The sequence below is a fragment of the Triticum urartu genome, chromosome 2 (assembly GCF_003073215.2).
Source record: "Triticum urartu cultivar G1812 chromosome 2, Tu2.1, whole genome shotgun sequence".
Lineage (NCBI taxonomy): Eukaryota > Viridiplantae > Streptophyta > Magnoliopsida > Poales > Poaceae > Triticum > Triticum urartu.
Window position 1 is genome coordinate 145,798,380 of NC_053023.1, and position 288,358 is coordinate 146,086,737.

At 46.9% G+C, this 288,358-nt stretch overlaps 1 protein-coding gene across 1 annotated transcript; it reads left to right on the forward strand.

Annotated features, from left to right (window-relative positions):
* The first annotated feature begins 180,584 nt into the window (after positions 1-180,584).
* On the forward strand, positions 180,585-181,751 carry LOC125536449 (LOB domain-containing protein 37-like). Its single transcript, XM_048699677.1, has 2 exons — positions 180,585-180,881; positions 181,001-181,751. The coding sequence occupies exons 1-2, from the start codon at positions 180,653-180,655 to the stop codon at positions 181,474-181,476; spliced, it is 705 nt and encodes a 234-aa protein (XP_048555634.1). The 5' UTR covers positions 180,585-180,652; the 3' UTR covers positions 181,477-181,751.
* The last annotated feature ends 106,607 nt before the right edge of the window (positions 181,752-288,358 follow it).

The following is a 288,358-nucleotide window of genomic DNA, read 5'->3' on the forward strand; positions in this document are numbered from 1 at the left end:
GGCAGCGGAGCACTATGATGTGGTGGACGAGACCGTTGGTGAAACCCCAACGGCCTCGGGGGGCGGAGGTGCGACGATGTGCTCGGTGAAGTAGCCCTGGTGAGCTGGGAGACGGCGTCGGTGAAGCGCATCTGATGCGGTGGAACTCGGTGTATGTGAGGCACGTCGGTTGCGGCGGCCGATGTTGTCGGTGGACCACCCGGTGCGGTGGACGACGGCGTAGATGAGGTAGCTCCGGTGCGGTGGTGAAGCGCGACCGTCGTCTTCGTCGTCGTCATCCGGCGCAGAGGTGGGTAACGGTGGGGAAAGAGACGAGACGAGGGGCGATTCGAGGGTTGGCGGCGAATTAGGGATTTGAGCAATCTGGGTGCGGAAGGGGACGGTGGAGAAGAGAGATTTTGCAGGGCTGGAATTGGGGCCGCCAGATATTTCAATCCGAAACATGGAAGCGCGAACTTATATTGTCGTCGTCCTTTTTGGGGGGGGTGGCTGGGTGCTACGCGTCCGCCCGACACACGCGACCACCCTGACAGGACTATGCTTTGGTGCATTAAGGCACCTGCCTTTGTGTCCATGACATGTGGGCCCAACAGGTGGCCGGCCCACATGTCAGTGACCCAAAGGCAGTTGCGTTTAAGGCACCGAAGCAGCGTCCACCCCGACACGATCCTGGTCTGCCTGGTGCGCCTACATTTGAGAATGCAAACGAATCTTCTTTCATTTGCAAACGAATCTGTATGTATTACCATGCCCGTGTTTTCCTTGCAATAATTAGTCATTCGAAACGAGACACTCCATCCATTCACTTTTGTAAGTCATTTCAGACAACTTAAAATGAATTGTTTTGCACATTGTCTGAAATGTCTTCAAGGTCTTATAAAAGTGAACAGATGGAGTACTATAAATTAATTAATGATGAGTTATTTGAAGAAAAAATTGAAACGGTACACACGCTAACGTGGATTAGAGTGTGTGTCACATAATTAGTTATTTGAATTAGAGTGTGTGTCACGTAGTTAGTTATTTGAATTAGAGTGTGTGTCACGTAGCAATCTCCAATTCTAATGTAGATTTCGCATTTCACTGTATCCATGCTACTTTTTTTAACACAAATTCATATGTATATGATGAACACCATGGTAGTGAGAAAACTTTTGGATGGATTCAAACATATGACCTACAAAATAGCACAACAAACTGTGTCAATGTCAACTTTTCGAAACTTAGTATGACACGAATTCGAAATAATTACCCGTATGCCTGGTCCTAGGTTCAAATCTTACAATGTACACCGAATTGAAACATCGATATTAAGTCTCGTACTATGTACATTCAAATGTTGTTTTAGCCCCCCCCCCCCCCGCACAAATGCTACATACTTCCTGTATCGGTCAGTCTTCCTCTCCTAACCACCTTAGGAAGCTATCGGTTTCCAACACACGTTCATTCTTTCTCTCCATGTTTAGATCTCTAAGTCTCTCAACTACACAACCCCCTTTTCCACTCTGTTACCAAATGTATTTACCTCACACACCCGCCATTGCACCCCATGCTGAGCTCTCTCTCTCCCCCCCCTCTCCCTCTCACCCTCTCGTGCTAAATACATGCATTGCCTATCTAGCTCTCCCCCCAACCTCTCGTGCGCACGCACGCATGTTGTATATCTAGGTCACTCCCTCGAGACTGTCTCACTCTTTCTTCCGCACGGCGGGCCACACTCACTCAATATCGCTCTCTTTATCTGAGTCTCGTTTAACCTCGTTTTCTTTCACACACAAATGATATATCTCCCTGTTCGGGCCTCGATCGACACACTCTATACTCTCTCACGTAGACTGTCTATCCAGGTCAGTCCATCCAAGCCGCCGCCACTCTTTCGACCTCATGGTGGGACACGCTCACTCAATCTCTCTCTCTCTCTTTCTCCCGGTATGTCTCGATTGACCTCACTCTTTCTCGGACAAAAACGATATATCACCATGTTTGAGCCCAATTCGACCTATTCACATTGTATACTCTCTCACGCACATCGTCTATCTAGGTCACTCTCTCCAACCCGTCTCACGCTTTCGATCGCACGACGACCCTATGTGATCGGTTGACCTTGCTTCCTCCCACGCACAAAATATATCTACACGTCTGTGACTGGATCATCTCTCAAGCTCTATCTTACAACCCTCACCCTTGCCAAAAAGCTCAATCGGACAATATCTCTTCAGAGCATATATATTTGTTCAATGAATGTCGGACCACACTCACTTTGTCTCTCTATCTATATGTCTCTCGATTGACCTTGCTTTCTCACACCGTATCTTCCACGCGTTGAAGCTACTACCTCTCCATCCCTCGCAAATTCGGAGCTATTTACATTGCGAGGGGCACTCCAACCTTGGATTAATTTGTGTAGGCATTTATTCCGGTCGGTTTAGATTATATTTTCGTAGCATTCGTCCCACAACTACTCCAAACACCGCTGCAACCCACGCAACTCCCCTAGTTGATTTCCCTCTGGCTCGGTCATCGCTCTCTCGCACGTCCTTTCTCGCCTTCAACGTCGCACCATGGTATTATTGAAAAAACTATGTTGTTCTCTTTAATTATTATAAATAAGCTACAAAACTACACACCGATAGTCCACTTGGAATGGAACAAATTTCGACCCACAAATTAAAGTGCTACAAACTACACACCGAGGGGCCCACATGTCATGAAACAAATTTGGATCCATATACAAATTAATAAATAAAGCATGAGGATCGAACATGCGACCGGGCCTTCAAGCCGCACGTCAATAGGCAACATACGTAGAATAGCAATGTTTGTTGTACCCCCTTTGTTCACATAATGTTTTTATATTACCACAGCCTAATTAATGGATAACATGTAATATTATTTTTAGTACTATTCGCCTTCACATACTGGTGGGTTCCATGTGTGCTCTCTCTCTCTCCTCCCCTTCTACGTTTAGACGCACGGGCAAACATGAAGAACTCGTGGGCGATGTTGCCGTTGACCATATATGGACGCGTTCACAAGTCACGGCACCAGTTTCACGTACTAGCAGCACTAGTCAGTGTGTACGTGCAATGCATGTTAATTTGGAAGTATATTAAGTGCACGCGGATATTAACTACTAGGATATTATTTGCATGTTGTCATGTGATTAGCACTATTTTTGGCATGAAATTAACTACACGCTAAACGTGTTGACCACTCGACATTGAAGCAGTCTAGGTCGTTGAATGACAAGGAATACATGTGGCTTGATGACGTTTTATATTTAATTTGATACGGCTCTAGTAGAACATTCAATCGATCAAACCATACATTTTGTTCAGTCTGACTCCGACTTTAAATTATACGACGATTGATATAAAATAAACGGAAATGATAAACGTTCGGATTTTAAGCATGGCAATCCAAACATTTTTCATGGAAAATTTAGATTATGTGGCGGCGGCGGGGGCGTCTCGCGGTGGGAAGAGGCTCCTCTGTCGTGCTCTGTGTGTCATCGGGCCACTGACCGACGGCAATGGCGGCGTCTTGTGCCATTGTTGGTGTACTCTTGGACGTTGGCCTAGCTTCAAGGAAGGCCAAAATGTGCTGGACTTCGAAGCGACTCAACTGGCGGGAGGAGGCGACTGGCGTTGGTGCAAGGAAGCGGTCGACGGCGGCCATCCATGCCGCTGATGGGGGCACTAGCACCCGCGCGGGGACATGCGCTGTCAACGGCGCGGCGGAGACATTCATGTGCACGGGCACCGGCACGGGCGCGCACGTCAGTGCACGCGCATGCGCATGCGCTGGCAGGTGCACGGGCACCGGCACGGGTGTGCGCGTTAGTGCACGCGCAGGCGCATGCGCTGGCAGGTGCACGGGTGCGTGAAAGTTGGAGGGGACCTCGTGGAACCCCGTGGGATCAAGCTCGGCGACAATGTGCGGCTCCCAGCCCATCAATGCCACGGGGATGGGCGCTGGCGCAGTCGGGGCGATGGGAGCCGGAACGGGAGCGGGGACAGGCACGGCGTCTTCCCGCAAGGCCAGTTCAAGCTCGTCCCAAAGCGCCTTATGTTCTTGAGACTCCGGCTGGGTGTCTTCCTCAGGAAACTGGAACACTAAGGGCAGGCCATCGTGATGCGGCATGGCGTATGTTTAGGTCAGGCTAGTTGGAGGTAGACGACAGAAGAATCGGAGAGGAAGAGAGAGGATTGTAGCGATACCGGGTAGTGTGGGGTTGATTTTAAACTGCGGCACCGGCGACATTAAAAGTTGGAGCAGTTGGGACGACGGTGGGCAGTGGAGCCTGGTCAAAGGGCTCGCCTCCCGGTGAGCCTGCACAGCGGTCTGCTCGCATGCCTCCCTGACAGCCGGCGCAGCGGTCTGCTCGCACGCCTCCTGTCAACTCACATGCATGCTCCGACGGCACCTGCCGATGAGAAGCGGGGACTCGTGGTGGCACGTAAATGCCCACGGTTTCAATAGTGAAAGCATTCGCCTTAACGTAACAGGTCTTTGTTCCAAAATACCTTGGCTCTTCATTTGTGTAACTTGTCATAAGCAGCCTGTCTCAAACTGAATAAAAAAGTTACGAAGTAATATTTGTGCCATATCACGTGACCATGCTTAGTTTCATGAATTTATGCTCACTTTTGGGTTTTCTGAAATTTAAGATCCAGGATTCGAAACAATATCATAACCTGCATCATGCAATAAATTTTCAAGCCGTACATCTGTCCTATTGTATTTCTTAAGAAAGGATTTGGTCAAACATTTTGCTTAGTTAGACTTCAGACAAGTTATATATGCAGAGTAAAAGGATAATCCCTCCGTACCAGTGCATTGCCTGATATATTAACTCAAGTACTAGGCATGAACAAACGGGCTCAATTCTGTGCTCATCCTGGTGTAGTAGTAGTAGTACTAGGCAATGCAGTTGACGGGTGACCTTGACGAGCGGCGACCGAGGGAATTGAACCGTGCTCGGCACGGTAGGTAACGTTGTCTAGATACTAAAGCATCCCTCCATTGTTCATCGGTAGTCATTATGGACCAAGGACATGAGGGTAATTTCCTAGGGCTGGAATTTTGGCCGCCAGATATTCCGACTTGAAACGCTGAGGCTCGACTGGTTGGGGTTGCCTAATATGCATACCACGCACGCCACCGAAGGACACGAGCCCAGTTTTTTTAGAATCAACACGAGCGAAGGTCTAGCTGGTACGCCGTTGGGTGCTACCATTCGAGAATACGAAAGGAACCTTTTAAATTGCCGAACGAATCTATGTGTATTACAATACCCGTATTTTCCTTGCAAATACTAATCTCAACGTGGTAATTGATTTATGACGAGTTGTTGAATTAGAGTGAGTTTGTGATATAATGATCTCAACGTGGATTTCACATTTCATGGTATCCCTAGTAAGTTTTCCAATGCAAATTCAAATTTAAAAGATGAACAATATGGAGGTGAGAAAACTTTGTATGTATCAAGCATATGACCACACACACACACAGAGAGACACACACGCACGAACACACCAACAATCCAATAATTATAGTGCATCTATTTTTCCAAACCATGCATGTATGACACGAATTCAAAAATACTCCTTCTATTCCTAAATATTAGTCTTTTAGAGAGTTCAACAAGTGACTACATCCGGAGCAAAATGAGTGAATATAGACTCTAAAATATGTCTATATACATCCGTATGTGCCAGTCCATTTGAAGCCTCTAAAAAGACTTTGTGCTTGTAAGCAGTCTTTGTGCAGTCTTTGTGCAGTCTTTGTGCTATCAAACGACCTCCAAACTCGTATCACCGTAGCATCCAAGCTGCGATAGCACCTTATGTTTTCTCGCACTTGAGAGTATGAGGTGCTCCCGCACCGTAGATTCTATGGTGATACGAGTTCATTGAGATCTAACGGCCCACAGTAGGAGGTTTGAATGTTTTTGCAATATACGGCTGATAGAGTTTGGGAAATGCACAGAAAGTACAAGTACTACGCATGTGTCATCTGATCACTGACCATACGACCTAGATGCTCATATCACCGTAGCGGGTAATTAAGCTACGGGGAGCACCTAATATGAGCACCGGGGAGCCGTTGGATCGAAGATGCAGCGGCACACATGAGCCCTGAATGTTTTATTTGCAAAAAAAACCTTTGGAGAGTTTGGAAATTGCGCATAATTACAAAGACTACTCCCAAGCCATTGGATCTCACTTCCAACGGTGTAAAAACTCGTATCACCATAGTATCTAAGCTGTGGGGTGGATGTGATATTCTATGCCGCTGTCATTTTTGTTCCTAAACTTGCAAAAAACGTGTAACTCGTGCCGTTACTTGTCTAACCGCGCAAAGTGTTTGTTCAAAAAAACCATCCTACACTGAAATATCGGAACAACACGCAGGGGTCCCACTTGTCATTAATCAAATTTGGACCTAAAACTAACAAATCTGAAAGACGATATTCAAACTGGCAACATGTACTACAAAGCGTAAGTTGATAGCCTGAAAAAACGAACGGTTGTTGGCTTTGTCCCATAACTTGATTTTATACATAACTTGCGTTGAGTAGAGTAGAGGGAGTGCCTCATCAACACGTGCATGACTGTTGTCTCACTTACTGGTGGGTCCCAGATCTCCGATCTCAATCTCTCTTCTCTCCATCGTCTAACCTTTGCACGGGCACACACGAAGAGCGGAGCTAGCTTGCCGTGGTGTTATTACAACTGAAAAAATCTTGGAAAATAGAAGAATCGCCTAGAATAAGAGACGTTGTGGCTGGTCGAGACGGAGCTAACCACATCTATCCTCCGTGCCACGTTTGCATGATGAAGCTGTGTGGCTAGTGGGGTGTAATACGTCTCCAACGTATCTATAATTTTTGATTGCTCCATGCTATATTATCTACTGTTTTGAATGTTTATGGGCTTTATTATCCACTTTTATATTACTTTTGGGACTAACCTATTAACCGGAGGCCCAGCCCAGATTTGCTGTTTTATGCCTATTTTAGTGTTTCGAAGAAAAGGAATATCAAACGGAGTCGAAACGGAATGAAATCAACTGGAGAAGTTATTTTTGGAAGGAAACCTACCGGATAGACTTGGACCCTACGCCAGAAAATGAAGGAGGTGCTCAAGAGGGTAGGGGGCGCGCCCACTGCCTCGTGGCCCCCCTTCGGTCCACCGACGTACTCCTTTCACCCATATATACCTACATATCGTAAAACTTCCACAACAGAGAATAGATCGGGAGTTCCACCGCTGCAAGCCTCTGTAGCCACCAAAAGTCAATCGGGACCCTGTTCTGGCACCCTGCCGGTGGGGGGGAACCCTCACCGGTGGCCATCTTCATCATCCGGGCGCTCTCCATGACGAGGAGGGAGTAGTTCTCCCTCGTGGCTGAGGGTATGTACCAGTAGCTATGTGTTTGATCTCTCTCTCTCTCGTGTTCTTGATTTGTCACGATCTTGATGTATCGCGAGCTTTGCTATTATAGTTGGATCTTATGTTTCTCCTCCCCCTCTACTCTCTTGTAATGAATTGGGTTTCCCCTTCGAAGTAATCTTATTGATTGAGTCTTTAAAGATTTGAGAACACTTGATGTATGTCTTGCGTGCGTATCTGTGGTGACAATGGGATATCACGTGATTCACTTGATGTATGTTTTGGTGATCAACTTGCGGGTTCCTCTCATGAACCTATGCATAGGGGTTGGCACACGTTTTCGTCGTGATTCTCCGGTAGAACTTTGGGGCACTCTTTGCGGTCCTTTGTGTTGGTTGAATAGATGAATATGAGATTGTGTGATGCATATCGTATAATCATACCCACGGATACTTGAGGTGACATTGGAGTATCTAGGTGACATTAGGGTTTTGATTGATTTGTGTCTTAAGGTGTTATTCTAGTACGAACTCTAGGGCTGTTTGTGACACTTATAGGAATAGCCCAACGGATTGATTGGAAAGAATAACTTTGAGGTGGTTTCGTACCCTACTATAATCTCTTCGTTCGTTCTCCGCTATTAGTGACTTTGGAGTGACTCTTTGCTGCATGTTGAGGGATAGTTATGTGATCCAATTATGTTATTATTGTTGAGAGGACTTGCACTAGTGAAAGTATGAACCCTAGGCCTTGTTTATTATCATTGCAATACCGTTTACGCTCACTTTTATCATTAGTTACCTTGCTGTTTTTATATTTTCAGATTACAAAAACCTTTATCTACTATCCATATACCACTTGTATCACCATCTCTTCGCCAAACTAGTGCACCTATACAATTTACCATTGTATTGGGTGTGTTGGGGACACAAGAGACTCTTTGTTATTTGGTTGCAGGGTTGCTTGAGAGATACCATCTTCATCCTACGCCTCCTACGGATTGATAAACCTTAGGTCATCCACTTGAGGGAAATTTGCTACTGTCCTACAAACCTCTGCTGGAGGCCCAACAACGTCTACAAGAAGAAGGTTGTGTAGTAGACATCAAGCTCTTTTCCGGCACCGTTGCCAGGGAGGTGAGTGCTTGAAGGTATATGTTTAGATCTTGCAATCGTATCTTTTTGTTTCTTGTTTTATCACTAGTTTAGTTTATAAAAGAAAATTACAAAAAAGTGGAATTAAGTTTGTCTCATACGCTTCAGCTTTTTAATATCTTTCATGAGTATGATGGGAAGGAAAATTGTGCCAAAGTGTTAGAAGAAGAATGCATTACAATATTTGGCACTAAATATTTGAATGATGAGCATGATTGCAATGTTGTTAGTATGAATTCCTTGAATATCTATGATGCTAATGATATGCAAAGCCACAAGCTTGGGGAAGCTATGTTTGATGAAGATGGTATTTTTTGTCCCCCAAGTTTTGATGAGCGAATTTATTATGATGAAATCATGCCTCCTATTTATGATGATTATATTGATGAAAGTGGATTTGGAGAGGTCATGATTTTATTTTGTGATGAATCCACCATTCCGGAAGAGGTTCCAATTGATTATGAGAACAAAGTTGCTATCTATGATGATTATTGTGATGACTTGTATGCTATAAAGAATAATGATATCCATGAAACTTGTCATCATGATTTTAGTTTTCAATTGGATTATGCCTCACATGATAATTATTTTGTTGAGTTTGCTCCCACTATTATTCATGAGAAGAATTTTGCTTGTGTGGGGAGTAGTAAATTTTCTATGCTTGTAGATCATGAAAAGAATGCTTTATGTGATGGTTATATTGTTTAATTCATTCATGATGCTACTTAAAATTATTATGAGGGAGGAATATATGCTTGTAGGAATTGCAATAATATCAAGTTTCCTCTCTATGTGCTTAAAGTTTTGAAGTTATGCTTGTTTTGTCCTCCTATGCTAGTTGATTCTTGATCCCATAAGTTGTTTGCTCACAAAATTCCTATGCATAGGAAGTGGGTTAGGCTTAAATGTGTTAGTCATATTATTCATGATGCTCTCTTTATGTATTAATTCTTATCCTTTATGTAAGCATCATTGAAATCATCATGCCTAGCTAGAGGCGTTAAACGATAGCGCTTGTTGGGAGGCAACCCAATTTTATTTTTGTTCCTTGATTTTTGCTCCTGTTTAATAATAAATAATTCATCTAGCCTCTGTTTAGATGTTGTTTTATGTTTTAATTAGTGTTTGTGCCAAGTAGAACCTTTGGGAAGATTTGGGGAAAGTCTTGTTGATCATGCTGTAAAAAACAGAAACTTTAGCGCTCACGAGAATTGCTGCCATTTTTATTTGGAGAGTGCTATTTAGTTAATTCTTTTTGAAGATGATTAATAGATAAATTCCTCAGGTCCGTCAATTTAGTTTAGAATTTTTGGGGTTCCAGAAGTATACGTTTGATCCAGATTACTACAGACAGTTCTGTTTTTGACAGATTCTGTTTTCTATGTGTTGTTTGCTTATTTTGATGAATCTATGAGTAGTATCGGAGGTTATGAACCATAGATAAGTTACAGTAGGTTTAACACCAATATAAATTAAGAATGAGTTCATTACAGTAACTTGAAGTGGTGATTTATTTTCTTATACTAACGGAGCTCACAAGTTTTCTACTTTAAGTTTTGTGTTGTGAAGTTTTCAAGTTTTGTGTAAGGATTCGCTGGACTATGAAATAAGGAGTGGCAAGAGACTAAGCTTGGGTATGCCCAAGGCACCCCAAGGTAATATTCAAGGACAACCAAAAGCCTAAGATTTGGGATGCCCCGGAAGGCATCCCCTCTTTCGTCTACTTCCATCGGTAACTTTACTTGGAGCTATATTTTTATTCACCACATGATATGTGTTTTGGTTGGAGCGTCAATTTATTTTGTTAGGATTTTCTTTCTGTTATTTAGAACAATGTTTTGCATCTTTTATTTCAATAAAAGTGGCATTGATAGCCTTTACTATGCCTATGTTACAAGTATACATGTTGCTGTTTGAAAACAGAAAGTTTACCGCTGTTGCAATAATTCCCTAGAAAAGTCAGAATGTGATAAAATGTTGAAACCTTTTGAATATTAAGCTCTGATAAATTTACTACAGTGGGAATTTTCTTTCATAATTTTTGGATCTATGGAAGTATGGATGTTGCTGCATTCTTTACAGACTATCCTGTTTAGGCAGATTGCTGTTATGTTTGCATTGTTTGCATATGTTTGCTTCTTTAATGATTCTATTTGAGGATAGGACTATTAAATATGCAGAGGCATTTAGTATGAAATGTTGAATAATAATTTTAGTGATTTTCTACAGTAGAGTATGATAAGGTTTTTGCAATGGTTTATACTAACTTATCTCACGAGTCCTTGTTAAGTTTTGTGTGGATGAAGTTTTGAGATTTAGGGAGACCGTGATATGAGAGGAATTAAGGAGACACAAAAGCTCAAGCTTGGGGATGCCCAAGGCACCCCAAGATAATATTTCAAGAAGTCTCAAGCGTCTAAGCTTGGGGATGCCCCGGTTGGCATCCCACCTTTCTTCTTCAACAATTATCGGTTAGTTTGGGTTGATCCTAAGTTTTTGATTCCTCACATGATGTTTTCTATTCTTAGAATATCATTTTCTTTTGCTTTGCTTGCTGTTTGAATAAAATACCAAGATCTGAAATTATTAAATGTTAGAGAGTCTTCACATAGTTGCATAATTATTCAACTACTCATTGATCTTCACTTATATCCTTCGGAGTAGTTTGTCATTTGCTCTAGTGCTTCACTTATATCTTTTAGAGCACGGTGGTAGATGATACGTCTCCAACGTATCTATAATTTTTGATTGCTCCATGCTATATTATCTACTGTTTTGGACTATATTGGGCTTTATTTTCCACTTTTATATTATTTTTGGGACTAACCTATTAACTGGAGGCCCAACCCAGAATTGTTGTTTTTTGCCTATTTCAGTGTTTCGGAGAAACAGAATATCAAATGGAGTCCAAATGGAATAAAATCTTCGGGAACGTGATTTTCTCACCGAACGTGATCCAGGAGACTTGGACCCTACTCCAAGGAGTCAAAGAGGAGGTCACGAGGGTGGGGGGCGCCCCCCCTAGGGCGCGCCCCCTGCCTCGTGGGCCCCTCGGTGCTCCACCGACGTACTCCTTCCTCCTATATATACACACGTACCCCCAAACGATCAGAAGAGGAGCCAAAAACCTAATTCCACCACCGCAACTTTCTGTATCCACGAGATCCCATCTTGGGGCCTGTTTTGGAGCTCCACCGGAAGAGGGTCGTCATCACGGAGGGCTTCTACATCATCCTAGCCCCTCCGATGAAGTGTGAGTAGTTTACCTCAGACCTTCGGGTCCATAGTTAGTAGCTAGATGGCTTCTTCTCTCTCTTTGAATCTCAATACAAAGTTCTCCCCCTCTCTTGTGGAGATCTATTCGATGTAATCTTCTTTTTGTGGTGTGTTTGTTGAGACCGATGAATTGTGGGTTTATGATCAAGTCTATCTATGAATAATATTTGAATCTTATCTGAATTGTTTTATGTATAATTGGTTATCTTTGCAAGTCTCTTCGAATTATCCGTTTGGTTTGGCCAACTAGATTGGTAGTTCTTGCCATGGGAGAAGTGCTTAGCTTTGGGTTCGATCTTGCAGTGTCCTTTCCCAGTTACAGAAGGGGCAGCAGGGCACGTATTGTATCGTTGCCATCGAGGATAACAAGATGGGGTTTATTTCATATTGCATGAATTTATCTCTCTACATCATGTCATCTTGCTTAAGGTGTTACTCTGTTTTTAACTTAATACTCTAGATGCATGCTGGATAGCAGTCGATGAGTTGAGTAATAGTAGTAGATGCAGAATCGTTTCGATCTACTTGTCACGGACGTGATGCCTATATACATGATCATGCCTAGATATTCTCATAATTATGCTCAATTCCGTCAATTGCTCAATAGTAATTTGTTCACCCATCGTAGAATACTTATGCTCTTGAGAGAAGCCACTAGTGAAACTATGGCCCCCGGGTCTATTCTCATCATATCAATCTCCATCACTTTAATCTTGCTTTGCTTTTTTACTTTGCCTTTACTTTTTACTTTGCATCTTTATACCAAAAATATTATACCTATCAGATCTCACTCTCGTAAGTGACCGTGAAGGGATTGACAACCCCTAATCGCGTTGGTTGCGAGTAGCTATCATTTTGTGCAGGTACGACGGACTTGAGCGTGGCCTCCTACTGGATTGATACCTTGGTTCTCAAAAACTGTGGGAAATACTTACGCTACTCTGCTGCATCATCCCTTCCTCTTCGGGGAAAACCAATGCAAGCTCAAGACGTAGCAGTAGGTTTGTTTTATAGAAACTATTGATCTCTCATACTTCACTTAGATTATTTTGAGAGTCTTAAATAGCATGGTAATTTGCTTAAATAATCCTAATATGCTAGGTATACAAGAAGAATGGTAAAATTCTCTTATGAGTGTGTTGAATACTAAGAGAAGTTTGATGCTTGATGATTGTTTTGAGATATGGAGATGGTGATATTAGAGTCATGCTAGTTGAGTAGTTGTGAATTTGAGAAATACTTGTGTTGAAGTTTGTGATTCCCGTAGCATGCACGTATGGTGAACCGTTATGTGATGAAGTCGGAGCATGCTTTATTTATTGATTGCCTTCCTTATGAGTGGCGGTCAGGGACGAGCGATGGTCTTTTCCTACCAATCTATCCCCCTAGGAGCATGCGCGTAGTACTTTGTTTCGATAACTGATAGATTTTTGCAATAGGTATGTGAGTTCTTTATGACTAATGTTGAGTCCATGGATTATACGTACTCTCACCCTTCCACCATTGCTAGCCTCTCTAGTACCGCGCAACTTTCGCCGGTACCATAAACCCACCATATACCTTCTTCAAAACAGCCACCATACTTACCTATTATGGCATTTCCATAGCCATTCCGATATATATTGCCATCCAACTTTCCACCATTCCGTTTATTATGACACGCTTCATCATTGTCATATTGCTTTGCATGATCATGTAGTTGACATCGTATTTGTGGCAAAGCCGCCGTTCATAAATCTTTCATACATGTCACTCATGCATCATTGCACATCCCGGTACACCGTTGGAGGCATTCATATAGAGTCATATCTTGTTCTAAGTATCAAGTTGTAATTCTTGAGTTGTAAGTAAATATAAGTGTGATGATCATCATTATTAGAGCATTGTCCCAGTGAGGAAACGATGATGGAGACTATGATTCCCCCACAAGTCGGGATGAGACTCCAGACGAAAAATAAAAAAAAGAGGCCATAAAAAAATAGAAGGCCCAAATATAAAATAAAAAATAAAAAATGAGAGAAAAAGAGAGAAGGGGCAATGCTACTATCCTTTTACCACACTTGTGCTTCAAAGTAGCACCATGATCTTCATGATAGAGAGTCTCCTATGTTGTCACTTTCATATACTAGTGGGAATCTTTCATTATAGAACTTGGCTTGTATATTCCAATGATGGGCTTCCTCAAAATGCCCTAGGTCTTCGTGAGCAAGCGAGTTGGATGCACACCCACTAGTTTCTTTTGTTGAGTTTCATACACTTATAGCTCTAGTGCATCCGTTGCATGGCAATCCCTACTCACTCACATTGATATCTATTGATGGGCATCTCCATAGCCCGTTGATACGCCTAGTTGATGTGAGACTATCTTCTCCTTTTTGTCTTCTCCACAACCACCAATCTATTCCACCTATAGTGCTATATCCATGGCTCATGCTCATGTATTGCGTGAAGATTGAAAAAGTTTGAGAACATCAAAAGTATGAAACAATTGCTTGTCTTGTCATCAGGGTTGTGCATGATTTAAATATTTTGTGTGGTGAAGATGGAGCATAGCCAGACTATATGATTTTGTAGGGATAGCTTTCTTTGGCCATGTTATTTTGAGAAGACATGATTGCTTTGTTAGTATGCTTGAAGTATTATTAATTCTATGTCAATATGAACTTTTGTCTTGAATCTTATGGATATGAATATTCATGCCACAATTAATAAGAATTACATTGAAATTATACCAAGTAGCACTCCGCATCAAAAATTCTGTTTTTATCATTTACCTACTCGAGGACGAGCAGGAATTAAGCTTGGGGATGCTGATACGTCTCCAACGTATCTATAATTTTTGATTGCTCCATGCTATATTATCTACTGTTTTGAATGTTTATGGGCTTTATTGTCAACTTTTATATTACTTTTGGGACTAACCTATTAACCGGACGCCCAGCCCAGATTTGTTGTTTTATGCCTATTTCAGTGTTTTGAAGAAAAGGAATATCAAACGGAGTCAAAACGGAACGAAATCAACTAGAGAAGTTATTTTTTGGAAGGAAACCTACCAGATAGACTTGGACCCTACGTCAGAAGATCAAGGAGGTGCTCACGAGGGTAGGGGGCGCGCCCACCCCCTGGGGCGCGCCCCCTGCCTCGTGGCCCCCCTTCGGGCCACCGACGTACTCCTTTCACCCATATATACCTACGTATCGTAAAACTTCCAGAACAGAGAATAGATCGGGAGTTCCACCGCCGCAAGCCTCTATAGCCACCAAAAGTCAATCGGAACCCTGTTCCGGCACCGTTCCGGAAGGGGGGAACCCTCACCGGTGGCCATCTTCATCATCCCAGCGCTCTCCATGATGAGGAGGGAGTTGTTCTCCCTCGGGGCTGAGGGCATGTACCAGTAGCTATGTGTTTGATCTCTCTCTCTCTCTCTCATGTTCTTGATTTGGCACGATCTTGATGTATCGCGAGCTTTGCTATTATAGTTGGATCTTATGTTTCTCCTCCCCCTCTCCTATCTTGTAATGAATTGAGTTTCCCCTTTGAAGTAATCTTATCGGATTGAGTCTTTAAAGATTTGAGAACACTTGATGTATGTCTTGCTGTGCGTATCTGTGGTGACAATGGGATATCACGTGATTCACTTGATGTATGTTTTGGTGATCAACTTGCGGGTTCCGCCCATGAACCTATGCATAGGGGTTGGCACACGTTTCCGTCATGATTCTTCGGTAGAACTTTGGGGCACTCTTTGAGGTCCTTTGTGTTGGTTGAATAGATGAATCTGAGATTGTGTGATGCATATCGTATAATCATAACCACGGATACTTGAGGTGACATTGGAGTATCTAGGTGACATTAGGGTTTTGATTGATTTGTGTCTTAAGGTGTTATTCTAGTTCAAACTCTAGGTCTGTTTGTGACACTTATAGGAATAGCCCAACGGATTGATTGGAAAGAATAACTTTGAGGTGGTTTCGTACCCTACCATAATCTCTTCATTCGTTCTCCGCTATTAGTGACTTTGGAGTGAATCTTTGCTGCATGTTGAGGGATAGTTATGTGATCCAATTATGTTATTATTGTTGAGAGGACTTGCACTAGTGAAAGTATGAACACTAGGCCTTGTTTACTATCATTGCAATACCGTTTACGCTCACTTTTATCATTAGTTACCTTGCTGTTTTTATATTTTCAGATTACAAAAACCTTTATCTACTATCCATATACCACTTGTATCACCATCTCTTCACCGAACTAGTGCACCTATACAATTTACCATTGTATTGGGTGTGTTGGGGACACAAGAGACTCTTTGTTATTTGGTTGGAGGGTTGCTTGAGAGAGACCATCTTTATCCTATGCCTCCTACAGATTGATAAACCTTAGGTCATCCACTTGAGGGAAATTTGCTACTGTCCTACAAACCTCTGCACTTGGAGGCCCAACAACGTCTACAAGAAGAAGGTTGTGTAGTAGACATCAGGGTGTTTTCGACTGACTGGCTGGGTCCCGAGGTCGAACCATAGGTGCTACATCTGATACAGTATATTTTTACACGCACATTTTTCCTCCGTGCCGAGACGTGGCACACCCTGCCGCGCGGTTTCGGGGTCCTCCCGGGTGGTGCACGCATATATTCTTCCTGACGTGGGACTCCCTACCACGTGTTTTCTGGGTCCTCCTCGGTCGTAGCACCGAAGCAAGTAAATGAGTCATCAAATCATGAAAGACCACCTTTCCCGCCGAGTACATCAGTGAAGCACGGTGGCTAGCTGGGCTAGTTCGACCGATTAGCTAGGCCGCCACCACATTTGTTTTTTCACCCCTTTTTTTATCTACTTGCCGGCAGGTAAATTTAAATATCCACCGCGGCGTTGCTCTGGTGTTTGGGTGCGGCGGGATTTTTAATTTTTTGATTGACGGGAGAAGGCGCGGTAGGATTTTTAATTTTTTGATTGATGGGAGCAGGCGTAGCAACAATTAGTCACGATGACTCCGCCTGTAAAAACCCACTGCTCCCTGATGTGAGAAGTCGTCGACTGGTGTTTTACCTGGTGAAGACCAAAAGATTTCCTGCTCCCTCCGCCTTCCCGTAGATTGCATTGCCTTTCAGCGTTTCACCCCCTTTGCTTCCTCTCCCCATTGCTTCTACCTGGTGCCATGGCGGCGCAGCAGATCACGGAACCTGAGGTGAGCCGCCTGAAACAGGAGCTCCATGCCAAGGATGCGGAGCTCAGGGCCAAGGACGTGGAGCTCCGTGAGCTCAAGGAGGAGAGGAGTGCCATGCTCCTCCGTTATGTGCGGGAGTTCACGGAGCTTCAAAAGTGGCTGGCGTCCACCACAAAGATGCTCGAGGCGTCGGCGGCGTTGCTGCAAAAAGCGGGAGATACGATAGGCCGTCAGGGGAGCCGGCTGGAGCGCGAGCGGGCCGATCGTGACGAGGTCCAGGATCGCCTCAGCCACTTGGTGAACCAAGTTGCCACGCACGTGTTGCGGTTGCGCGATGCCTACTGTCGTGCCAGCGTGATGATGCCGGCCGTCGGGCTAAACCCGTTCGACCACCCGGTCGACTTCAACGAGCCGCGGCTTCCTGACCTGGTCTCCTTATTCACCTATATCTCTGAGGAGCTGAGTCGTCTCCGCGCGATGGTGGGGGCTGAGCTGGACAAGGAGGGGTTGCGGGCTACCGTTGCCGTTGCCGGGCGAATCCTTTCAAGGCTCTGTCACCAGAATTCATCCGTGCCATTGGACGTCGTCTTTGACGAGCTGGCTCCTGTCGACCGGGAGTGGGCTCTATGGGCGGTTGCACCCTGCATCACCAATGTCATGCACCTCGAGAAGCAGAGGGACTTCGGTGGTGTTTAGGCGCCCTCTGCATGGGCATGTCCATGTCTCGGCGCAACATGACCGTTGGATCAAACTCAGACGGTGCAGATCAGTCACTGTAGCACAAAGCATGTGGGTGTGTTTGGTTGCATTCTCATCTCAATATAGGTGTTTCCTCTTCGTGTATTTTTGTTAACCTACTAGTGTGGACTCATGCACCCTTCATGCACTCTGCCAAACACCCAAAAGTGGGTCGAGAAGTGAACTTTTGCTCCCATCCCGTGCACCCTTCATACACCCTGCCTAACACTATTCGTGGTTCATATGGTTCATGTTTCGTGGAGTACTGTAGCACCATACTCTTCGTGCGCTGTGGACCTAGTTCTGTTAATCATTGATCTCACCATTCATTCTCAACCGGACAGTCGAAAAAGCGGTACTATGTTACATATAGGAATAGTTGACATGTGCACAACATCATTTGTTATCGTCATATCTTACTACACTAGCAACAAGATTGTGTAGTACTAATGTATGAACCACTGCACATGCCTAGTAGTAGGAGCACTGTGTATGTTCAAGTGGCTGCCATGTTTCGCACTCCATCGTAAGAGTGGAAGCGCTTGCTGTAATCATTTTTTTCTTCAGAAAAACAGTGGACACGCTCTACCGTGCGGATCCTCCTCCAGCCATGCACTAAATTACTCACTTTCGCCGACGTGTGGGACAGCCAGCACCTGGGTCCACCAGCCATGCACTAAATTACTCCGTAGTAGAGTGACTACCCCGATCGAACCGCTGCAGTAATGCCCAATGAGCCGTCAAATCACAAAACCCCCTCCTTTCCAGCAGTAAGTTGGACGGACGAAGCAACCGTCATTTCACTCTTCTCTCTCAGCTTCCTCTCTTGAAGAAAACCCCCACTCGCTTCGCTTCTCCCTCATCTCGTTCCTCCTTTCACTCTTCTCTCTCAGCTTCCTCTCTTGGATGGACGCCAGAGCACCGGCCAACATGATGTCTATGGCTCTGGCCAAAACCATCGAGGCTCATGGTACGAAGAAGCGCAAGCACCCTGCCTAGACTACCGCAGACAAGCTCAAAGCCATCGCCCTATCCAAGCCCCCCTCTCCAGGATCCCTCATTAAGCAAGTCCAGGTAATGTCTCTTGTTGACGATCTTTTTCTCGATCTTGATCGTGTTTTTTCATCTAACACGCAGTACTAGTACTAGTAGTACAACTTTCTGGGTGATCTTGCATGTGATTTTAGTGTGCCAAATGACGGTTCTAAATTCCTCTTTTGACCAAAACATGCGAGAGGTTGACACTGATTTCTTATAGATTACTTTCAACTACTCCCTCTGTCCCAAATTTCTTGTCTTAGATTTGTCTAGATACGGGTGTATCTAATAATAAAATGTGACTTGATACATCCGTATCTAGACAAATCTAAGACAAGAATTTTGGGACGGAGGGAGTACTTTATGAACATCAATGCTACCTTTTAAGAGGGTATATTTGCCTCAGTAACTTGTGTTATGGATATTGCATGTAATCCCTCTGCTATCATGCCTTTGAAGACATGTTCTAGTGTCTTTGTTCACTCATTTCTGTGCGTATATGTAGTCATATATGGAGTATAATATCGAAAATCATCTTATATTTCTGAACGGAGGTAGTAATAAAATATGGTTTCTGTTTGAATTAGAACCAGGTCCGCGGTGGAGATGAAGTTCTCAAAGTCATACCGTGTGAACTGGAAGACCTGATGATGAGTTCTACTGCTGAACTATCCAGCTATTGTGTCCTTGTCGCCACGTGTCCTGAACTAGTGTTTTCCTGTAGCATTGTTGTCAGGCATGTTCTCGAGGCTGTACTTGACCACAACAATTTCCTGGCTGTGCCTTCGATTACGAAGGGTGTGGTTCTTGTAAAGCTTCCCAACAAATCTGATGCGGCTTGTCTTCATCATCATGTTTATGAGTGGAAAGACCACTCTGTTAGGTTCTCCAAGGTTGACAAGATGGTGATGGTGCATGTAGACATCTCACAGGAAGTCCATGGCCTAGTCAGTTATGCGGGGTTCATCCCGGAGGTCGGTGGCAAGAAATAGTCTGCAAAGTTTAGTTAGTGCAACTTTGCTTGTCTGTAGTAAGTACTATTGTTCAGTACTTGATTTGTGTTTGTGAACCTTGTATTGTTTATTAGTACTGCCACTTTTGGTGTGTGGTCAGTCCTGAGAATGGTCTATGTTAATGTCTATCCACTCAATTCAGACTGTATATTTTGAAGTATCCAGATCATATTTTTTGTGAGGACGGTTTATCAAATATGGTTACACTCCAATATCTGTATGCATTGCAGGGTTTATCGCACCCACCAGGATTTCCAGTCCCATGGATGTTCGGTCCAAACGATTTGTCACGACCTTTGGACTGTCCTGCTTGTGGGAGTAGGCGGGGCCCCTGCATGCCACGCGTAGTTGGACGATCAATCTTCTGTTTAGTACTTCAACATAGTGATTTCCTGGTAAGGATTCACTCGTGTCACATCAAGTAAATCTTATTGATTTACTGTCTAAATCTTATTGATTTAATGTCATGTTTTCTTTCTTTTCCTGCAATTTACGATGCAGGTTTTGCCATGTGACATTCATCACAGAATAAACCGTTTGGTTTGCTCTATGATGGCTATTTTTGCAGGTTTCACTTCTTATGTCGTGTCAGTAACGAAGGCACTGTCCATCACTTATATTACTGGAAAAAATTGGATCAGTTTGTTGTCTGAGTACAAGCTGAATCCCTATGATGAACTGCAGTTTGGTTTAACAAAAATGCCACAATTAGTCCTTCTCACGTTTAAAAGAAATGAAGAAAAAAATGGATCACGGTCATGGATCCTAGTCAAGTTAGAAAGCTGATCATAGCAGACCAAACACGATCGCCGCTGTCTCGCACAGATCGAGCACCGGCAGTTGCTCTAGCACTGACAGTGGCAGCAGCACAGTCTGATCTAGCTGAGGATTGGGCACCAACCGCGTCAGCGGATCAGTCTGATCTACCGGAGGATCGGGGATCGACACCAGCACCTGCTCCGACATCGGCACCAGCTCTACAAGGAGCACCATCTCTGGCAGCAGCGGCGGCTTCGGCACCTACACCAACACTTGCACTTGCATCTGCTCCGGCCCATGAAGTTGCACCGGCAACAGACTGGGCTACAGTTCGCACTTCATATACCAAAGTCCTTACAAAAACCGACATGTCCACCTTCTTGGTAAGCATTGGCCGCCCAAGTGCTTCCTTCTTTTTTCTTTCCATGTTGTTTCACATGATTCACTGTGTTGATTTAACTGTTTGGGTATGTCTTCTTGTTTGCAAACAGAGAATTCCTAGAGCAACGAGGGAGTCGTTCAACAATCCGGGCGACCGCGGCCAAGTTTCTCTTACCATGCGCAGCCTTGGTGTGAATGAACCTGCTCAATATACCATAAGTACAAAGGATGGTCGCATGATGATTGATTCTAAAGGATGGTTAAGGTTCAAATCTAAATCATATCTTGCGGTAGGGGATGATGTCAAAATCGAACTTTCTCGGCAAGGAGAGCTAGCCAAATCAACTTTGAAATTCTTCACTAGCAGCACGCAACTGCCGAACTGATCTATCCTCCGAGAGATTTTGATGTAACAATCTAGCATGGTGAAACAAGTGTCATGTGTGTATAAGTAGTACGACAGTATTATTTATCACATGGTATATCGTTGATAGAATTGCAACTCTGATTGCTGGTTAGGAACTGTCGTTCGATTTCATTCCAACAGCTGCCGTGCTTTATTCAATTTTGTGTATTCGCCTTGCGACAGCATCTAAAACCAGCGCCGTACCGATCGCTTGCAATATGAAAAGCGCTGAGGTAGAACACATGGCCCCCCAAACATGCAGGGTCATCCTGCGGCCCAAAGTCCAGAACCGTGAGCCTATCTGAGTATTATATTCTCAGCTGAACCCCCATAAAAAAGTTGAACCCCCATAATGCCCGTGCGTTGCAGAGGGAGTATATTTCTCGGCAAGGTGAGCCTGTGATATAAAAGATTTGTATATTTCTTTACAGAGGGAGTATCTCTCTGTCAAAAAATATATTTATGTGTAACTAGTTACTCCTGTCTTTCTACTTCCTTTCGCTGATATGTGGGGCAACCGGCAATGGGGTCCACGTGCCATATGCACAAATTAGAGTGCACAACTTCACGGTAGACACACCCCGGTCGTAGCGCCGCAGTAATGCCCAATGAGCCGTCAAATCAAAACCCCCCCTTTCCAGCTTTAGTAGTAAGTTGGGCGGACGAAGCGGCAATATTTCACTAGGCCTGAATCCCCTTCTCCCTCGTCTGCTTGTTCAGAGAAAACCCCCTCTCGGCGATTGCATAGGGTTTTCTCATCTAGAACCAGGTACGAATTCTTCATCCATCCCCGATAAATCCAATTCCCTTGGTTGTAGGTAATCCTAGGATGGCAGCCGCCTCCGTTGATGCATTTTTCTTCCTACTAAATCTAGTGTGTTTCATTTTCAGTGCCCAAAGTGCAAGTACCCTACAGGTTTCTGCGCCCTCGGCGAGACGCCACACTTGTTCCTTCTCATCCTAACACAGCATTTTGAAACACGCACAGTATGTTCCTAGAATCCTCTTTTCTATCTGGGAGGGTGGGGTTTTTTTCAACATGCTGTATTCTCATATTATTTTTCCTATAGTGTATTATTTGCTCTGCCAGAACACATGTACTCAAGATGTTCGGCCTTGCCATAACTGAATACACTAGTTTAATGGTCACAATGAAGACAAGCCATGGATATAAGTTCCAAGTTGGGTTCATGAACCAAGAAGTTCGCTGCTTTTTTTATGGCCGAACTTGGATAAACTTTCTCAAGTGTTACGGACTGAAAGTTGGCGCACGAATGTTGATGGAAATAGCAGAACCTGGTCTCATCTTCACTGCGATCTTCCACCCCGACGTCGTTCCAATTGTTCATCCATGTTAGTTTTGTATCTGGTTCTTGCTTGTTGCCTCGATTACTTCTTAATCCACCTATTCTGTCTAATTAATCACAATTTAACTTTAGAAGTAGCAACTAATATCTCACGAAGATGCTACTTCTAACTAATATTTTCTTATAATTGGTGGCACGTGTAGGTTTTTTCAGAGTTAAGCAGTCTTCTCGTTTGTTACTCTGTAATAACTAGGCTATTACTAATGGCACTGAAGTTGACTGGATTGACATCCACAAGTTCCTACACTTTATTGATCGTCTTGAGGTCCTTGTGGGGCGTTTCAATGCTGGAAGGCCATGTGGGATATGTGTGCCACTGCTGCACTCGTTGAACAGGTCCAACTGTGTCGAGAAACTTATGGTACGAGTTGTTTTCTATTATATATGTTGTTCATAAACTATTGCTTATACACAACTTTACAGCTGTGATCTTCTTGAAATAGGAACTGCCGAGTTCTATTGTTCCTATACAGATGCCTGACCATGGTTGGGTCAGACTTGCGCTTGGTCACAACATGATGTTTATGTCGACCTACTCAATTCCCCTTGGAGGTGAAAAGATACTTATTCGTGGGTGGTCTCAAATAATGAAGGCCCGTCCATCTTGGAGAATAGGACAGAAGATTATGTTCATGCTTTTCCATGGCTCTAAAGCGAATATCCTGTTTATTGACCACGTTGCGAGATGAAGCCGCTTTCAAAAGATTGTGGATGCGCGGGGTGGCGCCAGGGCCTTGTCCTGGGGCTTGGCGGCCTCACCCTTGGTTAACTGTAGGCAAAGTAGAATTGTTCGAGGCGTGCTTTGTACGGTTGAACCTGTATAAGTACTCATACTGCTTTCAGCTTTGGTTGTTAAGTGCCCCTGCTGGTTTCAGTTAAGGTTGTTAAGTACTCCTGGTGCTTTTACAGTCTGTCGTGTTTCTTCAGTCCTGTCTTCCTCCAGCCGCCAAAACCAAACCAGCGCCGGCGGGGCCACCTGCTTCCGCCTCCCACGGCTGGCTGCGCCTTAGCGCACGCATCGCCGCCCCACTGTCTCCTAAATCGTTAACGCCGACGTCCTCCACGCGCTTTGGTGCACTCACCGTGGCGCCGCCCTCTCGCGTTGTCAACATGGTCAACAAACAACAAGAATCGGCAGAAGTACGTGGAGAGGATGACAGTAGGGGCCCAACACGTCAGCGTATGGAAAAATAAAATGCTTACTCCTAGTGTTTTCCTGACATTTGGGACCCACGACATTGTGAGCATATATAGTCAATAGACAAGAGAACAGCACAAGATCGGCTGACACCTGGGACGTAGCTACTCGAGCAGTATTTTTTTGTTTGGTATTGTTGAGACGGAGCAGGGTTTGAACTGGGTTGTGGCCCGTCTAGCCCAGGCTTATATTTTATGTTCACCATGTGACCAGCCCAGCTATTTTTTCTTTGTGAAAATGAGCCCAGTTTATTTTTTCTAAAGAATACCCAATCCGGGCCTACTTATTTTTCTATGCCCTGATGGGCTGCAACTCTTTCAAGACGCCTGCAAATGTTGAAAGTAATATGAAATGGGTTGTAAATATAAAAAAAGATGACAAATTGGCAATTACTTTATAATTTCTGAATTTTTTCACATTTTCAGATTCATATTTCACTGGGCATTAACCTAATTTAAATATATCTTCAAAGTACTTTAAATATGGCTCAACATTTCAGTATTAAAAATAGTTTGGAACCCACAGAAATATGCGAAATTGGCCCTGGCCAACCAGAAAAACGACTGCAATAAATTGCATAAGAAGTTGCCATGAGCTATATATAAATTATAAAAAAAGAGGGAGTGGTCTGACTTGTGGGCCTGTTTAGTTGACGTGTATGCAAGATTTTTTTAGTTATTATATACGTCAACAAACGATTCTAGCAGACGTAACCGTTGGATGTCAATCCAACGGCCGTCGTGTTTCTTCAATCTCTGATCTTCTTGCTCCGGCCGCCAAAGCAGCGCCGGCGGGACCGCCTACTCCCGCCTCCCGTGGCCGGCTGTGCTGCCGCAGGCCTCAGCGCCCTTACTACTCCCATCGCTGGCCAGGGCATCCCACTACTCACCCACACCCCCTGTTGTTCTGCGGCGACGGCAGCCTCACACCGCAGCCGAACCGGTGAACCCTCGTACTCCTCTCCACGCGGGCTTCCACTATCGCGTCTTCCCCGGCTCCGCGTCATCCCCTTCCTAGGCCTCGCCGTCGTCCACCGCCCTGGTGCTCTCGGCGCAGCGTGGTCAACGTGGTCAAGGAATGGCTTCCATCGAACGTGGACTGTACATGCAGAGCCTGACAGCTGGGTCCATGGTAGCCGCAAGGAAGTGCCTCCTTATTACGCGGAAAATAATTATTCCTCCACCTGACAGCAGGGACCCACCGGACGGGCCACCAGTATTTCGCGAAAAAAAACGTTTCCCCCTGACTGCTGGGACCCACAGGACGGGCCATCGTATTTCGCAAAAAAATGTTCCCCTCACTGTCAGCTCGGACCCACTGGAAGTGCCTCCTTATTACACACAAAAAAATGAATACCCCTGCTAGCTGGGACCCACCTTGGTGGGAGGCTGACTTGTGGGCCTACTACGTTGACTGGGTCAGAGGCCTTTGTCAACTTTAGTCAATATATGAATGATTCTAGCTCTAGTGATCGTACAATGTCCATCCAACGGCCGTAGTGCTTCTTCAACCTCTGGTCTTCTTGCTCCAGCCGCCCAAAGTAGAGCCGGTCAAGCCGCCTGCTCCTGCCGCCCGTGGTCGGCTATGATGCCGCGGAGGCCTCACCGCCCCCTACTACTCCCACCGCTGGCAAGGCCATCCCTCTATGCACCCACACCCCCTGTTATTCTGCGGCGACGGCAGCCTCACACCGCAGCCGAACGAGTGAACCCTCATACTCCTCTACGCGTGGGCATCCACTGCCGCGTCTTCCCCGGCTCCACGTCATCCCCTTCCTAGGCCTCGCCGTCGTCCACCGCCCTGGTGCTCGGCGCAGCGTGGTCAACGTGGTCAAGGAATGGCTTCCATCGGACGTGGACTGTACGTGGAGAGGCTGACAGCTGGGTCCACGGCCACAGCAAGGAAGTGCATCCTTATTACGTGCAAAATAATTATTCCTCCACCTGACAGCGGGGACCCACCGGACGGGCCACCGTATTTCGTGGAAAAAACGTTTCCCCCTGACTGCTAGGACCCACCAGCTACATCTTCGCACGCAAGGAAGTGCGTCCGAAAAAAAATGATTCGCCCCCCTGACTGCTGGGACCCACCAGCTACATCTTCGCACACAAGGAAGTGCGTCCAAAAAAAATGATTCGCCCCCCTGACTGCTGGGACCCACCAGCTACATCTTCGCACACAAGGAAGTGCGTCCAGGCAAAAAACAAAACAATTCCCCCCTGACTATTGGGACCCAGCAGCTACACCTTCGCACGCAAGGAAGTGCGTCCGGGCAAAAAATCAAAAACAAAATGATTCGCCCCCCTGACTGCTGGGACCCACCAGCTACATCTTCGCACGCAAGGAAGTGCCTGACAGTCGGGACCCACCTGGTCGAAGCGTACGTAGCGTTGTCATTCTGGTCACGAACGTGTACGTACATATATACTGGTCGATGTAGAGGCGCGCACGTGTCGTAGTAGAGGCGCGTACGTGTCGTAGTAGAGGCGCGCACGTAGCATGTACATGTACATACATCGACCAGGGTGCAAGAAAGAAAATACGGCCACGTACGTACATACGGGCAGGGTCTCGAACGCCTACTCGCGCATACGTACGGCCAGGGCTTGTGTACATGGCTGGGTCGAAACAGAGAAACAACGTTGTCGTCGTGTTCATGGGGAGGCAATGGAATGCGTCGTGTTCATGGGGAGGCAACGGAATACGTCGTGTTCATCGGGAGGCAACGGAACGCGTGGAAGCCAACTGGCTGGGTCGGAACGGGATGCGTGGTCGTGTTCATCGGGAGGGCTTGGACGGAACAGGCGATGCAGACGAGGCCTGGCGTACCGCACAACGGAGGAAACGGACCTCCTACGTTCGGAACGGGGTCCTGTTGATCGGGAGGGGTCTGGCGTATCGCAAAACGGAGGAAACGGACCTCCTACAGTCGAAACGGGGGTCCTATTTATCGGCAGGGGTGTGGCGTACCGCAAAATGGACGAAACAGACCTCCTACGGTCGAAACGGGGGTCCTGTTGATCGGGAAGGGTGTGGCGTATCGCAAAACAGAGGAAACGGACTTGTGTTGGAGTGCTACGGTCGAAACGGGGGTCCTGTTGATCAGGAGGGGTGTGGCGTACCGCAAAACGGGACTCCATGGGATACTGTTCATCTCCACCGTTGACCCCCTCCGGCCTCCACGGGCTACCGTCGACCTCCTCCAGCCTCCACGGGCTCCTGTTCATCCAGCCTCCACCGCGCGCTACTCCACTGGCTACTGTTCAACCACCCCTCCACGGGCACCCCTCCACCGTCTACTATTCATCCAGCCCTCCACACCACAGGGTCCTGTTCAACCACCCCTCCACGGGCACCCCTCCACCATCTACTGTTCATCCAGCCCTCCACACCACGGGGTCCTATTCATGCAGAGGCAACGCCACCGCTCACTGTTCATCCAACCCCTCCCCCCCCGGCAACGCTCACTGTTCATCCAATCGATCGGCTTCAGTTAGCAGCAGTAGCGAAGGAATCGCTCGATCGGGTTCAGTTAACAGCCATCGATCGATCGCTCGGGTTCAGTAACCCGTAGCCTGCAGTGCAATCGCTCGGGTTCAGTTAGAGCCCAACGCCTCGTTCGGGTTCAGTTAGAGCTAACGCCACGCACACACGAGCGTACGTGTATGAGAGAAACGCGCATCGCTCGGCCCCCTACCTCCCACCGTAACCGGGAACTCCCCAAAATTTTCCTCCCCCTCGCTTCTACCATGGTTTTTTCCGTCATGGACAGCCCAAAGAATGTCATGCAGCTGCGTCTCCGGCCCGCCCAGGACGAAAAGCCCATTTTCTGTCATGATTTTTTGTCATAGAAGTAGGAGCCCACCACATCTATGATGATACCGGGCTTTGTCACAATTATCGTCATAGAAGTGTCATATGTATGACAGAAAAAATTTCGTTTGACCCAAAATGTCACGGATGTGTCTTTTTTTTGTAGTGCTACATCAACTCCATGGCCCCTCCGATGATGTGTGAGAAGTTTACCTCAGACCTTCGCTTCCATAGTTATTAGCTAGATATTCTCATAATTATTCGCTTTTCTATCAATTGCTCGACAGTAATTTGTTCACCCACCGTAATACTTATGCTATCTCGAGAGAAGCCACTAGTGAAACCTATAGCCCCCGGGTCTATTCTCCATGAAGGGATTGACAACCCCTTTATCGCGTTGGTTGTGAGGTTCTTATTTGTTTGTGTAGGTACGAGGTGACTCGCTCGTGGTCTCCTACTAGATTGATACCTTGGTTCTCAAAAACTGAGAGAAATACTTACGCTGATTTGTTGCATCACCCTTTCCTCTTCAAGGGAAAACCAACGCACGCTCAAGAGGTAGCAAGAAGGATTTCTGGCGCCGTTGTCGGGGATATCTACGCCAAGTCAAGACATACCAAGTACCCATCACAACTCTTATTCTTCGCATTACATTATTTGCCATTCGCCTCTCATTTTCCTCCCCCCCACTTCACCCTTGCCATTTTTTTCGCCCTCTTTTCCTTTCGCCCTCTCTTTTCGTTCGCTTTTTCTTCGCTTGTTTGCCTATGTGTTGGATTGCTTCCTTCTCACGATGGCTCAAGATAATACTAAATTGTGTGACTTTGCCAATACCAACACTAACGGTTTTATTAACACTCTGGTTGCTCCTCTTGCCGATGATGAATCTTGTGAGATTAATACTGCTTTGTTGAATCTTGTCATGAAAGATCCATTTTCTAGACTTCCTAGTGAAGATGCCGCTACCCATCTAAACAACTTTGTTGATTTGTGTGATATGCAAAAGAAGAAAGATGTGGATAACGATATTGTTAAACTTAAGCTATTTCCGTTTTCGCTTAGAAATCGTGCTAAAGCTTGGTTTTCGTCTTTGCCTAAAAATAGTATTGATTCATGGAATAAGTGCAAAGATGCTTTTATCTCTAAGTATTTTCCTCCCGCTAAGATCATCTCTCTTAGAAACGATATGAATTTTAAGCAACTTGATCATGAGCATGTTGCACAATCTTGGGAGAGGATGAAATTGATGATACGTAATGGCCCTACACATGTATTGAATTTATGGATGATTATACAAAAAAATTATGCCGGATTGAATTTTGCTTCTAGAAATCTTTTAGATTCGGTCGCGGGAGGCACTTTTATGGAAATCACTTTAGGAGAAGCTACTAAAATCCTAGATAATATTATGGTTAATTATTCTCAATGGCACACTGAAAGATCTACTAGTAAAAAAGTTCATACGATTGAAGAGATTAATGTTTTGAGTGGAAAGATGGATGAACTTATGAAATTGTTTGTTAATAAGAGTGCTCCTACCGATCCTAATTATATGCCTTTGTCTACTTTGATTGAGAATAATAATGAATCTATGGATGTGAATTTTTTTGGTAGGTACAATTTTGGTAACAACGCATATAGAGGTAATTTTAATCCTAGGTCGTTTCCTAGTAATTCCTCTAATAATTATGGTAATTCCTAAAACAATTCTTATGGAAATTATAATAATATGCCCTCTAATTTTGAATCTGGTATTAAAGAATTTATTGGTTCGCAGAAGAGTTTCAATGCTTTGATTGAAGAAAAATTGCTTAAGATTGATGAGTTGGCTAGGAATGTGGATAGAATTTCTCTTAATGTTGATTCTTCGAAACTTAGATCTATTCCACCTAAGCATGATATCGATGATGTCAGATTTCGGGTTCCGGGAGACCCTTGAGGTTCGAACACTGGGGTGCACGCAGAGATTTCGCCTTCTACCTACCTGCACCCCTCCACCTCGCTAAGATCTAAGCTATGGAAAGAACAGCACAAGAGACACAGGGTTTATACTGGTTCGGGCCACCGTTGTGGTGTAATACCCTACTCCAGTGTGTGGTGTGGTGGATTGCCTCTTGGGCAGATGATGATGAACAATACGAGGAAGAACAGCCTCGCGAGGGTCTGTTCTTGGCTGGGGGGATGAACTGCTAGGAGGAGTCCAGTCACCCTTCTCTCTCTCTCTTTGTGATGCTACTCGATCCGATCCCTCTCCCCTCTCCATCCCCTGGGGGTGGCTAGTCCTATTTATAGGCAAAGGCTCTGGGCCTCTTCCCAAATATTGAGTGGGAAGGGCGCCAACAATTGGCCATTTTAAAGGGGAACATCTGGTACACTTATCCTGACTAAAGTTGGTCATCGCCTGCCAAAGGCTCTGGTGGTGACGCTGGCTTGGTCTCCACAATGACTTCCTCCCTGCCGTTGGACTGGTCTTGGTCTCATTGCACCAAAATGGGTGCCTTTGCTTGATGCTCTCGCCTGCGCTTGCTCCCTTTGCACCAAAGAGGAAAGGAGGACACTGCGTGGGCTGGCGCCCGCCTGGCACCCTTGGTCGTCATGGATTGCGTCACAGGCACCTCGTGAGGTACCCCGCCTTGATCTCTCCGCCTCCTCGCGAGCCAGCCTGATAAGGTCGTGCCTAAGGAAGCTCCATGTCGTCCGCCCTGCGAGGCTTGGCCCCTCGCGAGGGTCTTGGGTCTGTGTTGATGAAGATGGGCCGTGTTGGGCCCCCCTTTGAGCCACGCCGCAAGCCGCAGGCAGGCAAGTCTGGGGACCCCCGTTCCCGGAACGCCGACAGTAGCCCCCGGGCCCAAGGCGCGCCCGGACTTGGCCGTGCAGGGAGGCGAAAGGGCAAGGGCGAAGCGCCGCGGGCCCTAACAGCCTGCGGCCTTGGGCTCCGCGTGGCGGTTGATTGGACGTGGGTGTCTCCACTTCCCCACGGCGCCTCGGCAACTGCACAGATTGGACAAGTCCCTGCATGCAAAGCGGGTCATAATTACCTGCGATCGTGGGGGCCGACGGTTGGCCCTCGCCGGCTATAAGTACGGATCGGCGCGCCCTTCCGGTTCATCCCCCCTTGCTTCTCCTTCTTCTTCATGGCCCCGTCGAGGAGGTTCTCGGCCGTAGAGAAGGGGAAGGCTCGCCGGGTTGAGCCTGCCTCTCCCCCGCCCAAGCGCGGCCGAGGGCGCCCTCGCAAACATCCTGTGGCCACCACGGCAGCTCCCCACGGCCGTGGAGACGATTTCCAGCACGGTGACGGGCGGACTGCTGCGGCCGGGGGGCGCGCTTCGGTCGCGCGCTCCCCTAGGCCGTGCTTTTGCGCTGCAGAGGTGCTGCCGGAGTTCGTTGTGTGGTCAGCGGAGCCGACTAGCACCCGGCTTCAACTTCCTCGCTTCCTCCTCGGCGAGCTCCCGGCCGGCGCCCCGGGCGGCCTCTGGCTTCAGGCAGACAGCTGTTGCAGCCGGGCCTCATGGGCTTCACTGGAGGTCTCCGCAGCCGGGAGCCTGGCCTTGACCTGCGGTTGGCAGACGTTTGCCCGCGCGTGTGGCCTGAGCCGTCGGTGCACCCTGCACTTCAAGTTTGACGGCGACGCCACCCTCTATGTGATGGAGTTTGGGGAAGATGGTCGCCGCGCAGGGTGCTGCCCTGAGGACGACGACCGCGGCCGGGAACCCAGCCCCGGCGATGATGGAGAGGACAGCGCTCGCGTGATTGGCGGCGCTCAGGGTTCCCCAAGCTTCACCGGTTCTTCTTCAGGCGGCGACTCTTCTAGCGGTGGCCGCGGTCAGCCTCCATGCCGCCGTACCTGCTTGGGAGGTGGTAGCGTGTGTGCCCGCCGTCGCGCCTCGGTGAAGCGCGAGAGGGAGTCTGCCTGAGCCCCTGAGGCAGCTCGAGTCTTCCCTGCAGGCCGGTGTGAGGCGAGTTGCACCTGATTTGTTCTTCCTTTTCCTTTTTCCTGCGTAAAAAGACAGTAGCGTGGAGCCCCACGGGGGCGTGTTTGGGTTATTGCTGTTAATCATCACTTTGCTTCCGTTATCGTGCCTTCTGGCTACGTGCCTGTGCGTGGATAGTTCTCGGCCCCAGCCGTGGGGGGGCGACCGACCCAGGCCCTGTGTTCGTGTCGCGGTGCCCGTGGGGCACGGACTGGAGGGGTGCTCCTGTAATGGACCCAGGTCGCGAAACCTTTGAACGACTAGGACAGGAACACTCGCGAGGGCGCTCGGCTACCCCCCCCCCCTCGTGAGGCCTTGCATAAGAGAAATCGAGGCAGGAGAGTGAAAAGTCGAAGAACCAAAAGCCAAAGACGGCAACAGCTTCAATAAAACTTCGAATGAGAATGAACAAGCCAACTGCGGAAAGCAAATGAAAAAGCCGCCTCCGGCACCTAATCTAGTCTTCGACGTCTTCTCACCAGCGCGGAGCTAAGTGCTGCCACTGGGCGTGGGAGGGAGCCCCAGGGCCTGAGGCCGGCGCTCCTGAGACTTCGGGACGTGTACAGCCCCAACTCATTATTACGTGAGAGTGTCACGGGCGGCGAGCTTCACAGGCGTTGGCCTTCTTCACAGGCTCCGGGCCTTTCTTGGGGGAAGCAGGCTTCACGGGCATTTGCCCTCTTCACAGCCTCTGGGCCTTTTCCAAAACGCGACAGCTTCATAGGCATTCGCCTTCTTCACAGGCTATGGGCCTTTTCCAAAACGCGACTGTCAGATTTCGGGTTCCGGCAGACCCTTGAGGTTCGAACACTAGGGTGCGTGCAGAGATTTCGCCTTCTACCTACCTGCACCCCTCCGCCTCGATAAGATCTAAGCTATGGAAAGAATGGCACAAGAGACACGGGGTTTATACTGGTTCGGGGCACCGTTGTGGTGTAATACCCTACGTGTGTGGTGTGGTGGATTGCCTCTTGGGCTGATGATGATGAACAATACAAGGAAGAACAGCCTCGCGAGGGTCTGTTCTTGGCTGGGGGATGAACTGCTAGGAGGAGTTCAGTCACCCTTCTCTCTCTCTCTCTCTTGATTCCGACCCCTTTCCCCTGGGGGTGGCTAGTCCTATTTATAGGCAAAGGCCCTGGGCCTCTTCCCAAATATTGAGCAGGAAGGGCGCCAACAATTGGCCATTTTGAAGGGGAACATCTAGTACACTTATCCTGACTAAAGTTAGTCCTCGCCTGCCAAAGGCTCTGGTGGTGACGCTGGCTTGGGCTCCACAATGACTTCCTCCCTGCCGTTGGACTGGTCTTGGTCTCGTTGCATCGAAACGGGTGCCTTTGCTTGATGCTCTCGCCTGCGCTTGCTCCCTTTGCACCAAAGAGGAAAGGAGGACACTGCGCGGGCTAGCGCCCGCCTGGCGCCCTTGGTCGTCATGGCTTGCGTCACGGGCACCTCGTGAGGTACCTTGCCTTGATCTCTCCGCCTCCTCGCGAGCCAGCCTGGTGAGGCCGTGCCTGAGGAAGCTCCGTGTCGTCCGCCCCGCGAGGCCTGGCCCCTCGCGAGGGTCTTGAGTCTGTGTTGATGAAGATGGGCCGTGCTAGGCCCCCCTTTGAGTCACGCCGCAGGCCGCGGGCAGGCAAGTCCGGGGACCCCCGTTCCCAGAACGCCGACAGTAGCCCCCGGGCCCAAGGCGCGCCCGGACTTGGCCATGCAGGGAGGCGAAAGGGCAAGAGTGAAGCGCTGTGGGCCCTAACAGCCTGCGGCCTTGGGCGCCGCATGGCGGTTGATTGGATGTGAGCGCCTCAGCAACCGCGCGAGTTGATAAAGGAGCGGCATCTGCCTGGGCTTTGCTTTCTGCTTTCTCCGGTTGCTGCTCAGATCTCCTTTCTTGCGCCTCTCCTTCGTTCCTCCAATATTTCCAGATCTACTCCGACCGCGTGACCTAGGAAGCCATGGCGCCTCGTCAGTCCCCGGCCGGAGCTTGGTACTCGTCTGCCCTGGACTCGCCGAACGTGTCGGAGGCGAGCCTCGCCCGGTTGCGCCAGATGGCGGCGGCGCAGGGCATCGACAGGGCCAAGGTGTTCAAGGCCGGCTCCGCCACCCCTGAGGGCCAAGGGAGCACCTTCTATCTGTTCTTTGTAAGCGCCATTGCTGCTGGCCTGGTGCCTCCCTTCTCCGAGTTCTTCTTCTCTGTCCTCCGCCATTATAAGCTACAGGCTCTGCATCTCCACCCCAACTTCGTCCTTCTCTTGGCAATCTTCGCCTATTACTGCGAGGCTCACATAGGGGTGCAGCCCTCAGTGGCCTTGTTGCGCCACTACTTCTACCTCCGGACCTCTCGCGGTCCTGCTTCTGCGTGCGCGAGCTTCATCGCGTACGGTGGCGCCATTGCCATTTTGAACCCCGGGAAAAGGATTGAAGGCTTCAGGAGCAAGTGGGTCTTGGCAGATGCTGGGCGCATCCACCCTCGGCTGATCTTGCCCACAGAGCAACCCACAAGCTCCAGCGATTGGGGTCGAGCGGAGCTCGCGGACCCCCGCACGAAGCTGCTATTGGAGAAGATGGACGCGGATCTGAGGCCGGCCAACATGGCGGCGGCGAAGCTGACCGGCGCGTCGCCGCTGAGGGAATTCCTGGAGCACTAGCTGGCTCCGCTTCGGTAGTACTCACTTCCGATGTGGAAGCCCCATCCGAGCCCCGCGGCCTTGGCCGATGGAGATCTGGATGTGGTCCTCCAATCTCTGGTCGGGGGCGCTGTGGCGAGGTTGGAGGGCGCTCCTACGCCCGTGTTCCTCCGTGAAGACTGGGAGCAGGTAGTGGAGTCCATGCCCATCTTCAACGGGGACGGGCCCGTGCCCATGGAAACTCCCGAGGAACCGGTGGACGTGCCCTCCGACGACTCCAGCGAAGAGGAGGAAGGAGGGGAGCAGGAAAAAGGGCCTGAGTCCGAGGCGACTGACGGAGAGTCGAGGGCTCCCCTCCCCCGGCGCAGGTCCCGCGTTCTCCGCCTCTCTCGGAGCGATGACAACGAGGATGATGACGAGCAGGACAGCGGGAGCTTGCCCCCGATCCTGAAGAAGGACAGGACCGGGCTGATCTTCCGCGGGTCTGTCCCGGCCCCGAGGCGGACCGCAGACGCACCTTCCGCTTCCAAGCTTCCTGAGGTTGACCCTTCCAGCCGGCTTTCGGGCTTCAAATTTGGCCGGAGGTCGCTTGAGCTCACTGGCGACGACCCGTAAGCGCTTGATTCTTGTCTTTATTTCTTGTTCTGCTTCTGAGGCTTGATGCCTGCATCTCTTGGATAGGCTGGCGCCCGCAGCAAAGAAGCTAAAGGGAACTCCTGAGGTTCCATCCGTGGCAGCGCCTCTGCCTGCGAAGGAAGGTGACCGCGACGCACAGGCTTCTCCTGCCCGGTCGTCCTCGCGTGGCCTGGCTGAGCCGGCTGGGGCGAGCTCAGCCCCCATGGCCCAAGTGCCTCCCGAGGTGCCTTTGCCTGCTGCCGCCACTACAGCCGTTGGGGCGCAGCAGGCTCCGCCTCAGGATGCTGTGGCCGCGCTGCCGCCATCTCCTTCTACTCCACCGACTGTTGTCTCTCCGACTCCTCCTGCCGTTCTGGATCGTGCTACTGCTGAGCTGGACCGGCTGCGGCAGGATCTTCTTGGCGCCGACCCTCGCTTGGTGGCCGAGCGCTTGGAGCTGGCTTCAGGATGGATTCGCTCCGACGCTTCGATTCGGGCGGCGCTGGTCCAGGCCTCGACGGCTTGCGATGAGGAGAAGCAGGCCGTCCTTGAGGCGAAGGCTGCTCGTGACGCAGCCTTGGGGGAGGTGGTCGACGTCCATGGTCACTGCAAGGCGCTGGAGGACGAGCTGCAAGGCCTGTGGGACCAGCTCGCGAAAGAGGTCCGCCTTCGCCAAGAGCAGGAAGAAGGCGTGAAGGCTCGCGAGGCGGCCGTCAAGGAGAGGGAGGTCAAGCTCAGGAAGCGCCGCGACCGCCTAGGCGCGCTGGAGCAGGAGTTGGGGGCGAGGAAGGTCGAGCTGGACGACAAGGCCCAGGTTCTTGCCGAGGACCGCGTGGCCTTCACGGAGATGGAGGCAAAGGCTCGCTCCTCGCTGAGGACGCTTTACGACAGCGGCCTGGAGAGCCCGCTGGCTGGCGCCGAGGACGGCCTCGCCAAGCTGCTTCCCTTCCTGGTTCGCGCTCTTGAAGATGTCACCCTTGGCCTTGGCCCCATGGCCGAGGCCGAGGCACGTGTCCTGTCTTCTGCAGCGCTGACGCGGGTCCTCACCCACATCTACCTTCGCGATCCCGGCGTCGACCTCGACAGCCTGCTGGAGCCAGTAAGCGGCGAGCGTGCCGCTGCCGCTGCCGAGGCCGTGAAGGGTCGCGCGGAGGCTCTGCTGGGGAAGTTCCGGGCCTTCAGCACCAAGCCGAAGCAAGGCGCTGCCGACCCCACTGCTCCATGAGGCGAACCCACTCCGCGCTGCTCCACCGCCGACAAGTGACTCTGTTGCGGCTCCTGTCCTGCCTTTAATTCCTGCACATGTATCATGCCTCGGGGAGGCGTTTAAACTTGCGTTTGGCATTGAGATAACAGTGTGGACTGTAATATTTGCTTTTGAATTCCTTGAAATTTACGCTTTTCCTTCCTACTTGCTTATGTTCTACGCCGGCAGAGCCCAGCCCCGCGCATACCTCAGCCGCCGTTAGCCCCGACCGGAAACCAGGACGGGACCAAGGAGTGAGGGGCTACGTGACAAGTTAGGCTCCTGAGTCGCGATGCTCAGGAGTCCCCCTTGGCACACGAACAGCAAGTAGGGAGGTGTGATGTGGGTGGATCTACCGTTCTACGTCTGCAGAGCCCGGCCGCGCGCATACCTCAACCGCCGTTAGCCTTTTGGAACTAAGGAGTGAGGGGCTACGTGACCAGTTAGGCTCCTGAGTCGTGATGCTCAGGAGTCCCCCTTGACGCTCAAACGGCCTTCGTACCTTGGCTCCGCTCGGGGAGAGACGCGCGATGAACCAGGCCCCGGGGGGCCTGGCTGGGCGGCGTGCGTCTGGGCGTGACCCGGGCGCAGCCCCCGTGCCCAGCCCCCTCGTGCGGCACTCCCGAGGGGAGGCGTTATGATGAGGCTAGACACTGAGCTCTGGGCTCCCTGAGGTTGATGCGGCCCGGGGGCCACCCTCAGTTGTTTATCACCAGCGCGGAGCATAGCGCTTCCGTATGTGTACGGGCATAGCCGCTCCTCGGCAGTGTCGTCAGCCAGCGCGGAGCATGGTGCTTCCACTGGTACGTGGGAGGGGGCTCCCCTACGGGAGGAGCCCCTGTGGCGTGTACAGCCCCGCCCTGACACGTGACTGGCACGGTAGGGCCTGGCGAGGTGTATCTGGGCACCCGTGAGCCAGCGCAGCACTCACGGGGCCCTACCTCTTGGCGGGTTGCGCCTGGCACTGGGCCTTATCTTGTGATGTGTCCCTGCAAATTTGGTTAGATGCCGGCACTCTACGTCCTCGGGTCCCGGCCCTCGAGCTGGTCTCAGCCGTCGCTGGTATGCCAGGTGGCGATGTCGTGGACAAAGCCAGAGGGTGAGGGCTGGAGAGCCAGTAAGAGCCCTGAGTCGTGATGCTCAGGTACCCCCCCTTTAACGTGCAAGTGGTCGGCATGGAGAAGAAGAGGTGCCATGGACAGGCATCAAATAATCAAGCATGGTGGGTCGAATGCATAGCCGGAAATAAACGCAAAAGGGATACATGCCGCTGGGTCTGGCTCGAGCGACTTGGGGGATGATGCAGCCTGTGGGGCGCCCCCGACAAGGTAAGCTAACAACATGAAATAAAAGGGATACATGCCGCAGGGACGGACCCACGCGGCCTGGGAATAATGCAGCCCTGGGGGCGCTCCCAGCTGGAAATGAAACTTGAAATATGTCACCTGATGATGTTGAGGACGAAGGAGTGTTGGTGTAGCAGACTCGGTGGGCTACGGAAGCCGATCCTCACGAGCCCCCAGGCCCAGGGGCCTCGGGAGGCTCCGGAGGCGCTGGTGGCTCCTCGCGGACCATCTCCATCTCCGCCAGGGCTGCGGAACGCCTGGCCTCTTGAGCCTCCGTGATGTCCCTCATGAGGCGCTGGTACGTGGCGGCCGCGTTCGGCAAGCCATAAGGCATGCGAACGTAGCTGTGGGGTGGACCTTCGCAGCGCCCCACTCGTGAGGGCCAGAGGCGCTCCAGAGAGGCGACTCGATTGAGCCCTGGTATGTCGATGCAGACGTGCAGCCCACCATCCTCGCCTGGATGGGGAGCCACTGCTAGTAGGCGGCGGCCGCCTTTCATGACTCTTGACTCCTGTAGCTCCTGAATGGCCTTGCTGACGAACCCCTGAGGGTCTGGCTCTCCTTGCCTTACTCCTTCTTGAGGGAAACATGCTTCGAAACACGCCTCCATGTGGTGCCCAAGCACCTTCCTCGTGACCTTAGCCAGGTTGGTGGCCCTCCAGGGGAGAGCCCCCGAGCCCTGCCTGAGGAGGGCGCCGGGCGCGCTTTCCTATGCGATGGAAGGAGGTTCCCCCTGGGCAGGCGCGGGCCCAGAGGGGCCTGCCTCCCGAGGGGCCGGGCCGGACGATGTCTTCTTCTTCTTGGGGGCGGTCTCGGGAAGCCTCCTACTTCCGCGATCCGGGTCTTCTAGTGATGCGGCCTGAAAGGCTCGTTCCAGGGAACACACCGCGTCCTTCTCTTCACGGGGCACCGTGATGACTCCGCCACTTCCTGGCATCTTGAGGACGTTGTAGCCGTGGTGAGTTACGGCCATGAACTTGGCCAGCGCTGGGTACCCAAGGATGGCGTTGTACGGCAGGCGAATGTGAGCGACGTCGAAGTCGATGAGCTCGGTGCGGTAGTTGTCGCGTGCCCCGAAGGTGACAGGGAGGCGGACCTGCCCAATCAGGACCGTGGAGCCGTCGGTGACTCCGGAGAAAGGCTTGGTTGGCTGAAGCTGGCTGTAGGGCACTTGGAGATTGTTGAATGTTTCCACGGACAGGACGTTGAGCCCTGCCCTGCCATCGATGAGGGTCCTGGTGACCACCACGTTGCTGATGATTGGGGAACAAAGCATCGGGAGGACTCCGGTTGTAGCCGCACACTTGAGCTGATCTGCTGAGCTGAACATGATGGCGCACGCCGACCACCTAAGAGGGCGCGTGGCTTCGAGCTTGGGGAGGAATGCATTCACTTCGCGGGCGAACTGCTTGAAGATGCCTTGAGAGGCTGGGGCTTGAGCCCCGCCCAGGATGCAGGCAATCGCGCGCGGCTCCTGGAAGCCCCCAGCCCCCTCGTCCTGATGGCGGTCCTCGTTTCTCCTTGGCTGCGGCGGCAGCGGAGGGAGGCCTGCGTTGCCTTGCGGGCGATCCTCGCGAGGCTGATCCCTCCAGTCTTCCTCGCGAGGCGGGTCTTGCCAGCGACCCTCGCGAGGTTGATCGCGCCACCCTTGGCGCGGGCCGCGGTCTTCCCAGCGTCCTGCGTTCCTTCCTCCTCCTCAACCGTAGCCCTGGTCACCGCGGTCGAGGCGACGGCCGATCCTTCCTTCTCGCATGGCTCGGAGCTCTTGACATTCGTTGGTGTTGTGGGTGTGGAGGTCGTGGTACACACAGTACCGACTGCCCTTGGAAGGTTCGGGCTGATCTCTGCCCCGCTTGGTGTCTGGTTCTGCCGCGAGCACGGCAGCCCCCTTGCGCTTCACATCCTTGGCCTTGGGCTTCTTCTCTTCTGGGTCTGCGGTAGGCAGCTCGAGGAGGGAGAGACACCCTTCCTCAGCCCTGGCGCACTTGGTTGCCAAGTTGAACAACTCCAAGGAAGTGCACAGGTCTTCATGCATCGCCAGCTCCTCCTTCATCTTGACATCGTGCACGCCGTCGGAGAAGGCTGAGATGATGGCCTCCTCAGTCACCTTGGGAATCTTGAGGCGTGCATTGTTGAAGCGCTGGATGTACTTCTGTAGGGTCTCTCCGGGTTGTTGCTTGATGTGTCGCATGTCGCTCACGGTGGGTGGCCGGTCGCGAGTACCTTGGAATTGGCGATGAAGCGGGTGCACATCTCGTCCCAGGAGGAGATCGTGCCTGGAGCCAGGTTCAGGAGCCAGGTGCGGGCCTCGTCCTTGAGCTCCATGGGAAACCAGTTCGCCATGACCTTCTTGTCTCCGTTGGCAGCTTCGATGCCCAGCTCACAGAGCTGGAGGAACTCCGCAAGGTCGGCCGTGCCGTCGTAACGAGGAGGCAGGTCTGGCTTGAACTTGCCGGGCCACGCGACGCTGCGTAGCTCGGTGGTGAAGGCACGGCAGCCTGCCGTGGCCACGGGAGGCCTTGGGTGACGGAGAGCTTGGTCTTGCATGTCCCCACGCGCTGCAGCTGGGAGCAGCGCGGGGTCTTGACATGCGGGAGCGGGAGCATGGTCGCGACGTGCTGGAGCAGGGAGCGCCCGGGCAGCTTCTTGCGGGCGAGGGACTTCTTGGCAGCTCTGCTCTTGCCGTGTTGGCACTTGACGGAGCGGGTTCCGCCCAGGGGCCACGCGCCTTGGAGCCATGGCGCCTTCTTGAGGAGGAGGCGGTCGGGGCACCGCCGGAGCTTCGTCGCCTGCGCGGGGCGGGGTGCGGTGCAGCGAAACGGATGGCGCAGGAGAGCCCCCTGTGGCACGGACGACCTCGGCAATGCGGTCGAGCCATTCTTCGTAGACGTCATCGACGGGACGGTAGCGCAGGAGCTCGTTTGCCGCGATGAGCGCAGCTCGAGCCTCCATGGGTGCGCGGAGCGCGCGGGACGAAGAACCAGCTGGGGTGAGCGAGGGAGTAGCGGTGCGGCCGTCTTGCCGCACGGACGGGTGCTGAGATGACACTTGCCGCTCGTCCCCCGCCGAGCCGGTGGCGGCGTTGACGGTAGGTGACGGGGAACGGCGAGGACGCCCGCCGACAGGAGCCGTCTGGGCGACGCGGGAAGCGAGAACGGCCCGGCGCTCGGCGCGGGCCCGACGAGCGTCAGACATGGACGCGATGGTCGGAGGAGAACGGGGTGGTGGAAGACGAATTTCGGCGCACCCCTACCTGGCGCGCCAAATGTCGGATTTCGGGTTCCGGCAGACCCTTGAGGTTCGAACACTGGGGTGCGCGCGGAGATTTCGCCTTCTACCTACCCGCACCCCTCCGCCTCGATAAGATCTAAGCTATGGAAAGAACGGCACAAGAGACACAGGGTTTATACTGGTTCGGGCCACCGTTGTGGTGTAATACCCTACTCCAGTGTGTGGTGTGGTGGATTGCCTCTTGGGCTGATGATGATGAACAATACAAGGAAGAACAGCCTCGCGAGGGTCTGTTCTTGGCTGGGGGGATGAACTACTAGGAGGAGTTCAGTCACCCTTCTCTCTCTCTCTTGATTCCGACCCCTTTCCCCTGGGGGTGGCTAGTCCTATTTATAGGCAAAGGCCCTGGGCCTCTTCCCAAATATTGAGCGGGAAGGGCGCCAACAATTGGCCATTTTGAAGGGGAACATCTGGTACACTTATCCTGACTAAAGTTGGTCCTCGCCTGCCAAAGGCTCTGGTGGTGATGCTGGCTTGGGCTCCACAGTGACTTCCTCCCTGCCGTTGGACTGGTCTTGGTCTCGTTGCACCGAAATGGGTGCCTTTGCTTGATGCTCTCGCCTGCACTTGCTCCCTTTGCACCAAAGAGGAAAGGAGGACACTGCGCGGGCTGGCGCCCGCCTGGCGCCCTTGGTCGTCATGGCTTGCGTCACGGGCACCTCGTGAGGTACCCCGCCTTGATCTCTCCGCCTCCTCGCGAGCCAGCCTGATGAGGCCGTGCCTGTGTAAGCTCCGTGTCGTCCGCCCTGCGAGGCCTGGCCCCTTGCGAGGGTCTTGAGTTTGTGTTGATGAAGATGGGTCGTGCTGGGCCCCCCTTTGAGCCACGCCGCAGGCAGGCAAGTCTGGGGACCCTCGTTCCCAGAACGCCGACAGCGACAGCTTCACAGGCTCTGGGCCTTTTCCAAAACGTGACAGCTTCACAGGCATTCGCCTTCTTCACAGGCTCTAGGCCTTTTCCAAAGTGCGACAGCTTCACAGGCATTCACCTTCTTCATAGGCTCTGGGCCTTTTTAGGGGTAGAACCTCCGGAGGTGCTGGATGTTCCATGCGTTCTGGACCGGCACCCCCTCCTGAGTCTCCAAGCGCGCGGAGCCGGGCCTGAAAACATGAACAACCTTGAACGGGCCCTCCCACATGGGAGAGAGCTTGTGCAGTCCCTCCCTGGAGAGAACCCGCCTGAGCACGAGGTCTCCTACCTCGAGAGTTCTGGGGCGGATGTTGCGGCAGTGATATCGTCGCAGTGCTTGTTGGTACCTCGCCGCTCGTAGCACGGCTTCTCGGCGATGTTCCTCCCCCAACACGAGGTCCATCCCCCGCATGGGGTCCTGCTGCGCCTCGTCGAACGCCAGGACCCGCATGGAGCGATGTCTGACCTCGTGAGGGAGGACCGCTTCGGCTCCGTAGACCAGGAAGAACGGGGTCTCTCCAGTCGGCTTGGTCGCAGTTGTGCGGATGGACCACAACACGGACTAAAGCTCGTCGTACCAACCTCTGCCGCAGGCCTCCAGCTTCTTCTTGAACGTCCTGGTCTTGAGGCCCCTCAGGACCTCTGCGTTGGCCCGCTCGGCCTGGCCGTTGCTTCGGGGGTGCGCCACCGAAGCGTAGCATATCTATGTTCCAAGGTTAGCACAGTATGTTTTGAAGAGGTTACTGGTGAACTGCGAACCGTTGTCTGTGATGATGCGGTTCGGCACCCCGAACCGGCTCACGATGCCCCTGATGAACTTGACCACGGAACCCGCGGGGATGGTGCGGACGGCCTCTACTTCAGCCCACTTGGTGAACTTGTCCACGGCGACGTAGAGGTAGCGGTAGCCCCCTGGCGCCCGAGGAAACGGGCCCAGGATGTCCAGCCCCCAGACTGCGAATGGCCATGAAAGGGGTATAGTCTGCAGGCCTCCTGCCGGTTGATGGATCTGCTTGGCATGGAACTGGCAGGCCTCACAAGCTTTCACCAGTTCGACGGCGTCATTGAGTGCGGTGGGCCAATAAAACCCACTGCGGAACGCCTTGCCGACGAGGGTCCGTGATGATGAATGATGTCCACAGTCTCCGCCGTGTATATCTTCCAGCAATTCCTTTCCTTGCTCCCTGGAGATGCAGCGCAGGGATACATCGTTTGGTCGCTTCCGGTAGAGCTCTCCATCCTTGATGCAGTATGCCGTGGCCAGCCGTGCCACACGCTCCGCTTCCTCCTCCTTCTCCGGCAGGGTCCCTTGTGTTAAGTAACTCCGGAGCTCCGTGATACACCACCCCTCCTGAGGTTCCATCGTCAGGAGCAGGCGTGCTCCTGAGGCTGGGCCACAGACCGGGGCTCCTGAGGCAGGTGGCTGGGGGAGCTCCTCCCGAGGCTGAGCCGTGTTTGACAATGACGGCAGGGCTGAGGGCTTGAAGAGCCGCTCCTCGAAGACGCCAGGCTCCTGAGGTAACCTCCTGGACGCCCGTTTGGCGATGTCGTCGGCCTCCTGATTGGTGCCACGGGGCACATGCTGTAACTCCAACCCCTAGAACTGCTTCTCCATCCTACGGACCTCCGCAAGGTAGGCTTCCATGTGCTCATCTTTCGGCTCATACACCTTGTTGGAGAAATTGACGAGCTGCGAATCACCCTTGATGGTGAGGCGCTTCACCCCCAGGGCAGCTGCGGCCTTCAAGCCCGCTATTAAACCTTCATACTCCGCTATGTTGTTGGAGACCTTTTCACCTTGCTGGAAACAGAGTTGTACGGCGTAGTAGAGCTTGTCCTGAGTGGGCGATATAAGCACCGCCCCAGCCCCAGCGCCCTGCCTGGAGAACGCCCCATCGAAGTACATGACCCAGCCTTCTGGCGCCTCGCTTCCCGGGGAGAGGGACCGATCCTCGTCAGCCTTGAGGCCTGGTGCCTCCATCCATTCTGCCACAAAATCTGCTAATGCTGCTCCCTTGATGACTCTGGTCGTGCTGAATTCGAGCTGAAACGCTTGCAGTTCTATGTTCCACTCGGGGACCCTTCCAGCTGAGTTAGGGCTTTTGAGCACTCTCTCCAGGGGGTATGACGAGACGACCTTGATGGGGTGACCCTGAAAATAGTGCCGCAGCTTGCGCGAGGCCACCAATAGCGCGAGGAGGAGCTTCTGAGGCATGGGGTACCGTGCCCTCACGTCATGCAACACCGTGCTGACGAAGTACACTGGGTGCTCAACGAGGTTGGGTGCGTCAGTGCTGGTGGAGCCCTCCGGAGACCATGGCGCCTCCTGAGGCGATGAGGCCTCCTGAGGCTGGCCATCTGGGAGAGGGGCCTCTTCCGCCTCCAGTGCACTCCTCTGCGGTGGCTGATCTTCCTCAGCCGCGGTGGCGGTTTCTGTGGGCCTTCCTTGTTCCTGTTTTTCCTTGTCCCGGGCTGCTGCTATGGTTTTGATTCGACGCTCCTCCCTAACCGCCACCAGGGCTGCGTTGGCGGAGTAGGGAGTGGCGGCGAGGTAAAGCACCAGGGGCTCTTGAGGGCACGGAGCCACCATGACCGGAGGGTTGGTCAGGTATCTCTTGAGATCCTGGAACGCCTTGTCGGCCTCTTCAGTCCATTCAAAGGGCCCCTTTTTCTTCATTAGCTGGAAGAAAGGCAGCGCTCGCTCCCCCAACTTGGAGATGAAGCGCCCTAGCGCGGTCACGCGCCCAGTGAGCTTCTGCATTTCTCTGAGGGTCTTTGGCGGGCTCATGTCCTCGACTGCCTTGACCTTTTCCGGGTTAGCCTCGATGCCTCGGTGGGACATGAGGAAACCCAAGAGCTTGCCCGAGGGGACTCCGAACACACACTTCTCTGGGTTGAGCCGCAGGTTCACTGCGTTGAGGCTCGCAAAGGTTTCCTCCAGGTCTTGTATCAGGGTCCTGGCCTCCCGAGACTTCACCACAATGTCATCAACGTAAGCCTCAACATTCTTCCCGAGCTGCGGGCCCAAGGTGATGTGCATCAGCCGCTGAAAGGTCGCCCCTGCGTTACGCAGCCCAAATGGCATGCATGTGTAGCAGTACACCCCACACGGGGTTAGGAAGGCTGTCTTTTCGACGTCTTCTATCGCCATCTTGATCTGGTGATACCCAGAGAAGGCATCCAAGAAGCATAGCAGGTCGCATTCTGCGGTGGAATCGACGATCTGGTCGATGCGGGGGAGCGGAAACGGATCTTGCGGGCATGCCTTATTGAGGTTGGTGAAGTCGACACACATGCGCTCCTTCCCTCCCTTCTTTGGCACAACGACAGGGTTGGCCAGCCAATACAGGTATCGGACCTCGCGAATGACCCCAGCGGCCTCTAGTTTGCGGGTCTCTTGGACGATGAAGGCCTGCTTTTCTGTGGACTGCCGCCTTGCCTTCTGCTTCATAGGGCGCACGTTGGGGCACACGTTGAGGTGATGCTCGATTATGCTCCTAGGGATCCTCGCCAACTGATCAGGCTCCCAAGCAAATACCTTCTTGGTTGCGCACAGGAACCTGACCAGGGCATCCTCCTGCTCGGGCTCGAGGTTGGCGCCTATGGTGCAAGTGGCATTGGTGGACCCGTCCTCGTCGACGGGTATCTGCTTGGTTTCTGCCTTGTCTTGGGTGAACAACTGTTTCTTCTTTGCGGGTGCAGTCCCCTTGGGCTCGGGGGTCTCCGAGTCAGCGGGCTGTGCCGACGCCGCCGTCTTTAAGGCGAGCTTGAGCACTCGCAGCGCATCTCCGGTGTCCCCGTGCATGGTGAGGACACCGCTGCTCCCGGGCATCTTCATGAGGTTGTACGCCGAGTGCGTCGCGGCCATGAACTGGGCCAGCGCTGGGTAGCCGAGGATGGCGTTGTAGGGGAGGCCGATGGGGCGATGTCGAAGTCAACCAGCTCCGTGCGGAAGTTGTTGTAGGTGCTGAAGGTTACTGGGAGCCGGATCTGTCCCAAGGAGCTGGATGATCCGCCCCCAACGCCTGAGAAGGGCCGGCTGGGTCGCAGCCGTTCCAGGGGTATGCAGAGGAGGTTGAAGGCCTCAACCGAGAGCATGCTGAGGCCCGCACCGCCATCGATGAGAGTTCTAGTGACGGCCACCTGGCAGATGGTGGGGGTTCACAGCATGGGGAGCGCACCCGAGCAGGCCGAGTTGGAGGGGTGGTCCTCCTAGCTGAAGGTCAGGCCGGCCTTGGGCGCCGCCCGGTCCGGGGGAGCCCCCTACCGCATGGAAGCGACGCTGACCCGGCGGATGAACGTCTTGACGTGGTGACTTGTAGGCGGCGCCTGCGAGCCGCCCAGGAGGGCCGCGACGACCGGGGGTGTTGGTGCAGCGTGGTGGGCGAGGAAGAGGCTGCGGAGCTCTTCCCAAGAGGCCACGGAGGCTGCCGACAGGTGGAGCAGCCATGCGCGCGGAGCCCCGGTGAAGGCCATGGGAAGCCAGTCGGCCATGACCCTATCATCACCTCCAGCTTTGAGGATGGCCTCCTCGTACGCTAGTAAGAAGGCCAGCGGATCAGTCGCGCCGCTGTAGCGCGGCGGCGTCGTTGGCTTGAACTTGTCTGGCCACCGTGCCCGTTGCAGGGCTGGGACCAGGGCTCGGAGCCCCCTGGCCCCCGTGCTTGCGCCGGCGGCCGGAGCGGGCGACGCGCTACTCATCGCGGGGCAGGCCGTGGCGGTGGCGGAAGGGAAAACTCCGGTGCACCCCTACCTGGCGCACCAAATGTCATATTTCGGGTTCCGGCAGACCCTTGAGGTTCGAACACTGGGGTGCGTGTGGAGATTTTGCCTTCTACCTACCTGCACCCCTCCGCCTCGCTAAGATCTAAGCTATGGAAAGAACAGCACAAGAGACACAGGGTTTAAACTGGTTCGGGCCACCGTTGTGGTGTAATACCCTACTCCAGTGTGTGCTGTGGTGGATTGCCTCTTGGGCTGATGATGATGAACAATACGAGGAAGAACAGCCTCGCGAGGGTCTGTTCTTGGCTGGGGGGATGAACTGCTAGGAGGAGTCCAGTCACCCTTCTCTCTATCTCTCTGAGTGATGCTACTCGATCCGATCCCTCTCCCCTCTCCACCCCCTCGGGGTCGCTAGTCCTATTTATAGGCAAAGGCCCTGGGCCTCTTCCCAAATATTGAGCGGGAAGGGCGCCAACAATTGGCCATTTTGAAGCGGAACATCTGGTACACTTATCCTGACTAAAGTTGGTCCTCGCCTGCCAAAGGCTCTGGTGGTGACGCTGGCTTGGGCTCCACAATGACTTCCTCCCTGCCGTTGGAGTGGTCTTGGTCTCGTTGCACCGAAACGGGTGCCTTTGCTTGATGCTCTCGCCTGCGCTTGCTCCCTTTGCACCAAAGAGGAAAGGACGACACTGCGCGGGTCGGCGCCCGCCTGGCACCCTTGGTCGTCATGGCTTGCGTCACGGGCACCTCGTGAGGTACCCCGCCTTGATCTCTCCGCCTCCTCGCGAGCCAGCCTGATGAGGCCGTGCCTGAGGAAGCTCCGTGTCGTCCGCCCCGCGAGGCTTGGCCCCTCGCGAGGGTCTTGGGTCTGTGTTGATGAAGATGGGCCGTGCTGGGCCCCCCTTTAAGCCACGCCGCAGGCCGCAGGCAAGCAAGTCTGGGGACCCCCTGACGGTGTCCTGGACTAGGAGGTACTCACCACGTCGTCTCCCGATCTATTAGATTGGGCCGAGGACCCCCGTGGCCGTATACTCATGGGCCAGTTCGGACGGCTGCCGCATACAAGGAAGATTCCACAAGACTTGGCGATCAAGACAAGGGCTTCTCCCCACCGGCGTATTCAGCTAGAACTCTTGTTATCCTAGGCCTCCGGTGCATTATATAAACCGAGGCCAGGCTAGTCGATAGATATATAATACAGAACAACAATCATACCATAGGCTAGCTTCTAGGGTTTAGCCTCTTTGATCTCGTGGTAGATCTACTCTTGTACTACCCATATCATCAATATTAATCAAGCAGGACGTAGGGTTTTACCTCCATCAAGAGGGCCCGAACCTGGGTAAACATCGTGTCCCATGTCTCCTGTTACCATCGATCCTAGACGCACAGTTCGGGACCCCCTACCCGAGATCCGCCGGTTTTGACACCGACATTGGTGCTTTCATTGAGAGTTCCGCTGTGTGATCGACAAAAGGATCGATGGCTCGCCTGCAGATCAACTGCAACTTCAGCATCTTCGTCACCAGCTCGACTGGTCACCTTGGCTCGACCAAGAATTGCGCCCCGTGTTCGGATCACCATGTTCGAACGAGGACCTTCATCAAACATCAACTCCGATCTCTATCAAGATCACGGAGGAATCATCCATGGAGTTCGGGGGCTCAACGTCAACATTGCCCTCAAGCGACCGTGCTGTTTTTCTGGACAGCAAACTCGTATCTGCCGCCACCACCTTCTTGAGTATTGCTTTGACGATCGCTTTGGTGGAATTGTGCGGAATTGAGTCTATAACAACCCTGGAAAATTTCGTCGAGTTCCGATGAAGGAATCTCTGGCAATCCACGATATACCGGAGCCCTGTCAAATCTGGATGGGAATTTGGATGAGTTTAGGGCGTGGATTCCAGCTTCTAGCTCGGACGTCCTTTGGAAGATCCAACCGTTGATCAGCTGCGGAATTCCTATATCTACCACCTCTCAAAATTTCAGCTCGATCCGACCGTCCAAACTCCGGAAACCTTCCGATTAGTGCATCACTTTTCGGATCTGTTTTCTGCGCGAAAACGAATCCGACCCGAGTTCATCTTTTTTTATGAACAGGATTTTGGACATCCCTTTTGAAGGAAGTTTTGTATGGGGTATTGTGTTTTGTTGCCGAACATATCCCACAAACTTTAAGATCTTTTGAACATGATGTTCAACATCATGCTGGTGTCAAACCAGTCCGGCAATATTACTCCACGGCTGTCGACCTGCGCTAGACACGGCGTCACTTTGTTAAGCCGAGCTCAACTTCTTCGGATCATCATCTCGGCAAGCCGAACAAGAGTCCGGCATCGCGAAGGATAAATCATCACCAACATCGACGCCCCACGGATTACACAGAGCGGACATATCGGCATCGCCGTACGGTCGCTTCATGAAGCCGGCATCGACCACGTCACGACCTGCATCGACAGGGCTGCACTATTGCTTCTTCAAGCTGGTGTCCATCACGCCGACCTACTTCGACTCATCGGCTGACATCGAGGCTTCGACATCTCGGCTGGACCGGGGGCTTCGCCATCTCTTCATCAACCTACTCCGGACACTTCGGCGTCACTAGCCGACCAACTCCGTCACGTTAGCTGGGCCGAGGGCTTTGCCTCGGCGAGCCAACCTTTACCAGCATTGCCATGCCGTCGTTTTATCGCCCATCAGGCAATGGGTGTGCGGAGCGAGTCCCAATTTTGGAAATCACCTTCCTTCGGATTGCTACAACAAATAAACCAGGTGCTATCAATCCCTAATATTTTTTGCTTGTTTGGGTTCATTTTTCCCAAGGAATTATTACTCTAGTTTGTCCATTATATGTACAAAGGTCTATCAAATGGTGGCCGCATTAACGACAGTCGCATGGTGGTTTGGTCAATTTCCGTACATATTCCGGCGAACGCTGCATCCGGAGCTCGGACCGACCTGCGAATTCAGGCTTTGCCACGCCTTTACCGCATCACGCCGACGCCCTGCATCGACATTGACTTCGGCGCCAGGCCATATTTCTTTTATTACTCACTTTGCATAAATTATTTATTATGCAACGATTTTTTTAATTATCATTATTACTATTATCTCCGGTTTGCACTATTTTTTGTGCACAGGAAAATGATCCGGGGACTTCGGCGTCACTTTGCCGGTCTGCATTGATCGTGCTATGTCACCACTTCGGCGTGTCGAGCTCTCCGCTCCGCCACCTCGGGACCAGCTTGGGGGATGGAACCTTGCCCCGCATCAAGCTCGGACCGCGTCATCAATACCGAACACATTAACCAGCTAAGTCGCTTTCATGCTCAAAGCTTTAATTTCTAACTTGCGTTCGGTTCGACCAAGCATTATACTTTTTTGGAAAAAAGTTGCTTGTAAAAAATTTCCTTGTCCAAACTTTGTTTGTGACGCATAAATTCAAATACCTTCATTTGGGGGCTTCCTTCATGAAACTTTTCCACTTGCATATGATTATACTTGTACGGCTTCGTTCCTTGTTCGTGTATTACGCCACAATATGCACCATATTGACTTAAGCGATTTGCAAGCTGGGTTGCCTCGCTCCTGTGTTTACCCCTATGTTCCCGATTGTTCGGCTAGGGAGTAAAGGGAGCACCTCTGCGATTGTCACGATCGGGTCGCCCGAGCCGGACCTCAGACTGGGTGAAGCCAAAAGCTAGCGCTCTTATAGTTTTCAATGATGGTCGGCACACAACGGAACTCATGAGTACAAAAAATCTATTGCACAAGTCTCATAATAACAATGAGCACCGAAGAAAGGTATCGGTGGGGGTACTATTTTCTTCGAAGATGCTTCTTACACTTCACGGTAATATAGCATAAGTTCCCTGAGCGCGCTTTGTCTGTTACAGCCTTATGGCCTGATTGCCTGGTTATTGGAAACACCGTCGATATTCTCGACCGATGGAGTACATAACACTTTTTGGTCCTTGACCGAAGAGGGAGAAGCTGACGATCGGTTAAGACGCGTTTAAAGTTCGGTTGAACATAGATATGATATAAGTACTTCGGTACATGCAATCATTCTTCTACCCAAGTCACTTGGGGGCTCTTAAGTTTATTTGAGCCGTTTTATAATAAGTGTTCTTCTTCTCAGTCGTTGCAAAGTTCTATTATTATTATTTATCACTCCTTTTTTCGACGCGAGTGTGCGGTCACTAGCCGGGGAGCCTAATTTCTCTCTCAAAGCCGCTAGAGTTTAGTTTGCTAAACTGGCCTAATGAGAAGTACTCCGCCCTCGGGATAGGAGGTTAAAGCCGTAGGCTGACCCGCTCGAAGTCTTGAGATAGGATGTGTCATGTTAAAGGACGACAGAAGCACTTCTTTTTTCTAAGACCAATTTTCGGATTGGCACCGAACACTTGATCTTGTTCGGACGTCATGTTTTTACTGATGTTTCTTGGTTTTCCAAGCTTTTTGGCACTTTTAAACTATTTGTGCTTTTCCAGCATTAGTCTCGCAGTGCAACGCCGGACACCTTTAGGGATTCGGCAAAAACATTCTCAGATATTGCTATATATGCATCGGTTTCGAATTGCGTCTTCGGTCAATAGTTGGGTTGCCTGGCTCCTGCACTTGCTTCCTACGTTCCGTTTTGTTCGGCTAGGCGCGCAAAGGGAGAACCACTGCGATGGTGCTTCCAGCTCACATGGTTAAGCACCTTAGTGGAGAAAGCTGAAAACTGACTGTCACAATAAGCGTAAACTGGTCAGCGATCCGATGACTATGACGGGCCATTCATAACATTGGCCGAAGTGTTTACGGCTTGACCTCGACTGTCGCCGAACACTACCGGGGGCTATTAACTGGCCTCCCAAACTAAATCCTCGATATTTTGCTCTTACATTCGAGCTGAGGTTTCATGATCATGCTTAGCATGACAACCCAAAGAAAGGAACCGATAGCGGGACTACTTTCTTTGGAATACATTTCTTCTGTTAAACAGTAATATAACATATCTCTCTGCGTACCTTTGTTTATAAAACCGTGTGGCCAGATTGCCTTGTTTGTCATAAATCTTTGCCCTCATAAAGGCTTTATAAAGTAGGACAAACACTCCTCGGCTACTGGCCAAGGAGGTGGAAGCCGATGGTCGGTCAACAAAGTTTTGTACAATGCGGATCCGAGCATTAATGACGTAAAGTACTTGGATACATAGAGTCATTACACATAATTTGTGATTTTACTATGGATATTGATCCTTAATTCGGCCACCCGTGCCCGCATTAAGGCTCGGGGGCTACTGGGCTTCGGGCTTATTATTTACAAATATTAAAGGGGCACATCGATCTCCTGATCTGGTGTTGCCACCCGACCAGTGTCTCGGGGGCTACTGCATTGCTTGTCCAATGCAGAAAATTTTATGTGCAATATAGTTTCCGAGGAGATTTTGATCCTCAGGTTGGTCGGCCGCACCCAACCCGAGTCTTGAGGACTGAGCACGCCGCTTTTGTGTCCCGAAGTATTCTACCGAGCTAGGACTTGATCCTCAGGCCGATTTTGCAAATCAACCTGAGTCTCAGCGGCTACTGGGATCAGCGGTCTTATGTCATCCTTCATGTTCATCTTGGGTTTTAGACCGATAAACACACCTTGAGGGCTACTGGCTATATATCTCGGCAGAGAATAAATTGCACCAATAAAAAAATATTGACAAAAAATCGGCCCATAGTCAGGGTGGTGCACCACCTCGGAAGCAGTCCGGCATAAAGCTCGGGCGCTAGTGGCTGGCTCCATAGAGGGCATTTCCGGCATTAAGCTCGGCTAAACTCCTTCAACTTTTTTGAACCAAGGTGATATGACACCTCGGATATAGTCCGGCATTGGAGCCTGGACACAGTCCGGCGTTGGAGCTCGGATATATTTCGGCGTTGGAGCTCGGATATACAGTCCGGCGTTGGAGCTCGGATACATAGTCCGGCGTTGGAGCTCGGATACATTCCGGCGCTAGAGCTGGGAAGCAGTCCGGCGTTGGTGCTCGGCTGCAAAAGATACCTCGAATGCAGTCCGGCGTTGGAGCTCGGACGCAAGAGGACCCTGCCTCCCAGGAACAACTTCAAACCCGAGGTGTGGCATAAAAATAAACAAGGCATTGATAAAGACCGGAAACTTAAAGGGGCTCCTCGGATACCCGACGTGTAAACTCGTCGAATGCATTTCGGCGATCCTCAAGATCGAAGATAAAGAAGATTTGTTGAACCAGTTTTCAAGACCGGCAACCGAAGATGAAGAACAGTTCGGAAGAATCGAGGAGCGTCCCTAACTTGAAGACTGGTTCAGGGGGCTACTGACGGTGTCCTGGACTAGGGGGTACTCACCACGTCGTCTCCCGATCTATTAGATTGGGCCGAGGACCCCCGTGGCTGTATACTCATGGGCCAGTTCGGACGGCTGCCGCATACAAGGAAGATTCCACAAGACTTGGCGATCAAGACAAGGACTTCTCCCCACCGGCGTATTTGGCTAGGACTCTTGTTATCCTAGGCCTCCGGTGCATTATATAAACCGAGGCCAGGCTAGTCGATAGATATAGAATACAGAACAACAATCATACCATAGGCTAGCTTCTAGGGTTTAGCCTCTTTGATCTCGTGGTAGATCTACTCTTGTACTACCCATATCATCAATATTAATCAAGCAGGACGTAGGGTTTTACCTCCATCAAGAGGGCCCGAACCTGGGTAAACATCGTGTCCCATGTCTCCTGTTACCATCGATCCTAGACGCACAGTTCGGGACCCCCTACCCGAGATCCGCCGGTTTTGACACCGACACCCCCATTCCCAGAACGCCGACAGATGAGTCTCTCAAATACATGAGAATTTCCATTGATGAGTGCAAAGAAAGAACCGCTAGGATGCATGCTAAGAAAGATTGCTTTGTGAAAGCGTGTTCTTCTAGTTTTCATGATAATAAAGATGAAGATATAAAAGTGATTGATGTGTCCCTTATTAAATCCTTGTTTTGCAATATGAATCTTGATAATGATGGGATTGGAGATGAGTCAACTTTAGCTAGAAGGCGTCCCAATGATTTGGAGTTTTTAGATCTTGATGCAAAAATTGCTAAAAGTGGGATTGAAGAGGTTAAAACTTTAAATAACAAGGAACCCACTATCTTGGATTTCAAGGAATTTAATTATGATAATTGTTCTTTAATAGATTGTATTTCCTTGTTGCAATCCGTGCTAAATTCTCCTCATGCTTATAGTCAAAATAAAGCTTTTACTAAACATATCGTTGATGCTTTGATGCAATCTTATGAAGAAAAACTTGAGTTGGAAGTTTCTATCCCTAGAAAACTTTATGATGAGTGGGAACCTACAATTAAAATTAAAATTAAAGATCATGAATATTATGCTTTGTGTGATTTGGGTGCTAGTGTTTCCACGATCCCAAAAACTTTGTGTGATTTGCTAGGTTTTCGTGAATTTGATGATTGTTCTTTAAACTTGCACCTTGCGGATTCCACTATTAAGAAACTTGTAGATTTTATTGTTCTTGATATAGATTGCAATCCTTCACGTCCTATTATTCTTGGTAGACCTTTCCTTAGAATGATTGGTGCAATTATTGATATGAAGGAAGGACATATTAAGTTCCAATTTTCGTTAAGGAAAGGCATGGAACACTTCCCTAGAAATAAAATTAAATTACCATATGAATCTATTATGAGAGCCACTTATGGATTGCCTACCAAAGATGGCAATACCTAGATATATCCTCGCTTTTATGCCTAGCTAGGGGCGTTAAATGATAGCGCTTGTTGGGAGGCAACCCAATCTTATTCCTTGCTTTTTGTTCCTGTTTAGTAATAAATAACTTATCTAGCCTCTATTTTGGTTGTGTTATTTGTGTCTAATTAGTGTTTGTGCCAAGTAGAATAGTTGGGAAGACTTGGGGAAAGTCTTTTTGATCTTGCTGTAAAAAACAGAAGCTTTAGCGCTCACGAGAATTGCTGCCATTTTTCACTGGAGAGTGCTATTTAGTTAATTCTTTTTGCATATGAATAATATATAAATTCCTCACGTCCAGTAGTTTATTTTAGAATTTTTGGGGTTCCAGAAGTTTGCGGTAGTTACAGATTACTACAGACTGTTCAGTTTTTGACAGATTCTGTTTTTCGTGTGTTGTTTGCTCATTTTGATGAATCAATGGCTAGCAATAGATTTTATGAACCATATAAAAGTTGGAATACAGTAGGTTTAACACCCATACAAATAAAGAATGAGTTCATTACATTACCTGGAAGTGGTGTTTTGTTTTCTTTCGCTAACGGAGCTTATGAGATTTTCTGTTAAGTTTTGTGTTGTGAAGTTTTTAAGTTTTGGGTAAAGATTTGATGGATTATGGAACAAGGAGTGGCAAGAGCCTAAGCTTGGGGATTCCCAAGGCACCCCAAGGTAAATCCAAGGACACCAAAAAGCCTAAGCTTGCGGATGCCCCGGAAGGCATCCCCTCTTTTGTCTTCGTACATCGGTAACTTTACTTGGAGCTATATTTTTATTCACCACATGATATGTGTTTTGCTTGGAGCGTCTTGTATGATTTGAGTCTTTGTTTTTTTTACCACAATCATCCTTGCTTTACACACCTTTTGATAGAGACAGACATGAATCAGAATTTATTAGAATACTCTATGTGCTTCACTTATATCTTTTAGAGCACGCTGGTGGTTTCATTTTATAGAAATAATTGATCTCTCATGCTTCACTTATATTATTTTGAGAGTCCTTTAGAACAGCGTGGTAATTTGCTTTTAGGAATAATAAAAACTTTCATACAAGTGCATTGAATACTATGAGAAGTTTGATACTTGATAATTTTTTTGAGATATGGAGATGGTGATATTAGAGTCATGCTAGTTGAGTAGGTTGTGAATTTGAGAAATACTTGTGTTGAAGTTTGTGATTCCCGTAGCATCCACGTATGGTGAACCGTTATGTGATGAAGTCGGAGCATGATTTATTTATTTATTGTCTTCCTTATGAGTGGCGGTCCAGACGAGCGATGGTCTTCTCCTACCAATCTATCCCCCTAGGAGCATGCGCGTAGTACTTTTGTTTCGATAACTAGTAGATTTTTGCAATAAGTATGTGAGTTCTTTATGACTAATGTTGAGTCCATGGATTATACGCACCCTCACCCTTCCACATTTGCTAGCCTCTCTATTATTGCGCACTTTTCACCGATATTATACACCCACCATATACCTTCCTCAAAACAGCCACCATACCTACCTATTATGACATTTCCATAGCCATTCTGAGATATATTGCGATGCAACTTTCCACCGTTCCGTTTGTTATGACACGCTTCATCATTGTCATATTTCCATGCATGATCATGTAGTTGAAAATCGTATTTGTGGCAAAGCCACCTTTCATAATTTCCATACATGTCACTCTTGATTCATTGCACATCCCGGTACACCGCCAGAGGCATTCACATAGAGTCATATTTTGTTCTAAGTATTGAGTTGTAATTCTTGAGTTGTAAGTAAAAATAAGTGTGATGATCATCATTATTAGAGCATTATCCCAGTGAGTAAAGGATGATGGAGACTATGATTCCCCCACAAGTCGGGATGAGACTCCGGACGAAAAATAATAAAAAAGAGACAAGAGGCCAAAAGAAAAAAAGAAAGAAGGCCCAAATAAAAAAAGAAAAAATGAGAGAAAAAGAGAGAAGGGACAATGTTACTATCCTTTTCCACACATGTGCTTCAAAGTAGCACCATGATCTTCATGATAGAGAGTCTCTTATGTTGTCACTTTCGTAAACTAGTGGGATTTTACATTATAGAACTTGGCTTGTATATTCCAATGATGGGCTTCCTCAAATTGCCCTAGGTCTTCGCGAGCAAGCGAGTTGGATGCACACCAACTTAGTTTCTTTTGTTGAGCTTTCATATACTTATAGCTCTAGTGCATCTGTTGCATGGCAATCCCTACTCAGTCACATTGATATCTATTGATGGGCATCTCCATAGCCCGTTGATACGCCTAGTTGATGTGAGACTATCTTCTACTTTTTGTCTTCTCCACAACCACCATTCTATTCCACCCATAGTGCTATGTCCATGGCTCACTCATATATTGTGTGAAAGTTGAAAAAGTTTGAGAACATCAAAAGTATGAAACAATTGCTTGGCTTGTCATCGAGGTTGTGCATGATTTAATATTTTGTGTGATGAAGATAGAGCATAGCCAGACTATATGATTTTGTAGGGATAACTTTCTTTGGCCATGTTATTTTGAGAAGACATGATTGCTTAGTTAGTATGCTTGAAGTATTACTATTTTTATGTCAATATTAAACTTTTATATTGAATCTTTCGGATCTGAACATTCATGCCACAATAAAGAAAATTACATTGAGAAATATGTTAGGAAGCATTCCACATCAAAAATTCTATTTTTATCATTTACCTACTCGAGGATGAGCAGGAATTAAGCTTGGGGATGCTTGATACGTCTCCAACGTATCTATAATTTTTGATTGCTCCATGCTATTATATTACCAGTTTTGGATGTTAATGGGCTTTATTTTACACTTTTATATTATTTTTGGGACTAACCTATTAACTGGAGGCCCAACCCAAATTGTTGTTTTTTTTGCCTATTTTAGTGTTTCGTAGAAAAGGAATATCAAACGGAGTCCAAACGGAATGAAACCTTCGGGAGCATGATTTGAACAAACATGATCCAGACGACTTGGGGTGGACGTCAAGCAATCAACGAGGAGGCCACGAGGCAGGGGGCGCGCCCTCCACCCTCGTGGGCCCCTCGTGGCTCCACCGACCTACTTCTTCCTCCTATATATATATATATATATATATATATATATATATCTACGTACCCCGCAAACATCCAGGAGCACCACGAAAACCTAACTCCACCACCGCAACCTTCTGTACCCAAGAGATCCCATCTTGGGGCCTTTTCGGAGCTTCGCCGGAGGGGGCATTGATCATGGAGGGCCTCTATATCAACTCCATGGCCCCTCCGATGATGTGTGAGTAGTTTACCTCAGACCTTCGGGTCAATAGTTATTAGCTAGATATTCTCATAATTATTCGTTTTTCTATCAATTGCTCGACAGTAATTTGTTCGCCCATCATAATACTTATGCTATCTTGAGAGAAGCCACTAGTGAAACCTATGGCCCCCGGGTCTATTCTCCATCATACAAGTTTCCAATCTATTTTATTTTGCAATATTTACTTCAATATATATCATAAAAATAACAAAAATATTTATCTTATTATTATCATCTCTATTAGATCTCACTCTTGCAAGTGGCCGTGAAGGGATTGACAACCCCTTTATCGCGTTGGTTGCGAGGTTCTCATTTGCTTGTGTAGGTACGAAGTGACTCGCGCATGGTCTCCTACTGGATTGATACCTTGGTTCTCAAAAACTGAGTGAAATACTTACGCTGCTTTGCTGCATCACCCTTTCCTCTTCAAGGGAAAACCAACACATGCTCAAGAGGTAGCACTATGCATTGGCCTTTACTATGTGTGCATGATTTGTTCTTTTATGACATGCTGATGCATAGGAAGAGAGTTAGACTTCGTTGTTGCCTGATATATGTTACTTTGTGCTCACTACTAAATCACAAATCATTGTTAATTAAAATTGGCTTTGATATACCTTGGGATCCGGGTGGATCCATTACTTGTGCACTATATGCCTACCTTAATGGCTTTAAAGAAAGCGCTGCCAGGGAGAAAACCCAGAAGTTTCAGAGAGTCATTATTTCTGTTGTGTGCTTTTATAAAGTACAAATCCATTGTATCATAAAAATAATATGCCAAGATTTGCCTTTAGAATGTTTACATTGCTTGTTGGTTTGTGCGGTGCAAGACAGAAACTTTGGCTGTAGTGCGAGATTTTACATTTTTTACTGGAACGTCAAACGGTTCTGAAACTTTTTGCACTGTCTTTTTATACAAATTGTTTATTTTTCCTAATTGTTTGAAAAAAATTGGAGTACTAGAAGTATGGTGAATGTTCAGATTACTACAGGCAGTCCTATTTAAGACAGATTCTGTTTTTGATGCATTGTTTGCTTGTTTTGATGAAACTATCGATTTCTATCTGTGGATTAATGTAACACCCCCAGTGTCATGCTACAGTAATACCCTGTTAATGGTGCCACGCCATCATGTTACCGTGGCTAATCTTCACTTGATCCAAATCTCAATTCAAATTCAAATCCAATCTAAAGTCAAAAATTCATATTTGCCAAAACCTGAAAAACTAAAATGTTCAAAGTGTGGCAAATAATCCCTAAGTAATTATCATGTTGGAACCAACCTCTTTTGGATTCCGAAAGTCCTCCTAGAAATTATTTAGTGGTCCAGCAGCATTTAAAATTGGCCTTTTGAAATTTCTAAAAATGGTTTGACAACTCCTCTTGACCCCAAACTTTTTATTCCATCTCAAGGTATTGTGTTAAATTTATGTGCCAAGTTTTGTTCAAAAACAAAACTCATTTGGTACTAAAAGAAAATGCCAAACTGAGACAAAAAATGTTAAACAGAAAAGTTAAAAATTTAAATGTAAAAAAACAAACAAACAAACAAAAACAACCCCCGCCCACGCTCGGCCGAACGGCCCAGCTGGCCGCCGCACCAGCCGGCCCAACCGAGCCACCTTATCCCCACCGCGCCGGAAACCCTAACCCCCTTCATCGCCCCACTTCCCACCCCCACTCCCCGATCCCCTCTGGATCAGGGCAACGACCTTGGCGCCCGGCGCCCCGCTGCCTATCCCACCGTCCCGCAGTCGCCGGGCGCTCGCAGGACCCCGTCGGTGCCGTCCCATCCTCTCTCCCTCGCCCGTTCGAGATCTCGCCTGAAGGCCGCGTACGCCGTGGCCACTGCTGCCCCGCCTCTGCCTCGTCGGCGCCGCTTCCCCCGCCGGACCGCCCCATCATCATCTCCTCCTCGCCGGCCCCCTTGACCCTCGCCGGCCTGCTCCCCTCCAACGCCTGTGAGCGACACCACCCCTTCCTTCCCTTTCCCGTTCGGCCGACGCTGTGGCCCGCTACGGCCTCGCCTGAGCGCGTGTGTGCCGCCCCTACCGTGCTCTCGCTCGCCCTTGGCGCCGGCCGCCGCCTCCCACCGCGACCTCCTGTCCCCCGCCGTGCTCCCCTGCATCCCGCGCTGCGACCAACGTCGTTCGTGAGCGAGCCCCGCCGAGCCTGCTCGCTGGCCTTGTCCCCCTACGCCCGCCTCTGCCCCCGCACCAGCACGCCCACCCCGCATCGTTGCTCGCCGTCCGCCCGCACCTCGCAGCCCCGATCCGGCCGACCGCCCTCATCCACGCCCAGCGCCACTCCGCCGCACTGCGCGCTCCGGCGTCCCGTGCTGGTGCCCATGTCGGCACCCCCTAGGGCTCCGCCCTGCCCGTTCGCCCGTAAACGCACACCCGCCCCGCTAAGGCCCTCGGCCTATGGCGGTTGGGGCCCACACCCCCTGTAAAAAAACGAAAAAGATAATGTTAATAAAAATAAAATTAATAAATAAAGTTAATTAATTAACCACTTGATTAGCTTAATTAACTCTGTTTAGTATACCTAATTAACTTGATTCGTTACTTAAAACTGTTGATTAGCTGTTAGCCTATGACAGAACGGCCTCACATGTCAGGGTTGACTCAGGTCAACTCAGTTGGCTGCTGATGTCATGATGATGTCATGCTGAGGCAATAACCCCATTTTAGATTTAATAATAATTTCAGAATATTGCTAAAACTTTAATAATTCATAGAAAAATAACTGTAGCTCGGATGAAAATACTTTGTACATGAAAGTTGCTCAGAACGACGAGACGAATCCGAATACGCGGCACGTTCGTCTGCCACACATTGCTAGCATAGCAAAAACGCAACTTTCCCCCTCCGGTTCATCTGTCAACGTAGAACACCGGGAATACTTTCCCGGATGTTTCCCCCCTTCGCCAGTATCGCCTAGTACTGCGTTAGGTCACCCCTAGCACCGTGTATTGCCATGTTATGCTATCTTTGCTCTGTATTTACTGTTTCTTCCCCCTCTTCTCTCCAATAGACCCCGAGACCGATGCTGCCCCTGTGATCGACTACGTCGACGACGACCCCTCCTCGCCAGAGCAACCAGGCAAGCAACCCCCCCCCCCTTGAGCATTCTGATATCACCCATTTCTTTCCCTCTCATGCTTGCATTAGAACTGCTACTACTTTATGTATGATCCTACTCTGATGCATAGCATGTTGTTATTACCTGCTTTTATACCTTACCTGCTTATCCTAAACTCCTTAGTATAGGTTGGTTAGAGATCCATCAGTGACCCACCTCTTCCCAGTTGCATCGCTTAATGTTCGATGACTCGATCAACATGATCGACGTCCAGGCCCCGACACCGCACATCACCCCCCCTAGTTGTATGACTCTGCAGAGTTACCATCGAGTGCCGAGGGTGGAACCTCTTACATCACTCCTGATGAGATCTCTGTAGTGTAGCTATACGGTCGAGGTCATCGAGGCTGATTTCCTCCTTAACCACTTCCGTTACGGATTTGTCGTGCAACCCATCAAATTTGAACCTCGAGGGTGGATCGTCATACGTTCACCATGATGATAACATCGAGTGGGATTCACCGGGGGTGATTCCTCGGGTTTTCCCCTTGGTGTTAGACACACAGTTACTATGGTTACTATGACTTTGCACTAAGCCATGATTACTAAAGGCGGGTCGACCCTGAGGAGTACCCGCGAGTGATGTGGAGACGGGTTGACATGGAGGGTGCCCGCGAGATAATTATGAGGCGTGGCCGGGCATTCCTAGCCCTTGTCGCAAGTCCTCGAGACAGGGCAATGGGGTCACATCTTTCACGAGTGTCTGCTTGTAACTGCATGTTCCCAATCCACAACGATTTGGATATTTGATCCGAGGGGCCTTTGGCCTGATAGCACTAACCATCATGTGGGCATTGTATGGGCGTTCCGCGTCGTATGCATCAGCCGAAGCTTAATAGACGTCAGCGACTGAGCGGCACACGCCGGGTTGGACTGGTAAGCTCCTGCCTTTTTAAGGAGGTAGCTAGGTCTGCTCACCGGCCGCCCACGCAACGTGCAGGAGTTCTCGGGGCGATGGCCCAAGACCTCTGGGGGCATAGGTTTAGTCCGGCGTGCTGACTTCTCTATTAAGCCTAGGTAGGGTTGCGGCGTATTTCTTGGCCGAGGCCGGGCATGACCCAGGAAAGTGTGTTCGGCCGGAGTTAATCAAGCGTGGTGGGTAAGTTGGTGCACCCCTGCAGGGAAGAAAACATCTATCGACAGCCTGTCCTACGGTAACGGACACTTGAGATGAGAAATGTATATGACAGATGGATAGTTTGGCTCTGGGATTGCTTTCTCGCAGGGAGTCGAGAAAGGATCTCTGGCCGAGGTTGATAACACTATTACTACTTTACATTATGTCGATCTGTACTCTTCTATATGCTGCAAGATGCTTGAAGATGCTAGTCTTCGATAGGCTAGGCTTTCCCCTTCTTTTCTGGCATTCTGCAGTTTAGTCCACAGATACACCCCTTTTCCTTTGATATAGATGCATACTTAGTTTAGATCTGATGTAAGTATTGCGAGTACTTTGGATGAGTACTCATGGTTGCTTTGCTACCTCTTTTTCCCATATACCCATTTGGTGCGACCAGATGATGGATCCCATGAGCCAGACGACACCACTGATGACTACTACTACCCCGAGGGTGCCTACTACTACGTGATGGTCGTTGACGACTTGGAGTAGTTAGGAGGCTCCCAGGCAGGAGGCCTTGCCTTTTCGATCGTAGATTCTTTTGTGCTAGCCTTCTTAAGACAAACTTGTTCAACTTATGTCTGTACTCAGATATTGCTGCTTCCGCTGACTCTTGTGTATTCGAGCTTATGTATTCGAGCCCTCGAGGCCCCTGGCTTGTAATATAAAGCTTGAGTATTCTATAGTCTCACCTAAATAGCTTGGCGTAATCATGGTCATAGCTGTTTCCTGTGTGAAATTGTTATCCGCTCACAATTCCACACAACATACGAGCCGGAAGCATAAAGTGTAAAGCCTGGGGTGCCTAATGATTCCCCTTTCCAACTCCTTGGCCGAAGTTGAGTCTAGAAACCGAAAACTGTTTTACTAACTTGGATGTGTGGCTTACGGTCCCACGTCGCCATTGGGTGGTATTTGGATCTTTTATTCCTCATCTATACTCTGGGACTCTGATCTCTCATCTATTTGGGTTAAACATTTTACTAACTCTGAGATTAGGTTCTCGTACCCACTTCCTCCCAGAGAGACCCTCACTCCAGATGATTGCTTGGTGCATCGAAGGATTCTGAAGATGCCCTCTGATGTTCTCTCGAGACTTTGTGCCATCGCTATTGCAATTCCCTTCCAAGGGTAAAACCCTATGGATTACCACATACACTTTCCATTCATACAATCATTCCCAGTTGATATTGTATTACGAGATACCCCGAAATTCTCTCTTTTGTTCTGAGAATCCTTTGTGCCTACTGCCTTACAGTTCTTTGACACCTGAATACCACTACGGATAATTTCTCGCATTTATCGAGTATCCGCTCATTCCCAGATGATTCATGTATTTCACAGAAGTCTTCGAAATACCATTCGGTCTTCCAAAAATCCTGAGCAGCCTAGTGCTCCTGAAATTCTTGCTTGCCTGCATTATGGTTAATGCCATAAATCTCGAAATCTTACTGGCACCCCTTGTCATTTTCATTTTGAGTTTGTTCATTCAATATGTTGCGAATGCTCGCAATCCTCAATCAGATCCTAGAATTCATCCATACAGCTCTGACGTCATCTTAAACATGAGCTGGATCTCGACCAATCAAATTGCCATCGATTGTACCCCTAAGACTATTCAACTTATCCATCCCTAATCAGAGCATTGCTTATGATCCCTTGTCTTGGAATTCATAATTCCTTTGCATTTGAGCCTTGAGTTAGTCAGTTGTTTCTATAATTTGATCTCCCTGCATTCTTTCTTCTTCTGATTGTGTGCCGATGCTCACATCAGCTCCGTTGTGGACCGTAAGATCCTTTGTTGAGTTATCATCTGACAGTGTCCTTTGTATACAAAAACCTCGAGAAGTTCTTTCCCTGATACATAATGCCATTGGTAAATCGTATTCTCTGATATGGGCAACGATGCTCTGCTTTCGAGCTTGAGTTATTTACTCCTGAACTTTCTAGTATATGTTCCTAAGATACCCGATGGGTTGGACCAATGCCTTCCCTAATCTGTGCAAACCCGAGAGTTTTCACGAGCCATATTCTCCTGGTGATTTACCAGATAAATTTTCAATACTACAACTCCATCGAAAATGAGAAGTGAATGATAGGTTATGCATTGGAGAAGTGGGAGTCGACCTTGAACTTTGTGTTCATGCCCATGGACCTAATGTGGAACTTATCATGGAAGCTTCTTGTGATATAATAACCCCCTTATTATAAGTTCATATGGTATCTATGTTTGGTCCTTCGCAACCGTGGTTCTCACCATGATTGTTCCCCATTAATTCCATTTCTCAGACAAGTTAAAGCACTTGTCTTTTGCAGATCAATGCATCTCCGCAACCTCTATTTTGATCTCCCTTCGAGTATTACCCTCCGGTACCTCGAGAATATCAAAGAACTGTGTTGCTTCCTATGAGTCTTCATCTAGTATTGCTTCTCACCGATTTCAGATTTTCCCTAGGACCTGAGTTATTAATCACTCGAGGGCACCGATAAGTGAATTGGTTGAATCGATTCTGCACTCCGATCCTATAACTCTTAGTAATTTTCATTTCTTACGAGTTTAATAAGCCTTCAAGTCATTCCTAGCCTGGCCGGCTATGTCATTATAGTGCTAAATTTTAACTGTGCTACCTGGTCCTTCCCGGAGCACAATTTTTGACGGTGAGCTAAGCCTACGTCGATCTTCCTCATCTTATCATTTCACCTCGAACAACCAGCTTGACTTCCAGCTTGTGTCGAATCTATGGTTCTCATAGCCTTTCACTTCATCCTTCCTTTTTTCTTGATGGCATCTTCTTAGAGTCTCTCGACAAAATTTGTCGTGATCACTGTCAACACTTTGGCTTCTTCAGAGATGTCAATTGCATTCATGATGAGAAATACCATCCTTGCCCCTCGATGATTTGTGTCAGCATCGACAACATTCTTGTCTTCCACCCTAATACAAACTTGTTCATATTAATTTTGGGAATACATCCTTTTGACATGTCGATGGATTGCTACTGAAACCATCGACCACATCCTCATCTCTTCCCTGATAAAATTGCATGAGATGTTCTAGAAATTCCTGATGGATCCTTTGTGTTCCCAAGGCCTGACCTTTACCTGATGACCGTGCCAATGCTATCCCGAAGCTTGGTTGTGGTACTTCGATCATCTACAAGAACATTGGGAGCGCAATGCTAACTGTTCTTGATCAGTTATCCAAACACCATTGTATAGGTAAACCCCTTAAATTCATTGCTCCTTTGTCTAAATGGTTTAATACTTAGAGCCCTATCATGCTCTGCCTTTCCTTGGGAAAGTTATACTCTAATACTTGGGTATAAACACATTTCCTTTCCATTGGTCTGATTATAATAATAATCACATTTTTCCTTTCCATTGTTTTGTTTCACCTTTCTTGTAATCTAACTTGTCTGAAAAGAGATAAATCCCTGCTTAAGTAAGCACCTCGAGGTACAATTTGTCAGTAAGACCCTGTTACTATTGTTGTTGGCATTCCGGTAGCCACCGATGGATGAAAACTTTGCCTATTGGTCTGCCTCATTCAACGAGCAGGAAAACGGTTCTCTTCATCCCTCGCCCTTGGTACCAACGTTGTTGTCGACATAACTGACATACTATCCTCTGACATGCCTTGCTATCATAACCGTGCAAGATGCCAGCACCCTTCCTACTTTTAACCCACATGGTGGGCCCATAACCCATAGTTCCACAGGACCGAAACCTGACACTCCTGTACCCCCTGTTTCTAAGGTTATTCCTCACGCTTGGCTTCGTATCATGTCACCAGCCACCTTCCGAGAGATGATCTATTCTTGATGCTCTGAACCCCTTTCTCACACTCGGTTCAGGTATCAATCGTTTGCCCATCCGCTTGAAACTTCCTATTGTACCTTCATACTTTGCTCTCGATGTTTATTATGTTTCAACTCGAGAGATACTTCTGCCTCATTCCCTGAATTGTTCATCAGATAATTAACCCTATAAGGGCCAGTTCTCCCGAAGTTACTCTTTACTTCCCCACTTCAATCTCGGGACGAGATTTCTTGTAGTGGAGGAGATTTGTAACACCCCCAGTGTCATGCTACAGTAATCCCCTGTTAATGGTGCCATGTCATCATGTTACTGTGGCTAATCTTCACTTGATCCAAATCACAATTCAAATTCAAATCCAATCTAAACTGAAAAATTCATATTTGCCAAAACCTGAAAAACTACAATGTTCAAAGTGTGGCAAATAATCCCTAAGTAATTCTCATGTTGGAACCAACCTCTTTTGGATTCCGAAAGTGCTCTTGGAAATTATTTAGTGGTCCAGCAGCATTTAAAATTGGCCTTTCAAAATTTCTAAAAATGGTTTGACAACTACTCTTGACCCCAAACTTTATTCCATCTCAAGGTATTGTGTTAAATTTATATGCCAAGTTTTGTTCAAAAACAAAACTCATTTGGTACTAAAAGAAAATGCTAAACTGAGACTAAAAATGTTAAACAGAAAAGTTAAAAATTTAAATGTAAAACAAACAAACAAAAACAACCCCCGCCCATGCTGGGCCGAACGGCCCAGCTGGCCGCCGCACCGGCCGGCCCACCAGGCCCAGCCGGGCCACCTTATCCCCACCCCGCCGGAAACCCTAACCCCCTTCATCGCCCCACTTCCCACCCCCCCCTCCCCGATCCCCTCTGGATCGAGGCAACGACCTCGGCGCCCGGCGCCCCGCTGCCTATTCCACCGTCCCGCTGTCGCCAGGCGCTCGCAGGACCCCGTCGGCGCCGTCCCATCCTCTCTCCCTCGCCCGTTCGAGATCTCGCCCGAAGGCCGCATACGCCGCGGCCACTGCCGCCCCGCCTCTGCCTCGTCGGCGCCGCTTCTCCCGCCGGACCGCCCCGTCATCATCTCCTCCTCGCCAGCCCCCTCGACTCTCGCCGGCCCGCTCCCTTCCAACGCTCGTGTGCGACATCCCCCCTTCCTTCCCTTTCCCGTTCGGCCGACGCCGTGGCCCGCTATGGCCTCGCCTGAGCGCGTGTGTGCCGCCCTTGCCGTGCTCTTGCTCGCCCTGGGCGCCGGCCGCCGCCTCCCACCGCGACCTCCTGTCCCCCGCCGTGCTCCCCTGCATCCCGCGCCGCGACCAACGCCGTCCGTGAGCGAACCCCGCCGAGCCCGCTCGCTGGCCGCGTCTCCCTGCGCCCTCCTCTGCCCCCGCACCAGCGCGCCCACCCCGCGTCGTTGCTCGCTGTCCGCCCGCGCCTCGCAGCCCCGATCCGGCCGGCCGCCCTCGTCCGCGCCCAGCGCCACTCCGCCGCGCTGCGCGCTTCGGCGTCTGGTGCCAGTGCCCACGCCCGCGCCCCCTGGGGCTCCGCCCTGCCCGTTCGCCCGTAAACGCACACCCGCCCCGCCAAGGCCCTCGGCCTATGGCGGTTGGGGCCCACACCCCCCTGTAAAAAACAAAAAAGATAATGTTAATAAAAATAAAAATAATAAATAAAGTTAATTAATTAATTAACCACTTGATTAGCTTAATTAACTCTGTTTAATATACCTGATTAACTTGATTAGTTAATTAAAACTGTTGATTAGCTGTTAGCCTATGACAGAACGGCCCCACAAGTCAGGGTTGACTCTGGTCAACTCAGTTGACTGCTGATGTCATGCTGATGTCATGCTGAGGCAATAACCCATTTTAGATTTAATAATAATTTCAGAATATTGCTAAAACTTTAATAATACATAAAAAATAACTGTAGTTCGGATGAAAATACTTTGTACATGAAAGTTGCTCAGAAGAACGAGACGAATCCGAATTTGCGGCCCGTTCATCCGCCACACATTCCTAGCATAGCAAACACGTAACTTTCCCCCTCCGGTTCATCTGTCCGAAAACGCGGAACACCGGGAATACTTTCCCGGATGTTTCCCCCTACGCCAGTATCGCCTAGTACTGCGTTAGGTCACCCCTAGCACTGCGTATTGCCATGTTATGATATCTTTGCTTTGTATTTACTGTTTCTTCCCCCTCTTCTCTCCGATAGACCCCGAGACCGATGCTGCCCCTGTGATCGACTACGTCGACGACGACCCCTCCTCGCCAGAGCAACCAGGCAAACCCCCCCCCCCCCCCCGAGCATTCTGATATCACACATTTCTTTCCCTCTCATGCTTGCATTAGAACTGCTACTGCTTTATGTATGATCCTACTCTGATGCATAGCCTGTTGTTGGTACTTGCTTTTATACCTTACCTGCTTATCCTAAACTCCTTAGTATAGGTTGGTTAGAGATCCATCAGTGACCCACCTCTTCCCAGTTGCATCGCTTTATGTTCGATGACTCGATCAACGTGATCGACGTCCAGGCCCCGACACCGCACATCACCCCCCCTAGTTGTACGACTCTGCAGAGTTACCATCGAGTGCCGAGGGTGGAACCTCTTACATCACTCCTGATGAGATCTCTGTAGTGTAGCTATACGGTCGAGGTCATCGAGGGTGATTTCCTCCTTAACCACTTCCGTTACGGCTCTGTCGTGCAACCCATCAAATGTGAACCTCGAGGGTGGATCCTCTTACATTCACCTTGATGATAACATCGAGTGGGATTCACCGGGGGTGATTCCTCGGGTTTTCCCCTTGGTGTTAGACACACAGTTACTATGGTTACTATGACTTTGCACTGAGCCATGATTACTAAAGGCGGGTCGACCCTGAGGGGTACCCGTGAGTGATGTGGAGACGGGTTGACCTGGAGGGTGCCCGCGAGATAAGTACGAGGCGTGGCCAGGCATTCCTAGCCCTTGCCGCAAGTCCTCGAGACGGGGCAACGGGGTCACATCTTTCGTGAGTCTCTGCTTGTAACCGCGTGTTCCTAATCCACAACGATTTGGATATTTGATTCGAGGGGCCTTTGGCCTGATAGCACTAACCATCACGTGGGCATTGTATGGGCGTTCTGCGTCGTATGCATCAGCCGAAGCTTAATAGACGTCAGTGACTGAGCGGCGCACGCCGGGTTGGACTAGTAAGCTCCTGCCTTTTTAAGGAGGTAGCTAGGTATACTCACCGGCCGCCCACGCAACGTGCAGGAGTTCCCGGGGCGATGGCCCAAGACCCCTGGGGGCATAGGTTTAGTCCAGTGTGCTGACCTCTCTATTAAGCCTAGGTTGGGTTTCGGCGTATTGCTTGGCCGAGGCCAGTCATGACCCAGGAAAGTGTGTCCGGCCGGAGTTAATCTAGCGTGGTGGGCAAGTTGGTGCACCCCTGCAGGGAAGAAAACATCTATCGATAGCCTGTCCTACGGTAACGGACACTTGGAGTTGTATCCCGATCGATACAACTAGAACTGGATACTTGAGATGAGAAATGTATATGACAGATGGATAGTATGGCTCTTGGATTGCTTTCTCGCAGGGAGTCGAGAAAGGATCTCTGGCCGAGGTTGATAACACTGTTACTACTTTACATTATGTCGATATGTACTCTTCTATATGCTGCAAGATGCTTGAAGATGCTTGAAGATGCTAGTCTTCGATAGGCTAGACTTTCCCCTTCTTTTCTGGCATTCTGCAGTTTAGTCCACAGATACACCCCTTTTCCTTTGATACTGATGCAAACTTAGTTTAGATCTGATGTAAGTCTTGCGAGTACTTTGGATGAGTACTCACGGTTGCTTTGCTACCTCTTTTTCCCGTATACCTGTTTGTTGCGACCAGATGACGGATCCTAGGAGCCAGACGACACCATTGATGACTACTACTACCCCGACGGTGCCTACTACTACGTGATGGCCATTGACGACTTGGAGTAGTTAGGAGGATCCTAGGCAGGAGGCCTTGCCTTTTCGATCGTAGATGCTTTTGTGCTAGCCTTCTTAAGGAAAATTTGTTCAACTTATGTCTGTACTCAGATATTGACGCTTTCGCTGAATCTTGTGTATTCGAGCTTATGTATTCGAGCCCTCGAGACCCCTGGCTTATAATATAAAGCTTGTATTATTTTAATTTGTGTCTAGAGTTGTGTTGTGATATCTTCCCGTGAGTCCTTGATCTTGATCGTGCACATTTGCGTGTATGATTAGTGTACGATTGAATCGAGGGCGTCACAATTAAGCCATGGAAAAGTTATATGACAGTAGCTACAGTGCAAAACAAAATATGAATTGGTTTTCAACAGTACTTAGAGTAGTGATTTGCTTTATTATACTAACGGATCTTACCGAGCTTTCTGTTGAGTTTTGTGTGGATGAAGTGATCAAAGATCGAGCAGGTCTCGATATGAGGAGAAGGAGGAGAGGCAAGAGCTCAAGCTTGGGGATGCCCAAGGCACCCCAATTAAATATTTAAGGAGACTCAAGCGTCTAAGCTTGGGGATGCCCCGGAAGGCATCCCATCTTTCTTCAACAAGTATCGGTATGTTTTCGGACTCGTTTCGTTCATGTGATATGTGCAAATCTTGGAGCGTCTTGTGCATTTAGTTTTCACTTTCCTTTGATGCACATGCTGGTATGAGATAGTCCATGGTTGATTTATAGAATGCTCATTGCACTTCACATATGTTTTTTGAGTATTTATAGAATGCTTCATGTGCTTCACTTATATCATTTGAAGTTTGGATTGCCTGTTTTTCTTCACATAGAAAACCGCCATTTGTAGAATGCTCTTGTGCTTCACTTATATTTGTTAGAGCATGGGAATATCTTTTGTAGAAAGAATTAAACTCTCTTGCTTCACTTATATCTATTTAGAGATGACAGGAATTGGTCATTCACATGGTTAGTCATAAAATCCTACATAAAACTTGTAGATCATTGAATATGATATGTTTGATTCCTTGCAACAGTTTTGCGATATAAAGATGGTGATATTAGAGTCATGCTAGTGGGTAGTTGTGGATTGTAGAAATACTTGTGCTGAAGTTTGTTATTCCTGTAGCATGCACGTATGGTGAACCGTTATGTAACGAAGTTGGAGCATGAGGTATTTATTGATTGTCTTCTTTATGAGTGGCGGTCGGGGACGAGCGATGGTCTTTTCCTACCAATCTATCCCCCTAGGAGCATGCGCGTAGTACTTTGTTTTGATAGATAATATACTTTTGCAATAAGTATGTGAGTTCTTTATGACTAATGTTGAGTCCATGGATTATACGTACTCTCACCCTTCCATCATTGCTAGCCTCTTCGATACCATGCATTGCCCATTCTCACCTCGAGAGTCAGTGCAAACTTCGCCGGTGCATCCAAACCTCGTGATATGATACGCTCTATCACACATAAGACTCCTTATATCATCCTCAAAACAGCCACCATACCTACCTATCATGGCATTTCCATAGCCATTCCGAGATATATTGCCATGCAACTTCCATCATCTTCATATGGATGACTTGAGCATCATTGTCATATTGCTTTGCATGATCATAAGATAGCTAGCATGATGTTTTCATGGCTTGTCCGTTTTTTATGTCATTACTACGCTAGATCATTGCACATCTCGGTATACCGCCAGAGGCATTCATATAGAGTCATATTTTGTTCTAGTATCAAGTTGTAATATCGAGTTGTAAGTAAATAAAAGTGTGATGACCATCATTATTAGAACATTGTACCATGTGAGGTTATCAAAACAAAAGTGGCCAGAGAAGCCCCCCCCCCCAAAAAAGAGAGAGGCCAAAGAAGTCTACAAAAAAGAGAAAAAAATAAAAAAAATGAGAGAAAAGAGAGAAGGGACAATGTTACTATCCTTTTACCACACTTGTGCTTCAGAGTAGCACCATGTTCTTCATATAGAGAGTCTCTTGAGTTATCACTTTCATATACTAGTGGGAATTTTCATTATAGAACTTGGCTTGTATATTCCAACGATGGGATTCCTCAAGTTCCCTAGGTCTTCATGAGCAAGCAAGTTGGATGCACACCCACTTAGTTTCAGTTTGAGCTTTCATACACTTATCTCTAATCCTAATGGAGCAGTTGGTGAATCATCTCCATGGTTTATTTTCACTGGTTTATTTTTGTCTCTCCTCCCACCACCCCCTCCCACCCTGGTCCATTGTTTTATTTTTCTCTCCACTCTTTATTACAACCAGAACTTTCCTAACGTATAACAAATCACGGATCTAACTTCCTTAAATTATGCAAATCAATCGATTTATTTTATTGGTTCAATTTGTCTTAGGAAACAAATAATAGATTTTCAAGAAACAAATAATATATTTTAATCTAACTTTCCTAACTTATCTAAATCAACCGATTTCTCTCATTAGTGAAATTTGTTTTAGGAAACAAATAACAGACCCATCACAAACTTTCCTCCCAATAAATAGTTTCTTAACATTTGCAAACTTTCCTAATCAGACACATTACAAACGGGCAGGTACTGATATCACGTTACCAAACAATAAAACCCCATTTGCATAGAAATCATTTCAAAATCCTAACTTTCCTAAATTTTTACCTTTCCTTGATAACAACCAATCTCTACTCCTAATGGAGCAGTTGGTAGTCTCCGCCGGTCAATTTTCGTCCCACCTATCATGGGTTTTTTTCGTCCCACCTTCGCTGGTTTTTTTCGTAGATTTTTTTCGTCCCCTCCCCCCACTTCATCGGTTTACGAGTTGGTTGAATAGTCCCACCACTTTCATCTGGTTTTTCTTTGTCCCACCACCAATCACCTTACCATACTGGTTTCTTATCTATCGGTTTATTTGTTTCTTTACTCTTTTATTGCAAATCAGCACTTTCCTAACATACAAAAGATCACGGATCTAATTTTCCTAATTTATCTAAATCAACCGATCCTTTCATTAATGCAATTTGTTTTAGGAAACAAATAACAGATTTTCAGGAAACAAATAATCTCTACATTGTCTGCGGTTGTGATGGTCGGTCGGTAGTCGTTTCATTTCGTACGCTTGATCGGTCTCACCTCTATTCGCGCACAGTAAAAGGAAAGAGATCATGCACGATAAAAGGAAAGAGAAGGAAACTTCCCTTGCTTGCCGTTTGCAATTTTCTTTCTACCAAATTAACGATGCAGCCACGTTAAAGAAAACCGATGCAGCCTCCTCAAAGGAAAAAACAAACGGCCCACCAACTCCCGAGTCCCGGGCGAGGGTCCCCTGCTCGTGCGCACGCCGCCGCCGTTCTTCCCTTTGAAAGCCCCACGGATGTCTCACCCCACGGTCGACCCCCACTCCGATTTTTTTCGTACCCAGCCGCCGGCGACCGGAATCGCTTCTCTCCTCCATCCGGTGGATCGGCTCCACCCTCCCCAGAATCCCCATTCCCTTCGCTGCCTCCTGCTCCAACACCAATGGCCTGACACTGCCGTCTCCTGGTAGGCCTACACGCCCACATGCCCAGCAACTACCGAGGTCGATGATGGAGCAGCCACGAGACCCTCCTTGTGTTGCAGTGGGAGCGGAAGACGCAACGCACGCCCAGGGAATCTGTTGAGAAGACGCCGTCGCCGCCGACCTTGAGGTATAGGTCTGTCTCCATGAGCTCGAGGAAGCCATGGCTGATGCATCCAACCACGGATGCCGCACCTTTGTGGCTAGCACCCTCCCTCGCCGCCCTACACAACCTACTCCTTGGTCACCTCATTGCCACCGGCGGCTTCAGTATGTCGTGATCAACCATGAATCTTCTTATTGTTCGATTTTGAGATTCAATCAGTTAGGATTTCATTTGGTTCCTTATCCCCTTTTGCAGGTTTTGTGAACTCCATTTGTAGAGGGAGCTTAAGTGCAATTTCATTTCAGGAAGAGTTGGCACATATGTCTCCTTTTAGTCTGATACTTCAGACTTCAGTACACATCAATATTTCTCCGTTTTTAAGCTATGCTACAAATGCTTAAGTACAGCTTCAGGTTTCAGTTATAGTTTATGCACGTTGCCATGTTCTAAACTTCTGATCCATGGAGACATAGTATGTTTTCTGCAAAAATAAATCATCGTAACCTAATCTCATGCAACTTGATGTACTATGCTTTGTTGTACTGAGAAGCTGCAAAGCCTAAGCCTCATGTAAATATAGGAGGGCATCTCTGAAGCGATGGGGTGAATGATCTACATAATTTTTGGGATGCCGTAAATCTAAATCTTACCTCTCCCTCAGCCATTCGCGATATGGCACCCCCCTGCATATATAGATAAGTACATGGTGTTTACCATAATTTACTTTTGCCTTTATAGTAGTCTTCTTAAATTTTTACTGTTGAGTATCTCATTTCCAGCATATTAGTAGAGGCGCCTGCAAGTTTGGATAGTCATGTTTGTTCATGGGATTCATTGTGCTGGTTAAAGTCATAATATATCAGCAGGTATGGCATGAGATTCATTGTTCTGGTTAGATGAGAGTAAATCATGGGACATATTTCACCGTATTGGATTATTTTGTTTAGAATTCTTTAGTCAGCTACCTTCTTTCTCTTAACACATCTCCCTCTACATGTTTTATATATTTACAACTTCCAATTTAATAGCAGAACTCAATACTTGCTTGCATGGTGTAAGAATGAAGAAGTATGTTTTATTTTAGGTCCTAGTTGTAGTCTACAACTAGGTGTTCCAAGAATTTGCTTTGGCATGGTCTTCTTTGCTACCTCTTCATGGGCGATCCTCCTTATTTGTTGGTTGATTCTCTATGCAAGAATCTTGCCTAATGGTCGAAAATATATGGTCACATATTTGCTCCAGGGATTTAATTTTAGTCAGAGCCGATTGAAAAATGATCAGCCAATCAGTATAATTTTCTAGCTTAATACATGTCACGTAAGTATGTTTTCCTTAATGTGATAGGCAATGTAAATTTTGTGGGTCTCTCAGTTGCTATGACCCTAATGTAGTTAATCGTAAAGCATGATTCTGATGGAAATGCAAAAGAAAGAGAACCTAAAATAATAGTTAATTGGATTGCATGATTCCAATGGAAATGCAAAAGAAACAAACTTGGAATAATAGTTAGTTGGATAGCATGATTCCGATGGAAATGCAAAAGAAACATATTTTTACTATTATTGTACAACATATTTTTATTTTATTATTTTACTGCTTAAAAAGAAAGTAAATCAAGACCTTGAGGAATGCTAAAAATATATATGTAAATGAGGAAAGGGGAGCCGAAGTTCAAGGCATGTTCAGCTCCAATGACTTGCTCTCAATGAAGTGTTAGTCCTCTGAATATTTTTATTCCTCTGATCTCAAACATCGTCTACGCAAGAGTCTAAGCTTTGTCTGCCACCGCTCTTCAGTTCACGTCGTTGATGTTGTGAGGACTGGCAGCTCTTCAGTTCATGCCACCAATGTTGTGAGGACTGGCAGGACTTCAATGGGAATGGAGGATGCAACCTAGGGCGAGGGCATCAGTGTGTTAAGTTGGCGGGGTTGCGTCGGTGGGGGGCGGCGATGGCGGCAGCACCGTCGATGTCCACCAGGATCTCTGGCCGCAACAGACTGAAGAACAACTTGGGGATGTCGTGCAAATCCTACGTGTAGTAGATAAATCACCGCCCAGGTAAATCACCAGGACACTATACCAAGTGTGTCGTTCATTGGGCCAGGATAAAAAATCTTGAGGGTGCCTCAAGTGCGACTCTAGATATTGAGAGTCAACGAACCTGACTACTTCCGGAGTTTCATAAGGATTTACAGTGAGTTCTCATAGTGGTTTATGTGCATGATGGGATGTTGGTACTACTGTTCTACTTTACTGCAGTTGTTATTAAGCAGATTTTGTCAAAGCAATTGCTATGTGTATGCCATTTTCTTGTTCTAGACATGGCTGTTTTCCATGTCGTGGACATGGATATGATGATTGGTCGATGAATCAATTGATTTCTAATACTAACAATTGTGTTTTTGGCTATTCTAATACTGATAGTTTTGTTTCATTGTCCAGCGTTGAAACTATTCATATGGTGATGGATGCAGCATAACCATCAGTTGAAGTAGATAATCTTCAAGCCTGTTTACCATTATCCAGCTGGTTTATTCGAATTTAGGTTTGTAGTAATTTATTCAACAACCAGGTTTGTAGTGTTAACACTGATTTATTTCGTTTCAAATTAGTATATTTCATATGTATAAAGGCATAAACATCTCTCATTTATGAATAAGTTGTAGATGATTTCCTAGCTTTAAGTATATAGGAAACACACATTATATTCAATTCACATGTTATCTGCATGTGTGGCAATTAATTTGGATAGGACCAGTTAAAGTACATCTCATTCAATGGTGTTTTTTGTCGTGTGTTTTAAGTTTTTATTATTAGTAGCATGGGTTTCTATAGCTAGCCCAATGATGACCCCCACTTTACCCGACATGTTGTCAAGCTCAAGGCTACCAGTGAGCATCCATATATAGCTCATCGGTTCATTTTCAGATCACTAGCCCTATTGTCATCGCGCCATTTTCATGATTGTCAAATGCCTAATCGATGCTCTAATTAATTCATTGCCTTCAGTTCGTGTAGCATGCTGGTAACATAATTTGGTCCATTTCATGAATGATGTGAACTAACAGAGTAGCCATAGTACCAACCCATGTGTAGCAGGGTGTAGGGAGTTTGTCGATTTTATATATGCTAATCATTGATTGCTACAGTTAGGAAGAATTTTCATTAACCACCAAAGATTGACACGTGATAACCATTGTTTTTCTTTGAGATTCACCGGGGGGGTTTCCCCACCTGAATATATTACTCAAAGTGGCCAGAATGCTAGAGTGGTGATCCAGTTTATAAGGAAAACCGGATCGAAAACCTTAACAAATTGACCCCGTTTATAAGGGAAACCGGGCCGAAAACCGTACAAGGCACGGCCTAGCTGGCAGACATAAGACCATCATCATGAGAGACACAAGTAGATGTGTGGTGTCGTCGAGAGATCACAATACCAGGACTTTGCAAACAGCCGAATGCATCGGCGGGCATACCGGCCCCATGGCACAACTCAGGAGCATCCACAATCAACTAGTGTCATCCCAGACACGAACCTTGACTAGGGATCTGCCACAGAAAAATGGAACGAATAGCAGTTTGAGAGGCATCTTGCGCCATCCTTGAGCAAAGATGAGTCGAGACAACACCAAGAGCACCAAGCTCGCCGCAACACAACGGTAACCATGAGAGGGTCTTGAGCAACCATTACCAACCTGAGCCGCACGAGAACACCACCACCGTAGACGAAGAGCTCCAATCAACCGAGACCACCCATGATGCCTCAAAGCTATTAGTGCAGCCGAAAGTCAATGAGCGACCGAGTCCACACATAGACGAAGAGTCACACGCAGCCGAGTCTACATCACAACAGCGGCACCACCGGCAAAGCCGAAGGGCATCAAGGAGCTGAGTCTACACCTGGATCGCTTCTCCGAGCACACCAGCGCAAGCCGACCACGCCACCACCACCGTCCACCCCGCAGTGAGCAGCCACCACACAATCCACCAAGCTGATGCCTTCAGGAAGGAGTGCGACGCGAAAAGCGCCGCCATTGGCTATTCCGGACGGACCAGGAACATGGGTTTCCCCAGGAGCCTCGAAGGGGAAGTCACCATGACAACGATGCCTCCAAGGAGGTAAGCAGCACGCACAAGCATCACCATCGCCGACTCTGACAGGAGCAGTGGCTTTCGCCCAAGTGAGTAGACCACCTTCGAGGAGCACCAGTAGACTGCGAATCGCTGCTCCCTGCACCACCACAGAGCAAGAGTCATTGCAGCCCGCCGCCGCATGTGACCAAATTCGGTCCACCGCAGTCAACCGCACCTCGCGGAGACCACCGGCAACCAACCACCAGAACGAGGCGACAGATCCATCAATGGCCTTCTGGACGCACAGCCACCGGACGCAGCGCAAGCCATCGTGCTCTGCCAAGCACCATGCCGACAGGAACGGAGGAGCGCTTCCTGAAGGCAAGAACCACCGTGGTTCCGAGCCGCGGCCAAGCAACAGAAACACCAGCGCGCCCCATGCACGCCAGCACACCCGCCGGAGACCGGATCTGCATCACTCGCAGCTGGGGCGCTCTTCGGCCGCGCCCCTCGACGCCCTTGGCCACAAGCCGCAACCACCAACAGCAGTAGCACCGCTGCACCTCCACGCGTCGGAACCGGCCACCGGCGCACCGGACGAGCTCCACGCCACCCCTGCACGCACACGCTGCAGGCCCTGCACGGCCAAGATCAGGCCCGCAGCTCTGCCGCACGTGCCATGCGCCGTGCCCTACACTGCTGCCACCCCACGCTGCACCGGAGAACCACGAAGCAGGAGCCACCTTGCCACAGCTTGCCGGAGCGCCGCCCGAGACCAGCCGCCGCCGCGCCACGCAGATCCAGATTAAGTTAACCACTGGGAGGAGCGCTCCTCCCCGCCGCGAGTGCACGAGGACCAGGTCCCACCTCCGCCGGCCGCCAGCGAGCTTTGCCTGGTGGCGTGCGCCGGCGGCGGTGAGGGGATGAGGAGGGTGGAAGGGGACCGATGGCGGTGGATGGGGTTTCCGCCCGAGTCGCCCCTAGGAGGCGACGCGGGGGACTTTTTGGTGATAACCATTGTGCTTTCTTTCTAGAGCTGGTTTTGGGTGTACTATTGTACTATACCCTACAGATATGTCTCATAAACATAACAGTTCTGTCATGATGAGCTGTATATTTGATTGACTTGGAGCTATCTAAATTGGACTTGAAATTATAGTGTAAAATTTCCATATTGCATATTTTCTTTTGAGCAAGCAAGTTTGCTTCCTTGTTGTCTTTCTGTTCGAGGCACAAGAATAGTGCAAGGTTGCATGTGTGAAATTAATGAAGGCCATAATCCTATATGGAGGTGCCACTTAAACATCATGTTGTAAACAAAATCGCACCAATTTTTACAAGATACAAAACCGAGCAGTAGTGCAGACTTATAAGCTAGAAAATCCATATAACTTGAGAATCTCCAAAGTTTTTCTAGGTCGCCTGTGGTCTAACAGTTTATTGAATATGATGACTATGCATGTTCATTTATATCCTACGAGACTACATTTTTGGTTGTTGGCTGGAGCTATCACTATGGGTGTTTTACTTTTTATTCAAATAAATTTGTATGGCCACGTAAAACCAATGACAGGTCAACACTTCTCAATATTAGCTTAGTTTAATTATCTCTCTTGACAAAAATTTCAGCGAAAAGCACGTGACAGTTTGCACCCCCTTATTTGCTTTTTACTTAACCTATTGCAACTATACTCCAACACTTGCTAGGTATTGCTTTAGGTTACAATTAACAGAGACATGTAATAACCTATGGCAACTATAGAGTGTGCCTAAGCCAATGATCAGACATCGGCTGTTCGGATCCACCCTTACGTCGAGGCACAAGTCCATTGCGGTTGTTTATTGTTTGGGGATTCAGTTTCATGGTGATATATGATTTTCTGGATCTGGTTATCGCTGGATTGTGATTTGTTGGTTTGGCAACAAAAGTTCGTTGCTTGTAGCAAGGGGAATCATATTGGTTGAAACCTTGAAGTTGAACATGAAGGGCACAATGTTGATTTCCATTTGGTGTTTCCCTTGTTGAGCACATTAGTAGATGGTCTCTTATTGAATTATGGCAGTGATAGTGTGGTATTGTTGTGTATTTTGTTTTCTTCTTTTAGTATACCAATTATTTCAGAGCAATTAATTTGGATGCTACAATACCGATAGACATGTGGCTATCCCTTCATTTTATCAAGGATGATTATTGTTGATAAAAGGATATTTACATATTTACAGGTTGCAACTAGATCAATGACCGTTTAATCTAACACCCATTGGGACAATCATACAAACTAAGGAACCATGAGATAATATGCCTTTTATGATGGTTTACAACAATGCCACCACCTCCTCATTTGGTATGTCATACATAATCTATATGTATGATAACTTTTGTGCATCTTCATACTAGGAATGACTCGTAAACTGAGGTCCGTGGTATGACTATTAGTAGAATAATTTTCCAACTTTATATAATGTAGGAAATTGGATTTCATTAGAGATGGCTTTATAATAAATTGTATGAGCGAGCGGTTCATATATATTTTTTCATCAAGTCATATAATTTTTTGGTTACGATAGAAGGGTAAATGCATTGGTTGGTTGCTTCAAGAGTTAATGACGAACACGATGGTGTACCAGTCGCATGCCCAACAACAAACATCATATTATTGTTTCGTTGTAATGCACATCATTCAACTATATGTTACAACGTGACAATGGCTCAAGAGACATCAGATCTGCCTTCTTGGCTCAGGGGGTGTCATGGGCAGCGCATGCCTCATCCACCTTCATGGTCGTGGTGGATCGACATGAATACAGGGGGAGGGGATCAGGGCGGTTCTGGGGAAGTCCGGTGTGAAGGAGAGAGGGAGAGATGACGAAGGAGAAGTGGGCGTCATCCGATTTAAAATAGAGGACAAAATAGGAAGGGTGCATCGTGGGGATGGGGCCGTGTATTGGAAATAACATGTTGGATAGTCCAGACAACCATATTTCTCCCCACATATGTGCTGGATTTGGGGAAGCCTTGACTGTTCAGATGATTGGATTTTCAAGAGCATGATGGGCGCCCATTTGATGCCTGAATACGCCCAGGCGTACGAGGGAGAAATGAGTGTCGACCTTGGAGGTGATGTTAATCATTTATTTGATTCATGTATATGTATTGTAGCCCGTAGCAACGCACGGGCATTCTACTAGTAGCTCTAGTGCATCTGTTGCATGGCAATCCCTACTCCTCGCATTGAAAATTGATGGGCATCTCCATAGCCCATTGATTAGCCGCGTCGATGTGAGACTTTCTCCCTTTTTGTCTTCTCCACACAACCTCCACCAACATATTCTATTCCACCTATAGTGCTATATCCATGGCTCACGCTCATGTATTGCATGAAAGTTGAAAAGGTTTGAGAACATCAAAAGTATGAAACAATTGCTTGGCTTTTCACCGGGGTTGTGCATGATTGGAATGCTTTGTGTGGTGCAGATGGAGCATAGCCAGACCATATGATTTTGCAGGGATAACTTTCTTTAGCCATGTTATTTTGAAAAGACACGATTGATTTATTAGTATGCTTGAAGTATTATTGTCTTAATGTCAAATGATAGACTACTGCTTTGGATCACTCATGTCTTAATATTCATGCCATGATTAGATTACATGATCAAGATTATGCTAGGTAGCATTCCACATCAAAAATTATCTTTTCTATCATTTACCTACTCGAGGACAAGCAGGAATTAAGCTTGGGGATGCTGATATGTCTCCGTCATATCTATATTTTATTGATTGTTCCATGCCAATATTCTACAACTTTTATATACTTTTGGCAACTTTTTATACTATTTTTGGGACTAACATATTGATCCAGTGCCCAGTGCCAGTTCCTGTTTGTTGCATGTTTTTTGTTTCGTAGAAAATCCATATCAAACGGAGTCCAAACTAGATAAAAACTGACAGAGATTTTTTTTGGAATATATGTGATTTTTGGGAAGAAGAATCAACGCGAGAAGATGCCCGAGGGGGCCACGAGGCAGGGGGCGTGCCCTAGGGGGTCAGGCGCGCCCTGGGCCCTCGTGGCCACCCCGTAAGGCAGTTGGGCCCTTCTTTCGCCGCAAGAAAGCCAATATCTGGATAGAAATCGTGTCAAATTTTTAGCCCAATCGGACTTACGGATCTCCGGGAATATAAGAAACAGTGAAAGGCCAGAATCTGGAACGCAGAAAAACACAGAAACTGAGAGAGACAGAGAGACAGATCCAATCTCGGAGGGGATCTCGCCCCTCCACCGCCATGGAGGCCATGGACCAGAGGGGAAACCCTTCTCCCATCTAGGGAGAAGGTCAAGGAAGAAGAAGAAGGGGGCTCTCTCCCCCTCTCTCCCGGTGGCGCCGGAACACCGTCGGGGCCATCATCGTGTGACGGCGATCTACACCAACACCTTCGTCATCTTCACGAACATCTTCATCACCTTCCCCCATCTATCTACAGCAGTCCACTCTCTCGCAACCCACTGTACCCTCTACTTGAACATGGTGCTTTATGCTTCATATTATTATCCAATGATGTGTTGCCATGCTATGATGTCTGAGTAGATTTTTGTTGTCCTATCAGTAATTGGTGAATTTCTATGATTGGTTTAATTTTCTTGTGGTTATGTTGCCATCCTTTGGTTCCCATCATAGGAGCACGCGCGTGTGGATCACACCATAGGGTTAGTTGTATGTTGATAGGACTATGCATTGGAGGGGAAGAGTGACAGAAGCTTCAACCTAGCATATAAGTTGATGCACACGGGATTGAAGGGGGACCAATATATCTTAATGCTACGGTTGGGTTTTACCTTAATGAACGTTAGTAGTTGCGGATGATTGCTAATAGTTCCAATCATAAGTGCATAGAATTCCAAGTCAGGGATGACATGCTAGCAGTGGCCTCTCCCACATAAAACTTGCTATCAGTCTAGTAAAGTAGTCAATTGCTTAGGGACAATTTTGCAACTCCTACCACCACTTTTTCGCACTCGCTATACTAACTTTATTGCTTCTTTAGCTAAAATATCCCCTAGTTTTCATTTATGTGCTCTTTATATTTTTTGCAAACCTATCCAAAAACACCTACAAAGTACTTCTAGTTTCATACTTGTTCTAGGTAAAGCGAACGTTAAGCGTGCGTAGAGTTGTATCGGTGGTCGATAGAACTTGAGGGAATATTTGTTCTACCTTTAGCTCCTCATTGGGTTTGACACTCTTACTTATCGAAAGAGGCTACAATTGATCCCCTATACTTGTGGGTTATCAGCGCTCTCCAGGGAAGGCCTGTATAAGCTCTCGCGCATGTGGGAGGGCCTGTGCAGGATCGCCCGTGTATCCACGCCTGGTGTCGTGTGCCTGGAGACACCGGACGGGATCCCCATCCAGAACGCGTGGAACATCCAGCACCTCCAGAAGTTCTACCCATGAAGCAAGGCCCCGCGCCTGTGAAGGTCTCCGCTCATGACACTCTCATGTAATAATGAGTGGGGTTGTACACGCCCCGGAGTCTCCTGAGTGCCACCCCTGGGACTCACGCGGGCTCCCACCCATGTCTTAATGGAGGCCCCATGCTCCGCGCTGGTAGGAAGACAAGAAGACTAGCCTAGGTGCCGAACGCGGCTGTTCTTTTGCTTGCTTTCTGTAGCTGGTTTGCAACTTCTGAATGAATTTGCAGCTTCCGTGTCTTTCGTTCACCAGGGTTGGAAATTTTCTCTCTTTTTTTGGATTCGTCTTTCCAACCTTGTCTTAGGAGGAGCGACGGTTTCCCGTCGCTCGTCCTCGTGCGCCTCGCGCGCGGGGGCTGGGTATGGTGTGTGTGCGCCTGGGCTCACCAAACCACACCTCGCCGAAGCCCTGCTACCTCAGCCTTCGGCGCCTGTATCCTCGTGAGACGCCCTCGAATCAGCTCGCGGGTGTGCACGCCCTTTCAAGTCCATGCCTCCGGGCATCGTGACGTGACGTACTGGCCACGACAACCTATGTTCGGGGGCTCGCATGAGGTGAGACGAGGCGCCTCGTGAGGTCTTCTGACCCCGCAGTTGCGTGATGTCTCCTGAGGCCCAACGGATCCCGAACCTTCAAGAAGGAAGCCTTGGAAGACATCGTCGAAGCAAGGAGCACGCCTTTGCGGCACGTAAGCCTATTGCGAGCACATCCAGCTAAGTCGTCCTAACCATGCTCAGTAGCAACGCAGATAACACGGATATTGGGTATAGTATTAAGATAACAAGCATAGCATAACGGCGCGAGCTCTATAGTTCATTACATGCCCCGGCGGGGCCCACTACTCTTTTTTGATACAGGAGAAAAGAGGAAACAAAAGCAGTCGCGCGACCATGACAACTCCCGAGGCTCGGCCCCATCGACACCCATGCTCAGTTGGAGTCTTCCTCCTGCTTCACCGGTATGCACCGGTGATGCGGCTCGTCGCCCTCCCCGGTCCAAGCCCGGCGGCGCGGCGGCTCATCGTAGTCGCCATCGCTCGCACTCCACCCTGAGGAGGAGCCCCCGCTGCTGGAGCCGGCGCGGCCATCGCCAACGGCAAGCTCACCAGTAGCAGCATCATCGTTGTCGCCGTCGTTGACACCGTCGATGTCGCTCTCCGGGCAACACCACCAGGCGCCGGCCACCTTCCCCGAAGACCCTGACGTAGAGGGTCGCGAGGCCACCATACCTAAAGTGAAGGGTGCACCTCCCATGCAGACCACGCACGCGGGCAAACGGCTGCCACTCGTGGTTCAGGAACACATTGCCAGCGGCGGTGACCTCGACATCCACCCACGAGGCCTTGCTGTAGCAGTAGTCGGCTTGCAGCCAGAGGCCACCAGGCCCTCTAGCCGGCAGCACACTCGCAAAAGGAACACGAAAGCTGGAGCTAGATTCCCGCTGGCCTCTCCATCCACATGACGAACTCCGGGGGCGCATCGGCAGAGTGGGAGGACAGCCGCGACGGTCGGACGATCGCGGCATGCCCTCCCCCACGCCGACGTCGCCCTTGTCCGCGGCAACCCCTGCCGCGGGAAGAAGCCCCGCCGCGGAAGCCAGAGGCAGCGCCGGTCACCAAGGAAGCACGCCCGCGCCCTCGTGGGGCCATTGCAGGAGTCGCCCCGTGCTTCCGGGGCTGCCCACGACCTCTCTTGGGCGGCGGCGAGACTGGCCCCTCTTTGGAGGCCTTCCCTTTCTCCGCCGCAGAAAACCTCCTCGTCGGCACCATGTGTGCTGCAACGACATGGCGAGAAAGGAAGAAGGAAGAGAGAGCGGGCGGCGAGAAGATGGAGATGAGCAGGGGGATCCGCCCGTTCCCCCTTTTATAGCCAGAGGGAGGCCAAGCGCTGGTCTCCATGATCCCCAGTAATAATGATCTTTTTGCATGCAGCAGGCTCTCGTCAAGTCGAACCGTTGCCGAGGTAGCATGGGGAAGCAGAGACACCCACGCTGTAATGCCCCGAGACCGTTGCGCCAGGTGACTTCCAGTTATTCGTTGTTGTTGCTTTGCCATTTGCTTGCGTGTCGCATCTTGTCATGTCATCATGTGCATTTCATCATCATGTTTTCAAAACTTGCATTCGCCCGGGTTCTCCCAGTTCCTTCCGTTGTCTGTTCTGAGCCCAACCACACTTGCACGCGCCCGCGGCTTGTCCAAAATAGTGTTTTTATAAGTGTCCAGAAAATGTTCTCGGAATGGGTTGAAAGTTGAGTGCGGTGTTTTCATGTTTCCAGTAGGCCGCCTGCCAAATTTCATCGCATTCAGAGTTCGTTTAACGCCCCAACGATTAACTATAGCGACAATATAATCGGCCTAACGTCGGACGTTTTCGGTCTCTGGAAACAGTCACCGGGCCTCCCTCTCTTCTCTTCTCTCAGCTCGAGACCGTCTACACAGCCCACTGCCTACCACCAGATCCAACCTAAACTCTCTCGTCATCCCGCGGCCATCCTCGCGTGCACGTCCGATAGCTGTCCCGGGCCCGACCCGGATTATCGTTACCGTTGTGTCCGGAACATCCCCAAACATCTACAAAATATCACCGTTTTCTTATTTAGGCTCCCTAGCCTATTTTTCCAGACCGTCCGATTAGGATCGGAGAGACGGATTAGCCCCTACCCAAAATCCCCTGCTTTATATATATAGTCCAACCCCTACTAAATCAAGCCAGCCCTAATATCTAGGGGGTTTGTCCCATCGCCGCCGCCACTCCACAAAATCCCTCTTGGGATCCATCCCCTCCTCGATTTCACACCAGTCATCCAAATCCAGCCAATTCCATCGATCCATCCATCCACCGCTCCACCACCTCACCTTGACGACCGGCACCGCTGCCGATGACCACCTCCAGAAGTTCCAGCGCCATGGCCATCCAGAGCTCGGCCCGCGTGCCCCGAGGGAACGCACAAGGCTGTCCTCCTTGTCCCCGCACCTCTGCTTCGCCATGGATTGGCCTCATCGTCGCCCTTGTCCGAGAGCACCCGAGGCTCCTGCCTCCTCCTCGTCGCCCACGCCTACAGCTCCTCGCCGGAGCAGGCAACCGGACTGCGTCACCAGGCCGTGCCCTCCTTCTCCTCCTTCCCCGCTGCTCTCTCTCTCTCTGAATCACTCTCCCCGTCCCGTTGTTCCTCGCAGGGAGCCATGGCCGTCGGCCACCGAAGCAGCAGCAGTCCCGAGCGTCGCCCGACCCTGCTTCCACCTCGTTTCTCACCGGAGCAAGCCCCACCACACCGTCCGCCGGCGCCCTGACCTCCTCATCGCCCGAGCGCCTACAGAGAACCCCGCAGGTTCCCATCGCCATGGACGACCTCCTCGTCGCCCGTCCGTCGCCTGAGGCTCCGCAGCCGCGCCAAGTTCCTCACCGTCGTCCTCGCCCTGCTGACCTCGCCGGAGACCTCCTGCGCTCGCCTGAGTTCTTCGCGCGCCAAGTTCGCCGTCATCGCTCCCGCCGCCTGCGTCCTCTGCTTCCAGGACGAGGCGCCCGCTCGATCCACTGGCACGCGTTGACCGCGACAACGCTTGGGCCAACAGCCTCGAAGCCCAGATCCGACCTACCTCTCCACCAGCTGGGCCGAGGCGCATGGTGAGAGACCCCCCAGCCCCTCCTGTGCACTGATGGGCCAACCAGATCCGGCCCATATCGTGTTTTTTTACATAGAACGTTTTTCTTATTTTTATCTAGAGTTTGCCCATTTTACAAAAAACCCCTTGTACTTCATGCATTTAATAACTCTTGAACTATGCATCATATGTTAAAACTCCAAATATGAAACTTGCTTAGTTTTTCATCTAGTTTCATAATATGCAAATTTCATCTATGTTTAAAATGTTTAAAATGATGTTTTTTTAATTTGCTTAAATATCTTGCTAAAACGGTTTAAATCATAACTAAATAACCGTAGCTCGGTTTCTAATAAACTTTATATGTAAATGGGGTAGAATTATGCCTAGTTTAACATGGTGCACTCTTCTTGCATGTTTAATAACTCTAAAATTGTGTTTAGGGCAGATCAATACCAAACCTTAAAATATGCATATGGGGTTTTTTCAGAATTGTTGTTCGTTGCTTCCGGCCTCATTTAAACTTGCCTAGATAGGTAGTTTTACTTTGCTTAACCCTCTTGCCATGCTAAACAAGATTTAGTCTTGTTGGGTACATAAACGAGAGGGAACTAAATAAGTCATGTGGTGTTTTCTTCAATATGCAACTCCGTTGCATATTGAGCTCCACTTAATTTGTAGTGTTGTTTGCTGCACTTTGCCATGCCATGCTTCATTAAACCGGACATGCATCATACTTGTTGTGCATCATGCCATGTTGTTGTAGTGGTTGTTTGCTATGTTGTTTGCTTTCTTTCCGGTGTACTTCTTCTCGGTAATCTGGTAACATCGCCTTTGTGAGGATCCGTTCGACTTCGTCCATTTGTCTTCTTCATGGACTCGTTCTTCTTCCTTGCGGGATTTCAGGAAAGATGACCATACCCTCGAAATCACTTCTATCTTTGCTTGCTAGTTGCTCGCTCTGTTGCTATGCCTATGCTACGATACCTACCACTTGCTTTTCATGCCTCCCATATTGTTGAGCCAAGCCTCTAACCCGCCTTATCCTAGCAAACCGTTGTTTGGCTATGTTACCGCTTTGCTCAGCCCCTCTTATAGCGTTGTTAGTTGCAGGTGAAGATTGGAGTTGTTCCATGTTGGAGCATGGATATTTTGTTGGGATATCACAATATCTCTTATTTAATTAATGCATCTATATACTTGGTAAAGGGTGGAAGGCTCGACCTTATGCCTGGTGTTTTGTTCCACTCTTGCCGCCCTAGTTTCCGTCATATCGGTGTTATGTTCCCAGATTTTGCGTTCCTTATGCGGTTGGGTGATAATGGGAACCCCTTGACAGTTCGCCTTGAATAAAACTCCTCCAGCAATGCCCAACCTTGGTTTTACCATTTGCCACCTAGCCTTTTCTTTCCCTTGGGTTCTGCAGACTCAAGGGTCATCATTATTTTAACCCCCTTGGGCCAGTGCTCCTCTGAGTGTTGGTCCACCTCATCAGCCGCCGGTGGCCACCAGGGGCAAATCTGGGCTGGCCTACCAGAAGTTTAGACAATCTGAGTGTGCCCTGAGAACGAGATATGTGCAGCTCCTATCGGGATTTGTCGGCACATTCGGGGCGGTGTTGCTGGATTTGTTTTAACTTGTCGAAGTTGTCTTGTAGAACCGGGATACCGAGTCTGATCGGAATGTCTCGGGAGAAGGTATATCCTTCGTTGACCGTGGGAGCTTGTCATGGGCTAAGTTGGGACTCCCCTGCAGGGATTTGAACTTTCGAAATCTGTGCCCGCGGTTATGGGCAGATGGGAATTTGTTAATGTCTGGTTGTACAAAACCTGAAACTTAACTTGATTAAAAGGCACCAACCGCGTGTGTAACCGTGATGGTCTCTTTCCGGCGGTGTCCGGGAAGTGAACACGGTGTTGGAGTAATGCTTGATGTAGGTTGTTCTAGGATCACTTCTTGATCATAGTTTCTCGATCGTGCTTTGCCTTCTCTTCTCGCTCTCATTTGCGTATGTTAGCCACCATATATGCTAGTCGCTTGCTGCAGCTCCACCTCATACCTTTTACCTTACCCATAAGCTTAAATAGTCTTGATTGTGAGGGTGTGAGATTGCTGAGTCCCCGTGACTCACAAATACTTCCAAAACCAGCTTGCAGTTGCCGAGGTTACCGTGCAGATGACGCAACCCAGCTTCAAGGAGGAGCTCGATGAAGATCTTGTCCTTTGTCTTGTTTCGTTCTAGTTGATCAGTAGTGGTGCCCAGTTGGGGCGATCGGGACCGTGTCGCATGTTGGGGTTGATCTTTTATTTTGGTACCGTAGTCGGACCATGATTGTATTGGATGATGTAATGCTATTTATGTACTTTGTGTGACGTGGCGAGTGTAAGCCAACTATGTACCTTTCCCTTTATTATCTATTTACATGGGTTGTTGTGAAGATTACCTTACTTGCGACATTGCTTTCAATGCGGTTATGCCTCTAAGTCGTGCTTCGACACATAGGAGATATAGCCGCATCGAGGGCGTTATAAGTTGGTATCAGAGCCTTCCCCGACCTTAGGAGCCCCTGCTTGATCGAATCGCTGGCGTTGTTGAGTCTAGAAAAATGTTTTGAGTCTTTTAGGATTATATATATCGGAGAGTAGGAATTCTTTTTACTCCTCAGTCCCTTCGTTGCTCTGGTGAGGCATCCTGACGTAGAGTTTTGACTCTTCTCTTCTCAAATTTCACTAAAAAGAATTTTAAGATCACGCGGGTATCTTGGAATCGTTCCGATGGTTTTGTGACGAGAACATTGTTCTTGGTGCCTCCTGACATTTAGGGGTTGTGGCAGTGTCCCGGGGAGTTGAGCTCCGAGGTGTTGTCATCACAATTTTATCATTGCAGTTCTGGAATACCTGAGTTTAGTTTCGCCGACATCAAAAATCTCTTTTATGCAGTTGTTGGTGAGATAACCTCGACGCCACCCAGTACTGGGGCGGGAGTTCGAGAGTATTGCCATAACTCGTATAACGGATGCTTTTCGAAGGTTGAGGTAAATGATTTCCGAAGGTTTCTTGGTTATGTGTTGAAGGTTGGATACAACTGGATGTAGGATTTGTTAGTTTTGGGTGAGATATTATGCTTCCCCTGTATCCCCAACACCTGATTGCATAACCGGAAATTTTCAGGAGTTTATAAGTGGGAATTCAAGTAGCTCTTAGGATATCTTTCCGACAGATGTATGATATGAAATTGGGGTTCGACGTCTAGTGGTCCGCCTATCCACGGTTGGTTTTACAGTGGTCTCGTTGTGTCTTAAAGAGTCCTTGGCTATGCCGACTCGGGGACGCTTCGTATGTCATGTGCACTCCCTTGGACATGATGGTGTTGTACGATCGAGCCCGTGTAGGCCCCACCATGAAAACTTCGGACGAAATCTCTATCATATGTTTGTTCAGGCTTATTCTGCAAGCCAATCCTTTGTTTTTGTTTTCAGTTGTGGTATTCGAGTTGCTTCGAAGTCAAATGTTGATTCCATACCTTCCCTAAGCGGTGTTCTCATACTCCGATGTGGATACCAATCCTTCTTGGTAATCGAGATTGTCATGTCAATCCTTTTTCAACCGGCGTGTTTCTCTTCAAGTGAATCCGTTCGTTTTCAACATCCGCTTGATCAAGTATCAGTTCTTCTCAACGGTGTTTGTTTCATCCGTCTCCAAGTTGTCTTTGTTTTCCCACCCACCCACCCTTTTTCTTCAAGGACTCATATTTCTTATTCAAGTATCATTTTATTCATGGGAAGCCTCTCCATTCCTTTCTCGTCAATGTTCTTATCCAGTGATTCTCATGAGTATTCTAGTGGAGCTTCAAGCTCATCATTCTGCGTTCTTTTTCTTCTCCGGTGGATCCAATTCAAGCTCTAGGTGTTGATCATATTCTTTTCTGTATTTCAAATGCCTTCTCATGCCGGTGCACCTTATATTCAGTCATTCCACGCTCGTTATTCTATTGTTCCAGAGTGCTCAAGATATCTCGAAGATTCGTGTTTCCACTCTGCTTTCGTAATCCTTTCAAGCTCTTTTGAGGTTTTTATCTCATTCAAGCTATTTTATTCAACAGGTTCTATCTCCTTTGTCAAGTAATCATATCAACGGTGTTTTCTTTTGAGTGGGCCCTAACCCACAGTTCTTTTCCCAGGATCTTACCTGACTCTTCTTATTTTTCTGAAGCTTCTCAAATTCATTTCAAAGTTTGACGTAAGAATGAGTTATCATCAGTCAAATGCCCTTCTCCAAGATCTTTCCAACTCTTTTCATCGTTGGCTCAATCTCTTCACTTTTTATTCTTCCGGAGTGCCTAAATGATTCATGGTGGTGTTTCTCATCGTCATTCTTAGATTTTGAAGACCGAAGAAAAATTTCTCTTCAATCTTATCCATTCTCTCAGAGATTCGTGATTCTAGCTTGTTGCCATCCTCTCATAATTGTTTTCGATTGTCAGAATTCTTTTCACCTATCCGGAGCAATTCAAGAGTCTTCTCAGTTTGTTTCTCCGGAGCCCATCATCTCAAATTATTCATGTCAGCTTTCAGCTAGCATTCACCAAATCTTACCAGTGCATCGCTCAAATATCCTCTAGTCAGCTCATGATCTATTCGTTCTCTTGTATCTAAATCCCCTCAAGTATCCTCACTCTTTCTCTAATTCTTAAAGGTGATTCACCCCTTTTACTTCGTTCGTTTTCAATTCTTACGGTGGTTCTTCCAGGATTCTCTTTCGATGTTATCATATCAATTTATTCGTGGTTCCAATTCTACCGGTGATTTGTTGCAGACCTTTCTCTAGTTTGCGCTATATCTATCTTAATCCTTTCTTCGAGAATAAGTAGTATGCCAAATACGTTGTTTGTCATCAATTTAAATTGGTGAAGGATACGCATAATGTAATCCTTATTCTTGTTCATATAAGTGATAAATTCCTTCCTTCGGAGTTTGTTCACGATGAATAAATTCTTGATTTTCTTTCGTTCATCTTTTCTCTTCTCGAAGTTTCAAGATCTCTCATTTATCTTGTCGCAAAGCTCCATTTTATCATTTCAAGGCTTCACCTTATATTCTCAACTTCTCTTTCTTTTGTCATCCTTTTGATTACCAGAGTTCTTCATGGAGGCTCTACATGATGTTTCATAAAGGATTTAATTCCATCTCGAAGTTTTCATCGAGATTCTAGCTCAAGCATTCTTCATCTTGCAATCCGGAGTGCAATTGTTCCCCCTTATCTTTTGAGATGGTGTTATGTCTTTCTTGACAATGTCCCTTCATGTTTCATGATTCGCAAGTTGTCAAGTATGAGATAGTTTAAACCCATCAATTTCTTCGAGCATGAGCTCTTCTCAATCCATCAACCTCTTCATTGAAGTTATCTTGGATTATATTTCACCTAAAGCTTTCCCTAAGTATTGTTGCTAATTATGGTGCTTATAAATGACCCAAGTTCTTCTTTTATCCTCCCGGTGAAATAGCTTCTCGTATTCTTGTTGATATCAATCCAATCCATTGTTTCCGTTAGTGGTAGATTTTCACCTCATAATTTTGAGATGTCCTCTATAAGTCCATATCAAGCTTATTCTTTTCGTTGTTGGTTTTCCAACAACTCCGTTCTAGTATTTGTTGTAAGTGTGCTCTCTCAAGATCGTGTTCCCCTTCGTTCATTCCATTCCATTCTTACTTTTGTTCCGGAGGCATTGTGATGTTGCTCTCTTCAACCCATCTTCTTGTTTTGTTAGGATCGTGTTCTTTTCTTGGTTTATCCATTTAACCGGAGTGTTGTGCCTTTTTGCTCAAGTTCTTTTCGCCTTATCAAGTTTTTCATCTCTTTTCAACCGGAGTGCTGTCCGAGATATTTCTTACCCCTTGTTCCATTCATTCAATAGTTACGGAGGCAGTGTATTGTGATTTCATCAAGTATCTTCTCATCTTATCAAGTTCTTATTCAACTCCTTTTCTTTTCAATCGGAGTGCTGCCTGAAGTTGTTCTTCCTTGTTCCTCTTTTCTAATGGAGTGTTTTCAACTTCATTTATCTCCGTTGTATTATTTTCTCGAGTTGGCTTAACCTTTTCAAGGTTCTTTGGTTTCACTCATTGGTCAAAGAAGCAACTTAGTTTTACCGCTGCTCTTCCTCTTCCGTTTTTCCCTCCGGTGCCATTCTTGATCTCGGGACGAGATCCTCTCGTAGTGGTGGAGTGTTGTAACGCCCCGAGGCCGTTGCGCCAGGTGTCTTCCAGTTATTCGCTGTTGTTGCTTTGCCATTTGCTTGTGTGTCGCATCTTGTCATGTCATCATGTGCATTGCATCATCATGTTTTCGAAACTTGCATTCGCCCGGGTTCTCCCAGTTCCTTCCGTTGTCCGTTCTGAGCCCAACCACACTTACACGCGCCCGTGGCTTGTCCGAAATAGTGTTTTTATAAGTGGCCGGAAAATGTTCTCGGAATGGGTTGAAAGTTCGCGTGCAGTGTTGCTATGTTTCCAGTAGGCCGCCTGCCAAATTTCATCGCATTCGGAGTTCGTTTGACGCCCCAACGATTAACTATAGTGACAATATAGTCGGTCTAACATCAGACGTTTTCGGTCTCTGGAAACAGTCGTCGAGCCTCCCTCTCTTCTCTTCTCTCAGCTCGAGACCGTCTACACAGTCCACTACCTACCACCAGATCCAACCTAAACTCTCTCGTCATCCCGCGGCCCTCCTCACGCGCGCGTCCGATAGCTGTCCCGGGCCTGACCCGGATTATCGTTACCGTTGTGTCCGGAACATCCCCAAACATCTACAAAATATCACCATTTTCTTATTTAGGCTCCCTAGCCTATTTTTCCAGACCGTCCGATTAGGATCGGAGAGACGGATTAGCCCCTACCCAAAATCCCCTGCTTTATATATATAGTCCAACCCCTACTAAATCAAGCCAGCCCTAATATCTAGGGGGTTTGTCCCATCGCCGCCGCCACTCCACAAAATCCCTCTTGGGATCCATCCCCTCCTCGATTTCACACCAGTCATCCAAATCCAGCCAATTCCATCGATCCATCCATCCACCGCTCCACCACCTCACCTTGACGACCGGCACCGCTGCCGATGACCACCTCCAGAAGTTCCAGCGCCATGGCCATCCAGAGCTCGGCCCGCGTGCCCCGAGGGAACGCACAAGGCTGTCCTCCTTGTCCCCGCACCTCTGCTTCGCCATGGATTGGCCTCATCGTCGCCCTTGTCCGAGAGCACCCGAGGCTCCTGCCTCCTCCTCGTCGCCCACGCCTACAGCTCCTCGCCGGAGCAGGCAACCGGACTGCGTCACCAGGCCGTGCCCTCCTTCTCCTCCTTCCCCGCTGCTCTCTCTCTCTCTGAATCACTCTCCCCGTCCCGTTGTTCCTCGCAGGGAGCCATGGCCGTCGGCCACCGAAGCAGCAGCAGTCCCGAGCGTCGCCCAACCTTGCTTCCACCTCGTTTCTCACCGGAGCAAGCCCCACCACACCGTCTGCCGGCGCCCTGACCTCCTCATCGCCCGAGCGCCTACAGAGAACCCCGCAGGTTCCCATCGCCATGGACGACCTCCTCGTCGCCCGTCCGTCGCCTGAGGCTCCGCAGCCGCGCCAAGTTCCTCGACGTCATCCTCGCCCTGCTGACCTCGCCGGAGACCTCCTGCGCCCGCCTGAGTTCTTCGCGCGCCAAGTTCGCCGTCATCGCTCCCGCCGCCTGCGTCCTCTGCTTCCAGGATGAGGCGCCCGCTCGATCCACTGGCACGCATTGACCGCGACAACGCTTGGGCCAACAGCCTCGGAGCCCAGATTCGGCCTACCTCTCCACCAGCTGGGCCGAGGCCCATGGTGAGAGACCCCCCAGCCCCTCCTGTGCACTGATGGGCCAACCAGATCCGGCCCATATCGTGTTTTTTTACATAGAACGTTTTTCTTATTTTTATCTAGAGTTTGCCCATTTTACAAAAAACCCCTTGTACTTCATGCATTTTATAACTCTTGAACTATGCATCATATGTTAAAACTCCAAATATGAAACTTGCTTAGTTTTTCATCTAGTTTAATAATATGCAAATTTCATCTATGTTTAAAATGTTTAAAATGATGTTTTTTTAATTTGCTTAAATATCTTGCTAAAACGGTTTAAATCATAACTAAATAATCGAAGCTCGGTTTCTAATAAACTTTATATGTAAATGGGGTAGAATTATGCCTAGTTTAACATGGTGCACTCTTCTTGCATGTTTAATAACTCTAAAATTGTGTTTAGGGCAGATCAATACCAAACCTTAAAATATGCATATGGGGTTTTTCCGGAATTGTTGTTCGTTGCTTCCGGCCTCATTTAAACTTGCCTAGATAGGTAGTTTTACTTTGCTTAACCCTCTTGCCATGCTAAACAACATTTAATCTTGTTGGGTACATAAACGAGAGGGAACTAAATAAGTCATGTGGTGTTTTCTTCAATATGCAACTCCGTTGCATATTGAGCTCCACTTAATTTGTTGTGTTGTTTGCTGCACTTTGCCATGCCATGCTTCATTAAACCGAACATGCATCATACTTGTTGTGCATCATGCCATGTTGTTGTAGTGGTTGTTTGCTATGTTGTTTGCTTTCTTTCCGGTGTACTTCTCGGTAATCCGGTAACGTCGCATTTGTGAGGATCCATTCGACTTCGTCCATTTGTCTTCTTCATGGACTCGTTCTTCTTCCTTGCGGGATTTCAGGCAAGATGACCATACCCTCGAAATCACTTATATCTTTGCTTGCTAGTTGGTCGCTCTGTTTCTATGCCTATGCTGCGATACCTACCACTTGCTTTTCATGCCTCCCATATTGTTGAGCCAAGCCTCTAACCCGCCTTATCCTAGCAAACCGTTGTTTGGCTATGTTACCGCTTTGCTCAGCCCCTCTTATAGCGTTGTTAGTTGCAGGTGAAGATTGGAGTTGTTCCACATTGGAACATGGATATTTTGTTGGGATATCACAATATCTCTTATTTAATTAATGCATATATATACTTGGTAAAGGGTGGAAGGCTCGACCTTATGCCTGGTGTTTTGTTCCACTCTTGCCGCCCTAGTTTCCGTCATATCGGTGTTATGTTCCCGGATTTTGCGTTCCTTACGCGGTTGGGTGATAATGGGAACCCCTTGACAGTTCGCCTTGAATAAAACTCCTCCAGCAATGCCCAACCTTGGTTTTACCATTTGCCACCTAGCCTTTTCTTTCCCTTGGGTTCTGCAGACTCAAGGGTCATCATTATTTTAACCCCCTTGGGCCAGTGCTCCTCTGAGTGTTGGTCCACCTCATCAGCCGCCGGTGGCCACCAGGGGCAAATCTGGGCTGGCCTACCAGAAGTTTAGACAATCTGAGTGTGCCCTGAGAACGAGATATGTGCAGCTCCTATCGGGATTTGTCGGCACATTCGAGCGGTGTTGCTGGATTTGTTTTAACTTGTCGAAGTTGTCTTGTAGAACCGGGATACCGAGTCTGATCGGAATGTCTCGGGAGAAGGTATATCCTTCGTTGACCGTGGGAGCTTGTCATGGGCTAAGTTGGGACTCCCCTGCAGGGATTTGAACTTTCGAAATCTGTGCCCGCGGTTATGGGCAGATGGGAATTTGTTAATGTCTGGTTGTACAAAACCTGAAACTTAACTTGATTAAAAGGCACCAACCGCGTGTGTAACCGTGATGGTCTCTTTCCGGCGGTGTCCGGGAAGTGAACACGGTGTTGGAGTAATGCTTGATGTAGGTTGTTCTAGGATCACTTCTTGATCATAGTTTCTCGATCGTGCTTTGCCTTCTCTTCTCGCTCTCATTTGCGTATGTTAGCCACCATATATGCTAGTCGCTTGCTGCAGCTCCACCTCATACCTTTTACCTTACCCATAAGCTTAAATAGTCTTGATCGTGAGGGTGTGAGATTGCTGAGTCCCCGTGACTCACAAATACTTCCAAAACCAGCTTGCAGGTGCCGAGGTTACCGTGCAGATGACGCAACCCAGCTTCAAGGAGGAGCTCGATGAAGATCTTGTCCTTTTTCTTGTTTCGTTCTAGTTGATCAGTAGTGGTGCCCAGTTGGGGCGATCGGGACCGTGTCGCATGTTGGGGTTGATCTTTTATTTTGGTACCGTAGTCGGACCATGATTGTATTGGATGATGTAATGCTATTTATGTACTTTGTGTGACGTGGCGAGTGTAAGCCAACTATGTACCTTTCCCTTTATTATCTATTTACATGGGTTGTTGTGAAGATTACCTTACTTGCGACATTGCTTTCAATGCGGTTATGCCTCTAAGTCGTGCTTCGACACGTAGGAGATATAGCCGCATCGAGGGCGTTATACACGCCCCATCAAGTGCCACGCGTCAACCGGGTCCGTAGACGGTTGGGGCCCGCGGCGCTCTGCCCTTGCCCCTTTGGCCTCACCTCGAAGCCAAGTCCAAGCGCGCCTTGGGCCCGGGGGCTACTGTTTCCACTCTGGAAACCGGGGTACCCAGACTTGCCTACCTGTGGCCCATGACGTGGCTCGATCGGTGGCCTAGCATGGCCCATCTTCAGCACCAGCAACATAAGAGCCTTGCAAGGGGCCAAGCCTCGCGAGGTGGACGACACCAAGACCTCCAGAAGGAGTGTCCTCTTTAGGCTGGCTCTTGAGGAGCGGAGATTTCGATGCGAGCCCTCACCTCGTGAGGTTCAGCTGACGCAAGCCATGACGACCAAGGCAGGTGAGCACCAGCGGGCGCAGTGCGGCAGGTTTCCTCTTTAGTGCTAAAGAGGCAAGCGCAGGCGCGGAGTCCCGAGTAATCAACCAAAGGTTTCCATTTCTGTGCTACAAGACCAAGACCACCAGGATGGCAGGACGGAGGTCATTGTCGAGCCTGTCGGCGTTCTGGGATCGGGGGTGCCTAGACTTGCCTGCCTGCGGGCTTGTGCGTGGCTCCACCAATGGCCTGGTACAGCCCATCTTCGGCAGCAACCACTCAAGATCCTCGCGAGGGGCCAAGCCTCGCGAGGCGGACGACACCAAGACCTCCCCGAGAGAAGCCTCACTAGGCTGGCTCCCAAGGAGCAAAGATCTCTATGCAAGGGGTACCTCGCGAGGTTCACGTGACATGAGCCATGACGACCAAGGCCAGATGGGCGCCAGTGGGCGCAATGTACCAGTTTCCTCTTTCGTGCTAAAGAGGTAGGCACAGGCGAGGAGTCCCGAGGAATCAGGCAAAGGTTTCCATATCGGTGTAACAAGACCAAGACCAGAAGGATGGCAGGATGAAGGTCACCATGGAGCCCACAGTAGTGTCACCACCAGAGCCTTTGGCAGGCGAAGACCACCTTTTGTCAGGACAGCTTGTACTAGTTGTCTCCCTTCAAACTTGGCCGTAGTGGGATCCCTTCCCACCTAACATTTGGGAAGAGGACCAGGGCCTCTATAAATAGAACTAGCCACCACCATAGGGAGGGAGAACTGACCCTGGATCGAATCCATTCCATCCTCACATCCACCAGCTCACCGAGCTCAAGAACACCTCTCCTCGTGAGGTTGTTCATCCATTGTACTAGTTCATCCTTAGCCCATGAGGCAATCCACCAACACCACACTGGAGTAGGGTATTACACCGCAAGGTGGCCCGAACCAGTATAAACCCTTGTGTCTCTTGTTCCTTGGGTTCGTCGAGCTAGGCCGTGAGATTGTTGAGCGAGCGAACTAGGGAGAGAGTGTTCTTCGTGTGCACCCAAGAGTTCGAACCTCAAGGGTTAGCCGGAACCCGCAATATGACATTTGGCGCGCCAGGTAGGGGTGCGCTGAAGCCTTTCTTCCGTCGATCGACGTACCACTGGTCCGCCGCATCCATGGCCGATGCTCGCCGAGCCCGTGCTGAGCGCCGGGCCGCCCTTGCCGCTCGCGTCACTCAGACGGTGCCCGTTGGCGGATCTCCCCGCCGTTCTCTATCACCCGCTGCCAACGCCGCTACCAGCCCAGTGGGGAACGAGCAGCAAGCCTCGTCGCTGCACCCCTCTATGTGGCGGGACGGACGCACCGCCACCCTGTCGCTTACTCCGGCCGGCTCGTCGTCCCATGCTCGTCGTGCACCCACGGACGCGCAGGCCGCGCTGCTCATGGCACGCGAGCTCCCGCGTTACCGCCCGGTCGACGACCTCTATGAAGACTGGCTAGACCGCATCGCCAAGCTCGTCAGCACCATTGGGGGCTCTCCCGCACTGTCTCTCTCGCTGCCTCACCCACCTCCAGCTACGAGCGATGTAGCCCATGGAGCGCCCCCACCACCTCCACATCAAGACGCCGCCCTTGCCCCGTGACACGCGGCCCCGCGGCGTGACCCGCCGCGCAGGGCGTCCGCGCACGAAGAGGGAAGCTGCCAAGAGACCCCTCTGCCGCAAGAAGACGCTCCTGCGCTCCCTGCACCACCACCTCAGGATCACGCGCCGCCTGCGGTGGCAGCGCATGGGTACCAAGACCGGGCTTCGCCTCCACGACGGGCTCCAATTGAAGGAAATATGCCCTAGAGGCAATAATAAAGTTATTATTTATTTCCTTATTTCATGATAAATGTTTATTATTCATGCTAGAATTGTATTAACCGGAAACATAATACATGTGTGAATACATAGACAAACAGAGTGTCACTAGTATGCCTCTACTTGACTAGCTCGTTAATCAAAGATGGTTATGTTTCCTAACCATGGACAAAGAGTTGTTATTTGATTAACGGGATCACATCATTAGGTGAATGATCTGATTGACATGACCCATTCCATTAGCTTAGCACCCGATCATTTAGTATGTTGCTATTGCTTTCTTCATTACTTATACATGTTCCTATGACTATGAGATTATGCAACTCCCGTTTGCCGGAGGAACACTTTGGGTGCTACCAAACGTCACAACGTAACTGGGTGATTATAAAGGAGCATTACAGGTGTCTCCAAAGGTACATGTTGGGTTGGCGTATTTCGAGATTAGGATTTGTCACTCCGATTGTCGGAGAGGTATCTCTGGGCCCTCTCGGTAATGCACATCACATAAGCCTTGCAAGCATTACAACTAATATGTTAGTTGTGAGATGATGTATTACGAAACGAGTAAAGAGACTTGCCGGTAACGAGATTGAACTAGGTATTGGATACCGACGATCGAATCTAGGGCAAGTAACATACCAATGACAAAGGGAACAACGTATGTTGTTATGCGGTCTGACCGATAAAGATCTTCGTAGAATATGTAGGAGCCAATATGGGCATCCAGGTCCCGCTATTGGTTATTGACCGGAGATGTGTCTCAGTCATGTCTGCATTGTTCTCGAACCGTAGGGTCCGCACGCTTAATGTTACGATGACAATTATTATGAGTTTATGCATTTTGATGTACCGAAGTTAGTTCGGAGTCCCGGATGTGATCACGGACATGACGAGGAGTCTCGAAATGGTCGAGACATAAAGATTGATATATTGGAAGCCTATGTTTGGATATCGGAAGTATTCCGGGTGAAATCGAGATTTTACCGGAGTACCGGGAGGTTACCGGAACCCCCCGGGAGCTATATGGGCCTTAGTGGGCTTTAGTGGAAAGGAGAAAGGGGCAGCCCAAGGTGGGCCGCACGCCTCCCCCCTCCCCTAGTCCTATTAGGACAAGGAGAGGTGGCCGGCCCCCCTCTCTCTCTTCCCCCCTCGGGGAATCCTATTCCAACTAGGATTGGGGGGGGGGAGTCCTACTCCCGGTAGGAGTAGGACTCCTCCTGCGCCCTCCTCCAGGCCGGCCGCCCCCTCCCCCATGGATCCTTTATATACGGGGGTAGGGGGGCACCTCTAGACACACAAGTTGACCTTGAGATCGTTCCTTAGCCGTGTGCGGTGCCCCCTGCCACCATATTCCACCTCGATCATATTGTAGCGGTGCTTAGGCGAAGCCCTGCGACGGTAGAACATCAAGATCGTCACCACGCCGTCATGCTGACGGAACTCCTCCCCGACGATTTGCTGGATTGGAGCCCGGGGATCGTCATCGAGCTGTACGTGTGCTAAGAACTCGAAGGTGCTGGAGTAACGGTGCTTGGATCGGTCGGATCGGGAAGACGTACGACTACTTCCTCTACGTTGCGTCAACGCTTCCGCAGTCGGTCTGCGTGGGTACGTAGACAACACTCTCCCCTCTCGTTGCTATGCATCACCATGATCTTGCGTGTGCGTAGGAAAATTTTGAAATTACTGCGTTCCCCAACAGTGGCATCCGAGCCTAGGTTTTATGGTTTGATGTTATATGCACGAGTAGAACACAAGTGAGTTGTGGGCGATATAAGTCATACTGCTTACCAGCATGTCATACTTTGGTTCGGCGGTATTGTTGGATGAAGCGGCCCGGACCGACATTACGCGTACGCTTACGCGAGACCGGTTCTCCCGACGTGCTTTGCACAAAGGTGGCTAGTGGGTGACAGTTTCTCCAACTTTAGTTGAACCGAGTGTGGCTACGCCCAGTCCTTGCGAAGGTTAAAACAGCACCAACTTGACAAACTATCGTTGTGGTTTTGATGCGTAGGTAAGATTGGTTCTTGCTTAAGCCCGTAGCAGCCACGTAAAACTTGCAACAACAAAGTAGAGGACGTCTAACTTGTTTTTGCAGGGCATGTTGTGATGTGATATGGTCAAAATGTGATGAGATATAAGTTGTTGTATGAGATGATCATGTTTTGTTAAATTTATCGGCAACTGGAAAAAGCCTTACGGTTGTCTCTTTATTGCATAAGATGAAAGCGCCAAATAATTGCTTTACTTTATCGCTATGCAATAGCAATAGTTGCAAGAGCAATAGTTGGCGAGATGACCGTGTGACGACACATTAATATAGATCAAGATGATGGAGATCATGGTGTCATACCGGTGACGATATAGATCATGACAGTACTTTGGAGATGGATATCAAAGAAGCAAGATGATGATGGCCATATCATGTCACATATTTTGATTGCATATGATGTTTATCTTTTAATACATCTTATTTTTGCTTAATTTGATGGTAGCATTTTAAGATGATCTCTCACTAATTATCAAGAAGTGTTCTCCCTGAGTATGCACCGTTGCGAAAGTTCTTCGTGCTGAGACACCACGTGATGATCGGGTGTGATAGGCGCTACGTTCAAATACAACGGGTGCAAAACAGTTGCACACGCGGAATACTCAAGTTATACTTGACGAGCCAAGCATATACAGATATGGCCTCGGAACACGGAGACCGAAAGGTCGAGCGTGAATCATATAGTAGATATGATCAACATAGTGATGTTCACCAATGAAACTACTCCATCTCACGTGATGATCGGACATGGTTTAGTTGATTTGGTTTAGTTGATCGGATATGTCTATCTAAGTGGGAGTTCTTAAGTAATATGATTAATTGAACTTAAATTTATCATGAACTTAGTCCTGGTAGTATTTTGCAAATTATGTTGTAGATCAATAGCTCGCGTTATTGCTTTCATATGTTTATTTTGATATGTTCCTAGAGAAAAATTGTGTTGAAAGATGTTAGTAGCAATGATGCGGATTGGATCCGTGATCTGAGGTTTATCCTCATTGCTGCACAGAAGAATTATGTCCTCACCGCTAGGTGACAGACCTATTGCAGGAGCAGATGCAGACGTTATGAACGTTTGGCTAGCTCAATATGATGACTACTTGATAGTTTAGTGCACCATGCTTAACGGCTTAGAATCGGGACTTCAAACACGTTTTGAACGTCATGGACCATATGAGATGTTCCAGGAGTTGAAGTTAATATTTCAAGCAAATACCCGAGTTGAGAGATATGAAATCTCCAACAAGTTCTATAGCCAAAAGATGGAGGAGAATCGCTGAACTAGTGAGCATGTGCTCAGATTGTCTGGGTACTACAATCACTTGAATCAAGTGGGAGTTAATCTTCCAGATAAGATAGTGATTGACAGAATTCTCTAGTCACCATCACCAAGTTAGTAGAACTTCGTGATGAACTATAGTATGCAAGGGATGACGAAAACGAATCCCGAGCTTTTCATGATGATGAAATCGATGAAGGTAGAAATCAAGAAAGAGCATCAAGTGTTGATGGTAGACAAGACCACTAGTTTTAATAAAAGGGCAAAGGGAAGAAGGGGAACTTCAAGAAGAACGGCAAGCAAGTTGCTGCTCAAGTGAAGAAGCCCAAGTCTGGTCCTAAGCCTAAGACTAAGTGCTTCTACTGCAAAGGGACTGGTCACTGGAAGCGGAACTGACCCAAGTATTTGGCGGATAAGAAGGATGGCAAAGTGAACAAAAGTATATTTGATATACATGTTATTGATGTGTACTTTACTAGTGTTTATAGCAACCCCTCAGTATTTGATACTAGTTCAGTTGCTAAGATTAGTAACTCAAAATGGGAGTAGCAGAATAAACAGAGACTAGTTAAGGGTGAAGTGACGATGTGTGTTGGAAGTGGTTCCAAGATTGATATGATCATCATCGCACACTCCCTATAATTTCGGGATTAGTGTTGAACCTAAATAAGTGTTATTTAGTGTTTGCGTTGAGCATGAATATGATTTGATCATGTTTATTGTAATACGGTTATTCATTTAAGTAAGAGAATAAATTGTTGTTCTGTTTACATGAATAAAACCTTATATGGTCACACACCCAATGAAAATAGTTCGTTGGATCTCGATCGTAGTGATACACATAATCATAATATTGAAACCAAAAGATGCGAAGTTAATAATGATAGTGCAACTTATTTGTAGCACTGCCGTTTAGGTCATATTGGTGTAAAGCGCATGAAGAAACTCCATGTTGATGGGCTTTTGGAATCATTTGATTATGAATCAGTTGATGCTTGCGAACCATGCCTCATGGGCAAGATGACTAAGACTCTGTTCTTCGGAACAATGGAGCGAGCAACAGATTTGTTGGAAATCATACATACTGATGTATGTAGTCCGATGAATATTGAGGCTCGCGATAGGTATCATTATTTTCTGATCTTCACAGATGATTTGAGCAGATATGAGTATATCTACTTGATGAAACAAAGGTCTGAAACATTTGAAAAGTTCGAAGAATTTCAGAGTGAAGTGGAAAATCATCGTAACAAAAATGAAAAGTTTCTACGATATGATCGCAGAAGTAAAATATTTGAGTTACGAGTTTGGTCTTCAATTAAAACAATGTGGAATAGTTTCACAAACTCATGCCACCTAGAACACCACAACATAATGGTGTGTCCGGATATCATAACCGTACTTTATTAGATATAGTGCGATCTATGATGTCTCTTACCGATCTACCACTATCGTTTTGGGGTTATGCATTAGAGACAGCTGCATTCACGTTAAATAGGGCACCATCTAAATCCGTTGAGACGACACCGTGTGAACTATGGTTTGGCAAGAAACCTAAGCTGTCGTTTCTTAAAGTTTGGGATTGTGATGCTTATATGAAAAAGTTTCATCCTGATAAGCTCAAACCCAAATCGGAGAAATATGTCTTCATAGGATACCCAAAGGAGACTGTTGGGTACACCTTCTATCACAAATCCGAAGGCAAGACTTTTGTTGCTAAATTCGGAGTTTTTCTAGAGAAGGAGTTTCTCTCGAAAGAAGTGAGTGGGAGGAAAGTAGAACTTGATGAGGTAATTGTACCTTCTCCCTTATTGGAAAGTAGTTCATCACAGAAATCTGTTCCTGTGACTACTACACCAATTAGTGAGGAAGCTAATGATGATGATCATGTAACTTCAGATCAAGTTATTACCGAATCTCGCAGGTAAACCAGAGTGAGATCCGCACCAGAGTGGTACTGTAATCTTGTTCTGGAAGTCATGTTACTAGACCATGACGAACTTGCGAACTATGAGGAAGCGATGATGAGCCCAGATTCCGCAAAATGGCTTAAGGCCATGAAATCTGAGATGGGATCCATGTATGAGAACAAAGTATGGACTTTGGTTGACTTGCCCGATGATCGGCAAGCAATTGAGAATAAATGGATCTTCAAGAGGAAGACGGATGCTGATAGTAGTGTTACTATCTACAAAGCTAGAATTGTCGCAAAAGGTTTTCGACAAGTTCAAGGTGTTGACTATGATGAGAGTTTCTCCCTCATATCTATGCTTAAGTCTGTCCGAATCATGTTAGCAATTGCCACATTTTATGAAATATGGAAAATGGATAAACAAAACTGCATTCCTTAATGGATTTATTAAAGAAGAGTTGTATATGATGCAACCAGAAGTTTTTGTCAATCCTAAAGGTGTTAACAAAAATGCAAACTCCAGCGATCCATCTATGGACTGGTGTAAGCATCTCGGAGTTGGAATATACGCTTTGATAAGTTGATCAAAGCATATAGTTTTATACAGACTTGCGGTGAAGCCTGTATTTACAAGAAAGTGAGTGGGAGCACTACAACATTTCTGATAAGTATATGTGAATGACATATTGTTGATCGGAAATAATGTAGAATTATTCTGCAAAGCATAAAGGAGTGTTTGAAAGGAGTTTTTCAAAGAAAGACCTCGGTGAAGCTGCTTACATATTGAGTATCAAGATCTATAGAGATAGATCAAGACACTTGATAAGTTTTTTCAATGAGTACATACCTTGACAAGATTTTGAAGTAGTTCAAAATGGAACAGTCAAAGAAAAGGTTTCTTGCCTGTGTTACAAGGTGTGAAGTTGAGTAAGACTCAAAGCCCGACCACGGCAGAAGATAGAAAGAGAATGAAAGTCATTCCCTATGCCTCAGTCATAGGTTCTATAAAGTATGCCATGCTGTATACCAGATCTATTGTATGCCCTACCACTGAGTTTGGCAAGGGAGTACGATAGTGATCTAGGAGTAGATCACTGGACAGCGGTCAAAATTATCCTTAATGGAATAAGGATATGTTTCTCGATTATGGAAGTGAAAAAAAAGGTTCGTCGTAAAGGGTTACGCCGATGCAAGTTTTGACACTAATCTAGATGACTCTAAGTCTCGGTCTAGATACATATTGAAAGTGGGAGCAATTAGCTAGAGTAGCTCCATGCAGATCATTGTTGACATAGAAATTTGCAAAATACATGCGGATCTGAATGTGGCAGACCCGTTGACTAAGATTCTCTCACAAGAAAAACATGATCACACCTTAGTACTCCTTGGGTATTAATCACATAGCGATGTGAACTAGATTACTGAATCTAGTAAACCCTTTGGGTGTTGGTCACATGGCGATGTGAACTATGGGTGTTAATCACATGATGATGTGAACTATCGATGTTAATCACATGGTGATGTGATCTAGATTATTGACTCTAGTGCAAGTGGGAGACTGAAGGAAATATGCCCTAGAGGCAATAATAAAGTTATTATTTATTTCCTTATTTCATGATAAATGTTTATTATTCATGCTAGAATTGTATTAATCGGAAACATAATACATGTGTGAATACATAGACAAACAGAGTGTCACTAGTATGCCTCTACTTGACTAGCTCGTTAATCAAAGATGGTTATGTTTCCTAACCATGGACAAAGAGTTGTTATTTGATTAACGGGATCACATCATTAGGTGAATGATCTGATTGACATGACCCATTCCATTAGCTTAGCACCCGATCATTTAGTATGTTGCTATTGCTTTCTTCATGACTTATACATGTTCCTATGACTATGAGATTATGCAACTCCCGTTTGCCGGAGGAACACTTTGTGTGCTACCAAACTCACAACGTAACTGGGTGATTATAAAGGAGCATTACAGGTGTCTCCAAAGGTACATGTTGGGTTGGCGTATTTCGAGATTAGGATTTGTCACTCCGATTGTCGGAGAGGTATCTCTGGGCCCTCTCGGTAATGCACATCACATAAGCCTTGCAAGCATTACAACTAATATGTTAGTTGTGAGATGATGTATTACGGAACGAGTAAAGAGACTTGCCGGTAACGAGATTGAACTAGGTATTGGATACCGACGATCGAATCTCGGGCAAGTAACATACCGATGACAAAGGGAACAACGTATGTTGTTATGCAATCTGACCGATAAAGATCTTCGTAGAATATGTAGGAGCCAATATGGGCATCCACGTCCCGCTATTGGTTATTGACCAAAGATGTGTCTCAGTCATGTCTGCATTGTTCTCGAACCGTAGGGTCCGCACGCTTAACGTTACGATGACAGTTATTATGAGTTTATGCATTTTGATGTACCGAAGTTAGTTTGGAGTCCCGGATGTGATCATGGACATGACGAGGAGTCTCGAAATGGTCGAGACATAAAGATTGATATATTGGAAGCCTATGTTTGGATATCGGAAGTATTCCGGGTGAAATCGAGATTTTACCGGAGTACCGGGAGGTTACCGGAACCCCCCCGGGAGCTATATGGGCCTTAGTGGGCTTTAGTGGAAAGGAGAAAGGGGCAGCCCAAGGTGGGCCGTGCGCCTACCCCCTCCCCTAGTCCTATTAGGACAAGGAGAGGTGGCCGGCCCCCCTCTCTCTCTCTTTCCCCCTTGGGGAATCCTATTCCAACTAGGATTGGGGGGGGGGAGTCCTACTCCCGGTGGGAGTAGGACTCCTCCTGCGCCCTCCTCCAGGCCGGCCGCCCCCTCCCCCTTGGATCCTTTATATACGGGGGCAGGGGGGCACCTCTAGACACACAAGTTGACCTTGAGATCGTTCCTTAGCCGTGTGCGGTGCCCCTGCCACCATATTCCACCTCGATCATATTGTAGCGGTGCTTAGGCGAAGCCCTGCGACGGTAGAACATCAAGATCGTCACCACGCCGTCGTGCTGACGGAACTCCTCCCCGACGCTTTGCTGGATCGGAGCCTGGGGATCGTCATCGAGCTATACGTGTGCTAAGAACTCGGAGGTGCCGGAGTAACGGTGCTTGGATCGGTCGGATCGGGAAGACGTACGACTACTTCCTCTACGTTGCGTCAACGCTTCCGCAGTCGGTCTGTGTGGGTACGTAGACAACACTCTCCCCTCTTGTTGCTATGCATCACCATGATCTTGCGTGTGCGTAGGAAAATTTTGAAATTACTGTGTTTCCCAACACCAATGACCACGGCGGGTTGTCGCGCCTTCACCCTCGAGCTACACAGCGTCGTCTGGCCCGGCAAGTTCAAACCCGACCTGCCTCCGCACTACGACGGCACCCCCGCCCTTGCTGAGTTCTTGCAGCTCTATGAGCTAAGCATCGAGGTGGCCAACGGTGACGAGAAGGTCATGGTGAACTGGTTCCCCATGGCTCTCAAGGACGGTGCGCGCTCGTGGCTCCTGAACTTGCCTGCGGGATCGATCTCCTCCTGGGGCGAGATTCGCGAGCGCTTCGTTGCCAACTTCCAAGGTACTCGCGACTGCCCGACTGCCGCTGGTGACCTGCGGCGCATCAAGCAGCAGCCAGGGGATACCCTGCAGAAGTACATCCAGCATTTCAATAGCGTCCGCCTCAAGATTCCCAAGGTGACGGATGAGGCCATCATCTCAGCATTCTCCGATGGCGTCCGCGATGTCAAGATGAAGGAGGAGCTTGCCATACACGAAGACCTGTGCACAACTCTGGAGATGTTTAACATGGCAACCAAGTGCGCAAGGGCTGAGGAGGGACGCCTCTCCCTCCTAGAGCTCCCAGCAGTCGACCCAGAAGACAAGAAGGCCAAGACCAAGGACGTGAAGCGCAAGGGGGCTGCTGTGCTCGCGGCGGAGCCAGAGATGAAGCGCGGCTCTGACCATCCCGAGTCATCCAAGGACAACCGCCCATTCAGCACCTTCCACAATGTGCACAACCACAACACCAATGACTGTCAAGAGCTCAGGGCCATCTGCGATGGGCGCTTCGGCCGATGCCCTGAGCGCAACGACCGAGGCTACGGCTAAAGTGGAGGACGCTGGGATGACCGCGGCCTCCGTCAAGAGTGGCGCGACCGGCCTCATGAGGACCGCTAGCAGGACCAGCCTCGCGAGGGCGCCTGGAGAGACCAGCCTCGTGAGGACCGCCCTCAGGGCAACGCTGGCCTCCCTCCGTTGCCGCCACCACCAAGAAGGAACGACAGCCATCATTAGGACGAGGGGGCTTCCAGGAGCCTCGCGCCATCGCTACCATCTTGGGTAGCGCTCATGCCCTAGCCTCTCAGCGTATCTTCAAGCAGTTTTCTCGCGAGGTGAACGGCGCCCTCCCCAGGCTCGAGGCCGCGCGCCCTCTTAGGTGGTCCAAGTACACCATTACCTTCAGCTCCTCCGACCAACTCAAGTGCATGGCAACTGCCGGTGCCCTCCCAATGCTCTGCTCACCCATCATCGGCAATGTCCAAGTCACCAAGGCCCTTATCGACGGTGGCGCGGGGCTCAATGTCCTGTCCATCGAGATGTTCGACTGCCTCCAAGTGCCAAACGATCAGCTACAGCCTACCAAGCCCTTCTCAGGAGTGACAGACGGCTCCACCACCCCGATCGGGAAGGTCCGCCTTCCTTTCACCTTCAGCAGGCGTGACAACTACCGCCCCGAGCTCATCGACTTTGATGTCGCCCACATCCGCCTGCCATACAACGCCATCCATGGGTACCGATACATCTCCAACGTATATATAATTTTTTATTGTTCCATGCTATTATATTATCTGTTTTGGATGTTTAATGGGCTTTAATATACCTTTTTATATTATTTTTGGGACTAACCTACTAACTAAAGGCCTAGTGCAAATTGTTGTTTTTTGCCTATTTCAGTGTTTCACAGAAAAGGAATATCAAATGGAATTCAAACGGAATGAAACCTCCGAGAGAGTTATTTTTGGAACAAACGTGATCCAGGAGACTTGGAGTGGACGTCAAGAAAGAAGCGAGGAGGCCACAAGGCAGGAGGGCGCGCCCCCACCCTCGTGGGCCCCTCGCAGCTCCACCGACCTACTTCTTCCTCCTATATATACCCATATACCCTAAAAACATCTAGGAGCACCACGAAACCCTATTTCCACCGCCGCAACCTTCTGTACCCGTGAGATCCCATCTTGGGGCCTTTTTCGGCGCTCCGCCGGAGGGGGAATCGATCACGAAGGGCTTCTACATCAACACCATAGCCTCTCCGATGATGTGTGAGTAGTTTACCACAGACCTTCGGGTCCATAGTTATTAGCTAGATGGCTTCTTCTCTCTCTTTGGATCTCAATACAAAGTTCTCCTCGATTCTATTGGAGATCTATTCGATGTAATTCTTTTTGTGGTGTGTTTGTCGAGATCCGATGAATTGTGGGTTTATGATCAATATTATCTATGAACAATATTTGATTCTTCTCTGAATTCTCTTATGCATGATTTAATATCTTTGCAAGTCTCTTCGAATTATCAGTTTGGTTGGCCAACGAGACTGATATTTCTTGCAATGGCAGAAGTGCTTAGCTTTGGGTTCAATCTTGTGGTGTCCTTTCCTAGTGACAGCAGGGGCAGCAAGGAACGTATTATATTGTTTCCATCGAGGATAAAAAGATGGGGTTTATATCATATTGCTTGAGTTTATCCCTCTACATCATGTTATCTTGCCTAATGCGTTACTCTGTTCTTATGAAGTTAATACTCTAGATGCATGGTGGATAGCGGTCGATGTGTGGAGTAATAGTAGTAGATGCAAAATCGTTTCAGTCTACTTGTCGCGGACGTGATGCCTATATACATGATCATGCCTAGATATTCTCATAACTATGTGCTTTTCTATCAATTGCTCGACAGTAATTTCTTCACCCACCGTAGAATTTGCTATCTTGAGAGAAGCCACTAGTGAAACCTATGCCCCCCGGGTCTATCTTCCATAATATTATTTTCCTATCTACTTGTTATTTCTTCTGCCTTTTATTTTGCAATCTTTATTTTCCAATCTAGACAATAAAAATACCAAAAATAATTATCTTATTATCTCTATCAGATCTCACTTTTGTAAGTGACCGTGAAGGGATTGACAACCCCTTTATCGTGTTGGTTGTGAGGTTCTTGTTTGTTTGTGCAGGTACTAGGGACTTGCGTGTTACCTCCTACTGGATTGATACCTTGGTTCTCAAAAACTGAGGGAAATACTTACACTACTTTGCTGCATCACCCTTTCCTCTTCAAGGGAAAACCAACGCATGCTCAAGAGGTAGTGAAAGTGTGTTATATCGACTAGAGGGGGGTGAATAGGCGATTTTTATGAACGTCTTCAAAACATGGGAGTTATGAAGACAAACAGTGAAGATTATGCCTATCACTATGCAGCGGAAGTTAGATTACACTAGGCCAGCCATGGTCAAGTATTCAATAGAGTGAAAGCACAATGACAAACAGCTGCATTGTAATAAGGATCAGGTAGGAAGAAGTTATGAAGCCAAACAGATCATACATTCACGTTGTGAAGACAAAAGATAGAGCAGGCATGCAATGGCTTCACAATGAGTAACAGTAAGAAAAGGAAGTGAAGATGAAACCAGTGACTCGTTGAAGACAATGATGTGTTGGACCAGTTCCAGTTGCTGTGACAACTGTACGTCTGGTTGGAGCGGCTAGGTATTTAAACCTTAGGACACACAGTCCCGGACACCCAGTCCTGAACACGCAGCTCAGGACACCAAGTCCTCACCATATTCTCCTTGAGCTAAGGTCACAAAGTCCTCGCCCAATCACTCTGGTAAGTCTTCAAGGTAGACTCCCAAACCTTCACAGACTTCGTTCATTGGCAATCCACAATGTCTCTTGGATGCTCTGAACACGACGCCTAACCGTCTGGAGGATTCACAGTCCTCAAGTGTAATAAGTCTTCAGATCACACAGACAAGAAGACTTAAGTGATGCCCAATTTACTCTGGCTCTGGGTGGTTAGGGCTTTTCTCCTCGCTGGGAATTTTCTCTCAAAGGCTTCGAGGTGGGTTGCTCTCAAACGACAAAAGCCGTGCACTGAATTTTGAGCAGCCAACCGTTTATGGTTGTAGGGGGTGGGCTATTTATAGCCACTTGGCAACCCGACCTGATTTGTCCGAAATGACCCTGGGTTACTAAGGAACTGACACGTGTCTCAACGGTCAGATTTCAAACTCTCATGGCAACTTTACTTGGGCTACAAGCAAAGCTGACTTGTCCAGCTCTGGACAAGATTCGCTCTCATTGTCTTCACTCGAAGACATAGGTTTTTGGTTTAGGCATCAGTTCAGTCATTCTGACTGGTTCTCTTGGACCCCACTAAACAGTACGGTGGTTCCTATGACTCAACACAAAAGAAAAAGAACTATGAAAGATCTAAGTCTTCGAGCTCCATAGGCTTCATAACGTGTCTTCTTTTGTCATAGTCTTCAAAGTGAATATCTTCATATACCACCTTTGACTTCAATGTCTTCATACATTTTTGGGGGTCATCTCTGGTAGAAAAACCGAATCAATGAGGGACTTCTACCTGTGTTATCCTGCAATTCTCACGAACACATTAGTCCCTCAACTAGGTTTGTCGTCAATACTCCAAAACCAACTAGGGGTGGCACTAGATGCACTTACAATCTCCCCCTTTTTGGTGATTGATGACAAACTAGTTGAAGTTTTCAACGGGAATATAGTCTGTGAAATTGTAAAGGATAAGGAATTGTCTTCATAAGTTGCAAGGGCTCCCCCTGAAGATGTGCATATAAGTTGATTTGCTTTTGGAATGCAAATGCACATGGCATGTTGTACTTTAGGAGATCCACTTCAGCTTATGATGACAATCCACTATGATGACATGCATAATGGAAAATGGACGTCTGCAGAATGAGATAAGTGCGGAATTTATCATCGCACATGCGGAATTTATCTTCGCAAACAGGGTGGCAAACGAGTAGCAGACGACCATCAAGTTTTAGTGTTACAACTCAAAGAACCAAATGAAGCAAAAATGAGAGTTGTAAGCACGAAGCAAAATATAGCAAAACATAAAGCACCCGCCCATATGGACCCGCTTGAAGACTATCAACCCATATGCTTCTCCCCCTTTTGTCGCAAGGACCAAAAAGGTTTGAAGACATAGAGTGTCTACTCGTTCCCAGGAGCAGCAGGGTCGTTGGAGGTGTTTGGCGGTGCAGACGAGCTTGGAGGTGCTGAAGCAGGTGGCGGTGATGTAGCATCATCTTCTTCATCAATGATTCTGGCAGTGACTGTGGCAGCAGATGAAGAAAACTCAGAGTCTTCAAGTGATGGTGTGTTGCGCATCACAGCCCTTCTAGGAGGTGTGGTGTCAAACTTGAATCGCTCTGTGAAGCCATCCTCTTCAAGTTCAGCTTCAGTACATATCATTGAGAGCCCTTTCCAGGTACGACGACAGGTTTCATGAGTAACGAAAGCATTCTTGGTGGCAAGATTTCGAAGACGATTAACATCCACCAAGAGGCTTTTCATCTGACGCTTTAGCCAGTCGTGATGCCTATCTTGTTTTTGATGAAGGGCCACAAGAAGATCTCGGTCAGTGAGAACACGAGTGCGCTTCTTGGGTCTTGAAGCAGTTGCACTATCAGTGGCTTCAGTTGAAGCAGGGTGTGGCGCACGTGTAGTGCCAGCCAAAGGATACACCCTGGAGATGGCTTCAACACCTTCATCATTCTGAGTGAAGCTCTGGTGTTCTGCATTCTGAAGACTCAACGGTTGCTTGGCAGGCTCAGGATATATGGCTTCAGAAGAGGTATCCACATCTGGCAAGAAGATCCGATGGTTTCGGGCTGAGGGCTGATACGAGATCGCAGAGTGCATTTTGATCAGCTTCATCACCCAAGGAGCATAGAATTTCAAACCAAATAAATCTGAGCCTGACGCTGCAAGTTGGCGTATGAAGAAATCCTGAGCGTTGAAGCATTTGCCATGAAGGATACAGAATATCATAGTCTTCATTGCACCCTCGATCTTGGCATTTGGAGAGTGTCCCTTAATGGGCCGGAGAGTCCGCCGGATGATGTGATATATGGTCCTGGGTAGGAACTCAAGGTCTTCAACGAAGAACTCAGTTGGATAGGGTGCATCATGGGGCAATGGCCTCATCATTGAGAGCATCTAACTCATATTTCGTTCAGGCCTCTGAAATATGCTCTCAATAGCTTCAGCATGTAGTTGACAGCCTTCCTCGAAGAATTCGCCAGGAGTGGGCAGGCTGGTGAGCTCAATGATATCAAATGCATTGGCTTCATGATGGACATTTCCGGTCATCCATTCCAGGACCCAAGTCTTCGGATCTCTGTTGTATCCTTTAATATGGAGGGTGGCATAGAACGGAAGCAGAAGCTCTTCATTCCAGTGCTCTTCATCAGTGACAAACTGCAGCATACCCACTTGCTTAAAGCAATCCAAAGCTTCCTCTAGGCAGGGCAGACCAGCAATGGCTTCAACCTCAAGGCGCTTGTGCGGGAAGATGCGACCTTGGTTGTATAGGATGCATGAATAGTAGCTGCGCTGAGGATAGCTCCAGAACCTATCTGATGAAATCCTTTCCCTTGAATAGGGGTTCTTAGAGCTGTTGAAAAATGTATTGTCTGCCTTGAAGCTATTGATGTCAAAGGAGCCAGGTGCTGATGCAGGACCTGGGAACCTTGGCAGCCTTGGGACTGGCTTCTGGACATGAGGCCTGTGCTCAACATGGTAATCAAATTGAGGACCTGCAGTAGACTCAGGAACAGAAGTGTCATGATCAGTAGCTTCGCTGTCTGCTGAAGCTTTTGGTGTGGAGGGCTCCACATTGGCTTCAGTGTTTGTTGTGGCAGCCTCAACATTTTCAGCCTCCGCTTGACTAGTTGGAGGGTCAGACTTAGGCACGTTCTCTTGGAGAACTGCTTCTTGGTGTAGCGGGGGAGTAGGATCTTGTGGTACTTCTTCATTTTCTTCGGCTGATGTAGCCGGAATGTCTTCAGCACAGACTTGAGGCCTTGGACCTTTGCGAAGCCTGCGGAACGCAAACGACGCCTGTGGTGTTGGAGCGGGCTGGGCCTCAAAGTCTTCCTCCTCTTGAGGGCGATCCGCCCATGACGCATCTTGTGCAATTGGCGTCAGGGGACGACCAATGCTGATGAGTTCGCTTTGTTCATATTGAGGAAGGGCTGCGTCATCTTGTACATTGTCCTGATGACCAATGTCTTCAGCAACAATTGGGTCGGCTGCTGGTATGTCTTCAGCTTCAGGAGCCTCTATGGAAGCAGGCTCATGAACTGTCAATTGTCTTTCTGCGTTGGGGTGAACCATAGAGATAGGTTCAACTATCAGGGGCTCTGTGGGAGCAGCCCGAGATTTCTTGATCTTGCGCTTCTTCTTGCTGGGGGCAGTAGGAGAGGCTTCAGAGCTTTTCCTTTTCCTAGCTTCAGCTTCAGCAGTTCTTGTCTTCTTCAGCTCTGAAGCTGTTGACCGGCTCTTTGGCTTCGAGCCAGTCATTGCAGTTTGGAAGACGATTGGAACTGCTTCTTGCCTAGGTGCCTCTGGTTCAGCCATAGCAGGCTTCTTCTTCTTCTTCGCGGCCATCTTGGGGTCGATGCCAGGACACCCAAGTGCCTTGCGCTTCTCGGCCTCATTGTAGGCCTGCACACGTCGTTCTGCCAGAGACTTCATCCGCTCACGTGAACCTTGAGCTTCTGCACGCTTCTTCAGAAAATTTTCCTTTAGCTCATGCAGCATGGTCTTGAAGCTCTTCACTTCTTGCACGCTGAGATTGGCCATATTCTTCTTGAACTGAGCCTTTTCATGATCAATTTTCTGCTTCAGCTCAACAATGCGTTGAGCAATGGCAAGTTCTGAAGCGATTGCGCCTTGAAAGGCGACGCTGAGGCCAACAGGCAGCTGCAGATCTTCGAAGCTTATGTCTGGTGTGGCAAACCATTCGTCGATGAAGCTGTGGATGATGGCGACATCAAAGAGAGGCAAATTGTTGAAGATTTCAGCTTCCTCTTTGCTTTTGATGAGCTGCTCTAGAGCGTCATCTCCAAGATCTTCATCACTTGATAGATCAATGGCTTCGCTTCGCAGAATGGCAGCAGCTGTGAGTTCTTTGCCGGTGTGTGGCTGAGGCACCTTGTCCTTTTGGGGCTTGGAGACGCGGGATACGTCTTCAGACTGCACACTGTCTTCAGGAGGTGCAGTTGCCAATGGCTTCGCCCTTGAGACTTTTGAGGAAGGGGCCGGCTTTGAAGCTTTTGGCTTCTTCGACTGCTTTGGCTTCGGTTCAGCAGGAGCTTCATCAGACTCAGAGTCAGCTGGAGGGTCATTCACGACAGTCCCTTGGACTAAGATGTGGGTGATGAGGCCCTCAAGGTTGGCAAACGGACCGATGACATTGGGTTCTGCGTAGCGTGTGCCATCTGCCCTTGGTGCAGAGGGGCCAGGGTTGAAGTCTAACCCAAATTTCTTCTTGTTCAGCTTCGCAGATTGTTGGGCAAACTGGAAGTTGCGCTTGAAAAGATTGTCGTCACGACACCAGAGGAGTGACGACGGATGCGCATCATCAAGCTGTGGTCCTCGGACCATGCATGGGTAGAAGCCTTGAGCAATGGCTTCATCTCTGGTCCTGGGTATGATATTCTTGTAAATGATGTCCCCCCATGGTTTCTTTATGGCACATTTCTTAGCATACTCCTGAGTGACGAAGCAGTATTTGAACCACTGTTCTGCCCAATAGCGTCGAATCCATTGGATTCGGGTCTTGCGCTGCCCATAACTCTCTTCTGGATCTGTTTTATACATTTCTGCCAGGTCTTCAGGCAGATCTTTGGAAGTACCCTCACGTCTCTATCTGCCCCCCTTCCTTGCTGCTGCTTCTGAAGCCATAAACTTTAACTTGAAAGGCTTCAAAACTTTCAAAGGCTTCAAAGGCTTTCTTTTGCTGGACCAACAGGAACTGGCTTCAGGAGAGTTTATGTGATGCTTTAGGAATTCTGCAAATGAATGCAGACTATGAGAACCGAAGGATTCTCCCACGGACATGTACCTGTGACAGCATTAAGGTGCGAGGGAAGGGGAACAGGTCATATGCATTCTCAGAAGGTTTTGAAGATTAATCAGTTTAGAAGACATTGACCTCATCGTGCGAAGACATTCACTCATAGATAAGAAGTTGGTTCCAGATTTGTACGAACCCATAGATCAGTACAAGTGAGGAATCTAACTACTTTATGAAGCACAAGTGAATATACTAGGCATGTTATGAGATGCAGATAGAGAGATCTAACTTGTGCGAAGAGAAACTTCTTATGGTAGAAAGTGACAGAACCATGATATCAAAAGGGGCTGTAAAAAGAGGTTTTATTTACCACACTTGGAACTGCTAGACGGAGTGGGAGATGATGCCGAGCAGTTCAGTCCTCCGTGCCCTAACTTGGCGACGGAAGACACCTACGGCGACGGCGGAGAGAACGATGTCCGCGATCGGCGTGAAGACGGCGTCGGAGAAATTGCGGCAGCGAAGCGCTTCGTCGTCGGCGTCGTCAAGTGCTAGCGGTGGCGCTAGGGTTCGTGCGAGGGTGGAAGAAGGAGATAATGACCGCGGTAAGTGTGAATTTATAGGCTCAAGGGCGGCACTGTGCTATTACACAGGTGCCCCTGGCGATTCACATCTGAGGAACGCGTGGCCAGTTTGCGGAAGTTTTGGGTTTGTTCCACATCCCACGCACGCCTGAATTGTCGGGCGGTCGTTCCTGCTTCTCCGGATTTTATGTGGAGGAATGAGCATTGAAAACGGACTTTATGGTTGTCTCTTTATCTTCTGCTGACAAGGACGCAGTGAAGACATTCGATAGTTTCAATAGAATGCATATGACTTGGAGAGATAGAATTTGAGATAGAAAGCATAGAGAGATTAGGGTCCGATCACATTCACTTAGTTCAAAAGATTCAACCAAGAAGACATAGCTATAAGTGAATGCTGCAGAGGACAGAACACTAGTATGTATATATCTATATAATCAACGTAGTGAAGATAATAATGAAGACATGTTGAGTTTGAAGCCAAACCAAATGTGAAGATATTGCAAGGTAATGCCATGAGTGAAACACTTCAAAATAGAACGTTTGGTGGTGGTGTTACCCATCGTATAGGAAGTATTAGACCCAGACACGGCGCACAATTATCGTGGCGCTCCAAAGTCAAATTCCGCATTAATGTATTCACACTTAGAATGTATGTCTTCATTGATTGAAGATATACTTTACTTTGTGTGTTGCACATCTAAGTCATCATATGCATAAGTGTTAGGATGTGTGCCTGATCACAGGACATTTGAGGATTCCAGGATATTTAGCTCACACCGTAACTTGCAAAATCTCTTCTCATCCAAGGGCTTGGTGAAGATATCTGCCAATTGCTCTTCAGTGTTGATGTGTATGATATCAATGTCTTCTTTCACAACATGATCTCTAAGAAAGTGATGACGGATTTCAATGTGCTTTGTCTTCGAGTGCTGAACTGGGTTGTTGGCAATCTTGATGGCGCTTTCGTTGTCGCAGTAAAGTGGCACTTGCTTCAGATGAATGCCATAGTCCTTGAGTGTTTGCTTCATCCACAGAAGCTGAGCACAGCAAGATCCAGCAGCAATGTATTCAGATTCAGCAGTGGAGAGAGATACACAGTTCTGCTTCTTTGAAGACCAACATACAAGTGATCGTCCCAGAAAGTGACATGTGCCTGATGTAGACTTGCGATCAACTTTGTCACCAGCATAATCAGCATCCGAAAATCCAACCAAATCAAACTCTAAGCCCTTGGGATACCATAATCCTAGAGTTGAGGTGTGAGCCAAATATCGAAGAATTCGCTTCACAGCTAAGTGATGAGACTCCTTTGGTGCTGCTTGAAATCGAGCACACATGCAAATACTAAGCATAATATCTGGCCTAGATGCACATAAATAAAGCAAAGAACCAATCATGGAGCGGTATACCTTTTGATCGAACTCTTTACCATTGTTGTCAGGACCCAGATGATGTTTGGCTGGCATTGGTGTTGTGAAGCCTTTGCAGTCTTGCATACCGAACTTCTTCAGGCAATCTTTGAGATACTTCTCTTGAGATATGAAGATGCCATTGCGTTGTTGTCGTATTTGAAGACCAAGGAAGAACTTCAGCTCCCCCATCATGGACATCTGATATTGCTCTTGCATCATATATCCAAACTCTTCACTATACTTCTGATTGGTGCAGCCGAAGATAATGTCATCCACATATATTTGGCACACAAACAGTTCACCATCATATGTCTTCGTGAAAAGAGTGGGATCTAGGGAGCCAGGTATGAAGCCTTTGCTCTTCAGGAAGTATTTGAGTGTGTCATACCAGGCCCTAGGGGCTTGTTTGAGGCCATACAGTGCCTTGTTGAGCTTGTATACCATGTCAGGATGTTTTGGATTTTCAAAGCCAGGCGGTTGTGCAACATACACTTCTTCTTCAATCTTGCCATTGAGAAAGGCACTTTTCACATCCATTTGATATAGAAGTATGTTATGATGATTTGCATAGACCAGCAGTATGCGTATGGCTTCAAGCCTTGCCACAGGAGCGAATGTTTCATCGAAGTCAATGCCCTCCACTTGAGTATATCCTTGAGCAACGAGATGAGCTTTGTTTCTGACAACTTTACCATGCTCATCTTGCTTGTTGCGGTATATCCATTTGGTGCCTATTATGTTGTGCTTCCCTGAATCAGGATGCTTGACCAGTTCCCATACATTATTCAGCTCAAACTGTTGAAGCTCTTCTTGCATAGCTTGAATCCATTCAGGTTCCATGAAGGCTTCTTCTACTTTCTTGGGTTCTGATATTGATACGAATGCGAAGTGCCCACAGAAATTTGCTAGCTGAGTTGCCCTTGAACGAGTGAGTGGACCAGGTGCATTGATGCTGTCAATTATTCTGTCAATCTGCACTTCATTGGCAACACGAGGATGTATAGGGCGAAGACTTTGCTCTTGCTGATCTGTGTTGTTGTTGGGAGGAATGTCTTCAGGCTGAGCATTGTCTTCATGTTGATCAGGTGCTGAGATGATAAGTTCTTCTTCAGGATGAGCTTCAGAAGGCATAATCTCTCCAGTTCCCATAAGCTTGATTGATTCACTAGCTAGAACTTCATCTAGCACATTTGGCAGTTGCTCTCTTTGTGAACCATTTGTCTCATCGAACCGCACATCCACTGTTTCAACTATTTTGTAATGAAAGAGATTGAAGACTCTGTAGGAGTGCGAATCCTTTCCATATCCAAGCATAAAGCCCTCATGTGCTTTTGGTGCAAACTTTAAGGTGTGGTGTGGGTCCTTGATCCAGCACCTTGCGCCAAATACTCTGAAGTAACTGACATTTGGCTTCTTGCCAGTTAGGAGTTCATACGATGTCTTGTTCAGAAGCTTGTGAAGATAAACACGATTGATTATATGGCATGTAGTGTCAATGGCTTCAGTCCAGAATTTTCTTGGAGTCTTGTATTCATCTAGCATTGTTCTAGCCATCTCAATGAGTGTTCTGTTCTTGCGTTCGACGACGCCATTCTGCTGTGGCGTGTACGGAGCTGAGAATTCATGTGTGATGCCCAAGGTATCAAGATATGTATCGAGTCTAGTGTTCTTGAATTCAGTGCCATTGTCACTTCTGATGTGCTTTATCTTGGCGCCAAAATTGTTCATAACTCGATTGGCGAATCGTCTGAAGACATCCTGCACTTCAGTCTTGTAAAGGATTATGTGCACCCAAGTATATTTAGAGTAATCATCAACAATGACGAAGCCATAGAGGCAAGCAGTAGTAGTAAAAGTTGAGTAGTGAGTGGGACCAAAAAGATCCATGTGGAGCAGTTCGAAGGGTTGTGTAGTAGTCATGATTGTCTTCGAAGGATGATTTGCCCTTGTCATCTTCCCTGCTTCACAGGCACCGCATAAGTGATCTTTCTTGAACTTGACGCCCTCGATGCCTATGACATGCTTCTTCTTCGCAAGGGTGTGGAGGTTCCTCATGCCAGCATGCCCAAGCCTTCGATGCCAAAGCCAGCATTCTGAAGCTTTTGCACGAAGACATACTGCAAGTTGTGGCCCTGCTGCGAAATCTACCACATACAAATCATCTTTCCTATACCCTTCAAACACTAGAGACTTGTCAGATTCCATTAGTACTAGGCAACGATATTTTCCAAACATTACGATCATGTTCAAATCGCAAAGCATTGAGACAGACATTAAGTTGAAGCCAAGGGATTCAACAAGCATGACTTTATCCATGTGTTGATCCTTTGAGATTGCAACTCTACCTAGACCCAATACCTTACTTTTACCAGTGTCAGCAAATGTGATGTGGCTCTTGTCGGATGGACGTAAGGTTGAGTCCATAAGAAGGCTTCTTTTGCCAGTCATGTGATTTGTACACCCACTGTCAATAATCCATTCTGAAGACTTTGAAGTCACTGGTGTCGTACCCTACAGTGCAGTTAGGGGGATAGGCTTCACGAAGAGAATTGTCAAGCAAAAACATTTGACGAACCAGTGGGTTATGAAAACTTAGATCCAGATTAGGACTAATAGGGAAAGTAGCATGCGATCCAGGAACGAAGTACATAATGATGCCATTCGGGCATTTTATCTTGCGCCCTACAAGATTTTTAAGGTCCCCAACAATAGCGTCAGAAGATTTTATTTTTCTGCTGGAGACCTTTCCCTGCAAAAGAGAGTTAAGCTTTCTTAACCACCCACATCTTCAAGGGTGGCTTAGAAGCAATAAGTCTAAGTGCAACATCTGAGAATTTTGGCTTTGAAGCCTTAGCAAACAGTCTTGCAGGTGGACAATAATACTCATGAGAATAAGCAGAATAATTTTTGGTCATATGAACATGACGGTTCGATGAACCGCTCTCATATTCATATGCCTGAGTATGGTTTCCCTGCAAAACATTTGTGTTAGTGTGACTCAGGTGAGTCCTTTGTTTGTATGAAGCCTTTGGACCGTATGAAGCCTTTGGTCTGAGGTTTGTCTTCTTCAAGTGAGGTGTCATGAAGACATTCATAGGAAGATTTTCCAGACACTTTCGGAGCCCAGATCTTCTTCATAGGCGGTCCATTCCTGCAGTTAGTACCAATGTACCTGGCAAACACGTCACCATTCTGATTCTTAAACAGTTTATAGTTTGCATCAAAGGATTCATCAATGATAATGGGGTTAGCACAAGTGAAGCCAGATAAATTGGATGGATCTGCTGAAAGTTCCTTTGCAGCAACCCATGTGGTTTTGGGGTACTGCTCAGGTTTCCAGTAAGAGCCATCTGCATTCATTTTCCTTACGTCCCCAACACCCTCTTTCCTAGGGTTTCGGTTCAGAATCTGCTTCTTGAGGACATCACATAATGTCTGATGTCCTTTAAGACTTTTGTACATCCCTGTTTCAAGCAATGTCTTCAACCTAGCATTCTCATCAGCAATAGCAATGGTATCCTCAGCAGAGGGGTTAGTTACCACATCAACAGTTGAAGATATTGCAACAGCAGTAGCAGTGGAACATTCAGCAACAGAAGTAGCATTATCACGCTCAATGCATTTAAGACATGGTGGTTCAAATCCTTCCTGAGCGGAACTGATCTGTTCGGCGCGAAGTGACTCGTTTTCCTTTTGAAGATCTTCATGAGCCGCTCTCAATTTCTCAAGTTCTTGCTTCCTTTGAAGATAATCATAGGAAAGCTTTTCATGAGTTGTTGAGAGAGTATCAAGACGATCTTCAAGTTCCTGATACTTAACATGAAGATTTTTTATGTCTTCAATTAAGGATTCAGATCGAGTCATTTCAGCACCCAACAGATCATCGCTTCTGTCTAACAGTTTTTGAATATGTTCCATAGCTTTCTGTTGTTCAGTTGCAATTTTAGCAAGTGTTTTGTAGCTGGGTTTTGAATCACAGTCAGAGTCATCGTCACTAGATGTTTGATAGCGAGTAGTGCGTGTGTTTACCTTGGCACCGCGTGCCATGAAGCAGTAGGTAGGAGTGGAGTCGTTCTTGTCATTTGCGTCGATGTCGGTGATGCAGTCATTGTCTTCAGTGTTGAAGATGGACTTGGCGACGTATGTTGTAGCCAGACTCGCAATGCCAGAATCAGACTCCTCCTCAGACTCCACATCTGCCTCCTCAGAAGCGGACTCCTCCTCTGAATCCATTTCCTTGCCAACAAACGCACGTGCCTTGCCAGATGAGCTCTTCTTGTGTGATGAAGACTTTGAGGAAGACTTGGAAGAAGACTTTGAGTATTTCTTCTTCTTCTTGTCGTCAGACTCATATTCCTTGCTCTTCTTCTTCCTTCTGTTCTCATTGTCCCACTGTGGACACTCAGAGATGAAGTGTCCAGTTTTCTTGCACTTGTGACATGTTTTCTTCTTGTAGTCATGAGCATAAGCTTCATCATTCCTTGAGCTTGATCGTGAAGATTTTCTGAAGCCTTTCTTCTTGGTGAATTTTTGGAACTTCTTCACTAGCATTGCAAGTTCCCTTCCAATGTCTTCAGGATCATCAGAACTGCTGTCAGATTCTTCTTCAGATGAGGAAACAGCTTTTGCCTTCAAGGCACGAGTTCGCCCATAGTTTGGACCGTAGATATCTCTTTTCTCAGAAAGATGAAACTCATGTGTGTTGAGCCTCTCAAGTATGTCAGACGGATCGAGTGTCTTGAAATCAGGACGTTCTTGAATCATCAGGGCTAGGATGTCAAACGAACTATCAAGTGATCTCAGCAGCGTCTTGACGATTTCATGTTTGGTGATTTTAGTGGCGCCGAGGGCTTGAAGCTCATTTTGATGTCGGTGAGCCGGTCAAATGTGTGCTGGATATTCTCATTGTCATTTCACTTGAAGCGGTTGAAGAGGTTGCGAAGAACACTGATTCTTTGATCTCTCTGGGTTGATATGCCTTCATTGACCTTGGAGAGCCAGTCCCAGACCAGCTTGGATGTCTTCAAGGCACTCACACGGCCATACTGTCCTTTTGTCAGATGACCACAGATGATATTTTTGGCAGTAGAGTCCAGTTGAGTGAACTTCTTGACATCAGCAGCAGTGACACCTTCTCCAGCCTTGGGAACGCCATTCTCGACGACATACCATAGGTCGACGTCAATGGCTTCAAGATGCATGCGCATCTTATTCTTCCAGTAGGGATATTCAGTTCCATCGAAGACGGGACACACAGCGGAGACTTTGATTATCCCTGCAGTCCACATAGCTAAAACTCCAGGTGGTTAAACCGAATCACACAGAACAAGGGAGCACCTTGCTCTGATACCAATTGAAAGTGCGTTATATCGACTAGAGGGGGGGGTGAATAGGCATTTTTTATGAACGTCTTCAAAACGTGGGAGTTATGAAGACAAACAGTGAAGATTATGCCTATCACTATGCAGCGGAAGTTAGATTACACTAGGCCAGCCATGGTCAAGTATTCAATAGAGTGAAAGCACAATGACAAACAGCTGCAGTGTAATAAGGATCAGGTAGGAAGAAGTTATGAAGCCAAACAGATCATACATTCACGTTGTGAAGACAAAAGATTGAGCAGGCATGCAATGGCTTCACAATGAGTAACAGTAAGAAAAGGAAGTGAAGATGAAACCAGTGACTCGTTGAAGACAATGATGTGTTGGACCAGTTCCAGTTGCTGTGACAACTGTACGTCTGGTTGGAGCGGCTAGGTATTTAAACCTTAGGACACACAGTCCTGGACACCCAGTCCTGAACACGCAGCTCAGGACACCAAGTCCTCACCGTATTCTCCTTGAGCTAAGGTCACAAAGTCCTCGCCCAATCACTCTGGTAAGTCTTCAAGGTAGACTCTCAAACCTTCACAGACTTCGTTCACTGGCAATCCACAATGTCTCTTGGATGCTCTAAACGCGACGCCTAACCGTCTGGAGGATTCACAGTCCTCAAGTGTAATAAGTCTTCAGATCACACAGACAAGAAGACTTAAGTGATGCCCAATTTACTCTGGCTCTAGGTGGTTAGGGCTTTTCTCCTCGCTGGGAATTTTCTCTCAAAGGCTTCGAGGTGGGTTGCTCTCAAACGACAACAGCCGTGCACTGAATTTTGAGCAGCCAACCATTTATGGTTGTAGGGGGTGGGCTATTTATAGCCACTTGGCAACCCGACCTGATTTGTCCGAAATGACCCTGGGTCACTAAGGAACTGACACGTGTCTCAACGGTCAGATTTCAAACTCTCATGGCAACTTTACTTGGGCTGCAAGCAAAGCTGACTTGTCCTGCTCTGGACAAGATTCACTCTCATTGTCTTCACTCGAAGACATAGGTTTTTGGTTTAGGCATCACTTCAGTCATTCTGACTGGTTCTCTTGGACCCCACTAAACAGTACGGTGGTTCCTATGACTCAACACAAAAGAAAAAGAACTACGAAAGATCTAAGTCTTCGAGCTCCATAGGCTTCATAACGTGTCTTCTTTTGTCATAGTCTTCAAAGTGAATATCTTCATATACCACCTTTGACTTCAATGTCTTCATACATTTTTGGGGGTCATCTCTGGTAGAAAAACCGAATCAATGAGGGACTTCTACCTGTGTTATCCTGCAATTCTCACGAACACATTAGTCCCTCAACTAGGTTTGTCGTCAATACTCCAAAACCAACTAGGGGTGGCACTAGATGCACTTACAGGTAGCAAGAAGGATTTATGGCACCGTTGCCGGGGAGGTTGCACCAAGTCAAGTCAAGATTTGATCTCTCGTCAACAAGCCATTTTTGGCACTGTTGACGGGAGATCTATGCACAAGTCAAGACATACCAAGTACCCATCACAAACCCTTATCCCTCGCATTACATTATTTGCCATTTGCCTCTCGTTTTCCTCTCCCCCACTTCACCCTTGCCGTTTTATTCCCCCTCTTTTCTGTTCGCCTCTTTTCCGTTCGCCCTTTTTCTTGCTTCTTGTGTGTCCGTGTGTTAGATCGTTGGTTTTGCTATGGCTAGCCCTTCTATCACCGTTAGTACTCCCGATCATGAAGTTCTCAATTTTAAACAAAGGGAGGGAGAAAATTTAAAAGATGCTTGGTATAGAATTTGCAATGCTCAGAATAGATCCACTAGGAAGCAATCCACTTCCGTTCTTCTTCGCAATTTTTATGTAGGCATCACCCCTTGGAATAGATATATTCTTGATACCATTACCGGAGGGAATTTCTTGGGTAGCCATACTTTTGATTCTTATAATGCTATGATAGATTTGTTTGGGCCACCACCTCTCTTGGTTAATGGAACTATTTTAACTTTGGAACATGTGATGCAAAGGCTTGAAATTATTGAAAATAAAGTTGCCACTATAGAGTTGATTGAGAATTTGGATAAAAAGATCCACAACCAGATTACCCAATATGGATCTAAGGTAGGAGTTACTCTGAAATATTTTTAAAGGAAAAGAACCCATAGTTAACGAAAAGATAGATCAAGATTCCACAAGAATTGATAAACTTGAGGATATTATTACCAACTTAGGGTCTGCCTTTTCTTCCGTGAAAAATACTCCAAATCATCCTACTACTAGAGTTGCCAAGTTTATGTATGTCCCTAAAAATAAAAGTGAATCTTCTAGTAAGGAAAATGCAGATCTCAAAGCAATAAGTGTTCACCCCAACTTTTTCGCTATCATTAAGGAACCTTTTGCTACAAATGAATTTCTTGATTTCTTGCCTAGGAGTTTGATCATTAATAAAAAGAAGGAAACTCCTAAGGGTTATAAGTGTTCTATTGAAGAATTGCATACCAAAGATGACAATACCTAGATCTATTCTTGTTTTTATGCCTAGCTAGGGGCGTTAAACGATAGCGCTTGTTGGGAGGCAACCCAATTTTATTTTTGTTTCTTGTTTTTGTTTCTGTTTAGTAATAAATAATACATATAGCTTCTGTTTAGATGTGGTTTTATGTTTTTAATTAGTGTTTTTGCCAAGTAGAACCTTTGGGAAGACTTGGGGGAAGTCTTTGCGATCTTGCTGAAAAAAATAGAAACTTTAGCGCTTACGAGATTTGCTGCCATTTTTTACTGGAGAGTGTGATTAGGTTGATTCTTTTTGCAGATGATTAATAGACGAATTACTCACATCCACCATTTTATTTAAGAATTTTTGGGGTTACAGAAGTATTATAAACCTACAGATTACTATAGACTGTTCTGTTTTTGACAGATTCTGTTTTTCGTGTGTTGCTTGCTTATTTTGATGAATCTATGGCTAGTATCGGGGGGTATGAACCATAGAGAAATTGGAATACAGTAGGTTTAACACCAATATAAATAAATAATGAGTTCATTACAGTACCTTGAAGTGGTGGGTTTTTTTCTTATACTAACGGAGCTCATGAGATTTTCTGTTGAGTTTTGTGTTGTGAAGTTTTCAAGTTTTGGGTAAAGATTTGATGGATTTTGGAATAAGGAGTGGCAGGAGCCTAAGCTTGGGGATGCCCAAGGCGTCCCAAGGTAAAATTCAAGGACAACCAAAAGCCTAAGCTTGGGGATGCCCAGGAAGGCATCCCCTCTTTTGTCTTCGTCCATCGGTAACTTTACTTGAGGCTATATTTTTATTCGCCACATGATATGTGTATTGCTTGGAGCGTCTTGTATGATTTGAGTCTTTGATTTTTAGTTTACCACAATCATCCTTGGTGTACACACCTTTCGGAGAGACACACATGAATCGGAATTTATTAGAATACTCTATGTGCTTCACTTATATCTTTTGAGCTAGATAATTTTGCTCTAGTGCTTCACTTATACCTTTTTAAGAGCACGGTGGTGGTTTTATTTTATAGAAATTATTGATCTCTCATGCTTCACTTATATTATTTTGAGAGTCTTTTAGAACAGCATGGTAATTTTCTTTGGCTATAAAATTAGTCCTAATATGATAGGCATCCAAGATGGGTATAATAAAAACTTTCATAAAAAGTGCATTGAATACTATGAGAAGTTTGATACTTGATGACTGTTTTGAGATATGAATATGGTGATATTAGAGTCATGCTAGTTGAGTAGTTGTGAATTTGATAAATACTTGTTCTAAAGTTTGTGATTCCCGTAGCATGCACATATGGTGAACCGTTATGTGATGAAGTCGGAGCATGATTTATTTATTGATTGTCTTCATTATGAGTGGCGGTCGGGGACGAGCGATGGTCTTTTCCTACCAATCTATCCCCCTAGGAGCATGTGCGTAGTACTTTGTTTCGATAACTAATAGGTTTTTGCAATAAGTATGTGATTTCTTTATGACTAATGTTGAGTCCATGGATTATACGCACTCTCACCCTTCCACCATTGCTAGCCTCTCTAGTACCACGCAACTTTCGCCGGTACCATAAACCCACTATATATCTTCCTCAAAAAAGCCACTATACCTACCTATTATGGCATTTCCATAGCCATTCCGAGAAATATTTCCATGCAACTTACCACCATTCCATTTGTTATGACACATTACATCATTGTCATATTGCTTTGCATTTTCATGTAGTTGACATCGTATTTGTGGCAAAGCAACCTTTATAATTCTTTCATACATGTCACTCTTGATTCATTGCATATCCCGGTACAATGCCGGAGGCATTCGCATAGAGTCATAATTTGTTCTAGTATCGAGTTGTAATTTTTGAGTTGTAAGTAAATAAAAGTGTGATGATCATCATTATTAGAGCATTGTCCCAAGTGAGGAAAGGATGATGGAGACTATGATTCCCCCACAAGTCGGGATGAGACTCCAGACGAAAAGAAAAGAAAAAGAGAAAAGAAAAAAGAGGCCATAAAAAAGAAGAGGAAAAGGCCAAATAAAAAAATGAGAGAAAAAGAGAGAAGGGACAATGTTACTATCCTTTTACCACACTCGTGCTTCAAAGTAGCACCATGATCTTCATGATAGAGAGTCTCCTATGTTGTCACTTTAATATACTAGTGGGAATTTTACATTATAGAACTTGGCTTGTATATTCCAATGACGGGCTTCCTCAAAATGCCCTAGGTCTTCGTGAGCAAGCGAGTTGGATGCGCACCCACTTAGTTTATTTTGTTGAGCTTTCATACACTTATAGCTCTAGTGCATCTGTTGCATGGCAATCCCTACTCACTCACATTGATATCTATTGATGGGCATCTCCATAGCCCATTGATATGCCTAGTTGATGTGAGACTATCTTCTCCTTTTTATCTTCTCCACAACCACCATTCCATTCCACCTATAGTGCTATATCCATGACTCACGCTCATGTATTGCGTGAAGATTGAAAAAGTTTGAGAACATCAAAAGTATGAAACAATTGCTTGGCTTGTCATCGGGGTTTTTCATCATTAAATACTTTGTGTTATGAAGATAGAGCATAGCCAGACTATGTGATTTTGTAGGGATAACTTTCTTTGGCCATGCTATTTTGAGAAGACATGATTGCTTTGTTAGTATGCTTGAAGTATTATTATTTTTATGTCAATATTAAACTTTTGTATTGAATCTTTCGGATCTGAACAGTCATGCCACAATAAAGAAAATTACATTGAGAATTATGCTAGGTAGCATTCCACATCAAAAATTCTCTTTTTATCATTTACCTACTCGAGGACGAGCAGGAATTAATCTTGGGGATGCTTGATACGTCTCCAATGTATCTATAATTTTTTATTGTTCCATGCTATTATATTATCTATTTTGGATGTTTAATGGGCTTTAATATACCTTTTTATATTATTTTTGGGTCTAACCTACTAACCAAAGGCCCAGTGCAAATTGCTGCTTTTTTGCCTATTTCAGTGTTTCACAGAAAAGGAATATCAAACGGAATCCAAATGGAATGAAACCTTCGGGAGAGTTATTTTTGGAACAAACATGATCCAGGAGACTTGTAGTGGACATCAAGAAAGAAGCGAGGAGGCCACGAGGTAGGAGGGCACGCGCCCCACCCTCGTGGGCCCCTCGCAACTCCACCAACCTACTTCTTCCTCCTATATATACCCATTCCATATACCCTGAAAGCATCCAGGAGCACCACGAAACCCTATTTCCACCGCAGCAACCTTCTGTACCCGTGACATCCCATCTTGGGTCCTTTTCCGGCGCTCCGCCACAGGGGGAATCGATCATGGAGGGCTTCTACATCAACACCATAGCCTCTCTGATGATGTGTGAGTAGTTTACCACGGACCTTCGGGTCCATAGTTATTAGCTAGATGGCTTCTTCTCTCTCTTTGGATCTCAATACAAAGTTCTCCTCGATTCTCTTGGAGATCTATTCGATGTAATTCTTTTTGTGGTGTGTTTGTCGAGATCCGATGAATTGTGGGTTTATGATCAATATTATCTATGAACAATATTTGATTCTTCTCTGAATTCTCTTATGCATGATTTAATATCTTTGCAAGTCTCTTCGAATTATCATTTTGGTTTGGCCTACTAGATTGATCTTACAATGGGAGAAGTTCCAAGCTTTGGGTTCAATCTTGCGGTGTCCTTTCCCAGTGACAGCAGGGGAAGCAAGGCACGTATTGTACTGTTGCCATCTAGGATAAAAAGATGGGGTTTATATCATATTGCTTGAGTTTATCCCTCTACATCATGTCATCTTGCCTAATGCGTTACTATGTTCTTATGAACTTAATACTCTAGATGCATGCTGGATAGCGGTCGAGGTTTGGAGTAATAGTAGTAGATGCAGAATCGTTTCGGTCTACTTGTTGCGGACGTGATGCCTATATACATGATCATGCCTAGATATTCTCATAACTATGCGCTTTTCTATCAATTGCTCGGCAGTAATTTCTTCACCCACTGTAGAATTTGCTATCTTGAGAGAAGCCACTAGTGAAACCTATGGCCCCCGAGTCTATCTTCCATCATATTATTTTCCTATCTACTTGTTATTTCTGCTGCCTTTTATTTTGCAATCTTTATTTTCCAATCTATACAATAAAAATACCAAATATATTTGTCTTATTATCTCTATCAGATCTCACTTTCGTAAGTGACCGTGAAGGGATTGACAACCCCTTTATCGCGTTGGTTGCGAGGTTCTTGTTTGTTTGTGCAGGTACTAGGGACTTGCATGTTTGTTGGGCAACGTAGTAATTTCAAAAAAATTCCTACGCACACGCAAGATCATGGTGATGCACAGCAACGAGAGGGGAGAGTGTTGTCCATGTACCCTCGTAGACCGAAAGCGGAAGCGTTAGCACAACGCAGTTGATGTAGTCCTACGTCTTCACGATCCGACCGATCAAGTACCGAACGCACGGCACCTCCGAGTTCAGCACACGTTCAACCCGACGACGTCCCTCGAACTCCGATCCAGCCGAGTGTTGATGGAGAGTTTCATCAGCACGATGGCGTGGTGACGATGATGATTATCTACCGACGCAGGGCTTCGCCTAAGCACTGCGACCGTATTATCAAGGTGGACTATGGTGGAGGGGGGCACCGCACACGGCTAAAAGATCAACTGATCAATTGTTGTGTCCCTAGGGTGCCCCCCCGCCCCCGTATATAAAGGAGCAAGGGGGTGCAGCCGGCCAGGGGAGGGGGCGCGCCAGGAGAAGTCCTACTCCTACCGAGAGTAGGACTCCCTCCCTTTTCCTAGTTGGATTAGGACTTGGGGGGGGGAGTGGAGGAGAAGAAGGAAAGGGGGGGCGCCGCCCCCTCTCCTTGTCCTATTCGGACTAGGGGGAGGGGTGTGCGGCCCTTGCCCTGGCCGCCTCTCCTCTCTTCCACTAAGGCCCACTATGGCACATTAACTTCCCGGGGGGTCCGGTAACCTCCCGGTACTCCGGTAAAATCCCGATTTCACCCGGAACACTTCCGATATCCAAACATAGGCTTCCAATATATCAATATTCATGTCTCGACCATTTCGAGACTCCTCGTCATGTCCGTGATCACATCCGGGACTCCGAACAACCTTCGGTATATCAAAACATGTAAACTCATAATATAACTGCCATCGAAACGTTAAGCGTGCGGACCCTACGGGTTCGAGAACTATGTAGACATGACCGAGACACGTCTCCGGTCAATAACCAATAGCGCAACCTGGATGCTCATGTTGGCTCCCACATATTCTACGAAGATCTTTATCGGTCAGACCGCATAACAACATACGTTGTTCCCTTTGTCATCGGTATGTTACTTGCCCGAGATTCGATCATCGGTATCTCAATACCTAGTTCAATCTCGTTACCGGCAAGTCTCTTTACTCGTTCTGTAATACATCATCCCGCAACTAACTCATTAGTTGCAATGCTTGCAAGGCTTAAGTGATGTGCATTACCAAGAGGGCCCAGAGATACCTCTCCGACAATCGGAGTGACAAATCCTAATCTCGAAATACGCCAACCCAACAAGTACCTTCGGAGACACCTGTAGAGCACCTTTATAATCACCCAGTTACGTTGTGACGTTTGGTAGCACACAAAGTGTTACTCCGGTAAACGGGAGTTGCATAATCTCATAGTCATAGGAACATGTATAAGTTATGAAGAAAGCAATAGCAACATACTAAACGATCGGGTGCTAAGCTAACGGAATGGGTCAAGTCAATCACATCATTCTCCTAATGATGTTACCCAATTAATCAAATGACAACCCATGTCAATGGTTAGTAAACTTAACCATCTTTGATCAACGAGCTAGTCTAGTAGAGGCATACTAGTGACACTCTGTTTGTCTATGTATTCACACATGTATTATGTTTCCGGTTAATACAATTCTAGCATGAATAATAAACATTCATCATGATTATAAGGAAATAAATAATAACTTTATTATTGCCTCTAGGGCATATTTCCTTCAGTCTCCCACTTGCACTAGAGTCAATAATCTAGATTACACAGTAATGATTCTAACACCCATGGAGCCTTGGTGCTGATCATGTTTTGCTCGTGGAAGAGGCTAAGTCAACAGGTCTACAACATTCAGATCCGTATGTATCTTGCAAATCTCTATGTCTCCCACCTGGACTAGATCCCGGATGGAATTGAAGCGTCTCTTGATGTGCTTGGTTCTCTTGTGAAATCTGGATTCCTTCACCAAGCCAATTGCACCAGTATTGTCACAAAAGATTTTCGTTGGACCCGATGCACTAGGTATGACACCTAGATCGGATATGAACTACTTCATCCAGACTCCTTCATTTGCTGCTTCCGAAGCAGCTATGTACTCCGCTTCACACGTAGATCCCGCCACGACGCTTTGTTTAGAACTGCACCAACTGACAGCTCCACCGTTCAATGTAAACACGTATCCGGTTTGCGATTTAGAATTGTCCGGATCAGTGTCAAAGCTTGCATCAACATAACCACTTAGGATGAGCTCTTTGTCACCTCCATAAACGAGAAACATATCCTTAGTCCTTTTCAGGTATTTCAGGATATTCTTGACCGCTGTCCAGTGATCCACTCCTAGATTACTTTGGTACCTCCCTGCTAGACTTATAGCAAGGCACACATCAGGTCTGGTACACAGCATTGCATACATGATAGAGCCTATGGCTGAAGCATATGGAACATCTTTCATTTTCTCTCTATCTTCTGCAGTGGTCGGGCATTGAGTCTTACTCAACTTCACACCTTGTAACACAGGCAAGAACCCTTTCTTTGCTTGATCCATTTTGAACTTCTTCAAAACTTTGTCAAGGTATGTGCTTTGTGAAAGTCCAATTAAGCGTCTTGATCTATCTCTATAGATCTTGATGCCCAATATATAAGCAGCTTCACCGAGGTCTTTCATTGAAAAACTCTTATTCAAGTATCCCTTTATGCTATCCAGAAATTCTATATCATTTCCAATCAGCAATATGTCATCCACATATAATATTAGAAATGCTACAGAGCTCCCACTCACTTTCTTGTAAATAAAGGCTTCTCCAAAAGTCTGTACAAAACCAAATGCTTTGATCACACTATCAAAGCGTTTATTCCAACTCTGAGAGGCTTGCACCAGTCCATAAATGGATCGCAGGAGATTGCACACTTTGTTAGCTCCCTTTGGATCGACAAAACCTTCTGGTTGCATCATATACAAGTCTTCTTCCAGAAATCCATTCAGGAATGCAGTTTTGACATCCATTTTCCAAATTTCATAATCATAAAATGCGGCAATTTCTAACATGATTCGGACAGACTTAAGCATCGCTACGGGTGAGAAGGTCTCATCGTAGTCAATCCCTTGAACTTATCAAAAACCTTTCGCAACAAGTCGAGCTTTATAGACAGTAACATTACCGTCAGCATCAGTCTTCTTCTTGAAGATCCATTTATTCTCAATTGATTGCCGATCACCAGGCAAGTCAACCAAAGTCCACACTTTGTTCTCATACATGGATCCCATCTCAGATTTCATGGCCTCAAGCCATTTTGCAGAATCTGGGCTCACCATCGTTTCTTCATAGTTCGTAGGTTCGTCATGGTCAAGTAACATAACTTCCAGAACAGGATTACCGTACCACTCTGGTGCGGAGCTTACTCTGGTTGACCTACGAGGTTCAGCAACAACTTGATCTGAAGTTTCATGATCATCATCATTAACTTCCTCACTAATTGGTGTAGGTGTCGCAGAAACCGGTTTCTGCGATGAACTAGTTTCCAATAAGGGAGCAGGTACAGTTACCTCATCAAGTTCTACTTTCCTCCCACTCACTTCTTTCGAGATAAACTCCTTCTCTAGAAAAACTCCGAATTTAGCAACAAAAGTCTTGCCTTCGGATTTGTGATAGAAGGTGTACCCAACAGTCTCCTTTGGGTATCCTATGAAGACACATTTCTCCGATTTTGTTCGAGCTTATCAGGTTGAAGCGTTTTCACATAAGCATCGCAGCCCCAAACTTTCAGAAACGACAACTTTGGTTTCTTGCCAAACCACAGTTCATAAGGCGTCATCTCAACGGATTTCGATGGTGCCCTATTTAATGTGAATGTGGTCGTCTCTAAAGCATAACCCCAAAATGATAGCGGTAAATCAGTAAGAGACATCATAGATCGCACCATATCTAGTAAAGTACGATTACGATGTTCGGACACACCATTACGCTGTGGTGTTCTGGGTGGCGTGAGTTGCGAAACTATTCCGCATTGTTTCAAATGAAGACCAAACTCATAACTCAAATATTCTCCTCCATGATCAGATCATAGAAACTTTATTTTCTTGTTACGATGATTTTCAACTTCACTCTGAAATTCTTTGAACTTTTCAAACGTTTCAGACTTATGTTTCATTAAGTAGATATACCCATATCTGCTTAAATCATCTGTGAAAGTGAGAAAATAACGATATCCACCACGAGCCTCAACATTCATCGGACCACATACATCTATATGTATGATTTCCAACAAATCTGTTGCTCTCTCCATAGTTCCGAAGAACGGCGTTTTAGTCATGTTGCCCATGAGGCACGGCTGACAAGTACCAAGTGATTCATAATCAAGTGGTTCCAAAAGTCCATCAGTATGGAGCTTCTTCATGCACTTTACACCGATATGAGCTAAACGGTAGTGCCACAATAAGTTGCACTATCATTATCAACTCTGCATCTTTTGGCCTCAATGTTATGAATATGTGTGTCACTACTATCGAGATTCAACAAAAATATACCACTCTTCAAGGGTGCATGACCATAAAAGATATTATTCATATAAATAGAACAACCATTATTCTCTGATTTAAATGAATAACCGTCTCGCATCAAACAAGATCCAGATATAATGTTCATGCTCAATGTTGGCACCAAATAACAATTATTTAGGTCTAATAATAATCCCGAAGGTAGATGTAGAGGTAGTGTGCCGACTGCGATCACATCGACTTTGGAACCATTTCCCACGCGCATCGTCACCTCGTCCTTAGCCAATCTTCGCTTAATCCATAGCTCCTGTTTCAAGTTGCAAATATTAGCAACAGAACCAGTATCAAATACCCAGGTGCTACTGCGAGCATTAGTAAGGTACACATCAATAACATGTATATCACATATACCTTTGTTCACCTTGCCATCCTTCTTATCCGCCAAATACTTGGGGCAGTTCCGCTTCCAGTGACCAGTCTGCTTGCAGTAGAAGCACTCAGTCTCAGGCTTAGGTCCAGACTTGGGTTTCTCCTCCTGAGCAGCAACTTGCTTGCTTTTCTTCTTGAAGTTCCCCTTATTCTTCCCTTTGCCCTTTTTCTTGAAACTGATGGTCTTATTGACCATCAGCACTTGATGCTCCTTTTTGATTTCTACCTCCGCAGCCTTTAGCATTGCGAAGAGCTCGGGAATCGTCTTATCCATCACTTGCATGTTATAGTTCATCACGAAGCTCTTGTAGCTTGGTGGCAGTGATTGAAGAATTCTGTTAATGACGCTATCATCCGGAAGATTAACTCCCAGTTGAATCAAGTGATTGCAGTACCCAGACATCTTGAGTATATACTCACAGATAGAACTATTCTCCTCCATCTTGCAGCTGTAGAACTTATTGGAGACTTCATATCTCTCAATCCGGGCATTCTTTTGAAATATCAACTTCAACTCCTGGAACATCTCATATGCTCCATGACATTCAAAACGTCGTTGAAGTCCCGGTTCTAAGCCGTAAAGCATGGCACACTGAACTATCGAGTAGTCATCAACACGTGACTGCCAGGCATTCACAATGTCTGCAGTTGCTGGCGCAGGTGGTACACCTAGTGGTGCTTCCAGGACGTAACTTTTCTGTGCAGCAATGAGGATAACCCTCAAGTTACGGACCCAGTCCGTGTAATTGCTACCATCATATTTCAACTTTTCTTTCTCAAGGAACGCATTAAAATTCAACGGAACAACAGCACGGGCCATCTATCTACAATCAACATAGACAAGCAAGATACTATCAGGTACTAAGTTCATGATAAATTTAAGTTCAATTAATCATATTACTTAAGAACTCCCACTTAGATAGACATCCCTCTAATCCTCTAAGTGATCACCTGATCCATATCAACTAAACCATGTCTGATCATCACGTGAGATGGACTAGTTTCAACGGTGAACATCACTATGTTGATCATATCTACTATATGATTCATGCTCGACCTTTCGGTCTCCGTGTTTCGAGGCCATATCTGTTATATGCTAGGCTCGTCAAGTTTAACCTGAGTATTCCGCGTGTGCAACTGTTTTGCACCCGTTGTATTTGAACGTAGAGCCTATCACAGCCGATCATCACGTGGTGTCTCAGCACGAAGAACTTTCGCAACGGTGCATACTCAGGGAGAACACTTATACTTTGATAATTTAGTGATGGATCATCTTATAATGCTACCGTCAATAAAAGCAAGATAAGATGCATAAAAGATAAACATCACATGCAATCAATATAAGTGATATGATATGGCCATCATCATCTTGTGCTTGTGATCTCCATCTCCGAAGCACCGTCATGACCACCATCGTCACCGGCGCGACACCTTGATCTCCATCGTAGCATCGTTGTCGTCTCGCCAATCCTATGCTTCTACGACTATCGGTACCGCTTAGTGATAAAGTAAAGCATTACAGGGCGATTGCATTGCATACAATAAAGCGACAACCATATGGCTCCTGCCAGTTGCCGATAACTCGGTTACAAAACATGATCATCTCATACAATAAAATTTAGCATCATGTCTTGACCATATCACATCACATCATGCCCTGCAAAAACAAGTTAGATGTCCTCTACTTTGTTGTTGCAAATTTTACGTGGCTGCTACGGGCTTAGCAAGAACCGTTCTTACCTACGCATCAAAACCACAACGATAGTTTGTCAAGTTGGTGCTGTTTTAACCTTCGCAAGGACCGGGCGTAGCCACACTCGGTTCAACTGAAGTTGGAGAAACTGACACCCGCCAGCCACCTGTGTGCAAACCACATCGGTAGAACCAGTCTCACGTAAGCGTACACGTAATGTCGGTCTGGGCCACTTCATCCAACAATACCGCCGAACCAAAGTATGACATGCTGGTAAGCAGTATGACTTATATCGCCCACAACTCACTTGTGTTCTACTCGTGCATATGACATCTACGCATAAAACAAGGCTCGGATGCCACTGTTGGGGAACATAGTAATTTCAAAAAAATTCCTACGCACACGCAAGATCATGGTGATGCACAGCAAGGAGAGGGGAGAGTGTTGTCCACGTACCCTCGTAGACCGAAAGCGGAAGCGTTAGCACAATGTGGTTGATGTAGTCGTACGTCTTCACGATCCGACCGGTCAAGTACCGAACGCACGGCACCTCCGAGTTCAGCACACGTTCAGCCCGATGACGTCCCTCGAACTCCGATCCAGCCGAGTGTTGAGGGAGAGTTTTGTCAGCACGACGGCATGGTGACGATGATGATGTTCTACCGATGCAGGGCTTCGCCTAAGCACTGCTATAGTATTATCGAGGTGGACTATGGTGGAGGGGGGCACCGCACACGGCTAAAAGATCAACTGATCAATTTTTGTATCCCTAGCTAGGGTGCCCCCTGCCCCCATATATAAAGGAGCAAGGGGGGTGTGGCCGGCCAGGAGAGGGGGCACGCCAGGAGGAGTCCTACTCCTACCGGGAGTAGGACTCCCTCCCTTTTCCTAGTTGGATTAGGACTTGGGGGGAAAGTGCAGGAGAAAAAGGAAAGGGGGGGCGCCGCCCCCTCTCCTTGTTGTATTCGGACTAGGGGGGAGGGGTGCGCGGCCCTTGCCCTGGCCGCCTCTCCTCTCTTCCACTAAGGCCCACTATGGCCCATTAACTTCCCGAGGGGTTCCGGTAACTTCCCGGTACTCCGGTAAAATCCCGATTTCACCCGGAACACTTCCGATATCCAAACATAGGCTTCCAATATATCAATCTTCTTGACCATTTTGAGACTCCTCGTCATGTCTATGATCACATCCGAGACTCCGAACAACCTTCGGTATATCAAAACATATAAACTCATAATATAACTACCTTCGAAACGTTAAGCGTGCGGACCCTACGGGTTCGAGAACTATGTAGACATGACCGAGACACGTCTCCGGTCAATAACCAATAGCGGAACCTGGATGCTCATATTGGCTCCCACATATTCTACGAAGATCTTTATCGGTCAGACCGCATAACAACATATGTTATTCCCTTTGTCATCAGTATGTTACTTGCCCAAGATTCGATCGTCGGTATCTCAATACCTAGTTCAATCTCATTACAGGAAAGTCTCTTTACTCGTTCTGTAATACATCATCCCGCAACTAACTCATTAGTTGCAATGCTTGCAAGGCTTAAGTGATGTGCATTACCGAGAGGGCCCAAAGATACCTCTCCGACAATCGTAGTGACAAATCCTAATCTCGAAATACGCCAACCCAACAAGTACCTTCGGAGGCACCTATAGAGCACCTTTATAATCACCCAGTTACGTTGTGACGTTTGGTAGCACACAAAGTGTTCCTCTGGTAAACGGGAGTTGCATAATCTCATAGTCATAGGAACATGTATAAGTTATGAAGAAAGCAATAGCAACATACTAAACGATCGGGTGCTAAGCTAACGGAATGGGTCAAGTAAATCACATCATTCTCCTAATGATGTGACCCCGTTAATCAAATGACAACCCATGTCAATGGTTAGGGAACTTAACCATCTTTGATCAATGAGCTAGTCTAGTAGAGGCATACTAGTGACACTCTGTTTGTCTATGTATTCACACATGTATTATGTTTCCGGTTAATACAATTCTAGCATGAATATTAAACATTTATCATGATATAAGGAAATAAATAATAACTTTATTATTGCCTCTAGGGCATATTTCCTTCAATGTTACCTCCTACTGGATTAATACCTTGGTTCTCAAAAACTGAGGGAAATACTTACGCTACTTTGCTGCATCACCCTTTCCTCTTCAAGGGAAAACCAACGCATGCTCAAGAGGTAGCAAGAAGGATTTCTGGCGTCGTTGCTGGGGAGGTTGCACCAAGTCAAGTAAATATTTGATCTCCTGTCAACAAGCCATTTCTGGCACCGTTGGCGGGGAGATCTACGCACAAGTCAAGACATACCAAGTACCCATCACAAACCCTTATCCCTCGCATTACATTATTTGCCATTTTCCTCTTATTTTCCTCTCCCCCACTTCACCCTTGCTGTTTTATTCGCCCTCTTTTCCGTTCGCCTCTTTTCCGTTCGCCCTTTTTCTTGATTCTTGTGTGTCTGTGTGTTAGATCGTTGGTTTTGCTATGGCTAGCCCTTCTATCACCGTTAGTACTCCCGATCATGAAGTTCTCAATTTTAAACAAAGGGAGGGAGAAATTTTAGAAGATGCTTGGTATAGAATTTGCAATGCTCAGAATAGATCCACTAGGAAGCAATCCACTTCCGTTCTTCTTCGCAATTTTTATGTAGGCATCACCCCTTGGAATTGATATATTCTTGATACCATTACTGGAGGGAATTTCTTAGGTAGCCATATTTTTTATTCTTATAATGCTATGATAGATTTGTTTGGGCCACCACCTCTCTTGGCTAATGTAATTATTTTAACTTTGGAACATGTGATGCAAAGGCTTGAAATTATTGAAAATAAAGTTGCCACTGTAGAGTTGATTGAGAATTTGGATAAAAAGATCCACAACCAGATTACCCAATATGGATCTAAGGTAGGAGTTACTCTGAAATTTATTAAAGAAAAAGAACCCAGAGTTAACGAAAAGATGGATCAAGATTCCACAAGAATTGATAAACTTGAGGATATTATTACCAACTTAGGGTCTGCCTTTTCTTCCATGAAAAATACTCCAAATCCTCCTACTATTAGAGTTTCCAAGTTTATCTATGTGCCTAAAAATAAAGGTGAATCTTCTAGTAAGGAAAATGAGGATCTCAAAGCAATAAGTGTTCACCCCAACTTTTTCGCTATCATTAAGGAACCTTTTGCTACAAATGAATTTCTTGATTTCTTGCCTAGGAGTTTTATCATTAATAAAAATAAGGAAACTCCTAAGGGTTATAAGTGTTCTATTGAAGAATTGCATACCAAAGATGACAATACCTAGATCTATTCTTGTTTTTATGCCTAGCTAGGGGCATTAAACGATAGCGCTTGTTGGGAGGCAACCCAATTTTATTTTTGTTTTTTGTTTTTTGTTTCTGTTTAGTAATAAATAATTCATCTAGCTTCTGTTTAGATGTGGTTTTATGTTTTTAATTAGTGTTTGTGCCAAGTAGAACCTTTGGGAAGACTTGGGGGAAGTCTTTGCGATCTTGCTGTAAAAAACAGAAACTTCGGCACTCACGCTATTTGCTGCCATTTTTTTACCGGAGAGTGAGATTAGGTTGATTCTTTTTGAAGATGATTAATAAACAAATTCCTCACATCCACCAGTTTATTTCAGAATTTTTGGGGTTACAGAAGTATTCGGAACCTACATATTACTACAGACTGTTATGTTTTTGACAAATTCTTTTTTTCGTGTGTTGTTACCTCCTACTGGATTGATACCTTGGTTCTCAAAAACTGAGGGAAATACTTATGCTACTTTGCTGCATCACCCTTTCCTCTTCAAGGGAAAACCAACGCATGCTCAAGAGGTAGCAGGTACCCAGCCCTGGCCAAGTTTATGGCAGTGACCCATCACGGCTACAACGTCCTCAAGATGCCCGGAAGCTGCGGCGTCATCACGGTCGCCTGCGAGAAGATGGACACGGTGTGCTTGTCGATGTCAAAATCCACAGATCTCGGGTAGAGGGTCCCGAACTGTGCGTCTGAGGTTGATGGTAACAGGAGACAAGGAACACAATGTTTAGCCAGGTTCGGGCCCTCTCGATGGAGGTAAAACCCTATGTCCTTCTAGATTAATATTGATGAGTATAGGGGTTACAAGAGTTGATCTACCACGAGATCATAATGGATAAACCCTAGAAGTCTAGCCTATCTGATTATGATTGTTCTTCTTTTTTTCTCCAAGGATCTAGCCCTCTGGTTTATATAGACACCGAAGGGACCTAGGGTTACATAAAGTCGGTTAGAGTGAAAGGAATCTTCATATTTGGTCGCCAAGCTTGCCTTCGACACCAAGGAGAGTCCCATTCGGACACGGGTAGAGTCTTCGGTCTTTGTATCTTCACATCCCATCAGTCTGGCCCATGGCTAACAGGCCGGACGCCCGAGGACCCCTTAGTCTAGGACTCCCTCAGTAGCACCTGAACCAGGCTTCAATGACGAGCTGTCCGGTGCACAGATTGTCTTCGGCATTGCAAGGCGGGTTCCCTTCTCCAAAGTAGTCTTCGGATGCAAAGAATGTATCCGGATATGTAACCCAAGTACCACACACAACCGCAAAGAGTATAATATTTCACGAGTCAAATCCGATGACAACTTTTTGTAACGTGGTATCACGTCCCTGTCCGATTATTATTTCGAACCGTTTTTTGGCCTGCCGCTTCATATTTCGAGATGCGGTTTTATTGCGGGATCCTCATCAACACAGGCGTGGGGATTCTAACCGTCCGGTTGGCATGATTCCTTAAGAATAGGCAAGTTTCAAGGTCAAGGAAGAGGTTTTTGATATTTATTGCCTATATAAAGGGACTAAGGCCCATCTGGCTTCTTTACGCCAACTTGAAAGTGCAACTATCCCTAGGTGGTTTTGGTAATCCATAACAACATATAGCTCATTGAGCTAATGCTATTCCAAGATGATTATTTCAGGAAAGCTTAATGATTGGCATGGCATGGATGTGAAAGTGGAACCCTCAAAATGCTAAGGACAAAGGATTGGCTCAAGCTCAAAAGCTCAAGACTCTTCATTTCATATTTTAGTGATCCAAGATCACATTGAGTCTTTAGGAAAAGCAATACTATCAAGGAGGGATGAGGTGTTCCTTAATGAGCCTCTTGCTTCATGTGCTTAATGATATGCTCCAAAATCCTCAGCTACTTTCCCATATCCACATATGACCTAAACCCTAAGCCAAACTCGGTCCTACCGATTCTTCCTATCCGGCGCCATCGAGTTTCACTTGTCATAAGCCACTGCCAAACCCTAGCAATTCGGTTCTACCGATAGGGATCTCGGTCTCACCGAGATGGGATTGCAAACTCTCTGTTTCCCTTTCGTAACTTTTCGGTCTCACCGAAAGAGCAAATCGGTCCCACCGAGATTGCAATGTAAATTCAGTGTTTCCCTTTTGTAACTTTTCGGTCTCACCGAAAGAGCAAATCGGTCCCACCGAGTTTGCCTGACCAACTCTCTGGTTAGCTAATTACCAAATTCGGTCTCACCGAGTTTGTGTGATCGGTCTCACCGAGATTCGTTATGCCCAAACCCTAACCATATCGGTCCTACCGAGTTGCATGTCAGTCCCACCGAAAATCTCTAACGGTCACTAGGTTTACATTTTCGGTCTCACCGAGTTTGTTGATTCGGTCCCACCGAGATTGGAGAACTGTGTGTAACTGTTGGATTTTGTGTGGGGGCTATATACCCCTCCACCTCCTCTTCATTCGAGGAGAGAGCCATCAGAACACATACACCATTCCAACTCATATGTTCTCAGAGAGAACCACCTACTCATGTGTTGAGACCTAGATATTCCATTCCTACCATATGAATCTTGATCTCTAGCCTTCCCAAGTTGCTTTCCACTTAAATCTTCTTTCCACAAGGTCCAAATCCTATGAGAGAGAGTTGAGTGTTGGGGAGACTATCATTTGAAGCACAAGATCAAGGAGTTCATTACCTACACACCATTTGTTACTTCTTGGAGAGTGGTGTCTCCTAGATTGGCTAGGTGTCACTTGGGAGCCTCCGACAAGATTGTGGAGTTGAACCAAGGAGTTTGTAAGGGCAAGGAGATCGCCTACTTCGTGAAGATCTACCGCTAGTGAGGCAAGTCCTGTGTGGGCGATGGCCATGGTGAGATAGACAAGGTTGCTTCTTCGTGGACCCTTTGTGGGTGGTTGCTTCTTCGTGGACCCTTTGTGGGTGGAGCCCTTTCTGGACTCGCGCAACCGTCACCCTTTGTGGCTGGAGCCCTTTGTGGACTCGCGCAACCGTTACCCTTTGTGGGTTGAAGTCTCCATCAACGTGGATGTAGGATAGCACCACCTATCCGAACCACGGGAAAAACATCCGTGTCTCCAATTGCGTTTGAATTCTCCAAACCCTTCCCTTTACATTCTTGCAAGTTGCATGCTTTACTTTCCGCTGCCAATATACTCTTTGCATGCTTGCTTGAATTGTGTGATGATTGCTTGACTTGTCCTATAATAGCTAAAATCTGCCAAGAACTAAAATTGGGAAAAGGTTAAGTTTTTATTTGGTCAAGTAGTCTAATCACCCCCCTCTAGACATACTTTCGATCCTACAAGTGGTATCAGAGCTTTGGTCTCCATTTGCTTTGATCTCCATAGCTTTTGGTGGTCATAGCCTTGGTTTCACAACCTAGGAGAGTATGGCGTCTAGCGAGGGAAATTATCACCGTAGAAGTCCCTACTTTGATGGTACTAATTTTGCTAGTTGGAAGCATAAAATGAAAATGCATATTCTTGGACATAACCCCTCCGTTTGGGCTATTGTGTGTGTTGGTTTGCAAGGTGACTTCTTTGATGGGAAAGAACCAAACCGTGAAGCTACCGCGGATGAGTTGAAGATGTTGCAATACAATGCTCAAGCTTGTGATATTCTCTTCAACGGATTGTGCCCCGAAGAATTCAACAAAATCAGCCGTCTTGAGAATGCAAAGGAAATTTGGGACACTTTGATTGATATGCACGAAGGTACCGACTCCGTCAAGGAATCCAAGTTGGATGTGCTTCAATGTCAACTTGACAAGTTCAAAATGAAGGATGGTGAAGGTGTCGCTGAAATGTACTCTAGGCTTGCTCTCATCACAAATGAGATTGCCGGCTTAGGAAGTGAAGAGATGACTGATAGATTCATCATCAAGAAGATTCTAAGTGCCTTGGATGGAAAATATGATACCGTGTGCACATTGATCCAAATGATGCCCAATTACAAAGATCTCAAGCCAACGGAGGTGATTGGAAGAATTGTTGCTCATGAGATGTCACTTAAGGATAAAGAGGAACTTCACAACAAGTCAAGTGGTGCCTACAAAGCCTCATGTGAAGCCCCTACATCATCAAGTGAGAAAAAAAACTTCAATGAAGAATTGAGCGTAATGGTGAAGAACTTCAACAAGTTCTACAAGAGTAGAAACAAAGATAGAAGCTTCAAGTCAAGGTCCTACAATGACAAAAGATCTTCTAGTCGAGAGCGAAACTGCTAAAGTTGTGGAAGACCCGGACACTATTCCAATGAGTGTATGGCTCCCTACAAGAGAAGAGAAGATTCTCCAAAAAGAAGAAGCAAAGAATCACCACAAAGAGAGAGAAGGAGTAGAGATGATCGTTATGAACGAAGATACTCACGGAGAAGCAAGGATTCGGAAAGGAAGGAAAAATCATCAAGGAGCTACACAAAACGAAGACATCAAGCTCATGTTGGTGAATGGGTATCCGGCTCCGACTCCGACAGCCACTCCGAGAGAAGTTATCACTCCGACTCCGAAGATACTCAAGATTAAGGTGTTGCCGGTCTAGCACTTGTGTCAACCAACTCCTACGACATATTTGACTCACCAAATGAAGGAATTGGAAGATGCTTCATGGCCAAAGGTCCTAAGGTAACACACCCTGAGTATGTTGATTTCAGTAGTAATGAAGATGACTTGTTAGGTGATGATTTGCTTGTTGACAACTCTAGTGATGAATACTATGATGAAACGTCAATTAATCATGCTAATAAAGATAAAACGAATGACAATGATAAGGAGAAGATTGAGGCTCTAACTAAAGAACTAAACACTCTTAAGTTAGCTCATGAAACTATCTTCGAAGATCATCGAGAACTTTTAAGAGCTCATGAGAAATTACGCTTTGAAAAGCTCAATCTTGAGCAAGAGCATGAGTTCTTAAAAGCAATCAATGATGATCTCCGCAAGAAAAGTTCTTCTTACATTGCCAAGCGTTTACTCTTATCCACTTACATGCCTCAAGTCAAGTCTAGTAACAAGAACAAGAAAGATTCTTTCTCTAGCAGTAACAATGATCATGCTAAATCCAATATTGTTGCTTCTAGTAGTTCTCTTGATTCCACTAATGATTCTCTTAGCCAAGTTACACTTGAGCAAGAAAATAGCTTATTGAAGGGAATTATAGAGAAAGGAGTGTACAAAAGCCTTGCCGGGAGTAAGCAATTCGAGGAAATTGTGCGCAAGCAAGGAATGCACCGGAAGAATCAAGGTGTTGGTTTTGAACGAAAGTTCAATGCCAATGGAGTTGAGTGGGAAGAAGATCAATACCCCAAGACAAAGTTTGTTCCTCAACAAGAGAAGTATGATACTTCTTTCAAGGGGACACAAGCTCAAGATGATCTTCCACCACAAGACTACAAGCAAAAAGGCAAGGACAAGCTTCAAGAGGAAATTGACGCATTTGGAGAAGCTCCTAAGACCTTAGTCAAGTGGATTCCCAAGACTACTTCAAGTTCCACTTCATCAAGTACGACTACAACTCCAAGGATTCCCATCAAGATGATGTGGATCCAAAAGAAGAAGAACTAGAGAGTTCTTGAGGGTGACTCCGCCAACATACTTCACTCTTATCATTTTGGCAAGAACAAGTGCAATCAACTTCCACATCTTGCACTAGTTCAAGGAGTCACAAAACCTCTTGTTGGTAAGACAAGGGACAAGGTAACCTAAAAGTTTTCATGGACATCATCTTGTGTGTGCATCACTCTATGTCTATGGATATCCTTGTTTATTCCTTGTGGGACTAACCCATGTAGGTACTGAAAGTGCAATTCACTCAAATGGATAGCTCCAAGTGATCTACATCAACATTGAGCGTCCACATCTTCAACATCTACATGAAGTCATCATCGATAAAACCCAAGGTTAGTTCATCCCTCTTAGGGGGGATATCACATCTAGGGGGAGCTTTACTCTAAGACTTGAGCTAAAGCAACTCTAAAGATGTGAACACAACAATGCTTTATGTAAAAGTGGTAACCCCACTTGAGCTTAAACGATGAGTATGACCTATGATCAAGTGTTCTCACTTGACTCCTAAGTCAATATACTCATATATAGATGACCTTGTCATCGCAAATTGCTTGACAGATGCTAGAATTGGTTGTGCATGCCTTGTCACATATGTCATTTGCCATCTTATTGTGTGAGCATGCTGGTTGCATATTTTACTCATTCGAGGACATCCACTTGTTGTTTTGATTGTTTGGTTTTATTTCCTTTTGCCAAGTGGATGGAAAAGAATGCCTAAGAACCTCCTCTAGCTATCTATGCTTTTCTCGTCTCAAACTCTATTCATGCTGCATCACAAAATTTGATCAAGTCAGATTCGAACCACTCTGTGTGAGGAGCGCTCGGAGTCCCCGATTCGTCATAGACTTAAACTTCCAAAACCTCTTTATGATTCTCGGTCTGACCGATACCCCACTTTCGGTCCTACCGAGATCATTAAGTTGATCTAGGTTTTCGATCTCGGTGCAACCGATTTGAACCTTTCGGTCACACCGAGTTTCAGTAACTGCTTGCAGTTATGAATCTCGGTGCCACCGAGTTGTTCCACTCGGTCACACCGACAGGGTCGGGCTATATATAGTCACGGGCAAAATTTTGGAAATTTCTCCGAACCCCTTCGCCCGCGCGATAGCCTGCTCTGCCAACGTGGTCTCCGGATCGTCTCCTCGCCGCCAGCCGCCTCCAGTCGCTGGTCTCCGTCGCCGTCAACGGGAATTCTACCCCATCGTTGCCGCCGTAGCGAGTCTCCGCCGAACTAGGGTATGGACTCGATCTTTGTGCTATTCTCCAATCTAATTCTTAGCACATTGTGATCATCATGATTATTGCCACGATTGAAACACTCCTATCCAGTCAATGCGCTCGTAGATTAGGTTTGATTCGAAAATTTTAGGGTTAGGTTTCCGCCGAAACCATCTCGGACCCACCGAGTTGAAAAACTCGGTCCCACCGATTTGGCTTATGCCATTGCACAAGTGAGACTCGGTCTGACCGAGAATTACTTATCGGTGTGACCGATTTTGGAACTCTGTGAAACCCTAGCAGTCTCGGTGCCACCGAACTGTGACTCGGTCTGACCGAGTTCACTAGTTTAGGTGCCAAAACTGCTTCGGTATCACCGAGTTTAAAAATTGGTAGATCCGAGATGATTTCAGTGGGAAACTAAAACTAAGTTTTTGAATCATTCTTTTGCAAAAATCTCTGCATTTTGTGATGCTCATCCACTCTACCTCATCTATAAACTATTCACAGGGTCAGCAGTCAGCTTGTTCATCATGTCAGACCAGAGTGACAGCCAGAATGTGTCAGAACAGCAAGTGCACATGAGTGAGGGCACTAGTCCCTCCAGCTCTTCAGATGATGGCAGCAGAAGTACCCCAAGCAATTTGCCAAAAGCTGCCACTTGACAGAGGAAGAAGAGAACTTCAGATTCTGAAGATGAAGATTATGTGGTAGAGGAAGAGGCCACATCAAAGAGAGTTGAGCCAGCTCAAGGCATAAAGCCAGGGATGAAAATCAAAAGGCCAGCAGGCAGGCAGCCTATGTCAAAGGCTAGAGCTTCAACTGAAAAGCCTGCACCCAAAGAGCCAGTTGCTGCTGAAGGCAAGAAGAGGAAGGAAAGGGTCAAGAAGACCGTAGCCAGAGTGCTTGGAAAGGCTTCCATCATGGAAGAGGAAGAGGAAGAAGAGGTTGCTGCACCAGCACCTAAGGCACCCAAGCTAATGGGTGATGCTATCAAATCAGGGGCTACTGCATCTAAGCCCAAGGCTGCATCAAAGGTCAAGACAGCACCAAAGAGAAATACAAGGAGCATACCTGCTGCTGAGAAGAACAAGGCCCCAGTGCCTGAAGCTGCTGAAGAAGAGGATGAAGAGCAAGTTCTCAGAAAACTCAAGCCCAAGATCCCAGACCACAATGATGCTCATCCTGTGGCTGAGGATATGAAGCTCAGGAGAGACTCAGGGCTCAGGAAGTGGAGAGAAGCAGATCCGTATGCTTCAAGGAGAAGGACTGTTGTGGATTACAGATTTCACACCAAGGAACAGCAAGATTTCTATGAGACAGTACTGCTTGACAAGAAGCCCATTGTTTGTGACATGAGATGGGTCGACTGGACCTACATGAAGGAAAATGAGGAACACTACCCTGGAGTGTATGACAGCTTTAGTGCGTGTGGAGTTGCAGACTTTGTTGGGCAGAAGCTCACAAAGTGGAACGAGGAGCTAATCATGCAATTCTACTCCACATCACACTTCTACCCAGATGGAAGGATCACATGGATGTCTGAAGGTACGAGGTACCAATCAACTGTTGAGGAATGGGCAAGGTTGATCAATGCCCCAGAGGAGCAAGCAGATGACTTGGACATTTATGCCAAGAAGAAGATGGACCACAACTCAATGTCCAATATGTACAAGGAAATTCCAAATGAAGCACTTGACACTTTCAAATTTGGCTCAGTGCATTATCTTTTGTCAGGGCTGCCAACAATCAATTGGATACTGAGGCACACCTTATTGCCCAAGTCTGGAGATCACAAGATGATCAGAGGCCATGCAATCAACTTGCTACATATCTTTGATGTGCCACAGAAGTTCAAGGTGATGAGCCTTATGGTAGAGACTATCAAGAGGACTGCGGCAGATCAGAAGAGGAGTTGTGGATATGCCCCACAAATTCAGGAGCTCATTAAATCCAAGATGGGCACGGGCATATACTTATTGGACAAGGAACACCTGCCCATCCGTCCAGATTTTGAGGACAATCAAGTTGTAATGACTGAGAATGAGCCATCATCAGTTCAAGCACAAGCAAAGAAGGAGAAGGCAAGGAAGGAGAAAGCTGCCAAGATGCCAACTCAAGAGGAGGCATCTGAGTATTTCTTGAAGACCAAACAAGAGCAGCTTGGTTACCTGATTGCATCCACCCTGCGGATTGAGAAAGGACTAGCCACCCTAACTCAGAACTAGGCAAGCTTAGAAAGGATCATGGAACAAAAGTTCTATGACTTGGATGTCAAGGTGACAGAGATTCAGACTGCCGTGGAGTAGCTCTAGGATGACATGCAGGAGAGGAGAGGCAGGACTACAACTGATGCCTTTGCCAGAGTGCCACGAGGTCCGAGGTCGTCTACAGTGCCAGTTGCTGACACCAGAGCCACCACGTCTACACCAGCTACAGCCTCAGTTCCACCAGCTCCAGCATCTACTTCAGCTCCAACTCCAGCGTCTACTTCAGCGTCTACGGAAGCCTTCGTCCTTGGAGTGATCCGGACTCCACCACCACCAGAAGATCAAGCCTGAGCGTCGATCTAGCACTATGCATTTTCTAGGAACTTTTTGGTAACTTGTTTCCAAAGGGGGAGAAAAATGTATAGATCGTAGGCTTCGAGAGAGAGAGAGAGTGTTGCTTTTTTCTCTCTTGCTTTATTTGGTGATTTCTCGAACTTTGTTTGCTTTTGACTTCTTGAGATACTATGTCATTATCTGTGAGACATTGATGATCATGTGTTTGATCATAAGCTACACTTAATGTTTGCTTAATGCTATTATCTTATCTATCTTATGTGATCATTCACTATTCTTGGTGATGAGTGCATGTATTTCATTCTTATCATTTTAAGCGCTCCACCAAGATGTATGTGACATGGAAGAGTAACCCATGACTCTAACTCCTTGTGCATTTGCAGTCCAAAGAAAAAAAATTAAATATGCACAAATTTAGGGGGAGCTCTTACTTATCACATACTTCTCAAAGCGACGATATATTTCATGCTTATTATCATTTGTCGAAGCTTTGATCTATATGTTGTCATCAATTACCAAAAAGGGGGAGATTCAAAGTGCAACTATCCCTAGGTGGTTTTGGTAATTCATAACAACATATAGCTCATTGAGCTAATGCTATTCCAAGATGATTATTTCAGGAAAGCTCAATGATTGGCATGGCATGGATGTGAAAGTGGAACCCTCAAAATGCTAAGGACAAAGGATTGGCTCAAGCTCAAAAGCTCAAGACTCTTCATTTCATATTTTAGTGATCCAAGATCACATTGAGTCTTTAGGAAAAGCCAATACTATCAAGGAGGGATGAGGTGTTGCTTAATGAGCCTCTTGTTTCATGTGCTTAATGATACGCTCCAAAATCCTTAGCTACTTTCCCATATCCACATATGACCTAAACCCTAAGCCAAACTCGGTCCTACCGATTCTTCCTATGCGGCGCCACCGAGTTTCACTTGTAATAAGCCACTGCCAAACCCTAGCAATTCGGTTCTACCGATAGGGATCTCGGTCTCACCGAGATGGGATTGCAAACTCTCTGTTTCCCTTTCGTAACTTTTCGGTCTCACCGAAAGAGCAAATCGGTCCCACCGAGATTGCAATGTAAATTCAGTGTTTCCCTTTTGTAACTTTTCGGTCTCACCGAAAGAGCAAATCGGTCCCACCGAGTTTGCCTGACCAACTCTCTGGTTAGCTAATTACCAAATTCGGTCTCACCGAGTTTGTGTGATCGGTCTCACCGAGATTCATTATGCCCAAACCCTAACCATATCGGTCCTACCGAGTTGCATGTCAGTCCCACCGAAAATCTCTAACGGTCACTAGGTTTACATTTTCGGTCTCACCGAGTTTGTTGATTCGGTCCCACCGAGATTGGAGAACTGTGTGTAACTGTTGGATTTTGTGTGGGGGCTATATAATACCCGCATCTCTCTCCTTTCTGCATCCCTTATATGATGCTGATTGTCTGAGAATGCCATGATCAGTCACAATATAACTATATTCCCTCTCGCTATCATGCTAATCTTCTCCGCGATAGAACCAAACCCATACGATTACATGGTCTCCCTGGAGACATGCTTTCCATTCAATTCGTTTCCATAAAAATAAATCTTGAATCTCTCTAGCCTTCCCAAGTTGCTTTCCACTTAAATCTTCTTTCCACAAGGTCCAAATCCTATGAGAGAGAGTTGAGTGTTGGGGAGACTATCATTTGAAGCACAAGATCAAGGAGTTCATTACCTACACACCATTTGTTACTTCTTGGAGAGTGGTGTCTCCTAGATTGGCTAGGTGTCACTTGGGAGCCTCCGACAAGATTGTGGAGTTGAACCAAGGAGTTTGTAAGGGCAAGGAGATCGCCTACTTCGTGAAGATCTACCGCTAGTGAGGCAAGTCCTGTGTGGGCGATGGCCATGGTGAGATAGACAAGGTTGCTTCTTCGTGGACCCTTTGTGGGTGGTTGCTTCTTCGTGGACCCTTTGTGGGTGGAGCCCTTTCTGGACTCGCGCAACCGTCACCCTTTGTGGCTGGAGCCCTTTGTGGACTCGCGCAACCGTTACCCTTTGTGGGTTGAAGTCTCCATCAACGTGGATGTAGGATAGCACCACCTATCCGAACCACGGGAAAAACATCCGTGTCTCCAATTGCGTTTGAATTCTCCAAACCCTTCCCTTTACATTCTTGCAAGTTGCATGCTTTACTTTCCGCTGCCAATATACTCTTTGCATGCTTGCTTGAATTGTGTGATGATTGCTTGACTTGTCCTATAATAGCTAAAATCTGCCAAGAACTAAAATTGGGAAAAGGTTAAGTTTTTATTTGGTCAAGTAGTCTAATCACCCCCCCCCCTCTAGACATACTTTCGATCCTACACAACTCTTTCCTCATCCTCTCCAACCTCAAGCTCCAGCGCCCAAGGTTTCGATTGTTTCGAGCTTCCCAGTCATGGCCGGCCCCAGTCCTCATGGTCAGTGGGTGCCTTCCTCCATCACAGAGGAGGACATTGTGAAGCTTCGAGCGGCCAGATATCTGACCGTGGAAATCCCCCACAGGCTTCCTGCTCGAGGGCAGGTTATTCCTACTCCCAGATCTAGTGAGAGGGTCCTATTCATCTCCCACTTCCTCCGAAGGCTGGGGTTCGCACTCTACCCCTTTGTTTGAGGGCTTATGTTCTATTACGAGCTAGATTTTCACGATCTAACTTTGGACTCCTTTCTTCATATCTCGGCATTCATTATTACATGCGAAGCTTTCCTCCGTATTCCCCCACACTTCGGGCTTGTGGCTTAAGACCTTTAATGTGAAGCCGAAGGTAGTCGATGGGGGACGGGCAGAGTGCGGTGGTGCTACGGTGGGTAAACTTATCAACGCTCCCTGGTGTCGGTGTCAAAACCGGCGGATCTCGGGTAGGGGGTCCCGAACTGTGCGTCTAGGCCGGATGGTAACAGGAGGCAGGGAACACGATGTTTTACCCAGGTTCAGGCCCTCTTGATGGAGGTAAAACCCTACGTCCTGCTTGATTAATATTGATGATATGGGTAGTACAAGAGTAGATCTACCACGAGATCAAGGAGGCTAAACCCTAGAAGCTAGCCTATGGTATGATTGTTGTATATGGAGTTGATTGCCTACGGACTACAACCCTCCGGTTTATATAGACACCGGATAGGGTTAGGGTTACATAGAGTCGGTTACAATGGTAGGAGATCTTGAATATCTGCATCGCCAAACTTGCCTTCCACGCCAAGGAAAGTCCCATCCGGACATGGGACAAAGTCTTCAATCTTGTATCTTCATAGTCCCGGAGTCCGGCTGAAGGTATAGTCCGGCTACCCGAACACCCCCTAATCCAGGACTCCCTCAGTAGCCCCCGAACCAGGCTTCAATGACGACGAGTCCGGCGTGCAGATTGTTCGGCATTGCAAGGCGGGTTCTTCTCCAAATCTTGTGTACCTGTAGGAATAATGTCTGATTTTTGTAATGTAGTGTTCCTCGGCTTCCACGCCCAATAATGGCCGTCTTCCACGTGTCAAACGAATGTGAAAAGTCGGGGCGTTTTTACATCCACACCCCTAGCCGTATAAACGAGCCGCCTATTTAACGGGATGGGGATTTAGGTCCAAACCACATCTTCTCCTTCCTGCGAGTTATCATCAGAGCGCTTCCAGCAAAGGTCCATTCCAACATGACCAGCCGTCGCAGCTCCTCCCCTCGCCCCTCCGGTCCCAAACCCGGGGACTGGGAGAGTTGCACCATCCCGCATAGCGAGTTAGTGTCGCTTCAGGCCAAGGGATTTCTCCCTCAGGCGTACATGGTCCCGGTCCGAGCCGGTCTCGCCACCTACAATGGAGGAAAACAAGCGGAGAGTACCCCCAATCCTTCTAAAGGAGAGCGGGTGAGCCTCGTCCCCTATCTAATAAGGGGACTGGGATTTCCAATTCATCCATTTCTCCGCGGGCTTCTGGAGTTCTACGGCCTCCAGCTGCACAATCTCATGCCCGCCTCCGTATTGCATATTGCGGGTTTCGTCGCCCTTTGCGAGCTATTTTTAGGCGTTGAGGCTCATTTCGCGCTGTGGAAGAGGTTATTCTGCCTGGTGCCCCGTTCTCAAAAGGGGTCTATATACCAAGTGGGCGGAGCCGAAGTATGGCGCATCGCCGAGACCGGATACCTATCCGGAACCCCAAAGAAGGCGTCCGAGGACTGGCCTTCGGAATGGTTTTATATAGATGACGTCCCGCTACCGGACCCTATCCGGGTCGGTCTCCCTGAGTTCAATAGTGCTCCATTGAAGAAACGCTTGAGCTGGCGTCCGCGGAGCTCTCAGAAAGAAAGCGACAAAGACGTCCTTTACCTGATGGGCCGGATAAGACTGTTGGCTCATTCCGGACTAACCATGATTGGAGTCATGGCCGCATGCATTATGCGGGGGGTGCAGCCGCTTCAATATAGAGGCCACCCCATGTGGGATTTCAACGGGGAGGATGACACCACACGTTACGGTCGTAAGGGGCCGGCCTCAGCCGCCGCCTTAGTAAAAATCTTATCCTCTTTGTACAAGGGAGAAAAGGAGGAATTCCTCCGCGTCAACCCGCGGGCCGGATTCAGTATGTACGATCCTCCAAGTTGGGTAAGTGAACAATTGCGCTTGCCCGTTTGTTTTATACTCCCATGGTTAGATAGGTAGTCTAACGACTTCAATGAAGGAACTGCGACAGGAGGTAAAGGATATAAGCAGCCGCCCTCCACAGCCCGAGGACCCAGAACGGTCCCTCAATCCGGACTCCGAAGAGGATCCGGACATATCGGTGGAGCTTATCAACGGGGTGTTCCATCAGCTAAGCAAGGACAATACCTTGGTAGCCATTACGGCGGATTACCCAGGGTTAATCCCGGCCTCCCAGGTGACAGAAACCGGGGTCTTGTTCCCTTGAAAGAGATTCCACCCTCACGTAGCCCGGTGTTTCTGACGACAGCCATGTTTTGCAGGGGAGATTTCCGAGGCAGGAGGCCGAACCTGTGGCGGCTAGCCAACGAGGGGCTGCAGGGCCCCGTGGGGCAAAAAGGAATGAAGTCCGGACTGAGATGCCGGCGCAAAGGTATAGTGCACCCTCTATTTCCCTGGAGTTATTCTGTCAGGGCATATTAACGTTCGTGCTATCTTCAGAATGAAGAGACCTCGCCATACAACATCTGGAGAGGTTTCCAATCGCGCCTCCACCAGCCAGGCTCCAATGTCTGGCCAGGAAGCAGAGGCGAGCACAAGGCGCGCACCGGACGCTCCTTCGACAGAGGATGCGGACAGGCTGTCTGCCACAAATTCTGAAGTGGAGAGTGCCATGAACCACATGCGTCGCCGGACAATTCTACGCGACGCTTGTTTCTCCCAAGAGGCTTTAGATGCCTTTAATTCGGGAGATGCGTACCTCCATGCCGCTCAAAATGGTTTAGCCAGAGCCACGGAGCAGTATGTAAAAGACATACGGGTAAGAAAATTTTGGTTAAATATATATATATATATGCCAGTAGCCCCCGAGACTTGAAGCAGTTAGAGCAACTGATTTAAGGATCATTTAATATGTATCTTCTTACAGAGAACAATACCGTACTGTCCCAGGAGCTGGAAAAGTGCAAGGCCCAACTAGAGGCCGCACTAGCCGCAGCAGGGAGCCCAAAGAGACCCCCTCAGGTAAGATACACTTCAAAAGATTAGTATTGTGCGGTGTGGGTGCAAATCTAACAAATCATATTGCAGATGGCGCCGGACTCGATCCGGACAAGCAACAACTCTTACGCCGGCTAAAGGCCGGTGAGAGTACGTTGACAAAGGTGAGGCGAGAGAAGAATGATCTTCAGGATGCCAACACCAAGCTGAACGTCGAACTTAAAGATGTTCATGGCCAGCTGTCGGACTCCACGAAGGAGAATTAGCGGCTTCGACGCGGCATTTTTAGTAAGTGCTTGAACGAACTTTGAAAAAAGAGTTCGGCGAGGAAGTCGACTAACAGAGTAATGTCTGTAGGTATGCTCACAGGTCGTCCTGCAGAGGAGATGCCCGGTTCTACGGGTGACCTTCTTCCCGAACTCTTGCAACTGCACGAGCGAATTCGGCAGGCGATGCGGGATATTGCCCAAGCCTTATGGCCTGCCCACTCCGTGCCCGAGGACCTTGGAGAGCTTGCGGAGAAGCTGAAGGGAGCTCGGCGGCACTTCCGGTTGTGGAAGATATCGGCCTGCCGACAAGGCGCTAGGGAGGCCTGGGCCATGGTGAAGACCCATTTTACGAAATCTGACCCAAACCACATGGCCGAGGTCGGACCAGTGGGGCCTGACGGGAAGGAGATCCCTGTAAGCTTAGTATACGGCCAAGTAGAGTTGGCCTCGAAGTATTCCCAGCAGGACTGTAAATTAGACAGCCTGTTAGATGGTATAGAAGAGGAATACAATCAGTCAGAATGACTGTGTAATTTTGAATTGACATGTGTAATGCCTTCTAGCCGGATTTTAGATCGTTTGTCGTTGCTGACCTTTTCGCTTCAACCTCGCGACCTGACGGTCCGGAGTGTGTCCGAATACCCTAGCGGTTATATAAGAACCGGGGTATGCGTGGAGACTGGGCGTAGGGGTCATCAGTGCTTTATCAGACAAGTGCCCAACTAGTTATGTTATATTACATGGTTAGTAAGAAACATCTTCCAGAGAGAATAGTTCCGTTAAGGGTTCCTTTCGCTGGGAGGCATGCCCTAAGGTGCATGTCCGGACTGCGTGAAGAGACGCAGAAAAAAAGGCATCTGGGGGCGCATAAAATGAGTAAAAAGATCATCTTTTATTTCACCGACCGAATATTCCCTTAAGAATGCTAGCTTTCGGCTTCACCCAGTCTGAGGTACACATCCGGCTGACCCGGCAGTAACAATCGCAGAGGTGCTCCCTTTACCGCCTAGTCGAACAATCGGGAATGTAGGGGTAAGCACAGGAGCCAGGCAACCCAGCTTGGCCAAAACTTAAGTCATATCGATGCATATAATGGTGAAGAAAAAGGGTACATGCGGAAGTTTGACGCATGTGTTGGGCGTGAAGCCCGTATAAATAAGCTTCTGTTAAAGAAGCCCCCAGGTTTAATGAGCACGAGTGGCGCGTCACTAGATGAGCCTTTAAGGGCTATGAAAGAAAAAAAAATGGGAAGGAGAGAAATGTAAGACAGAAAAATACAAAAAGGGATGGACAGAGGAAGGAGACGAACACAGAGTCCGGCGCTAGGCATAGAATCTTCAGAGACGGGTGGCGTTCCACGGGTTCGGCTTGAGTCGGTTGTTCGACACATCTCGCAGGCGGTACGCCCCACCAGTCAGGACTTGGTCGATTATGAATGGACCTTCTCACTTGGGCTTGAGTTTGTCCTTTTTCTTATCCGGCAGGCGTAGAACTAGTTCGCCAACATTGTAATTTTTGGCCCGTACTTCTCTGCTTTGATATCTTCAGGCCTGCTGTTGATAAAATGCGGAACGGGCTTTTGCCACATCGCGCTCCTCCTCCAAGGCGTCCAAGTTGTCCTGCCGATCGAGCTCGGCTTCTCTTTCTTCGTACATGCGCACTCTAGGTGAGTCATGAATTATGTCGCAGGGCAGAATTGCTTCTGCGCCGTACACCATAAAAAATGGTGTGTACCCGGTGGTGCGATTTGGCGTGGTCCGCAGCCCCCATAGCACGGAGTCGAGCTCCTCTACCCAGTGCGTGTTAGATTCCTTGAGGGACCGCACCAGTCTGGGTTTGATGCCGCTCATGATAAGACCATTTGCACGTTCGACCTGGCCGTCGGTTTGTGGGTGATAGATGGAAGCATAATCGAGCTTGATGCCCATGTTTTTGCACCAGAGTTTTACCTCGTCGGCGGTAAAATTTGTACCGTTGTCGGTTATGATGCTGTGGGGGACGCCATAACAGTGTACAACCCCGGATATGAAGTCTATCACAGGTCCGGATTCGGCTGTTTTAACAGGCTTGGCTTCTATCCATTTGGTGAACTTATCCACCATGACCAGTAAGTATTTTTTCCTATGGGTTCCACCTTTAAGGGGTCCGACCATGTCAAGCCCCCAGACCGCAAAAGGCCAGGTGATGGGTATAGTTTGGAGTGCGGTGGGTGGCATATGGCTTTGGTTGGCAAAAAGTTGGCAACCAGCGCATCGTTGGACTAGGTCCTGAGCGTCTGCTCGGGCCGTCGGCCAGTAAAAGCCTGTACGGAAAGCCTTGCTAACGAGGGACTGAGCAGCGGCGTGGTGACCACCGAGTCCGGCATGAATTTCAGCCAGGAGGTTCCGCCCTTCGTCTTCGGAGATGCACCTTTGAAGGACTCCGGTAGTGCTTTTCTTATAAAGTTCTCCCTCATGGACTCTGTAGGCCTTAGATCGCCGCACTATGCAGTGGGCCTCATTTTGGTCCTCCGGGAGTTCCTGCCTAGTAAGGTAGGCTAGGAATGGTTCTATCCATGGGGCGATAACCGCCATTATTACGTGGGCTGAAGGTGTAATTTTGTTGGTAGAGCCTCCAATTGTGTCAGATTGTTCGGCGTCGAGTGGTGCGGCTGGGTTCGGGCTGTTATTTGCGGGTTCCCCCTCCCATGCTACGGATGGCTTGAACAATCTTTCCAAAAAGACGTTGGGGGGGCTGCATCGTGTTTTGCTCCGATGCGTGCTAGGACGTCCGCCGCTTGATTGTTTTCTCGGGCTATATGGTGAAACTCCAGCCCTTCGAACCGAGCTGACATTTTTAGGACGGTGTCGCGGTAAGCTGCCATTTTTGGGTCCTTGGCGTCGAAGTCTCCATTTATTTGGGATATCGCAAGGTTTGAATCCCCGCGTACCTCTAGGCGCTGGATACCCATGGATACTGCTATCCGGAGGCCATGTAGGAGGGCCTCATATTCGGCTGCATTGTTGGAATCCGTGTACATGATTTGGAGCACATATTGGACTGTGTCTCCCGTGGGGGACGTCAAGACGACGACGGCCCCCAGTCCGGCCAACATTTTGGAGCCGTCGAAATGCATAATCCAATTTGAATATGTGCCGTACTCTTTAGGGAGCTCGGCCTCCGTCCATTCTGCGATGAAGTCGGCCAAAACTTGCGATTTAATAGCTCGCCGTGGCTTATAGGTTATATCGAACGGGAGAAGCTCGATGGCCCATTTTGCAATCCGGCCCGTTGCATCGCGGTTGTTGATAATATCGTTTAGTGGCACTTCCGAGGCTACTGTTATGGAACACTCTTGAAAGTAGTGTCGTAGCTTCCGGGATGCCATGAATACCGCGTATGCAATCTTTTGATAATGCGGGTACCGTGATTTGCATGGAGTGAGGACAGTGGACATGTAGTAGACCAGCCTTTGAAGGGGGAATTTGTGTCCGTCCGTTTCCCTCTCGACAACGAGCACTGCGCTGACAACTTGGTGTGTTGCTGCAATGTACAATAACATTGGTTCGCCGGTGATTGGCGCGGCCAGGACTGGGTTTGTTGCCAATATGGCTTTTATTTCATCAAGTCCGGCCGTGGCGGCATCCGTCCACTCGAAGTGTTTGGTGCGCCGAAGGAGGCGATAAAGGGGCAGTGCCTTTTCTCCCAAGCTGGAGATGAGCGGCTTAAAGCCGCCACGCACCCGGTTAATTTTTGTATTTGTTTAAGGTCCTTTGGGACATCCAATTGTGACAAAGCTCGGATCTTGGCTGGGTTTGCTTTAATTCCTCCACCGGATACAATGAAGCCCAAGAGTTTTCCGGCTGGAACGCCGAAGACGCATTTTTCTGGGTTGAGCTTGATGCCATATTGTCGGAGGTTATCGAATGTAAGCCTCAAGTCATTTACTAGGGATTTGACATGTCTTGATTTGACGACCACATCATCCACATACGCCTCCACTGTTTTTCCGATCTGGTTTGCCAGACATGTCTGGATCATGCGCTGATATGTTGCGCCGGCGTTTTTCAGCCCGAAGGGCATTGTGTTGAAGCAGAATGGGCCGTATGGTGTGATGAATGCTGTTGCAGCTTGGTCTGATTCTGCCATCTTGATTTGATGGTAACCGGAGTATGCGTCGAGGAAACACAACAAATCGTGTTTGCGGTGGCATCGATAATTTGATCGATGCGGGGGAGGGGGAAGGGATCCTTTGGGCAAGCCTTGTTAAGGTCTTTAAAGTCGACACACAGGCGCCAGGATTTGTCCTTCTTTGGTACCATCACTAGGTTTGCTAGCCAGTCCGGATGTTTTATGTCTCTGATGAATCCGGCCTCCAATAGCTTGGCTAGCTCCTCTCCCATAGCCTGTCTCTTGGGTTCAGAAAAACGCCGAAGGGCTTGTTTGACAGGTTTAAATCCTTTTAGGATATTTAAGCTGTGTTCGGCCAGCCTGCGTGGGATCCCTGGCATGTCTGAAGGGTGCCAGGCGAAGATGTCCCAGTTCTCTCGTAGGAACTCTCGCAGTGCGGCGTCTGCATCAGGGTTCAGTCGTGCCCCGATTGAAGCTGTTTTATTGGGGTCCGTTGGATGGAACTGGAATTTGACTATTTCGTCGGCTGGCTTGAAGGATGTGGATTTGGATCTCTTATCGAGTATCACATCATCCCTTTTAACCGTGGAGCGCAGCGCAGTCAGTTCCTCAGCCGCTAAGGCTTCGGATAGCGCCTCAAGGGCTAATGCGGCTGTCTTGTTTTTGGCGCGGAGTGCTATGTCCGGATCACTAGCTAGAGTGATAATTCCATTCGGCCCCGGCATCTTAAGCTTCATGTACCCGTAATGGGGTATTGCTTAGAAGATTGTGAATGCTTCCCGCCCTAGTAAAGCGTGATATCCGCTCTTAAACGAGGCCACCTGAAACGTGACTTCTTCGGACCTGTAATTATCCGGCGTGCCGAACACCACATCTAGTGTGATTTTTCCTGTGCAGCGCGCTTCCCAACTAGGGATTATTCCTCTAAAGGTAGTGCTGCTTCGCTCGACGTGGTTCCAGTCTATTTCCATTTTTTGAAGGGTTTACTCATAAATTAGGTTCAGTCCGCTGCCTCCATCCATGAGCACCTTGCTGAGGCGAAAGCTGTCCACTATGGGACTGAGGACCAATGCGGCTGGTGCTCGGGCTGTTCAGAATCTAGGTTCATCACTTGCGTTGAAGGTAATGGCAGTATCGCTCCATGGATTTATTGTTGCAACTTGATAGACTTCGGCGAGGCTGCGGAGTGTTCTTTTTCGCACATTGTTTGATGCGAAAGTCTCGAAGACTGTGAGAACGGTACTGGTGTCCTTGGGCTGGCTTTCTGCGGCCTCCGGAATTAAGAGGTCCTCGCCGATTTTGGCCACCTGCCGGAGTATCCAACATGATCTAAGGCAGTGAGTTGGTGTGGCATCCTCTGTACTGTGAATTCTACAGGGTCCATCAAGCCATCTTTCCAGTACAGTTCCATGCCCTGTAGAGGGTTTTGGCTTTTTGGTGTTTATCTCGGGTGTCCTGTGATGATGCACCCTCTTAGTTCGGACGGGATTACTATTCAAGGCCGGATTATCCCAAAAATTTATTTCGGTTTTCCAGGCGCTTTCCATCATACATTATTTTTGTACTATGGACGCCAAGTCAGCAAAGCGTGTGATATCACGACGACTTACGGCGTTAAGGATTCCCTTGTCCGTGCAATTACCGCAAAAAATTGAGATTGTGTCTTCCTCGCGGCAATCCTTTATCCTGTTCATAACCAGGAGGAATCTGGCCCAGTAATGATGTACTGTTTCCTCGGGCCTCTGCTTGATTTGGGAGAGATCGCTTATGATTGGGTGGGCGGGTGTCATTGAATCTGAAACCTCACCCAATCCAAGATTCGGAGGCCGAAGAGTTTCCGAACTCTGAAGTTCGGATTTTTGGATGTTGTCTAGTGAATCTGGCCTGTTGCCTGATCCTAAGCTCAGGTCTTGAGTTATATCTCCCCCTCCGCAGGTATCCGGCTTGGAGGGGTCGGGAATTCGGACGTAGCTAGTCTTTAAAATAGATGAAGGGTCGCCGCACAGTGTCTCTACCACGGCAACGTGGTGGGTGACTTGGGGAGAGTTAATTTCTCTTAGATCGGGTTTAAGCCCAACCTGGTCGTAATCCGTAGCGACCCCCAGGGCGGCCATGCGATCCAAGAGCTCGTTTACGGTAGAGAGCTCCATTGGATCTAGCTGCTCGACAAGCTCTGAGCTGACGTGTAGGTTGCTTTTGATGACCCGAGAGGTCACCGTCAGCGCAACAGCCGAACAGGCGGTCATGAGGAAACCACCTAGCCGGAGGGTTTGGCCGACAGCCAAGGCTCCCTTAGTAACGGCGCCGTCTTTAAAGATGGGAGGAGGCATCCTTCCTGATTGTGACGGCACAGAGGAACTCAATGAAAGCACCAATGTCGGTGTCAAAACCGGCAGATCTCGGGTAGGGGGTCCCGAACTGTGCGTCTAGGCCGGATGGTAACAGGAGGCAGGGAACACGATGTTTTACCCAGGTTCGGGCCCTCTTGATGGAGGTAAAACCCTACGTCCTGCTTGATTAATATTGATGATATGGGTAGTACAAGAGTAGATCTACCACGAGATCAAGGAGGCTAAACGCTAGCCTATGGTATGATTGTTGTATATGGAGTTGATTGCCTACGGACTACAACCCTCCGGTTTATATAGACACCGGATAGGGTTAGGGTTACATAGAGTCGGTTACAATGGTAGGAGATCTTGAATATCCGCATCGCCAAACTTGCCTTCCACGCCAAGGAAAGTCCCATCCGGACACGGGACGAAGTCTTCAATCTTGTATCTTCATAGTCCTGGAGTCCGGCTGAAGGTATAGTCTGGCTACCCGAACACTCCCTAATCCAGGACTCCCTCACCTGGCTAAAAGGATCCTTCACAATATCTTCCGACTTATGGCAGCGGTAGTGGTTTTATATCACTGAACCCCGTGGCGCCAAGTGGGCAGCTACACCTGCGTTCCGATCTGGCCCTCCAATTCAGCTTGCATCATGGGTCAATAAGGGGTTCGACTGGGGATCAACCGATGAAGTGCAGACTCTTCAGAGCCGCATCAGGAGTCTCCTTGAGAGGGACACTGAACTCATCGACGTGATTCAAGTAATACTAGTCCGCCGGGTCCTCCCGTGCCAAAGACGGCCCCTCCGCATGTGGGAGTTTAATCCAGAAGGACCACGAACCCTTCAGCACTTCTTCGGTGCGACACATAGAGGAATGTGGAAGTTATTTTTCGGGAAACGAAAATAGTGGCCGGACACTAAAGAAGACAACGGCCTCGACTGCAACCATCTGGATACCTCGGTAAGCACTCGATTCTTGAACATAGCTTGGATACGCATCTCATGATAAGGTGCTGAGAAAACCATCTTCTTCCAGGGCTGGATAAAGAAGGCAGAGCGAATCAGGTGTTTGGCTCCCCTTCCCGAAGACTCAGCTAGTCCCATACTAGCAAGGATGTTGGTCCCGGCGCCATACCAGGCGCCGATGGAGGAGGAGAGTAATAAGAGCGGGGGAGCCGAAGGCGGCTTCCATCCTGGAGGCAAACCACACACTGTGTCCGGGGAGACTAGGGCTCCCTCTTCCGAAGACAAAAGGGAAGGAGAAGCTGACATCCCTTCTTCCCATGGTAATAAAAGGGCCGCCTCTGAGAGTTGGGAGGTAAGGACTCCTAAGCGGGGCAAAATGCCCCTGTCGGGCAGTTCAGGCTCGAAAGGTGTTGTTTTCGCACAATCCCTTCGTAAGGAGAAGCCTCCAGCCGAATTGTAAGTGAACAAAGATATTTTAAACATACCCTGTTCCTTTTCTCTTTGCAAAGGTAACATCTAGAATATGCGTTTTGTAGTCCGGCACACAGTCTTCCTCAACAATCCTCCTCCTCGGGGGACCTTTTACCCGAGGTGATGAAAAGCGAAATGCCTCCACAAGCTTCCTCGCCCAACAGGGCGAACGACGTCGAGGTGTCATCCCGGAGGGTCTCTCCCGATCGGGGGATAATAGAGCCAGCGCCCCAAGGTGAAACTTCGGTCGCCCAGAGTCTAAAGTGTGCGGTCCCTACAAGGGTTAACAAGAAAGGCTCCGGACTATCCAGTTTACAGTCGGAGACGACTCTAGGGTCGAGTAAACCTACCCTGTCGAAGGGAGTCCATACTGCCATAGCTGCTTCCAGGAATCCAGATGCGCCGGATACACTGACGGACATGTTACGGTGTTCATCAATCTCAGATGATCATCGTACCTTTATGGGTACGATGGTCGAGAGGATTCTGTCCATGAAAAGCGGATTGAATGAAGCCTTCATGATCCTACTAAGAGGCTTTTAGGTATGTAATGTTTGATTATGCTTTATATGCAAAAATGCACCTGTGTATAGATAGTAGCCCCTGAGACTCTGGTTGGCGCCCAAAGGTAGGCAATCAGAGGATCGAAAAAGATGTCCTCAGGTAATAATCTAATGACTCGAAACACAAGCTGGTACCTCCATGACGACTGCACACGCTATGGAGGTTGCAGGTCTGGAGCATAAGCTTGATGTGGCGGATAACGACATCACGCTTATTAACAGGCGACTCGACGAGGTGCAAGGTATGTGTTAGAATATGTATTGTAACACAGGCACGAATCTAGCATTATGTTCTGAGATGTGTGTATCTGCAGATGGTGTTGCCGCGCTTGAGACTCTTCGGGCTGAACTTGCCTGAGCCAAGGAGCAAGCCCGGATGAGTAATGTGGCTGCCCAGAAGGCAGCTGATGAGTTAGAAGCCGGAGAAGTCGAGCAGCACCAGTGTGAGGAGAGAATGGCCACTACGGCGCGCGAGCTAAAGGAAGCCACTGTCCGGTGCGAATTCCTCGACAAGGATAACAAGGCCAAAGCGACCGATCTTGACAAGGCAATACAAGAGGCAAGAGAAGCATGATCTGAGTCTAGAGCGGCTCGGGAAGAGATCCAGCAAGTTGGGGAAGTAGCAGCCGGTAAGCCTTTCTTATTACAGACTAAGTTTGGTGATCCGAAGTATGCCCCTCTTAATCAAATGTGGAGCTCCCCATGCGCCTTTTTGAACTTGTCGAAGAGTGCCTCCGATGTGGCGCGGTTTTACGAAGCGAAGGAAGGGCATGCAACGGAGAAGCTCTTTTGGTCACAATTCGATACGCCGAAGCGCCCACTGTTACTGAACGAACAGATTGCCCAGTGGGCCGAGCTCCACAAAATATACAACTCTGCCATGAAGGACATCATAGTCCGTCTGTGGCCAACTGAGCCAATTCTGAATAGTTATTTCGATTTGGTACGGCGACTAAGTGATGCGGTGCCGCGTATCGACGCTATTAAGCGGTCCACGTGCATTGAAGGTGCAAGGATGGCCCTTTCCCGTGTGAAGACGTACTGGGCGAAGATGAAGGCCACCGATGTTGCAGCGAAAAGTCCACCCGAGGGCAAGGAGCATCACACGCCAGAGTATTATTTTGAAGATGTCTTAGAGGGTGGCCGCTTGATAGAGGGCCAGTGCTCGAAAGAGATGATGTTCGAGTGAAATGTATTGAGATTGTAAAAACAATATTATTATAATTTAAGATTATGCCCAGAAGTTGTGGCTCCTCATGTGCGACAATTTTTGTATAATCTGAAAGTTTTCCAGTCGTCGGCTTCAGCCCCCTCGCATAAAATACGGGGGTGTTCGAAAAAGCACTTGATCACTCTTGATCCAACGTATTGGTCCGTGAAGGAGGTGTCAATGCGGCGAACTAGGCAGTCGGACTATAGGGCTTTAGTACTTTCACTTAGCCATAGGAGTTTGACGGTGGGTCTACGATATAGCCCCTGGTATGTACGCAGTCATCCGAGTACGGTGCGTTACATGAGTGACCAGAAGAATGGTCCTTTGTGCAATACAGGAGGAATCGCGAAAGATTCTAATAAGTCATCGAGTGGTTGACCAGCTCTCGCCGCATCATGATAGTCAGTTTTCGGCTTTCTCTACTCAGGTGCTCATCCGGATAAACCGGGACACAATCGCAGTAGTTCTCCCTTTACTACCCTGGCCGATATAGCGGAAAGTAAGGTAGTAAGCACAGGAGCCGGGCAACCCAACTATTGACCAAAGACATGATTCGGAGCTGATGCATATAAGGCCAAACTCGCGACGCCAAAGTGTGCTATAAAACTGTTCGGACCTGTCGGCAATTCATTTCTTCCCATATCGAGCCCCTGGCAACCCATGCTGAAGTGCGAGTGTAAAATGACTATGTTTACTGGGATCTAATTGATATGTCAATTGCCATTTTTCAAATAATAATGCCACGACCCTGGCTATTTGACATGCCGGTGGTCGAAGGCTGAGGGAGAAGGCAATTTACAGGCCCAAAAATATAGAGTGCGTTCTACGCAATTATTTGGACCTCCTGTCGCACGTCTGCGCCACCTTGCCTCGGTTAAAGGATTCCTTTAACATGAACAACCATGGGGTAAGTGTATGAAGCCGAACTCCGAAAGAGTCTATGAGGTGACCAATATTTTGCATCACCTGCGATAAGATAAAAAGAAATAGTTAGAAATGAGAAGGAGGAAATGGTAGTGCTTGTAGGCTTGCCCGTATTGTGCCTCCGTCGATGGCCAAGGTATTTTAAGTGCATAATTATACATGTGCGGTATAAACTTCGCGTGATTGTGAGCCGAACGACGGAGGCTGAACTGCTAATCCTGTTTTGGGACATATTGGTTCCCTTTAATGGAGACCGGTGGATTAATCGCCGATGAATTGTGCGGCTTAACGAGGCCACTTTGTGCTTCGGCTGTAATGGCCGTAGTACAATCCCCTGTACGGAAGGAGTGTCCCGTTTTTTCGTTTATTTGTATGACTTCTACAACGGGTACTGCTCCTTTGAGGGTTGTTGTGGTGGGTTTGATTCTAGAAGGATCAATGCCCGTTTTGTTCACAATGTCTTGGTACAGTAGATTAAGGCTACTGTCGCCGTCCCTAAGGACTATCATGAGATGGAACCCATCAATAATTGGATCGATGATCAGAGCTGTCGATCCTTCGGGACGGGTATGACTAATTTTTGGGGGAATCCGCTCTATGGCGTATGTGTCACGTAGTGCGCGCGTGTGCTCCCATGTGGGGGTGTGCGTCGCATATACCATATTTAGGGTTTGCACTTCGGGGGAATTGCTTCTGAACTCCGGTATTCGGTCGGCGAGTCTCTTCGTCATCGCTGTCACTCGGCGGCCCCTTCCCAGTTGTGTTCGGCTTTTAATTTGCCAGCTTGTTTGAAGACCCAGCATCTTCAGTTGGTATGGGTAGCTGGTCTATCGGGAGTGCCATGAATCTGGCATGGCCGATCCAATATCTTATCGAGGTTGGATGGTCCGTCTCTATTTGCCTTGGATGGCTTTTTCCGTTGACCGGGCTTGGAGCCGCTGAATCCGGCGTTAACTGTTGTGTCTTGTGTTATTTCATCATTATTATGACACTTCTATTTATTGCGTCGTGGCTTTCCGTTGCCGTCTCTGACTTCGGGGGTGCCTGGGTCGCTGGTGCCATTGCTCCTACGAGCGAGCCAGTTGTCTTCTCCCGCGCAAAAGCGGGTCATAAGAGCGGTAAGGGCTGTCATGGATTTTGGTTTTTCCTAACCGAGCTGGCGAGCGAGCCATTCGTCCCGAACGCTGTGTTTGAAGGCCGCGAGGGCTTCGGCGTCCAAACAATCGACAATTTGGTTCTTTTTAATTAAGAACCTAGTCCAGAGCTTTCTGGCTGACTCTCCAGGCTGCTGTATGATGTGACTTAAGTCATCAGCGTCTGGTGGCCGGACATATGTGCCTTGGAAGTTATCGTGAAAGGCGTCTTCCAGGTCTTCCCAGCTGCCAACAGAGTTCTCTGGAAGGCTGTTTAACCAGTGCCGAGCTGGTCCTTTGAGTTTTAGTGGTAGGTATTTAATGGCGTGAAGGTCATCACCGCAGGCCATGTGGATATGGAGAAGATAGTCCTCAATCCATACCACGGGATCTGTTATTCCATTGTATGATTCGATATTCATGGGTTTAAACCCTTCTGGGAATTCGTGGTCCATTACTTCATCGGTGAAGCAAAGTGGCTGAGCGGCGCCTCTATATCGGGCCACGTCGCGACGTAGCTCGGATGGAGTCTGTCTGCGGTTCTCAGCCCGGGCATGAGAATGACTATTGCGTACGGCAAGATAGTCGTTATCGCATGTCGGGGCACGTCCCCGTGATCCATAGATCAACCTGTTCTAACCTACTCTACTGTCCAAGTCCTGCCGTAGGTCGTATGTGTGTCCCCGAGCTGTTTTATCTCTGCCTTTACGGTGAGGTAGGGCAGGCTGGTGTTCGGCTTGAGTTGCCGCTTTATCCCGACCACATGCTAGTCGGTCAGCCGCATTGCGCGATGGTGGTATGGTCTCCAACGCCTCGTCATCGAACTGAGGTAGCAATTTGCACTTCGGGTAGCTTTTAGCTGGGTGCTTGAGGCCGTATTCCTCGGCTGCCAGGATGTCGGTCCATCTATCATTGAGCAGATATTGATCAGCTTGAAGTTGTTGCTATTTCTTTTTCAGGCTCCTTGTGGTGGATATTAGCTGGCACTTGAAGCGCTCCTTCTCGAGAAGTTCCTCAGGCACGATAAAATCCTCGGTGCCGAGGCTCGCCTTGTCCTCGGAGAGCGGACGATAATTACTGTCCTCCGAGTCTTCGTGTGTGGCCTGTTCATCAGGGCTAACTTGCTCGTCTTCCCGTTCATCTTGTTCGGAAGTCGCCTCAATGGGGTCTTCATTGTCTTCGGCACCGTCCGGAGTGTTATCTTCTCCTGTGCTGGTGTTGCTTTCTTTGTTGCGGCATGACTTAGAGTGGCGCCGCTGACGTCGGTGCTTTGGTTGTATCTCGGGAGGTTTATCCTCAACTAGATCTTCCTTGTCATTGCCGCTATTCTCTTTCGGTGCATCCAACATGTATACATCATATGAGGAAGTGGTCATCCAGCGTCCGGTAAACGGCGGGTTTTGGGCCTCCTCTTCTCTGGCATCGTCGTCCATACCGTCGATGTCGTCAGAGCGGTAATCGAGCATGTTAGTTAAATCTTCGACAGTGGCTATTAAGTGGGCGGGGGGTGGGAAGCGGAATTCGTCATCAGCCTCCAGTTCGAACCGGATATAATTCGGTTGTGAGTCCCCTTCTAAGGAGAGTGTTTTTAATGAGTTTAGCACATCGCCTAAAGGTGAGTGCCGGAAGATGTCCGCGGAGCTGTTTTCTATGATCGACGCCCGGTCAAGCTCGTCGTGCACGGACGCACATGCTTTGGAACCTGTGGCCGGAAGCGTGTCTGAGGTTCTGGCAGCACAGATCTCACTTAAGGTTGGGTCTGTGTGCGACTCCAACGCCGCTGAGTCTGCGGCCTCATGGCGGGGTTGAGCCCCCCATCCTCGGTTGGCGTGACCTGCTTTGGATCTAAGGCTGGAGCAGTTGTAGGTTTTATCCCCTCGGTGTAGTTTGATGACAGATTTAAGCCATGTTCATCGTGGTGACAGGGAGCGGCTACTGCCGCGGTCTCGAATCCGTCGAAGATCAAGTCTCCGCGGATGTCCGCGATGTAGTTCAAGCTTCCAAATCTGACCTGATGGCCAGGGCGTAGCTATTGATCTGCTCTAGATGGCCAAGCGAGTGGGCCCGCAGTGCAAAGCCGCCGGACATGAAGATCTGTCTGGGGAGGAAGGTTTCTCCCTGGACAATGTTGTTGTGGATGATTGATGGGGCCATCGAACCTCTTGTCGACAGCACAGCGGAACTCTCAATGAAAGCACCAATGTCGGTGTCAAAACCAGCGGAACTCGGGTAGGGGGTCCCGAGCTGTGCGTCTGAGGTTGATGGTAACAGGAGACAGGGAACACAATGTTTACCCAGGTTCGGGCCCTCTCGATGGAGGTAAAACCCTACGTCCTGCTAGATTAATATTGATGAGTATAGGGGTTACAAGAGTTGATCTACCACGAGATCGTAATGGCTAAACCCTAGAAGTCTAGCCTATCTGATTATGATTGTTCTTCTTTTTTTCTCTAAGGATCTAGCCCTCCGGTTTATATAGACACCGGAGGGACCTAGGGTTACATAAAGTCGGTTACAGTAAAAGGAGTCTTCATATTTGGTCGCCAAGCTTGCCTTCCATGCCAAGGTGAGTCTCATCCGGACACAGGTAGAGTCTTCGGTCTTTGTATCTTCACAGCCCATCAGTCCGGCCCATGGCTAACAGGCTGGACGCCCGAGGACCCCTTAGTCCAGGACTCCCTCGGTGCTCCCTCGAGCATGCTTACCAAGCTGCAGCGGCCGAAGACCCGGATAACGAAGGCATCGTCTACCCTCTTGAGGCCATCCCCAAGAAGAAGAAGCAGCTGCTCCATCGAGGGCTTCAGGAGAGCGGCGTCTCCAGCACCACCACCTCAGGACCTGCGCCTGTAGATGGGGTGCCTCCATCCCTCGCATAGGAAGGCGTGCCCGGCGCCCTCCTCGGGCTGGGGTCGGAGGCTCTCTTCTGGAGGACCTCAGACTCAGCCAACGTCACAAGGCAGGCGCTCGGGCACCACGTGGGGGCACGCTTCACCGCACGCTTCCCTCATCAGGGTATAAGGCACAAGGTGCCCGGTGCTCAGGAGTTCATCACCAAGACCACCAAGGAGCTTCAAGAGGCAAGAGCCATGCATGGCGACCGCGCCCACCACCTGGCGCAGCACCTTGTCCTGGCGCGGACGACGAGCTGCGTGTCTGCATTGACATTCCTGGGCTCAACAGGGCCACATCTCAGGGGCGCTTCTGGCCATCGAGCGTTGGTCAGTGCGGAGGTCCCCCACACAGCTACGTTCGCATGCCCTTCGGCCTGCCGAACACAGCTGTCACCTTCAACTGGCTCACGCAGGGCGCCCTGGCGGCTCGCGAGGCCAGGCGCTAGGCCGTCCTGGGGGGAGGAGGAGCCGGAACCTCCAGGGTCCCCTGGGAACCAGCCGCCGGACGACTCATGAGGAGCGACTTCTTCAGCGTGCATCTTCAGCTGCTCCAACGCCTCTTCAACAACGGCGCCAGGTGACATTTTTTGGTTTATTCAGCTGGGCCGCCCTCGGGCTGCATCATCCCAAGGTCGCATGGGCTTGTCCCTACGACATGCATCCTTTTGCATCTTCAGCTTACTCTGTTGGGGGCGCCCCTCGGGCTGCATCATCCCCAGGCCACATGGGTCTGTCCCTCTGGCATGTATCGTTCTTGCATCTATTCAAACTAGCTTGCCTCATTACTTGAGTCATCTTATGGTCACCACCTGCTTTCCTGTTGCCCTTCGTGGACACCCGCGTTGCTGACCAGCCTCCTGCTCATCCCGCAACAGGGACTACACTGCTGGCATGGCGCTTGTGCTCGGGTCCGTCCCTGCAACGCTAACAAACCTGAGTGGTCGAGCTCTGGCTTGCGGCACGCCCGCGCACGTCACCTCACCAAGCCCTCCGTGCCTTCATCTTCTTGTGGAAAGATCAGCGGCAAGACAGCAAATGCGATTAGGAGCTATATCACCCTCTCGGACTAACCCGCGGGAATCTCCGGAGCTTAGCTACGGGTAGCCCTGTTACCTACTCCTTTTCATGCGATTGCTTGCGCATTAAAGGGAGGGCTCCTGAGCATCGCTCCTCAGGAGCTCTTACTGACTCTCCAGCCCTCACCCCCTGGCCTTGACCACGGCATCGCGACCTGGCATACCAGCGGCGGCTGAGCCTCGCTCGAGGATTGGGACCCGAGGATGCAGAGCACTTAGAAGAACGTGAAAAGGGGAAGCTGGCGCGGATCTCACCTAGCAGTGCCACCATCGTTGACGCATAAATCGGGCACTGCGCAAGGAATCGCTTCAGGCTCGCTAAGATAAGTCACGCATTCAAGTTGGCCCGGCACTGCGACTCGGGATTTTCGGCTCTTACAGCCTTGCTCCAGCAATGTCGTCTTCCTTTTCTGCCTTTAGGAAGCTGCTTGCATGCCAAGGAGGACCTCTTGAGCATCGCGCCCCAGGAGCTCTTACCGGGCCTTGACCACGGCATCGCGACCTGGCATACCAGCGACGGCTGAAGCCTGCCTGGGGACTGGGACCTGTCGGCGTAGAGCACCAAGCTACCACGAGGACAAAAAGGGAAGACAATGCCAAAGCAAGACATGCAATCACAAATTTCATAATAAGAATAACACTGATGCAAAAGCACTACAGATTCTTTACACACCCCCACGGCATTCATCACGATTCCTTGGAGGGAAACCAAATAAAGGAGGTTTCTAGGAGTCATATCTACAGATGTCGCCACCGACGCCATCATCAACAGTGGGCCACGAGGGGCCGACGCTAACCCCATCCAGATCAATGAAGACGATGAGCGTACACCGCTGTTGCGCTCCGGGCACGACGAGAGCTCGGGGGCACATAGCTGTCATCGCTCGTCTACGGAGTCTCGTCAGGCTCAGGAGAGTCCCTGGACACCCAGGCACCATCGCTGCTGCTGGAGGAGCTGTCCGCAGGGCCAAGGGTGGGCCCAGCGCCTGCCGCTGCGCCATCCTGGTGACCCCCTCTAGGGCAGCACTCCAGGCGGCAGCCTTCCTCGTTGAAGACCTTGAAGAACAGCATGGAGGTGCCGCCGTACTCGAAATGGATGGCGAGGGCCCCCTCCACACGGCAGGAGCGGGCGACCTCTCCTCATCCACGAGTCATGGAGATCTTTCCCGCGAAGACGACCTCGACCTCCGCTCCCATCGCCGGGGTGCTACATTCGGTGTGCTGCAACCACAACTCGAGCGGCCCCCGCGACGGCATCTCTTCGGTGAAGAACTACGGGAATCTGATCCACGTGCGCGGTGGCATCGCCGCCCACATCACAAACTCGCGGGGGGAGCCCTCAGCATGACTTCGTGGGTCGGCGGCTCGTATCACCATGGCCTGGCCACCGTGGCCGTGACGTGAGCGACGCGGGGTGCCGCCTCCTCCTCCGGGGCCTTACGCTTGGGCATGCAAGGGTAGCGGCTAGCCTAGGGGAGGCCGCTCGTACTAGGGCCTCGTCACCTCCTCCCTCACGACAACACCGAGGGGGCGGGCCAATCTCTTCTTCGATGGAAGTTGCCCCTGCTCTTCACAAGGGGTTTTTCCTTTCTCAGCGGCGGAGAATCTCCTTATCGGCACCATGGGTGTCACAGCAAGACGGTGAAGCAAAGAAGAAGAAGAAGAAGAAGAAGAAGAAGCGGGCGGGGTGGAGAAGAGATGGGCAACGGGGGCTCCGCCCTCTCCTCATTTATAGACAGAGGGAGGCCAACCGCCGGCCTCCACAATCACAGGTAATGATGGTCTTTCTTCTGCATGCAGCAGGGTCTCGTCAAGTCGAACGGTTGCCGAGGCAGCATGGGGAAGTGGAGACGCCTACGTCCCGTCAATCGCCATGCGTCAATCAAGGCCGCAGGCGGTTGGGGCCCGAGGCGCTCCACACTTGCCCTTTGGCTTCGCCTTGAAGCCAAGCTCGAGCGCGCCTTGGGCCCAGGGGCTACTGTCGGGGTTCTAGGATCGGGGGTGCCCAGACTTGCCTGCCTGTGGGCTTGTGTGTGGCTCCACCAACGGCCTGGTACGACCCATCTTTGGCAGCAACCACTCAAGACCCTCGCGAGGGGCCAAGCCTCGCGAGGCGGACGACACCAAGACCTCCCCGGAAGCATCCTCACTAGGCTGGCCCCCGAGGAGCGGAGATCTCTATGGAAGGGGTACCTCGCGAGGTTCACGTGACGTGAGCCATGACGACCAAGGCCAGGCGGGTGCCAGCGGGCGTAGTGTACTAGTTTCCTCTTTTGTGCTAAAGAGGCAGGCGTAGGCGAGGAGTCCCGAGGCATCAGGAAAAGGTTTCCATATCAGTGCAACAAGACCAAGACCAGCACGATGGCAGGACGGAGGTCACCACAGAGCCCACAGCAGCGTCACCACCAGAACCTTTGGCAGGCGAAGACCACCTTTTGTCAGGACAGCTTGTACTAGTTGTCTCCCTTCAAACTTGGCCGTTATGGGATCCCTTCCCGCTTAACATTTGGGAAAAGGGGTCCAGGCCTCTATAAATAGGACTAGCCACCACCATAGGGAGGGAGGACTGACCCTGGATCAGATCCATTCCATCCTCACATCCAGCAGCTCACCGAGCTCAAGAACACCTCTCCTCGTGAGGTTGTTCATCCATTGTACTAGTATCCTTAGCCCATGAGGCAATTGAAGGAAATATGCCCTAGAGGCAATAATAAAGTTATTATTTATTTCCTTATAATCATGATGAATGTTTATTATTCATGCTAGAATTGTATTAACCGAAAACATAATACATGTGTGAATACATAGACAAACAAAGTGTCACTAGTATGCCTCTACTTGACTAGCTCGTTAATCAAAGATGGTTATGTTTCCTAACCATGAACAATGATTTGTTATTTGATTAACGGGATCACATCATTAAGAGAATGATCTGATTGACATGACCCATTCCATTAGCTTAGCACCCGATCGTTTAGTATGTTGCTATTGCTTTCTTCATGACTTATACATGTTCCTATAACTATGAGATTATGCAACTCCCGTTTACCGGAGGAACACTTTGGGTGCTACCAAACGTCACAATGTAACTGGGTGATTATAAAGGAGCATTACAGGTGTCTCCAAAGGTACATGTTGGGTTGGCGTATTTCGAGATTAGGATTTGTCACTCCGATTGTCGGAGAGGTATCTCTGGGCCCTCTCGGTAATGCGCATCACTTAAGCCTTGCAAGCATTGCAACTAAATGAGTTAGTTGCGGGATGATGTTTTACAAAACGAGTAAAGAGACTTGCCGGTAACGAGATTGAACTAGGTATAGGAATACCGACGATCGAATCTCGGGCAAGTAACATACCGATGACAAAGGGAACAACGTATGTTGTTATGCGGTCTGACCGATAAAGATCTTCGTAGAATATGTAGGAGCCAATATGGGCATCCAGGACCCGCTATTGGTTATTGACCGGAGACGTGTCTCGGTCATGTCTACATTGTTCTCGAACCCGTAGGGTCCGCACGCTTAAGGTTACGATGACAGTTATATTATGAGTTTATGCATTTTGATGTACCGAAGGTTGTTCGGAGTCCCGGATGTGATCACGGACATGACGAGGAGTCTCGAAATGGTCGAGACATAAAGATTGATATATTGGAAGCCTATGTTTGGATATCGGAAGTGTTCCGGGTGAAGTCGGGATTTTACCGGAGTACCGGGAAGGTTACCGGAACCCCCCGGGAGCTAAATGGGCCATGATGGGCCTTAGTGGAAAAGAGAAGAGGCAGCCCTACATGGGCTGCACGCCTCCCCCTTCCCCTAGTCCTATTAGGACTAGGAGAGGTGGCCGGCCCCCTCCCTCTCTTTTCCCCCTCCGCGAATCCTATTCCAACTAGGATTGGGGGGGAATCCTACTCCCAGAGGGAGTAGGACTCTCCTGGCGCGCCACACCTTGGCCGGCCAGCCTCCCCCCTCTAGTCCTTTATATACTGAGGCAGAGGCACCCTAGAACACACAAGTTGATCCACGTGATCTATTCCTTAGCCGTGTGCGGTGCCCCCAGCCACCATATTCCTCGATAATACTGTAGCGGAGTTTAGGCGAAGCCCTGCTGCTGTAGTGCATCAAGATCGTCACCACGCCGTCGTGCTGACGGAACTCTTCCCCGACACTTTGCTGGATCGGAGTCCGGGGATCGTCATCGAGCTGAACGTGTGCTCGAACTCGGAGGTGCCGTAGTTTCGGTACTTGATCGGTTGGATCGTGAAGACGTACAACTACTTCCTCTACGTTGCGTCAACGCTTCCGCAGTCGGTCTGCGTGGGTACGTAGACAACACTCTCCCCTCTCGTTTCTATGCATCACATGATCTTGCGTGTGCGTAGGAATTTTTTTGAAATTACTACGAAACCCAACAGCAATCCACCAACACCACACTGGAGTAGGGTATTACACCGCAAGGTGGCCTGAACCAGTATAAACCCTTGTGTCTCTTGTTCCTTGGGTTCGTCGAGCTAGGCCATGAGATCGTTGAGCAAGCGAACTAGGGAGAGAGTGTTCTTCGTGCGCACCCCAGAGTTCGAACCTCAAGGGTTAGCCGAAACCCGCAATCCGACAGAGCCCACTACGACGTCACGACCAGAAGCTTTGCAAGCACAGACCACCTTTCGTCAGGATAAGACGTACTAGTTGTCTCCCTTCGAATTTCGCCGTTGTGGGATCCCTTCCCGCCTTTGCTTTGGAAGAGGACCAAGGCCACTATAAGTATAGCCTAGCCACCACCATAGAAGGAGGATCGAGTCCACCCTCATCAGCTCGCATAAGCACAAGAACACACCTCCTGAGGGTGTTCTTGCTCTGTACTAGTTCATCCTCAGCCCACCTCGAGGCTAATCCACCACAAAGCAGGAGTGGGGTATTACACTGCAAGGTGGCCCGAACCTGGGTAAACTGCCTTGTCTCTTTCTTCCTCAGTTCATCGAGCTAGGCCGCGAGATCGACGAGTTGGCAGGCTGGGGAGGTTGAGTTCTTTGCACGCAGCCCAGAGTTCGAATCTATCTTGGGTCTGCGGAGCCCCGAATCTGACACGTTGGATGTTAATCCAATGGCTGTGTTGCTTCTTCAATATCTGATCTTCTTGCTCCAGCCACCTAAACCAGCGCCGGTGGGATCGCCTGCTCCCGCCTCCCGTGGCCGGCTGTGCTACCGCGTAGGCCGCACTGCCCCACCCTAGTCCATCGCTGGTCAGGCCATTCCTCTACTCACCCACACCTCCTGTTATTTTTCGGCGACGGCCGCTGAACCAGTAAACCCTCGTACTCCCCACCACGTGGGCAACCACTGTCGAGTCTTCCCCGGCTACGGGTCGTTCCCTTCCTAGGCCTCGCGATCATCCACCGCGTTGGTGCTCTCAACGCGGCATGGTCAACGTAGTCAGCAAACGACATCCATCGGAAGAGGGATGTAACTGGAGCGGCTGACAGTCGGGACCTACATGGTCCATGGCCGCACGCAAGTAAGTGCCTCCTTATTACGCGAAAAAATGATTCCTCCCACGGACAGGCTGGACCCACCAGCTACACCTCCACACGCAAGCAAGTGCCTCCTTCTACACGCAAAAAAGTTTCCTCTCCCTGGCAGCCGAGGCCCACCAGCTACATCTTCGCACGAAGAAAGTGCCTCATTACGCGCAAAAAAAATAATTTCTCCCGCTACTCATAAGGAGGGGCCCTCGTGTCTACTTACAAGGAAAAGGGGGAACAATGAATGACCGGTGCAAAGATCGAGGAGTCACAAAAAATTTTACAACGAAGGGACGCCTCGATTTTCGGAATGATGGATTTATACAAAGATTTTTTATGACATCATGAAGGTTTTCCCGAAATCACGGAGGTGACATCATCTTTTCTCATGGCGGTTTATGAAGATATTCAAGACTGAGATTAAAAAGGATAAAGAGAAGACTCGCCAGACGGAGGGATTGAAGATTGACATGAACCCCGCAATATAACCTGCCCTGAAAGGCCTGGGTTAGACCGCTAGCGACTCAAGACAACAGGCCTCAGACAGGCCTGAGTGACCAAGATACAAGGCTGAAGGGGCGACTCACAAGATGGGCCGGCTTAGGGCCTGGATCCAGAAGGTGGCCCAGAGGTGTAAGCCGCCATATGGTGACTTGTCTTATGAGGCAAGGCGATTTAGAATATGACTCAGTCACGGGTCGTAACCCGACCCAAACTCTTGTAAGCCGGAGGCCTCGACATGTATATAAAGGCGAGTCCCCGACATAGAATAGACAGAGAACAATCAATCGATAGCTAGGTCAAGCAAATCCGCTCCCTTGTAATCGATACTCAATCAATAGCAACAAGAGAAGGAGTAGGCTTTTACCTCCACCGTAAGGGGACAAACCTGGGTAAACACATGTCTCATGTCCCGCTCAACCCCGGCAAGTTAATCACCGTAGCGATGGCCTCGCACCTAAGTCCTTTCACTAGGACGTCTGTCGTGATAAAACCACGACACTCCCAAAGCAAAAGTGTTGCGAAAGTGCAAATTTGCAAGAGTATTTAAACAACAATTCGAGTGCGCTATAAAATTAATAAAAACAAGAGTAATGAAAAGTGATGGAAACTGTTGTAGGGCTAAGGCGTTCGCAGAGTCCGGGTTCACCACTAGTTTGTTTTTAACTTAATCTTGCGTAGGCATGATTCTAGGTTCAGATCCATAATCCACGTTACATGTTTTAATGTGTGGCGGAGCCGAAATAAAAATATGTTGCATACTACCACAACTCTGTATCTACGCACACCACCACCATCCTTCCCTCAACCTGGTGAAAGGGGCCATGATGAATGGTCTCCCCGTGGACGCAACACAAAGCTTTGAGGTCTCCATTATTCCCCATACCAAAGGTCGGCAATGGAGGGGTGATAACTTCTATCACCGCAGTACCTCCGCCTCCCCGCATCCCAGTGATAGTAACATCCGTCATATCCATTAAGGAAAATTTTGTGAGGTTGACTTCACACAAAATCACGACGAATCGTTAACACAGACATATAAAGAGAATATTACATCTTATCGGGGTTCAGCTCATACACATAATAGGGTTCCCTCATATCCCCGAGAACTAGGATTCTACTCAGACATAAAGACAATAGACATCATCATGGTGTTCATGGGAATAACAGATGAATGATTAATATAACACACACATGAATGCACACTAGGGTTTGGTACTCAATGAGAAGAATGGAGGGGTTGATGTCGAGGATGTGGATGATGATCATGGTGGTGGTGGTGGTGATGGTTGTAGTCTCCTAGATCGAGGCTTTATTTTTACTGAATAGGAATGGATAATTAGTTGAAAAATAATCATGAGGCAGTAACGAGCACGCTATGAATTCCAAACATCGGATCATGAGCTACCGTAGACTCGAGTGTGGGCCTAACCCCACCCCTCCCTACCCAACCTCCTATATATTGAAGGCATCGTCGACCCTAGCCGCCATTAGATCGGATCACATCTTCTCTGCCTGCTCGTGCATAGCCCATCATCGTTCCTCACGCTCCTGCTACTTCGGCGATCCCACCTCGTACACCGCGTGCACAGAAGAGCAGGCCTCCAGAACACCACCCTCTCTTATCCTGTACCGGAAGAAGGGGAAGTTTGGTATACACACCATCTTTCACACGCGCCAAACCAAATAACAAACAAACTTTATGAAATCTGAACAACACCAAGCGAAGCCCGCTCAGCACTTCTAATACTTGTTGAACTTTTACTCACGTTAAATTTCCTATTAAGGAATTTTATTTGGTAAAAACGTTATTTACCATTGTGACATGTATTTCTTTGCCATTCCTACCATAGCATGGAGTTGCACTGGAGAAGACCGCCTCCCCTCTATTATTGAAGCCTACGACGAACACTCGTGAGTGATGTCTGATGAGAATCGTAGTGATACAGCCTCCTCTCTACTGAAGATGCTCTGCACCGAAGACTCACGAGTCACGAGGCCAGTGACAATCACCGCCGATCCATGCCAAATCCCGAACACGTTGACATGCGGTCTCAAATTAACTGATCGCGGTCGACGCACTCGGTTTCTTCCAGGAGAAAAGCGGAAAGATATTCGGCCAGGATAAGATTTCGGTGAAGCGGCTAAACGCCAACGCTACCGGCGATGGAAGCCGCGTCCCGCAGCTGGTGGATGGCGACCCGACCTGATCCCGATCGCGTTGCCGAGACGACGGGAAACCGGAGCGCTTGTGAGGAAGGCACGAACCGGCGGGCGCGACACGGCCAAGTGCGACCGAAACAGAAAGCCAAGATGCCTTTGCCAACTTGCACCACTCCGTGTGCCACTGCACTCTGGACTGCTGACATGCGGCGCGGTGCGGCGACGAGAAAAGGTTTGCACCAGCCGAAAAAGGCGGAAGGCATCCTAGGTTCACTGTTCCTGGACCTCGCAAGAATTTGTGCGTGCTGGTGATAATATGCGACGACGGGCCATAGGCTAGCCACAATTATTTCATTTTATTCTTGGTTATAGCTTTCGCAAGGTATCCCGCCAAAGATTTTTTGAGATATATATATATATATATAGACACACATAATCGGACAACGAATGAGCCCCTTGGCTTTGCGACTGCTCGGTCCAATGGCCTTGAGTGATTCGGCACGGCTAAAGCGGTGGAGGGTTCATGCGCCTGGTGCATGGAGCGATTTATTTTTGTGAGAAAGCTTGCGTGCATGGAGCGCCTGGCGAGGGAGGTCACAAGGTTCCAAAACGCGGGACGTAGCGGACGTACGTGGGCAGCCCAAGGTGCGGATCCACGCACACCGCAAAAGCGCGGAAAAAGAGTGGCGGAAAAACACACGAAAGCAGCCCGGACGGGGCGAACGCGAGGCGCACCACCCGAGCCGGCGGCCCCACGCCCACCCGCTGTCCAATCCCTCGATCCGACGGCCCGCGCTCGCACCGACCGGCCGCGGAGACACGGAGCCGCCCCCGCACCCCTGGAGCCTGGAACCTCTTCCGCTTTACCTCAGCACGCGCGCCACTTAACCCATGACGGTCACCCGACCGGCCGGCCCTGGTTAGCGCCCGGTTACCTCCCCACCCATGACGGTCACCCGACCGGCCGGCCCTGGTTAGCGCCCGGTTACCTCCCCACCCCCTCCCTCCCTCCTCGGCTGGGCTGGTTATATACCCCGCCCCTCCCTGGCCGTGGGCGAGGTCGGCTTCTTGATCGGGGTTGGTTGGGTGTTGTATGAGAGGGAGTGAGCGGGCGGCGGTGTCAGCGTCAACGTCGGGGATGAGCTGCAACGGCTGCCGCGTGCTGCGCAAGGGCTGCAACGACGCCTGCGTGCTGCGCCCCTGCCTGCTCTGGATCGAGGCCGCCGACGCGCAGGGCCACGCCACCCTCTTCGCCGCCAAGTTCTTCGGCCGCGCCGGCCTCATGTCCTTCCTCACCGCTGTCCCCGAGCAGCAGCGCCCAGGTACGTACGGACGGAAGGGAGATCGATGGTCTTCTTCTTGGCACGACGGTTCATCGGTAGCACTATATATGTTGATCTTCTTTGGCTGATGTTTGCATGGTGTTTGCTGTGGGTTGCAGCCGTGTTCCAGTCGCTGCTGTACGAGGCGGCGGGGCGGACGATCAACCCGGTGAGCGGCGCGGTGGGGCTGCTCTGGGCGGGGAGCTGGCACCTCTGCGAGTCGGCGGTCCAGACCGTGCTCCGGGGCGGCGCCATCCGCCCGCTGCCGGAGCTCGCGGGCGGGGTCCCGGAAGGCGGCGTCGGTGGCAGCGATCTGTTCGCCTCCTCTTCCAGGCGGGCCGTGGTGGGGTGCTCCACGTATTCGGCGGCGAAGCGGGTGACGCCGAGGAAGACCTGGGCGCCGGAGGCCGCGTCCCAGCACCAGGAGCCCCCGTGCGACCTCGGGCTTTTCCTCACCCCCGGATCGGCCGCCGCGGCGGAGGGGGAGCGACGGGCGAGGCGTGCCGGCACGCCGTCGATGAGCTCCGACGGCTCCGTGACCACGAGCGCCGGCGCCGGCGAGAAGGAGCCGGAGCTGCTGAATCTTTTTGTTTAATGAAGCTAGTTATTAATCTGCGCGTTCATTCACCGTAGTAGTACCGCGCGATCGACCGATCGATCGATGCGCTGCTCGCTCGCTGGCGCTGGAACCAGCTGAACTTTTTGGTAGCCTCCCTCTCGTCCCACCGGCGACGCGCCCCTTGATTCTTTTTTGGGCGTGCATGAACCGCCGGCTCGGTGTGACACGGAGATGACTAGATGAGACCGCCCCGGCCGGCTTTGTTCCTTGTCTACTCCGATAATAGTACCGCTGCTTTCTAAGCACCACCACTACTGCTACAAAGATGGTTAAATAAGTAAGGGTGCACACTAAAGCTCTCGCTCTTATCCGGAGGGTGATTAGCGTCTGCCCAGCGAGTGAGTGCGTGTGCTAATACGCCATCGCTTGCTCCTACAGTACTCTCCCGATTGTGTTTCTTTTTGGAGATCTGCTCGTCCGTGTTTTTGTGAACTGGTCGCATGATTGATCAGTCAATGTTTCACGCCACCGCAAAATCCAAGCGGCCGTACAGCTTGTGATGCAGTGTGGGTGTGGGGTTGCTGAGATAGTACTACTGGAGCGAGCGGTTCAGCTTTGCGGAGGGGCTACAGCCGTACCGTGGCGCCGCGTTTCGGGGTGGGGGCGCGTGACCACCCGAACGCGACCGCAGGCACAGGCCCCTGCGACGCGGCGTTCTTCTGCCGCGCAGATGTGTCGCGGCTTTGGGAGTTCAACCCGTTTGCCGGCACGACAAAAACGTCCAATTTCCATTTGTTTCGGGCAGAACGTCCGATTTGTTGTGCAGTGGCCGTGCTACAGCACAGCGTAGCTTTGCGCCTACACATGAATCAGCTTTCTTTATGAGGATCAATGCCGCCGCTTTATTACTTAAGGACGCCGATAAGTGCCATATGTGTGGGCGTTAGAAAGTCCGCTCATACATTTTATGTGGTGTATAAGAGGAACAGCCCACACACCTACGTGTGGCTAAAACAATTAACGCCTACACGCCTCTTTTTTCCCTCCTGATCCCTCTCACACGCATGCGTATGGACAAAGTTGATAACGCCCACACGTCCGTATGTCAGGCCTCGTACCTCCTGGTCCCGCACGACACGCGTGACGGTCACCGCGCGTCCGCAGTTGCCATGGTCCAGATCCTTGTCCATGTTCATTTAATTGTAATTGTCATGTCGCTGAACTACGGTTGCCATGTCGGACAACTGCAGTTGCCATGGTTGCTCAATTGCAGTTGCCATGTATGATCTGATCTAATGTAGTTGCCATGATTTCATAACTTTAGGAGTTGCCACATACTAACACTAAGCAGTTGAGAGAGTTGCCATGTGCTCACAAGCATGCTAGGGCAATTGCCATGTAAAAAAGAAGAGTTGCCATCTGCTTACGTGCACGTTAGGGCAGTTGCCATGTACATACACGTTAGGGCAGTTGCCATGTACCATGCAAAAACATATGGCAACTCGGTAAAAGAGAGTTGCCATCTGCTTACGTGCACACTAGGCAATTGCCGTGTACCCTGCAATACACATGGCAAACTCGGGTAAAAAAAGAGAGTTGCCACCTGCTTATAAAAGCACACTAGGGACAGTTGCCATGTGCAGTGCAAAAACACATGGCAACTAGAAGTTTGGGTGTGGGAGAGGAGAAGAACGTGTGGGCAAGATACCAAATGCCCACACACTAGCCCTTGTGTGTGCGTGCAAAGTGGCGTGTGGGCGAACTGCTGAACGCCCACACACCAGTCCCTCCTGTGTGGTGAAACGGCCGTGTGGGCGATCGGTTGAACGCCCACACACTAGACCAGTCCTACGTGGCACTAGAAACATGCCAAGATTCGTGCGCTCACGAATGGACGCGGATTCACGTGTGTGGGCGAGATGCAAACGCCCACACGTGTGAACGTTAACATTTCCGGTACTTAAACATATATGAGAATGTCAACAGAGATAATCTCCGGAATGTGCTTTGGGGCACAGAAAACCAAACCTTAATAAATCATTGTCAAAACCTACTTTAGTTAACTTATGAGTGGTTCTATTGGCATCACGGCTAATCCATGTCACCTTCACCTTCCTGAAGGATTGAGGCATCCCCTTGGTTTCTTGAACGAGGGGAGAGATCTCTTCCTGGGTTGTTAGTGGTTGCCACCACGCCAGCATTATCAAGCTCCAAATGAAGTTTTTTCACGTTAATCTCTGTGGCGACCTGAATGTCCGTTTGCACATGCATCACCATATACTAGTATTGATATTGGGCTTTTTTATTCATTTATTGGGAAAAATGAGAAGAGCGCAAAAATGTTACTAGCGACCAGTTGTTTTCTTCTTGAAAAAAATTCCCGAGCAATCGTCCAAAAAAGGTAAGTGTGATCCTTCTCTGCATGCCACACGTGATCCGTCTCCTCCATTTCATTGAGTAGATTTCATGCGTGTGATCAACTTTTTTGTCGACACCAGATCTGATAGGATATGCTGGCCTCGCAGCAGTAACCCAACCCGATGCACGGGGAGGCCCCTCGTACGCGTGAAACCCTCTGGTCCCTCCCCGTCCCTCACCCTCGTGCAACGCACCTTTGTGATTGCACATGCATTAGCTTATACTGCGGTAGTTGCTGTGATTTTTCATTCATTGGAAAAAATCCGTGAAGAGTACAAAAACGTTACTAGCGAGCAATTGTTTCCTTGCAAAGATCCCCGAGCAATCGTCCAAAAAAGGGAAGTGTGATCCTCCTCTCTATGTCACACGCTATCCATCTCCTCCGTTTCATCCAGTAGAAATAATGTGAGTGATCAATTTTTTTGCCCACACCACATCTGGTAGGATATGCTAGCATGTGGTCAGTAACCCAACCTGACGCACGGGAGAGGCCCCTCATGCACGTGAAACCCTCTAATCTCTCCCCGTCCCTGACCCTCACGCAACTACTTTTTGCTTGCACATGCGTTAGCTTACACATTAGTAGTTGCTGGGAATTTTTATTCATAGGGAAAATTTGAGAAGAGCGCAAAAACGTTACTAGCGAGTTGTTGTTTCCTTGCAAAAATCCCCGAGTGTCGGTACTAAAACCGATAGACCTCAGTGTAGGGGATCCCGAGCTATGGATCTCGGATCAACGGGTAACAACGGACGAAGGAGATAGTGTTTACCCAGATTCGAGCCCTCTCGAAGAGGTAATACCCTACGTCATGCTTTGATTGTATTGATGATTGTGTATCGAGTACAAACTTGATCTACCTCGAGATCGTAAGTAGTGTTCTAACCCTAGGGCTAGGTGGATGTGATTATGATTGATCCCCATTTGATACCGGAATATTCAGTTTGGTAACTTGCTACTAATTCTTCCTCCGCTCTTCTATAATTTCGCACATAAGGGGTTATTTCTTGGTTTCGTCCAGTCATTAATAACCATCTACAAGCTAAACCCCTCAGCTTATATACACGCCAAGGGAGGGTACCTAGGGTTACACATGGTTGGTTGCCGATCTAAAGATGCACATGGCGGTGGCCGAAGCTGTCCTTGGAGTACACGACAAGTCTTGGCAGAGTCTATCTTGGAGTACACGACAAGTCGAGGTACGAGGCTTCCAAAGTCCTTCCTTGTAAGAATGATGGCCCATAAGCTCGCCCCGCGAATTGTGGGCCAACTAGGTTGGTACCCCATGGTCCAGGACACCGTCACCGAGCAATCGCCCAGAAAATTAAAGTGTGATCCTCCTATCCCAGTAACACGCGATCCTTCTCCTCCGTTTCACCCAATAGATTTCATGGGTGTGATCTAATTTTTTGTTGACACCAGATCTGGTAGGATATGCTGGTCTGGCATCAATAACCCAACCTGACTCACGGGGGAGCACAAAAACGTTACTAGCGAGCAATTGTTTCCTTGCAAAAATCCTCGAGCAATCGTCCAAAAATGAAAGTGTGATCCTCCTCTCTATGTCACAAGCGGTCCCTCCGTTTCACCGAGTAGAAATCATCTGAGTGATTAATTTTTTGCCCACACCAGATCTGGTAGGATATGCTAGCATGTCGTCAGTAACCCAACCTGGTGCACAGGAGAGGCCCCTCGTGCACGTGAAACCCTCTAGTCTCTCCCTCTCCCTGGCCCTCATGTAGCTACCTTTGTGCTTGCACATGTATTAACTTATACAATAGTAGTTGTTGAGATTTTTCAATCATTGGGAAAATCTGAGAAGAGCACAAAAACTTTACTAGCGAGCAGTTGTTTCGTTGCAAAAATCACCAAGCAATCGTCCAAAAAATTAAAGTGTGATCCTACTCTCCCAGTAACACGTGATCCGCCTCCTTCGTTTCACACAGTACATTTCATGTGTGTGATCATTTTTTGCCCACACCAAATATGGTAGGATATGCTAGCCTGGCATCAGTGACCTAGCGCACGGGGGAGGCCCCTCTTGCATGTTAAACCCTCTGGTCTCTCCCCGTCCCTCACCCTCGCGCAACATACCTTTGTGCTTGCACATGCATCAACTTATAACGTAGTAGTTGCTGGGCTTTTTCACTGACTAGGGAAATTTGGGAAGAGCACCAAAACATTACTGGCAAGCAATTGTTTCCTTGCAAAAATCCCTGAGCAATCGTCCAAAAAAGAAAGTGTGATCCACCTGTCTATGTCACACATGATCCGTCTCTTCCGTTTCACCCAATAGAAATCATGTGCGTGATCATTTTTTTGCCCACAACAGATTTGGTAGGATATGCTAGCCTAGCATCATCAACCAGACCCGATGCATAGGGGAGGCCCCTCGTGCACGTGAACCCCTCTGGTCTCTCCCGGTCCCTGACCCTTGTGCAACTTAACTTTGTGCATGCCCATGCATTAGCATATACAGTAGTAGTTGCTGGGATTTTTCATTCATTGGGGTTAATAGCGACCAGTTGTTTCCTTGCAAAATCCCCTAGCAATCATCCAGAAAATTGAAGTGGGCTCATCCTATCCATGTCACACACGACCCATCTCTTTCGTTTCACCCAATAGATTCCATGTGTGTAGTCAATCTTTTTCCCACACCAAATCTGGTAGGATATGATAGTCTGGCTTTAGTAACCTAACGTGGCGCACGGGGGATACCCCTCATGCACGCGAAAGCCTCTGGTCTCTCCCCGTCCATCACTCTTGTGCAACATACCTTTGTGCTTGCACATGCGTTAGCTTATACCGTAGTAGTGGCTGGGCTTTTTCATTCATTGGGAAAATCTGAGAAGAGCACGAAAATGTTACCAACGAGCAATTGTTTCCTTGCAAAAATCCTCAAGCAATCATCCAAAAAGGAAAGTGTGATTCTCCTCTCTATGTCACACGTGATCCATCTCCTCCATTTCACCTAGTTGATTTCATGTGAAATGACCTGCAAGTCACACAGGATGGTGTGGCACTTTCGTGTAAGTATCCCAAATAGTTGTCGTTCCAACGAAGAGCGAGGAGAGTATTTATGAGCAACTTTTTTGTCACACACAAGTTGTCACAACTCTTATGCGAGGTAACTGGTTGTGATTCTACAGAAGCTATCAATGTTCTACGAGTCATATAAACCAGAGTAGTGAATATGATGAGATGGTTGCAATGAGAATAATATTGACTTGGAATTCAAGAAAGCATAAAGTAAAGACTGAAAATGGAAGTGTTTGTCAGCTTTAGAAAGATTAGGTGCAAAGAAACTTCAGATCATGGTATACCTCAAGTGTGTCAGTTCAATGGCAATCCTAGTTTTCACTAGATATGCAACTAGGTGAACACAACCTGTATGACAAGCAAGCTTAAAGCCAAATATTCTAGGCAACAATCTAATGAGCAAGCCCCACAAGAATACAAAGCAAGGAAAATGTGGGAAAGGATTAACCACAAGTGAGACGTTGACATGGATTTTATCGCAAAGTTCACTCTTCCTTGGGGAAGAGCTAATCTCTGTTAGAGCGGTGTCGGAGCCAAAGCTTGCAGAACACCACAGAGGGTTCACCATATTCTCCTCGAGTCACCCCTAATGTATGAGCCTCGAATCACTCCATGTTGGTCTTGAAGGCGACCACCATTCCTTTACATACGTCTCCAGAGCACACCACAAGCAAGGAAGCTTCAAGAGGAACCTATAACCGCCTAGGAGCCCAAGCTCCAAGAGTAACAAGTAAATGGTGAAATAATATTTTGGGGAACACAAATTGGTTTGGTCAAGTTGTAGATCAGGTCTTGCTCCCTAAATCCCAAAAGTCTCAACAAGTCTGGACAGAGGGATTGAGAGTAACGAGGAAAATTGTGGGTAGCAATGGTGGAGCTCTGAAAGCACAAGTGCTCCCTGGGTGATTTTGGTAATTAATGTCAACATATATCTTGTTGGACTAATATTCTTATCTAGTATATTTCAGAAAGTTCAACAAAGGCGTGGCATGGACAAGAGGATGTGGAACCCCTTCAAGAAGCTAAGGACAAAGATTGGCAAAAGCTCAAGACTTTTCATTTCTATTTTTGTGATCCAATATCACATTGAGTGCATAGGAAAAGCCAATACTATTAAAAGGGGGTGACGTGTTTCTTAATGGTCTACTTGCTCAAAGTGCTTAGTGATATGCTCCAAACCCCTCAACCACTTTCTCAAATCCAAATATATCCTAAACCTAAAGTCAAACTCGGCTCCACCGATTTTATCTACCCGACGCCACTGAGTTCGCTTGACATAGCCACTGGCACAAACCCTAATCATTTCGGTCTCACCGATGGGATCTCGGTGTCACCGAGATGGGCTTGCAAACTCTCTATTGCCTGTTGCAATTATTTCGGTCTTACCGAGATATGCAGTCGGTCCCACCGAGTTTGCTTGACCAACTCTCTGTTTGCTCATTACCAAAATTGGTCTCACCGAGTTTGTGTAATCGGTCAAACCGAGTTGAGGTTTTACCCTAACCCTAGCACATCGGTCCCACCGAATTGATCATATAGGTCCCACCAAAAATCCTAACGTTCACATTTTGAACTGAATCGGTCTCACCTAGTTCACAAATTCGGTCTGACCGAGTTGGCTCTTTTGTGTGTAGTGGTTAGATTTTGTGTGGATACTATATATACCCCTCCACCCTCCTCCCCTTTTAAGAGAGAGCCATCAGAACATGCCTGCACTTCCACTACTCATTTTCTGAGAGAGAACCACCTAATCATGTGTTGAGACCAAGACATTCCAATCCAACCACAATAATCTTGATCTCTAGCCTTCCCCAAGTTGCTTTCCACTCAAATCATCTTTCCACCATATCCAAATATGTGAGAGAGAGTTGAGTGTTGGGGAGACTATCATTTGAAGCACAAGAGCAAGAAGTTCATCATCAACACACCATCTATTACCTTTTGGATAGTGGTGTCTCCTAGATTGGTTAGGTGTCACTTGGGAGCCTACATCAAGATTGTGGAGTTGAACCAAGGAGTTTGTAAGGGCAAGGAGATCGCCTACTTCGTGAAGATCTACCCAAGTGAGGCAAGTCCTTCGTGGGCGATGGTCATGATGGGATAGATAAGGTTGCTTCTTCGTGGAACCGTCGTGGGTGGAGCCCTCCGTGGACTCGCGCAACCGCTACCCTTCGTGGGTTGAAGTCTCAACCAACGAAAAAAATAGCGCGCTATATCGCGGTTATAACCTCGTTATAGCATATTTGGAAGGGAGACGCTACATTATGTCAAATTCTGCCGCTACGACGCTAATCACGTATATAGCGCGCTAACCACGCTATAACGCTGTAACGTTTAATGTTTTAACGTGCTCACGAGGCAAAAGTGAGACAACCAGAGCCCATCTGGCCCAAAAGGCCAAAACCAACCCACGACGACTACCCTTATGACTCTTTTATCATTCTCCCACAACAAGACCTAACCCAGTAACGGTACAAGCACAAGCTGTCATTGTGTTTCAAGCACAGTATCAATGGTACAAGGACAAACTGTCTGAGAGTTATTTTTTTATGTCATGGATTTGGCCCTTATGCATATATTGCTTGCTCCTAGGAAAAAAATAGTTGCTTAATAATTTATTTCTAGATATATTTGTATTTTTTGCAAACGCTATTTTGAAATATAGTATGCTATTAGCACGCTATAACTTGTGTAGCATTTGGAGAAGGGCCTCGCTATATTTTGTAGCGCGCTATTTTTTCGTTGGTCTCAACGTGGATGTACGATAGCACCACCTATCAGAACCACGCCAAAAATCTTCATGCCTCCAATTGCGTTTGCACACTCCAATCCCATCCCTTTACTTTCTTGCAATTTGCATGCTTTACTTTCCGCTGCTCATAAACTCTTGCCATGCTTTCTTGAAATGTATTGTGAATGTTTAAACTTGTGCTAAAACTCCACCTTAACTTAATAACTTAAAAACTATTACTTTTCTTTGTTGAGGGTCTAATCACCCCCCCTTCTAGACACATCTTCTCGATCCTTTCAATTGGTATCAAAGCTTTGGTCTCCATTGCTTTGGTTTAATCTCCATTGGAGGAAGATAGATGAGTCTACGATGGAGAGTTTTAGACGTAGAGTGCCTATGCTTGATGGAGAGTTCTTTAATGCTTGGAAAAATGAGATGCTTGAGATTTTCAATGAATATCAATTGAACAAGTACATCTAGCCCTTGTGCACCCATTTTTGATCCTTTGCACCCTACCCCTGATGAGTCTCTTGACATGATCTGCAATCTTAGAACTATCAATCTTATCATTAGAGGATTTCCTAGAAATTTGATTGTCTGCTTGCCTACTCTTGATTATGCTTACACCATATGGAGATTTCTTGAGGAACGATTTCCAAACTATTCCTTGCAAAATCTAGATGTGATTCTTCAAAAGTCAATTGCTTTAAGTAAGATGAATCCTAGAGATCCTGAGTTTGGTCATTGTTTATTTGAGCTTCGTGACCTTATGCGTGCCAAAGGAGATGTTGGAATCATTAGTAATATCATCTCAGAAGTCATTAGAATTCACAAATATGAACATTTTCATGATCATAAATCTAATGAATCACTCTCTCTAGGTGATGATCAATCACAAGACGATGTTGAACATGGATACTATGATGAGGATGATGATAGTGACATTGATCTCGATGAGTCTATGAGACACTTTGGTCTTATGGCTAATCTTCATGGCTACATGGCTGGAGGAAAGGAATGGGTTCTTGATAGTGGATGTACCGATCACATGACCGGAGATAAGGATATGTTCTGTGAGCTTGCTGAAAACGACGGCCCTCAAAAGTATGTCACTTTTGGTGATAACTCAAAGGGTAAGGTGGTTGGCCTTGGTAAGGTGGCCATCTCACATGACAATTCCATCCAAAATGTTATGCTCGTTGAATCTATTGGCTATAATTTACTTTCCGTATCTAGACTAGCTGACTTTGGTTTCAATGTCCTATTTACTGAAGTAGATTGCCAAGTGTTTCAAATAGATAAACATAATATGGTCTTTACTGGTATACGTAGAGGTGATCTATACATTGTTGATTTCACTAAAAAGGCTCAACCTAGAACTTGCTTAATTGCTAAATCTTCTAAAGGTTGGTTATGGCATAGAAGGTTAGGACATATTGTGGGCATGCGTAATCTTGATAAGCTTATTAAAGGTGATCATATCCTTGGAGTGAAAGATGTTATATTTGACAAGGATAGATTGTGCAGTGCTTGTCAAGCAGGAAAACATGTTGGAGGAAGCCACCCTGTGAAGAACATCATGACCACGAGAAGACTGCTTGAGCTACTCCATTGGATCTTTTTGGTCCAAACACCTATAAGAGTCTCGGTGGAAATTCGTTTGGTTTAGTCATAGTCGATGATTTTTCAAGATTTACGTGGGTGTTCTTTCTTGATAATAAATCTCAGGTCCAAAAGATCTTCAAGAACTTCGCTAGAAAGGCCCAAAATCAATTTGAAGTGAAGATTAAGAAGGTTCGCAGTGACAACGGAACGGAATTCAAGAACACAAATGTGGACACGTTTCTTGATGAAGAAGGGATTTCACATAAGTTCTCGGCTATGTACATGCCTCAACAAAATGAGTTGTTGAGAGGAAGAACCGGACTCTTATTGAGATGGTGAGAACGATGCTTGATGAGTACAAGACGCCAAAACACTTTTGGGCGGAAGCGGTTGAGACAACTTGTCATGCAACAATTCGTCTATATCTTCATAAGCTACTCGGCAAGACGACATACGAGCTTCTCACCAGTAACAAACCCCAAGTTGGATACTTTTGAGTATTCGGCTAAAAGTGCTATATTATTGATAAGCATCGTCGTTCTAAATTTGCTCCTAAATCTCATGAGGGTTTCCTACTCGGTTTTGGCTCAAACTCTCACACTTACCGTGTCTACAACAATTTCACCCGAAAGGTTGAAGATACGGTAAATGTGAAGTTTGATGAATCTAACGGCTCTCAAGTAGAGCAATTGCCAATTGATGTAGGAGATAAAGACCCTTCGGAAGCAATCCAAGACTTGTCTATTGGCAAGATCCGTCCAACGGAGGTGAAGGAGAGTACCTCATCCGTCCAAGTGGAAGCTTCTACCTCACGACAAGGTGAACCACGAGTTGACTCGAAGGCATCCACAAGTGGGACATGCCAAGATGAAGAAAACGAGGAAGTACACCAAGATGAACCTCATAAACCTCCTTCTCCACCTCCACAAGATAACAACAATACCAACAACGAAGAAGGCCAAGAGAAAGAACAACATGATGAAGAATATGTTCAACCCCGACCCAAACAAAAGCTCTCACGAGTTAGAGCAAGAGTTTCAAGAGACCATCCCGTCGAACAAATCTTTGACGATATCCAAACCGGGAGAATCACTCACTCTAAAACTCGTTTGGCTAATTCATGTGAACATTATTCATTCATCTCTAGCATTGAACCTATGAGGGTTGAAGAAGCGCTTGATGATCCGAATTGGGTGATATCTATGGATGAAGAGCTACACAATTTCAAGAGGAACTAAGTGTGGACATTGGTAGAAAAGCCGGACAACAACCAAAATGTCATTGGTACCAAATGGGTGTTTCGTAATAAGCAAGATGAAGTTGGACAAGTTGTACGCAACAAGGCCCATCTCGTCGCTCAAGGCCACACTCAAGTCGAAGGTATGGACTACGGTGAGACATATGCCCCCGTTGCTAGACTTGAGTCCATACGCATCTTACTTGATTATGCCAATCATCATGATATCACATTGTATCAAATGGACATTAAAAGTGCTTTTCTAAATGGTGAAATTGAGGAGGAAGTTTATGTTAAACAACCTCCCAGCTTTGTTAATCCTAAGAAACCCGACCATGTTTACAAACTTCACAAAGCTCTTTATGGTCTTAAACAAGCTCCTAGGGCATGGTATAAATGCTTGACCAAGTTCCTTATTGAAAAAGGCTTTGAGATTGGAAAACATGATTCCACTCTTTTTACTAAAAGGGTTAATGGTGAATTATTTGTGTGCCAAATTTATGTTGATGATATCATATTTGGTTTGACTAACCCTCATTTTAGTGAAAAGTTCGGAAGGCTAATGTCGGAGAAGTTTGAGATGTTTATGATGAGTGAACTCAAGTTCTTTCTTCGTTTGCAAATCAAGCAAACTAAGGAGGGTACCTTTGTTTCCTAAACAAAGTATACCAAGGACTTATTCAAGAAGTTCAACATGCAAGAAAGCAAAGGTATTAAAACACCCATGCCTAATAGTGAACATCTTGACTTGACTAAGGATGGCAAACCGGTTGACCAAAAGGTTTACCACTCTATGATTGGTTCATTGTTATATCTATGTGCCTCCCATCCTGATATTATGCTAAGTGTGTGCAGGTGTGCATGATATCAAGCGGCCCCTAAGGAATGTCATCTTAAGGCTATGAAAAGGATAGTGAGAAACTTAATTCACACACCAAACTTTGGCATTTGGTATCCTAAGAGGTCTTGTTTTGATCTTGTTGGCTACTCCGATTCGGACTATGCCGGAGACAAGGTTGATAGAAAGTCCATTTTGGGTACTTGTCAATTTCTTGGTAGATCTCTTGTGTCTTGGACCTCCAAGAAATAAAACTCGGTATCCTTATCCACCGCCGAAGCGGAATACATTACCGCCGGTTCATGTTGTGCTCAATTACTTTGGATGACCCAAGCTCTTAAAGATTATGGGGTATATGTGAAACATGTTCCATTGCTTTGTGATAATGAAAGTGCTATTAAGATTGCTCACCATCCCGTGCAACATTCTCGAACTAAGCATATTGAAGTTTGTCATCATTTCATTCGAGATCATGTTGCTAAAGGAGACATCGATCTTAAGCATGTTCGTACCGATAAGAAATTGGCGGATATATTCACCAAACCACTTGATGAGAAAGTATTTTTCTGTTTGAGAGGTGAACTGAACATTATTGATGCCTCAAACTTGGAGTAGAAACTCCATTTGGATGCATGCAAGGCATGAGCCTTTGACTAATCCTTGATATTTCTCTTATGATGATAATCATATATCTTGGATCTATATTTGTACCCTTGCATGTCATCTAACCCTTGTAGGTACTTGGATGAATCCAAATCTATGAGATTGCAACTCACTCACGTGTTGAGCAATCTCTACATCACCAAGTCTCTACAATATGGTGGTTGAAGACAAGGAAGCATGAGTCCTTTCAACATATCCTTTGACAATTTATTTATATCAAATTTCATTTGATATCAAATTTCATGATTGGCACTTTGGATACACAAGTGATCTTCCTTGCAAGACTAACCCATGTAGGTGGATGAACTCAAACTACAAGTGGTTCTCCCAACTCTTGATGAGCTACATCAACCTTGAGCACCCTACACAAGTTCAACTACATGATCAAGATCAACATCACCACCCAAGGTATGTCATTCCATCTTAGAGAAGCTTTACCCCAAGCCATGGGTCAAAGCAGCTCAATAAGATGTGAATACATCAAAATGCTTAAATGAAAAATGGTAACCCCATTTTGAGCTTAAACGATGAGTATGACCTATGATCAAGTGTTCTCACTTGACTCCTCAGTCAATATACTCTAACATAGGTGACTTTGTCGCCGACCCTCTCTATATGAAGTTCTCTAGTGTTTCTTTGAGTTCATGCATTTGTGTCTAGCATGTTTCCCTTGCACTTCATCTAGATTTCTTTTCTTTTCTTTTCTCTGTTATGTTCTTTATTCCCTGCATCCAATTCATTGCAAATCTTTCAGTTAATTCCTTGCAAATCTTTGTGAGATCTTATTTGCCTAATGAGATGAGAAGACAAAATCTTTCCTCTGTATTGTACTCGGTCTCACCGATTTCTGCCTCTCAGCTAGACTGAACTGCAATACTACATTGTAGATTGTTCATCGCTCCAACCGACAAGGACAAACCCAATCTGACCGATATGCATCATCTATGACACTGCCAAATCGGTGTCACCGATGAGAATAACTCGGAGTCACCGATTTCAATACTGAGAAAACATTTTGCCATTTGCATCCTGCATATCTCTTCTAACTCCACTCGATGATCCTTGTCCTCTACCAGCATCTTAAATTACATGTTGCTTTGTAATGTGACTCAAGGACCGAACCTACTTGACTCATGCTAGAGAAGATCCCTTCTTGGAAATTGATGTCAAAGGGGGAGAGAGAGCACATCAAAGCTTATCACATGAGAGAGAAAGCACATATCCAGCTGAGTTTTATCCATAGAGGACAGAAATCACATGTCTTCAAGAGGGGAAATACATGTTAGTATGTGTTATGATTGTTTTGCTCGGATTTTCTTTTACCCTATCTTCTCCCATTATCCAATATCAAATTCAGGGGGGAGTTCATTTCTAAGGGAAGAAAATCTTTGGAATTCATTGCATATATGTATTCTTTGGGGATATGTATCTATCCAAATAGAGTACTAAGTACTCACTCACTACATGTAATCCCAATCTTGGTACTTTTGTGGTTACTCATTGTGCTTTGGTTAGTAGGTGTTCTCATGTTATCTAACCCTGTTTTCTCAAGATCATCTCTTCCAAAGTCATCTCAAGACCACAAGGTAAGTATATGCATCACACTCATGTGCGTGATGATCTCTTGCTGATGTACATACTGTTTGCAAGAAGGACTCATGAGCATGAAGGTATCTTTCCTGTATTTACATCATTTGCTCTGATGCATATAGCCAAGACACATGTAACTCATTTCTTTCTCTGATATGCTTATGCACTCACAAGCTCTTATATTCTATATTTACATGATTGCATACATATAGGGGGAGCATATGCCTGTTACATGTCTTTCCAAAGCTTTATTTGTTATCCTTCATATCTTTATCTGAAGCTTTGATGTATGTTGTCATCAATTACCAAAAAGGGGGAGATTGAAACCACAAGTGCTCCCTGGGTGATTTTGGTAATTAATGTCAACATATCTCCTGTTGGACTAATATTCTTATCTAGTATATTTCAGAAAGTTTAACAAAGGCGTGGCATGGACAAGAGGATGTGGAACCCCTTCAAGAAGCTTAGGACAAAGATTGGAAAAATCTCAAGACTCTTCGTTTCTATTTTTGTGATCCAAGACCACATTGAGCCCATAGGAAAAGCCAGTACTATTAAAAGGGGATGAGGTGTTGCTTAATGGTCTACTTGCTCAAAGTGCTTAGTGATATGCTCCAAAGCCCTCAACCACTTTCTCAAATCCAAATATATCCTAAACTTAAAGTCAAACTCAGCCCCACCGATTTGACCTATCCGGCGCCACCGAGTTCACTTGACATAGCCACTGCCAGAAACCCTAATCAGTTCGATCTCACCGATGGGATCTCGGTCTCACCGAGATGGGCTTGCAAACTCTCTGTTGCCTATTGCAATTATTTCAGTCTTACCGACATATGCAGTCGGGGCCACCGATTTTGCTTGACCAACTCTCTGTTTGCTCATTACCAAAATCGCTCTCACCGAGTTTGTGTAATCGGTCAAACCGAGTTGAGGTTTTACCCTAACCCTAACACATCGGTCCCACTGAGTTAATCATATCGGTCCCATCAAAAATCCTAACGTTCACATTTCGAACTGAATCGGTCTCACCGAGTTCACAAATTCGGTCGGACCGAGTTGGCTCTTTTGTGTGTAATGGTTAGATTTTATGTGGATACTATATATACCCCTCCATCCTCCTCTCCATTTAAGAGAGAGCCATCAGAACGTGCCTACACTTCCACTACTCATTTTCTGAGAGAGAACCACCTAATCATGTGTTGAGACCAAGACATTCCAATCCAACCACAAGAATCTTGATCTCTAGCCTTCCCCAAGTTGCTTTCCACTCAAATCATCTTTCCACCATATCCAAATCTATGAGAAAGAGAGTTGAGTGTTGGGGAGACTATCATTTGAAGTACAAGAGCAAGGAGTTCATCATCAACACACCGTCTATTACCTTTTGGAGAGTGGTGTCTCCTAGATTGGTTAGGTGTCACTTGGGAGCCTCCATCAAGATTGTGGAGTTGAACCAAGGAGTTTGTAAGGGCAAGGAGATTGCCCACTTCGTGAAGATCTACCCAAGTGAGGCAAGTCCTTCGTGGGCGATGGCCATGGTGGGATAGACAAGGTTGCTTCTTCGTGGACCCTTCATGGGTGGAGCCCTCCGTGGACTCGCGCAACCGTTACCCTTCGTGGGTTGAAGTCTCCATCAACGTGGATGTACGATGGCACCACCTATCGGAACCATGCCAAAAATCTTCGTGTCTCCAATTGCGTTTGCACACTCCAATCCCATCCCTTTACTTTCTTGCAATTTGCATGCTTTACTTTCTGCTGCTCATATACTCTTGCCATGCTTGCTTGAAATGTATTGTGAATGTTTAAACCTGTGCTAAAACTCCACCTTAACTTGAAGAACTTAAAAAATTGTTACTTTTATTTGTTGAGGGTCTAATCACCCCCCTCTAGACACCTCTTCTCGATCCTTTCAAGCTCAACTAGACATAAGGGTTAGGTTGGAGGTGGAATCGAAGAAGGGTTGGTTTTATAGTGTTCTTGGTGGCCGTTTCTGCCCGTTGGACCCCGTTCCCACGGGCTAAGTCTTCGCCGTGCGCATGGGGTATCTAGGAGCGAAAACACCACCCCATGCGCATGTGGGTCCAAGTCCCCGTGTGCATGGGGTGTACAGGAAGTTTTTTGGCACCCCTTGCACATGGGGGTCAAAGACCCCGTGCACACGGGGTGTCCAGAAAGTTACTGACCACCCCGTGTGCAAGGGGGTCAAAGACCCCGTGCACACAAAAGTTTCTGTTGAAACTCAAGGGACATCTCGGTGAAGCATGCTACAAGGGAAATATGTGATAGAAGGTGGGAGGGCTGGTGTACATGTTTTGATGCGTTCCCAGATGATATTCATCCACGATGACCCCTCTTAATTGTGTGGTTTTTTACGACTCAAATCAAACCAAAATGAAACCCTTCGAGTCGTGGTAAAACCACGCCTTTGATCTTTTTGAAATTGGGGGGGGGGGTCACAAACCATATGTCACACCACCAAAATATAATTAAGTACCACTTGCACTTTCAATCTCCCCTTTTTGGTGGATAGATGACAATATGGTTAGGACATGGTAAAAAGATATAACACTAAGTCTGGCCATGCCACAACTATTGATCGCGACAGCACTACAAAAAAAGACACTTCCATGACATTATGGCCTAAATGAAAACTTTCTCTGTCATTGATGTGACACTTCTATGACGATAATTGTGACAAAAACACGTATTATCATAGATGTGGTGAGCTCCTACTTCTGTGACAAAAAATCATGAAAGAAATGGGGTTTTTTTGTCCTGGCGGGCCGGAGGCGCACCTGCATGACATTCTTTGGTCCGTCCATGACGTAAAAAACCATGGTAGAAGTGAGGGCGAGTAAATTTTCGGGCAGTTCCCAGTTACGGTGGGCAATCGGGGGGTGGTCGGGGCCGAGCAATGTAGTGTGGTTTGTGTGCTTCTCTCGTACGCGTGTGTGCGCAAGGCGTTTGTTAACTGAAGCCGAGCGATACATTTTCTTACTGAATCCGAGCGATCGATTGATCCCTCGCACTACATATTGAACACGAGCCATGGATCCCATTGCTACGTACTGAAGCCAATAGATCGCCTCACTACTAACTGAACCCCAGCGATCCCTTCGCTGCTAACTGAAGCCGAACGATCCCTTCGCTGCTAACTGAATCAGAGCGATTGAGCCCTTGTCGTTTCTTACTGAAGTCGATCAAGCCCCCGTGCGGTACATACTTGAGTTGAGTAGCCGGTTGGTTGCTTCTCAATGAACGGTGCCTATTGCTGCCACGCGCGCGATACGTAGAATGAGTCGAGACTTCCATTGATCGAGCCCCTTGCGTGAGATGTGGTGATTTGACCTAGCCGGTTGGTTGGCTGTGAATGAATGATTCCCATTACTGTCGCCCCCTCATACGCCCACCCCAGTCGGTGGGGTTGGATGAACAGGACCCCGACCATGTAGGCGGTTGGCGTTGGATGAACAGGACCCAGAGGAGGCCATGTCGCCATACACCACACCCCAACCTGTTGGGGGTGGATGAATAGGACCTAGTGGAGACGGTAGGCGGATTAACAGTAGCCCGTGGAGGCGTGCAGTAGGAAGTTGATGGTGGATGAACAGTAGTCCGTGGAGTCTCGTTTTCCGGTACGACACACCCCTCCCGCAAGGCCATGTTTCGATCGTATGTTGTTCAGGAGAAGTCCGTTTCGTCCGTTTTGCGGCACGCCGGACCCCTCCTGGTGAACAGAACCCCATTTCGACTGTAGGCGGTCGAAGAGAAGTTCGTTCCTCCATTTTGCGTTATGCCAAACCCCTCCCGTTGAACAGGACGCCATTTCGATCATAGGCGGTTGAACAGAAGTCTGTTTCTTCCATTTCGCGGTACGCCAGACACTCAGTGGGCGGGGGTCGATGACCAGGACCCTGTTCTGCTATTTTGTCCAAGCTGGTTGGCTCTTGATGAACATGAAACATTCCGACCCAGTCGGTCGCCTCCCAATGAACACGACTTTGTTTCTCCATTCCAACCCAGTGTAGGATCGAAAATATGTCTAGAGGGGGGGGGTGATTAGACTACTTGACCAAATAAAAATCTAGCCTTTTCCCAATTTTAGTTCTTGGCAGATTTTAGCAACTTTGAACAAGTCAAGCAATCTTAACACAATTCAAGCAAGCATGCAAAGAGTATATGAGCAACGGAAAGTAAAGCATGCAACTTGCAAGAAAGTAAAGGGAAGGGTTTGGAGGATTCAAATGCAATTGGAGACACGGATGTTTTGTCGTGGTTCCGATAGATGGTGCTATCGTACATCCACGTTGATGGAGACTTCAACCCACAAAGGGTAACGGTTGCGCGAGTCCACAGAGGGCTCCACCCACGAAGTGTCCACGAAGAAGCAACTTTGTCTATCCCACCATGGCCATCGCCCACGAAGGACTTGCCTCACTAGCGGTAGATCTTCATGAAGTAGGCGATCTCCTTGCCCTTACAAACTCCTTGGTTCAACTCCACAATCTTGTTGGAGGCTCCCAAGTGACACCTAGCCAATCTAGGAGACACCACTCTCCAAGAAGTAACAAATGGTGTGTTGATGATGAACTCCTTGCTCTTGTGCTTCAAATGATAGTCTCCCCAACACTCAACTCTCTCTCACAGGATATGGATTTGGTGGAAAGAAGATTTGAGTGGAAAGCAACTTGGGGAAGGCTAGAGATCAAGATTCATATGGTAGGAATGGAATATCTTGGTCTCAACACAAGTGTAGGTGGTTCTCTCTCAGAAAATATAGGTTGTAAGTGTGAGTTTGTTCTGATGGCTCTCTCCATGAATGAAGAGGAGGTGGAGGGGTATATATAGCTTCCACACAAAATCTAACCATTACACATAACTTTCCAAACTCAGTTGGACCGAATGATTAAACTCGGTCGGACCGATTCAGCAAAGCTAGTGACCGTTAGGGTTTTCGGTGGGACCGACATGCAACTCGGTAGGACTGATATGATTAGGGTTAGGGCATAACGTAATCTCGGTGAGACCGATTACACAAACTCGGTGAGACCGATTTTGGTAATAAGCTAACCATAGAGTTGGTCAGGTAAACTCAGTGGGACCGATCGCTCATTTCGATGAGACCGAAACGTTACAAAGGGAAAACAGAGAGTTTATATTGCAATCTCGGTGGGACCGATCGCTCATCTCGGTGAGACCAAAATGTTACGAAGGGAAACAGAGAGATTACAATCCCATCTCGGTGAGACCGAGATCCCTATCGGTGAGACCGATTTGCCTAGGGTTTGTGGCAGTGGCTATGACATTTGAACCTCGGTGGCGCCACATAGAAAGAATCGGTGGGGCCGAGTTTGACTTTTGGTTTAGGTCATATGTGGATGTGAGGAAGTAGTTGAGGGTTTTTGGAGCATATCACTAAGCATTTTGAGCAAGAACCTCATTAAGCAACACCTCATCCCTCCTTGATAGCTTTTCCTATAGACTCAATGTGATCTTGGATTACTAAAATAGAAAATGTAGAGTCTTGAGCTTTGAGCTTGAGCCAATCCTTTGTCCTTAGCATTTTGAGGGGTCCACTTTTCTCATCCATGCCATGCCAATCATTGAGATTTCCTGAGATATTAATCTTGAAGTAGCATTAGCTCAACGAGTTATATGTTGTTAGGAATTACCAAAACCACCTAGGGACAGTTGCACTTTCAATCTCCCCTTTTTGGTAATTGGTGACAACATATAGATCAAAGCTTCAAAAAATGATAATAAGTGTGAAAAACATTGTCGGTTTGAGAAGTATGTGAAAAGCAAGAGCTCCCTCTAAATTTGTGCATAGTTTAAGATTTGCTTTGGACTACAAATGCACAAAGAGTTAGGATCATGGGTTACTCTTCCATGTCACATACATCTTGGTGGAGCGCTCAAAATGATAATAATTAAAATACATGCACTCATCACCAAGCAAAATGAATGATCATATAAAAGGATAATGTCATCCAACAAGCATTAAGGTATCATATGATCAAACACATGATCATCTAAGCAAGCACAAAGTATAAAGTATCTCAACCAAGCAAATAAACGAATTTTAACCACCAAACAAAAAGAGAGAATAAAAAGCAACACTCTCTCTCGATGTCTATGATCTATACATTTTCTCCCCCTTTGGCAACAAGTTACCAAAAAGTTCATAAAAAATGCATAGTGCTAGATCAACACTCAGGCTTGGTCTTCAGGTGGTGGTGTAGACAGAACTCCAAGAACAAAGGCACCAGTCGATGTAGATGGAGCTATTGGAGTAGATGCTGGAGCTGGTGGCACTGAAGCTGTAGCTGGTGCAGATGAAGTAGCTCTGGTGTCTGGAATAGGCACTGCAGTAGACCTCTGACCTCTAGGCACTCTAGCAAAAGCATCAGTGGTTGTCTTGCCCTTCTTCTCCTCCACTTCATCCTGCAGTTTCTCAATGACTGACTGGATCTCAGTGACCTTCACATCCAAGTCATAGAACTTCTGCTCCACGATCCTCTCCAAGCTCTCCTGGTTTTGAGTCAGGGTGGCCAGTCCCTTCTCAATCCTCAGAGTGGAGGCAATCAAGTAGCCAAGCTGATCTTGCTTGCTCTTCAGAAGATACTGAGATGCTTCTTCAGTAGTTGGCATCCTTGCAGCCTTTTCAGCCTTTGCCTTCTCCTTCTTGGCTTGTGCGTGCACAGAAGATGGTTCATTTTCATCCATCACCATGGTGTTGTCCTCAAAGTCTGGGTAGATGGGCAGGTGCTCCTTGTCCAGTAGATATGTGCCAGTGTCCATCTTGGAGTTGATCAGCTCCTGGATCTGTGGGGCATACCCACAACTCCTCTTCTGATCTGTAGTTGTCCTCTTTAAGGTTTCCACTATTAGGCTCATGACTTTGAACTTCTGTGGGACATCAAAGATGTGAAGCAAATTAATTGCATGGCCTCTGATCATCTTGTGATCACCTGACTTTGGCAAGAGAGTGTGCTTGAGGATCCAGTTGATAGTTGTCAAGCCTGACAGAAGGTAATGTACAGATCCAAACTTGTGTGTCTCAAGAGCAGCATCTGGGATCTCCTTGTACATGTGTGCCATGGTGTTGTGATCCTTCTTATTGTTGGCATAGACATCTAGGTCATCTTCATGTTCTTATGGGGCATTGATCAACTTAGCCCATTCTGCAACTGTTGACTGGTACCTCGTACCTTCAGACATCCAGACAATCCTTCCATCTGGGTAGAAGTGAGCTGTGGAGTAGAACTGCATGATGAGCTCATCATTCCATTTTGTGAGCTTCTGAGCCACAAACTAATCAACTCCACAAGCCTTGAAGCTTTCATATACACCCGGGAAGTGATCCTCATTTTCCTCAATGAATGACCAATCGACCCATCTCATGTCACACACCATGGGCTTCTTGTCAAGCAAGATGGTCTCATAGAAGTCTTCCTGTTCCTTTGTATGGAACCTGTAGTCCACAACAGTCCTTCTCCTGGTGGCATATGGATCAGCCTCTCTCCATAGCCTTAGACCAAAGTCCTTCCTGACTTTCATGTTCTCTACAACTGGATGAGCATCATTGTGGTCTGGAATTTTTGTCTTCAATTTCCTCAAGACAACAGAATCATATTCTTCTTCCATTGCAGCTTCAGGCATTGGGGCCTTGTTCTTCTCTGCTGCTGCGATGTTCCTAGTGCTCCTCTTGGGTGCAGTTTTGGGTTTTGGAGCAGCTGGCTTAGGAGTTCCTTTGGGCTTAGATGGAGCAGCCCCTGATCTTATGGCATCTTCCATAAGCTTCTGAGCTTTAGGTGCTGGTGCAGCATCCTCTTCCTCTTCCTCTTCTTCAGAGCCTTTCATGATTGAAGATCTCCCAAGCACTCTGGAAATGGTCTTCTTGACCCTCTCTTTCCTTTTCTTTTCTGCCACAGCCTGCTCTTTGGGTGCAGATCCCAAAGTCTCTTGAGTGGATTCTCTGGCTTTAGACATTGGAGCTCTCTTGGCAGGAACCTTTTGCTTCATCCCTGGCTTGGTGGCAGCAGCTATGCCATATTCCTTTTTCAGGACTTTCCTCTTTGAGGTGGTTTCTTCCTCCTCAGCCACATAGTCCTCATCCTCTGACTTTGAGGTTCTTTTCTTGCTGGCCCTTGTGGCAGCCTTAGGCAGATTTCTGGGTGTGCTCCTGCTGCCATCATCTGAGCTGCTAGAGGGACTAGTGCCCTCACTCAAGTGAACCTGCTCCTTAGACTTGTTCTGACTGTCACTCTGATCTGACATGATGCAAACACTGACAGCAGACCCTGTGAATAGATTATATATGAGATAGAGTGGATGAGCATCACAAAGTACAGAGGTTTTTGCAAAAGACTGAATTAAAAACTTAGTTTTAGTTTTCCACAGAAAGCATTTCGGATCTACCAATTTGCAAACTTGGTGATACCGAAGCATCTTTTGGAACCTAAACTAGTGAACTCGGTCAGACCGAGTCACAGTTCGGTGGCACCGAGTCTGCTAGGGTTTCACAAAGTGCTGAACTCGGTCACACCGATTTGCAATTCTCGGTCAGACCGAGAATCACATGTGCAATGGCCTGAGCCAAATCAGTGGAACCGATTTCATCAACTCGGTTGGTCTGAGATGGTTTCGTCGGAAACCTAACCCTAAATTTTCAATTCACGACTAAACTACGGAGTGTTTTCGATGGATAGAATGATCTTAATCGTGGCAAGATACATGGAAAAGAAATGTGCTGGGGAATCGGAGTTAGAACAACACAAAGTTCAAGTCCATACCCTAGTTCGGCGATGAACTTGCTACGGCGGCAACGGCGGAGACGATCCCGTTGACGGCGGCGGAGACCAGCGATAGGAGGCGGCTGGCGACGAGGAGGATGATCCGGAGACCCAGGGAGGCAGAGCAGGCTAAGCGCGGGCGAGGAGGTTCGGAAAGTTTTCCAAAATTTGACCCGTGGATATATATAGCCTGACCCTGTCGGTGTGACCGAGTGGAACAACTCGGTGGCACCGAGATTCATAACTGCAAGTAGTTACTGAAACTCGGTGTGACCGAAAAGTTCAAATCGGTTGCACCGAGATTGAAAACCTAGATCGACTTAGTGATCTCGGTATGACCGAAATGGATGAACCGATTAGACCGAAACACACAAAGAAGTTTTGGAAGTTTAAGTCTATGACGAATCGGGGACTCCGAGTGCTCCTCACACAGAGTGGTTCGAATCTGACTTGATCAAACTTTGTGATGCAGCATGAATAGAGTTTTAGATGAGAAAAGCATAGATAGCTAGAGAAGGTTCTTAGGCATTCTTTTCCATCCACTTGGCCAAAAGAAAAGGAAACCAATCAATCAAAACAACAAGTGGATGTCCTCAAATGAGTGAATTATGCAACCAACATGCTCACACAATAAAATGACAAATGAAATATGTGGCAAAGCATGCACAAACAATTCTAGCATCTACCAAGCAATTGGCGATGACTAGGTCATCTATATATGAGTATATTGACATAGGAGTCAAATGAGAACATTTGATCATAGGTCATACTCATCGTTTAAGCACAAGTGGGGTTACCACTTTTACATAAAGTGTTGTTGTGTTCACACCATTAGAGTTGCTTTAACTCAATTGTTAGAGCAAAGCTCCCCATAGATGTGATATCCCCCCTAAGAGGGATGAACTAACCTTGGGTTTTGTCGATGATGACTTCATGTAGGTGTTGAAGATGTGGATGCTCTAAGTTGATGTAGATCATTCGGAGCTATCCTTTGGAGTGAGTTGCACTTTCAATACCTACACGAGTTAGTCCCACAAGGAACAAACAAGGATATCCATAGACATAGAGTGATGCACACACAAGATGATGTCCACGAGAGCATTAGGTTACCTTGTCCCTTGTCTTACCAACAAGAGGGTTTGTGACTCCTTGAACTAGTGGAAGATGTGGAATTTGATTGCACTTGTTCTTGCCAAAATGATAAGAGTGAAGTATGTTGGCGGAGTCACCCTCAAGAACTCTCTAGTTCTTCTTCTTTGGGATCCACACCATCTTGATGGGAATCCTCAGAGTTGTAGTTGTACTTGATGAAGTGGAACTTGATGTAGTCTTGGGAACCCACTTGACCAAGGCCTTAGGAGCTTCTTCAAATGCATCAATTTCCTCTTGAAGCTTGTCCTTGCCTTTTTCCTTGTGGTCTTGTGGTGGAAGATCATCTTGAGCTTGTGTCCCCTTGAAAGAAGTAGGATCATACTTCTCTTGTTGAGGAACAAACTTCGTCTTGGGGTATTGATCTTCTTCCCACTCAACTCCATTGGCATTGAACTTTCGTTCAAAACCAATACCTTGATTCTTCCGGTGCCTTCCTTGCTTGCGTACAATTTCCTCGAATTGCTTACTCCCGGCAAGGCTCTTGTAAATACCTTTCTCTATGATTCCCTTCAATAAGCTATTTTCTTGCTCAAGTGTAAATTGGCTAAGACAATCATTAGTGGAATCAAGAGAGCTACTAGAAGCAACAATATTGGATTTAGCATGATTCTTGTTACTACTAGAAGAAGAATCCTTATTGTTCTTGTTACTAGACTTGACTTGAGGCATGTAAGTGGATAAGAGTAAACGCTTGGCAATGTAAGAAGAACTTTTCTTGCGAAGATCATCATTGATTGCCTTTAAGAACTCATGCTCTTGCTCAAGATTGAGCTTCTCAAAACGTAATTTCTCATGAGTCCTTAAAAGTTCTCGATGATCTCCTAAGATAGTTTCATGAGCTAACTTAAGAGTGTTTAGTTCTTTAGTTAGAGACTCAATCTTCTCCTTATCATTGTCATTCGTTTCATCTTGATTAGCATGAGTAATTGACGTTTCATCATATTATTCATCACTAGAGTTGTCAAAAAGTAAATCATCATCACCTAACAAGTCATCTTCATCACTATTGAAATCAACATACTCGGGGTGTCATACCTTTGGGCCTTTAGCCATGAAGCATCTTCCAATTCCTTCATTTGGTGAATCAAATATGTCGTAGGAGTTGGTTGACACAAGTGCTAGACCGGCAACACCTTCATCTTGAGTATATTCGGAGTCGGAGTGATAGCTTCTCTCGGAGTCATTGTCGGAGTCAGAGCCGGATACCCATTCACCAACATGAGCTTGATGTCTTCGTTTTGTGTAGCTCCTTGATGACCTGTCCTCCTTTCCGAATCCTTGCTTCTCCGGGAGGGTCTTCGTTCATAACGATCATCCCTACTCCTTCTCTCCCTCGATTGTGATTCTTCTCATCTACTTCTTCTTTTGGGAGAATCTTCTCTTCTCTTGTGGGGAGCCGTACACTCATTGGAGTAGCGTCCGGGTCTTCCACAATTGTAGCAGTTTCGCTCTCGACTAGAAGATCTTTTGTCATTGTAGGACCTTGACTTGGAACTTCTCTCTTTGCTTCTATTCTTGTAGAACTTGTTGAAGTTCTTCACCATCAGGCTCAATTCTTCATTGAAGGTTGGTTTCTCACTTGATGATGTGGGAGCTTCACATGAGGCTTTGTAAGCACCGCTTGACTTGTTATGGAGCTCCTCCTTATCCTTGAGTGACATCTCATGAGCAACAATTCTTCCAATGACTTCCGTTGGCTTGATATCTTTGTAATTTGGCATCATTTGGATCAATGTGCATACGGTATCGTATTTTCCATCCAAGGCTCTTAGGATCTTATTGATGATGAATTTGTCGGTCATCTCTTCACTTCCTAAGCCGAGAATCTCATTTGTGATAAGAGCAAGCCTAGAGTACATTTCAGCGACACCTTCACCATCCTTCATTTTGAACTTGTCAAGTTGACTTTGAAGCACATCCAACTTTCATTTCTTGACGGAGTCGGTACCTTCGTGCATATCAATCAAAGTATCCCAAATTTCCTTTGCATTCTCAAGACGGCTGATTTTGTTGAATTCTTCGGGGCACAATCCGTTGAAGAGGATATCACAAGCTTGAGCATTGTATTGCAGCATCTTCAACTCTTCCACGGTAGCTTCACATTTGGTTCTCTCCCATCAAATAATTCACCTTGCAAGCCAACACACAAAATAGCCCAAACGGCGGGGTTATGTCCAAGAATATGCATTTTCATCTTATGGTTCCAACTAGCAAAATTAGTACCATCAAAGTAAGGACCTCTACGGTGGTAATTTCCCTCTCTAGACGCCATACTCTCCTAGGTTGTGAAACCAAGGCTATGACTTCCAAAAGCTATGAAAATCAAGGCAAATGGAGACCAAAGCTCTAATACCACTTGTAGGATCGAAAGTATGTCTAGAGGGGGGGGGGTGATTAGACTACTTGACCAAATAAAAATCTAGCCTTTTCCCAATTTTAGTTCTTGGCAGATTTTAGCAACTTTGAACAAGTCAAGCAATCTTAACACAATTCAAGCAAGCATGCAAAGAGTATATGAGCAGCGGAAAGTAAAGCATGCAACTTGCAAGAATGTAAAGGGAAGGGTTTGGAGGATTCAAACGCAATGGGAGACATAGATGTTTTGTCGTGGTTCCGATAGGTGGTGCTATCGTACATCCACGTTGATGGAGACTTCAACCCACGAAAGGTAACGGTTGCGCGAGTCCACGGAGGGCTCCACCCACGAACGGTCCACGAAGAAGCAACATTGTCTATCCCACCATGGCCATCGCCCATGAAGGACTTGCCTCACTAGTGGTAGATCTTCACGAAGTAGGCGATCTCCTTGCCCTTGCAAACTCCTTAGTTCAACTCCACAATCTTGTCGGAGGCTCCCAAGTAACACCTAACCAATCTAAGAGACACCACTCTCCAAGAAGTAACAAATGGTGTGTTGATGATGAACTCCTTGCTCTTGTGCTTCAAATGATAGTCTCCCCAACACTCAACTCTCTCTCACAGGATATGGATTTGGTGGAAAGAAGATTTGAGTGGAAAGCAACTTGGGGAAGGCTAGAGATCAAGATTCATGTGGTAGGAATGGAATATCTTGGTCTCAACACAAGTGTAGGTGGTTCTCTCTCAGAAAATATAGGTTGGAAGTGTGAGTTTGTTCTGATGGCTCTCTCCACGAATGAAGAGGAGGTGGCGGGGTATATATAGCCTCCACACAAAATCTAACCGTTACACATAACTTTCCAAACTCGGTGGGACCGAATGATTAAACTCGGTCGGACCGATTCAGCAAAGCTAGTGACCATTAGGGTTTTTGGTGGGACCGACATGCAACTCGGTAGGACCGATATGATTAGGGTTTGGGCATAACGTAATCTCGGTGAGACCGATTACACAAACTCGGTGAGACTGATTTTGGTAATAAGCTAACCAGAGAGTTGGTCAGGTAAACTCGGTGGGACCGATCGCTCATTTCGGTGAGACCGAAACGTTACGGAGGGAAAACAGAGAGTTTACATTGCAATCTCGGTTGGACCGATCGCTCATCTCGGTGAGACTGAAATGTTACGAAGGGAAACAGAGAGATTACAATTCCATCTCGGTGAGACCGAGATCCCTATCGGTGAGACCGATTTGCCTAGGGTTTGTGGCAGTGGCTATGACATTTGAAACTCGGTGGCACCGGATAGAAAGAATCGGTGGGGCCGAGTTTGACTTTTGGTTTAGGTCATATGTGGATGTGAGAAAGTAGTTGAGGGTTTTTGGAGCATATCACTAAGCATTTTGAGCAAGAACCTCATTAAGCAACACCTCATCCCTCCTTGATAGTATTGGCTTTTCCTATAGACTCAATGTGATCTTGGATCACTAAAAAAGAAAATGTAGAGTCTTGAGATTTGAGCTTGAGCCAATCCTTTGTCCTTAGCATTTTGAGGGGTCCACTTTTCTCATCCATGCCATGCCAATCATTGAGCTTTCCCGAGATATTAATATTGAAGTAGCATTAGCTCAATGAGCTCTATGTTGTTAGGAATTACCAAAACCACCTAGGGATAGTTGCACTTTCACCCAGCCGGTTGGCTGTCGATGAACAAGACACTATTGCAACCGTCGTTGCTTCTCGATGTACAAGGTTCCAGGCCATACGTATGTGCGAGTACACATTCGAGACCTAACCCATATGCATGTACATGGCCGTATTTTTTGTAGCGTGCCTGTACATACATGTACATGATTTAGACAGGACTGTCTGAGCTGCTACGTCGGGGGCTCTACTATGACACGTGTCGCTCCTTACTTGACCAAGGTTCATCGTTGCAGAGAGACCGATCAACCGGTATGTGCATATACGTTTGAGACCAGACAGATAACGCTACGTACACTTCGACCTGGCGGTCTAAACTTTCAGGGGGGATAAGGCGGTACTTCCTTACGTGCGAAGATATAACTGGTGGGACCTGATTGTCAAGGGAGGATCATTTTTTTGCACTAAATAAGGAGGCACTACTTTGCATGTGAAGATGTACCTGGTGGGTTCAAGCTGTCAGGGGGGAGGAAACATTTTTTTGCGTAATAAGGAGGCACTTCTCTACGTGCGAAGATGTAGCTGATGGGTCCCAATTGTCAGGGGGAGGAATCATTTTTTCGCGTAATAAGGAGGCACTTGCATGCATGCGGCCATGGACCATGTGGGTCCATACTGTCAGCCTCTCCACGTACATCCCTCTTCCGATGGTTGTCGTTTGTTAACCATGTTTACCACACTGCATTGAGAGCACCAACGCGATGGAGTACGGCGAGGCCTAGGAAGGGAATGCCCCGGAGCCGGGGAAGACGTGGTAGTGGATGCCCATGCGGAGGGGAGTACGAGGGTTGACTGGTTCGGCTGCGGTGTGAGGCTGTCGTTGCCGGAGAATAACATGAGGTGTAATGTCGGTGTCAAAACCGGCGAATCTCGGGTAGGGGGGGGGTCCCGAACTATGGACCTTGGATCGATGGAGAACACTGGACGTGGGACACAATGTTTACCAAGGTTCGGGCCCTCTCTAAGAGGTAAAACCCTACGTCCTGCTTGATTATATTGCTTGTGTATAAGGGGGTTACATAGTAGATCTATCGCGAGATCAGATGAACTAAACCCTAGCTAGTAGGATGGTGTTTGTTCCTCTAGCCTCTATGACTAAGCCCCTTGGTTTATATAGACACCAGGGGTTCTGGGGTTTATATATAGTTGCCGCCTCTTGAGCTTGTGTTGGTTTTTCCTTGAAGAGGAAAGGGTGATGCAACATAGTAGAGTAAATATTTCCCTTAGCTTTTGAGAACCAAGGTATCAATCCAGTAGGAGATAACGCACAAGCCACCGAATACCTGTACAAACAAATACCAACTTGCACCCAACGCGACAAAGGGGTTGTCAATCCGTTCACGGTCATTTGCAAAGTGAGATCTGATATAGATGGATAATCGGTAAAGTAATATTTTTGGTATTTTTGGTTTATAGGTCCGAAAGTAAAAGATTGCAAAGAAAGTAAATAGGAAACTAAAATTGTAGATCAGAAACTTATATGATGGGAAATAGACCCGGGGGGCATATGTTTCACTAGAGGCTTCTCTCAAGATAGAAAATATTAAGGTGGGTGAACAAATTACTGCCGAGCAATTGATAGAAAAGCACAAAGTTATGACGATATCTAAGGCAATGATCATGAATATAGGCATCACGTCCGTATCAAGTAGACCGAAACAATTCTCCATCTACTACTATTACTCCACACATCGACCGACTCCTGTCAGCATCTAGAGTATTAAGTTCATGAAGAACAGAGTAATGCATTAAGTAAGATGACATGATGTAGCAGGATAAACTCAAGCAATATGATGAAAACCCCATCTTGTTATCCTCGATGTCAACAATACAATACGTGTCGGTTCCTCTTCTGTCATTAGGATCGAGCCCAAAGATAAGCACTTGTCCCATTGCAAGAAAAACCAATTTAGTTGGCCAAACCAAATCGATAGTTCGAAAAGACTTGCAAAGATATCAAATCATGGATATAAGAATTCAGAGGAGATTCAAATAATATTCATAGATAAGCTGATCATAAATCCACAATTCATCGGATCTCGGCAAACACACCGCAAAAAAGTATTACATTGAATAGATCTCCAAGAACATCGAGGAGAACATGGTATTGAGAATCAAAGAAAGAGAAGAAGCCATCTAGCTACTAGCTATGGAGCCGTAGGTCTATGGTAAACTAATCATGCTTCATCGGAGAGGCAATGGTGTTGATGTAGAAGCCCTCCGTGATCGAACCCCCCTCCGGTAGGACGCCGGAAAAGGCCCCTAGATGGGATCTCATGGGTACAGAAGGTTGCGGCGGTGGAAAAGTGGTTTCCTGGCTCCCCTAGAAGGTTTTGGGGTATCTAAGAATATATAGGCAAAAGAAATAGGTCGGTGGAGTCATGAGGGGCCCACATGGGTGGGGGCGCACCCTACCCCCTGGGCGCATTGTGGACGCCTCGTGACTTTCCTGATGTGCACTCCAAGCCCTCTGGATGTCTTCTGGTCCAAGAAAAATCATCACAAAAGTTTCATTTTGTTTGGACTCCGTTTGGTATTCCTTTTCCGCGAAACTCTGAAACAAGGAAAAAACAGGAACCGACACTTGGCTCTAGGTTAACAGGTTAGTCCCAAAAATAATATAAAATAACATATTAATGCATATAAAACATCCAAAACAGATAATATAATAGCATGGAACAATAAAAAATTATAGATACGTTGGAGATGTACCACCAGATCCAATATAGACACCATCCCGGATGGGGTTCACCACCTCCATTGGTGCCTCTTCGATGATGCGTGAGTAGTTATTTGTAGACCTTCGGGTCCGTAGTTAGTAGCTAGATGGCTTCCTCTCTCTCTTGATTCTCAATACAATGGTCTCTTGGAGATCCATATGATGTAACTCTTTTGCGGTGTGTTTGTTGGGATCCCATGAACTTTGAGTTTATGATCAGATCTATCTTTTTATATCCATGAAAGTATTTGAGTTTCTTTGATCTCTTTTATGCATGATTGCTTATAGCCTCGTATTTCTTCTCCGATATTTGGGTTTTGTTTGGCCAACTTTATCTATTTATCTTGCAATGGGAAGAGGTACTTTGTAGTGGGTTCAATCTTACGGTGCTTGATCCTAGTGACAGAAGGGGAACCGACACGTATGTTTCGTTGCTACTAAGGATAAAATGATGGGGTCTATCTCTACATAGATAGATCTTGTCGACATCATGTCATCGTTCTTATTGCATTACTCCGTTTCTCCATGAACTTAATACACTAGATGCATGCTGGATAGCAGTCGATGTGTTGAGTAATAGTAGTAGATGCAGGCAGGAGTCGGTCTACTAATCTTGGACGTGATGCCTATGTAATGATCATTGCCTGGATATCATCATGAGTATTTGAAGTTCTATCAATTTCCCAAAAGTAATTTGTTCACCCACCGCTTTGCTATTTTTCTTGAGAGAAGCCACTAGTGAAACCTACGGCTCCCGGGTCTCTTTGTCATATATTTGCCTTTGCGATATACTTTTCCTTTGCTTTTATTTTCAGATCTATTAATCCAAAAACCCCAAAATACCTTGCTGCAATTTATTCTTATTTATTTTATTTGGCGTTCGATCTATCAATTCACTACAAATTTACCTCATGTCTGTTTGCTTATCTTGAGGCGCCGTACCCTGGAAGGGATTGAAAACTGTCGGCGTCTTGGGAACGGGGGTACGCATACTTGCCTGCCTATGGCCTAGGGCATGGCTCCACCAACGGCCTAGTACGACCCATCTTCACCAGCAACCACTCAAGACCCTCACGAGGGGCCAAGCCTCGCGAGGCGGACGACACCAAGACCTCCCCAGGGGCGGCCTCGCTAGCTGGCTCCTGAGGAGTAGAGATATCTATGCAAGGGGCACCTCACGAGGTCCGCGTGACGTGAGCCATGACGACCAAGGCAGGCGAGCGCCAGCGGGCGCAGGGTTCCAGTTTCCTCCTTGGTTCTAAGGAAGCAGGCGCAGGAGAGGAGTCCCGAGGTTATAGGCAAAGGATTCCATATCGGTGCAACAAGACCAAGACCAGCAGGACGGCTGGACGAGGGTCACCGCGGAGCCCCCAGCGGCGTCACCGCCAGAGCCTTTGGCAGGCGAAGACCACCCTTTTGTCAGGATAACTTGTACTAGTTGCCTCCCTTCAAAATTGGCCATAGTGGGATCCCTTCCCGCCTAAACATTTGGGAAGAGGACCGGGGCCTCTATAAATAGGGCTAGCCACCACCGTAGTAGAGGGAGGATTGAGAGGACGGATCATTCGGACCATCCTCAAGCACACCAGCTCATCGAGCTCAAGAACACCTCTCCTCAGGAGGCTATTTGTCCACTGTACTAGTTCATCCTCAGCCCACGAGGCAATCCACCACACCACACTGGAGTAGGGTACTACACCACAATGGTGGCCCGAACTAGTATAAACTCTTGTGTCACTTGTTCCTTGGGTTCGGCGAGCTAGGCCTAGAGATCGTTGCGAGAGTGAGCTAGGGAGAGAGGGATCTTCGTGCGCACCCCGGTGTTCGAACCTCAAGGGTTTGCCGGAACCCGCAATCCGACATTTGGTGCGCCAGGTAGGGGTGCGCTGAAGCCTTTCTTACATTGATTCATGCTCCATTGATCCACCGCATCCATGTCTGATGCTCGCCGAGCCATGCTGAGCGACAGGCCGCCCTCGCCACCCGTGTCGCTCAGACGGCGCCCGTTGGCGGACCTCCCCGCCGTTCTCTATCACCTGCTGCCAGCGCTGTCATCGGCCCGGCAGCGAACGAGCAGGAGGCCTCAACGCTGCACCCCTTCGTGCGGCGGGATGGACGCACCGCCACCCCGTCGCTGACTCCGGCCGGCTTGGCATCCCACGCTCGTCGCGCACCCACGGACGCGCAGGCCGCGTTTGCTTATGGCACGCGAGCTCCTGCGTTACCTCCCGGTCGACGATCTCTACGATGACTGACCGCACCACATCGCCGGGCTCGTCAGTGCCGCCGAGGGCTGTCCTGCACCATCCCCTTGCTGCCTCGCCCACCTCCGGCCGCAGACGACGTGGCTCACGGAGCACCTCTGCCGCCTCCGCATCAAGACGACGCCCTCGCACCAAGACACGTGGTTCACGGAGCGCCACCACCGCCTCCGCATCAAGATGACGTCCTCGCACCGATACGGTGGTCCCACGGCGTGAACCACCACACCGGGCGCCCACACATGAAGAAGGAAGCTGCCAAGAAGTACCGAGGCCGCAAGAAAACGCTCCTGCGCTCCAAGCACCATTACGTCAAGATCGCCTGCCGCCCGCGGTGGCGGTGCATGGATATCAGGATCAGGCTCCGCCACCGCGACGGGCCCTGATGACCACAACAGGCTCCCGAGCCTTCACTCCTGAGCTGCGCACCGTCGTCTGGCCGGGCAAGTTCAAACCAGACCTGCCTCCGCGCTACGACGGCACCCCCGATCCCGCGGAGTTCTTGCAGCTCTACGAGATGAGCATCGAGGGAGCCAACAGAGATGAGAAGGTCATGGCGAACTGGTTTCCCATGGCCCTCAAGGATGGCACACGCTTGTGGCTCCTGAACTTGCCCGCAAGATCGATCTCCTCCTAGGGCGAGATGTGCGAGCGTTTCGTCGCCAACTTCCAAGGCACTCGCGACCGCCCGCCGGTCGTAGGCGACCTGCGGCGCATCAAGCAGCAACCAGGGGAAATTCTACAGAAGTACATCCAGCGCTTCAACAGCGTCCGCCTCAAGATCCCCAAGGTGACGGACGAGGCCATCGTATCTGCATTCTCCGATGGCGTCTGCGACGCCAAGATGAAGGAGGAGCTCGCCATCTATGAGGAGCTATGCTCGGCCCTAGAGATGTTCAACATGGCAACCAAGTGCGCAAGGGCTGAGGAAGGGCACCTCTCTCTCCTCGAGCTCCCATCAGCTGATCAGGAGGACAAGAAGGCAAAGATCAAGGACGTAAAGCGCAAGGGGGCTGCCGTACTCGTGGCGGAGCCAGAGACGAAGCGCGGTCGCGACCACCCCGAATCATCTAGTGCCAACCGCCCATTCTGCGCCTTCCACAATGTTCACGGCCACAACACCAGCGACTGTTAGGAGCTCAAGGCCATCCGAGATGGGCGCTTCAGTCGACGCCCCGAGCGCAACGACCGAGGCTAGGGCCGAGGAGGTGGATGAAGTGGAGGACGTTGGGACGACCGTGGCTGCCGCCAGAAGTGGTGTGACCGGCCTCGCGAGGACCATTGGCAGGACCAGCCTCGCGAGGCCCCTGGAGGGAGCAGCCTCGTGAGGACCGCCCTCAGGGCAACGCTGCCCTCCCTCCGCTGCCGCCACCACCAAGGAGAAACGACGACCACCATCAGGACGAGGGGGCTGGGGGCTTCCAGGAGCCACGCACCATCGCCTTCATCTTGGGTGGTGCTCAAGCCCCAGCCTCTTGGCGTGTCTTCAAGAAGTTTGCTCGCGAGGTGAATGCGGCCCTTCCAGGTTCGAGGCCACGCGCCCGCTCCGGTGGTCCAAGTGCGCCATCACCTTCAGCTCGGTGGACCAGCTCAAGTGCGCGGTGATCGCCGGCGCCCTCCTGATGCTCTGCTCACCCGTCATCAGTAACGTTCAAGTAACCAAGACCCTCATCGACGGCGGCGCGGGGCTCAATGTCCTGTCCATCGAGACATTCAATGGCCTTCAGGTGCCATACGATCAGCTGCAGCCTACCAAGCCTTTCTCAGGTGTGATCGACGGCTCCACCACCCCGATAGGGCAGGTTCGCCTCCCTCTCACCTTCGGCCAGCGTGACAACTACCGCACCAAGCTCATCGACTTCGACGTTGCCCACATCCGCCTGCCGTACAACGCTATCCTTGGGTATCCAGCCTTGGCCAAGTTTATGGCAGTGACCCACCACAGCTACAACATCCTCAAGATGCCAGGGAGTGGCGGCGTCATCTTGGTCACCTGCAAGGAAAGAGACGCGGTGTGCTCCCTCGAGCGTGCTTACCAGGCTGCAGCAGACGAAGACCCCGACAACGAAGGCACCCTGTACCCTCCCGAGGCCAACCCCAAGAAGAAGAATCAGCTACCCCGTCAAGGGCCTCAGGAGGGCAGCCTCTCCAGCAGCACCACCTCAGGACCTGCGCCCGTAGATGGGGTGCCTCCTTCCCTCGCATAGGAAGGCATGCCCGGCGCCCTCCTCGGGCTGGGATCAGGGGCTCTCTTCTGGAGGGCCTCAGACCTTGCCGTCGTCACGAGGGAGGCGCTCGGGAACCATGTGGAGGCGTGCTTCGCCGCACGTTTTCCTCGAGAGGGCACGAGGCGTGGAACGCCTCGTGCTCAGGAGTTCATCACCAAGGCGACTCAGGAGCTTCAAGAGGCAAGGACCATACGCGGTGACCGTCGTTCACCATCTAGCGCAGCTCTCCACCCTGGCGAGGGCAGCGGGCTGCATGTCTGCGTCGACATACCAGGGCTCAACAGGGCCGCATCTCAGCGACGATCCTGGCCTTCGCGCATTGGGTGGTGTGAGGGTCCCCCTCACAGCTATGTTCGCATGCCTCTCAGCCTGTCGAACGCAGCTGTCACCTCCCAGCGCCACCTGCGGAGCATTCTGGCAGCTCAGGAGGCCAGGAATCACACTATCCTGGCAGAGATCGCGGCAGTTCTTCAGGAGCCACCTGGGCCCGCGGAGCTTCCTGAGGCTCAGGACCCTGGCGGCTCGTGAGGGGCAACCTCTCCAACAGGCGCCTTCAGCAACCCCAACACCACTCCAGCAACGGCATCAGGTGACTCTTTCCAGTTTATTCAGCTAGGGGCGCCCTTCGGGCAGCATTATCCCCAAGTCGCATGGGCCTATCCCTGCGGCGTGTATCCTTTTGCATCTTTAGCTTACTCTGTTGGGAGCGCCTCGCGGGCTGCATCATCCTCAGGCCGCTCGGGTCCGTCCTAGTGGCATGTATCATTCTTGCATCTATCTAAACTAATTTGCCTCCTCGCATGAATTGCTCTATAACCACTTCTCACCTGGTGCTTTCTCTTCGCGGCCTCCCGCGCTGCTGATCGGTCACTTGCTCATCCCGCAACGGTAGACTCACATGTTGGCACGATACTTGTGCTCGGGTCCGTCCCTGCAACACTGATAAACCTGTGCGATCGAGCTCTGGCTCGCGGCCCGCTCCGTCTACGCCACCTCACCAGATCCTCAGTGCCCTCATCTTCTTGCAGAAAGAGCAATGGCGGACTGGCAAGTGCAACTATAGTCTACTCTATCTCTCTCACTAACCCGCAGGAACCTCCGGAGTCGAGCCACAGGTGGTCCCACCAGCTGCCCCCTTTCACGCTTTTCGCTTGGGCGTTGATGGGAGGGCTCCTGAGCATCGCGTCTCAGGAACTCTTACTGGCTCTCCAGCCCTCACCCCCTGGCCTTGACCACGACATCGCGACCTGGCATACCAGCGGCGGCTGAGCTCGCTCGAGGGCCGGGACCCAAGGACGCAGAGCACACAGGGGAGTGTGAAGGGTGGGAGCTGGCTTGGACACAACCTGGCAGCCTCACCATCAGCGGCCCACGGACCGGGTGCCACGCAAGGAACCGACCCGTGATTGCTAAGATAAGTCACGCATCCAAGGCAACCCAGCTCACGACTTAGGATTTTTGGCTCCTGCAGCCTTGCTCCGGCAATGCCGCCTTCCTTTTCTACCTTTAGGGAGCAGCTTGCACACCAAGGGGGACCTCTTGAGCATCACGCCTCAGGAGCTCTTATCGGACCTCGAGCCGCTCACCTCCTAGTCTTGACCACGGCATCACGACCTGGCATACCAACGATGACTGAAGCCTACCTGGTGATTGCTACCTCTTGAGCACTGCGTTGGTTTTCCCCGAAGAGGAAGGGATGATGCAGCAAAGTAGCGCAAGTATTTCCCTCAGTTTTTGAGAACCAAGGTATCAATCCAGTAGGAGGCTACGCGCGAGTCCCTTGTACCTGCACAAAACAAATAAATCCTCGCAACCAACGCGATAAGGGGTTGTCAAATCCTACACAACCACTTACGAGAGTGAGATCTGATCGATATGATAAGATAATATTTTTGGTATTTTTATGATAAAGATGCAAAGTAAAATAAAATCAAAGTAGAAAGCAAAGGAAATAACTAAGTATTGGAAGATTAATATGATGAAAATAGACTCGGGGGCCATAGGTTTCACTAGTGGCTTCTCTCAAGAGCATAAGTATTATACGGTGGGTGAACGAATTACTGTTGAGCAATTGACATAATTGAGCATAGTGATACGTCCATTTTGCATCATGCTTTTATATCGATATTTATCGCATTATGGACTATTATTTCACTTTATGTCACAATACTTATGGCTATTCTCTCTTATTTTACAAGGTTTACATAAAGAGGGAGAATGCCGGCAGCTGGAATTCTGGTCTGGAAAAGGAGCAAATATTAGAGACCTATTCTGCGCAACTCCAAAAGTCCTGAAACTCCACGGAACGTCTCAAACGAAATAAAGAAAAATCCACGCCAAAGATGAAGGCCAGGGGGCCCACACCCTTCTCACGAGGGTGGGGGGCGCCCCCGCTAGGGCGCGCCCCCTACCTCGCGGGCCCCCTGGTGGCTCTCCGATGCCCATCTTCTCCTATATGAGGTCTTTCGATGAGGAAAAAATAAGAAGGAACTTTTCGGGACGAGACTCCGCCGCCAAGAGGCGGAACCTTGGCGGATCCAATCTAGAGCTCCGGCAGAGCTGTTCTGCCGGGGAAACTTCCCTCCCGGAGGGGGAAATCATCACCATCGTCATCACCAACGCTCCTCTCACCGGGAGAGGGCAATCTCCATCAACATCTTCACCAGCACCATCTCATCTCCAAACCCTAGTTCATCTCTTGTATCCAATTCTTGTCTCAAAGTCCGGGATTGGTGCTAGTAGGTTGCTAGTAGTGTTGATTACTCCTTGTAGTTGATCCTAGTTGGTTTATTTGGTGCAAGATCATATGTTCAGATCCTATATGCATATTATTACCCCTCTAATTATGAACATGAATATGCTTTGTGAGTAATTACGTTTGTTCCTGAGGACAAGGGAGAAGTCTTGCTATGAGTAGTCATGTGAATTTGGTATTCGTTTGATATTTTGATAAGATGTATGTTGTCTAGCCTCTAGTGGTGTTATGTGAACGTCGACTACATAACACTTCACCATTATTTGGGCCTAGAGGAAGGCATTGGGAAGTAATAAGTAGATGATGGGTTGCTAGAGTGGGAGAAGCTTAAAACCTAGTTTATGCGTTGCTTCGTAAGGGGCAGATTTGGATCCACATGTTTCATGCTATGGTTTGGTTTACCTTAATACTTTTGTTGTAGTTGCGGATGCTTGCAATAGAGGTTAATCATAAGTGGGATGCTTATTCAAGTAAGATCAGCACCCAAGCACCGGTCCACCCACATATCAAATTATCAAAGTATCGAACGCGAATCATATGAACGTGATGAAACTAGCTTGGCGATATTCCCATGTGTCCTCGGGAGCGCTTTTCCTATTATAAGAGTTTGTTCCGGCTTGTCCTTTGATACAAAAGGATTGGGCCACCTTACTACACTTTATTTACTTTTGTTATTGTTGCTCGTTACAATTTATCCTATTACAAAACTATCTGTTACCACTTATTTCAGTACTTGCAGAGAATACCTTGCTGAAAACCGCTTATCATTTCCTTCTGCTCCTCGTTGGGTTCGACACTCTTACTTATTGGAAGGACTATGATAGATCCCCTATACTTGTGGGTCATGAAGACTCTTTTCTGGCGCCGTTGCCGGGGAGTGTAGCGCCTTTGGTAAGGAAAAATTTATATAGTGTGCTGAAATTTACTGTCACTTGTTACTATGGAAAGTAATTCTCTGAGGGGCTTGTTCGGGGTATCTTCACCCCGTCCAGTAGAGCAAAGTGTTGCTTCTCAACCTACTGAACCTATTGAAAATGAAATTCCTTATGAGTATCCTTTGGGTATGATAGAAAAAATGCTAGCTAACCCTTTTACAGGAGATGGAACAAAGCATCCTGATGAGCACTTAATATATGTGGATGAAGTTTGTGGATTATTTAAGCTTGCAGGTATACCTGATGATGTTGCTAAGAAGAAGGTCCTCCCTTTATCTTTGAAGGGAGACACATTGATATGGTATAGGCTATGTGGTGATATGAGATCGTGGGACTATAAAAGATTGAAGCTGGAATTTCATCAAAAGTATTACCCTATGCATCTTGTTCATCGTGATCGCAATTATATATATAATTTCTGGCCTCGCGAAGGAGAAAGCATCGCTCAAGCTTGGGGGAGGCTTAAATCAATGTTATATTCATGCCCCAATCATGAGCTCTCAAGAGAAATAATTATGCAAAGTTTTTATGCTCGGCTTTCTGAAAACAATCGCACCATGCTCGATACTTCTTGTGCTGGCTCTTTTATGATGAAGACTATTGAATTCAGATGGAATTTATTGGATAGAATTAAACACAACTATGAAGATTGGGACCTCGACGAAGGTAAGGAGTCAGGTATGACACCTAAGTTTGATTGTGTTAAATCTTTTATGGACACCGATATTTTCCGTAAGTTTAGCACTAAATATGGACTTGACTCTGAGATAGTAGCCTCTTTCTGTGAATCTTTTGCTACTTATGTTGATCTCCCTAAGGAGAAGTGGTTTAAATATCATCCTCCCATAGAAGTAAAAGTAGCTGCACCTATTAAAGTTGAAGAAAATACTGTCACTTCTAATGATCCTATTGTTCCTACTTCTTATATTGAGAAATCACCTTTCCCTGTTAGAATAAAGGATCATGCTAAAGCTTCAACTGTTGTTCGTAAAAGCAATATTAGAACTTATACACCTCCTGAGCAAGTTAAAGTAGAACCTAATATTGCTATTGTTAAAGATCTCTTGTGTGATAATATTGATGGGCATGTTATTCAGTTTGAAGGTGAAACTGCTAGAATTGCTAAACCTTGTGATAAGGATAAACATAGACCTGTGGTAGGCGTGCCTGTTATTTCTGTTAAAATAGGAGATCATTGTTATCATGGCTTATGTGATATGGGTGCTAGTGCTAGTGTTATGCCTCATGACTTATACAAAGAAATTAAGAATGAAATTGCACATGTTGAGTTAGAATATATTGGTGTTACTATTAAACTTGCTAATAGAGATACTATTGCACCAATTGGAATTGTTAGAGATGTTGAAGTCTTGTGTGGGAAAACTAAATATCCTGCTGATTTTCTTGTTCTTACTTCTCCGCAAGATAGCTTTTGTCCAATTATATTTGGTAGACCCTTCTTAAATACTGTCAATGCTACCATAGACTGCACTAAGAATATTGTTACTGTTGGTTTGGATGATATGGTTCATGAGTTTAATTTCTCTAAATTTAGTAAACAACATCGTGAGGAAGAATTACCTAGTAAAGATGAAATTATTGGTCTTGCTTCTATTGCCGTACCTCCTAGTGATCCTTTAGAACACTATTTGCTAGACCATGAAAACAATATGTTCATGAAAGAAAGAAGGGAAATAGATGAAGTATTCTTTAAACAGGAACCCATTCTGCATCACAACTTGCCTGTTGAAATTTTAGGGGATCCTCCTCCACCCAAGGGTGATCTCGTGTTTGAGCTTGAACCGTTGCCTGATAATCTTAAATATGCTTATCTTGATGAAAAGAAGATATATCCTATTATTATTAGTGCTAACCTTTCAGAGCATGAAGAAGAAAGATTATTGAAAACTCTGAAGAAGCATCATGCTGCTATTGGATATACTCTTGATGATCTTAAGGGCATTAGTCCCAGTCTATGTCAACATAAAATAAATTTGGAAGCAGATGCCAAACCAGTTCGTGATCCTCAACGACATCTGAATCCTAAAATGAAAGAAGTGGTAAGAAAAGAAATACTAAAGCTTCTAGAGGCAGGTATAATCTCTCCCGTTGCTGATAGTGAGTGGGTAAGTCCTATCCATTGTGTCCCTAAGAAGGGAGGTATTACTGTTGTTCCTAATGATAAAGATGAATTGATTCCACAAAGAATTATCACAGGTTATAGGATGGTAATTGATTTCTGCAAATTAAATAAATCTACTAAGAAAGATCATTACCCCTTACCTTTTATTGATCAAATGCTAGAAAGATTATGCAAACATACACACTATTGCTTTCTAGATGGTTATTCCGGTTTCTCTCAAATACCTGTGTCGGCTAGAGATCAATCAAAGACTACTTTTACATGCCCTTTTGGTACTTTTGCTTATAGACGTATTCCTTTTGGTTTATGTAATGCACCTGCTATCTTTCAAAGATGCATGATGGCTATATTCTCTGACTTTTGTGAAACGATTTGTGAGGTTTTCATGGACGACTTTTCCGTCTATGGTTCCTCTTTTGATGATTGCTTGAGCAATCTTGATCGAGTTTTGCAGAGATGTGAAGAAACTAATCTTGTCTTGAATTGGGAAAAGTGCCACTTTATGGTTAATGAAGGTATTGTCCTGGGGCACAAAGTTTCTGAAAGAGGTATTGAAGTTGATAAAGCCAAGGTTGATTCTATTGAAAAGATGCCATGTCCCAAGGACATCAAAGGTATAAGAAGTTTCCTTGGTCACGCTGGATTTTATAGGAGGTTCATTAAGGACTTCTCAAAAATTTCTCGGCCTCTGACTAATTTATTGCAAAAAGGTATACCATTTGTCTTTGATGATGATTGTGTAGAAGCATTTGAAATACTTAAGAAAGCATTAGTCTCTACACCTGTTGTTTAGCCACCTGATTGGAATTTACCCTTTGAAATTATGTGTGATGCTAGTGATTATGCTGTAGGTGCTGTTCTAGGGCAAAGAGTTGATAAGAAATTAAATGTTATTCATTATGCTAGTAAGACTCTATACAATGCTCAAAGAAATTATGCTACTACTGAAAAAGAGCTTTTAGCAGTTGTATTTGCTTGTGATAAGTTCAGATCTTATATTGTTGATTCTAAAGTAACTGTTCAAACAGATCATGCTGCTATTAAATATCTTATGGAAAAGAAAGATGCTAAACCTAGACTTATTAGATGGGTTCTCTTGCTACAAGAATTTGATTTGCATATTATTGATAGAAAGGGAGCTGAGAACCCCGTTGCAGACAACCTGTCTAGGTTAGAAAATATTCTTGATGACCCACTACCTATTAATGATAACTTTCCTGATGAACAATTAAATGTTATAAGTACTTCTCGTAGTACTCCATGGTATGATGATTATGCTAATTATATTGTTGCTAAATTTATACCACCTAGCTTCACATACCAACAAAAGAAAAAGTTTTTCTATGATTTAAGATATTACTTTTGGGATGACCCACATCTTTATAAGGAAGGAGTAGATGGTGTTATTAGACGTTGTGTACCTGAGCATGAACAGGAACAGATCCTACGCAAGTGTCACTATGAGTCTTATGGAGGACACCACGCTGGAGATAGAACTGCACATAAGGTATTGCAATCTGGTTTTTATTGGCCTACTCTCTTCAAGGATGCTCGTAAGTTTGTCTTGTCTTGTGATGAATGTCAAAGAATTGGTAATATTAGTAGACATCAAGAAATTCCTATGAATTATTCTCTTGTTATTGAACCGTTTGATGTTTGGGGCTTTGATTATATGGGACCTTTTCCTGCCTCTAATGGATACACACATATTCTAGTTGCTGTTGATTACGTTACTAAGTGGGTAGAAGCTATTCCAACTAGTAGTGCTGATCATAACACTTCTATTAAAATGCTTAAAGAAGTTATTTTCCCGAGGTTTGGAGTCCCTAGATATTTAATGACTAATGGTGGTTCACACTTTATTCATGGTGCTTTCCGTAAAATGCTTGCTAAATATGATGTTAATCATAGAATTGCATCTCCTTATCACCCACAGTCTAGTGGTCAAGTAGAGTTGAGCAATAGAGAGCTCAAATTAATTTTGCAAAAGACTATTAGTAGGTCTAGAAAGAATTGGTCTAAGAAACTTGATGATGCATTATGGGCTTATAGAACTGCATACAAAAATCCTATGGGCATGTCTCCGTATAAAATGGTCTATGGAAAAGCATGTCACTTACTTCTCGAACTACAATATAAGGCATATTGGGTTATTAAAGAGCTTAATTATGATTTTAAACTTGCCGGTGAAAAGAGGTTATTTGATATTAGCTCACTTGATGAATGGAGAACCCAAGCATATGAATATGCCAAGTTGTTTAAAGAAAAAGTTAAAAGATGGCATGACAAAAGGATACAAAAGCGTGAGTTTAATGTAGGTGATTATGTATTGCTATACAACTCTCGTTTAAGATTTTTTGCAGGAAAACTTCTCTCTAAATGGGAAGGCCCCTATGTTATCGAAGAGGTCTATCGTTCCGGTGCCATAAAAATCAACAACTTCGAGGGCACAAATCCGAAGGTGGTAAACGGTCAAAGAATTAAACATTATATTTAAGGTAATCCCATAAATGTTGAAACCAATATTATTGAAACCGTAACCCCGGAGGAATACATAAGAGACACTTTCCAGAACGTTTCAGACTCTGAAAAGGAATAGGTATGTGGTACGGTAAGTAAACCGACTCCAAAACAATTTTTAAGGCAATATTTCTACGTTTTGGATTATTTAGAAAAATAGAAAAATAAGTAGCAGTCCGGGAAGGACACGAGGGCCCCACGAGGGTGGTGGGCGTGCCCTACCCCCCTAGGCGCGCCCCTACCTCGTGAGCACCTCGTGTGCTTTCCGGACTCCGTTTTCTTGCACGTTACGTATTTTGGTCGGTAAAAATTCATTATATATTCTTCTGAAGGTTTTGACTCCCGTATCACGCAATTATCCTCTGTTTTCATTTCGAGCTGTCCCGTTGCAGATTAAACCAACATGTCTTCCCAGGATTAGGAAGGAGAAACCTATGTGGATGATTACTTAGCAAATCCAAAGGTCTATGGAGATGTGGAACATGATGGATGGACCACGGAGGAAGAAGAGGACTATGAACCCAAAGGGAAGGAGGAGACAAGCTCAGATGAAGATGAAGCACCATTACCTCAACCTGGGGACATGCACGTGGAGTTCAAAAAGTCAAGTCTCCCTGATAGGGTAAAGAAACCCAAGTTCGAGTTTATCCCTTTTCGTCTTTTGCAGGAAAATAAGCAGGACCTATGCAAAAAGATATTAACCCTGGAGTGGGAGATTGATGATCTGAGGGATCAAAATGCCGTCCTCAAGCGCAAATTAAGGGAGAAGCCTAAGCCATCAACTAAGCCAACATCACCACCACCTTCTTCAACAACAAAGAAGGAGACATGATCACATGGGTATGGGCACTCCCCTTGGCAACTGCCAAGCTTGGGGGAGGTGCCCCGGTATCGTATCACAATCACAACTCCTATCTTTACCGTTTTTCTTAGTTCAATCCTATTAGTAGTATCTTGATATAGTAGAATAAAGTTTATGGCATGATCTAGTTCTAAGTTTTGCTTTATGATCTCTCTATGTAATCGAGTCCGTGAGCTATATAATAAAGATTAGTGTTGAGTCAAGGGCTTGATTATTTTGCCATGATATTGGGTGAATAAAAGAAAAGAGAAAAAGAATAAAAAGAAACGAAAAGTTCATACTGATCTTATTGAGAGTAATGACTTCACATAGAAAGAGTATGATGATTAAAAGTTGTTGGGAGTTGGCAGACATATCTTTGGTCATTGTTGCAATTAATAGGAAGTAATAAGGAAAGAGAGGTTTTCACATATAGATATATTATCATTGACATATTTTATGATTGGGAGCACTCATTAAAATATGACATGCCAAAGAGTTGATGTTGGACAAGGAAGACAACGTAATGAGTTATGTCTTTCTTACATCTGAGATAAAGTATGTTGTCATGAATCCTCTAACTTGTTGAGCTTGCCTTTCCCCCTCATGCTGGCCAAATTCTCAGCACTAAGTAGAAATACTACTTATGCTTCCAAATACCCTTAAACCAGTTTTGCCATGAGAGTCCACCATATCTACCTATGGATTGAGTAAGATCCTTAAAGTAAGTTGTCATCGGTGCAAAGCAATAAAAATTGCTCTAAATATGTATGATTGATCGGTGTGGGAGAAATAAGCTTTATACGATCTTGTGATGTGGAAGTAATAAAAGCGACGGACTGCATAATAAAGGTTCATATCACAAGGGGCACTATAAAGTGACGTTCTTTCGCATTGAGATTTTATATATCCAACCATAAAAGTGCATGGCAACCTCTGCTTCCCTCTGCGAAGGGCCTATCCTTTATTATTATCTTCTACCTTATGCAAGAGTCATGGTGATCTTCACCTTTTCTTTTTTATTTTATCCTTTGGCAAGCTCAGCATGTTGGAAAGAACATGATATATATATATATATATATCTAATTGGATGTAGGGGAGCATGAACCATTATTGTTGACATTACCCTTGAGGTAAAAGGTTGTGGGGCAAAACTATAAGCCCCTATCTTTCTCAGTGTCCGATTAAAACTCTGTAACCACAAGTATCGCGTGAGTGTTAGCAATTATGGAGGACTAAATGATAGTTGAGTATGTGGACTTTCTTTTTAGCTCTGACATAGACTCTTTCCGATGTTATGATAAATTGCAATTGCTTCAATGACTGATATTATAGTTTGTCGGAGCCCAATAAGGTTTATGATTTATACTTTTGCATCATGAATAGATCATCACTTGAACATAAGTAATCATATGACAAAATCTATATATGTTGCTGTTATGAGAATAGTCATGATGCCTTCATGTCCGTATTTTATTTTTGTCGATGCCTCTACCTCTAAACATGAGGACATATTTATTGTTATCTGCTTTTCGCTTGAGGACAAGCGAGGTCTAAGCTTGGGGGAGTTGATACGTCCATTTTTCATCACGCTTTTATATCGATATTTATCGCATTATGGACTGTTATTTCACTTTATGTCACAATACTTATGGCTATTCTCTCTTATTTTACAAGGTTTACATAAAGAGGGAGAATGCCGGCAGCTGGAATTCTAGTCTGGAAAAGGAGCAAATATTAGAGACCTATTCTGTGCAACTCCAAAAGTCCTGAAACTCCACAGAACGTCTGAAAAGAAATAAAGAAAAATCCACGCCAAAGATGAAGGCTAGGGGGCCCACACCCTTCTCACGAGGGTGGGGGGCGCCCCCCTACCTCGTGGCCCCCCTGGTGGCTCCCCGATGCCCATCTTCTCCTATATGAGGTCTTTCGATGAGGAAAAAATAAGAAGGAACTTTTCGGGACGAGACTCCGCCGCCACGAGGCGGAACCTTGGCGGATCCAACCTAGAGCTCCGGCAGAGCTGTTCTGTCGGGGAAACTTCCCTCCCGAAGGGGGAAATCATCACCATCGTCATCACCAACGCTCCTCTCATCGGGAGAGGGCAATCTCCATCAACATCTTCACCAGCACCATCTCATCTCCAAACCCTAGTTCATCTCTTGTATCCAATTCTTGTCTCAAAGTCCGGGATTGGTGCTAGTAGGTTGCCAGTAGTGTTGATTACTCCTTGTAGTTGATGCTAGTTGGTTTATTTGGTGGAAGATCATATGTTCAGATCCTATATGCATATTATTACCCCTCTGATTATGAACATGAATATGCTTTGTGAGTAATTACATTCGTTCCCGAGGACAAGGGAGAAGTCTTGCTATGAGTAGTCATGTGAATTTGGTATTCGTTTGATATTTTGATAAGATGTATGTTGTCTAGCCTCTAGTGGTGTTATGAGAACGTCGACTACATAACACTTCACCATTATTTGGGCCTAGAGGAAGGAATTGGGAAGTAATAAGTAGATGATGGGTTGCTAGAGTGAGAGAAGCTTAAACCCTAGTTTATGCATTGCTTCGTAAGGGGCTGATTTGGATCCACATGTTTCATGCTATGGTTAGGTTTACCTTAATACTTTTGTTGTAGTTGCGGATGCTTGCAATAGAGGTTAATCATAAGTGGGATGCTTGTTCAAGTAAGAACATCACCCAAGCACCGGTCCACCCACATATCAAATTATCAAAGTATCAAACGCGAATCGTATGAACGTGATGAAAACTAGCTTGACGATATTCCCATGTCTCCTCAGGAGCACTTTTCCTATTATAAGAGTTTGTTCCGGCTTGTCCTTTGCTACAAAAGGATTGGGCCACCTTGCTGCACTTTATTTACTTTTGTTACTTGTTGCTCTTTACAATTTATCCTATTACAAAACAATCTGTTACCACTTATTCCAGTACTTGCAGAGAATACCTTGCTGAAAACCGCTTATCATTTCCTTCTGCTCCTCGTTGGGCTCGACAATCTTACTTATCGAAAGGACTACGATAGATCCCCTATACTTGTGGGTCATCACATAGTTATGAGAATATCTAGGTATGATCATGTATATAGGCATCACGTCCGAGACAAGTAGACTGACTCCTGCCTGCATCTACTACTATTAGTCCACTCATCGAGCGCTATCCAGCATGCATGTAGAGTATTAAGTTAATGAAAACAGAGTAACGCCTTCAGCAAGATGACATGATGTAGAGGGATAAACTCATGCAATATGATGAAAACCCCATCTTGTTATCCTCGATGGCAACAATACAATATGTGCCTTGCTGCCCCTACTGTCACTGGGAAAGGACACCGCAAGATTGAACCCAAAGCTAAGCACTTCTCCCATTGCAAGAAAGATCAATCTAGTAGGCCAAACCAAACTGATAATTCGAAGAGACTTGCAAAGATAACCAATCGTACATAAAAGAATTCAGAGAAGATTCAAATATTGTTCATAGATAGACTTGATCATAAACCCACAATTCATCGTCAACAAACACACCGCAAAAAGAAGATTACATCGAATAGATCTCCACAAGAGAGGGGGAGAACATTGTATTGAGATCCAAAAAGAGAGAAGAAACCATCTAGCTAATAACTATGGACCCATAGGTTTGAGGTGAACTACTAACACTTCATCAGAGGGGCTATGGTGATGATCTAGAAGCCCTCCGTGATCGATGCCCCCTCCGGTGGAGCTCCGGAACAGGCCCAAGATGGGATCTCGTGGATACAGAAAGTTGCGGCGGTGGAATTAGGGTTTTGGCTCCGTATCTGATCGTTTGGGGGTACGTAGGTATATATAGGAGGAAGGAGTGCGTCGGTGGAGCAACAGGGGGCCCACAAGGGTGGAGGGCGCGCCTGGGGGGGGGTAGGCGCGCCACTACTAGGAAAAGGGCTATAGATGGAATTGACACTAATGGCGCACCATGTGTTGGTGCGCCATTAGTGTCCAAATACTAATGGCGCACCACATACACGGTGCGCCATTAGTAACAAGATTTTTTTATTTTTTTTAAAACTAGTAATGGCGCACCACATCCACAGTGCGCCATTAGTAAATTTTTTCAAATTTTTTTTTCATATTTTTTTTTCAAAACTAGTAATGGCGCACCGTGGGAGTGGTGCGCCATTACTAGTTAAACTAGTAATGGCGCACCACACCCACGGTGCGCCACTAGTAATTTTTTTCATTTTTTTTTCAATTTTTTAATATGTTTTGAAAACTAGTAATGGCGCACGGTGGGAGTGGAGCGCCATTACTAGTTGAACTAGTAATGGCGCACCACTCCCACGGTGCGCCATTAATAACTTGGCCCAAAAATTCCCTCGCATGCACCCCCCCTGTGGACCACCTTTTCAGTTTTAAAAAATAAATAAAAGAAAATGATGAAAATGTCAAAAAAATAAAAGAAAATAAGTTTCCCATGTGATATGTGGTCTAGTTGTTGGGAAATTTACAAATATGAATTTCGACTTTATTTGCAAAATCTCTCTGGAATTTGTAAAATGGGCATAACTTTTGCATACGGACTCGGATTAAAAAGTTTTCTATATGAAAAATCATCTACTCGAAAAGTTACATCCGAAAACATTTTCAAAATCCTCAAAACCTAACAGAAAAAAAGTTACAGGGCTTTTAAGATCTGAAGGCAAAAAAATTCAAAAAAATTCAAACTTACTAGTGGCGCACCGTATGCTAGGTGTGCCCCTAGTAACAGAAAAAAATAGTTTCGATTTTTTTTTTCAGAATTTTGTTTCAAAATACGATACGTAATATGAACGGAAGTTTGAAATATTTTTTCAAAATTTCATCACACTCATTAACATGAACAAAGTCCTAAACATCAACAAGGTTTAATAGGATTGATATGCTAGATATATCAACAAGTGCCTGTGAAGTGAGCTGGTGCTGGGGTTGGATAGAACTCTGAAGTTAAGCATGCTTTGGCTGGAGTAGTGTGAGGATGGGTGACCTGCATGCTTTGGCTGGAGTAGTGTGAGGATGGGTGACCTTTTGGGAAGTTTGACCACAGAGTGCGATTTGACCTGAGATTAAGCATATTGGCCCAAGATTAAGCCATAGTGACCCAAGATTAAGAAAAAAATAAAAAAATTGATTTTTTTAAAAAAATTGATTTTTTTAAAAAAATTGATTTTTTTTTAAAAAAATTGAATTTAAAAAAAAATTAAAAAAATATGAAAAAATTATTACTAATCGCGCACTTCTATGTGGTGCGCCATTACTAAGTCAGATTGTAATGGCGCACCTCTAGGCATACTAATGAATACTAGTGGCGTGGTACTAGTGGTGCACCAGTAGTGCGCCATTAGTAGGCAAAACTGGTGCGCCACTAGTAGGCCTTTTCCTAGTAGTGCGCCCCCTACCTCGTGGCCTCCTCTTTTGTGTCTTGACGTAGGGTCCAAGTCTCCTGGATCATGTTCGGTGAGAAAATCACGTTCCCGAAGGTTTCATTCCGTTTGGACTCCGTTCGATATTCCTTTTCTTCGAAACCCTGAAATAGGGAAAAAACAACAATTCTGGGCTGGGCCTCCGGTTAATAGGTTAGTCCCAAAAATAATATAAAAGTGGATAATAAAGCCCAATAATGTCCAAAACAGTAGATAATATAGCATGGAGCAATCAAAAATTATAGATACGTTGGAGACATATCAAGCATCCCCAAGCTTAATTCCTGCTCGTCCTCGAGTAGGTAAATGATAAAAGCAGAATTTTTGATGCGGAGTGCTACTTGGCATAATTTTAATGTAATTCTTCTTAATTGTGGTATGAATATTCAGATTCGAAAGATTCAAGACAAAAGTTCATATTAATATAAAAATAATAATACTTCAAGCATACTAACAAAGCAATTATGTCTTCTCAAAATACATGGCCAAAGAAAGTTCATCCCTACAAAATCATATAGTTTAGTCATGCTCCATTTTCGTCACACAAGAATGGTCTCATCATGCACAACCCCGATGTCAAGCCAAGCAATTGTTTCATACCTTAGCAATCTCAAACCTATAAACTTTCACGCAATATATGAGCGCGAGCCATGGACATAGCACTATGGGTGGAATAGAATATGATGATGGGGGTTATGTGGAGAAGACAAAAGGGAGAAAGTCTCACATCAACGAGGCTAATCAATGGGCTATGGAGATGCCCACCGATTGATGTTAATGCAAGGAGTAGGGATTGCCATGCAACAGATGCACTAGAGCTATAAATGTATGAAAGCTCAACAAAAGAAACTAAGTGGGTGCGCATCCAACTTGCTTGCTCACGAAGACCTAGGGCACTTGAGGAGGCCCATTGTTGGAATATACAAGCCAAGTTCTGTAATGAAAATTTCCTGCTAGTATATGAAAGTGACAAAACAAGAGACTCTCTATCATGAAGGTTATGGTGCTACTTTGAAGCACAAGTGTGGCAAAGGATAGTAACATTGTCCCTTCTCTCTTTTTCTCTCATTTTTTTATTTAGGCCTTTTTCTTTTTTTATATGGCCTTTCTCCTTTTATTTATTTATTTATTTCCTCACTTGGGACAATGCTCTATAAAATGATGATCATCACACTTCTATTTATTTACAACTCAATGATTACAACTCGATGCTAGAACAAAAGATGACTCTATATGAATGCCACCGGCGGTGTACCGGGATATGCAATGAACCAAGCGTGACATGTATGAAATAATTATGAACGGTGGCTTTGCCACAAATACTATGTCAACAACATGATCATGCTAAGCAATATGACAATGATGAATGTGTCATGATAAACGGAATGGTGGAAAGTTGCATGGCAATATATCTTGGAATGGCTATGGAAATGCCATAATAGGTAGCTATGGTGGCTGTTTTGAGGAATATATAAGGAGGTTTATGTGTGAAAGAGCGTATCATATCACGGGGTTTGGATGCACCGGCGAAGTTTGCACCAACTCTCAATGTGAGAAAGGGCAATGCACGATACCGAAGAGGCTACCAATGATGGAAGGGTGAGAGTGCGTATAATCCATGGACTGAACATTAGTCATAAAGAACTCACATACTTATTGCAAAAATCTACAAGTCATCAAAAACCTCGGCACTACGCGCATGCTCCTAGGGGGATAGATTGGTAGGAAAAGACCATCGCTCGTCCCCGACCGCCACTCATAAGGAAGACAATAAAAAAACACCTCATGTTTCAAATTTGTTACACAACGTTTACCATACGTGCATGCTACAGGACTTGCAAAATTCAACACAAGCATTTCTCAAATTCACAAGTACTCAACTAGCATGACTTTGATATTATTACCTCCATATCTCAAAACAATCATCAAGCATCAAACGTCTCTTAGTATTCAAAACACGCCTAGGATTTTTTTTACTAATCTTGAACACCTAGCATATTAGGATTATTTAAGCAAATTACCATGCTATTTAAGACTCTCAAAATAATCTAAGTGAAGCATGATAGATAAATAGTTTCTATAAAACAAATCCACCACCGTGCTCTAAAAGATATAAGTGAACTACTAGAGCAAAACTATATAACTCAAAAGATATAAGCGAAGCACATAGAGTATTCTAACAAATTCCAAATCATGTATGGCTCTCTCAAAAGGTGTGTACAGAAAGGATGATTGTGGTAAACTAACAAATAAAGACTCAAATAATACAAGACGCTCCAAGCAAAACACATATCATGTGGTGAATAAAAATATAGCTCCAAGTAAAGTTACCGATAGAAGTAGACGAAAAGAGGAGATGCCTTCCAGGGCATGCCCAAGCTTTGGCTTTTAGGTGTCCTTATATTATCTTGGTGGTGCCATGGGAATCCCCAAGCTTAGGCTCTTGCCACTCCTTGTTCCATAATCCATCAAATCTTTACCCAAAACTTGAAAACTTCACAACACAAAACTTAAAGTAGAAAATCTCGTGAGCTCCGTTAGCGAAAGAAAACAAAAGACCACTTCAAGGTACTGTAATGAACTCCTTCTTTATTTATATTGGTGTTAAACCTACTTTATTCCAACTTCTCTATGGTTTATAAACTATTTTACTAGCCATAGATTCATCAAAATAAGCAAACAACACACGAAAAACATAATCTGTCAAAAACAGAACAGTCTGTAGTAATCTGTAGCTAGCGCAAGATCTGGAACCTCAAAAATTCTAAAATAAATTGCTGGACGTGAGGAATTTATCTATTAATCATATACAAAAATAATTAACTAAATAGAACTTTCCAATTAAAAATGGCAGCAGTTCTCATGAGCGCTAAAGTTTCTGTTTTTACAGCAAGATTAACAAGACTTTCCCCAAGTCTTCCCAACGGTTCTACTTGACACAAACACTAATTAAACACAAAAAAACACAACCTAAAGAGAGGCTAAATAAATTATTTATTACTAAACAGGGTCAAAAACCGAGGAATAAAAATAAAATTGGGTTGCCTCCTAACAAGCGCTATCTTTTATCGCCCCTAGCTAGGCATAAAAAGCAAGGATAGATCTAGGTATTGCCATCTTTGGTAGGCAATCCATAAGTGGCTCTCATAATATATTCATAAGGTAATTTAATTTTATTTCTAGGAAAGTTTTCCATGCCTTTCCTTAACGGAAATTGGAATCTAATATTTCCTTCCTTCATATCAATAATTGCACCAATCGTTCTAAGGAAAGGTCTACCAAGAATAATAGGATATGAAGGATTGCAATCTATGTCAAGAACAATAAAATCTATGGGCACATAATTCCTATTTGCAACAATAAGAACATCATTAATTCTTCCCATAGGTTTCTTAATAGTGGAATCCACAAGGTGCAAGTTTAGAGATCCATCATCAAAATCACGGAAACCTGACAAATCACACAAAGTTTTTGGAATCGTGGAAACACTAGCACCAAAATCACACAAAGCATAGCATTCATGATCTTTAATTTTAATTTTAATAGTTGGTTCCCACTCATCATAAAGTTTTCTAGGGATAGAAACTTCCAATTCAAGTTTTTCTTCATAAGATTGCATCAAGGCATCAACGATATGTTTAGTGAACGCTTTATTTTGACTATAAGCATGAGGAGAATTTAGCACGGATTGCAACAAGGAAATACAATCGTTCAAAGATCAATTTTCATAATTAAATTCCTTGAAATCCAAAATAGTGGGTTTAGCAACATCTAGGGTTTTAATTTCTTCGATCCCACTTTCATCAATTTTAGCATCAAGATCTAAAAACTCCGAATTCTTGGAATGCCTTCTAGGTAAAGGTGGATATTATTAAGTCCCAACATTATTAAGATTAATATTGCAAAACAAATATTTAATAGGGGACACATCAATAACTTTTAGATCTTCATCTTTATTTTCATAGGAACTAGAGGAACACGCTCTTATAAAGGCATATTTTTTAGCATGCATCCTAGCGGTTCTTTCTTTGCACTCATCAATGGAAATTCTCATGGCTAAGAGACTCATTGATATCATGCTTAGGTGGAATAGATCTAAGTTTCAAAGAATCAACATCAAGAGAAATTCAATCAACGTTCCTAGCCAACTCATCAATCTTAAGCAATTTTTCTTCAATCAAAGCATTAAAATTCTTTTGCGAAGCAATAAATTCTTTAATATTAGATTCAAAATCAGAGGGCATCTTATTATAATTTCCATAAGAATTGTTGTAGGAATTACAATAATTATTAGAGGGGTTACTAGGGTAAGGCCTAGGATTAAAATTTCCTCTATACGCGTTGTTACCAAAATTGTTCCTACCAAAAAAATTCACATCCATAGATTCATTATTATTTTCAATCAAAGTAGACAAGGGCATATCATTAGGATCAGAAGAAACACTCTTACTAGCAAATAATTTCATAAGTTCATACATCTTTCCACTCAAGACATTAATTTCTTCTATCACATACACCTTTTTATTAGTGGATCTTTCAGTATGCCATTGAGAATAATTAACCATAATATTATCTAGGAGTTTAGTAGCTTCTCCTAAAGTGATTTCCATAAAAGTGCCTCCCACGGCCGAATCTAAAAGATTTTTAGAAGCAAAATTCAATCCGGCATAATTTTTTTTATAATCATCCACAGATTCAAACCATGAGTAAGGAAATTACGTATCATTAATTTCATCCTCTCCCAAGCTTGTGCAACATGTTCATGATCAAGTTGCTTAAAATTCATAATAACGTTTCTAAGGGAGATGATCTTAGCGGGAGGAAAATACTTAGAGATAAAAGCATCTTTGCACTTATTCCTTGAATCAATACTATTCTTTGGCAAAGACGAAAACCAAGCTTTAGCACGATCTCTAAGCGAAAAAGGAAATAGCTTCAATTTAACAATATCGTTATCCACATATTTCTTCTTTTGCATATCACACAAATCAACGAAGCTATTTAGATGGGTAGTGGCATCTTCACTAGGAAGGCCCGAAATCGGATCTTTCATGACAAGATTCAGCAAAGCAGTATTAATTTCACAAGATTCAGCATCGGTAAGAGGAGCAATCGGAGTGCTAATAAAATCATTGTTGTTGGTATTGGTAAAGTCACACAATTTGGTATTATCTTGAGCCATCGTGACAAGCAAGCAAACTAACACACAAGCAAACAAAAAGCAAGCGCGCAAAAAGAGACAAACAGAGAAAGAGAGTGTAACGCCCCAAGACCGATGCTCCAGATGCCGTCCATGTTTCTCCTTGTCGCCGTGTGTTATCTTAAATTGTTGCATCATCATGCTTGTGTTATCTTTTATTTTCACCTTGGATATCCATCTTCATGTATGTTGCCATGTGCTTTTGCATCCATCATGTTCATGCGTGCTTGCTCGCTTGTGATGTTTGTTTTATTTTGCATCATGCATCTTCTCCATACCATTGTTGTGTTTGTTTAATTTAGTTGCTCGTGTGCACTATAACTTCTATTCTTCTCTTGATCCTTCCATCAACCCCATGCTCACTTCCAACTTGGTTTCACCCAAGTTTCAAATCCCTATGCCACTTCCTTTTTTCCTTTTCTCTATTTATTTGAGTTGCAAATAGATTTGCTCAAATAAATGTTCATCTTTTGCCCATAAATCATATTTATTATGTAGGGTCATCCTATAAAATTTAAGCCCATTTGGCTTCAGTTTGGTTAGGTTATAAATTCATGCAAGTTTGAATTAAATTCGAACATGTTTAAATTTATAGTCCGTAAAAATTCCCAAACTAATTTGATTAAATCGGACATATTTCATGTTTTCCAGAAATATGTTCCTCCATCCCTACTTCATCACCTAACCCTCTGTACTTTTCTCTCTATTTCTGTTTTTGCAACAAATAGAAGTTAATAAGGGAGGGAGAGAGAGTTTGCTCCGCCGGCCTCCTGGGCCTCCCAACCTCTCACGCCGGCCCACCTGAGGCCATCCTTTCCCAGGCCGGCCCATTCTTCCAGCATAGACCACCAAGGCCAGCCGCACCCTTTTTCTCTAACCCTAGCCGCCAGGAGAGCGCAACGCACACAACCCGATCCCCATCTCCCTCGTCTCTCCTGCACGATTCCCACGACCCTCCCCCTCTTGTTCTCCTAGTGCCGCCACATGCTTCGCACAGGGAGAGGAGCTCATGCGCCACCACCCCCCACTCTGCCGCCTCTCTCCCTTCCCCCGTCCCTCCAGTGCCACCGTCGCCCCACCACCATTCGGCTCCTTCGCCGGAGGCTGCCGACGGGGCCCTGCCAGACACTGTGCCACCGGAGCCACGTCGCCTCCGGCCATGGCGCCCGCGCCGGCGACCCGACCTGCCCTGCACCATCTCGCCGACGCCCGTCGTCCCCTCTGCTCTACCCTGCCTCTGTTGCCGCCCATGGCCCGATGCCCTTCGCCCCTTCTGCTTCCCTGCTCCAGAACGGCTGCCAAGCCTCTCCTCGTCCAGTGTCACCGCCCGATGCACGAGCTCCGCTGCCCCTGCTTCCGTCGAGCTGTGTGGCTCCCCCACCATCTTCAGCCGCTCCCGCCTGCAGCACCCTTAATCTGCGACCTTCATCGACCTCGCCTCGTGCACGACGTCGACCACCTCCTCTACTCCAGGTGTGGACACCTCCTGCTCGAGACCCCACCTTTGGCCTCGCCATGGTTCCCCTGCACAAGCTGCGTCCGTCAAGGACGTTGCCCCGCTGCCTTCTCTTGTCGAGACCGAGACCCCGTGAGCGTCAAGCTCTTCCACGATGTCCGAACAACTACGGGCTGGGACGCCAAGTCCAACGACCATTGATCAGGGAACATCGCCAAGTACCACGACAGACCGCCAAGTACCCTTTCGAATCCGTCGAGACCGCCAAGTGAATGACTACCATCACTCCAACATCCAACGGTTTCTACGACATGAACATCTACGGAACGTTTACGACTACACGATGAACCGACAAGGCCGGCTACAACCCTTGTACCATTACTATCGCCAAGTACCACGACGACCGAAGCATAGTACCTCTACGTTTTCCATGTACATTGACCGTCACCGAAGACCCGCGTAGCACTAACACCAAGTTCCCCTACCGTCGCCCTTGGAAACATCGAATGAGTCAAGTCCTTCTCCGAGACGTGTACCACTACTTCCTCTACCGTCATGAGAACATCTACTTCCTCTACTTTGCACCGACTCGTTCCGCCTCCAAATGCACCCTTGGAAGGTATAACTGCCGGACCAACCACCATGGACAAATGCATGTTGTATGTGATGTCTGCGTTTGCACCGTGTCCGAGCTGTCATTACACGTCTCCCCTCGTTTGCCATACCGTCGACCCGTGGGAACCTGGTATCCGGGATCACCCCACCATCCTTGCGTGACTCGCTCCCGTTGCACTTTCTTTTCACCGGCATCTCAATCGAGTTACCGGAATCGGAATATTGCCATGGCACCATTTCCGTTTCGTCGTCGTGGCACCCCTTTCTTTCTACCACGGTGACAAATGCTTCAATAAAATGCTCTTATCAAAATTTTCATAAATATTGCATAAAACTTGGACATGTCATCCGCATCATGATAACAACAATTAAAATGTTTAAAACTATTGTTTGCATTAATTACTAAATGCACGTGGGGATTTACCGGATTTGTTGTTTGTTATATCCGGCCCCATTTTTTTTAAATGGTATAGTTTTGTTATGATTCACCTCTTGCCATGTTAACCAACATTTAATATTGTTGAGTACCTAACCGAGAGAGAACTAAATAATTGATGTGGTGTTCCGTCAATATGCAACGAGTTGCATATTGAGCTCCACTTAATTTGTAGTTTTGTTTGTGCACTTTGCCATGCCATGTATCTTTAAACCGGACATGCATCATTTTTGGTTGTGCATCATGTCATGCTTATTTGGTGGTTGTTTACTATGGTGTTTGCTTCTTTCCGGTGTTGCTTCTTCGGGTTGGTTCCGATAACGTCGTGTTGTGAGGATCCGTTCATCTACGTCCGTTTGTCTTCTTCATGGACTCGTTCTTCTTCCTCGCGGGATTTCAGGCAAGATGACCATACCCTCGAAATCACTTCTATCTTTGCTTGCTAGTTGCTCGCTCTTTTGCTATGCCTATGCTGCGATACCTACCACTTGCTTATCATGCCTCCCATATTGTTGAACCAAGCCTCTAACCCACCTTGTCCTAGCAAACCGTTATTTGGCTATGTTACCGCTTTGCTCAACCCCTCTTATAGCGTTGTTAGTTGCAGGTGAAGATTGAAGTTTGTTCCTTGTTGGAACATGGAGATATTGTTCCTTGTTGGAACATGTTTACTTGTTGGGATATCACAATATCTCTTATTTAATTAATGCATCTATATACTTGGTAAAGGGTGGAAGGCTCGGCCTTATGCCTGGTGTTTTGTTCCACTCTTGCCGCCCTAGTTTCCGTCATATCTGTGTTATGTTCCCGGATTTTGCGTTCCTTACGCGGTTGGGTAATAATGGGAACCCCTTGACAGTTCGCCTTGAATAAAACTCTTCCAGCAATGCCCAACATTGGTTTTACCATTTGCCACCTAGTCCTTTTCTTTTCCCTTGGGAGTCCCGCTCCTAAGGGTCATCTTATTTAAACCCCCCGGACCAGTGCTCCTCTGAGTGTTGGTCCACCTCGTCAGCCGCCGGTGGCCACCAGGGGCAACTCTGGGCTGGCCTACCGGAAGTTTAGACAATCTGAGTGTGCCCTGAGAACGAGATATGTGCAGCTCCTATCGGGATTTGTCGGCACATTCGGGCGGTGTTGCTAGATTTGTTTTATCATTGTCGAAATGTCTTGTAACCGGGATTCCGAGACTGATCGGGTCTTCCCGCTAGAAGGAATATCCTTCGTTGACCGTGAGAGCTTGTGATGGGCTAAGTTGGGACACCCCTGCAGGGATTTGAACTTTCGAAAGCCGTGCCTGCGGTTATAGGCAGATGGGATTTTTTTAATGTCCGGTTGTAGAAAACCTGAAGTTGACCTTAATTAAAATGCTTCAACCGCGTGTGTTACCGTGATGGTCTCTTTCTGGCGGAGTCCGGGAAGTGAACACGGTGTTGGAGTTATGCTTGACGTAGGTTGTTTTAGGATCACTTCTTGATCATACTTTTATCGACCGTGCTTTGCCTTCTCTTCTCGCTCTCATTTGCATATGTAGCCACCATATATGCTAGTCGCTTGCTGCAGCTCCACCTCATACCTTTTACCCTTCCTATAAGCTTAAATAGTCTTGATTGCGAGGGTGCGAGATTGCTGAGTCCCTGTGGCTCACAGATACTTCCAAAACCAGCTTGCAGGTGCCGATGAGTCCGTGCAGGTGACGCAACCAAGCTCAGGAGGAGCTCGATGAAGATCTGGTCCTTTGTGTTGTTTCGTTCTAGTTGATCAGTAGTGGAGCCCAGTTGGGGTCGATCGGGGACTTTGTCACATTTGGGGTTCTTCTTTTATTTTGGTTCCGTAGTCGGACCTTGATTGTATTTGGATGTTGTAATGCTTTATTCATGTATTGCGTGAAGTGGCGATTGTAAGACAACTATGTATCTCTTTCCCTTATGTATTACATGGGTTGTGTGAAGATTACCTCACTTGCGACATTGCTTTCAATGCGGTTATGCCTCTAAGTCGTGCTTCGGCACGTGGGAGATATAGCCGCATCGAGAGCGTTACAGAGAGGGAGGATAGAGAGAGAGGGCGAATAAAACGGCAAGGGTGAAGTGGGGGAGAGGAAAACGAGAGGCAAATGGCAAATAATGTAATGCGGGAGATAGGGATTGTGATGGGTACTTGGTATATTGACTTTTGCGTAGACTCCCCGGCAACGGCGCCAGAAATCCTTCTTGCTACCTCTTGAGCACTGCGTTGGTTTTCCCCGAAGAGGAAGGGATGATGTAGCAAAGTAGCGTAAGTATTTCCCTCAGTTTTTGAGAACCAAGGTATTAATCCAGTAGGAGGCTACGCGCGAGTCCCTCGTACCTGCACAAAACAAATAAATCCTCGCAACCAATGCGATAAGGGATTGTCAATCCCTACACGGCCACTTACGAGAGTGAGATCTGATAGATATCATAAGATAATATTTTTGGTATTTTTATGATAAAGATGCAAAGTAAAATAAAAGCAAAGTAGAAAGCAAAGGAAAGGAAATAACTAAGTATTGGAAGATTAATATGATGATAGACCCGAGGGCCATAGGTTTCACTAGTGGCTTCTCTCAAGAGCATAAGTATTCTACGGTGGGTGAACGAATTACTGTTGAGCAATTGACAGAATTGAGCATAGTTATGAGAATATCTAGGTATGATCATGGATATAGGCATCACGTCCGAGACAACTAGACCGACTCCTGCCTGCATCTACTACTATTACTCCAATCATCGACCGCTATCCAGCATGCATCTAGAGTATTAAGTTAATGAAAACAGAGTAATGCCTTAAGCAAGATGACATGATGTAGAGGGATAAACTCATGCAATATGATGAAAACCCCATCTTGTTATCCTCGATGGCAACAATACAATACGTGCCTTGCTGCCCCTACTGTCACTGGGAAAGGACACCGCAAGATTGAACCCAAAGCTAAGCACTTCTCCCATTGCAAGAAAGATCAATCTAGTAGGCCAAACCAAACTGATAATTCGAAGAGACTTGCAAAGATAACCAATCATACATAAAAGAATTCAGAGGAGATTCAAATATTGTTCATACATAGACTTGATCATAAACCCACAATTCATCAGTCTCAACAAACACACTGCAAAAAGAAGATTACATCAAATAGATCTCCACAAGAGAGGGGGAGAACATTGTATTGAGATCCAAAAAGAGAGAAGAAGCCATCTAGCTAATAACTATGGACCCGTAGGTCTGAGGTGAACTACTCACACTTCATCGGAGGGGCTATGGTGATGATGTAGAAGCCCTCCGTGATCGATGCCCCCTCCGGCGGAGCTCCGGAACAGGCCCCAAGATGGGATATCGTGGATACAGAAAGTTGTGGCGGTGGAATTAGGGTTTTGGCTCCGTATCTGATCGTTTGGGGGTACGTAGGTATATATAGGAGGAAGGAGTACGTCGGTGGAGCAACAGGGGGCCCACGAGGGTGGAGGGCGCGCCTGGGGGGGGGGTAGGCGCGTCCCCCTACCTCGTGGCCTCCTCTTTTGTGTCTTGACGTAGGGTCCAAGTCTCCTGGATCATGTCCGGTGAGAAAATCACGTTCCCGAAGGTTTCATTCCGTTTGGACTCCGTTTGATATTCCTTTTCTTCGAAACCCTGAAATAGGCAAAAACAACAATTCTGGGTTGTGCCTCCGGTTAATAGGTTAGTCCCAAAAATAATATAAAAGTGGATAATAAAGCCCAATAATGTCCAAAACAGTAGATAATATAGCATGGAGCAATCAAAAATTATAGATATGTTGGAGACGTATCAGTGATGAGGACATCAATACCATTGTTACACCCACAACCCCTGCTGCTATACATACTGGACCAATTACTAGAGCTCGCGCACACCAATTGAATTACCAGGTACTTTCGTTTCTTGGTAATGATTCTAATGTTCATGAGAATATGATGCTGCCTAAATTGGATACATTTGTTATGCTTACAAAAGAAGGGCCTGGCATGGATAAGAGGGAGAACACTAGAGCAAGACCACGCATGGAGATGATGGCAAGCGCAAGGGGATCAAGAACAGAGTTGCAAGTGATGATTTCATGACTTTGAAGCCACCATAAGGAGTGCACGAAGCCTTGGACGAAATATACAATATGCCACTTCATAAATTTCATCCAGAGGCTATTCTAGGTGCTGTGTCACCTTATTATTGGGCCAGGCCCATGTATTTTCGAAATACTTAAGTATAGGTTGTTTTTAGAGTCCGTATGTGTGGGGAAACAAGAGTTAGGGTTGGTTTCGGACTCCTCCTCCAAGGGCCACGAAATTCCCCCCTCTTCCACCATATATACAACCCTTAGGGTGTCGTTTAGACTTTGGGTTTTGTTTATATTAAAAGTTCGCCATAGCTGCAACTTCGCATACTTCATTTGTGTTCAACGACCAGACAAAGACGTCACAGAACCCCCCCCCCCCCTTCATCAATAAAGCTTTCCTCTTATATTCACAATATCCAGATTGCAATTTCAATTTCTTGCTTGTTCTTCGTTGCTTGCAGGAAATAGACCCTCAGGGTCAGGTTGATCGTGCTTCGGCGTGGTCAATAACCTCTCGGAGTTGGTTTAACGATTGCTAAGGCACGATGTCCTCGCACGTTCGTAGTCGGATCGTCAAAGTCGACTTCCACCAAAACGATAGCCACCATCTCATCGAAAGATCGGGCCCCTCGCCTCTATCAAGTGGTATCAGATTTCCAGGTTGCCCGGTGAGATTTTACAGGTTTTTTGTAGTTTAGACCGAGTCTGTTCTTCATACCTACAGTCCATGAAAAAGCCAAAAAATGTAGGGTTAGTTCATCATATCCGAATCAGTCTGAGCCTTTGCATAGTCTTTTCAGTATTTTGCTTTTTTGAATTTGTGGTTGCATCATCGTGTCTAGTTGCTGGTCTTAGAGTCTAGTCTTTTAGAGTTTTGAGTTCTCGTCATAAGTTGTCACGCCACCGCCGCACCATCATCATGGCCCCTGCCATCTACCACCACCGCTTATCCGCCACCGATCCGTCTCCATATACCATCACCAATCCGTATCCATATACCACCACCAATCCGTATCCATATACCACCACCGCTGCCATATCCTACCACCATATATCCACCACCAATCTGAGTTCCTTTCCTATTAGGTTTGTTTTTGAGATCCGTCTAATTTCCAATTCGTGTTTCCTTGCCTGAGTAGGTTTCGAAGAAAAAAAAAGAGTCCGGAGACCCCCGGGCAGTTTTTAGGCCAAAATTTTCACACGCAAATTTTTTTTCCCTATCCTATTTTTAGGCTTTTCTGAGTCTTTTGAGCCACGTGCCATCATAATGATTTTTTGTCGCACTTTTTCGTCGTCGCTGCCCTGATTTCTGAAAAAAAAAGTAAAAAAAAAATTCTGTGCCCATCCTGTCAGTTTGACGAGGGAAGAGTTTTGAGACACTCTCCATTATAGTGATTTTTGGACAAAAAAAAGAGGAGCACAAAAAAAGAGGAGCGCCAAAAAAAAACAGAGCAAAAAAAGTTCCAGAGTGTGTTTTTCCCTTGTTTATGTGCAGCGCCATGATTTTGTTAGTGTTCTAGGCTCGCGTCTCTAGCACGGTCTAGCCTAGGACCAGCACAGTACCGTCGTTGAGCGTTTATTCAACTTTGCACCTCTGAATTTATTAGTGCTGAACCTTTTTGCTACCATATTATAAGCCTTCCTAGCTCCACATACATCTATGTCGTGCGTTTGACTCTCCTTGGTAATCGCTCTATCCAAGCTTTGAGAGCTTTGACTACGACAGTTACTGATCACCACCTACTGTTGGGTAAGAACTGGTAAGAATTTGGGATTTGCTTGACGGATTTGTGACACCCACCACCACCTCTTGTGAGTAGTCTGTCGGATTATACTCTTGTGTGTTTCTATTGCTGCTAACCATGGCAGGATCACAAGCCGACGAGACTGACTGGGAGAACATGACGAATAAGGAGTTGCATGATAAATTTCAGCAAATGATGAGTGGACAGGTTCAAGATGTGCTAAACAGATTTGAAGAGGCCATGGAGAAGATAGATGGCATGGAGAAGACGTTCGAAACAAAGCTCGATAAAAGTTTTAATGAATTGCTCGCGCGTCTTCCACCACCACCACCGGCTGCACCTAACGCACCCCTAAAACAACAACAACGTCGCCTTCCAAATCAAGTGGGACGAGCGCAACGCGTTCCCATTGACCCTGGGCAAAATTCTGGTGCCACTGTTGATGCTTCTGTAGTTCCTGCTGCTACTGCAGAGGTGGAGGACCATTACGAGGATGAGGTTGATCAAAATTAGAACTACGTGCAACCACCAGCACTACCACCACCAGGTCGTCCTCAGGTATATCATCGCAACGGTAGGGCTGCACCACCACCTAAGGTACGAGATCATGACCTTTTTCCTAAACTGAAGTTGAATATTCCACCATTTGAGGGTAGATATGTTCCTGATATATATCTTACTTGGGAGTTAGAAACTGAACAACATTTTACATGTTCACAATATCCCGAGGAGAGACGTGTTCCTGCTGCTGTTTGTGTTTTCACCAGTTTTGCATGTGTTTGGTGGTCTGAACATTGTAGATTATATCATATTCCAGCTACTGGGGCTACTTTGAAAACTGCTATGCATACTCGTTGGGTTCCACCATATTATCAACGTGAATTACTTCAAAAATTGCAGGGCTTAAGACAAGGAAAAAATTCTGTAGAAGAATATTATCAGGAATTACAAACTAGCATGATTAGATGTGGTATTGTTGAGGAGAATGAAGCTATGCTTGCACGTTTTGTGGGTGGATTAAATAGAGAGATTTAGACCATTCTAGAGTATAAGGAGTATACTAATATCACTCATTTATTCCATCTTGCTTGTAAAGCTGAACATGAAGTGCAGGATCGACAGGCATTGGCGCGAACTAGCTTTTCTGCAGGTCGATCTTCATCATGGACACCACATGCATCCTCTACTTCCACTGCACCAGCACCTCCATCAGGTGCCACCTCCAGCCGTGATGCAAGAAAGCAGGCACAACCACCACTATCTGCCAAGAGCGCACCTGTCGGGCCTGCGCAGACCTCTTCGTCCTCCATGGCATCAACAGGGCACACAAGTGATATTATTTGTTGTCGTTGTAAGGGAAGAGGACATTTTGCGAGAGAATGCAAATCTCAGCGTGTGATGATTGCTACTGAGGATGGTGGGTATGAGTCCGCTAGTGACTATGATGAGGAGACTTTGGCTCTTATTACACATGAAGAACACGGTGGAGATGATTCTGATCATGAGACGCAATACATTGCTTCTGAAGATGCTGACAGGTATGAATGTTTAGTTGCTCAACGTGTTCTGAATGTGCAGGTTACACAAGCTGAGCGAAATCAGAGGCATAATTTGTTCCATACAAAGGGAGTTATGAAGGAACGTTCTGTTCGCGTCATCATAGATGGAGGGAGCTGCAACAACTTGGGTAGCATGGAGATGGTGGAGAAGCTATCTCTCACCACAAGACCACATCCACATCCTTACTACATCCAATGGTTCAACAACAGCGGCAAGGTTAAGGTAACATGTACTGTTCGTGTTCATTTTAGTATCTCTACATATGCTGATTATGTTGACTGTGATGTGGTACCCATGCAATCATGTTCCTTATTACTTGTAGACCATGGCAATTTGATAAAAATTCTATACACCATGGTAGAAATAATCAGTATACTCTTGTTCATAAGGATAGCCATATTACTTTGCTTCCTATGACTCTTGGATCCATTTGATATTAATAGAGCTAATAAAGCAAAACAGGAGAAAAATAAGAGTGAAAATCAGATTGTGGCAAAATAATTTGAGCAACAAATGAAACCTAATAATAAACCATCTAGTGTTACTTCTGAAATTAAATTGAAAAGTGCATGTTTACTTGCCACAAAATCTGATATTGATGAGCTAGATTTCAGCAAATCTGTTTGCTATGCTTTTGTGTGCAAAGAGGCATTATTTTCATTCGAGGACATGCCTTCCTTTTTGCCCCCTGCTATCACTAACATTTTGTAGGAGTTCGCTGACGTCTTCCCACTAGACGTGTCACCGGGATTACCACCTATTCAAGGGATTGAGCATCAAATTGACTTAATTCCCGGTGCATCGCTACCCAACCGTGCACCATACCGTACCAATCCAGAGGAGACGAAGGAGATTATGCGTCAAGTACAGGAGCTGCTCGACAAAGGTTATATACGCGAATCTCTTAGTCCTTGTGCTGTTCCTATTATACTAGTGCCTAAAAAGGATGGTACATCGTGTATGTATGTTGATTGTAGAGGCATTAATAATATTACTATTCGTTATCGTCATCCTATTCCTAGGCTAGATGATATGCTTGATGAATTGAGTGGCTCTACAATATTCTCCAAAGTTGATTTGCGTAGTGGATACCATCAAATTCATATGAAATTGGGAGATGAATGGAAAACAACATTTAAAACTAAGTTTGGATTATATGAGTGGTTAGTCATGCCTTTTGGGTTAACTAATGCACCTAGTACTTTCATGAGACTAATGAACGAAGTTTTACATGCTTTCATTGGACGATTTGTGGTAGTCTATTTTGATGATATACTGATTTATAGCAAATCTTTGGAAGAACATTTGGAACATTTACGTGCTGTTTTCATTGCTCTACGGGATGCACGTTTGTTTGGTAACCTTGGGAAGTGCACCTTTTGCACCGACCGAGTTTCTTTTCTTGGCTATGTTGTTACTCCAGAGGGAATTGAAGTTGATAAAGCCAAGATTGAAGCTATTGAGAGTTGCCCGCAACCCAAAAAGGTCACACAAGTGAGGAGTTTTCTTGGCCTTGCTGGATTCTATAGGCGTTTTTTGAGAGATTTCAGCACCATTGCTGCATCTCTCAATGAGCTTACAAAGAAGGATGTGCCTTTTGTTTGGGGTACTGCACAGGAAGAAGCCTTCACGGTATTGAAAGATAAGTTTAAACATGCTCCTTTACTCCAACTTCCCGATTTTAATAAGACTTTTGAGCTTGAATGTGATGCTAGTGGAATTGGATTAGGAGGTGTGTTATTACAAGATGGCAAACCTGTTGCATACTTTTCTAGAAAAATTGAGTGGGCCTAGTCTGAATTATTCTACTTATGATAAAGAATTATATGCTCTTGTTCGGACTTTAAAGACATGACAACATTATTTATGGCCCAAAGAATTTGTTATACATTTTGATCATGAATCTTTGAAACATATTAAAAGTCAGGCTAAATTGAATCGTAGACATGCTAAATGGGTTGCATTCATTGAGACTTTCCCTTATGTTATTAAACACAAGAAGGGTAAAGAGAATGTTATTGCTGATGCATTGTCTTGTCGCTATACTATGCTTTCACAACTTGACTTCAAAATATTTGGTTTGGAGACCATCAAAGATCAATATGTGCATGATGCTGATTTTAAAGATGTAATGCAGAATTGTAAAGAAGGAAGAACATGGAACAAGTTCGTCGTTAATGATGGGTTTGTTTTCCGTGCTAACAAGTTATGCATTCCAGCTAGCTCCGTTCATCTTTTGTTGTTGCAGGAGGCGCATGGAGGAGGACTAATGGGACACTTTGGCGTGAAGAAGACAGAGGATGTACTTGCTACTCATTTCTTTTGGCCACAGATGAGACGGGATGTTGAGGGTTTTATTGCTCGTTGCACTACATGTCAAAAAGCTAAGTCACGACTCAATCCTTATGGTTTATATATGCCTTTGCCTATACCTAGTGTTCCTTGGAAGGATATATATATGGACTTTGTTTTAGGTTTACCTCGAACAAAGAAGGCGAGGGATAGCATATTTGTTGTTGTGGAAAGATTTTCGAAAATGGCACACTTTATACCATGTCATAAAAGCGATGATGTCGTTAATGTTGCTAATTTGTTCTTTCGTGAAATTATTCGCTTGCATGGTGTGCCAAATACTATTGTTTTAGATCGTGATACTAAAGTTCTTAGCCACTTTTGGAGATGTTTATGGGCTAAGTTGGGGACTAAACTGCTTTTTAGTACTACTTGTCACCCCCAAACTGATGGACAAACTGAAGTAGTCAATAGAACATTGTCTACCATGCTTAGGGATGTTTTGAAGAATAATAAGAAAATGTGTGAAGAGTGCTTGCCTCATGAGGGAGTCCTGGATTAGGGGGTCTCCAGATAGCCGGACTATATCCTTTGGCTGGACTGTAGGACTATGAAGATACAAGTTTGAAGACTTCGTCCCGTGTCCGGATGGGACTCTACTTGGCGTGGAAGGCAAGCTAGGAAATATGGATATGTATATCTCCTCCTTTGTAACCGACCTTGTGTAACCCTATCCCCCTCCGGTGTCTATAAAAACCGGAGGGTTTTAGTCCGTAGGACAACATACAATCATACAATAGGCTAGCTTCTAGGGTTTAGCCTCTCCGATCTCGTGGTAGATCAACTCTTGTACTACTCATACTATCAAGAATAATCAAGCAGGACGTAGGGTTTTACCTCCATCAAGAGGGCCCTAACCTGGGTAAAACATCGTGTCCCCTGCCTCCTGTTACCATCCGCCTTATACGCATAGTTCGGGACCCCCTACCCGAGATCCTCCGGTTTTGACACCGACATTGGTGCTTTCATTGAGAGTTCCGCTGTGCCGTCGCCGTAAGGAAGGATGCCTCGTCTCGTTAAAAACAACATTACCGCCGAGGGAGCCCTGGCTGTCGGCCAAACTCTCCGGCTTGGCAGTTTCATCATGATCGCCCGTTCGGTCGCTGCACCGATGATGACTTCTCGGGTCATCAAAAACAGCCTCCACGTCAGCTCAGAATTTGCCGAGAAGATGGATCCAATGGAGTTCTCTTCCCGAAACAAGCTCTTGGATCATATCGCCGCCTTGGGAGTCGCTACAGACTATGATCAGATTGGGCTTAAACCCGATCAAAGGGAGATTAACTCTCCACCGGTCACCCATCATATTGCGGTGGTGGAGGAACAATGCGGCGATTCTTCCTCTATCTTGAGGACTAACTATGTCTGGATTCCTGAACTCCCCGAGACGGACACCCGTTTACGGGAGGACATCACCCAAGCCCTGAACCTAGAGTCAGGTAGCGGGCCAGACTTATCGGGCAACATCCCGGAATCCGAACTTCCAAGATCGGAAACTCCCCAGCCCCCGGGTCTCAGATCGGGTAGGGGTTCGGACTCAAATCCACCCAGCCACCCAGACATAAACGATCTTTCCCACATCAGGCAAGAGCCCCATGAAACAGTACATCATTATTGGGCCAGATTCCTCCTTGTGATGAACAAGGTTAAGGACTGTCGCGAGGAAGACACAGTCTCATTTTTCTGCAATAATTGCACGAACAAGGGAATCCTTAACGCCCTAAGTCGCCGTGACATATCACGCTTCGCTGACTTGGCGTCCATAGTACGAAAGTACTGTGCGATGGAAAGCGCCTGGAAAACCGAAACAAAATTTTGGGATAATCTGGCTCGGAATATACACCCAGTCCGAAGTAAAAGGGTGCACTATCATAAGACACCTGAGTTGGTTACAAAGAAACAAAAACCCTCTACAGGGCATGGAACCGTATTGGAGGGATGGCTTAACGGACCCTGCAAAATTCATAGTACAGTGGATACCATACCAACACACAGCCTTAGAGCATGTTGGATACTCTGGCAGGTGGCCAAAACTGGTGAGGATCTTCTCATCCCAAATGCCACAGAGCACCATCCCGTGGACAACAATATGGTATTAACAGTCTTTGAAACCTTCGCATCAAATAATAGGCGCAAGCGAACACTCCGTAGCCTCGCCGAAATCTGCCACGTGGCAGTAATGAATCCATGGAGTGACACGGCTATTACCTTCAATGCCAGTGACGAACCCAAATACCGAACAGCCCGAGCACCAGACGCACTGGTTGTCAGTCCAATTGTGGACGGCTTTCGACTCACCAAAGTACTCATGGGCGGCGGCAGTGGATTGAACCTCATCTATGAGGAAACTCTTCAAAAAATGGAAATAGACTGGAACCGCATTGAGCAAAGCAGCACAACCTTCAGAGGAATCATCCCTAGTCGGGAAGCACGCTGTGCTGGGAAAATCACACTAGATGTGGTATTCGGCACGTGGAGAACTATAGGTCCAAAGAAATTACATTCCAAGTGGCTCCGTTCAGTAGTGGATACCACGCCCTTTTAGGATGGGAGGCGTTCACGATCTTCCAAGCCACACCCCATTATGGGTACAAGAAGCTCAAAATGCCCGGGCCCAACGGAATCATCACTCTCGCTAGTGATCCGGACACAGCACTCCGTGCCGAAAACAAAACAGCTGCATTGGCCCTCGAGGCATTATCCGAAGCCCTTTCGGCCGAGGAATTAACTGCGCTATGCTCCATAGTGGACAGGTACGACGTGATACTCGACAAGAGATCCAAGTCCACCTCTTTTAAACCAGCGGATGAAATAGTCAAATTCCAAGTCCACCCAATGGACCCTACAAAAACAGCCTCCATCGGGGCACAGTTAAACCCTGCCGTGGACGCCGCACTACGAGAGTTCCTGCGCGAGAATTGGGACATATTCGCCTGGCACCCCTCAGACATGCCAGGAATCCCACGCAGGCTGGCCGAACATAGTCTCAATATTCTAAAGGGATTCAAGCCGGTCAAGCAGACTCTTTGGCGTTTCTCTGAACCTAAGAGACAAGCTATGGGAGAGGAACTAGCCATGTTATTGGAGGCCGGATTCATTAGAGAAATAAAACACCCGGACTAGCTAGCAAACCTGGTGATGGTACCAAAGAAGGACAAATCCTGGCGCCTATGTGTCGATTTCAAGGACCTCAACAAGGCTTGCCCAAAGGATCCCTTCCCCCTCCCCCGCATCGATCAAATTATCGATGCTACCGCAGGACATGAGTCATTGTGTTTCCTCGACGCATACTCCGGCTACCACCAAATCAAGATGGCGGAGTCCGACCAAGCCGCAACGGCATTTATCACACCATACAGCCCCTTCTGTTTCAACACAATGCCTTTCGGGCTAAAAAACGCCAACACAACATATCAGCGCATGATTCAGACATGTCTGGAGAAACAGATCGGCAAAACCGTAGAGGCATACGTAGATGATGTGGTTGTCAAAACCAAACACGTCGACTCTCTAATAGACGACTTGAGGCTCACATTCGACAACCTCCGAACATACGACATCAAGCTCAATCCGGAAAAATGTGTTTTCGGCATACCGGCTGGAAAGCTCCTGGGCTTCATTGTCTCCATAGAGGAATTGAAGCTAATCCGGTCAAAATCCGAGCTCTGTCACAGTTGGCTATCCCAACGGACCTCAAACAAATCCAGAAATTAACTGGATGTGTGGTGGCTCTAAGCCGCTTTATCTCCCGCTTAGGAGAAAAGGCATTACCCCTTTATCACCTCCTTCGGCGCACCAAACACTTCGAGTGGACAGACGCCGCCACAACCGGATTGGAAGAAATTAAAGCCATACTGGCAACCAACCCAATCCTGGCCGCGCCAAACATCGGCGAACCAATGCTGTTGTATATTGCGGCAACTCATCAGGTTGTAAGCGCAGTGCTCGTCGTCGAACGAGAAGCGGACAGACATAAATTCCCTCTTCAAAAGCCGGTATATTATGTATCCATTGTCCTCACTCCATGCAAATCACGGTACCCACATTATCAAAAGATAGCCTATGCGGTATTCATGGCATCCCGGAAGCTGCGACACTACTTTCAAGAGTGTTCGATTACAGTAGCCTCAGAAGTGCCACTTAATGATATTATAAACAACCGCGACGCCACGGGATGGATTGCCAAATGGGCCATTGAGCTCCTCCCGTTCGACATAACATATAAACCTCGGCGAACCATTAAATCGCAAGTATTGGCCGACTTCGTCGCCGAATGGACGGAAGCCTAACTCCCTAAAGAGTACGGCGCATACTCCAGTTGGATCATGCACTTCGACGGCTCCAAAATGCTGGCGGGTCTGGGGGCTGGCGTCGTCCTGACGTCCCCAACCGGAGATACAGTTCAATACGTACTGCAGATACTGTATAGAGACTCCAACAACGCAACCGAATACGAAGCCTTGTGTCTTCGGATGGCAGTTTCCATGGGCATCCAACGCCTGGAGGTGCATGAGGATTCGAACCTCGCAATATCCCAAATAAATGGAGACTTCGACGCCAAGGATCCGAAGATGGCAGCCTATCGAAACACCGTCCTAAAGATGTCAGCTTGGTTCGAGGGGCTCGAATTTCACCATGTGGCTCAGGAAAACAATCAGGCGGCGGATATCCTCGCCCGCATCAGTGCAAAACGCGATGCGGTCCCCCCCCAACATCTTTCTGGAGAGGTTGTTTAAGCCATCCGTGGTATGGGAGGGGGACACCGGTAACAATAGTCCAGACCCGGCCAAAATGCCCGATACCGAACACTCTGACATAATCGGAGGCTCGGCCACCGAAATAACACCTTCATCCCACGTAATAATGGCCATCATCGCTTCGTGGACAGAACCATTCCTGGCCTACCTAACCAGGCAGGAACTTCCCGAGGACCAAAATGAGGCATGCTGCATAGTGCGGTGATCTAAAGCCTACAGGGTCCACGAGGGAGAGCTGTATAAGAAAAAGCACTACCGGAGTCCTTCAAAGGTGCATCTCCGAAGAGGAAGGGCGGAAGCTTCTGGCAGATATTCACGCCGGACTCGGCGGCCACCACGCCGCAGCCCGGGCCCTTGTAAGCAAGGCCTTCCGTACAGGTTTTTATTGGCCGATGGCCCGAGCAGACGCACAGGACTTGGTCCAACGCTGCGTCGGTTGCCAACCTTTTGCAAACCAAAGCCACATGCCACCCACCGCTCTCCAAACAATCCCCATTACCCGGCCCTTCGCGGTCTGGGGGCTTGACATGGTTGGACCCCTTAAAGGGGGAACCCATAAGAAAAAATACTTACTGGTTATGGTGGATAAATTCACCAAATGGATAGAAGCCAAACCTGTTAAAACAGCCGAATCCGGATCGGTGATAGACTTCATATCCGGGGTTGTACACCGTTATGGCGTCCCCCACAACATCATCACTGATAATGGCACGAACTTCACGGCCGACGAGGTAAAACTCTGGTGCAGCAACATGGGCATCAAGCTCGATTATGCTTCCGTCTATCACCCACAAACCAACGGCCAAGTCGAGCGAGCAAATGGTCTTATCATGAGCGGCATCAAACCAAGATTAATGCGGTCCTTAAGGGAGTCTAACACACACTGGGTAGAGGAGCTCGACTCCATACTCTGGGGGCTGCAGACCATGCCGAATAGTACTACCTGATAGACACCCTTCTTTATGGTGTACGGCCCAGAGGCAGTTCTGCCCTGTGACATAATTCATGACTCACCTCGAGTGCGCATGTATGAAGAAAGAGAAGCCGAGCTCGATCGGCAGGACAGTCTGGACACCCTGGAGGAGGAGCGCGATGTGGCAAAAGCCCGTTCCACATTCTATCAGCAACAGGCTCGTAGATACCAAAGCAGAGAAGTATGGGCCAAAACTTATAACATTGGCGAGTTAGTTCTACGCCTGCCGGAGAAGAAAACGACCAAGCTCGAGCCCAAATGGGAAGGTCCCTTCATTATTGACCAAGTTCTGACCGATGGAGCGTACCGTCTGCAGGATGCATCGAATAATCGACTTGAGCTGAAGCCATGGAACGCAGCCAGACTCCGAAGATTCTACGCCTAGCGCCGGACTCTATGTTCATCTCCTTCCTTTGTCCATTTTTCGCATATACATCATCTGTCTTTTTTCTCTTTCTTTCTTTTATTCTTTCTCAAGGCCTTCAAGGGCCAACTTGTGCCTTGCTTGCACACTATAGATGCGCTAACCACGCTCATTATACCTGGGGGCTTCTTACACAGAAGCTTAATTATTTATCTGGGCTTCATGCCCCGCACATGTGTTATTCTTCCCCATGTACCTTTTCTTCGCCATTATATGCATCAATATGACTTAAGTTTTGGCCAAGCTGGGTTGCCTGGCTCTTGTATTTATGCCCTACGTTCCCGTTAATTTGGCTATGGCATAAGGGGAGCACCTCTGCGATTATTACTGCCGGGTCAGCCGGATGTGTACCTCACACTGGGTGAAGCCGAAAGCTAGCGTTCTTAAGGGAATATTCGATCGGTGAACAAAAGATGATTTTTATTTTCCATATATGCCCCCAGATGTTTTTACCTGCGTCTCCTCTCGCAGTCGGGACATGCACTTTAGGGCATGCGTACCCAGGGAAAGGAACCCCTAATGGAACTATTCTCCCTGGAAGATGTTTCTTACTACCCATGTAATATAACATAACTAGTTGGGTACTTGTCTGTTCAAGCACTAATGACCCATATGCCTGGTTTCCATGCATACCCCGGTTCTTATATAACTGAGCGGGTATTCGGACACACTCCGGACTATCGGGTCCCGAGGTTGAAGCGAAAAGGTCCGCCATGACAAATGATTTACAATCCGGCTAGAAGGCATTATACATGTCACTTTAATTACATAGTCATGTAGACTGACTGAATTCCTCTTCTATACCATCCAACAGGCTGTCTAGCCTACAATCCTGTTGGGAATACTTTGCGGCTAATTCTACTTGCCCATACACTAAGCTAACAGGGATCTCTTTCCCATCGGGACCCACAGGTCCGACCTCGCCCATGTGGTTTGGGTCAGCCTTGGTATACCTGGCACCTTGATGGCAGGCCGATATCTTCCATAATCGGAAGCGCCGCCGTGCTCCCTTGAGCTTCTCTGCAAGCTCTCCAATGCCTTCTAGCAGGGAGACAGATGGCCACAAGGCCTGGGCAATACCTTGCATCACCTGCCGAACTTGTTCGTGCAGTTGTGAGAGCTCGGGTAGAAGATCACCCGCAGACCCGGGCATCTCCTCCGCGGGACGACCCGTCAGCATACCTGCAGACATAACTCTGTTAACGGGCTTCTCCGCCGCCCCTTTTAAGGGTTCATTCAAGCACTTACTGAAAATGCCGCGTCGAAGCTGCTTATTCTCCTTCTCAGAGTCCGCAAGCTGGGCTCGAACATCTTTCAGTTCCACGCTCAGCTTGGTATAGGCGTCTTGGAGATTGTTTTTATCCCGCCTGACCTCAGTCAGCACGCGTTCGCCAGCCTTCAGCTGTCGTACGGCATGCTGGTCCTCCAGATTTTCTCTGGATTCATCTGCAATATCTATTGTTAGATCTGCAGCCACGTCGCACGCTATATGGTACCTATCATTCTTTGAAACAAACGTTACCAGCTGGGGACTTTTTAGGTTCCTTCAATGCGGCAACAGCGGCCCGAAGTTGGGTCTTGCATTCCTCCAGCTCTTGTGATAGTCGGGTATTCTTCTCTGTAAGAACTTGCACAATAGATGATCCTTAAATCAGTTCTGCTAACTGCTTCAAGTCTCAGGGGCTACTGATACATATAATCGTCAGATTTGCTTATCCGTACATCCCTGACATACTGGTCCATGGCTCTGGCTAGACCATTTTGAGCAGCACAGAGGTACACGTCTCCAGAATTGAAGGCATCAAATGCCTCTGGCGAGAAGCAAGCGTTACGGAGTACGGCCCGACGACGCCGCCACTTCTGAATTTGTAGCGGATAGTCTATCCGCATCCTCTGTAGGGGGAGTATCTAGCATCCGCCCCATGTCGGCTTCCGCCTCTATGTCTGGCCCTGGAGCCCGACTGGTGGAAGCATGATCGGCAGCCTCACCAGACATATTCCGACGAGCGTTTTTTTGTTAAAGAAACATGGACGTCATTACAATTTGAGAAAGACAACAACCACGGAGCGGGTTTTTTGTCATATCTCTGCGTCGGCGTCTTGGTCCTGACCGCCTTCCTTTTTGGCCTACCCGGCCTCGGTGCATTTTGTTGGCGAGTTGCTACGGGTTCGGCACGGTGTCCCGAATTCCTTCCCTCTAAAACACCATATGTATATGGTAGGTGAAGTATCCAAAAGGGGATCCTAGTTTCGGGAGTTGGGATTTCGATTTTTCTTACGAGCGATGCAGGGAGCAGTCCGGGATAGTCGGCCGTAATGGCCACCATGGCGTCATCACAACTTAATTGATAGAACTGCCGGTATATCAGCTCCACGAATATGTCCGGATCTTCTTCTAGTCCGGGACGGAGGGCCCGGTCGGGGTCCTCTGGTTGTGGGGACGGGCTGTTGACCTCCCTCATGGCTTTTTGCAGTTCCTGCCGTAAAATAGCAAGGTGAGTACCTACGACAAAGAATGTGGGAAGAATGGGAGTAAGGAGATATAACTCACCCAGCTTGGAGGGTTGTACATGGAGAATCCATCCCGTGGCTTGATGCGGATGAACTCCTCTTCCTCTCCCTTAAACAGCTCGAACAGGATTTTTGCTAAAGCAGCAGCGTTGTCCGGACCCTTACATCCGCAACGGGTGGCATCGTCTTCCCCGTTAAAACACCACAGTGGGTGCCCTCGATATTGAAGTGGCTGCACTCACGACATTATGCATATTGACATAACCTTGATTATTGTCAATCCTGATTGAGTCAGCGCTTTAATACGGTTCATCAGGTAAGGGACTTCTCCGTTTTCTTCCTCCTGGGGGCTCCGTGGGCGCCAGCTTCGGTGTTTCTTTAGAGGAGTGTTTTTGAACTCAGGAAGACCCTGCCGAACAGGGTCCGGAAGGGGGACGTCCTCTATATAAAACCATTCTGAAGGCCAGTCCTCGGACATCTTCTTCGGAGTACAGGACAGATATCCGGTTTCGGCGATGCGCCATATTTCGGCTCCGCCCACTTGATAAAGTGACCCCTCCTGTGTGCGGCGGACGAGGCAAAATAACCTTGTCCACAGCTCGAAATGAGCCTCGCAGCCCAGGAATAACTCACAGAGGGCAACATAGCTGGCGATGTGTAATATGGAAGCAGGGGTGAAATTATGTAGTTGGAGGCCGTAAAACTCTAGGAGCCCACGGAGGAACGGATGAATTTGAAATCCGAGTCCCCTTAATAATTAAGGAACAAGGCATACCTGCTCCCCCGTAGAGGGGCTGGGGAAGCTCTCCGCTTGCTCCCCGCCATTGTAGGTGGCGAGCCCCGCTCGGACGGGAACCATATACGCTGGAGGGAGAAATCCCTAGTCTGCAGTTCGACTAATCGATTGTGTGGGACAGAACACCTCTCCCAATCACCGGGCTTAGGGCTACGGGGGCGGGAGGAGGAGCTGCGAAGGTCGGCCATGCTGGAGTGGATTTTTCCGAAGCACGCTCCGATGGATTCTCGCTGGGGGAGAATGATATGGATTGGATCTAAGAATCCCCATCCCTTTAATAGACAATTTATTTATCTGGCTAGGGGGCGAATGTAAAAACGCCCTTGGTCCTCGTATTCATTCAACGCGTGGAAGATAGCCCATATTGGGCACATAAGCCAAGAAGTCCAACATTTATGGGGCCGGACACTGCTTAACAAACATTCAAAATTTGGAGAAGAACCCACCTTGCAATGCCAAAGACAATACTGCGTGTAGGACTTGACGTCATTGAAGCCTGGTTCGGGGGCTACTGAGGGAGTCCTGGATTAGGGGGTCTCCGGATAGCCGGACTATATCCTTTGGCCGGACTGTAGGACTATGAAGATACAAGATTGAAGACTTCGTCCCGTGTCTAGATGGGACTCTACTTGGCGTGGAAGGCAAGCAAGGCAATACGGATATGTATATCTCCTCCTTTGTAACCGACCTTGTGTAACCCTAGCCCCCTCCGGTGTCTATATAAACCGGAGGGTTTTAGTCCGTAGGACAACATACAATCATACCATAGGCTAGCTTCAAGGGTTTAGCCTCTCCGATCTCGTGGTAGATCAACTCTTGTACTACTCATATTATCAAGAATAATCAAGAAGGAGGTAGGGTTTTACCTCCATCAAGAGGACCTGAACCTGGGTATAACATCGTGTCCCCTACCTCCTGTTACCATCCGCCTTATACGCACAGTTCGGGACCCCCTACCCGAGATCCGCCGGTTTTGACACCGACACCTCATATTCAATTTGCTTATAATCGTTCATTGCATTCTAGTACTAAGATGTGCCCTTTTGAAATTGTGTATGGTTTCCTACCTTGTGCACCTACTGATTTGTTGCCTCTTCCATCTTCGGAGAAGGTTAATTTTGATGCTAAAGAACGTGCTGAATTGGTTTTAAAAATGCATGAGTTAACTAAGGAAAACATTGAGCGTATGAATGCTAAATATAAACTTGCTGGAGATAAGGGTAGAAAACATGTTGTGTTTTCACCTGGAGATCTTGTTTGGTTACATTTGCGTAAGGATAGATTTCCTAATTTGCGCAAATCAATGCTAATGCCATGTGTTGATGGTCCTTTTAAGGTGTTAGAGAAAATAAACGATAATGCATATAAACTTGAGCTGCCTGCAGATTTTGTTGTTAGTCCCACTTTCAACATTGCAGATTTGAAGCCTTTTTTGGGTGAGGAAGATGAGCTTCCATCGAGGATGACTTCATTTCAAGAAGGGGAGGATGATGAGGACATCAATACCATTGTTACACCCCACAACCCCTGCCGCTATACATACTGGACCAATTACTAGAGCTCACACACGCCAATTGAATTACCAGGTACTTTCGTTTCTTGGTAATTATTCTAATGTTCATGAGAATATGATGCTGCCTAAATTGGATACATTTGTTTTGCTTACAAATGGAGGGCCTGGCATGGACAAGAGGGATGAACACTAGAGCAAGACCAAGCATGGAGATGATGGCATGCGCAAGGGGATCAAGAACGGAGTTGCAAGTGATGATTTCAGGACTTTGAAGCCACCATAAGGAATGCATGAAGCCTTGGATGAAATATACAAGATGCCACTTAATAAATTTTGTCCAGAGGCTATTCTAGATGCTGCGTCACCTTATTATTGGGCCAGGCCCATGTATTTTCGAAATACTTAAGTATAGGCTGTTTTTAGAGTCCGTATGTGTGGGGAAAGAAGATTTAAGGTTGGTTTCAGACCCCTCCTCCAAGGGCCACGAAATTCCCCCCTATTCCTCCATATATACAGCCCTGAGGGCATCGTTTAGACTTTGGGTTTTGTTTAGATTAAAAGTTTGCCATAGCTGCAACTTTGCGTACTTCGTTTGTGTTCAACGACCAGACAAAGACGTCACAGAACCCCACCTTCATCAATAAAGCTTTCCTCTTATATTCGCAATATCCAGATTGCAATTTAAATTTCTTGCTTGTTCTTCGTTGCATGCAGGAATACCCTCGGGGTCAGGTTGATCGTGCTCTGGCATGGTCAATAACCTCTCGGAGTTGGTTTAGCGATTGCTAAGTGATAACCCAAAGTATAGGGGATCACAACAGCTTTCGAGGGTAGAGTATTCAACCCAAATTTATTGATTCGACACAAGGGGAGCCAAAGAATATTCTCAAGTATTAGCAGCTGAGTTGTCAATTCAACCACACCTGGAAACTTAGTATCTGCAGCAAAGTGTTTAGTAGCAAAGTAATATGATAGTGCGGTAGCGGCAACAAAAGTAAAGACAGCAAAAGTAATGTTTTTGGTATTTTGTAGTGATTGTAACAGTAGCAGCGGAAAAGTAAATAAGCGAGAACCAGTATATGGAAAACTCGTAGGCACCGGATCAGTGATGGATAATTATGCCGGATGCGGTTCATCATGTAACAGTCATAACATAGGGTGACACAGAACTAGCTCCAATTCATCAATGTAATGTAGGCATGTATTCCGTATATAGTCATACGTGCTTATGGAAAAGAACTTGCATGACATCTTTTGTCCTACCCTCCCATGGCAGCGGGGTCCTATTGGAAACTAAGGGATATTAAGGCCTCCTTTTAATAGAGAACCGGAACAAAGCATTAGCACATAGTGAATACATGAACTCCTCAAACTAGAGTCATCACCGGGAGTGGTCCCGATTATTGTCACTTCGGGGTTGCCGGATCATAACACATAGTAGGTGACTATAGACTTGCAAGATAGGATCAAGAACTCACATATATTCATGAAAACATAATAGGTTCAGATCTGAAATCATGGCACTCGGGCTCTAGTGACAAGCATTAAGCATAGCAAAGTCATAGCAACATCAATCTCTGAAAATAATGGATACTAGGGATCAAACCCTAACAAAACTAACTCGATTACATGATAAATCTCATCCAACCCATCACCGTCCAGTAAGCCTACAATGGAATTACTCACGCACGGCGGTGAGCATCATGAAATTGGTGATGGAGGATGGTTGATGATGACGACGGCGATGAATCCCCCTCTCCGGAGCCCCGAACAGACTCTAGATCAGCCCTCTCGAGAGGTTTTAGGGCTTGGCGGCGGCTCCGTATCGTAAAACGCAATGATTTCTTCTCTCTGATTTTTTTCTCATCGAAACTCAATATATGGAGGTGGAGTTGGAGTCGGAGACGCAACAGGGGGCCCACGAGGTAGGGGGGCGCGCCCTAGGGGGGCGCCCCCACCCTCGTGAGAAGGGTGTGGCCCCCCGGTCTTCATCTTTGGTGAGGATTTTTTATTGTTTTTTCTAAGATGTTCCGTGGAGTTTCAGGTCATTCCGAGAATATTTTTTTTCTGCACATAAAACAACACCGTGGTAATTCTGCTGAAAACAGCGTCAGTCCGGGTTAGTTCCATTCAAATCATACAAGTTAGAGTCCAAAACAAGGGCAAAAGTGTTTGGAAAAGTAGATACGATGGAGACGTATCAACTCCCCCAAGCTTAAACCCTTGCTTGTCCTCAAGCAATTCAGTTGACAAACTGAAAGAAAGAAAAACTTTTACAAACTCTGTTTGCTCTTGTTGTTGTAACTATGTCAAGCCAGCATTCAAGTTTTTAGCATAAATCATAACTAACCACACTTGCAATAATTCTCAAGTCTTATCATTACTCATATCAATAGCATAATCAACTAGCAAGTCATAATAATAAATCTCAGATGACAACACTTTCTCAAAACAATCATAATATGATATAACAAGATGGTATCTCACTAGCCCTTTCTGAGACCGCAAAACATAAATGCAGAGCACCTTCAAAGATCAAGGACTGACTAGACATTGCAATTCATGGTAAAAGAGATCCAATCATAGTCATACCTAATATAAATTAACAGTGATGAATGCAAATGACAGCTGTGCTCTCCAGCTAGTGCTTTTTAATAAGAGGGTGATGACTCAACATAAAAGTAAATGGATAGGCCCTTTGCAGAGGGAAGCAGAGATTTGTAGAGGTGCCAGAGCTCGGTTTTGCAATAGAGATAAATAGTATTTTGAGCGGTATACTTTCATTGTCAACGTAACAACTAAGAGATGGCGATATCTTCCATGCTAAACACATTATAGGCTATTCCCAAACAGAATGGTAAAGTTTATACTCCCCCCTCCACCAACAAGCATCAATCTATGGCTTGCTCGAAACAACGAGTGCCTCCAACATACATCAGGTCCCAGGGGGAGTTTTGTTTGCAATTAATTTTGATTTAGTTTGCATAAAGCATGGGACTGGGCATCCCGGTGACCAGCCATTTTCTCGTGAGTGAGGAGCGGAGTCCACTCCTCTTGAGAATAACCCGCCTAACACGGAAGATAAGGACAACCTTTGTTGATACATGAGCTATTCGAGCATACAAAATAGAATGTTTATTTGAAGGTTTAGAGTTTGGCACATACAAATTTATTTGGAATGGCAGGTAGATACCGCATATAGGAAGGTATGGTGGACTCATCTGGAATAACTTTGGGGTTTAAGGGATTGGATGCACAAGCAGTATTCCTGCTTAGTACAAGTGAAGGCTAGCAAAAGACTGGGAAGCGACCAACTAGAGAGCAACAACAGCCATGTACATGCATTAAAATTAATAAACATTGGATGCAAGCATGAGTAGGATATAATCCACCATGAACATAAATATCGTGAAGGCTATGTTGATTTTGTTTCAACTACATGCATGAACATGTGCCAAGTCAAGTCACTTAAATCATTCAAAAGAGGATACCACCCTATCATACCACATCATAATCATCTCAATAGCATGTCGGCATACAAGGTAAATCATTATAACTCATAGCTAATAAAGCATGGCACAAGCAACTCTAATCTCTAATTGTTATTGCAAACATGTTTATTCATAATAAGCTGAATCAAGAACGACGGGCTCATCATATTTACAAAAACAAAAGAGGTCGAGTTCATACCAGCTTTTCTCATCTCAGTCAGTCCATCATATATCATCATAATTGCCTTTCACTTGCACGACCGAACGGTGTGAATAATAATAAGAGTGCACGTGCATTGGACTAAGCTGGAATCTGCGAGCATTCAATAAACAGGAGAAGACAAGGCAATATGGGCTCTTGGTTAAATCAACAATAATGCATATAAGAGCCACTTCAACAATTTAATTATGGTCTTCTCCTACCGACCCCCAAAGAAAAGAAAAGAAATAAAACTATTTACATGGGAAAGCTCCCAACAAGGAAAAGAAGAACGGGAAATATTTTTGGGTTTTCTTTTTAATTATTACTACTATAGCAGAAAAATAAACTACTACTACTTTTTTTGGTTTTTCTGAAGGTTTAACAAACACACAAGAAGAAAGCAGGAAAAGGAAAATAAACTAGCATGGACATTACAGTGAAAAAGTATGAGCACCGACATCTAGCAATGAGTGTGTGTGAACATAAATGTAATGTCGGTGAGAGATACGTACTCCCCCAAGCTTAGGCTTTTGGCCTAAGTTGGTCTATGGCCACGGCTGGCCTGGCAGATATCCATAATAATAGTTGTTGGGGTCGTACTGTGATGAGGAAGGATAGTTGGGATCATATTGATGTGCAGCGGTTATCGCCTGCTGAGCTGCAGCGTGGAGTCGGGCTGCCTCCGCTCTCCTCTCGTACTCTTCTGCCTCCTCTCTGGTAATAACATATCTTCCTTTTGTCTGTGAATCAAAAAAGGCAGGAGCAAGGAGAGTAATACAGAAAACACGTCATTTATCAAAAATTAAGCGATATAAGAGAGGTGATTCAGGCCTCTCGACAAACTGGTGCGATGCCATAGAGTTATAATCTAAATATGCAGGAGGCAACTCCATATCACGCTCACGAATGTCTATTTCAAGAAAATGAGCTAAGCGGGTTGCATAAATTCCTCCAAAGAAATCTCCATTATGTCTATTATGATGCAACCTACGAGCTACAATGGCTCCCATATGATAAGATTGGTCTCCTAACACAGCATTCCTAAGAATGCTAAGATCAGGGACACACATGTGACATGCTTCATCCTTAGCATTTATGCATCTACCGATGAAGATTGCAAAATAATGTATAGCAGGAAAGTGAATGCTCCCTATGGTAGCCTGCGTTATGTCTCTGGATTCCCCCACAGTTATACTAACAAGAAAGTTTCTAAATTCAGATTTAGGGGGATCCCTAATACTGCCCCATGATGGAAGTTCGCAAGCAGAAGTGAAATCCTCTAGGTCCATGGTATAAGATTTGTCATAAAGATCAAACATGACTGAAGGAGAATTACGCGAAGATGAATACTCAAACCTCCTCACAAATGAACTTGTGAGATCATGATACTGTGGGCATTTGTTAGCCTCAAAATCCTCAAGACCGGCATTGCGCAAATATGATTTGAGTTCTTCTTTAATTCCCGCACGATCCATCAAATTTTCCGACGGCCATTCGCAAGGCCGTACTGGAGCGTCTCTTGGTGGATCCTCGTCAGCATCGCGCATAACAATCCTGGGTCCTTGCTTCTTAGAGGAACCACCTTGGAACATCTTCCTAAACATATTGTTTTTCTCTGAAAAATTCTAAATTTTTCGTAACTTCAAAAAAAGTGAACCAACTTCAATAAAACTGATATCAACTACTCCTATAAGTGCCTAGAGCCTATATCAAGTATTAGAACTACTTGGAACCATATAAATTTGACATGCAAGCTCAAGAACATGGTCACCTATGCAGCACAAATTTGCAAAGAATAAAGCACTAGAACAAAAACTAATTGGACCAATGGAGGAGTCACATACCAAGCAACAATCTCCCCAAGCATTTTTGAGAGAGGTGCTTTGAGCAAGGAGATCGAAAATCGCAGCAAAAGTGGCTGGAACTCATGCTTGAGTTGGTTTTTCGGGTTTGTGTGAGATAGAGGAAGAAGATGGGTGCTGGGATAAGTGGAGGAGGGCCACAGTGGGGCCACGAGGCAGGGGGCGCGCCCTATAGGGGGGGCACCCCCCACCCTCGTGGCCAGGTGGCAGCTCCTCCCGCGGTAATTTTTGCACAGTAAATCCTCAAATATTCCCGAAAAAATCATATTAAATTGGCATGGCATTCTAAGGACTTTTATTTTCGGGATATTTTATATTGCACAGATAAGTCAGGAAATAGACAGAAAATACTATTTTTACTTTATTTAATATAAATAATAGAAATTATAGAGAGGGTATAGAAGATTTTGTGCTTCTAGTTTCATCCATCTCATGCTCATAAAAAAGAATCCACTAACAAGGTTGATCAAGTCTTGTTAACAAACTCATTCCGATAATCATGAAACCGGAGAAATTTCGAATAACACTAAGTTACCTCAACGGGGATATGCACATCCCCAATAATAAGAATATCATATTTCTTCTTCACAGTAGGAAGAGGAAATTCAAAACCTCCAAATATAATCGATGGATTTTTTCCAATGGAGTTGATACTATGAACGTGAGGTTGTTTCCTCGGAAAATGTACCATAAGCTCATTACCATTAACATGAAAAGTGACATTGCCTTTGTTGCAATCAATAACAGCCCCTGCAGTATTAAGGAAAGGTCTTCCAAGAATAATAGACATACTATCATCCTCGGGAATATCAAGAATAACAAAGTCCGTTAAAATAGTAACGTTTACAACCACAACAGGCACATCCTCACCAATACCGACAGGTATAGCAGTTGATTTATCAGCCATTTGCAAAGATATTTCTGTTGGTGTCAGCTTATTCAAGTCAAGTCTACGATATAAAGAGAGAGGCATAACACTAACACCGGCTCCAAGATCACATAAAGCAGTTTTAATATAATTTCTTTTAATGGAGCAAGGTATAGTAGGTACTCCGGGATCTCCAAGTTTCTTTGGTATTCCACCCTTAAAAGTATAATTAGCAAGCATGGTGGAAATTTCAGCTTCTGGTATCTTTCTTTTATTAGTAATGATATCCTTCATATATTTAGCATAAGGGTTTGTTTTGAGCATATCAGTTAATCTCATACGTAGAAAGATAGGCCTAATCATTTCAGCAAAGCGCTCAAAATCCTCATCGTCCTTTTTCTTGGATGGTTTCGGAGGAAAAGGCATGGGTTTCTGAACCCAAGGTTCCCTTTCTTTACCATGTTTCCTAACAACAAAGTCTCGTTTATCATAACGTTGATTCTTTGATTGTGGGTTATCAAGATCAACAGCAGGTTCAATTTCTACATCATTATCATTACTAGGTTGAGCATCATCATGAACATCATCATTAATATTTTTACTAGGTTCATGTTCATTACCAGATTATGTTTCAGCATCAGACATAGAAATATCATTTGGATTATCAGGTGGTTCAGCGATAGGTTCACTAGAAGTTTGCACAGTTCTATCATTTTTCTTCTTCTTCTTTTTAGAAGAACTAGGAACATCAATATTACTTCTTTGAGAATCTTGCTCGATTCTCTTAGGGTGGCCTTCAGGATACAAAGGTTCCCGAGTCATTCTACCAGTTCTAGTAGCCACTCTAACATCATAATCATTTTTCTTACTATTCATTTCATCAAGCACTTCTTTTTGAGCCTTAAGTACTTGTTCTACTTGAGTGGTAACCATAGAAGCATGTTTGCTAACAAGTTTAAGTTCACCTTTAATATCAGCCATATAATCACCCAAGCGTCTAATCATATAAGCATTTTATTTTAATTTTCTACCAAAATAAGCATTGAAGTCGTCTTGCTTATACATAAAGTTATCAAACTCATCCAAGCACTGACTAGCAATTTGAGTAGGAAGGACTTCAGCTTTATCATATCTATAGAGAGAATTTACCTTTACTACCTGTGTCGGGATATCGGGATCAGGAGGTTCTTCAGTAAATAAATAATTAAGATCATATGTTTCTTCAGCAGGCGGTATATTAAGACCATGTATTTCTTCAATAGGAGGTAAATTCTTAACGTCTTCAGCTTTAATACCTTTTTCTTTCATAGATTTCTTTGCCTCTTGCATATCTTCGGGACTAAGAAATAAAACACCTCTCTTCTTCGGAGTTGGTTTAGGAATAGGCTCGGTAATTGGAGCAGGAGATGGCTCAGGAGCTGGCTCAGGAGGTGCCCAATTATTTTCATTTGTCAACATATTATTTAATAGAATTTCAGCTTCATCCGGTGTTCTTTCCCTGAAAAGAGAACCAGCACAACTATCCAGGTAATCTCTGGAAGCATCGGTTAGTCCATTATAAAAGATATCAAGTATTTCAGGTTTCTTAAGACGATGATCAGGCAAAGCATTAAGTAACTTGAGAAGCCTCCCCCAAGCTTGTGGGAGACTCTCTTCTTTAATTTGCACAAAGTTGTATATTTCCCTCAAAGCAGCTAGTTTCTTATGAGCAGGTAAATATTTAGCAGAGAAGTAATAAATCATATCCTGGGGACTACGCACACAACCGGGATCAAGAGAATTAAACCATATCTTAGCATCACCCTTTAATGAGAACGGAAATATTTTGAGTATATAAAAGTAACGCGATATCTCATCATTAGTGAACAGGGCAGCTATATCATTTAACTTAGTAAGATGTGCCACAACAGTTTCAGATTCATAGCCATAAAACAGATCAGATTCAACCAAAGTAATTATATCAGGATCAACAGAGAATTCATAATCTTTATCAGGAACACATATAGGTGAAGTAGCAAAAGCAGGGTCAGGTCTCATTTTATCTCTAAGTGATTCTTTGTTCCATTTAATTAATAACCTCTTAAGATCATATCTATCTTTACAAGCAAAAATAGCGGCAGAAGATTCCATATCAAAAAGATAACCCTCGGGAATAACGGGCATATTTTCATCATCACTATCATCATCGTATTCAGATTCAATAATTTCTTTTTCTCTAGCCCTAGCAATTTGTTCATCAAGAAATTCACTAAGGGGCACAGTAGTATCAGGCATAGAAGCAGTTTCATCATAAGTATCATGCATAGCAGAAGTGGCATCATCAATAACATGCGACATATCAGAACGAATAGCAGAAGCAGATGTAGGTGTCACAAACTTACTCATAACAGAATGTGAATCAAGTGCAGAGCTAGATGGCAGTTCCTACCTCCACTCGTAGTTGAGGGATAGATCTTGGTTTTTGGATCTCTCAAGTTCTTCATAGTGTCCAGCAGATATAAATCCCAAGTGACTCAAAGAATAGAGCTATGCTCCCTGGCAACGGCGCCAGAAATTAGTCTTGATAACCCACAAGTATAGGGGATCACAACAGCTTTCGAGGGTAGAGTATTCAACCCAAATTTATTGATTCGACACAAGGGGAGCCAAAGAATATTCTCAAGTATTAGCAGCTGAGTTGTCAATTCAACCACACCTGGAAACTTGGTACCTGTAGCAAAGTGTTTAGCAGCAAAGTAATATGATAGTGGCAGTAGCGGCAACAAAAGTAAAGACAGCAAAGGTAATGTTTTTGGTATTTTTTAGTGATTGTAATAGTAGCAGTGGAAAGGTAAATAAGCGAGAACCAGTATATGGAAAACTCGTAGGCACCGGATCAGTGATGGATAATTATGTCGGATGCGGTTCATCATGTAACAGTCATAACATAGGGTGACACAGAACTAGCTCTAATTCATCAATGTAATGTAGGCATGTATTCCGTATATAGTCATACGTGCTTATGGAAAAGAACTTGCATGACATCTTTTGTCCTACCCTCCGGTGGCAGCAGGGTCCTATTGTTGGAAATATGCCCTAGAGGCAATAATAAATTGGTTATTATTATATTTCCTTGTTCATGATAATCGTTTATTATCCATGCTAGAATTGTATTGATAGGAAACTCAGATACATGTGTGGATACATAGACGACACCATGTCCCTAGTAAGCCTCTAGTTGACTAGATCGTTGATCAATAGATGGTTATGGTTTCCTGACCATGGACATTGGATGTCATTGATAATGGGATCACATCATTAGGAGAATGATGTGATGGACAAGACCCAATCCTAAGCCTAGCACAAGATCGTGTAGTTCGTATGCTAAAGATTTTCTAATGTCAAGTATCATTTCCTTAGACCATGAGATTGTGCAACTCCTAGATACCGTAGGAGTGCTTTGGGTGTGCCAAACGTCACAACGTAACTAGGTGGCTATAAAGGTGTACTACGGGTATCTCCGAAAGTGTCTGTTGGGTTGGCATGAATCGAGACTGGGATTTGTCACTCTGTGTAACGGAGAGGTATCTCTGGGCCCACTCGGTAGGACATCATCATAATGTGCACAATGTGACCAAGGAGTTGATCACGGGATGATGTGTTACGGAACGAGTAAAGAGACTTGCCGGTAACGAGATTGAACAAGGTATCGAGATACCGACGATCGAATATCGGGCAAGTATCGTACCGATAGACAAAGGGAATTGTATACAGGATTGATTGAATCCTTGACATCGTGGTTCATCCGATGAGATCATCATGGAGCATGTGGGAACCAACGTGGGTATCCAGATCCCGCTGTTGGTTATTGACCGGAGAGTTGTCTCGGCCATGTCTGCATGACTCCCGAGCCCGTAGGGTCTACACACTTAAGGTTCGATGACGCTAGGGTTATAGGGAAAGTATGTACGCGGTTACCGAATGTTGTTCGGAGTCCCGGATGAGATCCCGTACGTCATGAGGAGTTCCGGAATGGTCCGGCGGTAAAGATTTATATATGGGAAGTCCCGTTTTGGTCATCGGAAAAGTTTCGAGTGCTATCGGTAACGTATCGGACCACCGGGAGGGTCCCGGGGGTCCACCAGGTGGGGCCACCAGCCCTAGAAGGCTGCATGGGCCAAGTGTGGGAGGGGACCAGCCCCAGGTGGGCTGGTGTGCCCCCACCAAGGCCCAAGGTGCAAGGGAGAGTGGGAGGGGGCAAACCCTAGGTCCAGATGGGCCTTAAGGCTCACCCTAGGTGCGCCCCCTCTCATCCCCCCTTGGCCGCAACCCTAGATGGTTTTTGGGGCCGCCGCCACCCCTAGGGAGGGAACCCTAGATGGGGGCGCAGCCCCTCCCCTTACCCTATATATACTTGAGGTATTGGGGGCTGCAAGACACACGAGATCATCTCCCTCTTGGCGCAGCCCTACCTCTCTCCCTCCTCGTCTCTCGTAGTGCTTGGCGAAGCCCTGCTGGAGTCCCGCGCTCCTCCACCACCACCACGCCGTCGTGCTGCTGCTGTATGGAATCTTCCCCAACCTCTCCTTCTCCCCTTGCTGGATCAAGGCGCGGGAGACGTCACCGGGCTGCACGTGTGTTGAACGCGGAGGCGCCGTTGTTCAGTGCTTAGATCGGAATCAACCGAGATCTGAATCGCTACGAGTACGACTCCTTCATCCACGTTCTTGCAACGCTTCCGCTTAGCGATCTACAAGGGTATGTAGATGCACTCCCCTTCCCCTCGTTGCTAGATTACTCCATAGATTGATCTTGGTGATGCGTAGAAAATTTTAAATTTCTGCTACGATCCCCAACAGTGGCATCATGAGCCAGGTCTATGCGTAGTTTCTATGCACGAGTAGAACACAAAGCAGTTGTGGGCGTCGGTATTTTCAATTTACTTGCCATTACTGGTCTTATCTTGATTCGGTGGCATCGTGGGATGAAGCGGCCCGGACCGACCTTACACGTACGCTTACGTGAGACTGGTTCCACCGACTGACATGCACTAGTTGCATAAGGTGGCTAGCGGGTGTCTGTCTCTCCCACTTTAGTCGGATCGGATTCGATGAAAAGGGTCCTTATGAAGGGTAAATAGAAATTGGCATATCACGTTGTGGTTTTGGCGTAGGTAAGAAACGTTCTTGCAAGAAACCTATAGCAGCCACGTAAAAACTTGCAACAACAATTAGAGGACGTCTAACTTGTTTTTGCAGCATGTGCCGTGTGATGTGATATGGCCAAAAGGATGTGATGAATGATATATGTGATGTATGAGATTGATCATGTTCTTGTAATAGGAATCATGACTTGCATGTCGATGAGTATGACAACCGGCAGGAGCCATATGAGTTGTCTTAATTTATTTATGACCTGCGTGTCAACATAAACGTCATGTAATTACTTTACTTTATTGCTAAAGTGTTAGCCATAGTAGTAGAAGTAATAGATGACGAGACAACTTCAAGAAGACACGATGATGGAGATCATGGTGTCATGCCGGTGACAACGATGATCATGGAGCCCCAAAGATGGAGATCATAAGGAGCAAACTGATATTGGCCATATCATGTCACTATTTGATTGCATGTGATGTTTATCATGTTTTACATCTTATTTGCTTAGAACGACGATAGCTTAAAAAAGATGATCCCTCGCAATAATTTCAAGAAAGTGTTCCCCCTAACTGTGCACCGTTGTGAAGGTTTGTCGTTTCGAAGCACCACGTGATGATCGGGTGTGATAGATTCTAATGTTCGAATACAACGGCTGTAAGCCAGATTTACACACGGAATACACTTAGGTTGACTTAACGAGCCTAGCATGTACAGACATGGCCTTGGAACATGGAAGACCGAAAGGTCGAGCATGAGTCGTATAGAAGATATGATCAACATGAAGATGTTCACCGATGTTGACTAGTCCGTCTCACGTGATGATCGGACACGGCCTAGTTGACTCGGATCATGTTTCACTTAGATGACTAGAGGGATGTCTATCTGAGTGGGAGTTCATTAAATAATTTTATTAGATGAACTTAATTATCATGAACATAGTCTAAATTATCTTTGCAAATATGTTGTAGATAAATAGCTCATGTTGTAGCTCCCTGTTTTAATACGTTCCTAGAGAAAGACCAAGTTGAAAGATATTGTAAGCAATGATGCTACACAGAAGGCTTACATCTTTGATGCACCTCTCGATGTGCAAACCCCTACAACATTGTCTGTGGATGTTGTGAACACCTGACAGACACATCCTGATGACTACTTGATAGTTTAGTGCACCATACTTTACGGCTTAGAATCAGGATTCCAATGAGGTTTTGAACGCCATAAGACATATGAGATGTTCCAAGAGCTGAAATTGGGATTTCAGGCTCATGCCCGTGTTGAGAGGTATGAGACCTTTGACAAGTTCTTTTGCCAACAAGATGGAGGAGAATAGCTCAGCTAGTGAGCATGTGCTCAGAATGTCTGGGTGCTACAATCACTTAAATCAAGTGGGAGTTAAACTTCCAGATAAGATAGTGATTGATAGAGTTCTCTAGCCACTATCACTAAGCTACTAGATCTTCGTGATGAACTATGACATGCAAGGGATGGAGTTGATCCCGGAGCTGTTCGCGGAACTTAAGACCGCAAAAGGTAGAAATCAAGAAGGAGCATCAAGTGTTGATGGTTTAACAAGACCATTGGTTTCAAGAAGGGCAAGGGCTAGAAGGGAAACTTCATGGATGGCAAACCAGTTGCCGCTCCAGTGAAGGAACCCAAGGTTGAACCCAAACCCGAGACTAAGTGCTTCTATTGTAAGGGGAACGGTCACTGGTAGCGGAATTACCCCAAATGCATAGTAGATAAGAAGGCTGGCAACTTCAACAAAGTATATACGTGTTATTAATGTGTACCTCACTAGTACTCCTGGGAGCACCTGGGTATTGGATACCGGTTCAGTTGCTATTATTGGTGACTTGAAGCAAAAGCTACGGACTAAACAGAGACTGGCTAAGGGCGAGGTGACGATGTGTGTTGGAAGTGTTTCCAAAGTTGATGAGATCACCATCGCACGCTCCATCTGCCTTCGGAATTAGTATTGAACCTAGATAAATGTTATCAGGTGTCTACGTTGAGCATGAATATGATTAGATCATGTTCATTGCAATACAGTTATTCATTTAAGTTAGAGAATAATGGTTATTCTGTTTACATGAATAATACCTTTCATGGTCATGCACCCTATGTGAATGGTTCAGTGAATCTTGGTCGTGGTAATACACATGTTCACGCCAAAAGATGTAGATAGTACCACTTTCTTGTGGCACTGCCGCTTAGGTCATATTGGCGTAAGATGCATGAAGAAACTCCGTGTCGATGGATGTTTGGAGTCACTTGATTTTGAATCGCTTGACACATGCGAGCCATGCCTCATGGGTAGGATGACTAAGACCCCGTTTTCAGGTACAATGAAACGGGCAAGTGACTTGTTGGAAATCATACATGCTGATGCATGTGATCCAATGAGAATTGAAGCGTGCGGTGGATATCACTATTTTATCATCTTCACTGACGATTTGAGTAGATATAGGTATATTTACTTAATGAAGCACAAGTCTGAAACGTTTGAAAAGTTCAAGCGATTTTAGAGTGAAGTTAAGAATCATCATAACAAGAAGATCATGTTCCTACGATCTGATCAAAGGGGGATTTTCTGAGTTATGAGTTTGGCAATCACTTAAGACATTGTGGAATTGTTTCGCAGTTGAAGCCACCTGGAACACCACATCGTAATGGTGTGTCCGGACGTCGTAATCGAACCTTATGAGATATGGTGCGATCTATGATGTCTCTTACAAATCTACCGTTTTCATTTTAAGGTTATGCGTTAGAGACAGCTGCATTCACTTTAGATAGGACACCATATAAGTCTGTTGAGACGACGTCGTATGAACATTGGTTTGGCAAGAAACCAAAGTTGTCATTTCTTAATGTTTGGGGCTGCGATGCTTAAGGCTTCAGCCGGAGAAGCTTGAACCCAAAAGCGGACAAACACATCTTCATAGGATACCCAAAGGTGACAGTTGGGTATACCTTCTATCTCAGATCCGAGGGCAAATTGTTTGCCGCTAAGAACGGGTCCTTTCTCGAGAAGGAGTTTCTCTCGAAAGAATTGAGTGGGAGGAATATAGAACTTGATGAGGTTGTCGAACCTTCACTTCAACTAGAGAGTGATGCAACACAGAGAGCTGTTTTCTGTAGCGCCTACGTCTGTTGAATAGGAAGTTAATGATAGTGATCATGAAGCTTCGGATCAAGTTGCTATCGAACCTCGTAGGTCGACAAGGATATGTAGTACTCCTGAGTGGTACGGTAATCCTGTCTTAGATATCAACAACAATGAACCTACGAGCTATGGAGAAGCGATGGTGGGCCCGTATTCCGACAAATGGTTATAAGCCATGAAATCCGAGATAGGATCCATGTATCAGAACAAATTATGGACTTTGGTGGACTTGCCCGATGATCGGCAAGCCATTGAGATAAATGGATCTTTAAGAAGAAGACGGACGTGGGCGGTAATGTTACCGTCTATGAAGCTCGACTTGTGGGAAAGAGTCTTTTCACAAGTTCAAGGAGTTGAATACGATGAGAATTTGTCACCCGTAGCGATGCTTAAGTCCGTCGGAATCATGTTAGCATTAGCTGTATTTTTCGATTATGAATTCTGACAGATGGATGTCAAAACAAGTTTTCTTACCAGTTTTCGTAAGAAAAGTTGTATGTGATACAATCAAAGGTTTTGTCGATCCTAAGGATGCTAAAAGGTATGCTGGCTCCAGCAATCCTTCTATGGACTGGAGCAAGCATCTCGGAGTCGGAATATATGCTTTGATGGAGTGATCAAAGATTTTAGGTTTATACAATGTTTGCTAGAAACTTGTTGTCGGTGTCAAAACCGGCGGATCTCGGGTAGGGGGTCCCGAACTGTGCGTCTAGGCCGGATGGTAATAGGAGGCAAGGGACACGAAGTTTTACCCAGGTTCGGGCCCTCTCGATGTAGGTAAAACCCTACGTCCTGCTTGATTAATATTGATGATATGGGTAGTACAAGAGTAGATCTACCACGAGATCGGAGAGGCTAAACCCTAGAAGCTAGCCTATGGTATGATTGTTGTTGTGTATGTTGTCCTATGGAATAAAACCCTCCGGTTTATATAGACAACGGAGAGGGTTAGGGTTACACAAAGTCGGTTACAATGGTAGGAGATCTGCATATCCGTATCGCCAAGCTTGCCTTCCACGCCAAGGAAAGTCCCTTCTGGACACGGGACGAAGTCTTCAATCTTGTATCTTCATAGTCCAGGAGTCCGGCTGAAGGTATAGTCCGGCCATCCGGACACCCCCTAATCCAGGACTCCCTCAGTAGCCCCTGAACCAGACTTCAATGACGACGAGTCCGGCACGCAGATTGTCTTCGGCATTGCAAGGCGGGTTCCTCCTCCAAGTACTTCATAGAAGATTTTGAACACAAAGATAGTGTCCGGCTCTGCAAAATAGGTTTCCACATATTGCCATAGAGAGAATAATATTTACACAAATCTAATCTGCTGACGTATTCCGTAGTGTGACACACCACGACCAAGCCTTTATCCGAGTCGTTTCATTATCCCACCTCAGCGCGTCATGCGAGGCGGTTTCCTTGGCACGTCTTGTTAAAGCAGAGATCGTGTCCCCTTATTCCAGGATTCTCATCAATACGGGCGTGGGTAACCCAACCACGCCATTGATTACGACGCTTGGAGATAAGCGAGTTTTACAAGGCTGGTGGGGACACGTAGTTGCGTCCACCCATATAAGGGGATAAGGATCCACCTTTTCACCTACGCCTTCTTCCTCCCTTGCTTATCCATTCTCGCGCACTCGAGCTCCAGCGCCCAAGTCCGCACTCCCCACCTCAACCTTCTCCAGCCATGTCCGGAGCGGGAGGCAAGTGGATGGTCTCCTCCATCACGGAGGGACACATCAAAAAACTAAGGAAGGCCGGATACTTGTCTAACGACATTGCGTACCGGCTTCCCAAAAAGGGGAAGCTCATCCCCACTCCTAGGCCCCATGAGAGGGTGGTGTTCCTCCCCCATTTCCTCCATGGACTGGGCTTCCCTCTTCACCCATTTGTCCGGGGGCTCATGTTCTACTATGGCCTGGATTTCCACGATCTGGCCCCGAACTTTGTCCTCAACATCTCGGCGTTTATCATCGTGTGCGAGGCTTTCCTCCGCATCCGCCCCCATTTCGGCCTATGGCTTAAGACTTTCAATGTCAAGACGAAGGTGGTGCGCGGCAACCAGGCGGAGTGCGGAGGTGCCATGGTGGGCAAGATGGCCAACGTCTTATGGCTGGAGGGCTCCTTTGTGGAGGCCCTGAAGGGGTGTCAATCGGGGTGGTTTTACATCACCGAGCTGCGCGACCCCGAATGGGTTGCAGCCCCCGAGTTTCGATCCGGACCCCCTACGCGGCTCACCTCCTGGAAGGAGACGGGCCTATCGTGGGGTAAAAAAGGAGAGCTGACCGGACTCCAAACATGCGTCCAAACCCTGGTGGACAAGAAGCTCAAACTTGTCAACGTAGTCCAGGTTATGCTCATCCGCCTGATCCTCCCGTGTCAACAACGGGCTTTCAACCTGTGGGAGTTCGACCCGGCGCGGCACCAAACTCTGAGCAGGCTCTTCGACACGATGTACGAAGATGCCTGGAAGGTGCTTTTCAAGGGCGCCGAAGCCCCCGCATCCGCTACCAAGGATCGCAGATTCAGTACGCAGCGTCACGCTCATGCGGTAAGCTGTTTTTTCCTTTTACAGGGTATCAGTTTTTCATAGTTTGACTCCATGCGGGATCTAAGCTCCCTTACCTTTGACAGGATTGGCAGGTAACGCCCGGACAGATCAACTGTCCGGCTCCTTTGCCCGAAGGCCCAGCGGACGCTCGCTTGGCGAAGCTGCTGGCTCCGGCACCCTATGTGGTGCCGGAGAAGAAGGCCGCGAAAAAGGCCACGGGGACTCGAAAGAGTGCCCGGCGCCAGGAGGTGTCGGATCCATCATCCGACGGTTCCGAGGCGCATTCCTCCCGTGAAGATGAGGAGGAAGAAGAAGAGACCTCTCCCCCTCCAGCGGGAGGAGAGAAGAAAAGGAGGTCGCCCTCTCTGGGGAGGCCGGAGGGTCCAAGAAGGGGAAAACCCTTCCTCCGGACTACTCCACCGATGACGACGACGGCAAAATCGTAAGTATCCTGATACCAGAGTAATTCATAGTATTCATTTATTGCACAGCTTTCCCTTATGTTGAATATGTTTATGCAGCCCACCCAAAGACCGGCTCGACACGTCGTCGAGCGGCTCACTAGACTCGTCGGATGTGAACTCGCTTCCGACGGCTTCCTCCCCCCGCCCTACGGACGACACCGAAGTGTTGTCCCAACAGGTTCCAAGCCGGGAGGAGGTGGTACTGGAGGCGCCGCAAGGCGACCTCCGGGACTCCAGGAGTAAAGGGGATGAAACCCCCCAGGGCTCCAAGTCCGGCTCTAGGCCGGACACCGCTCTGGAACCTTCAAAGGTTCCAGAGTCCGGCGGGGGTCCTCCTTCCAAGAGGAGCAAGCCCACCGTGCCGGTGACCCCCATCCAACCGGAGGAGCCGGACAATCTGTTGGAGGCGCTCCGAGGCGCCTCCATCGACGAGGAGCACCGCACCATTATGAGTGCGTTGGTCCAGAAGGTTCAGTCCGCCAAGAGCGGACTGACTGAAGCTTGTACTAGCCTTTTAACATGCTTTGAGGTAAGTAAAGAGTGTGTAAATAATATTACCGCATAGACAGTAGCCCCTGATGCTCTGTTTGGCGTTTGGGAAGAAAAGCCGAATAGAGGATCAAATAAAATTCGCAGGAGGCTAACAAAAAGGAGTCAATATGCGTATGCAGGCTTCTCTGCTTGCGTTCGCCGCACTGACTGCGAAAGTGGACACGCTAAAGCAGAACCTCGAGCGGTCCGAGCAAGAGCTCGGGCGTGCCAAGAAGCAGCTCGAGGACAATGAAGGTAAGAAATACCTTGTTTAAATATATATAAAAAGGTGGAATTGCAAAAAATGACAGGATTATCGTGGCTATTGTAGGGGTCACGTCGGAGGTGGCGACCCTTAAGCAAGCGTTGGTCGAGGACGAGAAGAGGGCGGCCACGGAGCGCACCGAGCGGGAGAAGTACGAGGCCGAGGTTGGCAAGGTACGGCTAGAGCTCCAGGCTCTCATAGGAAAACATGAGAGTTTGGAGCTTGACTCAAAGACGCGAGCGTCCGAGCTCGCGGTGGCTATTGAAAATGCCAAGTCTGCCAAGGCCGAATCCCAGAAGACCCTCCAGGAGTTGGATGAGGTGAAGAAGATAGCGGCAGGTAAGTCATTCTTTATGCAAAGCAAACACATAAACGTGAGTTACTTGTTACTTACCTGAATCCGGAGCTCTCCAGGAGCGTTCGCAGATCTTCCCCGGAGTGTGTCCGATGCCGCCGCATTCTATCAAGCCGAGGAGGGCAGCTCGACAGAGAAGGTGTTCTGGTCTTAGTATGATGAGGCCGGACACCCCGTGCCCCTGAGCGACCAGCTGAAGCAACTGGTCAAGCTCCACAAGGCGGCCGAACAGGCCATGAAGGGCCTCATAGTTCGGCTGTGGCCTGGAGGGGCTCTGCCTGGGAGCTATTTCGGGCTGGTGCGGCGGCTGGTGGAGGCCTGTCCAAGGCTCGAAGTCATCAAGCGCTCCGTCTGCATTGAAGGTGCCCGTAGGGCCCTTGCCCGTGCTAAGGTGCACTGGGGCAAGCTGGATGCTGAGAAGCTTGTGAAGGACGGGCCACCGCCGAGGAAAGAGCATCACAAGCCCGAGAATTATTATAAGGATGTTCTCAAGGGTGCCTGCCTTGTGGCAGATGAATGTTCTAGGGATGTAATTTTTGAGTGAAACTTGCTTGTTTTGTCCTGTGCGCTGAAAACTTGTTCATATGCGCTAAGCAATGTTGTTGGAATTTAAAATATTACCTTCTGAGCAGCTGTTTATCAATTCTGAGAGATGGCTTCTGCCCCCGTGCCGCTAGTGCTGGGGTGTTCGGGGATAAACCTAAGCGCTCTTTTTCCCATGTTTGGGTCCTTCGAGGGAGGCGCTCAGCCCAACGAACAAGGCAATCGGACTATAATGCGTGAACACTCTCACTTAGCCATAGAATTCTATAATTTTAAATTTCGGCGAAGCCCCCCGTATTCGGAAGACCGAGTTCGGGGCGCTATCCACGCCTTGGCCGGATAGAGCCGGCTCCTCGCTCTAAGCGGCATAAGTCTTTAGGGACTCAAAAAACCTCTTGAACAGCGACCAGCTCTCGCTTCGTCATGACAGTCAGTTTTAGCTTTCTCCACTTAGGTGCTCGACCCAGCTCAACTAGGGCACAATCGCAGTGGTTCTCCTAGTGCTACCTTAGCCGATATAGCGGAACGTAAGGCACGAAAACATAGGAGCCTGGCAAACCCAACTATTGACCCAAGACATGATTCGGAGCCGATGCATATAATGCTATAAGTTCGGGGTGCCACACTTGTTAAAGTGTTCAGACTTCTCACACCATATTGAGGGGTACTAAAGCCCCTGGCGTATTTAGGCCGTACCAAAGTGTACGGGTGCAATATGTCGTTAAGGAACATATATATATAAAAGAGTAATGCAAAAATAGACAAAAGCTATGCACTGTTTATTAAAGAGGTTGCGATCAAAGCAGAACGATACAAATAATGCGATAAGCAAAAGGTTGGACTATGTAACATGTCCGTTCCAGGGGCAAGCTACGGAATAGTATGCGAAACAGGTATACTGCTTGTGATAGAGACCACCTGGGAGTTTCGTAATGCGGCGTGGCTTGTCTGCTTCCCTGGTTCTTGCATCGTTTGTGCGGCAATTGAACTGCCGAACAGGCCTTCCGAAGAGTGGAGTCTTGAAAGTAAGAGAAAATTAAAAAATCGGCAGCCCCTGGTGCGGTTTAAGCCGTGTTTCGGGCATGCCGTGATGGTGCCCCTCCCCCTGTACCCATGGTATTTCTAGAGCGTAGTTATGTACGCGAAGTACTGGTGTCGCATTTTTGCGAAGGCTGGGGTTGGGGCCGCATTGCTACGCCTGCTCGGATCGTGCCAGGCGGTCTTGTTGTAGGTTATTCCGGGTGCGCTTGACGGTGTCCGGTCGTTTAATGGCCGGACTGGAGAACTGCCTGGAGAGGCTGCTTTGTACTTCCGTTGCAAGGGCCGCCGTGTGCTCCTCCATTCGGAGGGAGCGTTCGGTGTTTCCATTGACCGTAATTACTCCTCGAGGGCCTGGCATCGTGAGCTTAAGGTATGCGTAGTGCGGTACCTCATTAAACTTGGCGAATGCGGTTCGCCCGAGCAATGCGTGATAACCACTGCGGAATGGGACTATGTCGAAGATTAACTCCTCGCTTCGGAAATTATCCGGAGATCCAAAGACCACTTCAAGTGTGACTGAGCCTGTACAGTTGGCCTCTACACCTGGTATTACGCCTTTAAAGGTCGTTTTGGTGGGCTTAATCCTCGAGGGATCTATGCCCATTTTCCACACTGTATCCTGGTAAAGCAGGTTCAGGCTGCTGCCGCCGTCCATAAGGACTCTAGTGAGATGAAATCCGTCAATAATTGGGTCTATAACCAATGCGGCGAATCCGCCATGACGGATGCTAGTGGGATGGTCCCTTCGATCAAAGGTGATCGGGCAGGAGGACCATGGGTTGAACTTTGGGGCGACTGGCTCTACCGCGTATACGTCCCTTAACGCGCGCTTCTGCTCCCTTTTGGGGACGTGGGTTGCGTATATCATGTTCACCGTCCGCACTTGTGGGGGAAAACCCTTCTGTCCACTGTTGTTCGGCGGCCGGGGCTCCTCGTCGTCATCGCTATGCAGCCCCTTGTCTTCATTTTCGGCGTTTAAATTGCCTGCCTGCTTGAACACCCAACAATCCCTGTTGGTGTGATTGGCCGGCTTTTCGGGGGTGCCATGTATCTGGCACAAGCGGTCGAGTATTCGGTCCAAACTGGACGGGCCCCTAGGATTCCTTTTGAATGGCCTTTTCCGCTGACTGGATTTAGAGCCTTTGAATCCGGCATTAACTGCCGTATCCTTAGCATTGTCGCCGTTAATGCGGCGCTTCTGCTTGTTGCGACGCGACCTGCCACTACTATCTCTGGTATCCGAATTACCAGGGTTCTTGGTCATATTGTTGCTACAAGCAAGCCAACTGTCTTCTCCCGTGCAAAAGCGGGTCATGAGTGTCATGAGTGCTGCCATAGACTTCGGCTTTTCCTGTCCAAGGTGCCGGGCAAGCCACTCGTCACGGATATTGTGCTTGAAGGCTGCTAGGGCCTTAGCATCCGGACAGTCGACTATTTGATTTTTCTTTGTTAGGAACCGTGTCCAGAATTGCCTGGCCGATTCCTCTGGCTGCTGAATTACGTGACTTAGGTCATCGACGTCTGGGGGTCGCACATAAGTGCCCTGGAAATTGTCGAGGAATGCGGCTTCCAGGTCCTCCCAACAACTGATTGATCCTGTTGGCAAGCTGTTAAGCCAATGCCGAGCTGGTCCTTTAAGCTTGAGTGGGAGGTATTTGATGGCGTGGAAATCATCGCCGCGGGCCATGTGGATATGAAGGAGATAATCCTCGATCCTTACCGCAGGATCTGTTGTGCCATCATATGATTCGATATTTATGGGTTTGAAACCCTCGGGGATTTGATGATCCATCATTTCGTCTGTGAAGCATAGTGGGTGTGCGGCGCCTCTGTACTGGGCTATATCACAACGTAGCTCCAATGAGCTTTGTCTACTGTGTTTGGCCCTACCGAATTTGTGGCCGGCGTGACGGTTACCGTCTCGAGCCATGGGGCGCCCACGCGATCCGTAGATCGATCTTGTTTGCCTTGCCTTGTCCTCTAACATATCTTGTAAGTCCGGCGCATATTCCCGTGCCTTGGTACGGGGTGCGGCTTGAGTGGAGGGCCGAGAGGCCTCTCTGTCGTGGCCACGAGGTGGCTGGTCGGCCGCATCAAGTGCTTCCTCCTCTTATCGGGGTAGCAACCTGCGCTTTGGGTAGCTCTTGGAGGGGCATTCGAGTTTATGCTCTTCGGCCGCAAGGACTTCAGTACATCTATCGACTAGCAAATCTTGATCAGCTCTAAGCTGTTGCTGTTTTTTCTTGAGGCTTCTTGCCGTGGCCATAATCCTGCGTTGAAAACGCTCTTGCTCGGCGGGATCCTCTGGCACGACGAATTCGTCGTCGTCGAGGCTTGCCTCGTCTTCGGAGGGAGGCATATAATTATCGTCCTCGACCTCTCTGTCTGCCGCTCTCTCATGAGGGCTGGTTTCTCCATCCTCCTGTGCTAAATCTTGCTAGAGGGGGCTTTCTTCGGCACTTTCGGGAGTATTATTATCTCCCGTGCTGGAATCACAGTATTTGTTTTGGCGGGATTTTGAGCGGCGCCGCTGACGCCGGCGCTTAGGCTGTTTCTTGGAGGGGTCATCCTCCGCTGTTCCATCGCCATCTCCTTCTTTTGGGGTGTCCACCATGTATATGTCGTATGACTAGGTGGCTTTCCAGGGCCTGATAGGCGCTTGTTCTTCATCGTCTCCTTCGTCGGCGTCCATACCGTCGATGTCTTCGGAGTTAAAGTCGAGCATGTCGGTTAAGTCGTCGACAGTGGCTACAAAGTGGGTGGTGGGTGGGCTTTGAATTTCTTCATCGTCCGAATCCCAACCTGGCTAACCGTAGTCCGGCCAGGGCTCTCCTGATAAAGAGAGAGACTTCAGTGTCTTCAGAATATCGCCGAAAGGCGAGTGCTGAAAGATGTCCGCGGCAGTAAACTCCATAATCGGCGCCCAATCGGATTCGATCGGCAGGGGCATGGAGGGTTCGGAGTCCGGAGAGGAGTCCGGTGTAACACCCTCGATGCGACTATAGCTCCCACGTGTCGAGGCATGACTTAGAGACATAATCGCATTGAAGGCATTTGTCGCAAGTTAGGCAATCTTCACAACATCCCATGTAATATGAATAATAAAGGGGAGATAACATATTTGGCTTACACTCGCCACGTCAATCAAGTACATAAATAACATTACATCATCCATACACTCAAGGCCCGACTACGACGCCTAAATAAAAGAGAACCCAACATGCGACACGGTCCCAATCACCCCCAACTGGGCACCACTACTGATCGTCGGGAAAAGAAACATAGTATCGCTGAGAGTCCTCATCGAACTCCCACTTGAGCTCGTACTCGTCACCTGGAGCGGAATCACCTGGACCTGCATCTGGAGTTATAGTATCTGTGAGCCACACGGACTCAGCAATCTCGCACCCTCGCGATCAAGACTATTTAAGCTTATAGGAAGGGTAAGGCAATATATATGTGGAGCTGCAGCAAGCGACTAGCATATGTGGTGGCTAACTTTTACACAAAAGAGAGCGAGAAGAGGGGGCAAAGCGCGAGCGAGAAACTAGAGGACAACCTGCGCAAACATTACTCCAACACCGTGTCCACTTCCCGGACTCCGCCGAGAAGAGGCCATCACAGTAACACACTCGGTTGATTCATTTTAATTAATTAAGGTTCAAGTTATCTACAACCAGACATTAACAAATTCCCATCTGCCCATAACCGCGGGCACGGCTTTCGAAAGTTCAATCCCTGCAGGGGAGTCCCAACTTAGCCCATGACAAGCTCTCACGGTCAACGAAGGAATAGACCTCCTCCCAAGACATTCCGATCAGACTCGGTATCTCAGTAACTCAAGACACTCCGACAGGTTAAAACAAGACCAGCAACACCGCTCGAATGTGCCGACAAATCCTGATAGGAGCTGCACATATCTCTTTCTCAGGGCACACTCAGATGAGACATCCTACGAGTAAAACCAACCCGCAAGTTGCCCTGAGGTGGCCCCGCAGTCTACTCGGTCGGACCAACACTCGGAGGAGCACTGGCCCGGGGGGGGGGGTTAAAATAAGATGACCCTTGAGTCTGCAGAACCCAAGCGAAAGAAAAGGCTAGGTGGCAAATGGTAAGACCAATGTTGGGCATTGCTGGAAAAGCTTTAATCAAGGAGAACTATCAAGGGGTTCCCATTATAACCCAACCGCGTAAGGAACGCAAAATCCGGGAACGTAACACCGATATGACGGAAACTAGGGCGGCAAGAGTGGAACAAAACACTAGGCGAGAGGCCGAGCCTTCCACCCTTTACCAAGTATATAGATGCATTAAGATAAGAAGATAATATAATGATATCCCAACAAGTAAAATAAATGATGTTCCAACAAGGAACAGCCTCCAATCTTCACCTGCAACTAGCAACGCTATAAGAGGGGCTGAACAAAGCGGTAACATAGCCAATCAACGGTTTGCTAGGACAATGGTGGGTTAGAGGTTTGACATGGCAATTTGGTAGGCTTGCAAGCAAGTGGTAGGCATCATAGCAATGGCATAGCAAAAGAGCGAGCAAACTAGAATAGCAAAGATAGTATTGATTTCGAGGGTATGATCATCTTGCCTGCACAGTTGTCAGAGTTGACTGGATCCTCAAAAGCAAACTCAACAGGCTCCTCGTTAGCGAACGTGTCTCCCGGATCTACCCAAACAAGACAAACAAGCAACAAGGATACAATCAACCACGTGCAAACTCAAACAACACGATGCAAAGATGATATGCTATGCGGGATGCGATGCGGGATGCAAAATACAAGATATGACAGGAAATGCATGAATCTGGCCTCAACTTGGAATTCCAAGGGTGCCACTGGAAAGAGGAGATTAAATCGCTTGAAAACGATATAAAGAACGCCGGAATCGGAGTTACGGTTTGGAAATGGCAAGCGTTTCAAAAATGACACCGGTCTGCGATTTACAGCAAGTAGGCATCTAAATGCAATGAAATGAACATGCTACAGCACCCAAACATGACAAAAAAATACATGGCAGGGATGCACACAAGATGCTTAACAAAAGTCTAGCACTGAGAAACGGCCAAATCATCCATTAGGAGGTTCAAACAAGCATGGCAAAAACGCAAATGGTAAACAGATCTCAGACTTAGTGAAATTAACACTTGTCTGGAATTTCAGATCATATAGCCCTCTTCGGAGCAACAAAACAACATGCTACAGGACCTTAACATGACAAAGAAATACATGGCATGGAGCTACTCAACAAGCTTAACAAAAGACCCTAGGTGACCTGGGGCCAAAAGGGATCACAAAATATACTAACAAGCACACGAACATAGCAAAAACATAATCAGTTTTCAGACTTAGTGAAAACTGAGACATGCTGAAATATAACTCACGAAGGCATGTTTACGAGCTCGATGCACTCACTACGGTGCAAGTCATGGCAAGGCAAGCATACATACATTAATAAGGCACAAAATACAAGCTAGTCATGGCAAGAACAATGCCATAGAATGTACGGATCAACTACAATAACATCGGCAAAATCGCAAACGAGTTGACGATCTGCCCAGATTCACAACGAAGCAAAAGTAGAGCTTGATTGACACAAGCTAGGGTGCTCCATAATTGTAAACAAAGACATGGATGGATAGAGCACTACAAGGTTAACAAAAGTCCCTTATTGATCATCCTCAAAAGAGTCACGGATCACTAGGAAACAACACGAACATATGGCATCATGAACTAAATAATCCCAGACTGTGAAAACTACTAAGTCCCTGAAAACAGAATTACCGGGTGCCTCACTTTGCAGGCTTGCACAAGCCACCACACACATCCTAAAAATACATGGGTTGCAGCTCTGGAAATATGGAAAAACCCTTAACAAAACACATGAAGAACTCACGGGCATAGCATGCACACATTAATCATGGCCAAAATGACAAAAGTCTAAGATGAACTAGCAGATCTGACAATTAACTCACGAAGCCTCCTTCTAACAGAATTTCTGGCATCAAGATGAACTCAAATGAAAATTGTGCAATGGAATGAAATGATGTACTCTCTGAGATGAACATTTTGATATGCTATATGCATGAATCAGAGCTACGGATGCAAAGTTACGGAGCCGCGAACATGGGCATATGGAGTAAAAATTCTGAGGACTTAGTGAAAAAAAAACTACCCAGATCTGGATCAAGGGTTTTGGGATCACTGTAGCAACCGGGTCGGGGCGCGCCTCCCGAGGCGACTCCGGCGAAGACGAGGACGGCGGCCGGTGGGGGCGACGTCCGGTGGCCGGGGCGGTGGCGCCGGGGGCCGCGGTGGCCGGAGCCGGGGCCGGCTGCGGGCCGGGCGACGCCGGCGAGCTCCGCGGCGGCTCGGGGTGGCGATGGCGGCTACGGAGGCCCGGTGACGAGGTGGCGATGGCGGCCGGCGGGGCGGGCCACAGCGGCGCGGCGCCAGAGTGGAGGGCGACGGCGGCGGGCGAAGGGCGCGGGCGGCGAGGCGGCTTCGGGCCGGGGAGGGCCCGCGGCGGGCTTGCGGGCCTCGGGCGGCGGCGGTTCACCGGGGTGCCACGTGGCACGTGCTGAGAGGGCGGTGGGGCGGCGGACGTTGTCTGGCCCGCTCCGGACACGTCCGGCGGCGGCGGATCTGGGATTTTTTTAGGGTTGGACGGGGAGAGAATCCGAGATTTGGAATTGGGTGTGTATATATAGGCATAGAGGGAGCTAGGAGAGTCCAAATGAGGTGCGTTTTTCGGCCACGCGATCGTGATCGAACACTCTAGGACATGGAGCAGAGTTTGGTGGGTTTTGGGCCAAATTGGAGGGGTGTTGGGCTGCAACACTCATGAGGCCTTTTCGGTCCCTCGGTTAACCGTTGGAGTATCAAACGAAGTCCAAATGATACGAAACTTGACAGGCGGTCTACCGGTAGTAAACCAAGGCCGCTTGGAAAGTCTCGGTCCAATTCGGAAATGTTTAATCCCCACACACAAAAGAAAGCTAGAAATGACCACCGGAGGAGAACAAAGCGCCGGAATGCAAAACGGACAACGGGGAAAATGCTCGAATGCATGAGACGAACACGTATGCAAATGCAATGCGCATGATGACATGATATGAGATGCATGACAAAGACAACAACACACGGAGACAAAACCCGAACCCGAGAAAATAAATATAACTCAATGCCGGAAACGGCAAGAGTTGGAGTACAAATAGGGAAAGTTACATCCGGGGTGTTACAACATTCCACCACTACGAAAGGATCTCGTCCCGAGATCTAGGACTGAAAGAACGCCGGGTACTCAGAACGGAGGTGATCCTCGCGTTCCCAGGTAGCTTCACGGTTGGAATGGTGTGACCACTTGACTTTGAGAAATTTGATTGACTTGTTGCGAGTCTTGCGTTCAGTCTCTTCAAGAATAGCAACTGGGTGCTCACGATAAGAGAGATCTTCTTGGAGCTCAATGTCCTCGAAGTTGACGGTGCGGTCAGGAGTCTTGAAGCACTTTCGAAGCTGAGAGACATGGAACACGTCATGAACATTTGCAAAGTTTGAAGGAAGCTCGAGTTGATAGGTGAGGTCGCCTCTCTTGCTGACAATCTTGAAAGGTCCCACGTATCTAGGGGCAAGCTTCCCTTTGATACCGAAGCGACGAGTACCTTTCATCGGAGAGACACGGAGGTAAACATGATCTCCGATCTCGAAAGCCAAATCACGGTGCTTACTATCATAGTAGCTCTTCTGACGGGATTGGGCTGCTTTGAGGTTATCTCGAATGACTTTGCACATTTCTTCTGCTTCTGTGATTAAGTCATTACCCAAAAGCTGACGTTCACCGGTTTCAGACCAATTGAGAGGGGTACGGCACTTCCTGCCATACAGAATTTCAAAAGGGGCCTTGCCCGAACTTGCTTGAAAACTGTTGTTGTAGGAGAATTCAGCATAAGGAAGACAATCCTCCCACTTCATGCCGAAAGAGATCACACAAGCCCTGAGCATATCTTCAAGAATCTGGTTGACACGC

What these genes read in the sequence shown, in the direction of transcription:
- LOC125536449 (XM_048699677.1), top strand. Translation starts at nt 180,653, where the DNA reads ATGAGAGGGAGTGAGCGGGCGGCGGTGTCAGCGTCAACGTCGGGGATG. An exon ending in CCCCGAGCAGCAGCGCCCAG is followed by an intron (nt 180,882 to 181,000) that starts GTACGTACGGAC and finishes TGTGGGTTGCAG; the next exon opens with CCGTGTTCCAGTCGCTGCTG.